Raw genomic sequence first — 288,358 nt, forward strand, 5'->3', positions numbered from 1 at the left:
AGGGTAGTCACTGGACATTGAGGCCTATCTGTTGACAATATGGCTGATGACTCTGGAGCACAGCTCATGCTCACTTAGGCAGCACACGAGTGATGAAAGCTAGTAGCATGGAAGGTGATGTAGAATGCAATGCATACTGCTATGGCCTTGAGCATTCTGGAGGAAGCCTGCAGTACTGGTAGCAACTCTATATTTAGCAACAGGAGCACATCTTTCCTTCCTTCATTCTCTGATCATCATAGACAGTATTTGCTTGGAAGCTGTTACGCTCATTAAATATATGTAATTCAGGTTTCTGTGATGATTGTAGGATCCTGATTGCAAAGTTTGGGTACAAACAAGCAGCATTTTCGCCATTGTGCCTGGTTTTATCCTGCATTCAGCACCCTAACTTTTCCGCAGAACCCTTCATTTCCTTGCTGTTTGTAGATATGTACAACTCAGCCTTGAATATAATCAATATCTCAGGCTCTACAACCCTCTGCAATATAGAATTTCACATCATGTTACTGAACTTGCTATTCTGCCAGAATTCAGCATTCCAACTCTTAAAGTGGAACGATGCTCAAAGAGACGGCGAGAAACACTGACTTTTTTTTGGTGGGCCCCAGAAAGGCAGCAGTGCTCCTTCTCAGCCTCCAAATCTCTTTGCCCTGACCTTGATCCATTTCAAGCCATCTCTGCGATCACCCTTCACTTCTCTCACATCCCTAGCTCAACTAACTGGCTAAACCTGGCAAACCCATCTACCTAATCAGACTCACCAGAAGCCTTTACTTGCAAATAGGGTTCTGGAACTAAATTTCATTTTGCTTTCATGCTAGCACTGATGAATGCTGAGGGCAGATTCTCTGCTGATTCTGTACTCGTTTAGTTAAATTCCTTCGCCATTACATTATTTTTCTGATACAGGACTGCGGATGTTAGAAATGTTTGATATTGTCATTCAAATGTCCCCATTGTTCATTGTTGAGCCTTCTGTTTAGTATGTGTTAGTGAGTTCTTCATTTGGAAGTATATCTCAACGAACCCCTTCATTACTAGCATGAGACTCCAGGAAACAAACAGGAATGGAATTCGTAATCAATATTTTCACCCCCAAAATCAGCAGTGCCTAGAGCAAGAGATAACAAGGTGTAAAGCTGGATGAACACAGCAGGCCAAGCAGCATCAGAGGAGCAGGAAAGCTGACATTTTGGGCCTAGACCCTTCCTTCAGAAAATGCCTAGAGCAATTTATTTTTTCTTTGTTCATTTACGGGATGAGGATGTCACTAGCTAGGCAGAATTTATTACCCATCCTGAATTTCCAAGAGGGCAGTTAAGAGTCAACCATATTGCTCTGGGACTGAAGTTACATGTAGGTCAAGCCAGGTAAGGATGGCGGTTTCCTTCCCTAAAAGTCATTAATAAATCAGATGGGTTTTTCCAACAATCGACAATGGGTTCACGATCATCATTAGATTCTTAATTCCAGATATTTATTGAATTCAAATTCCACCACCTGCTGTGGTAGCATTCAAACCCAGGTCCCTAGAACATTATCTGGGTTTCTGGATTAACAGTCCAGCCATCATGCCACCAGACCATTGCCTCCCTTGAATGACTCTATTCAAACTGAAATCAGCTAACTAAGAACTGATCATAGTTAAACTCAAATTGCTCAGAATTATTTATCTATTCACTGACCATTAGCCATCCCACCACTTTATAATGAATAAATCCTGCACGTAATTCCAAATCACTAACGTAATTACATACTGGATTTTTAGCTTGACCTAGACAAGCTAATGAATTAAATCACATACAGTGGATCACTTCATTGCCTCAGTCAATTAATACAACTGTTCCATTTTCATAATTTACTTGTTAATTCATAAAGTAAATACAAACTGATCTGTTCTTCAAGTAAAATAACTGAAATAACTATAAATAATTATTAAGAGAAGTAGATTGAATATTCGATTATCACATGAAGATAGGTCAGTCTATGTTCCTACAAGGTAAAGGTACAGGGACCAGCACAAAAGCAAATAGGCTGGGTTTTTGCATTTGCACTTAAAGCAAATGATCTCATGGCACATAGCCTGCCATGCCCCAGGGTAAATCCTTCATTTAATCTTCAACTTTCCATCTCATTAACTACGTAGCTGGGTGTGTTTCATGGGAAAACCACATGGCTCAAGTGCTCTCTACTGCCAGGGCCTTCCAATGTCCATGACTCTGGTGCAACATATAAAGCCCACTTTTCCACCTCTTCAGATGCTGCAACTCAGGAACATCCCGTCACACTGTGCTACTCAAGCCTCATGAATGAGAAGGTGCTCCAGCAGAAAGTGAAATTCCATGGGCAGAGATTTGGAGAGAAGGTCAGTCATTTTACCTGAGTTCTGCCAGAGGAGGCCACACCACCCAACACAGCCAGTGAAGTCACAAAATGACAGCACAGGCAGCATGTCACAGGAAGCAGGATGCTCAGCGGTACCACTTAGAGATCAATGACTTTCTGCACTTTGCAAAGTTACGTTTCACCATCTTCTCTCAGCTACCTCACATCCAAAGAGCCAGCAACTGCTCTAACTCTGCCACAGCATACCATCTTATCACAGATGATGGGCTCCAAATCTCCATGTCAGATGCATTATGATCGTAGAATCCCTGCAGAGAAGAAACAGGCCCTTCAGTCCAACAAGACCATCCCAACCCTTAGAGCACCCACCCAAACCCATTGAATCTGCAAATCCCTGAACACTATGGGCAATTTAGCATAGCCAATTTAGCATAGCCTGCACATCTTTGGACTGTTGGTTGCAGTCCTCCAGCCTGCCGAGACAGGCATGGGGATATCAGGCTGGTTTGCTTGAGGCAATTTGCAGGCTGTGGCAATGAATAGGGGAGTCTGCTAATGTCTGTAGTACCATCCTGGCTCCGGTCTTTATGAAGCTGTTTGCCTCCATGGACACTTTGGTGACTACCACAAGGACTCAGATCCAACAGAAATCTCATGGCTGCTGGATATGCATGCAGATTTGCACTTCCTTACTTCAGACATGGCTGCTCAACATTGATGGTATGGCAAGAGGGCAAGTGGAATGATGGCCTTATTCTAGGTAATTCTTCCTCTCACAGAGGCAGGTTAGTGGCAGGAGATAGCTGGGAGAGGAAGATCAACAGCTTCTTTTTAGGACATTTGAGAGGTACTTGTTACCTGCACCTCCGCCTTGCCTGCAATTAAAAAAAAGGCTACCTTCCACATCGCAGACTGTGTTCTTGTACATTTACAATTCAGTGTGAGAATCAGGCAGCTGCAAAGCCCTGCCTTCCAAAATTTGCTCTGGAAAGTTTCCATTCAAATGGGAACTTCAGGTTCTGCTTTAAGTTACTTGTTCCCATTACACTTGTTCAGCTCATATGACAAGGAGGCAATTAGAGCACATAATGTAAATCCCCTGATTGTTTGAGAACATAAATCTGCATTACTGGAAACAAATAACCTATTAATGAAGTGCAATAAGAAGGCAGATGATAGAATTGTTTAATCAACAGTGGCATGATTATTGAAAATGGTCCTGCAAGGGTCTTCACATTGAAGTTTTATATTTGTAAATGAAGAAAAATACAACACCCACTCCATGCAGTCACAACATGTTGTGAAGTTATTGACTTGTTAACGTTTGATCCAATATGACAAAGGTCCAAAAACATTAATTTCAAAGTGAGTGATTCGTAGGCTCCACCTGGAATGCGCCAATTTTCCCCATCCTGCATGTGTTCTTTTCTGTTGCTCTCCCTGTGCCCCCTGATGGCTCTTCATCCTTAGCCACCTCCCCACCCCCAATTTCAATCGAGTCCCTTTAAATAGCTATTCATTTGTCGCGTTATCCCCAGATCCTGTGACTCTGGAGTTTCCCTTGTCTTTGTCATCCCTACGTTTCTCTGATGTAGAGGCCACAGCAATTACAACCTGCTCGAAGCCTGCCTTTCAGAGTTCTCAGTCTCCTCCTATTCAGTATGAGGTCCCACATCAGTATTTACCTTCCATAACAGTGAACATTCCCTCAGCCATGCAAGATGTTAAATCCATCCCCAGACTTAAGTTGTCCAATTTCTGCAGATTCCATGGACAGCCCCTGAGAAGTCCCCTGGCTGTTAGAACCCAAACACGTACACCCACTTGACTGATGTCAACAGCAGCCTGAGTAGCCCACCTGTAATCTTCAAACTGCTTGCATTTTTACTTGAAAGACTGACTGACTCAATCCCCAAACTGGAGGAGAAGATGGAGAATGGCAATCGGTGGATCTCTCAATCAAAGAGCTAGTAGAAAGATGAACAGCCAAATGACCTCCAGCTGCATAGTAACAATTCCATGATTCTGAATTTCTTAATGTCATTCATTAATTTAAGTTTTAAAGAATGCTTCAGATTCAAGGCTCTCCCTGTGATGTAGATCAAGGTTACATCACATGGTCAAGTTGCCAAAGTGAAGTATAAAACAGGTCTATTTCTAAAACTCAGAATGAAGAGTAAATCTTGCTATCATGTTTTTGGAAATGCAAGGAATGATTAGGGATAGTCAACATGGCTTTGTGCGTGGGAAATCATGTCTCATGTAACTTAATTGAGTATTGTGAAGAAGACTGATGAGGGTAGAGCAGAGGATATGATCTTTACGGTCTTTAGTAAGGTGTTCAACAAGGTTCCTCGTGGTAGATTGGTGAGCAAGGTTAGATCACCTGGAATACAGGGAGAACTAACCATTTGGATACAGCACTGGCTTGAAGGTAGAAGACAGAGGGTGGTGGTGGAGGGTTGTTTTTCAGGCTGGAGGCCTGCGACCAACAGTGAGCCACAAGGTTCAGTGCTGGGTCCAATGCTTTTTGTCATTTATATAAATGATTTGGATGTGAACATCGAAGCTGTGGTTAGTAAGTGTGCAGATGACAGCAAAATTGGAAGTGTATGGACAGTGAAGAAAGTTACCTTGGAGTACAACAGGAACTTGATCAGATGGGCAATGGGCCAGGGAGTGGCAGATGGTGTTTAATTTAGATATATATGAGGTGCTGAATTTTAGAAAGACAAATCAGGGCAGGACTTATACACTTAATGGTAAGGTCCTGGAGAGTGTTACTGAACAGAGAGACCTTGGAGTGCAGGTGAATAATTCCTTGAAAGTGGAGTTACAGGTAGATAGGATAGTGCTGAAGGCATTTGGTATGCTTCCCTATACTGACCAGTGGATTGAGCGCAGTAGCTGGCTGGTCATTTTACGGCTGTGCAGGACATTGGTTAAGCCACTTTTGGAATACTGTGTGTAGTTCTGGTCTCCCTGCTGTAAGAATGATGTTGTGAAACTTGAAAGAATTCAGAAATATTTTCAAGAATGTTGTCAGAGTTGGAGGGTTTGAGCAATGGGAGAGGCTGAATAGGCTGGGGCTACTAACCCTGGGGCAACAAATGGCTTTTAAAATCACGTGTGGCATGGATAGTATAAATAGGGAAGGTCTTTTCCCCAGGGTTGGAAAGTCTAAAATTACAGAGCATAGGTTTAAGGTTAGAGGGAAAAGATATAAAAGGGACCTAATGAGGCAACTTCTTCACACAGAAGATGATGCATGTACAGAATGAGTAGCCAGAAGAAGTGGAGTCATTTAAAAGGCATCTGGATGGGTATATGAATAGGAAAGGTCTAGAGTGGTATGGGCCAAATGCTGGCAAATGGGACTAGATCTATTTAGGATATATGGTCAGCAGTGATAAGTTGGACCAAAGGGCCTGTTTTTGCACTGTACATCTCTATGACTTTATGATTCTAGGTGAGAAGTTTGCACAAGAGCAAGCATCTTCTTGTTTTTAGAAGTCTTAATTTCTATACCTTGTTACCCTTTGATTGTATTTTATGGAATTTAAAATTTATTTCTGAATTGAAGCTTATCAATTTGTAATGAGAGATCACTAATAAAACTACAAAGTATGAATTTAAGATCAAAATAGCAATTGAAGACCTGATTAAAGAATATTATTTTTCTATTTCTTTCCTCCAGTTTTCTTTGTTTCATTGTTGGTGGTCATGCCTTCAGTTACCTACATCCCTTTTACTTAGTGCCTCTTTAATTATTTTCCTCTTATAAAACACTCCTTAAAAATCTTCACCTTGACCAACCTTTTAGACATTTGACCTCATAGCTCCTTAATATGGCTCATTGTTATACTTTGCAGCACCTTGGAACCTTTCATAGCATTAAAGGGTCTATACAAATATAAATTATTTTTTACTGTGATTACCGTATCCTTACTATAAAGGAATTTTTGGAAATTTTCCTCTGATGAGAGTATATTATTTAATTTCTTGCTGAACTGTATGGACATATCTGTTAATAGTCAATTCTTGTTCATTCCATCAAGTTTATATAACATACCAGCCATAGATTAGAAAAAATAGCCTCCCGGGTTCTAAAGCTTTGATAAATGATCTACTCACCAAACCAATTTCTGGATCTCCAATAGGTTTTATGTGATACCATAAGTGGTGTTACGATGCAGAACAAATGGAATGGCTTTTAAATAGGTCTATACTGAGGAAGGATTGTTAGCCAAAGCATACAAACATTTTTGTTGAAGCTACAAACTGGATTTACTTCTTTAAGTCTGTGGAAGAATGAATTGCTTCTAGCAATGAGCCCGTGATAAATTCTGAAATCACATCCTTTAAGAATCTCACCACAATAGCTCATCAGGTGCAGGCCCATTGAGAGAGTGCCACAATAACAAGGAAGCAAGCATCACTTACATGAAGATAGCCATGCTACATTATCAGCGCTGAGGCTTTCACCCTGGCTGCTTGATCACCAGAAGTGTAGCATGTTTAATCTACATTCTTAATACTGACAATAATTCTTTTCATCATTCTCCTAATTTATTTCAACCCAGGAGGTTCTGGCTTTTTTTTTGCCAAAGTGGTTGGTTCAGCTTTTGAATTCCTCATGCAGAAGAAGTCAGTTGAAGTCTGGCTGTTAATGAAATCAATTGAGACTGGACTTGGAATTGAGTCATGGTAGAACTACATAACAGATTAAACCTGTGCTAACTACATCTGGACTAAGACAGAGATGAAGCTAGTAATGATATTCATAGCAGCATAAATTTACGCCTACTCTCTGCTTTGGTGCACCACTTGTTCTTTTTTGCTTTTTTTTGTTTTTTTTACTTGTTTAAGATGCTCAGTCTGCTTTTAAGCCAGCATGAACTTGTTGGATACAGACCTGTGGCTATAAATGCAGATCCCTATTGATGCCAGCTGTCATAACGTAATGATTCACAGGCACTAAGCCAAGTAGTTGATTTGAGAGCCAGCAATGTTTGAGCACCCATGTTGTTACTTTGGTCACTAAGTGGCAATTGAAGTGGTGAATCCAGCTACTTATCAAGTCTTGAAGGTGAATGAGAAATAGCCGACTACAGCAATAGATGGAGTGAGCCTATATCCAGGAATCGACAATACTTGCTGACTTTCTATTTTCAGGAATAGAATGGAGAAAGTAAGAAATTCTCAAATTGTCAAATAGGGTGAAAGATTCTCAAAAGCATGGAATGGGGCTGATCGGAAAATTTGAAGTTATAAGGAGCATTTGTGGACAGACCTGGTATGGACCCGGTCGCCCCCATACAAAGTATGTTGACAAGTTAACAAAACAGCCTAGATCCTAACATATTCTTATTTTAAAGGCAAGAACAAGGTGTTATGTTCAAGGTGCAATTTGACTTGTCAAACTACCAATCTTGAAGCAAATAGCACATTATAGATATATTATAGTTAAAATACAATAAAAGAAAGAAGAAATTGGGATAACTTAACTCTACTGGAAGACTTAGCAGAATAATAGATTATTTAACTACTGGATGGTAACTGTTCCAATGTAGTAATGTCCCTTTAATACATCCTTGGCAAAGGCAAATCCACTAAATTTGTTGTCTCACATGTAATTCCCTCATCCAGCAGAAAAAAAATCAATAGAAAATTCTGAGAGAGAGAGTAGCAGCAAGAGATGTAATGCAGCTTCAAAACTCAGCTTCAAGGCCTTAGCAACTGCAATTGAAAAACTAAAACTAAAAATCCTATCTCTGGGGCTCTAGACCCCGCCCATTCAGGCTGCTTCTATTGTTCCAACTTACAAAAAAAACCAAGCCCTCACAATCTGTTTACTTTATTGGCTTCAAAGAAAAAGCTCAGTACCTCTGTCTTAAAACGCCTGTTCAAAAGAAATATTAGGACAAAATACACTTCTTAAATCTATAGTACCACCACAAACCCCAAGCAGGGGCAAAGATGTTAGCTCACATATCTGGTAACGTCTCTGGTCAGAATGTTAATCTTCTCCACAGTATTATTAGCAACTAGAAATTTCTATCATGTCAGCAAGCTATCCAAACAGTCAATCAGGTTAAGTTATTCTCTCAAAGCTAATCAGGAAATGAAAAACACGAAAATGAAATCACATGTTCCAAAAGGAGCATAAATAAAATATAATAGGACATGCACACAGGATGGAAGCAGAAACTGAAAAATCATGGAAGCGCATAAAAAATTATTTTTAACAATGTAAACCTAAATATCTTGTAATTTATTGTAAAGGAGATATTTAATCACACTACACAAAATTAGACTTTTTTTTCAGTGACAAGTGTAATGTTCATTAATAGTTATTACTCAACTTGCGGTTGAATGGAACAGTGAGGCCTGATTGAACAAGATTGACCTGATCGAACAAGATTGACCTGATCGTTATGGCGTTGTTAACAGCAACAGCAGATAACGTGAAGATTCTGCCAAATAAAGAAATTTTGCTGATTGCTGGCCGAGGGTATTTTAAAGTTCAAAATTTCACCATTTGCACTTGTTCTAAATACTGAAATTGTGGTCAGTTTCAGAACGCTAGTGGAGGCAAAAACTGCCAGTTTGCCAACAAAAGCATATATAAAACCTAAGTCATTTTCTTTCTCTTTCTTCCTTTACCTGCAATAATCCCTTCCCAATCATACAGTGCTTAATGTGGATAGGTTCACTCAAACTATAAAAAGCATTCTGGCTGCTGTCCAACTGATTAAAAAACTGCAAATTATTTATAACTCCATATGTTATTGAGTTTACATGTTTACAATAAATTATTTTTTAACATTTTATTAAAAAGCATAGATGTTTTTAAAGAGGAATAATGTAACTGAGAGCTGAAAATCACAGCTGTGTATATAGTGAATCATTATCTGTTAGAACCTTTAAAAACCTTAGAATTCCGCTTTTAGTAAAAACAGGAATAGAAAAATTTGCCCTCTATTTTGTAACGTACGATCCCTAAGAAGATGGCCAGAATCCTAAATTGTATGGAAGCGCAATGACTTTTAGATTCTCTTTCCAGCATTCTGGGTGTTTCTAGCATTCTTTCTATGTCTGGGTATTGCAGGGGTCATGTTTGATTTGCGGGGTAAAAGTTCATTTACAGGACCATTGCCATATAATAATATCAAATACTACTTATGTATTCAATTGCTTATCTGAGATTTATTGTTGATTTTTTTTTCAGAACAAAATATAAAGACAGTCAGTTGTGTTAAATAAAGGAAAGAAATGTTAAAAAAAATACAAATGACAGCTTAGTTCAGTCAGTGTCTGTCATCTGCCTCTGTAATAGATTCAATTTAATTTGTAATTCTAAGCTTTATCTGCTCATTGCTAAGCATTTGGGACATCGACGTTTTTACTCAGCACCTGGGAAAAGCAGCTGCTTTATTCTCAACATGTGAAAGTTGGAATAAATAATGAGATAAAATGCATATTTTGGAGTGAATTCACCATTATCAGGGATGTGACAGCAGAGAAATCAAAGACCTTCTTTATCCACAAAGTGAGCTGAAGAGTAGCATTAAATATAAAAAGGTTAAGTTCATACATATGGGATGAGACCTTATATTATGCAAGATTCAGAATCAGGCTGTACATAGTGTGTTTGGATAGGAAATGAACAGAGAACAATTGAAACCCCAGCAGAATTTCAAATATGGTTGAGATTGTATAGTTGTTGTCTGCGCATCCTTCATGACATACATTAAAGAGCATTACCACATTCAGATAAAATTCACTAATTTATTGAAATAATTAGACTACTTTGCTGAGAAAAGTGACCAATTAACTGGTCATGTTATCCTTGCTTTGGGATGTGAAAAAATCATTATTGCAATCATAATACTAATATCAGAAATGAAGTGAATTTAAGGAAAGGAAATAATTTACATGTACTTTGAGTTCAAAATCATTTCAAGTTGCAATTCCTTTGGAATTTTCTGAGTGAAAATAGAACAATTCATTAGCTACGTATTTTAACAACGTTAATATTACCTATGCATATTTCATTTGATAATCACAACAAATAAGAATATTGGATCTTCTGAGAGCACCTATTTGTTGCACTGGTTGCACTGTTCTTATGCTGAGGAACACCACAAATTTATTTTCATCTAAGCTGTAATAAGAAGCAGGTAATTCAAATTTATTGCGAAAAGTCATATAGCAGCTGACATTGCATCTTCCCCAGCAAATGTGAGCAGGAAATGGTGTACAATGTTTGCTCTAGGGTGTGTGCTAATCCTTAAGTCAAACCTGGTAATGGCCAGCCTTAAGCAGCAATCACACGTTTTTAAAAAAACTCAGCTAATGGATAAATGTTTTTAGTGCACTGTGAGGCAGCTGAATTTTAATGTCAATTAATTGCATGAATTACTTATAATATGCCATCAGCCTTTCTAAATCTTTGTGGCATTTTGCAGGAATTGCAGAATTTACATGAATTGGTTTTAAATTTCATGATGTTTTGTAATTATGAAGAAATAGTTCGCCTTGACTACATAAAGGAACAGTGAAAGATCACCAGCACTATTCTTTAAAACATTGGATGTTGTAAGATGGAATGGTTACTGGGGAGGAAGTTGAAAAACAGTTACGTTAGCAGGCAAGAAAAGCAGATACAAGTATGTTTGTCAACTGATTCTTTACAATCTGTATTTGAAGAATGAATTTATCTTTAAATTATATATTGATACATGCTGTCATTGAAACAACACCTTTCCGCTGTTATCCAGCTAGGTTGCATTTCTCTTCCCTGGTTCCATTCTTATCTGATAAATCGTAGATAGTAGTTTCTCTTTCTGGTGCCAAATGGTGACATCTGGTGTGTTCCAAATACCTATCTATGGCCCTCTCCTATTTCTTACCTGCATGCTAACCCTTGTTAACATCATTTGAAAGCAGAGGGTTACTTCCTTTGTGTACCATGATAACATCCAGCACTAACTCACCACCACCTCTTGTGAATTTTCCACTGTTCCTAAATAAGCTGATTTCTTACCTGACATCCAGTATTCAATGAGCAGAGATTTCCAATATTTTCAGTCCCTTTTGCAAGCTCAATTCCCTTCCAACACACTCCATAGCTCTCCCTATGTCAACAGTCTGAAATTAAATGAGCCTCATATCTTATTTGTTATATTCTTGCCATTACTAAAACTGCTTAATTTAACCTATAACACTCAACATATCTGCCACTGAAATTGTCATTTAGTTACCTTTGTTTCATCTTGGTTTGAGCATTTCAAACCACTCTTGCCTGGTCTCTCACATTCTACACTCTGTAAACTTGATGTCATCTGGACTTCTACTGCCCGTACCTTAATTCAAATGAAGACACATTCAAAATACCCCTGTATTTGTTGACTGACATTGATTCCTGGTCAAGTTTTTTTAAAATTTTGACTTTAAAATTCTCACCCTTGATTTTAAATCCATCAATGTCCTTGACCTTCCTTACCTTTGTAAGTCCCTCCAGTGCCACAATCTTTCAAGGCATCCATGTTCGAGCTTCTTGAGCCTCCCCATTTTTACTCTCTCCACTTTTGGGGATTATGCCTTCAGTTGCCACAGCCTAAGCTGTGGAGTCCCCTACCTAAACTTCTCCACTTCTGTACCTTGCTTTCCTTGTATAAGATGCTTTAAAAACCTTCCTCTTTGTCTATGCTTTTGTAAGCTAATATCTTCATAACTGAACCTGTGTCACACTCTTCTTTTGCTTTTGTTTCAGCACCATATTTATAATGTTCTTGTGAAGCATTTTGGAAAGTTTTATAAACAGACATAAATTACTGTTGTTGAATTAACATTAAACCTCAGCGTGTCCCAAATTAAAATAGGCCCCACAAAATGATCAGCTATACTGCTGAATGATGTTGTCTGAGGAGTAACTGTTGACGAATAACACAGGAAAGAATTCCTTGGCTTTTCTTCAAATAACGCTGAGTTTTCTTATATTCGCCTGAATAGATTGGCAGCACCTCATTTTAATCCCATTTTGAACAATGCAGCTCTTTCCTAATAGTATTGAAATCTTCACCTATATTGTGCCATTGAATAAAATTTGAAGTCACAGCACTGTGACTCGAGATGAGAATGTACTACTATCGGATCAAGCAACATTGAACATGTGAATTATATTCTACTGGTCTCTTTTCCTTTGGGATAATTCTACTTAACCTTTGAAAAGCACTGATGAAGGTTGAAAATATTTTAAAACAAAGGTGAACTAACAGTGAAATACATGATTGGATATCATGATGATTGAGTTCTGAACACCACAGTTATGAGGCTCAGTAGAAGAATAATTATAGTGAAGACTGAACAATGTGTGCGTTATCAAAGGTGGGGAGATATTACCAGGCAAAATGTAATGTAACCTACTTTATTTGGAGCTTTGAAATGTTTAGAAAAATATTGCTTCTAGTCGCCATGGCCAGAGTGCATGAAAAAAACTCAAAGAAAACTATCCTCTTCTATAGTTTGTCATTTAAATTCTCTTTCTTTTAAAAAAGAACAATCTTGTTGAACTAATAAAATAGCTGAGATTGATCATCATATGTTCACCTGCTTCTGAATCCTGTTGCCTTGTATGGACAATCCAGCTCATGTTGGCACAAGTCATTTGTCTCCAGCCAGCTCTGGACAAAGAAAACATCAAGATTCATTCTCTTAAAATGAGCACCAACACTTTATCAGTTTCTAACTGGGGAGGCAAAACTGCACTCAGTGGCCTTCCAATAACCCATCAGGATGGGTGTTCTTGTCTGTCTTTGTCACAAGTCCGAAATTGGAGCTTGTTGAATTGCTTAAGTGTATAATTCTGGGTTTTCTTAGGCCAGTTATTGTTTGGTATTCAGAGACAGCACGTGGTTCAAGGTTCAGCTGGTAGCCTACTTCGGACCTTCCATCTCTGTGTCCAAGTTGCCCCTGGAAGGAACTTACTCTTTGCCTTCAAGTAAGAAAATAACTGGGTCCAGCTCACTGAGATAAATATCAATGGATGCTGATGTCCAGGTAGTTGTAATTCATGTGAACTGGGATAGCAGGATTCATGTGAACTGATGTTTTTATTTCTCTGAATTTACCAAAATCTATCATTTCTAATCTATCACATCTCTGTTGCATCTTTATTAATTTCTTGATAGCTTATGCGTGAATAGATGTAATAGCAAAGCAGTTTCTCCACAATTTGATTTAATTGATAATAAACCCTATCTTTGATTTAATTGTAAACTGCTGTGGGTTTGTTTCAAAATCTGGAATCTAAAACCAGGGTTGAGTGAGCACACTTCAGTCTACACTAGTAAGAGTTGGGGAAAAAGGAAAATTGTTGAGTAAATCAACAATACCGAGCTGCCTTGAGCTTAACAGGAGAAAGGCAATCATAATTTAATTTTATCCCCAATCCCCCTTTTGTTTTTGGTGGAATTGATAAAGAAAGATAAGGAATGTTAAATGGAGTGTAGATATTTTCATTGAACCTGTTCAGAGATGTTACTATACAGTACTGGAGATGGTGGGAGATATCTATGTGAGTTCAAGAGCTGAAAAAGAGGCTTTGTGTTGAATAATGAGTTTTCATTTGCATTGTATGTTGAAGTGTTAGAGAAATTCTGGTTAAAACTTCTCCGGCTGAGGAAGCAACATTCATGTTAAATAGTCGTGGTCTCTGATAGATTAAGAGTAGTTGAGGCGAAATCAAATGTTCGAAGTATATAGTTGCTGAGGGTAATGATAAGATTTTTAGAGGTGTAGAGGAACAGTGGAGCCCTGAAATACAGGTTCGCAGATTCCTGAATGTATCAGGACAGGTGGATAAGTTGCTTGAGAAGGCATATGGACACTTTCCTTTATTAGCTAACACATAGAAAAGAGCAGGGAGGTTATGTTAAAATGACATAAAACATGAGTTAGGCATTAGATAGAGTACCATATGTAGTTCTGAGCAAGTCATTATAGTCTTTACATGAAAGAGAGTGCAAAGGAGATTTATAAGAACATGGAAAGACTGGAAAATTGTAGCTATGAGTAAAGATTAGATTGCCAGGTACCATTGTCTTTGGAACACGGGAGACTTGGTAAGGGATTTAAGGGAGGATGAAACCATTACAAGGTAACTAAGCACAACTGATAGGAAGGACATATTTCGCATACCAGAGAGATGCCTGTAACCAGAGAGAGTAGGAACTGCAGATGCTGGAGAATCTGAGGTAACAAGGAGTAGGGCTGGATGAACACATCAGGCCAGGCAGCATCAGAGGAGCAGGAAGGCTGACATTTCGGCTCTTGACCCTTCTTCAGAAATGGGGGAGGGGAAGGGGAAGGGGGTTCTGAAATAAGTAGGGAGAGAGGGGGTGGCGGATAGAAGATGGATAGAGGAGAAGATAGGTGAAGAGGAAACAGCCAGGCCAAAGAGGTGGGGATGGAGCCAGTAAAGGTGAGTGTAGGTGGGGAGCAAGAGAGGGGATAGGTCAGTCCAGGGAGGACAGACAGGTCAAGGAGGTGGGATGAGGTGGGTAGTAGGTAGGAAAAGGGGCTGGGGCTTGAGTTCAGAGGAGTGGGATAGTTGGGAGGACAGGTTAGAGCAGCGGGGACGAGCTGAACTTGTTTTGGGATGCAGTTGGGGGAGGGGAACTTTTGAAGCTTGTGGAGTCCACATTGATACCATTGGGCTGCAGGTTTCTCAAACAAAATATGAGGTGCTGTTCCTGCAACCTTCAGCTGGCATCGTTGTGGCACTGCAAGGATGGGCATGTTGTCCAAGGAGTGGTAGGGGTTGTTGAAATGGTTCACGACTGGGAGGTGTAGTTATTTGTTGTGGAACAGAGCATAGGTGCTCCACAAAGCAGTCCCCAAGCCTCCCCTTGGCCTCGCTGATGTAGAGGAGTCCACAACAGGAACAGCGGGTACAGTATACCACATTAGCTGATGTGCAGGTGAACATCTGTTTGATGTGGAAGGTCTTTTTGGGGCTTGGATGGAAATGGGGGGGGAGGTGTAGGGACAGGTGTAGGACTTCCTACAGTTTCAGGGAAAAGTGCCTGGTGTGGTGCGGCTGGTCGGGAGTGTGGAGTGGACAAGGGATTCATGGAGACAGTGGTTTTAGATTAGATTAAATTCCCTACAATGTGGAAACAGGCCCTTCGGCCCAACAAGTCCACACTGCCCCTTGAATCGTCCCACCCAGACCCATTCCCCTATAATCCACACACTCCTGAACACTACGGGCAATTTAGCATGGCCGATCCACCTAGCCTGCACATCTTTGGACTGTGGGAGGAAACCGGAGCACCCGGAGGAAACCCATGCAGACATGGGGAGAATGTGTAAACTCCACACAGACAGTCGCCCAAGGCTGGAATCGAATTCAGGTCCCTGGCGCCGTGAGGCTACAGTGCTAACCACTGTGCCACCATGATGCCCTCCAGAAAGCAGGTAAGGGGGGAGGGAAAAATATCTTTGGTAGTGGGGTCAGATTGCAGATGGTGGAAGTGTCAGAGGATGATGCGTTGGATCTGGAGGTTGGTGGGGTGATATGTGAGGATGAGGTGGATTCTGTTTTGGTTGTTATTGCAGGGTGGGGGTGTGAGGGATGAATTGTGGGAAATGCGAGTGACCTGGTCAAGGGCGTTTTCGACCACTGTGGAGGGGATGTTGCAGTCCTTGAAAAACGAGGACATCTGGGATGTCCGGGAGTGGAATGCCTCATCTCAGGAGCAGGTCCGATGGAGACAAAGGAATTGGGAACAGGGTATAGCCTTTTTGCAGGAAGGTGGGTGACATACTCTGGGTAGCTGCAGGGGTCGGTAGGCTTGAAATGAATATTGGTTTCCAGGTGGTTGCCAGAGATAGAAACAGAGAGGTCCAGGAAGGAGACAGAAGTATCAGAGATGGTCCAGGAGAACTTAAGGTCGGGGTGGAAGGTGTTAGTGAAGTGGATGAAATGTTCGAGCTCCTCATGGGAGCATGAGGCAGTGCCGATACAGTCATTGATGTAACAAAATCTCCCCACACCCGACTGCATTCCAAAACCAGCTCAGCTTGTCCCCTTATCCCTAACCTGTCCTCCCACCTACCCACTCCTCCCACCTCAAGCCACACTCCCATCTCGACCTACAAGACTCATCCCACCTCCTTGACCTGTCCGTCCTCCCTGGACCGACCTACCCTCTCCCTAACTCCCCACCTACACTCATCTTTACTGCTCCACAGCTTGTTATCTCTGTAATCAGAGACTTTGATTTATTAAAATTTGCAAAAGAATTAGAATGAAATGAAGTTTTTTTTAAAAGCTGGTTATTACTGCTGTTATTTCATACAACTTTATACAGCTTTTCTGTTTTGCATTCAAGGCCACAACAATGTGCAAAGGCAACTTGCTGTTTCAAAGAAAATACATATTCTTCTATCCGAGAAGAGCAGTTCTGAGTAAAATTATAGGTGTCAAATTGTCAAGACTTGGATTGCCACATTCACTGAGAAAGGATTTCAGAAATGCACTTAAAAAAGAAGGCTCATTTATAAGCCTTTTATGACCTCCAAATATCTCATGGTGTTTTAAACCTGAAGAAATATTAGTGAATTGCAATCACACATTGTGACACATAGAAACCACTGATCACAAAACGCAACGTGGTAAATGTCCAGTTAACTTGCTCTTTATTGATATTAGCTGATAGTTAAATATTGATCAAAACACTAAGACATTCTGCTCTTCATTGATTTAAGAAGATTTATAGATTTGAATGCTGTCTGAAAGGGAATACCATCTGAAACTATTTCCCTGATCATGAAGTGATAAAGTAGGGGCTCAATTTCTTTCCATTGACCAAGTGCAGTACTGTTTTGGTCAGTCTTCTTTAGCACAGATAATTGCAAAACCATTCCAAACTTTGTGTTGATGGGCTCTGATTACATTCGGTAGAGCTGGATGAACACAGCAGGCCAAGCAGCATCAGACTAGCAGGAAGGCTGACATTTCGGGCCTAGACCCTTCTTCAATAATGTGGGAGGGGAAGGGGGTTCTGAAATAAATAGGGAGAGAGGGGGAGGAGAATAGAAGATGGATAGAGGAGGAGATCGGTGGAGAGGAGACAGACAGGTTAAAGGGGTGGGGGTGGAGCCAGTAAAGGTGAGTGTAGTTGGGGAGGTAGGGAGGAGATAAGTCAGTCCAGGGAGGATGGAAAGGAGTACTTAGTTTGTTTCAGAACGTGGTCAAGCAGTTTCAAGGCTGAAGAGATTACGAGAGACTTGCAGTGGGAGAGAGATCCACTGAGGTTTGTCTGGAGGGTAACTTCTTCAGGGTAGGCAACCTTAGAAGAGGCTTCGCAGTGGGGTTAAAATTGTATCAGAGATAGTAGAACTGCAGATGCTGGAGAATCTGAGAAAACAAGGTGGAGAACTGGATGAACACAACAGGCCAAGCAACATCAGAGGAGCAGGAAGGCTGACGTTTCAGGCCGAGACCCTTCTTCAGAATTGGGGGAGGGAAAGGGGGTTCTACACTCACCTTTACTGGCTCCATCCCCGCCTCTTTGACCTGGTCTGTCTCCTCTCCACCTATCTCTCCTCTATCCATGTTCTATCCGTTTCCCCACTCTCCCTATTTATTCCAGGACCCCCTTCCCCTCCTCCATTTCTGAAGAAGGGTCTAGGGCCGAAACATTAGCCTTCCTGCTCCTCTGATGCTGCTTGGCCTGCAGTGTTCATCCAGCTCTAAACCTAGTTACCTTATCTCGTATTCAGATCATTTGTCCTTGTTTCAAATAGGCTGTAATGAGTGGACCTGGCAAACCCGAACTGAGAATCAGTGCTTTTGTGCTCCTAAGATGCTGTTTGGCCTGCTGTGTTCATCCAGCTCCACACTTTGTTATCTTGGATTCTCCAGCATCTGCAATTCCCATTATCTATGAGAATCAGTGAGCAGGTTATTGTTCAACAAGCGCTTCCCCATCCTTCCTTCAGAACCTGAGAACTGCTATCTGGCTGTAAGTTTGATTCTAATCCAATTTCCAAGTTTCTAAAGTGCTTATAAGTACTGTGCTGTAATACGATGCACGCTAAAGGAAAACAATGTCACTGGGCACACGCCTCTGTGCTGTCCGTCTTTGAATTAACATAATGGTTCAAACTTGAGTTGCGTGGTCGATTGCAACGTGAGGGCTTACACTTTTTTATTAAAGAAATAAGTGAGACGGATATTGTTAATTTTGTTGTTGAAGTGATAAGAGGATTCAGTGAGCAATTTAGCCACAACTCCCTCAGCAACGGGAGACTCAACCCAAGAAGTTTGCTTGACAGCACGGATCTCTGGCCAACAGGCCAATCAGAACCAGGCGGGGGCAGGGAGAGCCAATCAGCCACGCTTGCTCTGCTGGGACCAATGGACAGCGTCCAGGACAGCCCAGTCAGCGACGGGCGCGGTGGCAGTGGCGACCAATCTACGCGGCGGTGTGGAAGCGGCAGCCAGTCGACGGCGGCCGCACTTGGGCCGGGGGGGCGCATGCGCAGTGAGGTGGTAACTGACGGACGGGTGGTGTTGGAGGAGGGCGGCGTTGAGCCGGGGAATGTGCAGCGAGGGACCGGGTGGGCGGCGGCGGCAGCAACAACAGCAACGGCAGCTCCAGTTCGGAATCGGTGGCAGCCCAGAGCAGCCCAGCTTCCCGGAGCGGACGAGGGCTGCCGGAGTCGGTGTCTGGGCGGGAAGGGCAAGAGCGAGTTTTGAAGTTGTTTCCGAGGTGGCGGTTTGATGTCGTGGCTCACCTGGTGATGGTGTGAAGGGAGCGTTTCAGCATCTTGGTTAAGGGAGGGAGGCTGTCCTGCCTTACCTGGCCCTGACCGGTCCACTCTCATCACTCAGGCTAAGACTGACAAACTTCTGACCTGCTTGCAAACAACGGGTGAGTCAAGAAAAGCTGAGATCCAGCTCTACACTTCGTTATCTCGGATTCTCCAGCATCTACAGTTCCCATTATTTCTCATGCCTAGTGGCTAACCGTTCTCGTCAATTCGGAGAAGGATTTTTGTTTTCACACCAGGGAGTTGACAATTCTCAGTGAGAGGTCAAGGTGTGGGTGGCAAATTGTCCTCCTCGTTTTTTTTAAAGCGTGTTCAGGATTGTCATCATTTGTTAGAGAAACTCGGTATAGAGAGTGTTTCCCTGTGGCAGGAATTAGTTTCCAAATTTGTGTTTGCCTCCTCGTTTTGAAGTCAGGGTTTATTTATATCTTTGCCCTTTTGTCTTTTTTAAATATCAATTTGTCTCCATCAGTTAGTGCCTCAGAGTTATCGCTAATGACTTTCCAGTGCCTGAGGGGTTGTTTGCCTAGGATGATTTTTCCCCCACTACATGGGGTACTGTGCAAAATACAGTAGTAACTGTTGACAAATTTCCCCACGCAGTCTGATCGTTGTCTCGGCTCAGCCTTCAAGCCAGAATACGTCTGCTGGCAGTCATTTAATGCTAGTCGTTCTCTGGAAAATAATGCTATCCAACAGTCGGAAAGCAAATCTGTTCAGACAACTTGGAATATCACTACATTTACTTGTGTAAATGTTTACAGGCTTCGGTGTAAAGTCGTTGTGTTAGAGACGTCGTCAATTTATTCCGAATTGTGTGTGCTGACAGTTTTGTGTTTGTTTCTGGGTCGGGAGTGTTCCTTATCCCAACAGATGAGTTGTTTATGCGCCCACGTACAGAGGGCTTGAAAACTGAAAAGGCTGGCTGCAAGAAAGGATATTAAGTTGATTTTAATGAAAGTTATGAAATTTCTAGTAGAAATGCAGCTCTGGCTGTACTCTGTACGATTGTTTGCATCAACCTGTTTATACTTTTTAGATTGTGAATGTTTTTGAAATTTGACCTCTACACCCAATAGCTATTTAAGGTGTGAAACATGCCTTTTTTTGCGTCAGTTCGTTATACAATGTGTCACAACCCTGACTTCCCCTACACTGGTCACTTTTAACATTATAAACAAAAATCAGTAGAGGATTGGCTTTTGAATTGAAAATTTGATCAATTGCCAGATATGAACTTTTTATTGATTATTATTCTGGATCAGTAATATGGAAAATAGTGATTGTGGTTTCTTTCTGCTGAGGAAAAAATAGTTGCATTAGTAAAGTGTGAAGCTTTGTACAGTACACAGTTTCAAAGTACTGGATTAACTAGCCATGTCAAGTTGGTAAATTTTCCTCTATGCAGCTTGTACAGGTACATGCAATTGAAAATTGCATGTATATCTCCAAAGTGCAGAGAATGTGATCATTTGTGTTCATAATTACTTCTCCTGTAGCAAATGCTAGTGGCACTGGAGGTTGATGCTAGGTGCATAACAGCATTAAGGTGGGATACAGTTGTGATGTGCATATTTCGTATTGGAACTATACTAGTTTTGAGTCCAGTATGTAATAGCTGTAGATATTACAAGCCTCGAACAGGTTTAGTCATAGAAAAATCTTTGATCTTAGTCTAGGGAAGAGATATTTTAAAAATGTAAGTTAATTTCTGCCCCCTGCCCAATTTTTAACTAATTAACATAAAACCACTTTCTCCAATCAGAATTAGATTGAGCTGCATGATATAATTCAAGATGGTCTGTCTTTTTTAAGTAACTCTGAATCATACTCCAGGTGTGTTCAGATTATATTTGTTTTAATTTTGTTTCAGTAATACCAAATAATATAATTTCAGGAGTTTATTAAACTTGATGGAACATTGCTTTATCCTCAATATAAGGTGAGATCATGCACTATTCATTTTCAAAGCAAAATTGAGCTTGTCAAGACAATTATAACATTTAGAAAACCAAAATACAAGTCATTAATTTCAAAAAGATACACTGGACAAAAGATAAATGTCATATAATCAAAATATTGTGTACAAACAAACATTTGTAGAAATAAACAATTTTATTTAACTTTATTTATATTTTTACATAGTTTTATTTTTAGTTCCCTTTGAAATGTATATTCTGATAGTTTTTTTGTCTCTGAGGTATTTTGTGTACTTTTTTTAAAAGGTAAAAATGATTTGTGGTTATTTGAATTCCTCAAGTTGTTTGTGATATAATTTTAGAAGTTATGTTTAGCCATTGAAAATACCAGAGGGTAAACAATGATTGATATTAAATACAGGTTCTTTTGGTTTGCTTTTGTTTACTTTCAAAATCCTTGAAGCAAACAACCCCAGTGAGATTTTGGATATCGGTAGACATTGTTCTGGCATCCTTGCATTTCCAGTACCTCTACTTACTTACTTCTAATGATGTGGTTAAGGTATTTATTGTCAATTTGTAGTTGCCAAACTGAGTGCCTTACTTGGGCCATTTCAGAGAACATGTCAGAGTCATGTACACTGTAGTGAGTCTGGAGTTGCATGTAGGCCAGACTAGGTAAGAATCTGATTTTCTTTCTTGATGAGACATTAGTGAACCACATGAGATTTTGAGACAACCTGATGGCTTCATGGATGCCACAACCGAAGTGTGCTCATATCTAACTTAATTAACTGAGTTTAAATTCTCCAACTGGCTTGATGAACTTTGGACTTGGAGCAAATATCTCTGAATTATTTGTTGAGGCTCCAGATTGCATATCATGTAATTATAATTTAGTGGCCTTGACTACAGAAAAGTTTGTCTTTTTGCATGTGACTGGTAAGAACCTTGTTTTCTATCCTGAAAAGGTGAGAAAATGGAATAATTTTTATTTTTACAAAAGTCCAGCTGTAATCCCATGACCCAATATAATGAATTCACCAATGGCCTTTCAAGTTGGACTAACTATATTTCAAAACTCCAATAATAGATATGAAACTGTCAGATCTGACTCTCCCTGCAGGTTTAAGCTAACAAATAGAAGAACTGCACAATCATCCTGATCAATCTGACACAATAGTAAATGATGCATATCTTCTAGTCTACTGGGGCATTTTCTACTAATGTAGATGTTTCAAATTCTTCTTGCTAATATTTCTTTACATCCAGTTTTATTCCAAATCAGTAGCTGATTAACTTTTAAAAAATAAAACAACTGCAACAAAATAGACAAAATTCCATCCAATTTTCACTGTCAAATTGAGCTTTTTTTATATGTAGATTAATTGTTCTGTTGACACAGGTACATTGGCATTTGGGCTTTGTCACTGAACTGCTAATTATATATATATATATATATGCTTGAATGATTACTACATAACAACATGATTCATTGTATGATGCATTGGAATTTTTCAGTCTGTAGTAGCTATTTACTGCAATTCAGTTCATTGTTTTGCGATAACTGATGATCGAATTGTCAAGGTCCCAGGATTTTGGAGTGGTAATGGCAATAGAATTGCACATTGATCATTACTCCACTGAAAGCGGCAGCAACTTCTGCAGTCTGTTGCATGCCCAGAATAATGCAAAAATTGAGAAGCTGCTGTTATTACACCAGAGGATATGTTGTTGAGAGAGCTTTCTTCCATCTTCCTTCCTGAGCCTGAAAAGAAAAGACAGTCAGTGAATTACTGAACTTGTGCGTGGTATTCCAAAATAATGTCGAACAAATAGAAGTTTTACTACTGTACTGAAAGAAAAGGACAGTCTGAGAACAGAGCACAGGTATGGAAAGGCATCCATATTTAGATTAACATTTGATATTTTTTCAGTATGTTTTTAAAACAATGAGTTCTTAATTGTGAATGCCACAGAATGGAAATTCTTTTCTTTGATCTTTAAATGCCACCCACCAGCCCACAGTGTTTATAGTAATCCATTGTTTAAGCTTGGTACGGTTTCCTTCAGATGGATGTTACCAGAATTCTGTGAAGGGCAGCATGTTTTTCTGATTTATTTAAGTGAATTTAAATGACACATTTTTATTACTGAATGTGTTTGCTTACTGCTCTTTCAGATTGCTGACGATGAACATGAAAGAAATTTGGGTCCTGTGCAATGACTAAGAAAGTAACGATTACTTTCCAGTAAATTTTTTTGCTATTATGAATTGGGAGCAGCAGTAGGCCATTGAGTCCCTCCAACCTACTCTGCCATTCAAAAGCATCTGATTATAACCTGAAACTGCACTCCTGTTGACTCCAGTAACTTTTTATCCCTGTTAGTATCTTGAGTCAAAATGTGAAACGTTGAATTCAGTTCAAACCAGCATGATGTGAGCTAAGAATATATCACAGATATCCAGCGCAGTTACCTCATCTGTGACCAATGCTCTCAGCTCGCGTTCTGCCACTGAGTAAGAAAGAGTGGGAATATTTGTGATGAACTGACATTGTTTTTTTTTTCTCTGCTTTATAACTGAGCAATATGATAAATGGATCAGTCAATTTAAAATATTTCTAAACAACCCCTTTTGACGGATTGGAATTGGATTTGGGAATACAAAGCATTAACCTTCCATAATGCTATAAATATTGTTTGTTTTACTGAGTGCACCTGTCTGCTTTTTTAAATCCCATCAGAATTGTTGATTGAACTATGGTTGAAGTAATCTGTTCAGAATCAGTTATGTTTGATCATCTGAAAAAGCTTAAATATGCAACTGTGGCTGTTTATTCATCACCGGTGGTTCATTTAACACGATTGCTTGGGTTTTTTAGTATGTATAGAATTCACAAATTAATTTTTTTTATATTTGCCAAGTATTTGAGGAAATATTGAATGATTTTATATAAGTGGGATTAATTTGCATTTGAGTCTGTGAAAATACATTGTTGAAACTGCTACTCAATAATTAGGTATCCTGATAATTTGGAAATTGAAGAAAATGACGAGCACAGAGCTAATTTTCTGAATGTTAAAAGCATTGTTTTTAATTGATTCTCTTCAACCACAAGGGGTACTGCTCTATTCTTTTCGTAAAAGAAAATGAAATGTAAGTGTCGCTGTTAATACACAGCTGATAAGAATACTTTATTTTTCATATGTCCAGAATTCTCACCAACAATACATGCTGCTTCTGTTATATTACCCTTCATCAGTTTATTGAACACAACCTGGTGTTGTGTGTAAATTGGTTTAGTTGTTTTTTTTCCTTTCTGAAGTCGTCTGACAGCCATACATTAGGTGCAATAAAAACTAGTTGCCTAAATCATCTGAATAGAATTCATTTATTTACCAAAGTTTGGTAAATGACCTGACTACCTAATTGCCAGTCCCTTCAAATGAAAAAGATTTGCAAGATAATGTTACAGTTGAGCTGTATAGTACTCTTTCTGAAATTTGTGTAAGTTTGTTGGTAAATGTGGTGTGCAACTGGTAGGATAACAGATTTGAGCAAGTGGCTGACTGACTGTGATTGAGCACAGTTACACATCAGGACTAAGCTGGAACAAATTTCTTCCAGCTTCATGTATTCAAAGCTGTTGCCTAAAATGTGGCAAAGTACTCAATATAAATAAGTATTTTCCTGCTACTGTAATACCTTTGGAGTCTTGTATTGAGTCTGTATTAAACATTTCTTGTTCATTGGCATACGGTTATTGATAATAAGGCTAGCATTTGTTGCTCATACCCCAACTGCACTTGAAGGTCATTTGGACTATCTTAAGCTGCTGCTGCAACTGAGGGTCAGTGGATCCACAGTACTATTGGGAAGGGAGATTCAGGATTTTGCCCAGTGATGATGAGGGAAGAATTATAAAGTTCTGAGTCAGGATTGTGTATGGCTTGGGGGCACTTGCATGCGCTGGTGCTACTATGCATCCCTTGCCTTTGTTCTTCTAACTGGGGCTGTGGGTTTAGAAGGTGTTAGGGAGGTGAATTACTATTGGGCAACTTGTAGTGGCACAGCGTACCAGCTATTTGAAGACGAATAGAACATTATAGCTCAGTACAGGCCCTTCGGCCCTTGATGTTGCGTCGAACTGTGAAACCAATCTGAAACCCGTCTAACCTATGCTATTCCATTATCATCCATATGTTTATCCAGTGACCATTTAAATGCCCTTAAAGTTGGCGAGTCTACTATTGATGGTATTGTCAGAGGTGCCCCTTAACGGTTGCTTTTTCTGGATGGCGTTGAATAACTTGTAGTGTTGGAGTTTCACTCATCCAGGCACATGGACTGTGTTCCATTACACTCTTGCTTTCAACCTTTGTAGATCATGGATGTTCTTTGGAGAGATAGATGAGTTCTTGCTACAGAAATTCCATCCTCTTGTAACCGCAGTAATCTTTAAAAAAATGGCTGCCCTAGTTCAGTTTCTGGCCAACAGTAAACCCCAGGATGTTGATAGGGGGTTCAAAAGTAATATCACTGAAATTCAAGGGGCAATGGTTAGATTCCTTCATATTCTCAGTTCCAGCAAAAGATTTTAACAAGTTTGGCTGATCTGCCTGAGAGTTCAACTTCTCAGCAACTCAGTGTAAGAACAGCATCTACGTTTCTATCTGGGGACCCTGTAGCCTTCAGGTCTCAAAATGGAGTTCAATAGTTCTAGACCATGAAAAAAACATACAACGACATTCCCTGTGTGCTCTTGTCTCCTTTTCTTCACCCACCGCCCCCACTTCGCCACCCCAAGCACGCTGCCTACCTGTCTCCATTCTTCTCTGACCTTCGTCTCTGAACTAATGAGAGTTCAGAGGTGTTATATTCCTGTTAAGGTGAAGGGTAAGGCTGGTAGGAGTAGAGAGCAATGGATGAATAGGGATATTGAGTATAGGATTTGTGATGTCATCATGCAGTTGTACAGGGTGTTGGTGAGGACATTTTTGGAGTATTAAACATGGTTCTGGTTGCCTTGCTATAGAAAGGATGATATTAAATTGGAGGGGTGGGGGAACGGTGGCATGCAGATTAGATTGCCTGTTTACCCTATCCATGCCCCTTATGCCTTTACAAAACTGTAAGGTCATCCCTCAGGGAAAATAGTCTCAATCCTATTCAGCCTGTCCCTATAGCTCAAACTCTCCAACCCCGGCAACAACCTTAATTCTTTTCTGAACCCTTTCAAGTTTCACAACCTCCCTCCTACAGCAGAGCGACCAGAACTACATGCCATATTCTAAAAGTGGCCTAACCAATGTCCTGTACAGCTGCAACATGACCTCCCAACTCCTATACTCAATGCACCGACCAATAAAGGCAAGCATACTAAACACTGCCTTCACTATCCTATCTACGTGCAACTCCACTTTCAAGAAATTGTGAACCTGCACATTCTCTCTCTCATTCACTCTCTCTCACACACACACACAAAAACTGGTATCATGGCACTCTTAGCACTTGCTCTATCCCAGCACTCTACCTACTTGCCACTTCGCCATCCAGGCTTGTAGTTACCGTTTCACAGCTGTAAAGTGGCTGTGATACTGGGCATTTAAAATTCAGAATGTGGTAACCAATTGTCCGTCTATCTTTGCAGCTATGTTGGACTCCGTGGCCTATGCTCGGCAGCGAGTTCCATGCCAACACTGATAGCAATGTGCAGAAACCCGCAGCACCTGTTGCGAGTGCAGCCGTGCACCTTTAGCGGGTACGGTGCAGCTGACTAATCTGAACAAGTCGGTTTGATTTACCTTTTTCCTGACTTCTGTATTATTGGTAGCTCTGATTGGAATATCCTGCCGGAAACGCGGAGCTCTTCTTTAAAAAAATAACAGTGGCCATGTGTGCGCGGTCGGTACTCCTCGCAAAATTCGACCCATGGACTTCGAATTTGTTCGGATTTAGCTTTTTGTTTACTGTGCCATTGAACGCTCGTCATCTGTTGGGCTTTCAACACACGAATAGACTGAATTTTTGAATATGGTCTTTTTTAAAATCTATTTAGTAAACGAGACAGCAATAAATTCAATCATGGGTGTACTTGGTTACTGTAAACATCCTTGATTTGATAAGGTCATTCATATCCTGTTGGAGACAGCAGCAGCAATTCAGTAACAAACAGATAAATGTTTGGCTTTATATTAGTTCGTTGGGCGGTGGGGATGGGGGGGAGCAGTTCAGAATCGGAAACAGTGTTTCGGGGCCCTGGGGCGTGTTTAGAACAGTGAGTGCGCCGAATTTGTTAAACAGTTATTCAACCAGTAAGGTTTTGTATGAAAAGTAGGAATTTGATATTAATCATACTAATTGGGTAGTGTTGAATTATCTCTTACCTCAGTCAGTTGCCTTGATCTAATGAATGCTAGGTTCCATTCAGAGACTGTGTAACATAGCAGTTTTTGGAAAAGGAATATCTCATTGAGAAACGTTATAGTGTTTCTCACGTTAGTTCTACTTGAACAAGTTGATTTTAATTTTGGGAATGCTTTGAAGTAGTGAGCACCACATCATAATGTGTTTGGATTTGTAAAGTTGTGATGTGTGGGTGAATGGAGTCAATGTCTGATTTGCTGAAGTAGTGATAAGATTTTGGCCCATTGTTGGCCATCACCAGCGTACTTCTATCTATGTAAGATGATAGCCTTGTGACAAATCAAATCCATTGGAAATGGAGCCACTTCATACGGTGTGGTTTTGCTGATTGGCCTATTCGGTAATCCAGGTTGCTGGACCTGCTGAATGCTGCATATCAAGTAATTGTTAATGTTGTAGGTTTTCACTGTTAACACTAAAATTGTTGCCTTTGCATTTGGTACTGGGTTTGATATGCAAACTTGTGATATTATGTAGGGCCATAGTCGATAGGTTTATGCTTGCTCTGAATTGACCTTCCTTAAAAAGGAACCATGTGACAATGAGTGCTGTGATTGACTTGTTAACAAAGACAGCCTAAAACAACACAGTTCAGTTAAGATCAGTCTTTCTTTCATGTCTGATCTTTTGACTTCATCTCTACTTTCTTGTCCAGTCCCATATCCTTTGGTTTCGTGAGGGACCAAAATATCTGTCTATTCTAGCCACGTGCATATTTAATGATGGAACCCACTGAAGTAGATAATTTCCAAGTTCCGTGACTGTGTTTGACCTCTTTGGTCTTGAATAATTGGCATGGTTATCCTAAGACTCTGCCCTGTGTTTTAGATTCTCTGATCACTAGAAACAATCACTCAGAATCTCCCCTTGTATGTTTCAATGAGACCACTTGAATGTTCTTCCAAAATCCAGAAAATTGAGTCTGTCACCGTAGAACAACTTGGTAGTGAGCAGTTCAGTAAATCTTCACTGTACCTTGCACAATAGTTTTGCTGCTTCTCAGTCGTGTAGCCATTTGGGAACCTAAACTGCAAGAATGATAAATCTAAGTGAAGTGTTAGTTTGTTATAAGGCAATCGATACTCATGGTAAATTTATGAAAACTGGTCTTTTTTTTTGAAAGCTTGAAATGCTGAGACATTGCTTTCGTAAAATGAGCAATTGAAAATAAAAGGTGCACAGATGGTGCTGACAGTCATTAATACCAGTTTATAGTGAAGCTTTGTTTGCATTTAGAACTAGTCCAAGAGCTGCAATGCCTAAATCGTGTGCCACTGTAACTGTTCAATGCAGGCAATCCATGGTGAGAGGGAATCTACCTAGTAATTTGGGTTTGGTAGTGGACTAACTTTTTCAACAATGCATTCCAGATTCAAACTTGTTAGTAGAATGCATAACAGCAGAGGCATTCTAACAAGTTTGAATCTGGAATGCATTGAAAAAGTTACTCATCCAAGTCTTTTATAAATCACAAACTTCAGTGGTCCCAGTACAGATCCCTGCAGAACACTACTAGTTGTGGACCTCCAGCCAGAAAAAAAAATCTTCCCCCAATACCCTCTGCCTTCTATGGAAGCCAATTCTGAATCTAAATGGCCATATCACCATGCATCTTATTCTTTTGCATAAGCCTACCGTGAGGGACCTTGTTGAAAGCCTTACTCAAATCCACATAAACAGCCACTGCTGTACCCTCATTGATCATCCTCGTCACCCCCCAAAAAAATGAATCAAGTTAGTAAACCATGCTGAGTGGCCCTAATTAGGCCATGCTTTTCCAATTGCACGTAAATCCTATCCCTAAGAATTCTCCCCAATAGCTTCCTGACCATTGTAACCACTCCGATCTATAATTTCCTTGGATCATCTCTGTTTCCCTCTTGAACAGAGGAATAAATTTAATTCCTTGCCAGTCCTCCAGGACTTGTCCAGTGGCTAGAGAGGATGCAAAGGTCTTCATCAAGGCTACAGCAATCTCATCAGTAACCTGGGGTAAATCACATTGGACCCTGGGGACTATCCACTTTAATGCTCTTCTTGACCTCAAAATACCCTAGCATATTAGCATGCCCCACTCTAATCTCTCTATCCTCCATGTCCTTAGTAAATACTGGCTACTCATTTAGGATCTTGCCCATATCCCCTGGCTCCAAGAATCATTTTTTTTTTAATCCTTATGTGGTCTTACTCTCTCCATAGTTATCCTCTTGCTTATAATATTTGTATAAAATGCCTTGGGATTCTCTTTAACCCTAGTCATCAAGGACATCTCATGGCCCCTTCTTGCTACCCTAATTTCCTGCTTGAGTTCTTTGCTATTTTCTTTATATTCCTCATGGGCCCTGTCTGTTTTTTGGCTTTCTAAACCTTGCGTATGCTTCCTTTTTTTACTTTGTGAATTTAATCATAATCTCCTTCTTTCTTACTGGAACATGCCAGTCCTGGACTGTGATCAGTTCTGGAGCTGTTGGGATTTGAGTTCTAGCACAGTACCCTAGTCAGTTGTGACACCATTGGAACAAGGTGATTGCATTAGCATCGTAAACTGTTACCCTTTCAACCTGAGTTTGAGTTTAATCCTGGCTGAGCCCAGTAAAAGCTTCCTACTTTCTGAAATATGCATGTGCAGAATTGTTAAGGAAATAGTACCAACAACTGTCCAAAACTTTTATCTGGCCTGGTGTTATACAGATGCATCTGAGGATACTGAAGGAAGTGAGAATGGAAATTGCAGAGGCACTGGCCATAATGGTTCGGATTTTATTGGAAATTGGGGTGGTGCTGGCGGCTGGAAAATTGCAAATTGATTCTTTTGCTTAAAAAAAAACTTGTGGAAAGTCCAACAGTTACAGACTAGTCACTTTAACTTCTGTGAGAGGGAAATGTCTAAGAACTTTAATAATTTGGGATAAAATTAATGTTCCCATAGGTGATTGCAAGTTAATGGAGGAGAGCCAGCCTAGATTTCTTCATGGGAAATGATGTTTAACTGTCTTGCTCAAGCAAGAGGGTTGATGAGGGTCATGCTGTTGATGCAACATACGTAGCTTTGCAAAAGGTATTTGCAGTTTTTTGTTTTGCACAGCTGACTTGAGGAAAGATACAGCTTGTGGAATAAAGGAGCCAATAATATGTTGAAACAGAATTGACTAAGATAGGAAACAATGGTTAACTGTTACGTTTCACGCTGAAGGAAAGTTTGTAGTGGCATTCTCCAAGCACCTGTCTTGGAACCTTTTTGCTTTTCCTGCCTCAAGAACAAGAGGGCAGTGATTTACAAAATGAGTAAATGTGATATGAGAAGAAATGTTTTATCCAACAAGTGGTTCAGGTCTGGAATGCAGTATGTAGAGGTGTGGTGTAAGTAGGTTCAATTGAGGCATTCAAAGATTATATCTATTTAAATGGTGGAAGGGGGAGAGTATCACAGCATTTTCTGCATTTGGAGAGCCACTGCAGACATGGACTGAATTTCCTCCTGAACCATAACAACAGTGAAATTCATTTTGGAAGCTCAATAATGAAGTAATGTAGTATGTGAGAAATTATATGTATAAATGTATCTCCAGTTTGTTCAGGATTACAGATAGGAGCATAACCCAGCATTAGAATTTGCCACTAAATCGTGAGCCATGGTATAAAAGTTTGTAATGCTTAGTGTGACTCCTTCTGTTCCATTCTACAACCAACAGTTCCATCCTTCATAACTCTTTCCCTACTTGAGATCCTGCTTCAGATTTGGCGATTGGTGAGGTTTATTAAGAAGAAATTGTTCTGAAAAGAAAAGCTCAAGTTTACCTCTAAATTAATTGAAAGAGCATTTCAGCTTTTGTGTGGTAGCAAAACATGATGATCTGTTCACATTGAGCTTGCAATAACTCTTGTGTTCTGTGTACCTGTTAATTTGTGAACTGTCAGCTGTTAGCACTGAAATCTTATCAGTTTGGCTTGTAGAACCTTGCAACCTATTTGCCCCTATAAACTCTATTCTGCTACTCTATCCAGTTTCAAATTTAGACATTGTACATGTCAGTTACACTTGAACCATGCATGAATGTGTGGAACATGCTGTGTACAGTTTGCGCATGCAAGTGCAGTGTGATATTACTTTGGGATTTGTAATAGCCATAAATTCTATTAATTGAAATATTTCTCATAGTGTTGAGAAATGCCTATTGGCTTATTTCTGTTATTCAAACTACTTTGATATATGGCATTTCCTAGATTTATATTCAGGCTATGGTTTCGCTGTCTTTAAGTCACTGCAGTAGGCTAACTTTTCAGTGATTTGGGTTTGGTTAAAATTCTGCACTTTTTTTAGTCAAGACCAATCCAGAGTGTTTTGCAATGATTGCTGTAGTTTGTAGCTAAATTGATGCAGGTGACAGTGGGAGGATTTTGTCACTGACCAAGGAACATATATTGGGTAGTGATTAGAGGTGCAAAGCATGCAAACTGAAAATTTTGAAGAGGAAAGGTTGGATTAAGTAGTGGGATTTGGGCTAATATGTCCTGTATGTTGATGTGGGTGACTGTTGGCAAATCAGTGTACTATAATTCTCCCATCATGCAGAGTTTTCTAGATGATGATGTAAATGATGCTTGATTTTTGGACCTGATCCAATTATCATCTTAAGGTAGAAATTGCTGGCTGATCATTTGCTGTGGCATCAAAATAGAATATTCTGTCCCAGAAGTAAGAAACAATTTATATATAATTGAGAAAAACAAACAACAGCTTGAGTTAAGCATTTGAGTCATGTCTGTGTAATCTATTAACAGCAATTTTTATTAAAGTGAAGCGTTAATTTGTGTAGGTGTTAAGTTGGATTTGCATGAAAGTTTTGCAAATATGAAAGTGCTGTGTGGGGAAACTTAATGATGGAATATTTTCATAGGCTGTTACACTTGTTGAATAATTTGTTTCATTGGGGAAACATGGCAACAATTCAATGAGTACAAATCCAGCTAAGAAGTTATCGATCAGCTGTTACCCTAAACCTTAAGACAAAATCTTAAGTCTGGATTTTCAAGAAGGCATGTGCCATCAGAAAAGATGAAATATTCTGGGGCAAGTAGAAAATGACCAAATGAAAGGCTTCAAAAGTCTGAATGGCTTTGATCAGATCAATATGGAGATGTTTTCACTTGTGGAAGGGAACTGTCAACCCCAGCTTTGAAATCTAAGAGCAACTAATATATCCAACAAGGAATTTGGGCAAAAATCTCTGCACCTGACTTGGTTAGAATATGAAACATGGAGCATTTGAGGAAGATAACATAACTCATTCAGTGGGATGTTAGACATGTACTAGGGGTAAAGGAGGTGAAACCTATACCAACAGTGGGAGGAGCTCATGTGTACTTTAAACACCAGTATAGATGATTGGCCTGTTTGCAGTACATCTCTTCAGCCCAAAGTAATTTTTTTTAGCATAACTACTTAACAACAAGCAGTTTGGTCCAACAGTTTTGGAATTTCTAAACTGATAACACTAAACAGTTTATACCAGTGTTAGTAGTGCTGCAGGACTGTTTATCTCTTGTCTGGCAAAATCTACTTAGCACTTAGTGGCAGAACAGGGGTTTTGTCTTTTCGGTTCTGAAACTGTGTATTAAATGGAAAATCCAGGTATTTTAATTTAGTCCTTGGTCATTAATGAGAAAGCCATTGTAACCGTGGAGAGATCTGTTAACCAGAGCTATGAGCATTACTATGTTTTGACAACTATGAGGCCACTTTTTTGTCTGAACAGCAAGAACAGCTGGTGTATCAATAATGAATTCAATGCAGCAAGATGGCCCAAAGCATCTTGCAGGAATCTTACCAGAAATAATTTGACCGCAAGCCACATAAAGAGAGTGTGTGGCAGGTTACCAGAAACTTAATCAAAGTGATAAATTCTAAAACTGTATTAAGAAGTTGTTTTTTTTCTAAAGAAATTAGAGGTAGAGTGAAATTCTGAACTCGAGTCTTGTGACCGTGCCTACAGTACTCAACAATGGGTCAAAGCAAGTCAGGGATATGCAAAAGGTGAAAATTTTTAAGGAAGATTGTAGAGTTTGCAGGAATTTATAGATAGGGAAGAGCAAGATTTCGGAGGAATTTGAAAACCAGGATGGTCAATTCAAATTTCAGGTGTTGCTGTACCAAGAACCAGTGCAAGTTTCAGCATTAAGTCAAACTTGCCTTCTAGTAAATCTGAACAATTTTTGTTACGTTCTCTGCATCAAATGGCATGATTCCATATCTTCCATGAATGCAAAATTCGTGTTTGCTTTGTAGAAACTCATTATGGTGTTCGAGGTTTTCTATGGTGCACAATTTAGGTATAAATAGGTAAGATTTGTACACAGCAACCAGGTGCACTCGTATGATTCACTGAAGTAAAATAACATTTCCGGTTGGCATGTATTTTTGGATCTAAGTTGAGACAACTTGTCGGAAAACATTTTGTTGCATTAAAGTTTAACCCTTGTTTCAGTCCTGAACGCTTTTGGATATGTAGCAATTGCCTTTTAGCAGCAGTCAAATCGACTGCATGTCTTTCTCGTGCTGTCAGACACATCAGTAACTGCTGCCAGATCTTGTCAAGCTATTGCACAATTTTCTGGTTTGACTTCAGAGTTCGCTTTTTTTGTGTAATATAGTAGTCTCCTTGTTCAAGCAGGATCAGTAACTACAGGCTGCCTTAATTGCAGTGAGGAGAAGCTTTCATTCTCCACCTCCTAAACCATGCTCTGGTTTCCGTATGTACTGAATTATCCTGCCTGGATGCATGTAAGCTTATTTTGAAAGTGTGATAGTATTTGAGCAAAAGAAAAAGCAAAATGCTTTAGGTTCTTGGGTGAAATGCTGTGCAATCTACTGTTGTAGGTGCTTAAGATTTTTTTAAACTTTTAAAACTATTTTGTCCATTCAGGGCTTTAGAGCACACAATTGATATTAAAAATGCATTTGCCGGTATGTAGGTTTGGATATTCCACAGAACTATACTGAGCATTGTGAATTCCAATTTTTTTAAAATACTCTCTCTTTGCTTCATTCTCCACTAATGATTTTTGGCAAACTTTGTACCCAGTTTCTTTATGGCACAGTACTGGCTTTTGAGTTTGCTTTGTATTGTTAGTGTTTTCCTTTTTTAATAACAGCTTGCATAGCACCGATACATTCATCAGTGTAACAGAGGAAGAGGTGGGGGATAGGGCCAGTGTAGTTTCAGAAGAGGGTCCAATGCATCATCCTCTGGCACTTTCGCCATCTGCAATCTGACCCCGCTACCAAAGACGTTATTCCCTCCCCACCCTTATCTGCCTTCCGCAGGGACCACTGTCTTCGTGAGTCCCTCGTTCGTTCCACACACCCACCAACCCCACCACACCCAACACTTTTCCCTGCCACCACAGGAAGTACTACACCTGCCCCTATGCCTCTCCCCTCGCCCCTGTCCCAGGCCCCAAGAAGACCTTCCACATCGAGCAGATGTTCACCTGCATGTCTGCATCCACTGTTCCCGTTGTGGCCTCCTGCACATCTGGGAAACCAAGCGGAGGCTTGGAGACCGCTTTGTGGAACACCTACGCTCGGTTCGCGACAAACGACTGCACCTCCCAGCCACGTGTCCATCCTAGGCCTCCTGAAGTGCCACAACAATGCTGCCGGAAGGTTGCAGGAACAGCACCTCATGTTTTGCTTGGGAACCCTGCAGTCCAGTGGTATCGATGTGGACCCCTCATGCTTCAAAATCTCCCAACACCAGCCCAGCTCTGTCCTGCCTCCCTAACCTGTCCATCCTTCCTCCCACCTATCCAGTCCTTCAACCTGAAGCTCCACCCCCACCCCCGACCTACCAGCCTCCATCCTGCCTCCTTGATCTATCTGTCCTTCCTGGACTGACCCATCCCCCTCCCTAACTCCAGGCAGACACACTCTCTCTACCTATACTGGCCCCATCCCCACCACTTTGACCTGTCTGTCACCTCTCCACCTATCTCCTTTATCCATCTTCCATCCACCTCCCTCCCTCTGTTTATTTAAGAATTGCCTTCCCCACCCCCATTTCTGAAGAAGGGTCCAGACCTGAAACGTCAGCTTTCCTGTTGCTCTGATGCTGCTTGGCCTGCTGTGTTCACCCAGCTCTCCACCTTGTTATCTCAGATTCTCCACCATTGGCCGTTCCTACGATGTCTTAACATTAAATTTTACTTTCTTTCCACAGATGCAGCTGGACTTGCTGAATTTCTTCAGCAATTCTGGTTTGTTTCCTTTTGATACGACCCTGCCATTATACATTATGAAATGAAAAATGAAAATGCATTTTAATCCAAAAGTCTCAAACTTGAGAAGATTGCTCAAAAAATTCCTTTGAACAAGGATAAAAGCTGTTATCAAACACAGTTGCAATTAAGGGATTATGAATGGATATGCAGTTATAAAGTATGTGTGTTGATACCATGATATGTTTAATGCATTAACTTATTTCTTCAAAGGTTTATGTAACTTTCATTATTGGTAAAACTAAGCGAGAGCTAATCTACTGCTGTTATTTCCTTGAATCCTTTTGATGCATAAATTAACCAAAAATTAATAAATGCCTAACGGGTTTTGATTTCCAGTTATTGGTTTGCTCCATATTTGTTACATCTGTTGTATTCTGCTGTCTGTTATACAACCAGAAAACTGTGAATGTGTGTTCATGAAGGTGCCTCATAGGGCACTTGAGGATGTTAAATAAATTCTGGCTTAGCCAGCAGCTCCCACATCCCATGAATGAATTTTAAAAATAAAGCGTACTTACCTTTTGTGGGTTGCTGATAGTGTTTTAACCATCTTAGAATTGGGGTACAATATTTTGAGTTTTCTTGTGTGACTGGATATCTGGGATGCGATGTGGCCTGACGTTTTAGACTCCAGCAGTACAGATTTTAGGACTGCGTGTTTTTTTTTGTTTCTGGTCTGCAGTCAGTGATAAAATTTCAGTTAGTGCTTTCGGCAGACTGAAACTTGGGTCTGCTGCTGATCGTGTTTAATTATTAAATGATCATAAATGTTCTGTCTAGGCACTTCACCACAAGACAGTGACAAGCCTCATACTTGTGTTTGAGGCTGTTTTTCAGTTACAGATGCGGGTATTCTCCCCTCTAATGCCTCAGAGAAAAAGCAGAATAGATGTTCCCTTGTTGGAGCCAATGGTCATTTAGTATGGCATTGTTTATGTTAATGGTGGTAATCCTTGGCGCTTGCATAATTTTTCAGATATCTGATTTTGAACCAATGTGGTTGAGCTATCAGGACAGCAGATAATGAATTGCTTGAAGACTGCTATGCCACTTTCAATTGAAAAAAATCACTGTGGGGTTTTTTTGCAGAGATACAGTCACTGATGAACATTTTCCAAATAAAAATACTGCCCAAGTTGAATTCTACAATTGTGTAAGACTTTTCTTAGAATCAACATTGACTTTTGCAAAAGTCAATGTTTGTTGAACAAATGCCCTCCCTACCTACTGTGTCTTCATGCTGATGTGATTAAGCTGCTATCTCTCATTCTCAGTGTTAGTAAACTTGAGAGAGATTCAGCTGTGAATCTGGTGAAATTTAAATTTTTAAAACAATTAAATTTGAGATCAGTTTTGGCAGCAAGTAGTAAAGGACAAAAGCATGACATGGAGTCATGGACACTGATTTTACCGCTTTATACACAGTAATTTGGCTCATATTGAAAGAAACTATACTGTTTCATAGTGAGTTTGTTGTGACTTTGGTTCAGCAATAATACAAATCCTAACCATAAAATCAAGTTGCCAACAAGTTTCAGATTATAGTGGTTAGGTTGCAACCAGAATATTGTATCCAGTTCTGGCCATTGCATTTTAGGAAGGTTTTTTAAAGGAGAGCAGACGGTAGTGTCTACAAGATTGCAAGAGAGGAGACAGCTTATCTGAAAGGAAATTACAAAGGTGTTTTGAGTGGAGTAAGATTGTAGAGTTCAGGTTAGACTGGGGACTTGGGACTGACTGGATTGGTCTGTAGAAAGCTGGCCAAAAAGCTATGTCCATGCCTGGGTGAGTACAGTGCTGCTGCTAGCTCCCTTTATCAAATTCCTGCAGATTTTTCTAATGGCTCCTATCCTCAAGTCAAAGTATTGGGCCTGATTTTAACTTTCTTAAAATGCATTCATTAGAATTCAAATCAAGGCCACTTTCTGGAAGACAGATCCATAGTCGTACAAGGTTCTATTGTAGTTACTTAGACTTTGCCCTTATTCAATGAAACCTTGCTACCTTCTGCATTAGTTTGCAGAGGCCCTGAATATCCTTATTCCCAACTCCCTCTGAAATATACTGAACACACTCACTTTCCTCCCCAAGGTCAAGTACAGAATGTTCACTCACTTCACTGCTTCTGCACTCTCTCTAGTCTTAAATCGTCTGATACCTTATTTCAAAAAGTTGGTAAGGAGAAGCTTGGGAACTATAGACAAGTGAGCCTGATGTCTGCAGTGAAGTTGCTGGAAGGGATTCTGAGGGACAGGATTTAAATGAATTTGGAAAAGCAAGAACTGACAAGGGATGGTCAATATGCCTTTGTGCATGTGGCAGTATGGTTAGTAAGTTTGCAGATGACGCCAAAATTGGCGTAGTGGACGGTGAAGTAGGTTATCTGAGTATAACAGGACCTTGATCAGATGGGTTGAACAAAAAGACCTTGGGATGCGTGTTCATAATTCCTTTAATGTGGTTAGGTTTTTTTTGCAATACTGCATTCGATTCTGGTCTCCTTGCTTATAGGAAAGATGTTAAACTTGAAACGGTGCAGCAAAGATTTACCAGGATGTTGCTGGAGTTGGAAGGCTTGAGCTATAACGAGAGGCTGAATAGGCTGTGGCTGTTTTCCCTGGAGTGTTGGAGGCATGGATTGGGTGAATAGCCAAAGTCCCTTTTTCCTAGGGTGGGGCAGTCCAAAACTAGGACATAGGTTTAAAGTGAGAAGGGAAAAGATATAAAATGACCTAAGGACCTCCTTATGCAGAGGTGTGTGTATGGAATGAGCCACCAGAGGAACTGGTGCAGGCTGGCGCAATTTAAAGACATCTGACTGCATACATGAATAGCCAGGGATGAGAGGAATATGGGCCAAAAGCTGGCGAATGGGACTAGATTAATTTAAGATAGCTGGTCAGCGTGGATGAGTTGGACCGAAGGGCCTGTTTCCATGTGGTACAACTCTGACACCAAAGACTCCCAGTCTAAAATTTGCCAGTTAGATGGATTGGCCATGCTAAATTGCCTATAGTGTTCAGTGACAAAGACTAGGTATGGTTAGTCACAGGAAATGTAGGGATAGAGTAGGGGGAAATGACTTTGGGTGAGATGCTCTTCACCGGGTTGGTGTGGACCTGTTGGGCCAAATGCCTGTTTCCACACTAGGAATTCTCTGGATCCATGAAGACTGTGCAACGTATCTCCCATTTCTCGATCACATTCCCTTTCTGCCTTGATCACGTGGTTGTATTTCTGGCCCTCACCGATGGGGAAACAATTTATTTTTATCTGAGATGTTTGCTGTCTCTCTTGAACTGTGAGGAAACCGATGTAGCAATGCACAAACTCGGTTGCCTTAGTCTGGAACTGAACCCTGGACCCTGATTGCTGTGAGGTTGTGCTGCAAGCCACATCTACTGCAGTAGATTAAGAAAGTAACTTGCCACTAGCTTTTCAATGGCGGTTGGGAATGGCCAATGAATTCAGTTGAAAAAATTCCTTGGGCAGTTAGCGTCAAAGAAATCAAAGGGTATTTTGTTGCTCTTGAATATTTCTCATAAGAGTAGCGCACTTGTTTCAAATAGCCTGCTTGAATTGTGTAGGTTTGCACTATCTCAGAAGATTCAGCTTAGTTTTCTATTCTAATTTAATTCGTTCTTGAAACTTGCAGGAACGTCATTCCAAGGACATTTGGATGGCGTTTTCATTGGTAAAACCGTGTGCTGGCCCATAATTTTTTGTTCTCTGAATTTATGAAATTATATGTTTAAGTAGGTTGTTTCAGTGTCTAATTGTTTTATTTTTGTTCATTCAGTTTGTATAAAAAAATTCTAGGACATGCGTTGTGATTTTAACTATCTGATTCAAGTAGGTTATCTTAACGTAAACTTGTTATACTACATGAATTCTTTGCATCTGATTAAATGATTGACCATAATTAATTGATTTCTTATTTAGGTACATAAAGCTGCCTTCTCTTCTCTCAATCCATGATGAGTGCCAAATTGGCTATCAGTAAAGAAATCTTTGCTCCACACGATGAACGCATGCTTGCAGCAGTCCAGGTCAAGCGAAGAACCAAAAAAAAGATTCCATTTCTTGCAACAGGAGGTCAGGGGGAGTATATGACCTACATCTGCCTGTCAGGTAAATAAATTTAAATGTTTTGGCTTCAGCATTGACCTCTGGCTACTTAAATAGCCACCCCATTGGCAGCTAGAAGAAATGAAGTGCTGCATATTATAAGAAATGTAGACAGGTGGAAACAAAACATATTTGTTCTTCGATGTTAGATAATATCAAAGAGTTTGAAGTCTTAGAAAGGTTAGAAAGTTTTTTAGGAAGACGTATTATGTGTGCTATTGTGTTTTAATCAAAGTTCTGACCACTAACTTTGTAAAGAAATTGTTTCAGCAAGTTTTATGCACAGACATGCATTCAAATTGCTTTTTTAATGGATTGTTTGCCCAGTTTTTGGAGTATTTGAGTTACAGTCTGTACATGATCTATAGTTGTTAATTTGATTAACAAGTCAGTATTAACTCATCCTATTGGAGATATGTGAAATGACCTAAGCACTTGAGATGCAAAAGTGTTGATGTGCATAGGGCCCGGGGTGTATAAGGCTGATGTAGACTCAGCTAGCAGTTAGGAAGGCTAATGGAATAGCAATCTTTATTGCAAGAGGATCTGAGTACAGGACTAAAGAAGTCTTGCTTCAGTGGTAAAGAAGACTGCACCTGGTGTACAGCAGATAGTTTTGGCCTCCTTGCCTCAGGAAGTATGATATTGCAATAGACTGAGTGCAACACAGGTTCACCAGACTTGTCTCTGGGGTGGTAGGAACAATCCAATAAAAAGAGATGAGGCAAACTAGGCTAGCGTTCTCTAGCATCTCAGAGTGGGAGGTGATTTCCTTGAAACTAAAGGATACTTAAAGGGATAGACAAAGAAGGTGCAAGTAAGATGTCCCCCCCCCCCCACCCTTGGCACACTCAAACCAAGGGGTACGACTTTTAAAATGAAATGGATGCCATTTTGATCCGAGGTGATGAATTGTTTTGGTGGCTGGGAGCAGGCATTGAATTCTTTACCTGGGTTTTGTGGAAGCTTGGGCTTTTAGCATATTTGAAGTACAGGTTGATTTCTAATTAGCAATGGAGTTTGGGGATCCTGTGGGGAGAAGGCATTGGAACTATTTGGTCAACCGTGGTTGTATTAAATGGTGGAGCAATTTAATCAGCTGAATGGCACAAAGGACAAGTGGCAGTATGGCAATGTTATGGTTCTGGAGTAGCAGCTGGAGAGGTTGCATGCTAAAGTGAATATAGTCAGTTCTGAAATTGTCTTCAAGAAATTAACTAGATTATTTGGTGCTGAGAACAGAATGAAAATACTCAAAAGCTGCATTTTTTTTGTACATACAAACAGGAATGTCCTTCATATAGGAAATCTTACCAACTACATCCAGGATAGAACTTAATTTGAGGTCTTGAAAATGAGTGCTGGCGAAAGAGAAGGTCTGGCTGCATCTATAGAGAAAAAACAGCTAATATTTATGGTCTTGTCTGGCCAAAACTTAAGACTGGTTCCATAAAACATTGACTGACTCTTACCACCTTCAGTCAAAAATACTTTGCACTGCAAGAATAAATGCATAAAATGTTAAAATGGGGGTTCTTTCAATTTTTGTATTTTTAGATTTATTGACTCTTGAAGCATTAAATGATATTGCACCAGGCCAATACTGATCATAGCCCCGAGTTAGAGAACTTTTATTAGTTTAAATGAGCGTATTAAATTCATTATCTCCATTTGCCAAGCAAAGCTTAACTTTAATAGATGAGCAATAGCCTTTTGAGATTTAAATATCAAAAATATGCTTGCGTGCGTCCACTCCAAGCTCACCAACACAACATATGGCATCAGTGTTTGAGCTTCCAGCTGAGAGACCTGGGCAGAAGTGAATGCCTGCAGCTGCTGCCTCCTGTCCTTTTTATTTACTTGCTGTTGCTCCAAAATGAATCTTGCAGGAAGTTGAAAACCCAAAAATCTTTTTTGTCTCTGACATCCACCTGCTATGCCTTTCTGCTTTATATCTACTTCATCAACAGCCTGAGATCAACCAATCTGATGCAGTTGATTTTTGTGAACCTCTCCAGGAAAGTAAGAACTTTTGCTTTAATGGGGACCTTCTCAATCCTCATTACTGGGTAAGAAGAATTAGCACTTGCTTTTGGCTTGTGATTTAAACTGAGATTCAGTTGTACATAAGTGGATAAAGGGAAGACCTATTAATGCTGAATTACAGCTGTGTTGTTCACAGTCACGATAATTAAAGAAGGCTTCATTCATTTTAAGTCGATGCCTTGATATAAATACATTTGTAACATTTTGCCTCTATAGCTGAAGAAATGTTATTGTTTTAATTCACCGTATTGCGTTATCGGGTTTTGTTTTGTAAATTGTGTAGAGTGATTCTAAACTCACATGAAACTGTTGATTCTTATGGTTGAGAAACATGTCTGTGGAAATTCACCTTGCCCACTTCTACAGAACAGTATGCCCCTAATTAAATATCAGTGAATTTAAAATTCACCATGGTACCAGTTTGAAGAATTGTTCGTTTGAGAGTTGTACAAATGAAGTACTGGATTTTGATTGTTTTTTTGGGCAAAGACAAATTTTTATGTGCTCTGTAATAATTTTTAATTGCCTTGCCTTAAAAATACTTGTGTAGTTGTCAGGTGGTGCATTTTCCTGTTTGGAATGATAAGGAGGCAGGTGCTCCTCGGCAAACAGGGGCTTGAATGGTGCAGAGAAGCAGAACTACTCTTAGGAAATTTGCCACCCTTGCCTAGTTTGGTCGACAGGGGTATCCAGTCCAGGAGCAATGTGGTTGACTCTTAACTGCTTCTAGGCACTTGGGGATGGGCAATAAATAGTGGCTAAGCTGGCAATGTCCACGTGCCTCGAATGAATGGGCCAAAGACTGCCCTTAAACTTCAATGCTGAATCAGCATAACTATCCTTTGCTATTTATATCATCATTAGCACTGTAAATAAGGAAGGAATCCTGTGGAGCAGCGTTATTGTTCCTATTTCTGGGCACGAGAGTCAAGTTCAATTACCACCTGCCATGGTGGAGTGTCATAACATGTTTATATATGTTGGTTAAAAGTAGTTTTTTCCAAATGTTTGTACCAAGTGCTGGATATCCTAGAAGAAAACTGTCCAAAGGTAATTGTATTTTACTTGATTTTATTTTAGTAAGGTATAACCTGCTCAGAAATTCATAGCTATAATAAAAGTTAATGAATGTCTTTGTCCAGGTTGATCATTGGTGAATACTTCAATTTACGACATATTTGTGTTAAGTTGATATTTTTAATTGCTGCAAGTAAAAACCTGAATTTGTTACAGGAGATTATTCATACAACCAAAGCTGTGTAAACTGATTAATTTGTCTGCTAGTTCTGTTGTAATGCTGATACACAAATCTGAGATTTTTCTTGCAGAATTTTTATTGCATTACTTCATTTGGCACTTGAAGTTCATTATTTTGAATTTAGCTTTTTTTTTGAGAAGTGATTAATGCAGTGTCTTGCGATATTGGTTCAAATGATGCTTTGATTTCTACAGTCTAAGCTTTTAATGTGTTGCTGTTTGATCAGTATGTGTCTGTATTTTGTAGTGATGCATATTTACAAAAATTAAAGGTTGTACAAGGTCTTGTGATTTCAGTTTTGGTGTGCTCTTCTCAATGAAGAGAATTGAAATATCACCTCTGCCAAATTCAACTTGAAAATTGAATCTTTGTGTTGTGTATTCTTGTACGTCACACCCTTGTACCTCATCCAAACATTCATATCTGATGTGTTTGACTGGTATGAGATACAAGTTGGCCCACTATTGACTCTGCCCAACATTTGCCAACATTTTCTGGATGGATGACTAAATCTGAAATGAAAACAGTAGATAGTTCTAAGCCAGCGATATATCGTTTCAAACACACTCACGCTCTGAAGCAATCTTTTTGCGGTTTGCTTGTCTGGGCTCATATCATGCTATCATTATTTTGTAAGGTAAAGTGGCAGGTCTTGGAAATTATTTCAACTAATGTGAGAGCTGAGGCTGAAGCATAGATTGCTGTCATAAGACAGTGTGCCAGATTCCCCAAGTCAGCAATATTCCAAAAGGAATATTGCCCACCTCGCCCAAAAAAACTATTACGCTCTTGAGGAGGAATGAACAGATTGCTCATCTTTATTTGCCCACCTCATAAGTTGGTTGCAACAAGGCTAATTTGAAAAGGATCCCTTCACTAATGATACCTTTCTTACAGTCTTAAATAGACTTTTTTTTAAAGGAGTCTGTTTCATCAGGCTTTCTTGAATTAGAACATAAGAACTCGGAGCAGGAGTAGGCCATTCGGCCCTCCGAGCCCATTCCGCCATTCAGTAAGATCGTGGCTGATCTTCTTGTGGACTCAGATCCACCTAGTCGCGTTCTCACCGTATCCCTTAATTCCTTTATTGTTCAAAAAAACTTACCTTAGCTTTAAAAATGTTTACTGACGTAGCGTCAACTACTTCACTGGGCAAGGAATTCCATAGCTTAACAATCCTCTGAGTGAAGAAGTCCCTTCTCAATTCAGTCCTAAAATCTGCTCCATGTAATCTTGAGGCTATGCCCTCTTGTCCTAGCTTCACCTGCCAGTGGGAACATCCTCTCTACTTCTATCTTATCTATACCCTTCAAAATTTTATGTTTCTATAAGATTCCCCTCTCAATCTTCTGAATTCCAATGAATATGATCCCAATCTACTCAGTCAGTCCTCATAAGACAACCCCTTCAAATCTGGAATCAACCTAGTGAACCTCCTCTTCATCCCCTCCAGTGCCAGCACATCCTTTCTCAAGTAAGGAGACCAAAACTGCACACAGTACTCCAGTGTGGCCTCACCAGCACCTTGTACAGCTGCAACATAACCTCACTGCTTTTAAACTCAATCCCTTTAGCAATGAAGTACAAAATTCCATTTGTCTTCCTAATTACTTGTACCTGCAGACCAACCTTCTGTGATTCCTGCACAAGGAATCTGCACATTTGCTCTGCCACTCATCTTCGTGTCATCTGTAAACTTTGACTCCCTACACGTGGTCCCCAACTCCAAATCACCCTTATAAATTGTAAATAATTGCAGTCCCAACACTGATCCTTGAGGCACACCACTAGTCACTACCAGCCAGAATAGCACTCATTTATCCCACTCTTTGCTTCCCGTCAGTCAACCAATCCTCTATCCATGCTAATACTTTACTGCTAACACCATGCATCCTTATCTTACGCAACAGCCTCTTGTGCGGCACTTTGTCGAAGGCCTGTTGGAAATCTAGGTACACCACATCCACTGGGTCCCCATTGTCCACCTGGCTCGCAATGTCTTCATAGAATTCTAAAAGGTTTGTGAAACATGACCTGCCCTTTATGAACCCGTGCTGCGTCTGCCCAATGGGGACAATTTCTATCGAGATGGCTTGCTATTTTCTTACTTGATAATAGACTCAAGCATCTTCCCCACTACACTGGTTAAGCTAACCGGTCTATAATTCCCCATCTTTTGTTTACCTCCCTTTTTAAACGGTGGTGTCACATTTGCTGTTTTCCAATCTGCTGGAACTGCCCTAGAGTCCAGTGAATTTTGGAAAATTTACCACAAGTGCACCTGCTATTTTTTCCCACCATCTCTTTTAGAACCCTGGGATGCATTTCATCAGGGCCAGGAGACTTATCAATCCTTACCTCCATTAGCTTGCCCAACACTACCTCTTTCGTCATAATTATTTGTTTCCAGGTCCTGACCTGCCTTCGTTCCTTTATCAATTACTGGCATGTTATTAATGTCCTCCACTGTGAAGACCGATACAAAATATCTGTTCAATACCTCTGTCCTTTCATCATATCCCATAACTAAATTCCCCCTTTCGTCCTCTAAATGGACGTTTTACTCTAGCCACTTTTTTTTTCATTTTTATATTTATAGAATATATAATTAACAAAGTGAAATGATTAGTTCTGAAACGTCATACAACTGCCGTGCATATTATAGAAATGAGAAGAGTACAAAAGATATTTAAAAATAGAATCATGGTCTGAATTGTTCGAGAAGTGAGAATAGTTTAATATTTTGGCTGTTGCAGTAGAGGGTTCTGGTCGCATTGACAGTTGAAAGGTAGTTTTGAGTTTCTTGGTTTTGCAGGCCAATGTTCCTTGGTTTGGATTCCTTTTTATTAAACTGGCTTGCAGCACTTAGAGTGAGAGATTCTTCCTTGATCTGCAAGCTGGGGTAAATTGAAGATGGTTCTTTTACTGACTTTCTGAGAATTAATTCTGGAACCCAAGATGCTAAACATGCAAGTATCAATCGCATAGTCCATTCCAGTAGCGTTGGCTTTTTACCCCCCCCCAGTTCTTGCATATTCTTTTGATTGGGTAAAGCACAAAATGTCTCCAGTTTGAGACGTGATCTGCAGAAAGATTTTTGCTATTGAACTTGGGCTCATCAGCCCCTTGTTGACCTTGTAACCATGAGATGGCAGTCCAGTTTTGAAGTTTTTTTTGGTATCTTTTAATATTACACTCCATTGGTTCCTCCATTCCAGTTTTATTTTAAAAATCTGTAGTTATTCTTTCTGCAACAGTCCTTTACAAAATTATACATATTTTGAAATAAAGGGTAAAAAACACCTGTAGTGTATTGTGATCAGAGATAATGGGAACTGCAGATGCTGGAGAATCTGAGATAACAAAGTGTGGAGCTGGATGAACACAGCAGGCCAAGCAGCATCTCAGGAGCACAAAAGTTGATGTTTCAGCCCTAGACCCTTCGGCCCGAAACGTCAACTTTTGTGCTCCTAAGATGCTGCTTGGCCTGCTGTGTTCATCCAGCTCCACACTTTATCTATGTAGTATATTGTGGTTCTGACACATTGGTGTAAGAAGACCTTTGCTGCATCAAGTTAGCTGAGTATGTTCAGGGATCTTTTGTATTTTTCTTTTCTCTCTGTAGGCTATTTGTTAATATGTGGTTATTGTAGGCATTATTTCTCTTCCATGAAATTTGTTCACTACAGTGAAGTGACATAAGACACTTTTTCAAGAGACGCAGGATGAAACAGTGCAACGTCCTGGCACCAGCTGTTTTCAGCATGTTCGCCTCCATGCTACTATTTTACAATTTTAGCAACTGAAATGAGGATGTCTCTTGGCATACCATAGCTGAAGAAAAGCTGTTCAAATTGGCAAAGCTTGCACGTCAAACCCAAGTGTGTAATGTCCTAGTTTTGGGGTTGCTGTTTGAGGATAATTCTGTGCTGGCAACCCATTCTGAGGTTCACTTGTAATACTTTCTTGATTTGGTTTTCTTGGGCCTGCAGGGAATTTGGATTGATGTCGGCAGTCATGAAGACCAGTTATGGGTCAAGAAATGACATTTCACCTTCTACTAATTCAAACAGTTTCTCATAACCTGGTTGACAGTTGTATGTAGATTGCGTCAACAATTACCAGCAACCTAGTCTCATACAAAACAAAACCGCAACCACTGAGAATGTATTTAGTAAGACTCCCTTTTCAGGCTGCTCGACTACATGGGAATGTTTGGCTGCTGAAATGGAGTTGTAACCTAAGCAGAGAGTTTCCAGATCTTACCATTTATAATGGCTGGTGGTTGCAGTGCAACTGTAAAGCTCTGAATCGATTGACATTACCTGATGTGTTGCTTTTATTGTAAATTAGACATTTTTATTGAAATATTTTGGTAAAATGACAGCGTCCTTTAGCTACTTTTTGTTTTGCTTTTCTCCCCATCCCCTTTTGCCACTTGACATTAGTTAGCAGGTGAGGTTTTCATGAGTGTGAAGTAACTTGAATAACGTAGCAGTAAATGTGTTTGAGTAATTAATCTCTGAGAAAAACCAATGGCTGAACTTGTGCATAGTGAAGAGGGGAATAACTTTGAGTAAAGTTTGGGGCTGACTGTGCTTTATCTCTCCAATCTTTTGCCTTAGGAAAGGTGCATTTATGCCTCTCTGTACTTGCTCAACAAAAGCTGAAGCAGTACATTCTTCCTTTTAGCTGAAATATTTGTTCCAGTTATATCCATACCACAACCTAGAATAATCACTTCAGAATACTGTTCATAGTCAATTTTATAGACCATCACAATATAATTGAAAATTCCAGTGCTGCTGGAAATTTGAAACCACTGAGGAACCTTGTTGTGCTGGGATGGGTTGGGGGGGGGCGGGGGTGGGGGGGGTGGCGAGGCGAGGAGGAGGAGGCGGCAAAAGAATCTAGATTTGAAAAAGTATTTTTTTTATTCCTGAATTTAAAAACTCTCATGAGGTTCGGGTTTATTTGAAGATTTAAAACCATGCAGCTTAATGATGTGGTTTATGTTGAATCCCAACAGTATGGCAACTGACCCTTTTTGGCCCAAAAAGTTCACACCAATCTTCAGACATCCCACCCAGACCCATCCCCCCCCCCCCCCCCAGCCCTCCCAATCTACACATCCCCGAACACCATGGGTAATTCGGCGTGGCCAATCCACCTTTGGACTATGGGAGAAAACCAGAGGAAACGCAGACACAAGGACAATGTGCAAACTCCACAGACGGCCAAGGGTGGAATCGAACCCGTGTTCTTGGTATTGTGAGGCAACAGTGCTAACTGCTGAACCACTGTGCAAGAAAGTATTGATTATCTCAATTTGTAATTGTTAGAATTTTCCTCCCAACAGGAGTGATTGTTCTTGAGCTAATGTTTAGTAACTGCACTTCCTGGAGGTGGGTTTGAAAGCAGGACTGGGAACATGTTCCAAGAATCACAGATTGGGTCAACTTGCTGTTGAATTCCTGTGTGTGAGCATTCTGGACAGAGGTGGGTGCACAGTGGCTTCTTGTCTGGCAGCAGCAGGTAATCAATTTGAGTCATTTGCAAGGCGATTTAGGGGTAGAATGTGTTGCCATGGGGTTCATCCCAGTCTTGAACTCACTTTGGATTTTAATGGGGGTTCCCACCCACTGATGGGTCTGGGCTGGTGTACAGGGTGGTTGGTGGCTGTCACTTTCTCAATGTCCCCATTCCAGAGCTGTGGGGATCTGAGGGTGATAGGTTGGAAATATCTAAGCTTGTCGTTCATGTACTTCAGTACGTTACTTTTGAGTTTGAGGAATCTAATTTCTCCTCAATTATTAGATTGCAGTATCAATGTGGAGAGTTGTAAAACAGCAGATGAGCTTCTTTAGCTGGTGAGCTAGATATGTGATGTATGCGTTACGTGAGAGGAAGTCTTTGCTTGGATAAGTAGAGAGTTAAATTAGTTTAAACTAATTCACTGAACATTGTAAAGTTGTGAAACTCCTTCATTTCAAACAAATTTCAAAAGTTGATTGGTGTAGATGTTCCCAGGGTTTTTTTTAAAAGATGTGATGAAGAAGATGTTCCCAAGTAAAGGAACGGCTAGCAAATGGGTGCCTTGAAAAATGAGATAACGAGTGTGCAGAGACAGTGTGTTCCTGTCAGGGTGAAGGGCAAGGCTGGTAGGTGTAGGGAATGTTGGATGACCGGAGAAATCGAGGTTTTGATCAAGAAAGACAAAGGAAGAGTGTGTCAGAAGTAGACAGCAGAGATAGAGGAAATCCTCTGAGTACAAAGGCAATAGGAAGATACTTAAGAGGGAAATTTGGAGGGCAAAAAGGAGACATGTAGCTTATGCAAATAGGGTTAAGGAGAATCCAAACAGATTCTAGAAATACATTAAGGACAGAGGGGTAACTTGGGAGAGAATTGGGGTCCTTAAAGGCTGCCAGTGAGTAGAACTGCGGGAGATGGGTGAGATATTAAACAAGTATGTTGCAGCAGTGTTTACTGGGGAGAAGAATATCGAAGATGTAGAATAATGTCCATATTGCGGAGGCTGAGGTGCTGGATGTCTTAAAATGCATAAAGGTGGATAAATCTCCAGGATCTATTTGGATGTACCGTAGAACTCTGGGAAGCTAGGCAAATGATTGTGGGTCCCTTGTTGGGTATTTGTATCGTCAGTAGCTGCAAGTGAGGTGCTGGAAAACTGGAAGTTGACTAATGTTGTGTTACTATCTAATAAAGATGGTAAGAAAAGCCAGGGAATTGTAGACTAGCAAGCCTGATATCAGTGGTGGGTAACTTGTGGGAGGGAATCCTGAGGGACAAGATTTACATGAATTTGGAAAGGCAAGGACTGATAGTCAATATAGTCAAATTGCATGAGGTAAGTGTGTCTCACTAACTTGAGTTTTTTTTTGAAGATGTAATGAAGAAGACTGAAAGGCAGAGTGATGGATGTGATCTGTATGGACTTCAAGGAGGCGTTCAACAAGGCACCTCTTGGTAGACTGGTTAGCAACGTTAGATCACATTGAATACAGAGAGAACTAACCATTTGAATACAGAAGTAGCTTCAAGGTAGAAGACAGGATGGCAGTGGAGGGTTGCTTTTCAGACTGGAGGCCTGTGACCAGTGATGTGCCACAAGGATCAGTGCTGAGCCCAGTAACTTGGATGTGAACAGTGGAGGCATAGTTAGTAAGTTTGCAGATGACACGAATATTGATGGTATAGTGGACGGTGAAGAAAGTTGCCTCCGAGTACAATGGGATCTTGATCAAATGGGCCAATGGGTCCAGGAGTGGCAGATGGAATTTAATTTAGATAAATGTGAGGTGCTGCATTTTGGAAAGGCAAATCAGGTAGAACTTATACACTGAATGATAAGGTCCTGGGGAGTGTTGCTGAATAAAGAGACCTTGGAGTACAGGTGAACAGTTCCTTGAAATTGCGGTTGCAGATAGGATATTGAAGAAGGTGTTTGGTATGCTTATGTTTATTGGTCAGTGCATTGAGGATAGGAGTGGGGAGGTCATGTTGCAGTTGCACAGATAGGACATTGGTTTAGCCATTTTTGGAGTATTGTGGATGTTGTGAAACTTGGAAGAATTCAGAAAAGATTTCCAAGGCTGTTGCCAGAGTGGGAGGGTTTGAGCCGTAGAGAAAGGCTGAATAGGCTGGGGCTATTTTCCATGGAGTGTTGGAGGCTGAGGGGTGACCTTAGGTTTTTAAAATCATGACTGGCGTGGATAGGGTTAAATGGAATATCTTCTTCCCCAGGGTGGGGTAGTTCAGAACTAGTCAGCATAAGTTTAAGATGAGAGGGCAAAGACTTGAAAGGGGCTTAATGGGGCAACCTTCTTCACACAGGGTGGTACATGTATGGAATGAGCTGTCAGAGGAAGTGGTGGAAGCTGGGACCATTATAACAATAAGAAAGCATCTGAAATGGGTATCTGCATAGGAAGGGTTTAGAGTGATCGGGGCCATATGCTGGCAAATGGGACTAGATTCATGTAGGATATCTGGTCAGCATGGAGTTGGACTAAAGGATCTGTTTTTGTTTTTATGTCTATGACTCTAAGAAATTGGAAATGGGATAATTAGCCTGGAGCTCACGTTGAGACCACCGAAGAGCAGGTTATGCCATTTTAGATGGTTTCTGGATATTTGCTGAAAGAGGTTTTTAATTTCAGCCTGGACCTTGTGTTATTTACAGCTGATTAACAGAAGTTAGCCAAAATAAATGACAGACTTCACGGTAGACAAGGTAAAACTCCAAGTTTGGACTGCATGAAAGACATAATCTTAGCATGTTGAGGGTACTTAATCTGCAAGTTTGGTTGGTTTGAAGTTGATGGGAGAAATTACATTCCGCTTGCATTATTGTAAAAGAAAGTAACCGGCTGATTAACTCTGAAGTATTAGAAAACAGAAGCAGCAAGAATCTGAAACCCTGACAGTCAAAGGAGAGGAGGTTCATTTTGCTCATGTGCATAGCTGAATTTCAAGGGAATTCAAGAGGACTTGGTAAGCCTCTGTGGTCGCTTCAGAAGCTTTTAAAAAAGGGCATTGAAATACCTCAATTATTGGGAGAATTAGGGAGTTAGCCAGAATGTTTAATATTATTAAAAATCATATGGTTAATGGTATTGGTTTCATTTGTTAATTCAATATGTTTTTAAAATACAAAAGGTTAAATCTTGTGGCATAGCTCTGTTGGTTAAATGGAGGTATTTGGATTTCTTTTCACAGATTTATAGTCCCTAACTGAACTAATGCACAAGTGCCCCACAAGGAATCCTATGCATTTGATCCTTGATAATGATTATTTTGAAAACTCTGACCATTCCTTGTGGTTAAATTTCAGCATCTCAGCTTTCACCTTGGGATGCACGCTCTGTCTCCTCCAGATTTCAGACATTTGAGTGTCTGGTGCCTCACCTTGGAAGGTGTGCACTGTCCTTAATTGAATGGTAAATATGTTAATTGGCCTGTGAAGTGCACTTGCAATTGTGGTCAGCGCCTGAAAAGGCACTCAGGCCTTGATGCCTCTTATAGTAATGTAGAACCCAATATTATAACCTGTAAATCATTGCATAGATGAAATAAAGAAAATATTGTTTTCTCAACAAGACTTCCTAAGACCAGAAGGTGACAATCTTCCGTGCATTGTACCTCAGTCTCCTCGTAGGGGATAGATGGCAGCACAAGAGTACTGTGTGATACGTAGATTTAATTTAGCAGGACTATCCTAACATGGCAAACATGCTGATGATTCAAGGAATTCCGTTTCTGCTGTGCTGTGTGACTCTGACTAGGAAGGGACAAGTTCAAGAAGAATACGTAACCTCCCTACTCTCCAAAGAAGAATCCTTCACGGTCATAATGAATATTGCATCAGCAAGAAGTAACATTTGGGTAACTCAGTTGAGGAAGTTAACACGTTAGTTTGACTAAACATTCAGCCTCTGAAGATGAATCAGTTTCTACTTTCTCCTTCAAGTTCATGAAAAGTCTACCTACTATAGTAGTGGATTGAGAATTTAAAAAATCACTTGCACACATTGACAATGTGTTACATAAAACCCATGGGGCAAATCATGGAGAGATGAGTGTCTGAAGATTCAAAACATTTCAGAGAAAGTTACTGACTATTTTAGCAGAGACTGTGGGGGAACAAAAATATACAAGAGACATTGAGATGAAATACTGAATTGACAAATACCTGGAAGGTCATAGTCTTGCAGACAAAGCAGAGGTGTTCTGCAAAGTGTATTTGGTCTCATGTGAAAATGAAACAGCATTGTGAACAGCAAATACAGTACAGCAGAGTAGTCTGTAAGATGGAAGAGTCAACTCTGCTGGACCTGGAACTGTTTAGAACCTTGCACAGGGATCAGCTGAAAGGGCAAACTATTTCACTGAGTGATTGCATGGGAAGGTCCTGTGGTGGGATTGAGGAAGTGTTAGGAATGACAGAAGTGTTGTGCAAGCAGTGACCCCTGTAGAATGCAGACAAAGGGAGGGGAAGATGTTTGTTAATGGCATCCTGTTGGAAGTGGTGAAAGTAGTAAAGTCATACTTTTGAGTGTAGAGGTTGGTCGATTTATGCATGAGGACAAGGGGGACTGTTTTTGTTCTGAAAGCGAGGGTAAGTGATAAAGATAGAAATGGATGAGACATGGCTGAGGATCCTGTCAACCACTGGTGAAGTCGGTGGGCTAGAGATGAGAAGGTTGTGGGAAAGGGAGAAGAAGGGAAGGCAATATGCAGTTGAATGATATTTCAGATGTTGCCCTCAAGGTGGCGGCATTAGGAAAGATGTGTGCCAGAAATTGGGTGAATGGAATGGAGACCTTGCAAGTTGTGAGGAAGTGTAATCAAAGTAAGTGTGGGAGTTGGTGTGATGACCCGCACTATTTAAGCTTCAGAAGTAATTGACACTTAGTTCCGCTTCAGGTGATGGATAAACTGTCCCTCAGTAAGCTGAGTCAGCTACGTTCATGATATTTTCAATAGACTACTGAATTTTAAACATTTTTAATAGAGAATGAAAATAAAGATTTAACGGTTCTATTCCCATGTTACCTCAATTTCCCCAGACCGTATACTCTCTTGGGCAGTGTTTCATTCTGGATGCGATCTCTCTTTCCTGACTATGGGAAGCTTACTGATGGAATGGTGCCCAGAAAATGCTAATTTCAGAAAAAATTTGATTCTTCCTCCCCACTTGTAAGCTGTACCTCAGGAAACCCAAACAGTCTTGTTACTTGTTACACTCAGTGCTTTTATATAGATTCAGTTGATGTTTGTCTGGAGATGAAAAGTCATTTGATCCAAGAATAACCAATAGTTATAGTCTTTTGAAAGATCTGTAACAGTCCCTCATGAGACCATGTTTGAATTACATTCTATGTTTAACATTCTCCAACTCTGTAACCTTCAACTCCACATTCCTCCTACTCTGGTCTTTTATGCACTGTTCAAATCTTTATCCCACCATTAATTGCTGGGCTTTCAGCATTGCCTGCTGTAATCTGTGCACTTTGTGTTGTCTCATTTGCAAAAATCTGCCCGATTTTCTTTGAGTGGTTTGAAAATCATACCTGATTTGATTCTTAATGAGAGGGCAGCATTTTATGTTCAGAGTTTATTAAACCTTTTCAAACAAATACTCATGAAAGAGCAATGCAGCTGATTCACTTGTATTCTGTACAGTTGATTGGAAGTTACAATTGATTTTAAAAGTCAGTCACAAATAGTGTTAAAATTAGCTTACACCAGCACTTGATACAAGTAAATTGACTAGATTAAGCTTCATCGGCCATGGGCTTTTAACATCTAATAAAACCTGACTTGCTATTTCTTCCTCTGAGAAATTAAAATCCAACATCCAGCAATTTTTCAAAAGCTTACTGGTTTTATGTTTGTGGGACCATTGCTTAAAAGCTCCTTCACTACTTCTGTTTTCACTTTCTATATCTACAGATGTCACTAGTTCCTGACTAATCTCATCTGAAGTTCAATGGAGCAGCATGGGTTTAGCAATCTAATTGTGATTTGACAGAATTTTTACTTGAAAGCAGGGTTGGAAACTCTTTAAGAACAATTGGGGAAGTATTCCAAATAAGAATGAAGGAAATGTTGCATTTTTTTGAATAAGTATTTTGAGTTATTGCTCATAACAGATTAGGACATTCTGGGAAAATACTGAACCATGAATTGGGAACTGTAAAAATAAAGGTAGAGTTTCATCCCACACTGTAGGCTGCATCATTATTAGAGACCGATGCCTGCTGATGGTTTCACCAGAGGACAGCCCCATCTCATGAGGGGACAGGTTGAGAGGAGAGTTTTTGATAACATCAATTAGTGCGGGAATTGAAACCACACCTTAATTCTGCATTGCCAGCCAGCCAGCCACCCACTCAGAAAACTGTATTCACACTCCTTCTGAAAAAGGACCACTTGACCTGAAATGTTAACTTGTATTTCTGTCCACAGTTGCTGCTACATCCAAGCATTTCTAGAAGTTTGGTTTTGTTTAACACAAGGTCGAATTTAATCTCCAGTAGGAGATAGGCAGCCAAAGCCTGTTTGTCTTGCACTCATCAGGACTAAGGCGCAACCAACAGATTTGGGGAAATAAAGGATACCACCTTATTCGGTATTTTTAAAAAAAATTTGTTAAGCATCATTGACTTGGAGTTGCAGCAAGGACAGTTAATCATCAGTCTTGGTTCTTAGACCATGCAGGTTGATTCTGGTCGGGGTGTTATGCAAATAAAGCAGAGATTAGGAGTCTCCATGATACCCCTTCAGTGACGCAAATGCAGTGTTTGTTTATACAGATTTAATTTTCTGAATTTCAAGGGTAGCACCCTGACTAATCAGAAGTTGCTGGAAAAGCTCAGCAGGTCTCACAGCACCTGTGAAGAAAAAAGAAATCAGTTCATGTTTCGCATCCAGTGATGTCAGTTCTGGGGAAAGGTTGCTGGACCCAAAACGGTAACTGATTTTTGTTTCTTCTTCTCACTTGCTGCCAGACCTGCTAAACTTTGTCCTCAGGCCAAAACCAGAATTTGCTGGTAAAGATAGGCTATCAAATGCCAGTGTTGCATCTTCATACAAATGATGGCACAACCAGTTGACATTGTCTTTTAGTGCTATATAAATTGCCCCTCCTTCTCTTGAAGTTTTATTTTGATTTCTTAATCCTGGTAAATGCAAGTGGAAGGGCTTTGACTTGTACCCCTTCAGCAATGCAATTAAACATTTTTGTATGTCTTAAGCTATATAAAGCAGATTTTCCTCCTCATGAACATGTCAGATTGAAGCATTCTATGCATGATAAAACAGTATTTGAAAAATAAGGAAGATGAAGACTCATTAGTTCCTGGGAACTGATGGTTACTACTCCATAATTTTAAAGGAAGCAGGGGAGTAAGTTGCAGATAATTTTGTCAGTCTTCAAAAGTGCCTTCTAGTGTCTTTAAATTCAAAAAGTGATAATGTAATTCCATTAGTTTTAAAAGCCGAGAGAGATGCAAGAGAATGATGGACATATTAGTTCATCTGTTATAGGAACATTATTAGGATGGAGAAACATGAACTGATTAGAGAGCCACCACAAGTGAACTTGACAAGGAAGCAATTAAAATAAACAAGAGGCTCTCTGAATTTCCAGAAGGACTGCAGAAAGATTTTGTATTGCTGAAACTAATGTAATTGATAGTATAGGTTGGTTTGGAGATGGAAGTCAGAGTTGGGATGATGGGTAAGTGCTTGGAATAAAAGTGAGTAGTGGTGTCTGATGGGATAGTAGGAACTGCAGATGCTGGAGAATCTGAGATGACAAGGAGTAGAACTGAATGAACGCAGCAGGCCAAGCAACATCAGAGGAGCAGGAAGGCTGATGTTTCGGGCCTAGACCAATCTGTGTTGGGAACTCAACTATTCATCCATGTTGTTTTAATGAGGCAAATAAATGTGGAGAATTGTCCATCGTTGCTTGTTGATGGAAGATTACTGTAGGTGTAGTTTTTGTCCTCTGCACCCAAGGCCTTTGGACATACCTAGAAGGTGCTTTCCCAGGGAAACTGTCTGCCTAAGAAATATACAATCTGTGGATTCGTGAGCAGGTTGATGTGGAGGTTTCTCAGTACTGAGTGGGATTTCTGGTGTTACAGAATTGAGTGTTACTTTAAAACTATTAAAGGAAATTGTCAAGATCGCTCATTGGAAAACACCTCATGTTAAACTAACCAATCACAAACTCTTGGCAGATCAAATTCCACAATCACTTTTGTTAGTGTACTGTCCCGCAAGTAAAAGACATTGAATGTTTTCCACACAAGTCACTGAGACATTAATGCCTTCCCAAGCAATGAGTATGTTACAAGTTTTATTTTCAAACTGTATTTGGTAAACCAGACCAAGTTATTGCACAAAATTATGCTCAAAGGATTCGGGCTAACCTTACAGATTAAAGATTGGATAATAGAGAGAAAAAAGAGCAAGAAAAAATTCTGATTGACATTGTAATTTGCAGGGTTCGACATGGATCATTGCTTAGGTCTTTGTTATTTGCAGTTACTTTCAGGAATGTTGAAGAATGGAAAATATTATGTCTAAGTTTACTAGTCTACTACCTGCATACGAAGTTAGGTTGAAAGTTGAGCTCTTAGGAGTGCACACTGCTGCAAAGGGATGTAGATCGTAGATGATTTAGTAGCCAGTATTGAGATATGGTTGCAGGATAGTCAGGACTAGGTTTATTTGAATGAGTTAAAAAGAATGTGGCAGACAGTGTAAGAAGAGGTATGAAGGAAAATGGAAAAATAAGAGTATTTTGTAAAAGGTGTACTTAAGAATTTGAAACTTTTGTACACCCATCACCAAACAGCAAACACAATATGTTGATGCAGCAAGCAATTCGAAAAGCAAATGTTATGAACCTTCATGACAAAGTGAATAGAAGATGAGAGGGGATGAAGTGGGAACCAATTAAGGTTCAGTGGATTGACAAAACAGTTGGATTCCTCATGGAGGAGTTAATGAGTAAACTAGCTTTTATAGAGTTAGATGACTGAAATATGATCTAATTTTTCGTAAAGAATTATAATTAGACAAAGTGCAAGCAAGGACAGTAATTTCCTGGCTTGGGTGTTTAGAAATGGAAGTCAGTGTTGGAATAAGCAGTTGATCATTTGAGTTGAAATGACAAATTTCTATACTGTTAACGATTGTGATTGCTGGGAGCAGTCAAAGGGCAAGTAGCAGCACAGTGAGTATAAAACTAACTGACCTCTGCTATCAGAGATAATGGGAACTGCAGATGCTGGAGAGTCCAAGATAACAAAGTGTGGAGCTGGATGAACACAGGCCAAGCAGCATCTTGAAGGTGGACCGAAGATGGATAGAGAAGATGATAGATGGAGAGGAGAGTATTTGGGGTGGGGGGTGGGGGTGGAGTGGGGTGAGTGGCAGAGGTAGGGAGGGGATAGGTCAGTCCGGGGAGGACGGACAGGTCAAGGGGGTGGGATGAGGTTAGATAGGAAATGGAGGTGCGGCTTGAGGTGGGAGGAAAGGTTAGGTGAGAGGAAGAACAGGTTAGGCAGGTGGGGACGAGCTGGGCTGGTTTTGGGATACAGTGGGGGGAGGGGAAATTTTGAAGCTGGTGAAATCCGCACTGATACCATTGGGCTGCAGGGTTCCCAAGTGGAATATGGGTTGCTGTTCCTGCAACCTATGGGTGGCATCATTATGGCACTGCAGGAGGCCCAGGATGGACATGTCGTCTAAGGAATGGGAGGGGGAGTTGAAATGGTTCGTGACTGGGAAGTGCAGTTGTTTTATTGCAAACCGAGTGTAGGTGTTCTGCAGAACGGTCCCCAAGCTTCCGCTTGGTTTCCCCAATGTAGAGGAAGCCACACCGTGTACAGCGGATGTAGTATACCATATTGATAGATGTGCAGGTAAACATCTGTTTGATGTGGAAAGTCATCTTGGGGCGAGGGATTGGGGTGAGGGAGGACGTGTGGAGGCAGGTATAGCACTTCCTGTGGTTGCAGGGGAAAGTGCCGGGTGTGGTGGGGTTGGAGGGGAGTATGGAGCGGACAAGGGAGTCATGGAGAGAGTGGTCTCTCCAGAAGGCAGACCAGGGTGGGGTTGGAAAAATGTCTTTAGTGGTGGGGTCGGATTGTAGACGGCAGAAGTTTCGGAGGATGATGCGTTGTATCTGGAGGTTGGTATGTGAGGATTAGAGGGATTCTGTTTTGGCAGTTATTGCGGGGATGGGGTGTGAGGGATGAGGTGTGGAAAATACGGGAGACCCAGTCGAGAGCATTCTCGACCACTGTGGTGGGGAAGTGTTGTGGTCCTTGAAGAACTAGGACATCTGGGATGTATGGGACTGGAATGCCTCATCCTGGGAGCAGGTGTGGCGGACGCGAAGGAATTGGGAAGAGGGGATGGAATTTTTGGTGGGGGGAGGTGTATTCCACATAGCTGTGGGAGTCGGTGGGCTTGAAATGGACGTCGGTTTGTAGGTGGTTGCCTGAGATGGAGACAGAAATGTCCAGGAAGGTGAGGGATGTGTTGGAGATGGTCCAGGTGAACATGAGGTTGGGGTGGAAGTGTTGAAGTGGATGAACTGTTCGAGCTCCTTTTGGGAACATGAGGCGGCGCCAATACAGTCATCAATGTAATGGAGGAAGAGGTGGGGTTCAGGGCCAGTGTAGGTGTGAAAGAGGGACTGTTCCACATAACCTACAAAGAGGCAGGCATAGCTTGGGCCCATGCGGGTACCCATGGCCACCCGCTTTGTCTGTAGGAAGTGGGAGGAATCAAAAGAGAAGTTGTTGAGGGTGAGGATGATGCAGTCTGAGGGTATCAGTGTGGATTTCACCAGCTTCAAAATTTCCCCTCCGCCCGCTACATCCCAAAACCAGCTCAGCCCATCCCTGCCTGCCTAACCTGTTCTTCCCCTCACCTATCCCCTCTTCCCACCTCCAAGCCGCACCTCCATTTCCTACCTACTAACTCATCTCGCCCCCTTGACCTCTCCGTCCTCCCTCGACTGACCTGTCTTCTCTCCGCGCCCTCTCCACCTATCATCTTCTCTATCCATCTTTGGTCTGCCTCCCCCTCTCTCCCTATTTATTTCAGAATCCCCTCCCCATCCCCCTTTTCTGATGAAGGGTCTAGGCCTGAAACGTCAGCTTTTGTGCTACTAAGATGCTGCTTGGCCTGCTGTGTTCATCCAGCTTCACACTTTGTGACCTCTAGTATTGCAGCCTAGCCTGCAGGCAGTAGTTGGAGGGCAGAGCTGCAGCACAGAGCATAAAACTAACTGGGCACGGAGCACGTTGTAGCTGTGAAGAAAACAGTGATCTATCAGGGAGGCTGTGACTCGATTGGCTGGTAGGAAATCTGCACTAAATTTGAAAACAAAACAGCACGAAAGTGTTATTTCATTAACTCAAATTTGCATAAATTGATAAAGTAATGTTAACTGGGTAGATAGAGCTGGGCAGGTGATGTGCTGTAGCTGTATGCAGGAGCTGGTTGATCCCCTTGCGAACCTCATTGACCACATCTGCAGCAGATTGATTGCCTGAGGAACTTTGGCTTAGAATTGATGAACTAGAATCTGAGCTTCAGACACTGCGGCATATTCAGGAGTGGCAGAAGTACCTGGATGCTGTGTTTCAGGAGGCGGTCACACCTGGTAGATTAAGTATTTGGTCAGTGGCTAGGGACAATGGAGGGTGACTGTGAGCGAGGCAGGTAGAGGGATCCTGCAGTCAGGAACAGACAAGCCTCAATTCTTGACTTTGTCCAACAGGTATGAGGAACTTCTTTTGTTGAAGGAGTGAAAGTGACTTTCACCAGTGAAAGGAAGAGCTGTAGAAAAAGGGGTAATCAGCCATGAATGTCGAAAGAAATAAAGGAGACTATCAAATTGAAAGATAAGGCATACAAAGTAACAGAGATCAGTGGGAAAGTAGAAGGTTGGGGAAGAGTTTAAAGGTCAACAGCCACAAAAAAGCAATATAGAAAAGCAAAATTGATTGAGACTAAATTATCTCAATGTAAAAACAGATAGCAAATGTTTCTACTTTTAAATATATTAAACCAGAGTGGCAAAAGTAAGCATTCTTCCTTTACAGGATGAGAAGTGGGATTTAATAATGGGCAATGAGGAAGTAGCGGAGGCATTGAACAGGTATTTTAGTTTTGGCCTCCACAGCGCAGGGCATGAATAACAAATTCAGGAGGAGGCTATGGCATGTGAGGACCAAGAAATTATCATTATAACAAAAAAGGTAGTGTTAGGCAAGTTAATGGAGCTCAAAGTATATAAGTCTCCTAACCCTAATGGAATGCATCCCATGGTAATAAGAGATGGTGGGAGAAATAGCAGAAGCACTCAATTTTCCAAATTTTGCCATACTCTGGGAGGGTTCCAGCAGATTAGAAAACAGCCAATGTGACATCACTGTTTAAAAAGGGAGGTAGATTTAAAAAATGGCAGATTACAGGCTGGTTAGCTTAATGTCTGTGGTGGGGAAAATGCTTGAATCTGTCATCAGGGAAGAAATAGCAAAACTTGTATATAGAAATGGTCCCATTGGGCAGACACATCATGGGTTCACAAAGGGCAGGTCATATTAAACTAATTTACTGGAATTCTATGAAGACATTATAAGCGAAGTAGGCACAGGGGACCCAGTAAATGTGGTGTATGTAGATTTCCAAAAGGCCTTCAGGGTGACGCACAAAAGGCTGCAGCGTAAGATGAAAGTGCACAGCATTATGGCCAATGCATTGGCATGGTAGAGGCTTGGTTAACTAACAGAAAGCAAAGAGCAGGGATAAATGAATGGTTTCTTTTTGGTTGATGATCAGTGAGTAGTGGTGTGCCTTAGGGATCGGTGTTGAGAATCAATTGTTGACCATTTACATCGATGATTCTGAGTTGGGGACCACATGTAGTGTGTCAAGGTTTGCGAATGACACTAAGGTAGAGCAAACTGTGCAGAGGACTCAAAATCTGCTGAGGGATATAAATAGTTTGAGTCGGCAAAGGTCTAGTATATGGAGTACAACTTTGAATGTGAATCGTCCATTTGGGTAGGAATAGCAGTAAAAAAGACTACTATTTGAATGGTAAATTTCAGCATGCTGCTGTGCAGAGGGACCTGGGTGTCCTTGTGCAAGAACCACAGATAGTTGGTTGGCAGGTGCAGCAAGTAATTAAGGCAAATGGAATTTCGTCCTTCACAGCGCGAGGGATTGAGTTTAAAAGCAGAGAGGTTATGTTACAGCTGACTAGGGTGCTAGTGAGACCACACCTGTAGTACTGCATGCAATTTTGGTCTCCTTGCTTGAGCAAGGATGTACTGACACTGGAGTGGGTGCAGGATAGATTCGCTAGGTTGATTCTAGAGTTGAGGGTTGGCTTATTAGGAGAGGCTGAATATACTGGAATTGTCTTCATTAGAATTGAGAAGAATGATGGGGTGTCCTTTTACAGACATATGAGGTGAATATATAAGATAGAAGCAGGGAGGTTGTTTCTACTGGTGGGTGAAACTAGAACAAGAGCGCGTACCTTCAAAATTAACAGCAGATTTAGGACTGAATTGAGGAGGAACTTCTTCACCCAAAGGGTTGTGAATCTGGACAAGAAATTCCAGTGAAGTTATAGAGACTTCCTCATTGAATGCTTTTAAAGCTTACATCATTCCTTTACTGTTCAAAAATAAAAGAGCTATGGTGAGATGAGGCCATGAAAAGATCAGCCACAAACTTTTCAAAAGGCAGAGCCGGCTTGAAGGGCCGGATGGCTGCCTGCTACTCCTATTTCTTATGTTCTTATGATTTGTTGAAATTCAGTACTTGAGGTTTGTGGAAGCTCAGTCATTGAGTCTTTTCACGTAAAAGATTGGTATACTTTAGAATAAGGGATTTGCAAACAGAAGGAAATGCAATTGCAATGGAATTTAAGTCACGATCTTTTTTGGCAAGACTTTCAAAGGACCCAATGACCTGCTGTTGTCATCCAGCCTCACATTTTATTATCCTGGATTCTCCAGCATCTGCAGTTCCCATTATCACTCACACGACCTACTGTTGCCTCTTTGCTTGTATGTTCTTTTAGTATCTGTCCAGTCGAAAGTACAGCCTTAAGGCAGTTTAAAATATTTGGGCTGTTAAATGATTGTACTGCTTGTATTATGAAGGCAATATGTCTGAGCTTCTAAATTTTAAATTTCATTTTATTCTAAATGTGTAATTACTGAAGATGTTTAAGATTAGAATATGACTTTCGGTTGGTTTCTTGCATTTGAGTGCAGGACAAAGCTAATGGATATTGCTCATTTTAATGATATACAAATTATTCTAGCTGGATTTGTGAATAAATATCTGTCTCAACATTGTGTAAAAGTACACAATATTTGCACAATTATACTTCAACTGTATTTCCCCCTGCACCTCAGGAGTTGTTTGACAAGGGAATCAAGCCTAACTTGTTTACACTCCGAAATTGTTGACATTGGTGTTGTAGTAAACTTAAAAACCATTCTTGAGGCCCTTTTTATGGCTTAGTGGTAGTGTCCGTCATCCTGACTCAGAGGCTAGGGTTCAAAACCCACCTGCTCTAGAGCTGTGCAATATCATGGTTGAATAGGTTGACTAGAAAAAAAGTTCCATATTGAAACAATGCTGGAGAAATTCAGCTCTGCAAAAGTCTTTAAAAGCAGGTTCAAGTCCAGTATGAATCATCATCTGAACTGAAAAGTGTTGAAATTCTTTTTGATATGGGCAGAGACCCAGGGCAAAAGACTGTCATTGTTAACTGTGGAGAAAAGAAAACGAAATGTAAATTGGGTGCAAATGAAGATATGAGCCAGAATGAGCCCTATCTTGTAGAGGAGATGGGGGATCCGTGGGTGCAGTGTACAACAAATAGAGAACGAACATAATGCAGTAAGTTTCTGAAGTTATTGAATATAGCTTTTGGATCATGAACCTGTAAACTGCCTCTGTGGAAAATGAGGTGGTGTTCTTTGATCATGTTATGCTTTGCTGGAACATTGCAGCAGGTCTGGGACAGAAATATTAATGTAAGAGCAAGATGGTTAATTGGAATGGCAAACAACTCGGAAGCCAGGGTCATTCCTTTGGCAGAGCAGAAATGTTCTGCCAAGTGGTCACTTAACCTGTGTTTGGTCCCGCCAACGTAAAGGAGGCTCTGTGAGCAGCGAATGTAGTAAACTAGATTGGAAGAAGGGCAAGTGTAATTTGAAAAGTGGTATTTGGAGATGTTGAGGATGGAGGAGATGAATGGGTGAATGTCATGCCTACAAATGGAATCTTCCCATTCAAGAGGAAGTGAGGAAATGTTAGGATTGATGGAGTGAATTGGGCTAACAGTGAAGAGAAAGGGAAGATGAGTTTGGCATCCTGTTGGAGGTGGCAGAAATGGCAGAGGATGGTCCTTGAATGTTGACTAATAAGGTGAAAAGTAGGGACAGAGGAAACCCTGTTGCTCTAAGAAAGATGGTGTGAGCAGAAATGTTGGAAATGGGTCAGACACGCTTGAAAGCCCTGTGAGCCATAATGTTGGGAGATTGGAGTGTGACTGAGAAGCAGAAACTGGTGGAATGATGTGGAATTCTTACAGGATTTCTCAGGTTTCCAGGATGTGAGAAGGTGTTGTCAAGTGTAATTCTATGGAAGAGATGCTGGGTTTGTAGTAGATGTTGGCAAATAGCCTATGCTCAAACGGAAACTGTAATGTCGAGGAAGGAAAGTGAAGAGTCAGAAGTGGACCAGATGAAGGAGAGAAGAATGGAAATTGGAAGCAAAACTGGAGAAAGAATTTGGGACATGAGCCTGAGTAGGACTGGAACCATGGAATGTTCCACATACCCCACAGAGACATACCTAGCTGGGACTTGTGGGTACCTGTGACCTGGAGAAAATGAGATCAGTTGATGAAGTTGTGCAAAGTAGAACAAACTCAATCAGTCAAAGCGGGGTGGTAGTGTGTTGAGATATACAGCCGCCTTTTTCACAGAAGAAACAGAGCCTTCAGACTAGCCTGATAAGGGATGGATGTGTACAATGATTGCACGTCCATGGTGAAGACACAGCAGCTAGGACTGGAAAACTGAAAATTACTGAACCAACGTAAAGTGTCAGAATAATCTTGAAAGTAAATGAAACTAGTCTGAAAAGAGGGGAGAAATTCTTTTAAGATGTAAAGCAATACATTTGCTTAATAGCTTATGCTAATGCTGTTTCTGTCAAATGCTGCTAGACCTGATGAGTTTCTCCAGTTTGGGTTTTTTCAGGTTTCCATCATCTGCCATTAATCTCCCCTTTATTCAAGTACTGTATATTGGATAGATCACTCGATTGCCGTTTACAGGCTGTGAACTAAAAACAAGCCGAGTGGAATACTTGACCTAACAAAAGTAAGACAACCAGGAGATTAAAGCAATTTTTTTAATGTAGCCTTTGACAGGAATGTAATCATTTATTTGCCGAATAAAATGAAGATGCTGGTACTTGACTTTTGTCAAGTGCTGCCAATGCTGGATATATGAAACTTTTTAAAAAAAATGCTGGGAATATTTAGTGTTTTTTTTATTTCAGCAGGACTCTAATACAGTTTTTTTAAATTTTTGGTCCAGGTCTGAAGTAGGTCAGTATTAGATATGTAAGTCCTGCTTCTTTCATGCCAAGATCCAGGCATATTAAGTGTGAGGACCAGTGACAAATGTTTTACAGCCTCCTGTTAAGACACCGAACCTTTGTTGTATTTTTGGACTGAAAAATGAGGAAATATACATAATGTCTATTACACAAGGAGCAGCTTTGGTAAAACAAATGAAACTTACTAATGCCTGTGGCACACTGTTACTTTTGGAGGACATTGAATTGAGACAAATTGTGCCATTGGTTATAGGTTCGGCAGAGCCCACACAACAGCAACACTCCCTGGTCAGGATGCAATTTAACAGACTCTGTTACTGGAGTGAAACATAGAAGAAAGGAGACCTCCAGAAGTTACCTGCATCAGTCTTTCTCTGTAAAGCTGCTGTCTCCAATTTTAGGTCAAAAGAGCTGCAGTAGTTCATTTGGTGACGTTGAAAGAAACAATTCTTAAAACCCAGAGACCAGTAGAAAATCCCTAGGTATCGCACATTATGAGTTGACTACAGATTGTTATTTGCATAGCAACGATCAAACAATCTAAAGAATTGTGAAATCTAGTTTTACTAGATCAGTGTTACTCTTATGACTATTCCATTCCCTCCCCTCCTAATTGACTTTGTATATATGAATTTTAAAAGGGGTAAAGTTTTATGATATAAATATTGTTCTTGTTAAATTTGTGTTGCACTTGGAGATTTTGTTTTGGTATTTAAATCCTGGTATGGCTTGCTTTAATACTGGGTTGGTTTGGTGGCAAACTAGGGTTTTTGGTTGCTATGTTAAAACTTAATGTTTGTAACTCTGGTAGCAGGTGGGGCTTGATTTCCACTGCATTGTTCAATAATTTGGAACATGTACTGTAATTGCTGCATTTACTTGGTTACTTCAGGGCAACTTCTCAGTTTTCTTTCATCTTTCATTGCAAATAACTGATCACAGAAAGGTAAGCATAAAGCAAAAATATTGTCATTTTATGAATGAATTGCCTCTCCCATTAGAGTCAGACATACAGCATGGAAACAGACCCTTTGGTCTGACTCAAACATGCTGACTAGGTTTTCCAACTAAATTAGTCCCACTTACCTGTATTCCGCTCTAAATCATACCTACGCATGTACCTGTCCAAATATCTAAGTTTTATAACTGTACCTGTATCTACTTCCTCTGACAGTTCATTGTATATATGCACCACCTCTATGAAAAAGTTGTCCCTCAAGTTCCTTTCTAACTCTTATTCTTTTTACCTTAAAATTATGCCCTCTCGTTTTGAACACCCCTACTCTGGGGAAAAGACCTTTGCTATTTTTGTTGCCTAAATTCATTCGACCTCTTTCAGTGTCTCTGTGTCCGCTTTTATAATATGCAGGTGGGAATCGTACGCTTAATCTAAGTCTAGTCTAATCTTTTGACTGTCATTTGCATTGAATCGTGACAGTACACCAAGGTCAGAAACTCCAGTGTCCATTGGACAGTGAAACATGATACGCTGCAGAGTGGCATGAAATGTACATATTGAAATGCATAACTTACTGCATTTTGGACTACGTTTTTTCCTAAGAACAGCCCATGGTCTTGGAATAACTTGGTTGTTTGCCCTAGTCTCCTTGAACTATATACTGGCATACAATATATTCAAGTTAATGTTTTATAGTGCCAAGGTCAGAATGTGAGGCCACTAATTTTAACTTGCTTGATGGGAAAATTTGAATAATACAATTATTGGGTAAAAGTTAGTCATTTAGGCCAATGTGAGTAAATTAAGGAAACTTTTTTATGTATTTCCAAGAGTATCTGGTACCGTGCTGGGCAACACACTTGTCAGCAGGATTATAGTTCAAGAAATAAAAGGGTCAGATGCAACAGGGATATAAAATTGTTTAAGTAATAGAAAACAACAGCAGTTAATGGCTGCCTTTTTTTTAAAAAAAAGGTGATGATGATAGAGTTGCCCAAGCATCACTGTTGGGATCCTTGCTCTTTGATTTATATTAACGATGCGGAGTCTGTCTCATAACAGCAGTGTCATCCCAGATTGTAAACATCAGAAACTGAGGTGGATGGATAGAAAGATTTAGGCAAGCTGACACAAGTGGGTATGTGACAGATAAAACTCACTGCAGAGAAATGAGATTCATTCTGGTATGAAGAATATACCTAATAAAATATAGGGTATGACTTGAAAGGGGTTGCAGCAGCAAAAGGATCTGGCTGTATACCTTTATGAAAATCATTAAAAGTAGCAGGCCAAGTTGAGAAAACAATATTGGAAACATTCCATATCCCAAGCTTTATTAATAGGAGTGTAAAATACAAGAGCAAGGAGGCTATTTTGAATTTGTATAAGGTACTTGTTCAGTCTCAACTGGAGTGTTGCATCCAGCTTTGGGTGCAATGTGTTCTGAAATATGAAGGCATTACAGTACAGTAGAATCCTGTGAATGATTTCAGTGGTTGAGGAATTGATGTTTGAAAAATTAGTTGGAGAAATTGGGGCTATTTTTCTTGGAGAAGAGAAAGCTGAGATGAGGTTCAGGGATTTGACCAGGGTACATAGGGATAAACTGTAATGAAAGGATCACAAACACATATATACATTTTTAAGCTAAGTAGGGAAAGGATCAATGGAGACATAAGTAAACCCTTTTTGTGCAGAGAATAGTTAGGATCTGAAGTGCACTGCATGTGACTGGTGGATGCAGGTTCAATCAAGGCATTCCAGGATAGAGTCATATTATGTGGTGGTGGGGGAAGAAACGGGAAGGATGTATCCAGTTCCAGGGGGAAAACAGGTTATTGGCGCGAGATAAAGTACTCATTGTATCTGCACTGGCTTTCAGTTGACTGACCATCTATGCTGTAACAATCCTGTGTAGTAACCCATTCTACTTAATTAGATGAGAATGACTGCTCTTAACATTTGACAGTGTGGCATCAAGGAGCCCCAGCAAAATTGGAAATAATTGGATTTGGGGCAAACTCTCTGCTGCTTAGTCATACCTTGCACATGTGAAGATTTATCATGGATGTTAGTTAGTCATCTCAGCTGCAGGACATCTCCACTGGAGTTCCTCAGGGTAGAGTTCTACGCCAAACATCTTTGGCTGCTTCATCAATGACGTTCCCTCTAACATAAGGTCAGAAGGGGGATGTTTGCCAATGATTGAGAATGTTCAGCACCATTTATGACTCCTCAGATAATAAAGCAGTTCATGTTCAAATGTAACAGGATCTGGGCAGTATCCAGGCTTGGGCTGATAAGTGGCAAATAACATTTTGTGCCATACAAATGCCAGGCAATAATAATCTCTAATAGACAATCAAACCACCACACTTTGACGTTCAATGGTGTTAGCATCACTGAATCCCCCACTGTCATCCCCCTTGGGGTTACTATTAATCTGAAGATCAACTGGACTGTCCACAAACCCTGACTACCTGACCAGGTCAGACACTAGGACAGTAACTCACCTGACTTCCCAAAGCCATTCTATCATCTACAAGGCACAAATCATGAGTTTGTTGGCATACTCCCCACTTGTCTGAATGGATGCAGCTCCAACAACACACACTTGACTCTTTCCAGGCCAAAGCAGCCTGCTTGATAAGTGCCACATCCAGAAGTGTCCACTCCCTTCATGACCAATGCTTAGTAGCAGCAGTGTGTCGAATCTACAAGATGTATTTTAGAAATTTGCCAAAGACATTTGGACAGTACATTCTAAACCAACGATAATGTCTATCTAGAAAGAGAAGTGTAGTGGATACGTGGGGAAAGCCAGTACCTACGAGCTCCCCTCCAAAACGACTCAACATCCTGCCTTGAAAATGTATTGCTAGCCTTCACTCCTGCATCAAAATTCTGGAATTCCCTCCACAAGGGTACAGTGGGTCCACTTAAAACAAATGGACTGCAGTGGTTCTGGAAGGCAGCTCACTACCACCTTCTCAAGGGCAACTAAGTGTGGGTGTGAAATGCTGACCAGCTAGAAATGTCCTTATCCCACAAGTGAATCAATTCAGGTGTTCTAAATGTGATCCCCACTTTGGCTGGATTTTTAGAACTACAAGCAGCTTGTAATGTGGGAAAATGTATGCAACTGTAATAAGGAACATGTAGAGAATAACAAAGGATTGAATTGCTGTGACTGAAAAGAGAATAACAGAAGCACTTTGTTCAGGTCAATAGTGTATTATGTTCTTTGTGTCCTTTTCTTGTGTAAGGTGAATTAGTAATTGAAAGAAATTGAGTTGTATTTGTATAGAGAAGATTTGTTTTGGACTGTTCTTTCCATTTTGCATGTTGTTAGCTTCTTTGACATTTTCATAATGAACAGTATATTTCTGTAATCAAAGAACTTCTACATGAGGCCCTCCATAATTGACGCATGTGAATTGTACTATCTGCGAAGGTTACCTCACTAATTATGCTTAAACTGTTAAAGTATTGTAACATTTGCATTTTTTTTGATGTCTGGTGTTTGCTGAATTTTGGAGATAGATCATTCTTGGTGGATTCTGGTGCCAACTGGAAGATACAAGTGCTGTGAAATATAAATGTGAGATGTAGTCAGATTTCTACCAAGTTGTATATTTAAGCTGCAAATTCATAATAGATGAGAGAATTTGATGTGTAGTCTAGATCATGAATTTTGCATGTTTTATATTAGGAAAACCATCCTGCTGCGTTGTATCATGTTTTATTGATACATTAATTAAAAATAATAAGCTACAAATGAAGACTTGAATTTCAAAATTTCTCATGCATTTGTATATCCTGAGACTATGTAAACAGGTGTATATAGAAGAGCAGCAACAAAAATTGGAATGTACTTTGTCCTCTTCAGAAATCAACTTGCCAACTAGGAGTAATAGTTGCCATTTAGCCCATCAAGCCTGTTCCAACACTTAAGACCATGGTTGGTTTGTATTTTCTTCTGTCTGCATACCATTGTTACTCAAATGAAAAAGGTAATTCCAATTTTAAATTGACTAAAAGGCCTTTAGATAACACTAATGAGTTGCAGATTGCAGTGATGCTTAGAATGTGACTGGAGATGGTTTTAATGGTTCTATAATTGAAACTAATGGGGATGATTCTCATTTTAAACTTCTGCTCAATTGACAGTTTGAAAGTTAACTGTGACTTTCAATGTTGTCAGAGATAATGGGAACTGCAGATGCTGGAGAATCCAAGATAATAAAGTGTGAAGCTGGATGAACACAGCAGACCAAGCAGCATCTCAGGACCACACTCACTGATGAGGGGCCTAGGCCCAAAACGTCAGCTTTTGTGCTCCTGAGATGCTGCTTGGCCTGCTGTGTTCATCCAGCTTCACACTTCGTTATCTGTGACTTTCAATGTCATTGTTTTAAGGGAATAAAGTTTATGAAGGAAAACATCAGAAATAAATGAATTATTTAGCATTAATTTACTGTCATGCACTGGGTAAATTGAGGCTTTTACTTCATTAATGAACATTAAAGTATTGAATATAAATGTATTGCACTGATCTACAACATTCAGCTGAATGTTGTATCTTGAACTCATTTACAAGACTGTTCATTATAATACTCCTCACTCAATTCTTTCTGTCTGTCATGCTCTCGCCAGACCCCTCTCACCCTGCCATGCTCTCTCTGTGGCTCTTACGTGTGCTTTCTGTCACGCTCACTCTCTCTCTGTCTCTCTCTGTACTCTATTCCCAGCCCCAACAATTTGTGAACTTCAGTGAGTCACACCTCCTTGAGTTTGGCCGGACACTGCAAACAATAACCAAATCAAGATCTTTGACTGTTGCAGACCTTGAACCATATGCAAAATGGATTTGTAACATAAGCTAAGTTTCATAGAGGTCTTAAGCAAATTTTCATGAAAGGCTTTGATTTCAATGCCTGAGTAATTGTAAGGACTGTCTTTGTATTTTTTGTACTTTTAAAAAAAACATTGTGGACTGAAATGAGCGGAGACCTTTTTGCTTGTCACAACAATTGATTCTTGTAACTGAACAGATTGAAGCTGGGAGCAAGTTAGAGGGAGTGGGGTCTCTGTTCTCTGCAGTCAAAACTCACCAAGCCTGAAGTAATTCTTTTTTTTTCTGGCCATAGTTTTGTATGCTATAACCTGAGAGAGAAAAGCCCATGCTAATATTGTCAGTTACCCCTCTGACAATGTCTTATTCTTCCATTTATTTTTAATGTGTGTTTCAAGTGGGTGTCTAAAGGAAGATTACAGTTTTAATTATTGTTAAATGCTGATAGTTGATAACTGTTTACTGTAGACAGAACGTAATTACTGGTAACAGATGGTGATTCTTGCTTCGAACAGACACCTGGTCCATGCTTTCTATAGATAAGCAGCTTCAAGGAGCTGTGTTCTGATCTATTTCTATCATGCTGGTATGCCCGTTGCCATTCACTAGGAAATAGCAACTTTGTGCATCTAGGAGTCTGTGTTCCTAAAAGAAAAGGATGTAGCCCTGATGAATAACAAGACAATTAGTAATGCAGATGTGCTACCCTATATCAGATGTGCAGTTGATTCTCAGCACAGTTCAAAACAACCTCTGTCTTGATTGCAGGATGTGAGGAAAATCCTTGAAGACCAGAAGCAAAATTTGTTTAATAGGCAAATTCCAAAAAGTACATACGTACTGCATTGCTATTTGTCAGAAAATAATAAGTAGCATGATGTAGCATTGCTAAAGCTTTACTAGAATAATATCATACAATATTCCGATACAGCATTTAAAAGTCTGAAGAAATTTTGGTGTTTAAACAGGATTAATTTAAAGTGAGAACATAAGCTTGAAGACAGATTACAAGCAGCATTAAGATGCCACAGATTTAAAATTGCTTTAAAGGTACAAGAATAACTAACATAGGAAGGAGAAATAGTAATTTGAAAGATCTCATGTCAGATGGATGAAGCAGTACAAGTTTGACATTGTGTGAGAATATATATCTGTACCAAGTCTGAAACTGAACAGATCAAGGCACCAGTCATATTCATCAGGTCATGTAGCAGATGGTGTGAATGAAATAAGTTGCAGATACTTTCAAAGGCTTAAAACCTTCTCACAATTACTTTTTAATGAAACAAAAGCATTGAAAGGTGTTATGAAGTGGAGGTCAACACACACACACACACACCTAACTAAAACTGGAACACCCAGCGAGGCTTGTCGCACCTCAACCTGTTAAAAGTAGTGTGAAAACTGGTATAACCTACCCTTCAATCTCCTCCTCCTCTCCCCACCACCAATCTGTTATAAAGGAGTGGTTAAATGAAATACTTTCTCTCACTGTCTGTAATGAACAAGTAAGTTTATTTATCTGATTCTAACAGTGAACATATTAACAAACCAAACAATGCCCCTTTTAACTAATCCTAAATAAAACAACATTCCAATGGTATGCTGTTCAAATGAATACAAGCCTTACCTAGATAAACTGAAAAAATAATGATAAATTACAGCCAAGATGCATCTCTCAGAATGTCAGCACCGCCTTTGCTGATATTCAGTCAGGAATGCCCTTACCTGTCAAATTCTGGTGTCAGAAATATAAGCTAAGAGTGCTGTTTGCACCTTTCGTCAGATGACTGTTTCTTGAGAGCTTAGTGTTCTGAGACCCAGTGATTTTTTTTTCCCTTTGAGTTGATGGTTGTTAACTCTATTAGATGGCAATTGCTCTCACACTGATTTTCAAATGCCCTCCTCTTTTATACCCTTGACCTATTTAATTTCTAACATGAGATGGATCCTAGGTTATCAAAATATCTGGCAAGATGCATTCAAAGCGTTTGGGTGTTGAGTGTGGTAGAAACTAACATTGAGGTGATTTGGGAGATCTACGAAAGTTACATTTGTTGTGGCTCATACCATTTCTTCAACATTTACTAATGCAGTTTGTTTTGTTTCAAGCCGTTTGTCGTCTGACACCTTTTTTGTTTGCAGAATCCATTCATCTGTTCCTATTTGCTTTGCTTGTGTGATCTGATATTCTTGTGCATTTCTTTACTGTTGCTTCCCGTGAGCAGTTTCCTTGTGTGACAACATCTTTGTATTATGTCTTTCATTTACACCTGGGTCTACTCCCTTTTTTTTTCCTTGAATAAATAGGGAGAGAGGGGGAAGGAGGACCGAAGATGGATAGAGGAGAGTATAGGTGGGGAGGTAAGGAGGGGATAGGTCAGTCCAAGGAGGGCGGACAGGTCAATTGGGCGGGATGAGGTTAGTAGGTGCGGCTTGAGGTTCAAGGAGGGATAGGTGAGAGGAAGAACAAGTTAGGGAGGCGGGGACGAGCTGGGCTGGTTTTGGGATGCAGTGGAGGGAGGGGAGATTTTGAAGCTTGTGAATTCCACGTTGATACCATTGGGCTGCAGGGTTCCCAAGTGGAATATGAGTTGCTGTTCTAGCAACCTTCGGGTGGCATCATTGTGACACTGCAGGAGGCCCAGGATGGACATGTCGTCTAAGGAATGGGAGGGGAACGTAAAATGGTACATGACTGGGGGGTACAGTTGTTTGTTGTGAACTGAGTGTAGGTGTTCTGCAAAGCGGTCCCCAAGCCTCTGTTTGGTTTCCCCAATGTAGAGGAAGCTGCTATGGGTACAGTGGATGCAGTAAACCACATTGGCAGATGCGCAGGTGAACATCTGCTTGATGTAGAAAGTCATCTTGGGGCCTGGGATGGGGGTGAGGTTTGCAACAAACAACTGCACCTCCCAGTCGTGAACCATTTCAACTCCCCCTCCCATTCCTTAGACAGCATGTCCATCCTGGGCCTCCTGCAGTGCCACAATGATGCCACCCGAAGGTTGCAAGAACAGCAACGCATATTCTGCTTGGGAACCCTGCAGCCCAATGGTATCAATGTGGACTTCACAAGCTTCAAAATATCCCCTCCCCCCACCCCCCCCCCCCCCCACCCCCCCACCAACTGCATCCCAAAACCAGCCCAGCTCGTCTCCGCCTCCCTAACTTGTTCTTTCTCCCACCTATTCCCCCCTCCCACCTATCCCCTCCTCCCACCTCAAGCTGTACCTACTAACCTCACCCCGCCCCCTTGACCTGTCTGTTTTCCCCGGACTGACCTATCCCCCTCCCTACCTCCCCACCTGTACTCTTCTCTCCACCTATCTTCTTTTTATCCATCTTCGGTCTGCCTCCCCCGCTCACCCGATTTATTTCAGAACCCTCTCCCCACCCCCCTTTTTTCTGATGAAGGGTCTAGGCCCGAAACGTCAGCTTTTGTGCTCCTAAGATGCTGCTTGGCCTGCTGTGTTCATCCAGCTTCACACTTTATCATCTCCGGATTCTCCAGCATCTGCAGTTCCCATTATCTCTACTCTTTCTTCCCTTGTTTAACCTCCAAATTCAGTATCTGTTTATTCTACCATTTTATGTAAGCCCTCAGCTTATTCTTTCAGCTAACAAATTCACCTTGCTGTTCAGTTATATAAAGGCTTATCTTGAACATTCTCAATATCCGAGCTTCTACAGCCCTCTAGTGTAGAGACTTTCAAAGGCTCACAACCCCAGAAGTGAAGAATTCCTCATCTGTTTGTTGGAGAGAGATTGAGGAACATACGTAGAAGTACAATCTCTAAAATACTTTGTAATAAAGAGTAATAGAAGACCTAAGCAATTGTTTCAAAGGTATATCGATGAATTTGGGGGAAAAAAGAGTTAGTATTTTGTCATGATAATAAAATGTGAGGCTGGATGAACACAGCAGGCCAAGCAGCATCTCAGGAGCACAAAAGCTGACGTTTCGGGCCTGGACCCTTCATCAGAGAGGGGGATGGGGGGAGGGAACTGGAATAAATAGGGAGAGAGGGGGAGGCGGACCGAAGATGGAGAGTAAAGAAGATAGGTGGAGAGGGTGTAGGTGGGGAGGTAGGGAGGGGATAGGTCAGTCCAGGGAAGACGGACAGGTCAAGGAGGTGGGATGAGGTTAGTAGGTAGCTGGGGGTGCGGCTTGGGGTGGGAGGAAGGGATGGGTGAGAGGAAGAACCGGTTAGGGAGGCAGAGACAGGTTGGACTGGTTTTGGGATGCAGTGGGTGGGGGGGAAGAGCTGGGCTGGTTGTGTGGTGCAGTGGGGGGAGGGGATGAACTGGGCTGGTTTAGGGATGCAGTGGGGGAAGGGGAGATTTTGAAACTGGTGAAGTCCACATTGATACCATATGGCTGCAGGGTTCCCAGGCGGAATATGAGTTGCTGTTCCTGCAACCTTCGGGTGGCATCATTGTGGCAGTGCAGGAGGCCCATGATGGACATGTCATCAAGAGAATGGGAGGGGGAGTGGAAATGGTTTGCGACTGGGAGGTGCAGTTGTTTGTTGCGAACTGAGCGGAGGTGTTCTGCAAAGCGGTCCCCAAGCCTCCGCTTGGTTTCCCCAATGTAGAGAAAGCCGCACCGGGTGCAGTGGATGCAGTATATCACATTGGCAGATGTGCAGGTGAACCTCTGCTTAATGTGGAATGTCATCTTGGGGCCTGGGATGGGGGTGAGGGAGGAGGTGTGGGGACAAGTGTAGCATTTCCTGCGGTTGCAGGGGAAGGTGCCGGGTGTGGTGGGGTTGGAGGGCAGTGTGGAGCGAACAAGGGAGTCACGGAGAGAGTGGTCTCTCCGGAAAGCAGACAGGGGTGGGGATGGAAAAATGTCTTGGGTGGTGGGGTCGGATTGTAAATGGCGGAAGTGTCGGAGGATAATGCGTTGTATCCGGAGGTTGGTAGGGTGGTGTGTGAGAACGAGGGGGATCCTCTTGGGGCGGTTGTGGCGGGGGCGGGGTGTGAGGGATGTGTCGCGGGAAATGCGGGAGACGCGGTCAAGGGCGTTCTCAATCACCGTGGGGGGGAAGTTGCGGTCCTTAAAGAACTTGGACATCTGGGATGTGCGGGAGTGGAATGTCTTATCGTGGGAGCAGATGCGGCGGAGGCGGAGGAATTGGGAATAGGGGATGGAATTTTTGCAGGAGGGTGGGTGGGAGGAGGTGTATTCTAGGTAGCTGTGGGAGTCGGTGGGCTTGAAATGGACATCAGTTACAAGCTGGTTGCCTGAGATGGAGACTGAGAGGTCCAGGAAGGTGAGGGATGTGCTGGAGATGGCCCAGGTGAACTGAAGGTTGGGGTGGAAGGTGTTGGTGAAGTGGATGAACTGTTCGAGCTCCTCTGGGGAGCAAGAGGCGGCGCCAATACAGTCATCAATGTACCGGAGGAAGAGGTGGGGTTTGGGGCCTGTGTAGGTGCGGAAGATGGACTGTTCCACGTAACCTACAAAGAGGCAGGCATAGCTGGGGCCCATGCGGGTGCCCATGGCCACCCCCTTAGTCTGTAGGAAGTGGGAGGAGTCAAAAGAGAAGTTGTTGAGTGTGAGGACGAGTTCCGCTAGGCGGATGAGAGTGTCGGTGGAGGGGGCCTGGTCGGGCCTGCGGGACAGGAAGAAGCGGAGGGCCTTGAGGCCATCTCCATGCGGAATGCAGGTGTACAGGGACTGGACGTCCATGGTGAATATGAGGTGTTGGGGGCCAGGGAATTGGAAGTCCTGGAGGAGGTGGAGGGCGTGGGTGGTGTCACGGACATAGGTGGGGAGTTCCTGGACCAAAGGGGAGAAAATGGAGTCCAGATAGGTGGAGATGAGTTCGGTGGGGCAGGAGCAGGCTGAGACGATGGGTCGACCAGGGCAGGCAGTTTTGTGGATTTTGGGAAGGAGATAGAAACGGGCCGTGCGGGGTTGGGGAACAATGAGGTTGGAGGCTGTGGGTGGGAGGTCCCCTGAGGTGATGAGATCATGAATGGTGTTGGAGATGATGGTTTGGTGCTCGGGTGTGGGGTCATGATCGAGGAGGCGGTAGGAGGTGGTGTCGGAGAGTTGGCGTCTGGCCTCGGCGATGTAGAGGTCAGTACGCCATACTACCACTGCGCCACCCTTGTCTGCGGGTTTGATGGTGAGGTTGGGGTAGGCCCCCAACACCTCATATTCACCATGGACGTCCAGTCCCTGTACACCTGCATTCCGCATGGAGATGGCCTCAAGGCCCTCCGCTTCTTCCTGTCCCGCAGGCCCGACCAGGCCCCCTCCACCGACACTCTCATCCGCCTAGCGGAACTCGTCCTCACACTCAACAACTTCTCTTTTGACTCCTCCCACTTCCTACAGACTAAGGGGGTGGCCATGGGCACCCGCATGGGCCCCAGCTATGCCTGCCTCTTTGTAGGTTACGTGGAACAGTCCATCTTCCGCACCTACACAGGCCCCAAACCCCACCTCTTCCTCCGGTACATTGATGACTGTATTGGCGCCGCCTCTTGCTCCCCAGAGGAGCTCGAACAGTTCATCCACTTCACCAACACCTTCCACCCCAACCTTCAGTTCACCTGGGCCATCTCCAGCACATCCCTCACCTTCCTGGACCTCTCAGTCTCCATCTCAGGCAACCAGCTTGTAACTGATGTCCATTTCAAGCCCACCGACTCCCACAGCTACCTAGAATACACCTCCTCCCACCCACCCTCCTGCAAAAATTCCATCCCCTATTCCCAATTCCTCCGCCTCCGCCGCATCTGCTCCCACGATAAGACATTCCACTCCCGCACATCCCAGATGTCCAAGTTCTTTAAGGACCGCAACTTCCCCCCCACGGTGATTGAGAACGCCCTTGACCGCGTCTCCCGCATTTCCCGCGACACATCCCTCACACCCCGCCCCCGCCACAACCGCCCCAAGAGGATCCCCCTCGTTCTCACACACCACCCTACCAACCTCCGGATACAACGCATTATCCTCCGACACTTCCGCCATTTACAATCCGACCCCACCACCCAAGACATTTTTCCATCCCCACCCCTGTCTGCTTTCCGGAGAGACCACTCTCTCCGTGACTCCCTTGTTCGCTCCACACTGCCCTCCAACCCCACCACACCCGGCACCTTCCCCTGCAACCGCAGGAAATGCTACACTTGTCCCCACACCTCCTCCCTCACCCCCATCCCAGGCCCCAAGATGACATTCCACATTAAGCAGAGGTTCACCTGCACATCTGCCAATGTGGTATACTGCATCCACTGTACCCGGTGCGGCTTTCTCTACATTGGGGAAACCAAGCGGAGGCTTGGGGACCGCTTTGCAGAACACCTCCGCTCAGTTCGCAACAAACAACTGCACCTCCCAGTCGCAAACCATTTCCACTCCCCCTCCCATTCTCTTGATGACATGTCCATCATGGGCCTCCTGCACTGCCACAATGATGCCACCCGAAGGTTGCAGGAACAGCAACTCATATTCCGCCTGGGAACCCTGCAGCCATATGGTATCAATGTGGACTTCACCAGTTTCAAAATCTCCCCTTCCCCTACTGCATCCCTAAACCAGCCCAGTTCGTCCCCTCCCCCCACTGCACCACACAACCAGCCCAGCCCAGCTCTTCCCCCCCACCCACTGCATCCCAAAACCAGTCCAACCTGTCTCTGCCTCCCTAACCTGTTCTTCCTCTCACCCATCCCTTCCTCCCACCCCAAGCCGCACCCCCAGCTACCTACTAACCTCATCCCACCTCCTTGACCTGTCCGTCTTCCCTGGACTGACCTATCCCCTCCCTACCTCCCCACCTACACCCTCTCCACCTATCTTCTTTACTCTCCATCTTCGGTCCGCCTCCCCCTCTCTCCCTATTTATTCCAGTTCCCTCCCCCCATCCCCCTCTCTGAAGGGTCCAGGCCCGAAACGTCAGCTTTTGTGCTCCTGAGATGCTGCTTGGCCTGCTGTGTTCATCCAGCCTCACATTTTATTATCTTGGAATCTCCAGCATCTGCAGTTCCCATTATCTCTGATCCCATTAGTATTTTGTCATGTTTAGTTTTTAAAAACTGGGCTTGATATACCAGAGGTGAGCAAGCCATAGCTGAAGCTTTCAGTGGATGGTTGGTGTCAGCAGACACTCTGTCCAAGAAATCATGGGAAAATGCTTTTGCAGGCTTCAAGCTTAAATGTTAACATCTGTGTGAGATTTGATTCACATGTGGCATCTTAAACAAATAACACATGCTCTTCAATTATCATTATTCACACCCATTTGCTCACCTTTGGTTCTGGGGAAACCTTAAATGACTGTGTTTTTGTTCTTGTAGTCAATAGGAACTAAGTTGCTGGAAAATCTCAGCAGGTCTGGCAGCATCTGTGAAGGAGAAAACAGAGTTAGTATTTTGGGTCCAGTGATCCTTGCTCAGGGCTCTGCGGAACGGTCACCTTGACCCGAAACATTAAGTCTGTTTTCTCCTGCTCAAATGCTGCCAGTCCTGCTGAGATTTTCCAGCAACTTTGTTTTTGTTTCCTATTAACTGCTGTTATTCTGCATTAACTTATTAGCTTAAGTTATGATATTGTTAGCCTAGGTTATATTGCTGCGGTTCCCCTATCAGAAGCCCTCCCTTGCACAATGTCAGAATGTGGAACACATTGTTCGGTTTAGATATAACTTAAATAAGATGGACATTGTAGCCCATGGTTATGAAAATTGCTGCAATTCTTAATGGACAACATTTTTAAAGTGTAGTAGTTGTTCTCCCAATGCAACGTCAATTGGCACAAGGTTCCCTAAACAATAATGAGAAAGGTGACCAGATGATGATAAAACAAAAAATTGTGGATGCTAGAGATATAAAATAAAAACAAATCGCTGGAAAATCTGAGCGGATCTGGCAGCATCTATGGGAAGAAAGCAGACGTAATGTTCAGAGTCCAGTGACTCTTCAAAAGTTAGTTCTTGATCAATGACGATGAGTGCTGCAGGTTCAGTGGGCGAGTAGTTCGGGTAAGTTTTTTTGAGAGCAGAGAAATTGGGCTATCTCACTGAAATCATTTAGAGATGGCCAGAGTCTGGGATCCAGGTAGAGTGACAGTAGAGGAGATGGATTTTATGATCTCAGCTGATATTACAAGTAAGATCCCAGGCAGCAGCTTGGCTTGATGGATTGTAACATTTTTGCTTTTTTTTTAACAAAGTAGTTTCTCACTGAAACATAATACAAGATTTTGCTTTTAACAGCACAACATGATGAAATAAAATAATCAAATGTAATCCCAAAACACGATATGAATTGAAAAACAGCTTGTGTAAAGTGCCCAAAAACACCTTGGTGCAATTCTCAAAATCACTCTTGACATGGTATCCAAAAATAGCTTTCATGCTATACTGACTAGTCGTCTTGTATTTAACACCTGGATGGATTAAAGTCAATTGGAATATTAGTTAAACTGAAACTACGATGCCTACTTGTTGGAGTTAACTTGCATTTGAACTTCACTGCACCTAACCTAAACAGTTGCCTCTGAGTTGGTACCTCGTGTGGAACAAACACTTCCCTCTAAGGTCGTTGCATCCTCAAGAGCTTGGTTTTAAAGCAGCCATCTTGCTCCAATGTTTTCACAGCGCGAAAGCTACTCAAAGTTAAAAGCAAAACTAAATATCAGTTGGCAATGGGCATTTCCCTTGAGCTAAAAATTTTCAAGACACTTTTAACAACTTTTTGAGGCTCATTATTTGCTCTGCTGGGTCACAAACAATCTAAAGTAAACTGAAGTACATTCATGCATCAATCCATTCACACCTCAGCAAGGCTTCAAAAACTGCTCTTAAAAGAAATTGCCATGGTTACAGAAATACTTTCAAGTGAACAGTTGACACCAGATGCACAGAAAAACTAACTCAAAAACCAGACCCACACAACCCAAAATATTGAAGGTTATACATATAAATTTACGTAATGGATATAAAATCCACTCTGCAGTGGGGATGGAGCAGTGTCGTACCATTAAGGTAACATCGATAAAGAGAAGAACTTGGCATGGCATTGATGTCAAAATTCATTGTTTTGGGATAAAGAAAGCCTTTTGCTAAGGAAAAGTTGTTCAAAGAGGAATAAACCTATTCCGGAGAGAGGCTAGCAAGCCCTTCTCTATCGTTTCAGATCACGGCTGATCATGAAACTCGATGTTTGTTTTTCACTGCTTTATCTCCATGCTCGCCAGTGTCATTAGTAATTACATAATGGGCGATGTTTCAGTTGGTGAGTCAGTCTTCACCAGGCTATCAGAGGGTTCTAAAAAATATGTCAAATTTAAACTTGTCAACGCTTGATGCCAGGCTGGCCATTTGAAGGTGGTTATGGATTTAAGGTAAGAAATGAAATAGTGCTGCATGTTATCAGTTTGTGACTTATACACACTTTTTTCATTTGAGAAGCATATTAAGGAGGAGGCCTAAGATGTATCTTTGGCCTCCAAAAGTGATTCCAAAGAAGTGAGGGTATTACGGGATGCACTGGGGTTGAATTTGAGAGTGAAGTCACTGAGGGCAGTGGCGAAGAGGTGAAGGAAACAAAGACGTGGTCAGTCAATATTAAACATTAGTGAAGGATCATGAGTTTTTTTTTTAATTCTTCTGCAGGTACAGGCGCAGCTGGCTGTTTTAATATTGCTGCTGTGGGACAAGACATATTGGAAAAAATTCACAAGTAAATCTGGAGAGTTGGATCAACTAATACAGAATGAAAATAGAAATGACCATGAATTCCAAATGTAGTATCCATGTTTACTCCATCAACCCTTCCATGGATTTCCTCCTTTGCTCGACTGGGAAATGGTTGTGTACCTCAAAAGTCTGCTTTTAAAAATGTTAGCAGACCATTTATTCTAATGTGACATTATGAATTGACTAATTTAATAAAATTTCACTGTAGGACCTAGTGGGTCATAAAATATTAAATTAGTTGCAGGCCATTAGTTTAGAGATATTATGACTTAGTAGTTTTCTTCAAGAAATCGATCCATCCCATTACTGTTGAGTTGATTGTTCACCTTGCCTGCGCCCACACTGGAGGTCATGTCAATGTGATTTTAACTCAATTTTAGACATTCCGGCCAATTTGAAATGATCTAAATAAATAATAAGTGGAGTCTTTAAATTATGAATGGGGACATGAATACCCCTGTAGTATCATAAAATGGCAATTTAATAATTTCCTTTTAACTTGATTTTCTCTATCCAGTTGCAAAATAAGCACACACTTATCCACTGATAGAGGAGTTGTCTATAATATGTGCTGTTAACGCAAGCATCTGGCTTTCCTGGTCTCGCATATGATTTGCATCCAGATTTGGGCAGTTCAAAACAATTAGCCTTTAGTTTGAGTGTGCAGGTGTTCTTACTTGTAAGAATCCAGTTTCTGCCAGTTGTTGTCTTCATTGCCCTGTTATGGCCTTCCTCCTCTCTCCCCTCCCTTTCTCCCTTCCATCTGTCTTCCTTCACCCCTCTTTCTTTCTGCCCACTCAAGTCATGTGTCAGATGCATTGAAGTTGGAAAATTGGACTTCACGTGAATCGAAATAACCGAAAGTGAAAAGAATGGATAATTCTATGTCAATGAAATATCAGTTCATGAATCTTGTTCTGCTGTTTATTTGAAATCTTTTATTTGCTGGATCTTGTTGCACATTTTAAATGGATACGACTGACCGGTCTGATTTTACTGGTTTATTGTTTTCTGGGCGCGGACATCAAAGGTGGCACAGCATTGAAACTGGGCACTTTTGGAGTTGGTGGTGGTTTGGCGCATGGGGACATTGGAAGATGTTCTTATTCACCTCCCAGTGATGAGTCACTCCAGTGTGCCTAGGATATGATACGCAACTCTGCCATTTGATTTCTGAATGGTATAAGCTCATGTGGGGGTGAAAAGGAAAATCGGGTAAAGCTATTTATTTTGGGTTAAGTTTTTTTTTCAATATTTTGCGCATTGAAAGTGTACTAGGCAGGTTGAGAACCCTGCTAATCACTGTTTGATGTTTTCATCTGCATTAATGTTTTTGCCATGTGGTCAGTAGAAGTAAACTTGTTGGCAAAATAAAAAAAGTCTTCGAGTAGAATAAAGCAGCAGCAAATGTTTTGAAAATAGCAAAATGATGAGTGCGTACACAGTCTAATCAGCAAAGGAATGTTTCTGTTAAGAGTTTTTATCTGAAATGTTTACAAAGTTGGAAGAAGCAAGTATGAGTTTAAGCCTTAATCTAGAGTTGAATGCCTGTTTCATTTTACTGAAACCAGCTCAGGCTTGTTGGTACCATTAGATAAACAGGTCTTTTTTGAACTTCAGTCTCTGAAGTACTCTTGTAGAAGATAGTTGACATAAAATTGAAGAAGCTAGAGTTTTGAGAGTTCTGCCTATTAAATTGAGTCAAACAGGTCACGAGTGAAGAGTTTTTGTACCTACTTAGCCTAGCCGTTCCTTCCCTGCCCTTTTGTATCCAACAAATCTCATTGAGATGTACATGCTGAATTTACAGCAATCTTGTTTTTAAAGAGCTTGTCTAATTTGTTAGTGATACGCGATATAGTTTTGTCAGACCAATAGTACATTATTGCTTTGCAAGTAATATTGTAAATCTAGTGAACTTTCAATTTGTTCCAGTTAATGAGATGTGTTGTTTGGTAGTCATGCAACTTGCATTCTGCTGACACATCAGGAAGCAGTGGATCGTTAATACCTATTTGGACTCTACGTAAAACATTTTATTAAATTGCATTTATGCATATGGCCATCATGTTAAAAATAAATTCTTCATGAATACTTGCAGTGCTGGGACCAAATATCTGATTTTCTAAGTCTTTTTAATGTCTCTAGCATCTAACCGTAGATCAAAGCATCTGCTGAGTAATGATGGATGCTGACAGTCGGCAGCATTTCTATTGTATAGCCGTTCTCAAGGGTCCTCTATTATCTACTGGCATAAACTTGTCCTTTCCTTTTTAGTAAATGTGAACTTTAGCTTGTGTGTTTTAATTAAAATCAGTTTGACAGCTGTAGTATTGGCTTTTGATTTACTTTACTGTAGGTAACATTGAGGTTCTAATATTTTAATTAGATTGTTGCTCCATTTTTAATCTGCTTCATTTGTAATTTATCTCTTGCTCCTATATCTGTTTGTCCCTAGCTCTGGCGATTGTCGCTCAAGAGTGGGAAGTTTTTTTGCGGAGTAAAATAGTATCCATGATATTCAAAGTTTGTTAAAACGAGCTTGATGTTCCTGTGGCTGAATGCACAGGTGGGCGGTTGAATTGTCTAGCAATCTTCAGGCAGGTGACCAGCAGGTTTGTTTTAATGTTATATTGAAATTGATTTTTGCGCCATAATAAACTTTACACTTGTTGGCTGAACACTGCTGTGGAGTTGGGGATATGAATATTCAAGTTGTCAGTTGGACTTCTGAAATGAAATAGACCTTTATGCAGAAATTAGCTGACTTTGGAGAAGAATGACTTCTGTATAAGTACCCCCACTCCCCCCACAGCTGGTGTTAAACTAAAATAGACATATTGCCATCAGCATTCTAAAGCCCAGGCCTGCTAATTTGAATTTGTCTTCATATGGGAAGGATATTGAGAAGGGATATTATCCAGATTTTGAATGTTAATGTCATTGTATTGAACACTTTACCTGGGAGTCTGCTCTAATGAGGAGCACTAATCTGAGATCCAATTTGAATTGGGTGGGGAGTATAGAAGCACCTCTAGTTTCTGCTATTACTTTTGGCTTAAATATGATGCAGCTACATTGATTGTAAAATCAATTTGTACTTCTACGTACTTAAGACTTTACCTATACAACCTGTAATTAGTTGGCTGAGATTAGTGTGTTCCTGGCCAGTAGTCTTTTATGGATGGAGGTTGTCAAGTAACATTGCATGGGCACAGAATTCTTAATTAGAAATGCAAAAAGAAAAGAAAAGGAGACTGTTTGTTTGTTTGTTTGTTTTATCGTACATTTGCTTTAATACCTATTTTCATGCCTTTTTTTTCTTGCTCCTCAACCATGGTTCATTTGGTAGCATTCTTGCTTCTGATTTAGGTTATGGTTTCAAGCCAAATTTAAGATTAAAGTGCAAAAGGAATCAAGGCTGAATCTCCAGTGCAGTATCGGGGGAATGTTGCAGTGTTGGAGGCCCATCTTTTGCCTGAAGTGATGACTCAAACTGTCTGACTCCCCTGGTGGGCATATGATCTTGTGGCAAATTTTCAAAGGACATAAGTGTTATGTCTGGTATCCTGACCAAGTCAGATCAGACTGTATATCAGAATAACTTGCTCAAGTGATTTTTATCATAGCCTGTGGGAGCTTGCTGTGAACAAATTGAGTTGAAGTTGATGAGTCTTCTTTGCTTCAGTGATTGCATTTGATGTACTGGATTGGCTGTAAAATGCTTTGGCAAGTTGAATAAGAGTCTGTCTATCACTCACTATTTGATTTTTTTCATGGGATTTAGGGATTGCTGGCAAGGCCAGTATTTGTAGAATATAGGCATGATCAGATTGGTGGTATAGTGGACAGTGAAGAAGGTTATTTAAGATCTAAACAGATCCATTGATCCAACTCTTCCATGCTGACCAGACATCCAGAGTTAACTTAGTCCCACTTGCCAGCATTTGGTTTATATACCTCAACTCTTCCGATTCGTATACCCAGCCAGGTACCTTTTTTAAATGTTGTATTTGTCCCAGCCGCCTCCTCTTTCTCTGCAGCTCATTCCATACGTGCACCACTCTGTGTGAAAAAGTTGCGCCTTAGGTTCTTTTTAAGTCTTTTCTTTCGCCTATGTTCCCTCGTTTCAGACTCCCTTATCCATGCCCCTCATAATTTTATAAACTTAAGTTCACCCGTCAGCCTGAGACATTCGGGGGAAAATAGACTAGCCTATTCAGCCTCTCCCTATAGTTCAAACCCTCCAACCCTCACAACACCCTTGTAATTCTTTTCTGAACCCTTTCAAATTTTCACAATGACTTTCCTATACCAGGGAGACCAGAATTGAATGCAGCATTCCAAAAGTGGCCTAATCAAGATCCTGTACAGCTGCAATGTGACCTCCCAGTTCTTATACTCCATGCGCTGACCAATGAAGATAAACATACTAAACACCGCCTTCACCACCCTGTCTACCTGCGACTGCATTTTCAAGGATCTGTAATCTGCACACCAAGGCTCACTGTTTGGCAATACTCCCCAGGATTTTTATCATTTAAATACATGAGCCCTGTCCTGATTTCTCCTTTGAAGAGGGCTGTGATTTTCTGTGGAAAATTAAGACTTGATGCGATAAATTAACTTGTTCAAAGTTTTCCTGTGTTTGCAGTCATCGTATACAAGCTAATAAATTTGTTTTTCCACCTTAATCCTGACTAGGACTATGCTGAAAATTGAGGAATATTGAACTAGTGGACCTTGTTCTTAGGTTTTTAGAAATCATTCATTTGAGAAAATATATTATCAGCACCTCTGCCAAAATTCATTTTTTCCCCTTGGTTAATTTTTCTTCTGATATAAAACAAAGTCTGAGGTCTGAGAACTGGCAACAGAAACGAGTAGTTGCAACCTGGTTTCAGTTTCACTTTTTGATAGCAGGAGTCCTGCTGCAGCATGAATGTCTGTAGGGCTTCTAAAGTATAAACTAGGTGGACTTCAGTTGGAACTGGGGCATCCTAACTAAAGAAGCTGACAATACAGCTAAATACAATCCATTTGTGAAGTTATTCGGTGCAAAAAATACCTCTGCCAACAACTTAACGTGCAACAAATGGTATAGTCTGGAATTTAACTGATGTTATCAACTATGAACTTTTTCCTGAGTAGCATAATAAGGTTTGAATTCAAAGAAAAGGGATGACTTGGAAAGATCTCTCTTCTCTCCTCCCAACACCCCAGCTAGTTTGATACCAGGCTGTAGTTCAGTGTGGGATTCTGTCTGGTTTTTGAGCAGTGACCCCTTAGTGATAGTGAAAGTGAATAACTGTTGAGTGAAATCAAAGATTTTGATAACTGAAGGGTCTAGGCCCGAAACGTCAGCTTTTGTGCTCCTGAGATGCTGCTATGTCTGCTGTGTTCATCCAGCCTCTCATTTCATTATTTTGATAACTAGTTAATTTTTGAACTGAATGATGTGGTATTATGGAGAAGACTGATTTTGCACTGGTTCTACAAACTCTGATTTTCAGAGTCAGTGAGGGTGTTTATAAATTATGAAATTTGTAACCATGAATATATCAGTTATGTGACATTTGAAAAGGTCCGAGTAGCGTGAGGATTTGTTTTACAACAGGGCTGCCAGTATAAAAGTGGAAGTTTTTGATTGTTATAGTTGTAAGGACTGACTTGGCGGTGGGGAGACTTCAACAGCACACAGCCTGGAGAAGCTTAGATTGAGTGGTAGCAACATTTTTAAATTGGAATCCCTACAGTGTGGAAACATTTGGCCCAACAAGTCCATATTGATCCCCTACCCTATCCCTGTAATCCTGCTTTTCACATAGCTAATCCACCTAAGCTGCACATCCCTGGAAACTATGGATAATTTAGCTTGGCCACTCCAACTAACCTGCTCATCTTTGGAATGTGGAAAGAAACCAGAGCAGCTGGAGGAGACCTACACAGATATTGACAATGTGCAAATTCCATAACTCTAAATGTCTAGATTCTGTGAAAGCTGTTAATGGCCCTTTTCAGAGGAGCAATGATGGCAAATGTAAACAGTTCTACAGCCATTATCAACATTTCAGAAACAGTGCAATGAAAGATCAGGAAGCATAGGACAGTGGGTGCAGGGGAAGCAATGAATCAAGTCATAACAGATTAGTTTGGTTTAGGACTTCCCCGTTTGCAAGCAGCACATCGACATTCCAGTGTGTTGCTTGTTCCTGAAACGCTTATTTGCAAACAATGTTTTATTTCTATTGCTTCCTTCTGTTTTTTGAGCTGCTAACAATATCTGAATATCACACTGTAGGTTTTAGTCCAAATATCTCTCTCCCTACATTAAACCTTCTATTGAATACAATGAAAAGCTTTCTTTACAAGCGATACAGGCAGAGCACTGCTAGCAAGGGATGTACAGATCAAAGACTTAAAGCCATACAGGTTACAATGCAGCTTATATTATTGTACCAGGCCATTATGCATCTGGACAGTATGCCTTCAATGGTGCATCTGTAGAAGTTGTTGAGTGACCTAATGTATATACCGAATTTCCTAAGCGCCTGAGGAAGAAGAGCTGATGTTGTGCTGCCTTGACTGCCACATCTACATGGGAAGGCCAGGACAGGCCATCGGTTATTGTCACTGAGGAACTTGATGCTCTTCACCCTCTCAACCTCAATTCCGTTGACTATAGGTTGAGGGCATGTTTGCCCTCCATATTTCTGGAAATGATCATTCTTTAGTTTTGTTGATGTTGAAAGATTTGTTTTCAATGCATCGCGTCATCAAGCACTCTATCTCCCATTATCTCTGATCACAATTTTAACTTCACTGCGAAGCTTCTTCCAGGGATGCCTAACCTGAAGAAGTTACCCTCCTCCCTCCGGACCAACCTCAGGGACCATCTCCCCCTCTCTCCCTATTTATTCCAGAACCCTCTCCCCATCCCCCTCTCTGAAGGGTCTAGGCCCGAAACGTCAGCTTTTGTGCTCCTGAGATGCTGCTTGGCCTGTTGTGTTCATCCAGCTTCACACTCTATCTCCCTTCTGTGTTTTGACCTGTTGTTAGATATCTGTACGCCCTATGGTGGTGTCGTCAACAAATTTGCAGATGGCGTTCATTTGGAATTTGGCAGCACAGTTGTAGGTACACAGGGTTTTGCTTGGCATTTCGAAAGCTGGAATTCTATTTGCTGAGAATTACAAATAACAACGTCAGTAATGAGAAGTCGCTGCATGACTATTTTCGGCTGAGATGTCCGAGTCTGCTCTCCTGCCCCAGGCAAAACTTAGTACGCAAGGTAGAGCTTGCTGTCTCTTGAATTCATGAGATTGAATGAAAGAATAGAGCACTGATTTCCATCTCAAACCAAAGGTTGATACGCAGCAATGTTATAACACAGTTCTGTATGTATTGAACCCTCCTTGTTGGCTGTGTACGTCTCATTTCTTTGAGCCACCTTTTCTTTTATATCATGCACACCTCTTATTGTTATTTCAGATTAAATTCTGTTGCATACTAGTGATATTTATATATTTGTCTCAATAAACTAAACATGTTTTCCCAGATTGTTTCTAATTTACGAATTTGACAGGATTCTAGAAACCTTTTAAGGTACTGCCTAATTATTTATCAAATTATCTCAATTACCACCAGAAAGATGTTTGAATACTGCACCAATCCAAAAACTGAATTAAGTGCTTTTCACACTGTGACAAGACTGTGAAATTTCCGTAGTCCTCTTTGTATTACAGGCTTCTGAGTCACATATGTAATTATATGTTAACTTATGAGAAACATTCATTCTTAGATATACCATGCATCACTGGCCAATGAATGCTGAACAGCAGATATAAAGCGTACGGGTTGCATTTACTCATCCATTTAAGTAGCTTGAATTTGCAGTTGGAGCCAGGCTGTAGTCACACAATGCCCAAATATTTATGGGTCTCTGGTTCAACACTTTTTAAAACTTGCTCATTGAGTTTTCTTCATTTTATGTTTGGCTTCTTCCCTCCTCCCCACCCCTTTCAGATTTTAATCTGTATTAGTATTCCGTGTCCACGAGATTGCTCTCCCTTTCTTTCTGATCCCTGCACTTTTAGCTGTCTGTACTGATGAGATTGTCAATAAAGTAATCAGTTGTTCAAAAAAGGTTCATCTCTGAACACTGAAATATTACCAGGGGACCTCTGCAGTTCGTCTCCTGCCATTGCAATATTTGATGGCTGATATGGTGTAGAACAAGGCTGCTTTTCAATATATTTGCAGTTTGATTCTCTCTCCCCCCCCCCCCCCCCCCCCCCAGGCAGTGACAAATAAATTGGTTGGTTTTCGTACAGTACCGTGTAGTTCATTCTAAATCCCTGGCCAGCTTGGTATAAATAATTAACCTCTTGGGTAGAACCAGCAGAAAAGTGATACAAGCAAAAGCCAAGCAATCTGGAGAACAGAAATCTGAAATTAAACAAAAGGCGAAATTCAGCAGACCAAGCCACACCTATGAAGAGATGCAGTTAATGGTCTTTTTTAAAGAAATATCAATGACCTCAGCCATTGGGCTGGCTTTGACAGTCAGGGAGAGTATAAGTTTTGTTCTGTGTGGGGTTTAAATTTCTGAAAAGTGGTGTTGGGATCTTGAGCTGACAATGTGAAGTGGGTGTCAGAAGTGAGGGGTCTGCTCCATCCCAAGTTGCAGTCATAAATTGAGGTGGAATAAATTAGGTACTTAGTTAGCATGCTTTCACCTCTAATGGAGCCAGGACAAACAAATTATGAATTGTAATCCTAATGCCAAAAAGAGGATGTACGTTTATTACACCACAGTGAGCAGCGTGATACTTTAGTTTAGCAAGATGGCATCTGGAGGAAGGTGGCATGAAGAAAAGATCTATTCTTTAGAAAGAATGGACAGGAACTAATCAGCTTTTTAAGAGCTGCCAGGGTGGATACAATGGAAATCTGAGCTGTGACGCTCAGCTGGTTGAACTTTGATAGTTAGTCACGGACTATATCTCCAGCTACGTAATGAAAATGTCTCTAGAGAAGGGCGTACTTTGCCTTCTGCAGCTGCATCAAACCTTAGACCCTCAAAATACAAACGTGCTATCTATCCCAGCTGTTGCAAAGAATTGATCAGGCCACATTTGCCATTGAACACTCTAAGCAATTGGGCCACAGCAGACAACCTGCCTGCATGGAGAAAATTATGTAGTTTTATTAACGACCGTTCTGACAGGCAGTGATCCAGAAGTAACATTCTCCAGGCCTTAGAAAACAGCATGCTATGAATCTTGTCACAGTGAGAAATAGCCACCATTTAAGGCTTTTTAGGCATAGTACATTGAGGCTGGAAAATGGGTGAGACTCCCTAGGCTGTTTTGTTTGACACACAAATCTTGTAAATTCTGTTTGTAAACATAGTACGTAACAGAATTGGAAGGAACAGATTTGTTTTGCATTCAAATGAACATTCAAAGCTAATTAAATAGTGGGCAATTATGAAATTTGTCTAGAGTGTTTTTGAATAAGGGTTGGGAAGGGAAAGACCTTTCAATGCAGAGGAAGACTTCTGAGGATGAAGAGGTTCAAGCATACCATCAGAAGGAGCAGCTGCTTGGAAGAGGAAGAGAATCAGGTTTATTAGGGTAAGGGGGTCTTTATATGACAAAATGGAGAAACCTGTTGCAAGTGGTTTGTTGCGTCTGTTACTACAGTGAGCGATTGAGTGTTTTGGCAAGAGTGATAGTTGTTGGAGCTTTAGTTTCTTAAAAAAAAACTCCATTCTTTTATCACAGCTTGTGCTCACAGATTGGCCAAAGTAGATTAATTGTTATCCGCAAGTGCAAATCATTGCAGAAGAATGGCAGTTTTCCAATTGGTTAGAAGACGTAGCTTTGAAGACTTTCCAAACGGAGTCTGTAAAGACACTGCCTTTTTGCTTTTGCCCTTTTTAGAATTGTTTATGCCTTGGACACTGAATATGATAAACCTCACTTTTAAATAATAAACGTTTCCCTAATTTAGGATCATTATGTAATTAAAAACTGTGATACTTTTGGACCTCCATCATTCATTGACCATTGTTGATTTGGAGAGGAAAATATTGCTTGTAAGATGATCGACTCAATCTAATAACTGAGTCTGTGTTTGACTTTTTAAAAATACCACTGATACTGGATTGATCTTGACAATTGTGCCATTCTACTCTATTGAATGTATTATGGGTGCTGAAGGCCATTGTTATCAAAGGCCAATGATTATAAGGTCCACTGAAGAACTTTATGCCATTCCTTATTCTTCATCAGCAACAGTAACAGATCTGGAAAACTGGCTAGTATTTTAGTTACAATTTTAATTGATTAGTAGACTTTCCAAATGGAGTCTGTAAAGACACTGCCTTTTAGCTTTTGCGCTTTTTAGAATTGTTTATGTCTTTGACACTGAATATGATAAACCTCACTCTGAGCCATACTATAGAAAATGTTCGCAATACATATCAATGAATTAGAGGAAGGAAGCAAATGTTCCGTAGCCAGATTTGCAGACGATGCCAAAATAGGTGGAAAGACAAGTTGAGAGACCTGTATAATTTACCTTCATAGGTTAAGTGGACAAAAGATTTGCAAATGGAGTTAAACGTGGGGAAAATGTGAAGTTGTTCATTTTGGAAGGGAGAACAAAACATTATTTAAATGGTTGGAATCTACCAAAAGCTACATCATAAAGGGACTTGGGGAGTACTTGTGCACAAAATTCAGTGCTAGCATACATATGCAGCAGGTAATTGAGAAGATTAATGGAATGCTGGCTGTTACTTCAAAGGGTTTGATGTATAAGACTAGGGCAGTCTTACTGAAACTGTATAAGGTGCCAGTGAGACTACATCCAGAGTACGGAATAGTTTCGATCTCCTTATTTCCGGAATAAGCGTGTTTCATTGGCGGCAGTTTGAGAAGGTTTGCTAGGATGATCCTTGGTTTGAAGGGATGTCACGAGTAAAAGATATACTGGGTGGGACTGTACTGACTCGAGTTGAGAATAATGAGAGGTCTCATTGAAACACAACTTGACAGGACAAAGGTTGAGAGGATGTTTCACGTCAGAGTCTCGGACCAGAGGGCATAGAGTCAGAATAAAGAGTACCAGTTGAAGACTGAAATGAGGAGGAATTTTGTCTGAGGCTTGTTTTGGCAACTTTTTGTCACAGACCTGTGGGGGTCAGCATCATTGTTTATATTTAAAGCTGAGATTCTTGATCAGTAGGGGAGTAAAGGATGACACGGAAAATGCAGGAAGATGGATGCGAAGAACGTCTCATTGGCCATGATCCTATTGAACGGCAGAGCCAGCTCAAGGGGCTTGAACAGCCTGCTCCTGTTTCTATTTCTAATGGCTTTTAGGTGTTCAAGAGGAAACTTCAGACTTAAGGTATATCTTTTTAAGGTGAGAGAATTTGAAGATATGAGAGACAGGTTTTTTTCTGGTTTGTGTGTGAAATGAACTTCTAGAGGAAATAGATGCACGTACAGTTACAGCAATTAAGAGATTTGGATGAGTGCATGAATAACAAATGTTAGGAGGGATATGAGCCAAGCACAGGCAGGTAGGACTAATTTAGTTTGGGAGTATGGTCGGCATGGACTTGTTGGACTGAAGCGTCAGTTTCCATGCTGTATGACTCTGAATGTATTGTCTAAAATATCCTTAAAACTACAAACTGTTTAACGAGCATAGTCACCTCAACATTTTGGTGTTTGTTTATTATTTTAATCAACGTAAAGAAAAAAAAATCATTTGGATACCTGCTGTCTCATAGAATGTGCAGTTCATTATTTTCATCACTAATGTATTTTACATTTGGTTTTGTTCAGATTAGCTGCTGGTTCTGAAGGCATTAATGTTCATGTGAGATTGACTGCACCAATTTTGATCTCTGTCCATCTTTGCATGGAGATTAGAGTTCTACACCTCTCTTAGGCCCTGGCATTTACTCCTTACCTGATGTGGTTGTACTTCATTGCTATCATGCAAACAAACTTTTTGTTACCTTAGGAAGGGATGTGACTATTTTAGTTTAAGGTGATGTATCCTGTACCAATAGTCAGCCAAGCCCAAGACAAAGGAGGAATGGTGACAGCAAGCAACCTCAACAACCCTATCCACTGCTGCATACCGGTAGAGGTGACAAATACCGCGAGGTACCAGGAGTGGTTATCTGGAGAAAATACCACAGCTTTTGTTGAAATGCACACCTGTTTTGAGCCTAGAAATGCCACTAATTGTGTACAAGTTCACTAGTTGCATCCATCTACAACTACAACTATATTTGACGTTATGCCATCAGATGGTGTCATCACAATGAGCAAATTCAGTTTTGTTAATCAGTTTCTTAAAAATTGTACACTTCAAAATTTAGATACTTTTCAAAGCTAATCTTAATATATTTTGTTAAGTTAAAAGCCCAGCATTTTTGCCACCCTAAACAGTTAAATTGATTTCCTGCTAAACTTGAATGTAATTAAGATGAAAGAGTGGTCAAGTTTTGACCAGTTCTTCTGATCCTTGTGACCCCTCAAGATAAACCTTATCCAAGTAGATCGCATTTTACAAATGAAGAAAGCAAGCAAGTTTCAAACATTCTGCATTGCAGGAGAGGAAGCCACATAGCCTGAACTGTGAAAGGGAAGTTTAAGGTATTTGGGAACATTTCCTTCAAGCTATGATCCACAACTAGACTGGGAAATTAGGATTACTTGCAGCTGTAGCATAAAAACAGCTTTATTAGTTTAGAATTCTGAGAACAGCTGACAATCTGATCCTTAAGACTGTTAAATAATCCATCTATGGCTGGCACACTTGCTTCCATCATCTCCACTGTCTGGTACCCCCATCCCAACCACCCTCCACTGATAGAGATAGTAGAAACTGCAAATGCTGGAGAATCTGAGATTACAAGGTGTAGAGCTGGATGTGCACAGCAGGCCAAGCAGCATCAGAGGAACAGGAAAGCTGACATTCTTCAGGAATGGCGGGGGCGGTGGGGGGGGGCTGCAATAAATAGGGAGAGTGGGGGGAGGCACAAGATAGAGAAGACACAGGTCAAAGAGGTGGGGATGGAGCCAGTAAAGATGAGTGTAGATGGGGAGTTAGGGAGGGGATAGGTCAGACCAGGAAGAACGAACAGGTCAGGGGGGTGGGATGAGGTTAGTAGATAGGGGATGGGGGTGGAGCTGGAGATGGGAGGAGGGGATTGGTGGGAGGGAGGAAGTACAGGTCAGGGAGGCAGGGAGAAACTGGGCTGTTTTGGGATGCGATTGGCGGAGGGGAGATTTTTGCAGCTCGTGAAGTCCTCATTGATACCGTCGGGCTACAGGGTTCCCAAGCAGAATGAGTTGCTGTTCCTGCAACCTTCGGTTAGCATCGTTGTGGCACTGCAGGAGGCCCAGGATAGACATGTCATCTAAGGAATGGGAGGGAGAGCTAAAATCATTTTCGACCTGGAGGTGTAGTCGTTTGTTGCAGACTGAGTGTGGTGTTCCATAAAGTGGTCCCCAAGCCTCCGCTTGGTTTCCCTGATGTAGAGGAGGCCACATCTGGAACAGCGGGTACAGTATATTACCATGAGGTCAGCTTTCCTGCACCTCTGAATCTGCTTGGCCTGCTGTGTTCATCCAGCTCTATACCTTGCTATCTTAGACCCTCCACTGATGACTAAAGTTGAGAGTCAAAAGAGAATGTCTCAGTATCACTCCAAGTTTCACTACTACTCCTCTTCAAAGTTCTGTTCCCACATTTATTCCTCCTTATTACTGCTCTTCCTTTCTGTCTTTTTTGCTTGGTTTTCCTTGATTATCATTTGTTTTCTTCTCAACCATCTCCACTTTTGTCCCATGTTTATCTGTACATAATACAACAGACTGCTAATTCAGATTAGTAAATTATCTACCTCATTGTAAATTACCTGTCTAATGCATGCCATTCTGCTTATAACTTTTTTCCTTTCCAGTGAAGTTCCAATACAGAGCAGAATTATAATTTCTTGAATACTGAACTTCCAAATTCTCACCCAGGAAATGTTACTTGCCCTGGAAAACCATTTTGGCTGCTGTTCAGGAGGGAAGTGCCTCATGTATTTTGTCTGTTTGCTGCTCAGCCTGATGGATCAGAGATTGTGTGCCAGACAACATGCAGTTTGGAACAATGTAAAGGTTACTTGAATCAGTCAACATTACAAAAGGGAGGGTATGTTGATTTTCCCCCCCCTTTATTTTTACTCATAATAGACACTAATTTCAGTTTTTGCTGAGTGAGGTTGATCTAGACTTCAGTTTTGCCAGCAGACAATGGAAAATAAAGACTCACTTGTTATAATTTTGTACTTCTCAAACAGTTTAGTAGTGAATTTACTTTTAAAAGTTATGCTTGAGAATTTGAAGCTTAAGGTATTGGGAAAGCATTACAGCATGATATTGAGCTTGCTTAGCCTAATTAACTAATAGCAATGTTTTCCAGAATCAGAAGCATTGTTATGCAATGTGGCCAGAATTTTCTTCAGTATAGCTTAATTGCTCTCATTGCTCATGTTCAAATGCTTCAGAGGCTTCAGGTGAGGGCAGATAGCACAAATAGAAGTGATAATGGGAACTGCAGATGCTGGAGAATCCAAGATAACAAAGTGTGTAGCTCTGATGAAGGGTCTAGGCCCGAAACGTCAGCTTTTGTGCGCCTGAGATGCTGCTTGGCCATCTGTGTTCATCCAGCTTCACACTTTGCTAACACAACTAGAAGCTTCTGTTTGCATTACACTGTTCTGCCCTTGCAGATTTTTAGGTGATATTTTTGAAAAGTTTTTTTTTTAAAAAGTAGCTTGCTTCTCCATTTTTTTGGAAGTTGGTTAGACATTGATTTCACTCATTGCAATTCACTTTTTCTCAGCTCTCAATTCCTGGAGTTTACAATTGAGAGGGATGAGGGTAGAAGTAATAGGAAAGCTGCCATTGTCATCTGCCTTGGGCATATGTCACTGCTCCTGTGCCATCAAGTCACAATCCTGGAAACTACTTCACTGCAAGCTATTCGAGGTGGCAGCTCAGCTTGCAGGAGATATAGGAATGGCCATTGTTGGCCTTGATTGGTGATATGTATTACAAGACCAAATTTGAAAGTAAAACCTGTTTTTCATCTGCCATTTTAGAGTTCTGAGTTGCAAAGGAGAATCTTATCAATATCTTATACTGAACTTGTACATGCCTCTCCTTAATGTAGCTGATTCATTCTATTGGTTTTTTTTCCAACCTGTCTGGAAATTGACCCTTATATTAGCATTGGAGGTTATTATTATTGGACTAATTTGTCAGTGCCATGTTCAGGATCTTAAGAGAAATGTTTGCTCCGGTTTTCATAACACTTGTAGTCTTATAACACCGTAATCTGTTTTGACGCCCATTCTGGATTGTTCCAAAGTGGTTTCAGGTATTTAAAAGCAGGGTGCTAGAGGAACATGCCAGGTATTGCCAGACCTGCTAAGTGAAGAACCATTAATGTTTCAAGTTGCGTGACTCTTCATCAGAAAATTCTGAAGAGGGGTACTGGACTTGACGTAAACTTTTTTTTTCCAGTGCTGCCAGCTCTGCTGTGTTTCTCCAGCATCTGCACTTCTGTATGTCAATTTAAAGTTTCAGGTAGCACTTGGTACACTTACTGCATTTGTGATTTGGACCACCCCCTTTTTCACCATTGCTTTTACAGCTTATTTCTTGCAAAGCTTGCTAGGCTTTGACTTTAGGCAGAAAAACAAGGAAACCAAACAATTTCTCATTGGAAGGAAGGGTGACTGCACAATCTGAGTTTGCTGTTATGAAAGGTATAGATTGAGTCTCTTTTTCAATATCATATCAATTGGAGACTTAGACCTGGACAAGTGTACAAATGAGAAAATCCCTGCTTGGCCACGTTATGATGTATTCAGGCTTCTTCATCAAGTATTTTTTTTTTGTTTAGTCATTGCACATAACGGCATCAGCCATGCTGGCCTGACAGTCCAGTTTGTTATGAGATTTTACAGTAAATGGCTGGAGTGCCTAATGAAAAATAAACAATGTTCGGATAATAGATTGGTTGGCGGGGGAGTCAAGGGCTACTGGAAAAGGCAGCAAAATAGGTGTGATGAATGTGATTGTACTGTATGGCAGGCTCAAGAGGCCAAATGGCCTACTCCTGTTTCTATTTTCCATGATCTTATAACCATGGAAAGGTTTGTTTTACATTCTGTAATGTAATTTTTACATTCTTGGTGTAACCAAAATTGATTTGACAGTGTTAAAACACAGTTTATAAACTTCAGGATTTTATTTTGATGACATTTTGAAACATTTTATTAAATTTTAAACCAGCTCCTGGCCAACTTTGACCTCAAAGGCCTGCTGTGAGAAACAGTGAGTTGCAATTTCAACTGATTTTTCTGAAGGTCGTGAGGACGTTCACTGAATTTAAAGTAGAGAATTATGCCTGTTTAAACAGTATTCGAGACAGCTTGTAGAAAAATAGGATGCTGTCTGATGGACCATCAAACTAACCAATTAATGTAAAATATTAATACTTTTTAAAGCTGAAATTAATTTTGATGTTTAGTATATGAAATGCTGCGCACGTGTCATATCTCATCAGATTTCAGTGAAGGCCGAATTAACTGAGCAGTATGGAGCACATCTTTTACAAAGAAAGGAAAAAGATTTACTGGAGATTGACAATACTGCTAGCGTGGGTAGAATGCAAAAATAATTCTAGCACCAGGAAGCTACATGGAAAGAATTGTGATATTGATCTGACTGCACATAATATGTGTTTAATCCTGTTAAAGATAACGCACCTAAACACTGCCTGTAATATAACTTATTGAGGAATTGAAGTTTGTTCATTCATCATACTCATCTTAGTAAATAGCCTTGCTTTGTAGGTAATTTTGCATTTCTTTTTGTGGGTCCATCCACTTATCCTCATTGAGATGGATGGTCTATAGCTTTTAGTGCTGTTCATTGGCTACCTGCCTGAGAAACATTCCTCATTTGAGGAAGGAAGGATTCAATCCTTGAAATGCCCATCAGATAGACAATAGACAATAGACAATAGACAATAGACGATAGGTGCAGGAGTAGGCCATTTGGCCCATCAAGCCAGTACCACCATTCATTATGATCATGGCTGATCATCCACAATCAGTATCCTGTTCCTGCCTTATCCCCATAACCCTTGATTCCACTATCTTAAGAGCTCTATCCATCTCTTTAGAACATAGAACATAGAACAGTACAGCACAGAACAGGCCCTTCAGCCCACAATGTTGTGCCGACCATTGATCCTCATGTATGCATCCTCAAATTTCTGTGACCATATACATGTCCAGCAGTCTCTTAAATGACACCAATGACCTTGCTTCCACAACTGCTGCTGGCAACACATTCCATGCTCTCACAACTCTCTGCGTAAAGAACCTGCCTCTGACATCCCCTCTATACTTTCCTCCAACCAGCTTAAAACTATGACCCCTCGTGCTAGCCATTTCTGCCCTGGGAAATAGTCTCTGGCTATCAACTCTATCTATGCCTCTCATTATCTTGTATACCTCAATTAGGTCCCCTCTCCTCCTCCTTTTCTCCAATGAAAACAGACCGAGCTCAGTCAACCTCTCTTCATAAGATAAGCCCTCCAGTCCAGGCAGCATCCTGGTAAACCTCCTCTGAACCCTCTCCAAAGCATCCACATCTTTCCTATAATAGGGCGCCCAGAACTGGACGCAGTATTCCAAGTGCGGTCTAACCAAAGTTTTATAGAGCTGCAACAAGATCTCACGACTCTTAAACTCAATCCCCCTGTGGGAAATGCTGTCACCAGGAAATGTGGGTCAACTCTGGAAGTCAAGCTTGGGTTTCTAGTTAAGCATCAACATTATATCTTCACTGCATCTGCTTTCTCACCCCTCCAGTGCATGCACCCCCTCTCTACTCTCAGATTTTCTCTTTCTTCCTCCATGCCTTATTTCCCTCTCCTTTATAGGTTACTAATTGGGAGGTCAGGAACAGCAGTGCTGGCTTGATTTGGGTTGACAACAGCTGTGGGACCTTTCCAGGGCATTGTTGATTCTCCAGAGAGGATTGAAATAGCATCTGTTTTGTCTGTGCAACACAACACACTACTTGTGTACATAGTATTTCTCAGAAGAGGGCTCAGTAGGGCATTAGTGAAATAAGACACAGAAGCAGAAATTAGGCCGCATAGCTCATCGAGTCTGCTCTGCTATTCAGTCATGGCTGATGAGTTTCTCAAAACCATTCTGTTGACTTAACAATCAAGAACCTATTTATCTCAGTCTTAAATATACTCAGTGACCTGGCCTCCACAGCCCTCTGTGACAATGAATTCCCTAAGAATCATGACTCTGGCTGAAGTTTCTCCATCTCCTCATTCTAAGGAGTGTTCCCTTTACTCTAAGGCTGTGCCCATGGGTCCTGATCGCTCCTGTTCATGAAACCATCTTCACAACTTCTATCCAGGTATTCTGTAAGTTTTAATCCATCAAATATAGATCTGGAATCCTAAAACATTTCTCACTTGTTAAACCTTTCAGTCCTGAGCTGATTCTCGTGAACCTTCTCTGGACCTGCTCCAGGGCCAGTACATCCTTCCTCAGGTATGGAGCCTGAAATTGCTCTCAATTTTCCAAATGTGGTCTGACCAGAGCTTCATAAAGCCTCAGAAGTGTATCTCTGCTTTTATATTCTACTCCTCGTGATATAGTGCCAACATTGTTTACTTCTTAACTTGCAGATTGAGTTAGTAGTTAACATTAACAGAATCCTGGACTATGACTCCCTTTGCACTGTACATTTCTGAATTTTCTCCCCATTTAGAACATACTATGTCACCTTCCTGTCAAAGCACACGACCTGAATTTCCCACATTGTATTCCATCTGCCACTTCAATGCCCACTCTCCTCTCCTAATCTGTCCAAATTCTTCGGCAGCCTTCCTGCTGCCACCATACTACCTGTCGCTCCACCTGTCTTGATATCATCTACAAACTTGGCCAGAAGGCCTTCAGTACCTTCATCTAGATCATTAATGTATAAAGTGAGAAGTTGTGGTCCCAACACTGACCCTTGTGGAGTGCTACTTGTTACTGCCTGCCATCCTGAGTAGGACCTTCTAGCACTGGTGGCTGTTATCATACTCAGTAGCCTCCTGTTGGGCATCTTGTCAAAGGCTTTCTGGAAGCCCAAGTAGATAATGCCCGTTCGCTCTCTGTGGTCTGGCCTGCTTGTTATCAGTTCAGAATTCTAACAGATTTGTTAGGCATGACCTCCCTTTGAAACCATGCTGACTTTGCCCTATTCTGCCATGCACCTACAAGTAATCAGAAATCTTGCCCTTCACAATGGATTCCAAAATCTTACCAACGACAGAGGTCAGGCGAATCGGCCCATAATTTTAATGGTGACTGTGTGTGTGAAATTTTTGAGCACTTTCTAATTCAGATGGGACATTATCAGCAAGAATGATCTACTTTATGTTCCAAATCAAGGCAACATTTGATCTTCTTTTTGAGGTGCATGGCACTTAGATGAATCTTGCATGTGGTTGGTAATTGTGGGTGCAATTGCAAGTCGTGAATTAAATGAAGGTAGAAAGCTCCTGACAGTCTAGTTATCCCAAACCCATTTTGGGCTATTTGCTGCATCACGAGACTCTCAAATGCTGAGCATACCTCCCTCAAGGGATCAGACCTATCTCAGATTCTGCAGCATCTGCAGTTCCTACTATCCCTCTAGGGAGTCATTGTCTGGTTTTGAACAGTGGAATTATGATCTCAATGGTGTCTAATGACTTTTTATAAAATGAGGAAGAAATACAAAATCTTGAATGATAACTGAGAATGAAGCCACAAGATTTCACTGAATAAATCAAAAATATTTTGCTATAGAAGTCAATAACCTAAATGTTAAACTCTATCTTAGATTATCACCTGTTCTGTCAAACCCAGACTCAATATTAGTTGAACAGAATTCATCAGCAAATTTGGTCATTTTGTATACAGTAAATCATAATGGCGGAACCAACTAAGGCACATCTTACAAGTTAGTAGTCAATCAATCTCCGTCACAAAAATTCATTTGAACTGTCTTTGTCTTTGTCATGAAGAATTTAGCTCCTCCTCTTCTATAAGCTGTCCTGATTTGCAGCTGTCTGCAGCAAACAAGCAACTTGAGATCCATAGGAATGTCTTCCCCCAAAGAGCACATTTTCAGAACCACCACAATTTTCTTGGGATGGTGTCGATCCAGCAATTTTAAGTTCCTTAATAGCCTCTGCCTTCAGTTCACCTATACGACACCATTTGACTGAACATTTATTTGCGTGGATTGGCCTGTCGTCTTCTGCTTTCAATTAGGTTCATTCTTCCTAGAGGTTTGAGATTCTAATTGCAGTTTCACTTTGGTTCCTCAAACTGGAAGAGTAGTTTCCTTTCTCAGGTAAAGTTCACTTCAAGGAGAAAAATAAAAGGTCTGAAACATGATCCATGCTGTAAAAAGGTGGCTGTGGTCAGTATCTCTGGATAAGTCAGTATTTCGATACTACTTTTCCCACCTGGTACTGTTCTTGTCTGGCCATTAAAATTTGAGCTGATAGTGAATTTGTAAAGGTCCTTTTTTATAATGCATTTGTTCATGCGATATAGACATCACTGGTTAGCACAGTATTTGTTCCATCTCTAATTGCCCTTGACAAGCAATAAAGGTCAGCTGGAAAAATTCACATCCATCATGTTGTACAGCAATCAGATTTTTTGCTTCTGACAAGCTATAATGAGCTCTGCCTGACTGTTTTAATTTAGGGTACCTTTTTAAAGTGCAGATAAAAAGCAGGACCTCCCACACAGGACAAAAGGTAACCAAATAATGAGCAGGAGAACAGCTTCTAACAACGGTAGGTCTCATTAAGTTTTAGCTTTGTGTCATCACTGAATATGTAAACAGTGTATTGTAACAGTCAAGTGAATATTTTAGATACTAATGGAGATTTTTTGGTGCATGGGTGACTATATTGTCGATATTGGGAACCACTAAGACCTTACAGCAATTCTGACCCACATCTAGTCGTGGTATGTTCTCCTGAGAGCTGCTCTTTTTTCCTTCTCCCACATGATTACAGCGAAGTATATGCATATATTTGTCTTTCAAAGTCCACCCCAAAAACTTGAGTACGTAATAAAAGCTGATGTTTCAGTGCAATAATGAAAGTATTACACAATCTGTTCTGGTGTTTAACTAGAACTTAAATCCTATAGGTCTGTAGAGAGAAGTAAGATGTTTACTGGCTACCCGATCAATGTTCTCTTTGGAATTAAAGTTGTTGAATATAGATTTGTTCATAAAACAGCTGGTGGGACTAGCTTGGGTGGAGAACCTGCAGCCTTTTGGGGTACTAGTTTGCAGCGTTCTGCCTATTTGTCCACAAATTCTAAGTCTACCTTTTATAGGTCGGTGTACCATTTAAAAATTTTTTTACTGCTAACCCAGTCCTGTCAAAAATGTAAAAGGAAGAGAACAGAATATTCTAAGAATTAGAATTGCGGTATTATGTAGTTGCTGTGAAAGATCAAATGATGTTTGCTCCGTAAAGCCATGATTGCGACACTGAAGATGTACAAGCATTATGCAACTCATAAGAACTACAATTATGCTAAACTGGAAGAACCCCAAAAGTCTACACTTGACAAAATGGAAGATCCAAAAACCTTGCCTTGTGAGTCAGCGTCCTCCATTAAAGTGTCGGGAGTAGTGAGAGTGCGAGCCGGGGGCAGCCAGGAAGGTAAGGTTTCTGTATAAAATGCTTGCCTTGTGAATAGGTGGAACGAAGGCTAAGCAGGAGCAAATGAAGACACGGGGACTGCTGGTAAGTGAACTATTATATTCGGGCAGTGTCTAAACCCAAAGCATTACGTGTGTGGTGTCTCCCACCCATCCTCTTCCTCTAACCAAGAAAAAACACTGAAGAGTTGGTAAAGTGAGCTTTTTTTTTAACCCCTGCTTACCTCTCTGCAGCCTAGAACAGAGGGCATGGTAGCTAGGACAAGTGCATGCTCCTCTTGTAAGATGTGGGAGGTAAGAGTCACTAGTGTCTCTGCTGACTTCACTTGCAAGAAGTGCATTCAGCTCCAGCTCCCCTCAGACCGCGTTAGGGAACTGGAACTGGAGCTGGATGAACTCCGGTTCATTTGGGAGGCTGTGGGAGTGATGGAAAGAAGTAATTGGGAGATTGTCACGCTGAAGTTACAGGATAAAGGTAGCTGGGTAAATGTCAGGAGAGGGAGGAACGGGAATAGGCAGACAGTACAGGAATCCCCTGTGGCCGTTCTCCTCAATATTAAGTATACCGCTTTGGATGCTGTTGGGAGTGGGACACCCTACCAGGGGAAAGCCACAACGGCCAAGTCTCTGGCACTGAGCCTGGCTCTGAGGCTCAGAAGGGAATGGGGGAGAATATAGGAGAGCCATACTGATAGGAGATTCAATGGTTAGAGGAACAGACAGGAGATTCTGCAGCGGTGAATGAGACTGCCAAGTGGTATGTTGCCTTCCAAGTGCTAGGGTCAGGGATGTCTCTGATACAGCCTTCAGGATTCTTAAGGGGGATGGAGAAAAGTTGTGGTGCACGTCGGTACCAATGACATAACTTGGCAAAGGGATGAGGACCTGAAAGTGAGTATAGGGAGTTGGGTTGAAATCTGAAAGGCAGGGTGAGCAGAGTAGTAGTTTCACATGCCTCGGGCTAGTGAGGCTAGGAATAGAGACCGAGTGCAGCTGAACACTTGGTGATAGGGCTGATGTAGGAGGGAAGGCTTCAGATATGTGGATCATTGTTGTACCTTCTAGGGAAGATGGAACCTGTACAAGAAGGACGGGTTGCACCTGAACTGGAGGGTCACCATTATCCTGGGCAGGAGGTTTGCTTAGAGCTCTTCAGGAAGGTTTAAATTATATTTCGGCAGGGGGATTGGAACCGGAGCTACAGATCAGAGGATGGGGTAACTGGTGTACAGGCAGGTGCAGCATGCAGAGAGACTGTGAGGAAGGATAGATGGGGCAAAGTTGCAGTCAGTGTGACTGGTTGAAGTGTGTCTATTTTAACGCAAGTGGTGTCAGGAATAAGGGTGACAGACTTAGAGCATGGATCAGTATTTGGAGCTATGATGTTGTGGCCATTACGGAGACTTGGATATCACAGGGCCAGGAATGATTGTTGGATATTCCAGGGTTTAGATGTTTCAAAAGAAATAGCGGGTATAAATTAGGGTAGGATTAAGGAAAACCCCCAAGGCGTTCTATACTTGGATGAGGAAAAAGAGGAAGCCTGAGTGAGAGTAGGGCCGACCAGGGAAAGTGGAGGGAACACGTGCCTGGTGTTGGATGTGGTAGGGGCAGTCCTTAATGAATACTTTGCTGCAGCATTCGCCAGTGAAAGGGACGTTGATGTTTGTGAGGACAGCATGAAACTGGCTATATGCTCGAACAGGTTGATGTTAGGAAGGGGCATGTGTTAGAAATTTTGAAAAACAAGGATAAATAAACCCCTGGGCCAGATGGGATATACCCAAGGTTACTATGGGAAGTGAGGGAAGAGACTGCTGCGCCTTTGGTGATAATCTCTCCATCATCACTGTCTGCTGGAGTAGTACCAGATGACTGGAGGGTGTCACATGTTGCTCCATTCATCAAGATAGTGATGAAAGAGATTCCTGGGAATTACAGACCAGTCAGCCTTCCTTCTGTGGTGGGCAAATTATTGGAGAGGATTCTGAGATTAGCTGGAAAAACAATCATAAATACTTGGTTTGATTAAAGATAGCATGGCATTGAGGGGCAGGCCATGCCTCACAAGCCTTCTTGAATTCTTTGAGGATGTGGCAAAACGCATTGAAGGTCGAGCAGTGGACATGGTATGTGTGGATTTTTAGCAAGGTATTTGATTAAGGTTCCCCATGGTAGGTTTATTCAGAAAGTAAGGAGGCATGGGATTCGGGGAAATTTGGCTATCTGGAAACAGAATTGGCTGTCCATTAGAAGACTGGATAGTGGTAGTCCGAAAGTATTCAGCCTGGAGCTCGGTGACCAGTTGTGTTCTGCAGGGATCTGTTCTGGGACCTTTTGCTCTTTGTGATCTTTATAAATGACTTGGATGAGGAAGTGGAAGGGTGGGTTAGTAAGTTTGCCAATGATACGAAGGTTGGTGGAGTTGTGGATAGTGTGGAGGGCTGTTGTAGGTTGCAGCGGGACATTGACAGGATGTAGAGCTGGGCAAAAAAGCGGCAGATGGAATTCAATCCAGGAAAGTGGGAAGTGATTCGTTCTGGAAGATTAAATTTGAATGCAGAATACAAGGTTAATGGTAGGATTCTCGACAGATTTGGAGGAACAAAGGGATCTTGGGGTCCATGTCCATCGATCCCTCAAAGTTGCCACCCAAGTTGATAGGGTTGTAAAGAGGGCATATGGTGTGTTGGCTTTCACTGGCAGGGGATATTGAATTTAAGAGTCGCGAGGTTATACTGTAACTCCATAAAACCCTGGTTAGACCACACTTGGTATATTGTGGTCAGTTCTGGTTGCCTCATTATAGGAAGGGTGTGGAGCTTTAGAGAGGATGCAGAGGAGATTTACCAGGATGCTACCTGGACTGGAGGGCAGGTCTAATGAGGAAAGGTTGAGGGAGCTAGGGCTTTTCTCATTGGAGCGAAGAAGGATGAAAAGTGACTTGATAAAGGTGTACAAGATGATGGGAGGAGTAGAGAGTGGATAGAGAGAGACTTTTTCCCAGGGTGGACATGGCTATCATGAAGGGGCAGAATTTTCAAATCGATTGGAGGAAGGTATAGGGGAAGTATCAGACGTAGTTCTTTACACAGTTGTGGGTGCATGGAATGCGCTGCCGGTGATGGTGGTGGAGTCAGATACAGTAGGGACATTTGAATGACTCTTGGATAGGCACATGGATGATTATAAAATGTAGGGTATGCAGGGTAGTTTGATCTTAGAGTAGGATAATTGGTCGGCATAACGTCATGGCCGAAGGGCCTGTACTGTGCTGTCCTGTTCTATGTTCTGTCTGCAGCAACAAGAATTTAAAACTGTCGGGACAAGGGACTGACATCACTGAAGCAACTCATAAAGTAACATATATACTTGGAAGAAGAATTAAGCCATTTAGCAATATGGAAATCATAAAAGAATGCATTGTTGAAGGTGTCAGATGTTTAGATTCAGATAATCATAGAATCACTACAGTGTGGAAACGGGCCCTTTGGGCCAACAAGTCCACACTGACCCTGAGAGCGTCCCATCTGCATCCCCCTATAACCCACCTAACCTGCACATCTCTGAACATTGCGGACAATTTAGGATGGCCAGTCCACCTAGCCTGCACATATTTAGACTGTGGGAAGAAAGTCATGCAGACACAAGGAGAATGTGTGCAAACTCCACGGTCACCCGAGGCTGGAATTGAACCCGGGTCCCTAGCACCATGAGGCAGCTGTACTAACCACAGAGTCACCACGCTGCCCCTTTTCAGTGCTAGAGTAAGTTAGCTTTCATGTTTCCTTGCATTACAGTAATCATACTTCAAGGTAATTTGTTAGTTGTGAGGTACTTTGATGCATCTTGAGGTCATGAAAGGGATTTTATAAAATCAAAGTACTTTCTGTCGTGTCTACATGAAAAAACTTGACCTGAACAGTTCAACACTATACAACAGTTAAGTAAAAGATATTAGAAACAAAAATAGAAATTGCTGGAAAATGTCAGCAGGTCAAGCAGCATCTGCAGACGGAAAGCAGAATTAACATTTCCGACCCAGTGACCCTTCCGCAAAGACAGTTGTAGTTGTTCTAGATCAACCAACCCATCCTTGGAACATTCCTGCAGGAGTTTCTTGGAGTTGTGTCCTGTACACGTGTATCTTTGTACTACCATTACTGTCGAGCCAGAGATTCAAATCTGATTAAATGAGGACAGCAGGGTTGAATGACGAGAGCAACAGAAGTATAGACAAAAATGAAGTGCAAAGCTAGCGATGCTACAACAGAACAGCATGCAACGTTTCAGCCAGTAGTGTAGAGTGGATAATCCGTCTTGGCTTCTGCCTGAAGTGTTGAGCATAACAGGTGCCAGTCTTCAACTAATTTGATTCATTCCACAGGATATCAAGAAACTGGTGAAAGTATGACAAAGCAAATGCAATGGGCTTGACAAATCCCACCTGTAATCAGGAAGAGTTGTACTCCAAGCCAAATATTCCAGTAGAGCTACATTAAATTTTAGCCAACAGTTTGGGAAAATCTCTCTAAGGTACACCCTGTTTGCAAACACCAGAATAAATCCAGGTCAGTCAATTACTGCCAAACCAGTCTGTTCTCTCTATCAGCAAGCAATAAAAGACATATTCAGTGGTGTTAATTGATAATGCATTGTACACAGCAAAAACTGGTTGTTGAATGTTTGGGATCGGTTAGCAATCAGCTTCTGGCCTTATTACACCCCAGTTCAAAAATAGGCAAATAGCATGAATGTATAATAGGTTAGTGACTGCTTTCATCAAAGTAATATTTGACAAAGTATAGCACTCGGGCAAAGCTAATGTAAATGGAAATTGGTTATGATGGCCTAGTGGCATTCCCATTGGATTGTTAATCCAGAGACCTAGGTAATGTTCTGAGGACCTGGGTTTGGATCCTGCCATGGCACTTGGTAGAATTTGAATTCAATAAAATTCTGGAAATAAGAGCCCAGCGATAACCCATGATACCAGTGCAGATTGTCAGAAGAACCCATCTAGTTCACTAATGTTTCTCAAGGAAGGAAACTGCCATCCTTTTCTGGTCTGTCCTCCATGTGCCTGCAGAGCCAGGGCAGTGATAAGGTTAATAAGTACAAACAACCGTCCCTTCAAGAAGGACCGTAACTGATCGGCAACACAAATTAGTCCCCATTGTAACAGAACAACTTCATACAATATGCCAAGGTGAAGACTTTTATTATTTAATTGCCGTAGATGAACCCACTGACATTATAGTCTCAGCATGGGTGTTTTTTTGTTATACCTGGATTTTCATTGCCACGGAGAGTTACTGGTTTTGGATATCCTTAAGGTGAGGACACGGAATTGGCATGTTCACTATCTTCAAAGAAAAATGCCATGAAGCGAAACTGAATTCATGTAACTTAGTTAAGTGGATGCACAGATGGTGCTTCCATGAGAGAAAAACAAGAGGGATTTGTTGTGTTCCTACAAAAAGAATTGCCAGATCCAGATACTTTAATTTCCTCTCATTGTCTTTTGCGTCAACAGAATCTCTGTGCCAAGTCTACTGTTGTTAAGTGACACTTTGTATAAAGTTGCAGATATTATAAACTGCGTTCAAGTAAATGCATCACAGCATCACCAATTTCGCAACATGCTTCAGCTTGATGAAACATTGTGTGGATCTGCCATATCATTCTAAACTGCACTGGCTGTCACAAGGACAAATACTTGTAAAACTGTTATTTTATGAAAACACATCAAAATATTTTATTTTAGCAACTGAATGAACCATGTGAATTGTCATGAAGATTTCTGCAGAAATGCTGCCTTTTTGTGTTAATGTCAAAGTAAAATGATCTGAATATTTTTGCAAGGTAAAACTAATCTATGCATGATATGTGCTGAAAATCCAGTTATTTCAGGAAAAGCTGACCTTCTTCAAAATACTCCTTACATGATAGGAACTTTCAAGTATCAGAGATAATGGGAACTGCAGATGCTGGAGAATTCCAAGATAATAAAATGTGAGGCTGTGTGGGCCCAGACCCTTCTGATGAAGGGTCTGGGCCCAAAACGTCAGCTTTTGTGCTCCTGAGATGCTGCTTGGCCTGCTGTGTTCATCCAGGAACTTACAAGTGTTCATTTGAAATTACCTTTGCCAGTTCAGCAATGGACAGGATGCAAGCAAATCGTTAAGGAAATGTGACATGCTAGAATACACAGCTGTCTAGACTCCCTGATTGTATTCCTCAATGAAATGTTTGTAGTTTTTGAGAAACATGATCTCCCACTGAAACTAGCTTTTCAACCACACCTGGTTAATGTCTCCAAAGCACCTGATAACTTACACGTGGAATTGATTGGGGTTGCTAAGATAACATTCTGAAGCCTCTATTTGATGCTAGGAAGGATCCCATTGAAATATGGAAAAATGCCATTGAATACCCATGTCTACGTCTACCTCAGCATGCTCATTGAATGCTCCCTTTATTTTGGCACAACTGACTGTGTTGTTTCAACACTTTCATATGTGACACAAATTAAAACGTGCTTGAGAGCTCAGAAGACAGACATTCACTTGGAGGGCCAATTAAAGCTGCAGTCTGTGATGTTGGAACCAAATATCCGATTCCTATCTCATCATAAGCAATCTCAAAATGGTTGGTTGTCCAAGTTTTCCACCTTTATTTTAGTTCGATTGCTAACTTTGCCAAACAAATGTTTGCAGAATTCTTTTGTTTGCAATCCTCATAATAGAAGATTTTAATTAAGATTAGTAACTATGTTGGCAAAAATGTAACATTTTGTCATGTATGTTAAGTTCAACAGCATGTGGCTGAATAGGATGTTAGATTTAAAAAAAATGTGGCCTTCCAATGTAAAAAGCTTCCCCACCGTTGGAATAGCTACACGTAATTAACAGCTTTAATGATCTATAATAACTGCAGCACTTCACCAAAATAGGTCACTTCTTGATTTTGTTTCTGAGACATTAAATGTCTGACCAACCGACCACTTTTGAACTCCTTCAGGATTGTCTTCTGCCCAGCTCCACACCTGTCCTCCTCCTCATCCCTCCTGAGTGTGATTCTTTTTCCTTTCCCTTCCCTTCCTCTAACCATAACGTTTTCCCCTTCTCTACCCCACCCTTCCTGTTTCATATATAATAATAGCAGCACCTTCATAAGCTGCCCAAATGCACTTCATAGGACGATGGTAAATAAAACTTGGCACTGAGCCACTTAGAGATACCAAAAGGTTAGTTTTAAGGATTGCCTTAAAAGGGAAAAAGGAAATTGGGAGATTTTTGTTGATGGTGGTGTTCCAGATTATAAACCTTAGCAACTGAAGATGTGGCTACTTTTGGAGTCCTGAAACATAGTTTGTGGAGTTGAAGTCTGTTTCTGTGCTGCGTGACTCTCTCTAACTGTTTAGAACATAGTTCTCCTTTACAGATGCTGCAAAACTTGCTGAATTACTCGTGCTTTTTATTTTTATTACAGTTCCTCTAGTTGACTGTCACCTCGTCTTCCTGGCTGGAGATTGACTTTTCTGTCCTGAAATACGTTTCTTAGAAGCTTCAGGATTTTAAGCTGACATCCAGTTTTGCCATTGTCTTTGTCCTACAACTAATTGTATGCGTCTACATTGCTATTCCTACGGAAATCAATCAATCATTGTCCTTCAAAAGTCTACTTTTAAAATAACTTCAGGCCTCACTTGCCCACCAATCCTGTCATTGGAATTTTACAACAGATCGTCAGTGTTCTGTGTAAATTCACCTTTATTGACATAACTATAGCCTACCATTAGACCCATGACTTCAACTCTGGATTCCCTCCTTTTTCTCTCATTACTGCCTCTAAATGGAGAATTAATGAAGTAGATTTTAAGGTGGACTCATACATCTTGAATTTGCTATAGAGTTGAACGGTACAATGGAAGTTTGAGGAAATAACTTTCATTTGAAGGAAAGGTTTGAATGGTCTCTGGGGTGATCTTAGCTGAAGTAGGCTATTTGAGTTTGTGAGAATACCCAACAAGTTGGCAATTCAGCCCCTCAAGGTTTGCTGTACTATTTGGTACGGTCATGACTGATTTTTAATTTTAAAAGGCCTCCCCTCGATGTACTATTAATTAAAAATCTCTTTTTTTCTCCTCCACGTTTTACTCAACGCTTTGGCATCACTGTACTCTGGGGTAATAATTTCCTTGATTCTCGACCTTTTGAGAGAAGTAATTTCTCCACTTCTCTGTTTTAAATCAGCTACCCCTTCATATAAAACTACGACCTCTCGTTCTAGATTGCCCCACGATATGAAACATCCTGTCTGTATCTTCTTTGTCAATCCCTTTTAGTATCTTGTCTATTGTGCTTCGATTTCATTCTTCTAAACTCAGGCCTAAGCTGCTCAAACTCTCCAAGATGCTTTTCATCTCTGCAATCAATCTGGCGAATCACCAGTCAACTGCCTGCAATGTAACTACATTCCTCCTCGATAATACTCCGTGTGTTCTCACTAATGCTGTGTACAGTTGCAGCAGCATCTCCCTACTTGTATTCTGTTTCTTTCACAATAAATGTCAAGAGTGAGCATTATAAATCCCATGGTAGCCTCTGTTAAACTCACTGAATTCTCCAGTTGGGTCAGCAGATTTGGCCTTCTAGCTTCAAACTTATTGATTTGACACTGGATGCAAAGTTACATTCATCAAGTAATTTAGAAGATGAAATGGAACCTCGAAGTGAAGATTTCTCTCCCTTCACACTGGTGTTGGTAAAATGCTAGCGCTTTTGTGCGAAGGCCTTTAATTGCCCACTTAATTATCTCAGTTGATCTGCAGGTAGCCAAGCTATTTGCTACGTCCTGAATTCCTACCAATGCATGGCATTTGGAAGATGAGGGGCCCGTTGCCTGATGTGTTCCCATTACTTTGCCAGCCTTCCTACCTCCCAGCCTATACCCAACAGACTGGTCATTGATATGCTATTGATATCAAGGGAGGCCATGAGGCTGGTTCCTATGGACTTCAGCGTTGGAAGTCAGTTGATCACGTGGCAACATAAAAGTGTTGTGCTAAGTCATTAACCTAAGGGGAGAGAATGATATTAGAGTCAGTAAGAAATAATTTGTGCTTTGTAGCAACTGTGCATCACCACCTCTCCTTCCCTCTAGCCTTAACTTTTAGCCCTTGAGTTTTCACTCCACAGTCACAATGACTGTAAAGCACTGTGTCAAAGCCTTTAGTGGTTTGTGAAGCATTGCTCCAAAGTATTATTCCAGGAGAAAATAACTGATTTTTTTAAAAAATGTGAAAGGGGACTTGTGCTCGACTGTGGGTTAGATGCAATCACTTTTATTAAGCCAAATGCAGTAGTCAGAAATATTTATTAAACCTTTCAAGGATTTGGGTGTCAAAGTAAGACCACAATACATTGCTCAATCTACTTGCCCTTGAACTAATTGGCATGTCAGACGATTTCAGAGGGTAACTACATTACTGTGGGCCTGGAGTCATGTCTCAGTCAAAATGGGTAAGAACTTCATATTTTTCCCCCGTACAGGACATTAGTGACCTAAATGGTTCTTGACAGTCATAAATGATTGTCATGGTCATTAGTTTGCAGTTCCAAAATGATGAATTGAATTGAAGTTCTAGCAGCTGCCATTGTGCTGTTCGAATTCTTGTCCACCAGAACATTCACCCATGCCTCTGAATTACTGATCCACTTTACATTACTGTGACATCACTGTACTTTAACAACTTTCTATAATTTGGGAATGGTGATTTACCAGTACGATGGTTTCAATTTATCTCCAAGCAAAAACAAACTAGTGCAATGCTCCAGTTTCGAGTGCATTTATAAGTCATTGCATCATTGCATTTTCTCGTGTATTCAGCACACCTTTTTTCAGATATTGCCTGCGCAGAGAGGTTCTGAAGCGTGTCTTTCAAATGAAAGACAAGGATAACTTGAGTAAACACGCAAATTGCCCTGAAGATCTGAAATGATAACAGGTTTTTCTCTCCATGGATGCAACATGGCCTACTGACTATTGAGCATTTTCTGTTGTCATTTCCATTTCAAGCATCTGCAGCATTGTTTTGGGGCTCTGCTATCTATGCTTTCTAGGTTAACATTTTCCACTTATTTCAGCATGTTTTACAGCCTGTGTAGGTGTACTTGTATTGGATTTAAATGAGGGTGCAAATTTTTGATAGCTTTTGAGACTTAATGTTGGGCTCTCAGTTATAATTTCAGTCAAAATTGTTTAATCGATTGTTAAATTGCTTGATGCCCTGTGGATTTGCCGTGTTGTGCAATAACGAACAGATGGGTGGAGAGTAGTAATCTCCTCCACTTGTTTATGTTAACTCTGTTCACAACTCATCGAAATACAGAGCTAGAGAGAGAGATAATGGGAACTGCAGATGCTGGAGATTCCAAGATAATAAAATGTGAGGCTGGATGAACACAGCAGGCCAAGCAGCATCCCAGCAGCACAAAAGCCGACGCTTCGGGCTCTCTGATGAAGGGTCTAGGCCCGAAGCGTCGGCTTTTGTGCTCCTGGGATGCTGCTTGGCCTGCTGTGTTCATCCAGCCTCACATTTTATTATCTTGAAATACAGAGCTAATTTGTTCTTCCACTGCTGTCAGCTTGGTATAATCTAACCAATTCTAGACTTTTGTAACAGCCCATTTTAAGGACTCTGACATACTGGCATTGTCAAATGTGAGCGAAGTTATGTTAAATGGTCTTGTTAGGTAGGAAAAATATACGTAATACTTTTATTTGAGCTATTTTCGTTCAAAGCCAATTTATCCTGCAACTAACTTGATCTGCAGGATACATGAGAATTTGTTTTGGGAGTGCTTTTGGGAGAACTTTTTTGGGAGTGACCATGAGTTTGGATGCATTAGCCCAAATTCTCAAAGAAATTTTCTTCAGGAATGTCAAAAGTCAGCAAAATTTTTAGGCAAATGTCATTATAAGGTTCAATGGAATGAAATGATCATTATCAATGCGATTACTCGGGTGAAGGCGCCCTGGGAATTCCATTAAAAGGTAAAGCCCATTAAAGACGGAGTGAACCATAATGTGTGTCTTCCATCAGAGACGACTGCTGACTGTTTGACCCAAGGATCACCATGCCTCAGACGAGGGCAGAGGTTATGACAAAGCCCTTTCAGGTAACTTAAGATGGGAATTCAACCTACACTGATGTCACTCTGCATCTCTCACCAGCCATCCAGCCACCTGATCCCCCATTCCATGCAGGTTGAATCCTGCAATTAGCAATGGGAAATTCTTCTCTTTTTAAAATAAAAACTGGAAATGATGATCCAGGCAGGCCACTACTTTGAGAGACACTGAGTTAAACTTGGAACAAAAACGAAGTTGCTAGAAAAGTTCAGTAGATCTGGCAGCATCTGTGGAGGAAAAAACTGAGTTAACATTTCGGGTCTGGCAACCCTTCCTCAGTCCTAAATTAGCACCTGAGCTACCTATGTGGCTCAACACATCTTTATCAGGGACGAGGTCCTGAGTGATTTCGTATTGACTTCTGGTAATACTGCCTGATGTCCCCTTACCTGTGCCTGTGCCTGCATCTGCATCTCCAACGGATCTTATGTTTGAGTGAGAAGGCTTGGCATGAGGCTGAGCCTTGGGGCTGGGGTGGAGGGATCTGATCTCCAGCCTTCTGATTATCAGGCAAGTCAGTTGACAGTTATGCACACTTACATTTTCTAAAGAATCTCTCTCTTGGCGCATTTGATAACAAACTAGAGACAACCTCATTGGCTTTCTGTGAGGAGTGATTTTTCTCTGCAAGCACAAGGAATCATGAACTTTACCAGCAGAGGCTGAAGAGAGGACAGCTCTTTTGCCAACTCTGCAACTTTCTCAAGGGGTGAAGCTGTCAAAGATCCATCAGTTCTGTATTGGTCTGGAAGTACTCGAACCCCTCACCCTATTATGGGCTTCCTTCTGCAGGCAGAGACAACGATAGTGTCATCCCAGCGGATGCATGGAACTTGAGCCCACAAACTTATGCCAGCTGTTGTACTCTGTCCAGTGAGTAATGATCAGCAGCACTGTCCGACAACTGGTGGAATGTTGCCCATGTAAGGTGGCTACAGTGCACATACGCAAGCTTGTAGTGAGGCTCACGAGCGATTGTCCTCTATTCAGCCTCTGCTGGTAACCTTCATGATTCCTTCATGAACTTCATGACTCTACAATAATGTCTGGTGCCACACACACTTGAGGAACAGGAGATCATTGATTCTCTTCATCACTGGAATTAGTTTCTCTGGTGTCCTTCATAATTGCTAACCTCAGCAACAGCCTTTCAGGCTGCAGTGGTCTGGCAGGCAGGCCTCCTGAGGCAATCACTGTGGAAGAGAGCCCCCTTTCCTTTCCTAGGCAACCCGGAAGGAAGCTGTAACTGAACTGATCTGGAGTAGTGTCCCATTCTGGTCGCCTCATTTACAGCAAAGATGTGGAAACACTGGAAAAGGTGCAGAGGAGATTTACTAGGATGTTGCCTGCAATGTAGTGAAGATCTGAAGAGGAAAGGTTGAGAGAGCTAGGGCTTTTCTCTTTAGAACGACAAAGGATGAGAGATGACTTGATACAGGCGTACAAAATGATCAGAGGTCTAGATAAAGTGGACAGCCAGAGATGACTTCCTAGGGTGGAGGTAGCTATTACGAGAGGTCATAGTTTTATAGTGAGTAGAGGTGTGTATATATAGGGGAAACGTTAGAGGTAAGTTCTTTACTCAGTGGTCGGGGCGCGGAATGCATTGCCGGAGAGGGTAGTGGAGTCGGCCTCATTAGGGGCATTTAAGCAGCTATTGGATCAGCAAATGAATGATAGTATAAGGTAGGGGTGGGGGTTAGATAGATCTTGAGTTTATTGTAAAAGTTCGGCACAACATTGTGGGCCGAAGGGCCTGTACTGTGCTGTACTGTTCTATGTTTTATGATCTGTGGAGTTACTTTGTCTAGGCTGAGGCTGACTGCTTCTGATCTGCAGTGAGTGAGTAGGATACTTACCAGAAATTTGAGAAGCCAGTGATTTTATATAATGCACAACATTTGCTCAAGCTTTAAGGTCTGGCAGCATCAGGCAATGTAGCTAAAATAAAAAGCTATCATAGATAATGGGAACTGCAGATGCTGGAGAATCCGAGATAACAAAGTGTGAAGCTGGATGAACACAGCAGGCCAAGCAGCATCTCAGGAGCACAAAAGCTGACGTTCCTGGCCTAGACCCTTCATCAGAGAGGGGGATGGGGTGAGGATTCTGGAATAAATTGGGAGAGGGAGAGGCGGACCGAAGATGGAGAGCAGTTTCAAGGCTGAAGAGATTGCAAGAGGGTTGCAGTGGGAGAGAGATTCCCTGAGGTTGGTCCGGCATCTGCAGTTCCCATTATCTCTGATACAATTTTAACCTCACTGCAAAGCCTCTTCCAGGGATGCCTAACCTGAAGAAGTTACCCTCCTCCCTCCGGACCAACCTCAGGGAATCTCTCTCCCACTGCAACCCTCTTGCAATCTCTACAGCCTTGAAACTGCTCTCCATCTTCGGTCTGCCCACCCCCCTCCCTATTTATTCCAGAACCCTCACCCCAAACCCCTCTCTGATGAAGGATCTAGGCCCAAAACATCAGCTTTTGTGCTCCTGAGATGCTGCTTGGCCTGCTGTGTTCATCCAGCTTCACTTTTTATTTTAGATAATAAAGTGTGATCTGTTTGTAATAAAAACTGTTTCACTGATGCTGAAGGTATTAGTTTTTGTATTGGTCCTGATACAGATTAGCAACAGTAGTTCTGATAGCATAAAACTAATCAGAAAGCAGTTCTGTTTTTCTGATAATCCAAAGCATTTCTCCACGACCCAGTGTGTAACTCAAAATGCATGTTTTTTTTAAAAAAAAAGCTTGCCTTGCAAATCTGATAGATTGAAGTTTGCTTGAATGCTAGAGAAGGAGCTAGATTCGTGAATCTGTAAGTTCCGATTGTCAATTTGTCTCTGAAAATTAAATGGATTGGAAAAAAGTATCATTTATCGAAGAGTAGACTATGCCATCCCTTGAGCCTATTCTGATATGCAAGAGGACCATGGCTGATCTGGCATTCCACAGTTACCACAGTTCCGTTTTTCTGTCTGCTCACAATAACCCTTGATTTGCCCTATAGTTTGAGAATCTGATGGTTTTTCTAATTGGCATACTTAACTGTCAGTTATAATTGGACTCTCTTATTTGTTTGATGTAGGGCTCCCTATCGATGACATATTATTTGATCAGATAAGTAGGGAAATGGTAGCAAGAAGATGTGAGGCAATGAATCTTAGCCTTTGACAAATAGCCAGATTCAAAAAAATTGGTTTGAGAATCTGTAGCAACACAATTGCTCAAAATATCTTGTGTGAACCCTTGACAGGTTGAGCAAATGTAGCTTTATTTTCTCTGCAATGAAAATCAAATGCAAGTGTCTTAATTACAAGAGAAGACAATGACAAGGTGATGGTAATTGTAGCCTGCTGTAGTGCTGACGCGCTTTGCCTGCTGACATTGCTTGTCTGGTGTTTTCTGTCTGTGTTTTCAATGCGAAAGAAAAACTTTCAGAACTATTTGTCACAAAGATCTGCACTGATTTTCATTTAAATACTCAACATTGGTTGGGGTTAAAATGTCTGTTGCATTGTAGTTGTATGCCATTTCAGGAAAATGTGAAGCAGTGATTCAATGTTATCAAAGTGTAGTTATTTTTTACAGGTAGAACCAAACAATACCTACACTTTGATAACCTTGACTTTTCTACCTGTATTAGTTTCACATTAAGCAAAGAGCTCCTGTATGGGTCCTGAAAGTTGCTGCTGCTTCTGCATTGCTTTGTGTTTAGTTGAAACATTGAATGAAAAAAAATGACATTACACTTGTTTTTGGTTTAGATTGGTGTTATTTGGTAAACTGAAGCTACGATTTCAAACCCCACCCAGGAAGGTGGGAAGTTTAAATTGTTATTTACATAAATCTGAAATTTAAAAAGCTGGTATCAGTAATGTTGACCGTGAAACTGCAGGATTATTGTCTCAGGCTCGTCTGTCCTTTTAGGGAAGAAAATCTTTCATACTTGCCTGTTATGGCCTATAAGATTCAAGATCATCAACAATGTAATAAGCATGTAATCATGTTCTGAAATGGGCTCCTAAGACACCAAATCTATCAACATGCCACATTCTGCAGAGGCATTTCCAAATCATACATCCATTCTGATTTGAAAAGTTATCAACTTTCCTTCTTTAAATTAAAAATTGTGTAATTTTATCCTCCACCACTGGTGAGTACTGTCACAGCCCTGACCTGAAGATAATTAGGGATGAGCAGTTAAAGGCTGGCTTTGCTAGTGCCAATATCATCCAGCGAATTAAAAACAGATGAGGGTTGCAAAAATCCTAATATGGTCATAAATTGCTAAAGTGAAGCAGGGCACCATGTTTAATCTCTGATCAAATAGGATGTGAGCTCAGCACTATCTCTAACACGGTGTGATGAGACCTTTTGCCTTCAAACATCCATTGGCAATGGATTCGTCTATCAATTGAGCAAAATTCTGCAAGATTCCACTCAGTTTGGCATATAGCATTGAGAGCTAACGCCTGACCTGAAACAATTGAAGAATAATGTCCTCGTAATCAGCAGGCCATAAATGATTTTAATCCAGTTGTGAGCCATAGTTACTTGCATTTGAATATGTTGTTTGTATCTTTGTTGTGCAATTAAACCAATTTATCAATTTTGGTTCCGAAAGTCTGCAGTCAATGTAATGCATTCCAAACATCCTGTCGTGCATTCGTTCCCCAATAGCATTCCACCTGAAGGCTTGGCACTGTGCAAAATATCTTTTTTTTTCAGATGTGACAACTTTTTGAAGCTTTATTACAAAAGCGTCCAAGTTTAACTGCAGTTTACGAATCCAATTTCCATCGTGTTTTTGAGAGAATTTGGTTTGACTACATGAAATTGCTTTAAAGGAGGGCATTGACTGACCATTGGGAATGGAGTGGAAAAAAAGACGACGTCATTATACTTGGTGTCTGCTCCTCTTACTCCTACCTGTTTCTCCTCTCTACCAACTGTCTTTCCTCTCTACCAACTGTCTTTCAAGACGTAGGATTATATCCACGTGTTAATATGGAATTTCCTAAGCCTCTAAAGTGCTTTTGGAATATTTCTTTTTCAAGTTACGTAAATGCAAGTTATTACTGCTTCTGGTGTGTACAAGTCCTCTGTTCTCAGAGACAAGCTCAGGAATCTGTTGATTTTAATTATTGTAGTGCTTTATTCGTCATTGTCTTTCATCTATAAGACTTTGGCTTGTATGACATCGTATTGAAGCGAATTTGATAATGAAATATAAAATGATGTGAAAATCTGTGAATGGATAGCAGTGGTGACCATAGGTCACGGAGTCCTGTGAGAAGTCAATACCATCAAGAAGAGAAACAAACAGTTCAGAAAGTGATTCCCCTCACTCTTACTCCAACAGGACTAGAGACAAAAGATGCCAAACAGGAATGAACCCCTTCAATTGTGTTTGTGATTTAAAGTGTAGCAGGTTATGAACAGGGTGACTGCAGCTTTAGTATTTGGTTGCATGAAGACACCATGCTGGACTGATTTATTTTTTGCTATTGTGTTTCTGCTATAATTAGGCTAAGTTGACAGGAAACTAACTGCCTTATGAATGTATGTTGGAAACCTAAATTGTGGGTTATGTTGCAACTGTGTTCTGTAATAGGCCTCTGCTTTGTTACACAGCACAAGTGTATGAATGATGTTTTCTTTTGATCATGCCTTTGCAGCTTTGGAAACTGTTGCTTGCCTTTCTCAAGACCAAATTGACAATTATTTCTCCTTTATGAATCTTGAGCAATCCACAGGTGAGATGGGGCAATGAAGTTTGACATGTACGAGAGGAAAAATAGTAATATGTTCTTGCAGCATATTATTCCTCTGTCTGTCTATATTTGCACTATCAAGTGGAAAATACTATTGAATATAATTCACAATGAATGAAATAAGTTTATTTGGTTAATTTCCTGATTTACCCTTACTGAATTCATTTTTAGGTAGGTAGAATTCTGCCTTTGTAATGACATTTACCTCTTGCCTCACTTAAAATGCTAACTAATGCTATTGAATGGTTATTAGCAGCTGTTCAATAACTATTTCCAAATAACTCTTACATTTTTGGTGAACCTAAGCAGTTAACATTGCTGAAATGTTGATTTCTGAAGAAAAGTAAATCATTTTGCTTCAACACATTCTGAATTTGACACTTGCTTGCAAGCACTTTTCAGGAAAAAAATGCATCAGTTATGATCAAGAGCACAAAATATTGTCTATTCATTGCAATCTAATTAGTTTGCAAAGATTCAATTCAGAGGGAAACAATTTTAAAAGGCAAATTACAACCATTATTTGATTTGTTTTAGGAGTAGTGCTTCCACCATGTATGTTGCTAGGAAATTCCAGAAGTTCGAAACAATTGGAGGAATAATAATACATGTTCAAGTTGAATCTCTGCAGAACGGGGAAATATGTCCAGAAACTGTAGTTGCTTTTGGTTCCTAGAGATGGAAGTGATCTGGCAGATACTTTTGAACTAGACTTAGTTAAACCTAAGAACTACACCTGTAGATTACACACTACAGCTACGTTGCACTGAGATCTAGCAGGGAGGCAGACCAAGCAAACTTTTGTATGCTGGGTGACTGAGTGCTTTTGCAGCTGCTCAAGTCCAAGTGAGTTGTGAATCTTAGTCCTGACATGAGCCTTGTTGATCAGAGACTTTCCCAGACTTGAAGGCGAGCTACTCTCAGCCGAGTTACTCCGGGGCCTGTTTGTCTTGTGAGGAATAATGAAAATATTTTGTGCGCATAGTTATATTTAGTGATAATTCCAAATTTGTTTGTAATACATGATTGCACCACAGGGCAATTTGCTTCTTTATAGCAGCAAAATGTACCAGTAAGGCCTGACTTGATCAAAAATCAGGACCAAATTTTAGCAAGGCCCTAGCAATTTTTCACTTGTCCACCCGAATAATCAATTCGTTCGGTGCATCAGTTACTTATTCTGTCGCACCGAACTTTTTTGCTGTACAGGTGTAAGCTGTACTGGCTTGAGCAGAATAGGTGCTCTTCTTGTTAGAATTTGGAACATTATTGGCTGCAAAGGTATCACATATGATTTCATGCCTAGCTACTGAAGTCTCCAAATTGAGTCATTTTGTGCTGCTGTATTTTATATTGCACTGTGTACTGTTACGTGTATGTCATATTTGTTGGAAGGAAATGTGTTTCAAGGGTGGAAACTGAAATGACCAAAATAAATGTTGACAGTTAGGTACTCTGGCAGAATCATGAAGCTCTGTTCTGTCAACCGTTTGATGAATAATTAAAATTGCTGATGTTTGAAGATTGGCACCGCATGCTGTCGTCAGAAAGCTTGCTTTAAATGTAATTCTAACCATTCTGCAGGATGAAGCGTTTTGCCCCAAGTATTAATGCCAGAAGGCAAAGTTCCTTTTATTCATTCTTGGGATGTGTGTTGCTGGCTAGGCCAGCATTTATAATTTAGAAGAATAGATTTTTTTTCAGGACAATGGAGTAAAGACAATCCTTGGAAATGTCAATCTAATTAATATCTCCCTAATGTAGGACTGTGGAAAAAATAAAATTCATTGCATTGTTACACTTGTTATGTGGTGGTAGTTTAGAGGCTGACCACATTTGAAGATTGAGATTATTGGCAGAAATATTATTCTTCCTTTGCACTTTTAATGGAGGGAACTTGTGCTTTCCTTTTAAAAGTGGTTTTTGCTGGAAATAGAGATAATGGGAACTGCAGATGCTGGAGATTCCAAGATAATAAAATGTGGGGCTGGATGAACACAGCAGGCCAAGCAGCATCTCAGGAGCACAAAAGCTGACGTTTCGGGCCTAGACCCTTCATCTGATGAAGGGTCTAGGCCCGAAACGTCAGCTTTTGTGCTCCTGAGATGCTGCTTGGCCTGCTGTGTTCATCCAGCCCCACATTTTGCTGGAAATAGTTGGTTAGACAGCATTTGCACAGAGGAGGTGAGAGAGTTTATGTTGAGTTATTGATCTTTCACCAGAACTAGAATAAGTGAAAGATGTAATGGGCTTTAACAATGTGCAGAGAGAGGAAATGAACGTTACCAGGATAAAAGAACAAAAAAGGCAGAAGAGAGTGGTTAAATGATAAATGGGATCATGCTGCAGGACAAAATGTGGTATTTTAATGGGCTAAGGAACAAAATATGGGTCTAAAGACCGGATTATTAATTGACTAAATGGAACAGAGTCTATAAATCTGGAATTATTGTACCCTGTTATGAACTGCCTAAATAAAAAGATGTTCTATGTATATTTAGAGAACTTCACCATTCTTCAGCCTTTGTAACAGTGCATCTGTGAACCAGAGCCCATTTGATAGCTGTCCCTGCAGAAATGGAGGCAATGCCGTTGTTGGAAGAGCCCGTTAGATCTCTGAAGCTGAATGCCCCATTCCTCTTACATCTGTATTATCAAAGAATTGAGTAACCTGCCTTAACTTCCTCCAATGGAATAAGTGCTGTTAAAGCCATCCATTCTTCCAGGACACTCCTCCATCTTCATCATTGGATTGCTGTGTTGTGTTATTGTATGAATGTGCTTTTTTTAAAAAAAAGCACAAACTCACAGGAGTTTATGCAATTACTTGCATGTTGCTTCAAAATCTATATAAAAGATTTTTACAAGATATAAACCGATGTAAATACATTGTCATTGATCAAGTGCAAACTGAAGCAAGAAGACTGGAGACCTGTAACCAGCAGGATTTGGCACTGGGTCCACTTTGTTTGTAACTTATTTAAATGATTTGGATGAGAATTTAGGAAGCATGGTTAGTAAGTTTGCAGATGACACCAAAATTGGTGGCATCGTGTATAGGGAAGAAGGTTATCTAACATTACAAAGGGATCTTGATCAATTAGGCCAATGGATGAGGAGTGACGGATTGAGTTTAATATGGATAAATGCAAGTTGTTGCATTTTGTCAAGATGAACAACGGCAAGTTTTGTATACTTAATGGTAGGGCCCTGGGGAGTGTTGCCAAACAGAGACCCAGGGATTCAGGTGCATAGTTCTTCGCAATTTGCATCATGGGTAGACAGGAGGTAAAAAGACTTCTGACATGCTCACCTTGATTGCTCAGACCATTGAGTATAGGAGTTGAAATGTTATGTTGTAGTTGTATAAGATGTTGGTGAGGCCAAGTTTGGAGTATTGTGTGCACTTCTGGTTGACCTGTTATAGGAAGGATATTAAATTGGGGAGCGCAGAAAAGAATTTACAAGAATGTTACTGGGATTGGAGGGCCTAAGTTAAGGAGATTAGGCTCTTTTTTTTTTCAATGGTTGGGGTGACCATATAGACATTTATAAAGTCATGAGGGCCATTGATAAGGTGAATAACAAAGGTCTTTTCCCTAGGGTAGGGGAGTTCAAAACTAAATGGTGTATTTTAAGATGAGAGCAGAGATTCAAAAGCGACCTGAGGGGCAACTTTTTCACACAGGCTGGTTCATATGTTGAATAAATGGCTCAAGGAATGGGTAGATGCAGATACAGTTATAATATCCAAAAGACATTTGGACATGAATAGGAAAGTTTTAGAGGGATATTGGCCAAACATGGTCAAATGGGACTAGTTTACTTATGGAAACGGTGGTTGGCATGGGCAAATTGGATTGAAGAGTCTGTTTCTGTGTTGTACAATTCTATAAGGCAATGTTTAAACATGATAGGAAGCAGGGGACAGAAAAGTCAGTGAATGGAATGAGGACTTAAATTACAAGTGATCAGAAGCTTAAGATTGCACTTAGAAAATGAATGGCGATGTTCAGCAGAATAATCGCCCAAAAATGCATATGACTTCACTACTGTAAGAGATTGCTGTATTCCCTGTTCAAAATACAATCAGCTGAAAAGCCAGTGATCTTCTACTTCTGTTTGGTATGGTGTTTTGGGGCTTTGAGTGCAATGCCGGTGTAAAAGGGCAGACATTTGCTGTGCTTGCACATGAAAGGGGAGTGAGTGTTGGAGAGGTAGACGAGACATAGCTGAGAATATCCCTTTCAAATGCTGATAGGAAAATAGGGGAAGAAGTGTGAGTGATAATGGGAACTGCAGATGCTGGAGAATCCAAGATAACAAAGTGTGGAGTTGGATGAACACGGCAGGCCAAGCAGCATCTCAGGAGCACAAAAGCTGACGTTTCGGGCCTAGACCCTCTCTGATGAAGGGTCTAGGCCCGAAACATCAGCTTTTGTGCTCCTGAGATGCTGCTTGGCCTGCCGTGTTCATCCAACTCCACACTTTGTTATCAGGGGAAGAAGTGTTTTTGGTGGAATCACCCTGGATGCATTTAAGGCTAAATTGTTTAAACTCCGTCTCTTAGGTGGAAGCTGAAAACAAGGGGAAGGGAAGAGGTGAGGCATTCAACATAATGGGAATTGCCAAGTACCTTGTCAATCACAGTGGGGTTGAGAAGAAAAGAAATCACAAAGCACTGGTTTGCCATGTTGCATCCTTGGAACATATGTAACAGAGAAACTGGGAAAATCTAATGCTTCCTTTCCTTCCAGGAAGCAACTAGAAACGGTGTATTTAAATCAACGATTGAGTTTGCTGATATTGGATGACAGTTTATCCCCAGAAGTGGCTAGAAAGTAGTAGAGCAAAGTAGTAGTTAACGTTGAACCATCTGAAAATAAGGAGACTGAAGGCAAGAACCAGAGTTTATACTTTACAGTTTGAGAGCGATGGCAGCAGTGGTGTGGGAAAGGGTGAACAAGTAACCCATATAGGAAAGGTGCAACAAAGGCTCCATTTGGCCATCAAAAATGCAGGCAATGTCTTCAAGTTTCCTCACATTTTATTTAAATGAAGTGTGTGGAGTTGAAGGCAAAGTTGTTGAATGTGAGAACAAATGCGCTTGTGTATAGATGGTGATGGATAGGGACTGGATGAAATTGATACAACTTGTGCAATCAACCTGGATTGCATAAGTTTGCACTGACTCCAATATGGGCCATGATATCTGCTACTCTGGGATGTTTACCGTGAAACCATTAAATAATGGTGCAGATTAATACATAAATTAATGAAATTTCTAACATCCATTTTTCCCTAATTTCAATTGGTCTTATTCATAATTGAGACTATAGTTTGATAACTCTGAATTCTGTTTTAAAATGACCTTAAAACTCTAATACAAAAACCAACATGAGAATCTTCTGTTAGTATTGCTGCATTACGTGGTGACCAGGGACTATGCAAAAAATCAGACTTTTGAAGTTTTAATGCCTGTTAACATCAAAATACTCAGCTAACTTAGATTTAGATTGTGGGGGACGTGAATCACTCATGGAAATACACTGTGGCTCATCCTTGTTCAAAGATTTGAATTGGGAATCACTATAGTAAGGGAGGGAGAAAATGAAACTGACCATGTTCTCTCAATTCTCTCTCATTCATTCCATATTTAACAAACTATTTTTACCTGGTGCCTGCTAGCATTGACAAAATCAAGAGTAGCCATCCACAATTTTTACAGACCATCAGTTTCCCCAACAATACATCAACAATCTTTCAACCACTGAGGACATAGTCAGAGCCACATCGCTTGAAAGGGGAAAAATTTACAAGGGACCGAAGGAAGTACCTTTTTCACACAGAGGGTGGTGCTTGTATGGAACAAGATGCCAGCGGACGTGATGGGTACAATTACAACATTTAAAAGGTATCTGGATGGATATATTAATGGGGGAAGAATTTAGAGGCATATGAGCCCAATGCTGGCAAATGGGATTAGGTCAGATTGGGATGTCTAGTCAGTGCAGGCCGGTTGATCCAAAATATCTGTTTCCATGCTGTATGACTTCCATTTTTAGTTATTGCTATGTTTATAATTAATTATCAGGATTGCCATCTCAGTTTGCCTGTTTTAGCTAGTAAAACCAACATGAATGTCGGTAGACTATGGATGCTAGTCTATGATATTGACACAATTAAACTATTAAGAGAAGTAGGCTCCCAGTGTTTAAAATACTAAATTCAGCTCTTTTTATCCAATTTATAATCTCAAACTTCCAGCTTTTTCTGAGGTCTAAAAGGCCGAATGAAAGTATAAAAAGAGGTAATTAGTCAATTCTGATCCCCCAGAAAATGAATTAGTTAGTCAAATATGCAGGTGTAAGGAGAAGGAACAAATAGTAAATATTTGAAAGTATCTCGGTCTAAATCGGCCTTTTATTAGTAGTTTAATTTCCTCTTATTTGATGAACTGAGTAACTCTGCCAATCTGTTTGCATTCTGAGTTGGAGACATTTAATGAAATTGAACAGACAGAAATTCAGGAAGGGATGTATAAATTAATTGAGGCAATATTTATTCTGGAAATAATATACTGCTGTTCTTAGCTCTTGAGAAATTCGGCATTTATTTTGAATCCAGAGCATTACTAGGTCTACTAGTTTTTGAAGCGGAACTTTTAATGTGTGGGACAGTGGTGTGATTATTTTGCAAAAATGCCATTCATGACACCTACACAAACTGGTACCCTGCAATTCAAATGGAGCAAAAAAAATTGAAATCCAAAAATAAAATTGAATTATCGTGCATATTACTCAACCGTGGGTGTAGTGTTCAGGGGTTAAAGCGGCTGCAGATTTTCCTTTAGGGATACATAGGAATTTTTCACAAAGGACAGACACTTTGCATTTTATTCCATCATATTTATTCCATCAGTATGAAATCAGATTTTGACTGAATGTGATCCTATTGTCATTGCCTATCGAATTTTTTTGATCATTTTAATGACCTGATGCTTTACAGAGTTGTTCCACTGTTTCCGTCGCTTGTTAGACAATGAGAAAATATCTGTTGCTCCATGCTGTTTGCACCATGTACTTCATTTTCAGTCTACACATGGAGATTGACTTTGACTTTAGACATAACGTGCTATAAGTAAGAAGCCTTTAGCTATCGCCGTGTCTCGGGAAACTTAGGAGTACTATTGGGAAGGTTAATGGCCATTAGGTGCTGGTAGAAAACTTGTCAGTAACGTGACAAGCTAGCAAAGCTGAAGGAATGATGAGCCTGTCAGCTTCAGGGTGTCATAGGACATTTCACTGCCAAATTTAAAACATCCTGAATCTGTTAGAATTTGAAACTCAATATAAATACAAAGATTCAGGACTCCAGCAAAGTATTAACTTAATGTAAGTTAATTTTAAACTAACCTTAATCTAAAATTTTCTAAATTTCTGGGGGGATTTTGAGCTACAGTTGTATTTGTACAGAATTGAAAATAATGTCCAATCTCTAAGCCTCAAGCTCAGAATTAAAACTTGGAATTAGAACTTGGATTGTTGTATTTCTTTGACGAGTTTTTAAAATGTATAAAACGAGCACACTGCTGGAAAGTGGTAAATCGTTTGCACTGCATTCAAAAGTTAACCTTTTACAAAGAAAAGCAGGCTATGTGAGTTTATTTTTGTTTGCTTTACTTCCTTGATCAACTTTTCATCATCTTCTAAACTAACATTGGTGAGAACAAAACGTCAGTTTCTGGGAAAACACAACAACATTCAATTGAGATAATAAAATGTGAGGCTGGATGAACACAGCAGGCCAAGCAGCATCTCAGGAGCACAAAAGCTGACGTTTCGGGCCTAGACCCTTCATCAGAGGCTCTGATGAAGGGTCTAGGCCCGAAACGTCAGCTTTTGTGCTCCTGAGATGCTGCTTGGCCTGCTGTGTTCATCCAGCCTCACATTTTATTATCTTGGAATTCTCCAGCATCTGCAGTTCCCATCATCTCTAACATTCAATTGAGAACTCACTCTAGTCAGCTTGACCTGTCAGTTGACAGATAACTGCAGGAAAAAAATAGTCCAACCAGCTCCAATACAGATGTTGTGTCAAAGAACACCAACATCCAGATAAATTCCTTACGGAGAGTAGTGGTAAAGTCGTTTCTCTGCACGCAAGTGGAGGAAGTACAAGCTCTTTTCATGACAGCTGGATTTAAAAACTAGAATAAGCTGACGGGGTCCACTTTTTTGCATTGAATGATGGTAGATACTGGGTAAATATACATGCAAAGTATATCTGCTTGTATATATGTGACATTGTTTTACTAAAACAGTTGAATGTAACTGACAGTATTGTGCCCATGCCTGTGTGATTTTCTTTTGACCAACATTGATCAATGTTGATCGAACTCGGATTTGGAGAATCGGTCATGTGTAAGGTCTTGGACACAGCAGGGCCAGCATTTTAAATTACTGTCTATGTAAGGATCACCTGTTTGGCATGGAGTTTGAGTGCACAAACTTTTAGTGAATTATTTTGAACAGTCTGAAGTCCAATTTATTAAAAATTGTGCCAAGAAATTCAAAAATCTCTGAAACTTTTAGTGACTTTGTGAGGATATCATGCTGATGTGATCTTTCTCCGTAATTGGAGAATTTTGATGTGCTGTGTTACACTGTCACCTAATGTACACTGCTTCTAAAATGTGAAGATATAGCTTCGACTTGTTAAATAAATAATTGTATTTTCACAATCTTATGGCAAACTTCAAATATTTGAAATATTTTAAAATATTTGCTTTGCATCTGAACAAAGTAGGATGTAGTGTGTTGAGTGAGTGCAATACTTAATATTTTGGAATCTTCAAATTTTCTGTGTACTGGTGAATTTTGGTATGCTTTTGCTAGCTTGAATACAATTCAAACCACAAAGTCAAAATACCAAAAAAAACACCAATTAGTCTACAACAACAAAGAGAAATATGGCCTTTTATAGCTATTGTGTTGTGTGGTTTTTAGCATAATGAGCACTAGACAGAATCCTGTAAAATACTTTAAAAGCTTTATTGATCTCCATTTATCTTTTCCTTCCAGATGCTCCATAAAATAGCTTCAATAAAATGTGAGCAGGCTCTTTCTAAAGTTTGTTTTGTCTAGTTTGAAGTTTTTTCACTTCATTATATTAAAGGAGCTAGAATTGTCTGTTTCATTACAAATCCTGCAGCAAGAAATGATACGCAAATATAAATAATATTGCAGTTTTTGGGGAAACACATTTATAATCTATATATTGCATCTCTGCTTTTAATGTAACCATGTATCTCTTTCAACTTGTAACGCTTCTGTTAACAGGACAAACAGATATGCAAACCTGAGCAAGTATTACACAGATGAAAATTGTCCAACTATCCTGAATGAGTTTCTCCATTCATTTTCATCCCAAGCAGTGTTTTTTTGAGAGCTTTATGCCTGTTTAGTTTTATTGTCTTGGGTAAATGTATTCCACAGCAGACACTTGCTGTGGGCAGTGTCAGAAGGTAACATTTTTCTATTACCTAATTCAAAAGGTCATGGGTTCAAACCCAATTGTGGACTTGACAATTTGGGATGAACTACATGGTAGTACTGAGGGTATTGCCTTGCCAAATATTTCAGGAAATTAATCCTTGTAGCAGGTTTATATGCATGTGTTCACTAAACTGGTAAATTGGAATAGTCTTTTTATTGGTACCTTGTACATGACGCACTTATAGTTGTTGTTTGGAGTCTGAATCATTAATGTAGTCTTGACTCCTGTTGTCATTTCAGCACTGCGCATTGTATAAACTAGTCCTTGTTGTTCAGATCGAGAACATGGTGCTAACACTCAAATAAAAACAAACTAGAATGAAATAAAGACTGCAAGTCTTGAGGGAAACTTAGTAGGTCTGGCAACATTTGTAGAGAAAGAAACAATTCATGTTTTGAATCCAGTATAACTGCTTTGGAACTGAAGAAAGCAGTGATGATAACTACCAGCAGTACATTTTTCCCTTTTAAAAAAAGGAAGGGGAAGCAGATGGTGTAAGTGCACAGAGCAAAAAGCAGAATTGAGTGCTAATGGTGGCAGAGGAGAGATCTAGAGTTGCAAAATAGGTGTTAATCATAGGTGTTCTGAGGAGGGGTTACTGGACTCAACATCAACTCTGATTTCTGTCTGTGGATGCTGCCAGACCGACTGAGCTTTTCCAGCAATTTGTTTTTGTTTGATTTCCAGCATCCACAGTTTTTTCTGTTTATTGTTAAAGGTAAAACTAATGATTAACATTGACAATTTTTAAGGCAGCACAAAAGAAAGCAGATCCATGCAAATAAGATTATGGGAGAGGGGTGATGGATCAAAATGGAGGGCGTTCTTCATGTTCTGAAGATGTTGGACTCAATGTTGAGTCCTGAAGGCTGTTATGTGTTGTAGTAGAAAATAAGATGATGTCCCCCGCACCCCTACCAGCTTGAAATGGTGTTTCCTGCAGCAGGAATGGAAAAAATACTCACATTTATGTTCCCTTGCTCCAGTATCTTGTTTTGTATGTGTTTGCTTACAGCAGAACTGACATATTTCCTAGCAATAACACTTAGCACGAACACCTATTCCTCAATTATATCTTTCCTGTAGTGCTTTATCCCCTTGTAAATACCATAAAAACCATAATTTTATTGCCCCAATCCCATTGGGCCTAAAAAATTAACTCTTCCTCCACTGCTGCCAGACATGCTGAGTTTCTCCAGCTCTTTAAACTGTTAGCACAGTAATAAATTTTCAGAAAATAAGCAGGAAGTACACCTCACTGTGGTTGCATGCTGAAATAATCTCTACTATTCCTGAAGTGTCTCAAAAGTTAAGGATTTATCAAAGTATGCAAAATTTCTCCAATGTACTTTTTTTTACACCAAGGTTAACAAAATACCCATCTGGTTTCTGTACTTTATTTATTGCAAATAAATGTTAGCGAGGTTGAGGTTCTGGACGTGAGTTTGCTTGCTGAGCTGGAAGGTTAGTTTTCAGGCGTTTCGTCACCATTCTAGGTAACACCATCAGTGAGCCTCCGATGAAGCGCTGGTGTTATTGTCCCACTTTCTATTTATCTGTTTAGGTTTCCTTGGGGTGTTGATGTCGTTTCCTGTTCTTTTTCTCAACCCAACCGCCTCCCCCTCTCTCCCTATTTATTGCAGAACCCTCACCCCATTCCCCTCTCTGATGAAGGGTCTAGGCCCGAAACGTCAGCTTTTGTGCTCCTGAGATGCTGCTTGGCCTGCTGTGTTCATCCAGCCTCACATTTTATTATCTTGGATTCTCCAGCATCTGCAGTTCCCATTATCTCTCACATCCGCAAATAAATGTGTTGTAGCCGTATGTAAACAATGTGAACTGTTAACATGTAGCTCTCCTAGTTACAACTCTGACCCCCTTAAAACTCCTCCTTCTCACAAATACAGACAAATACAAGTGCTGACATTTGTGTAGTAAATGGAGCGAAAACTGGGAAGGCATTTCAATGATCCTTCCCACAGGGTCACTGATATGATCTTTTCTGGCTTGCCAGGACTTGCATTTCTTTGATCTCTCCCCTCCTGGTACATTCATTTGATTTCAGGATGCACAACTTAAGTCTCTGACCTATTGGTTATTCAGGGAACTCTGCACAGACTTAATGGGAACTGCAGATGCTGGAGATTCCAAGATAATAAAATGTGAGGCTGGATGAACACAGCAGGCCAAGCAGCATCTCAGGAGCACAAAAGCTGACGTTTCGGGCCTAGACCCTTCATCAGAGAGCTCTCTGATGAAGGGTCTAGGCCCGAAACGTCAGCTTTTGTGCTCCTGAGATGCTGCTTGGCCTGCTGTGTTCATCCAGCCTCACATTTTATTATCTCTGCACAGACTACTAGTTTTCAGGGTTGCATAGTGACGAACACAACTCCAGCAATGCACAGCACTTACAAAACAGCCTCACCGAGTTGCTTCAGTTCACCTTGTAAATGTACACATTACCACTGAACTGAGTGAATGAGCTGGAGGGGGGTGGCTGATAAGGTGAACTGCTTTGTCTTTGGTGTTGAGGTTCTTGCATGTACTTGAAACTATACTCATCCAAGGCGAGTGGAGAGTATTCTGTCATACTGTTTGCCTTGCAATTGATGAACAGAGTTTGGTGAAGTTGTTTGCTCAGAATTCCCAACCAATTACCATCTCTTAATTGAATTTAAATAATTGATGCAATTCAGTATTTGGTTGATGTTAACCCTCAATATTAGTATGCAATTCGGTAATTATGGACTTGATTGACAAAGAATTTGCACATCTCTTGTTGGAATGGTCACTGCCTGGTATTTGTTTTTTGCCACTTAAGTCCAAGCTTGAATGTTGCTCAGTGTTGTTGTAAGCAGACTGGGCTGCTCAGTGCCTGCAAAGTATTTACCAGACTCTGGCCTGCTGTACTATGAAATAGCATATAGGCAGCCATGCAGGCTGTGGGCTGTCAGTTATTGAGGGGGGGCAAGATACAACTCCCACTTCATTGCTTTGGAACCTTGCCCCATCATAAAATCACTCAGCCTATCATGCCATTTTGTGGCCCACTAGCAAAACACTGGCTGCTCTTACCCTCCATACCAATTCATCAACTCTTCATAATGGATAGTAGATCTCCTGAGCTCTGTGGAAACACTGTCTAAGACAGTGTGCAGCTGGAGAGCAGAGTAGGTCAGACAGCAGAAGAGAAGAAAGCTGACGTTTCGGGTTGGGGGCCTTTGGAACTGGGGGGAGGACAACTTCTTCAAGGTGGGCATTCTTGAAAGAGGCTTTGCAGTAGGAATATGAGTCACTTGGAGATAGCAAGACCTGTAGTTCTGAAGATGGGTCCCTACTGAAAACATCAACTTCCCTACTCCTCTCCTGCCTGACATGTGTTCGTCCAACTCCGCACTGTTAGACTCTAACTCCAGCATCTGCAGTTCTTGCTATCTCTATGTGGAAATACAGTTCTTGCAGATTTCGCTATAATAAGGAGTAGCACTCCTGGTAAAGTACATCTTAATACACCTCTAGCCCTTCAAGTACTTAAATTATAAACGAATGTTTGTATTGGTAGCCCAGACAGAAGACAGCTTAATGCCTTTACAACCACTTGGAGTTATCAATCAATCTAAAGTGAAGTCTCCCACTGTGACAAAATAGATGTAGAAGCAATCAAACAGCTTTTAACCCTACAATAATGTTTGTGTCATTTCCAAAAAAGGAACATGTTGAAATTCCAACTACTGAATTGTTTGTTTTTAACCCCACAATCGGCTTTTTCAAAAATTCTGGTCACCAGGCTCTCTTGGGGGGAAAAATAAATTATGCTTTGGCCTTTTCTTCAAATTCCTCAAGCCTGTAAATTATTTTTGCATGCTGCACTTTTAAATTGCAGTTTGCATATTTAAGAAATAATTGTGACTTCCTTTCATCTTCCTGCCCTCACCCTTCCATCCACGCATTCACAGACTAGGTGAAAATGATGGAATAATGGTTGCAAATGCTGTTTGGGCTTCTAGAATTTGGACTCTGGTATTACTATCACTAAGGAGCAGAGCTCTTGAAAATCCAGTCTTGTATTTCTATGTATAAAGGCCATGTTGTTTTAAATGTTTACTGCTTTCTTAACTTGCTATTTTCAATGATTTGTGCACGTTTTATTCCCATGCTTCATTGATCTTGAATCCTCTCTTCAACAATGTATACTGCTCATGTTGCTTTTGTTCATTCATCAATTGGAGAAAGCTACTGAATGTCAGTATGGGTTGTTTGAGTTGGCATCTGTTGCCAAGCCACTGGTCATTGTGCTGGTGCACACCACCCTAAAGGAGATGTTATTTTTTTCTGTCATCTGCTAGTGACTCTCTGGTGCAATAACCTATACCTAAAGTCTAATGAGACGCTCTCCTAAGCCTCCTTGAGGTAGACTTCTTTGTAAACCAATTTGCAAATAACATATTTAAAAATTTGGAAGCATTAGATAAGCCCATTAAACTCAAAAGCACTCCTTTTGAGGACTCTTGTCACAGAAGTTTCTTCTCTTCTACTGTTGAGGTTAATTTACCTGTGCTTCAATGCCCTTGAGAATCTGATCACTTCTTCCTGAAGGCTTCATACAAGTGCTGTACATTAGGCTTTGTCAGTTGCAAACAGCTACATCTTAGTTATGACAGAATACCAAGATGGCAGCAGAGTGGCAATGCTGCATGTGAAATCACGGCCTGGAGCTCAATCACTTTCATCTGCTTTGTTTCTTTTTCTTTTCACTTTTTTTTACTTTTTTCATTTGCTCTTTTCTTTTGCTCTCTTCTCTTTTTAAAAAGAGAAGCTTTCTCGAGTCTTCAGGAGGACAAGAATGGGCCCGACCTCCTGAGAGTGCTTGGCATTGAAGTGCAGGCCCAGTGGCTAGAGATGCCGCTAGAGCATGGCAACTTTGCTGGTGGACCCACTAGCACCACACTCAGTGGTGGTGGACAGCAGCTTTAAAGATGGTGTGGTGGCATCGGAATTGGGATGTTGGGTTTAAGCGGCTGCAATGCAGTCGTCCTGAATCATTAACCATGACTGATCACCATGGATACATTTGCATCAGCGGCGGTGTGGTAGACCTAGTGTGCTACCCCTGGCGGTGGAGCAGTAACAATGGTGGTGCCCTCGTAGTGGGACTCTGGAATGGATTGTGATTTTGGGGCATTGGTGGGCATGTAGCCTGTGCTCATCACTTGTCACTCAGGTTTAGGACTTCAAAACTAAAGTTCTTACGCCCATTTCTTAACTGTTCTAAACACTGTTGTCAGTAGCAACTGTCTTGACTGATCCAAGTTCACAAATGTCTGACTGCAACCCAGAAGTTTTGTTTTCCAAATATTGGCTGTTTTTCCAAATCTAAAGGAAAAATTTATGACCTTTGAAACTGAGTCTAATAAGACCACAAGGTATCGGAGCAGAATTAGGCCATTTGGCCTGTCGAGTCTGCTTCACCATTCAATCATGCCTGATATATGTCAAAACTATGTTCTTTAGCCTTCTCTCCATAACCCTTGGTCCCGTTATTCATGAAGAATTTATCTATCTCTGTCTTAAAGACACTTAATTGCACAACTTTTTATTTTATTGAATCATTAAAACTTTTGCAATGAAGACAACGCCCTAATATACACCAGAAACATATGCACTATTATTTTGTTTTTAATAGAAATTATCATGGCTATGTTATTTACAAGGTAATCATTAAATCCCATCAGTTCAAAGCCCACATGGCACTAACTCGCACCTAAACACTCAAGTAAATGGCATTAAAATGTATACGAAATATACACCTTGCATCACATTTGTCATTGTGGACCTCAGGTAACAGAATTCGTTATTCATTACAACTGGGTGTACAAGGACCGAAATGCATTCCTTGGTCCCGTGCCTTCCTTGATGCTTGTAGTCACCCTAAAGTTACGGATATGGGAAAGAGCATTGTCCGCAGATCTTTGTAGCAGAATTTTCTGTAGCATGATCTGCTTAGAGGAGTTCTTGGATCAGGGTGCAGCATGTTTTTATAATCTGCTGTCACAAACAGGCCATACTGGGGGGAGGGGGGACGGAATAGCAATTCCATTGTATTCCTAGCAACATTCCTGTTACTGGCTTTGTTTAGTTAATAAAATTTCAATTCCTAGCTGCCAAATATTTCCAGTTCAGGTTTCCGAATAAGTCGTCAAGTTACAGCAATGTTCTGCTGCTGTGCCTGATAGTTACCTGGCAAAAGGCATGAGATTATTGCAATATCTTGGTCATTTTTAGTCAGTTTGGTTTCAGCACTTTGATAAATGAAATAATGACAGAAAGCAGACAAGTAATAGATAGATACATCTGTCTTCAGCCCTATTGAAGGAGTTAGGGTCCCCCCCCCCCCCAACCACCACTTCTTTAAGTTGACAGACCTCATTCTACGTGCACTTTATTTTTGTATCCTTAATCTTGCACAAATTGGTTGGGAAACAGGTTACTGCTTTCCCACCTCAAGCCAAGAAGCCCTGACCATGGGTAATGTAGTTACTACTGCTGGGGAGTCAAAGATATGCTTCTAAAAAGATAGCCTAGGAGAGAAAAGATAGGAGCCAAGACCATTTAGACAGTTTTAGCAGGAAGATAGTGTTGAAATCAGATTGAACGTTAAATTGAAAATGAATCCCTAGTGATGACTTCTGTTGTTCAGCTAGTCTTTTGCATGGTGGGTGGAAGATCATTTCATTTACTGAGTGAAGAAAGTGGTGCAAAGCTAATATTTTGAATTCCATGGGTCCCATTTTTGTAATTAAGATGCTAATTTTTCAGGAAGCAAATAATTGAAAAATCATTTTAATTTGATCACAGACATCATAAAGTGATCCTATTGGTTAAACTTGTTCCTAAATTTTGACTTATGGTTCCTGTTGAGTATCTCTATCTGTACTTTCCCAGTTTGCACTGCACAGCATTTACTGTGCCTAGTAACAAATGAAGTCCAACTAAATGCTGACAGAAAATAGATTTTTGTGTTAAATTCTCACTACTTCCATTAGAAAATTAACAGCATCAGAGAGCCTTTTCTGTGTTTTGACCCCTATGGATCATTAATTTTTGCAGTTTAAATGGTGGCATAACCTCTTTTGAAGCCAGAAAACCTGTTTAGCAAGTTGAGCTTGAAATTTACTGACATTAATATGATTTCCTAAACTACATTTCAACAGTAAATTGATGACCTAAGTAAATGGGCAGAAATGTGGAATTATACCAGTACACCATATCAAATGCTTAGCCAGTAAGTAGGCTTTACTTGTATTGGTACTGTGCACTAGCAATTTTCATCTAGGTACTAAAAGTATTCTCCATGTTTGTTAAACACAACTTTCTTTCAGATTTGTGCTATTGCCAATCTGAGATTGATTTGAGGCCAGAATAGGCAAGAGAATGCATTTACACTCTGCCCATATTGTGTGTTTGCAAAAGCTATAAACAGGCATTTATCATTAATGTTTTGCAGTGTAAGCCATGAGTATTAAATGTTCAAGATTGTGTGACATTGACATTGGGTAAATAGCTATTTGTTTTGATTGTAATTTAGAAATACCTTGCATGTTTATAAAAATCCACAAAACAGGAGACTGAAAAGCGGTACGTGCTGAAGAAATCCATTAAGAGTTTCTGATGATATAGCTAAGTTAGGTGGATTAAAGCAGTACAGATTTGGCATGCAGAGATCATTTGGTCTGTAGAATTCATGCTGGCTGTTTAGAGAAATCCAGTCGGCCCCATTCCCTGCGTTCTAACTGCATCACCAAGCAACCTTCTTGCCCTCAAGTGCCCATTCAGCTTCTTTCATTTTAATTGTCTCCACTTTCTCCACCCTTCTGAGAACCAGTTATTATTTCTTAGTGTTAGAAATTCTTTTTCACATGCCCCAAACTGTCCCCAAAAAACATCCCTTGCCCAAACACTTGGTAAAGAACTGAGTCTCAGATTTATCAGCCATAACAGCCTTTCGTTGTCCAACTTGTGTTAACCTGGCACTCTTGTTTGAACTCCCCACAATTTCCCTTACTCCAAGGAGTACAATCCCACCTTCTGCAACCTGATGTTATAGCCAAATACCTCTTCCGTAGAACTGTTTAGCTAAATTTTGTTTGCACCCTCTTGAGGGCCCTTGCTCTTCGCCAAAGCAGAGCTTTATCAAATTTTGGCGTATAACTTCCTTTTGTATTTGGGCTTCATAACTAAGAATTTACTGCCCCTACAAGATCTTGAGGTTCCTTTTTTGCCTTGTACACGCTGTAAATTTTGTGGAAAGGCAGCCAACATCATCAAAGACCCATCACCACACCCTGGTAATGATGACCTACAACATCTGTCAGGCAGAAGATACAGAAACCTGAACACGTGAACAAGCAGATTCAGGAACAGCTTTTTTTTTTTGCCCATTATCAAGGACTCTAACCTTAACGTAACCTGTATGCCTCTAAGTTGTTTTGATCAGCACATCCTTTGCTTTGTGTGATCTGTCTGTACTGTTCATAAACAAAACTTTTTACTGTATTTCAGTACATGGGACGATAAAATAAAAACCAGTTCTCCCTCTCCCTAATCCCTCTGTCAAGATACATAATCGCACGATTCTTCATATTAAATTCTGTCTCCTTTCTGCTACCCTACTTACGTTCTGTTGCAATCAGTTAGTGTTCTTCTCCGAGGTTTGGTGGTTTTTAATGTTTTAGTCTGTTCCAATATCGAAGTTACTAAAAATGCAAACCCTAAAACAATCTCCTGAAGAGCACAATTGTCCACTATCCTCCAATCTGGGAAATCAGTTGGAATAACTTTTTTTATTCACCCGTGGAACGTGGATGTTGCTGCCTGGCCAGCATTTCTTGCCGATGCCTAGTGCCCTTGAGAAAGTGATAATGCGCTGACTTCTTTGAACTGCTGAAATCTGTGAGCTGTAGAATGACCCACAATGTCTTAAGGGAGCAATTTCCAGAATTCTGGCCTGTGACACAGAGGGATCAGCAACGTATTACCAAGTTAGGATGGTGAGTGCCTGGGACGAGAATTTGCAGGTGGTCGAGGGAATGGATGCTTGTGGATGTACTGCCAATCAAGCAGGCTGCTTTGCCCTAGGTGGTACCATGCTTATGTTGCTGGAACTGCATTTATCCAGGCAAGAAGGGAATATTCCATCGCACTCCTAATTTGTGCCTTCTAGATGATAGGCTTTGGGGTGTCGGGAAGTGAATTACTTGACACTATATTTCTAGTCTCTGATCTGCTCATGTAGTCACTGTGTTTTGAGTTCACTTGAGCTTCTGGTCAATGGTAACCCCCAGGATGTTGATGGTGGGGGATTCAATAGTAACTCAATTGAATGTCAAGGAGCAGTGGTTAGTTTGTCTTGGAGATGTGCATTTGTGTGGCACGAACTTTCCACTCGTCAGCCTAGCTCTGAGACAGTATCTAATACGTGAAGGGAGACCAAGAATAGGCTGTTTTAAACAGAGTCCTTGGTAAATTTAAACTGAAACTATAGTTAGCTATTTGATAACTTGTATCCTCAGCAGTGTTGGACTTGTAGAAATCCTTGGTTTTTTTTGTGAGTGAATGTTTCTCCAGTTTTGTCTTGTAGTCGAGCGCTTTTTTTTAAAGAGGCTTAGCAGCGAAGATCGCAGCTTTCTAGTTTTGTTATCTCATTCTTCTTCTCTCTTCTTCTGCTAAAAAGTGGTTGCCTGAAATAGTCATTTGTGTATTTCCATATCCAGATGTGTTTCTTTAAAAGCTGGGTAATCTGCCAGCGATATTCATCCTGTTATGTGAAAATTATAGAAAGGAGTAAATCAAGCAGGATTTACATATCTGAATGACTGGTTTCAATTATTTTGACGCAATTTCTGACTATCTTGTTAATTGCTGATTCCATGAACTGGCTTAACCTGTAATCCATGTGATTACTGTGGCCACCTTAAGTCCGTGTTTCTCCTTTTTTAAAAAAAGTATTCTTCCACGAGAGGTCCCAGGTATTAAAGATAGATGGTGAAGCTGAAAATTGATCATCCAGTTTTACCCCTATCATGACAATACTTAGTTTTGGGGCTAGGGGTGAATATAAAATCAATTGGCTTAGCTGAAGCAAAGAGAGAGAGTTTTGGAGGGGGGTGGTGATGTGGAGAAGACAAAAGAGAATGTGACAAGCATTGAATCATAAAACAGACAGTTGTGGTTCTAGAGTGAGCACCAGGGGCAAAAAAAAATCAATGATCCAAAAAGAATAGAATTTTTGGTTTCGAGGTATGTTTGTGAATACACAAAACATTCAGCAAAAGTAGAAGATTAAAGAGGTTGATTACTATAAGGGATATAATTAGTAAATATGAAGAGAAGAGTGTTATATTGGACGAGTCTGGATCGTAATATTTCTGCTGACCACACTTTCAGGAGTTCGTGGAGATTGGGTGGTCAGAAAAGGGCGGTATGGCACAATTTGAAGGAGTTTGTTAATCAGTTTTTTTCCTGATTGTTCTAATGTTGAGACAAATTTGATAAGGATAGGAAGTAGTCAGAAAAATTGTGCAATTCTTAGTGAATATTGCAGGCCACCGAACAATGCAGAACAAGTAGAGCTGGAAACAGGTCAAGGGCATTGCAAAAATAATATGACAATAATAGGCGTTCAAATGCCTGAGCACTGACAAGAATGCAGTCAATCCATATTGTCACTCTTTCAAGTGCATCCATGACAGATTTCTAGATCATTCTTTCCTTGTTGAAACAGGAATTAAAATATGATTTGATTTTAGTTTCAGGAAACGAAGTGGGATGACTCATTTGTGGATAACAGAGACAGTAGGACATGACAATCTCATATTAGATGCCAAACATAGAAAACTGTTGAAGTCAGGAATAAAGGAATGGGATGAGGTTTTTTAAAAAAAAGTCCACTGATACAGATCTGCCCCAAATAACTAAGAAGGAAAAACTGAATGTTAGCAAATCCAGTTTAGATGTCCTCAGATATAAAATCAATACATTCTTGAAAGGAAAAAGGAGCATGGAAGGAAGGGTAATTGTGAAAAATCATCTTAACTAGCATTAATCTAAAGGGGACATGATGAAATTAATTTAAACTATTGTTGGCAGTATGAGTATGAGGAGCATGTGATGAGTTTAGCGTTTGAACACTGTTACAACAGAATATGTTAGTGTCTAATTTGAAATCAAATATTAGGCTTTTATAAGCATAAGAGAATTAACTCATTTAAAAATACGAAACCGTTCAAGATGCACAAGTTACTTTGTGTTGATTGCATGCAAGTTGGAGAGAAGTAACATTTCATGTCTCTGTATTGAAAGGCTTGCAGCAGGAATGAAGAGAGTGAAAATAGGCAGTTGCTAGAAAAGAACGTATGTAGTTCAAGTAAGAGGGCATCATTGATTAACTCCACTCTGAGAAAAACAAAGGCCTGTGCTGACTTAGGGAGTCAGACATACAGCATGGAAGCAGACTATTCAGCCCAACTCATCCATGCCAATGAGAGATCCTAGATAAAACTAGTACCATTTTGGCCCATATCCCTCTAAACCTCTGCTATTCATATACCCATCCAGTTGCCTTTTAAAAGTTGTAATTGTGCTAATCTCCACTTCCTCTGGCAGCTTATTTCCATACATGTACTACCCTCTGCATTTAAAAAGTTGCCCCCTAGGGTCCCTTTTTAAATCTTTTCCCCTCTCAACTTAAACCTATACCCTCTAGTTTTGGACTCTTTTCCCCCCCCCAACCCTGGGGAAAAGACGATCCCTTTTACTCCATCCATACCCCTTATGATTTAATAGACCTCTGTAAGGTCGCCCCTCACCCTCCGACTCTACAGAGAAAGTAGCCCCAGCATATTCAGCCTCTCCCTGTAACTCAAACCCTCCAACCTTGGCAACATCTTCATAAATCTTTTCTGAACCCTTTTACATTTTACAACATTGCTGCAAAGGAGGGAGACCAGAATTGCACACAGTACTCCAAAAATGTCCTAACCATTGTCCTGTATAGCCACAACATGACCTCCCAATTCATATACACAATGCACTGACCAATAAAGGCAGGCATACTAAGCATCACCTTCACTATCCAATCTACTTGCAACCCCACTTTCAAAGAACCTGTTCTCCAAGATCTCCTCATTCAGTAACACTCCTCAGGACCTTACCATTAAGTGTATAATCGTGCCCTGATTTACCTTTCCAAAATGCCACACCTTCCTTCTAAATTAAAATTCATCTGCTGCTCAAAACTTTGACCCATCTGATCAAGACCCTGTCATATTCTGAGGTAATCTTATTAGTGCTCCACTACGCCACCTATTTGTGTTATCTGACAACTTACTAACCATACCTCCTATGTTCATATCTGAATCATTTATATAAATGATGTAAAGTAGTGGACCCAGCACCAATTCTTGTGGCATTTCATTGGTCACCGGCCTCCAGTTTGAATAGCAACCCTCCACCGCTATCCTCTGCCTTCTACCTTCAAGCCAGTTCTGTATCCACGTGGCTAGTTCGCGCTGTATCATGTGTGATCTAACCTTGCTCATCAGTCTACAGTGAAGGCCCTTGTTGAACACCTCATTGAAGTCTATATCATATCCCTTGCTCTGCCCCCGTAAGTCCTCCTCTTCACTTCTTCTCAAAAAACTCGTTACTGAGACACTATTTCCCATGCACAAAACCATACTGACTGTCTTTAATCAGTCGTTGCCTTTCCAAATACATGTAAATCCTGCCCCTCAGGGTTTCTTCCAACAAGTTACTCACTACTGATGTCAAGCTCACCAAGCTACAATTCCCTAGCATTTCTTACTACCTTTTGTTAAATAGCCGCACTGTGTTAAACCAACATCAAGTCTTCCGGCACATCACCTGTGGCTATCGATGATACACATCTTGCTAAGGGGGCTAGCAATCACTTCTCTAGCTTCCCACAGAGTTCTAGGGTACATCTGATCAGGTCCTAGGGATTTATTCACCTTTTTTATGCATTTTAAACTATCCAGCGCCACCACCCTCTGTAATGTGGGAATTTTTCAAGCTGTCACTATTAGTTTCCCCATGTTTGATGTAAAATACTCATTTAGTATTTCCCCCATCTCCACTCGTACGCAGCCTTGCTGATCTTTAAGGGGCCCTATTCTCTCCCTAGTTACCCTTTTGTTCTTATGTATTTGTAGAATCTGTTTGGATTCCCCTTAAGCCTATTTGCCTAAGCTACCTAATGTCTCCTTTTTGCCCTCCTAATTTCCCTCTTAAGTATCTTCCTACTGCCTTTGTACTCTTGAGGATTCCCTCCATCACTGCTGTCTATACCCAATGTACACTTCCTTTCTTTATCTTGATTAAAACCTCAATTTCTCTAGTCATCCAGCATTCCCTACGCCTACTAGCCTTGCCCTTCACCCTAACAGGAACACACTGTCTCTGCACTTGTTATCTCATTTTTGAAGGCTCCTGATTTTCCAGCTGTTCCTTCACCTGCAAACATCTGCTTCCAGTCAAATTTGGAAAGTTCTTGCGTAATACCATCAAGATTGACCTTGCTCCAATTTTGAACTTTAACTTTTAGATCTGGCCTATCCTTTTCCGTCACCATTTTAAAACTAATAGAATTGTGGTCACTGGCTCCAAACTCTTTCCCCCTCAGCTCAGATACTTCAGCCACCTGCCCTGCCGTACTTCCAAAGAGTAGGTCAGGGTTTGTACCTTCTCTAGTAGGTACATCTACACACTGAATCAAAATTTTCTTGTACATGCTTAACAAATTCTTCTTCATCCAGGCCCTTTATACTTTGGCAGTTCCACTCTATGGTAGGGGATTTTTAACTTTGCAAATAAAGCCACTCTATTATTCTTACAGATAACTGAGATAGTCTAAATGGTCTGTATTTCTGTTATAATGTTGTCAGATTCTGAGCGCAGTTTGGGTGACCATTGGAAGAAATGAATTGATAAGCTTGAGTGTATTGAATCCAGAATTTTTTTTAAAAAGTCATCCTCCCGCAAGTTAAACGTGAACAGTGCTGTCAGAATTGCCTCCCTGTGCAACTATCTGCCTAGTTTCTTAGAGTTGGAACTGTTTATTAATCCATAGGAAGTTAAAGATAAACTTTTGCCAAAGATATAATGATAAAAATACTCAAGTGCTTGAGACAACTGTTCTGCATATATTTAAGCAGTAGCCAGATGAAGACAAGAGAGAGAAATTTAAGAGCATAGTAATAGTTAGGTGAGAGGGAGAAGAATGCATGATAGAGTAAAATGTTGTAAAGGACCTGTTGGGTTGAATGGTCTGTTTGTGTTACAAAAAAATGTAAACTGAAGTAAAACACTCCACACACACTTTAGCCAGTCTGCAGACAGATTTTTTGTATTTTTAAATACAAGTCATTGAAATGCATACTACAATATCGTTAAAAATTAATATTTGACATTCTTCTTATTCTAAATAATAAAATTTCAGTTAACAAGTGCAATTATTGACTATCAGAGCTGTCTAGCAAAATTCTAAATCTAATGATCTGCATTCATAAACTGAATTGAATGGGGAACTCTGCAATAATGTGTAACCATAAGTTTTGTTAACCTGAGAGTGCAGGCAGAACTGCTCTGCCATTTGTCCTTTAGGCTGGAAATGAAGTAACACCTCCCAATTCAGTCAGTTTTGTGAAGGAATGTTATAAAAATAAATAACCTCAAGTGGCAAAGTTAGTTGAGACATTCCCTTTAATATTGGAATGCTGTCTGTTTTGTTCCTGAAAACATTCCTTTCTTGGAGCCAATCTAGTAGAACTAGCTTTTTTTTTATAAAGGAACATTTACGTTGCTAATGTCATGGTCAAAGTTTGTAGTCTGTATTGTACTTTAATTCAGAAGTTCATGTAGTAGACACATAATACAAAGCAATTGGCAATTACAGTCTTTGTCAGTTATACCTAGAACAAGGAAACACCCTTTTGTCTAATTTCTATTTCTCGAAGGCAGTGCTAACATTCTGTCACTCATCTAGAGTGTTGCCTCATGACAATGAATAATATTTGCAAGATGGGCAGGTGACATCTCAAGGTAGTAAAATGGAGAATTTTACCAAGTCCCAATGACATAACTCCAAGTGGCAATTACCGTTGTGCAGAAAGACCAGAGATAAAGCAGCAAAACCGAATGGATAAGTCCGCCTCTTGATTTAATTGAAATATCACATGATCTTCTGAAATTTGCAAATCCAACCTAAGAGTCTGAATCATTTAATTATAGCTCTGCTGAAAATATCTGGCATGCTAATTTTCCCTAATACAAAATATAATATTTAGTAATTTGCCTCCCACAGTGACTGGGATACACAATCTTATTTTTCATTTTAGATTAGCTGAACACTGAGAATTACATCTATTTTATTTCTTAATTCTATTTTTCCTTATTTTCTGTACTTCATTCTGCCACATTACAACTTGCAGTTTTGAAGAACATTCTAATTGAGTTCTGTTTATAGTGTGGTGTAATTTAAGAATGTCTGACTCTTGTGTGTTGTGCTTCATGGGTTTCTTCACAGACTAATCAGCAAACGTAATGTAACAAGGAAAACATTCTGCCGATCGTGGAATTTTGAAATAAAAAGTTGAAAACAGCAGGACTGACAGTATCTGTGGAAAAACAAACAGACCTTTAATCAGAACATAGCACAACTCATTTCCAAAATAGTGGTTCCTTACATTGTCGCAATATTCTAATTTAGGTGAAAATCCCATCACATTTCAAGCTAAAGAAAGGGTTGGAATTCAACATGAGAACGAAGCTGAAAGCTTTGCATGCTTGTACAGTATTTTACAAAATCATTTTACATATGTGAAAAATTACTGGGCATTGAAAAAAGAAGCACCAGAGCTAGCCATGCAAGGCAATGTATAGGTTTTGAATTCTGTATTAAAGGCAAATAGAGAAGTAGCAAGCTGAAGAATCTCAAGCAGCGTGCATTACTGTTGCACCTAGTCAAAGGTGCAGCTAAAGGTGAAGCAAAAAGTATTTGGGGTGGTTAAGGTTAAGGACTGGAGTAAAAGCATACTTAATGGGGATCTCAGATAGTAAGAACTGCCGATGCTGTGGTCAGAGACACGTGTGGAGCAAGAGGAGCACAGCAGGCCAGGCAGCGTCAGAGGAGCAGGAAAGTTGACATTTCGGGTCAGGACTCTTGCTCAGAAGAAAATAAATTTCTGAAGAACAGTCCCGACCCAAAACAGCAACCTTCCTGCACCTCGGACACTGCCTGGCCTGCTGTGTTTCTCCAGCTCCCCACTGTGTTATCTCTACTTAATGAGAATGATATGGTTGCAGACAATCACTGTCATTACCCTGTGAAACTGAGGTGAGTTTTAGCATATATCTGGAAATTACTGTCTGTGATGCTTTGCTCTGCAAGGTTTGGTGTTGCAGTCCATGCAGATGGAAATTTTGGGCTACTTAATTTCATGTGCACTTCCACATTTTGCCCTTCTATTCTCACAGCAAAAACCTTTGAAAAATTTGTGCATGTTACAAGAGGTAAAACTGGGATGGAAGCGATAGACTAAATCATAAATGCTGTGAAACAATTTGCCTAGTTCTTTTAAAAAAAACCTTGCGTTCATTTGTAGAATGTGAAGTTTCTTCACTCTAATGAAAATGTGTAGCTTTTAGAAGCTTGTGATATTTCAACTTTTTTTAATTGTGTATGTATATCCCAACAAATTATTTTACTCTGTGATTTAAGAAATGAGGGATAATCAGTGGCTTTTATTTCCTAGTCTGTTGTCTATGAAATTCCTTCAACGTGATCACCTGCTGAACTTGCTTGGTAACATCACTAGTGCTGGATGCTAGAAATCCATTGTAACTGACATGGAATGAAATTAATGTCAGATGAGTTGAAATAGGCACCACACAGAAATTTCTACAAGGCCAGCCATGAGCACCGTAATTCGCTCCTGGTAGCAAAATCCAAGTTATGGATATGGAGTTCAATCCGGGCACATGCGAGGTGATCCATTTTGGACGATCAAATTCAAGGGCGAACTATACAGTAAATGGAAAAGTCTTAGGGAAAATTGAACAGCGAGATCTGGGTGTTCAGGTCCATTGTCCCCTGAAGGTGACAACGCAGGTCAGTAGGGTGGTCAAGAAGGCATATGACATGTTTTCCTTCATTGGACAGGGCATTGAGTACAAGAGTTGGCAGGTCATCTTGCAGTTGTATAGGACTTTAGTTCGGCCACATTTGGAGTACTGTGTACTGTTCTGGTCGCCTCATTACCAAAAGGATGTGGATGCTTTGGAGAGGGTGCAGAGGAGGTTCACCAGGATGTTGCCTGGCCTGGTATGGAGAGTACTAGCTATGAAGAGAGGTTGAGTAGATTAGGATTATTTTCATTAGAAAGACGGAGATTGAGGGGGGACCTGATTGAGGTCTACAAAATCATGAGGGGTGTAGACAGGGTGGATAGCTAAAAGCTTTTTCCCCAGAGTGGGGGGACTCAATTACTAGGGGTCATGAGTTCAAAGTGAGAGGAGGAAAGTTTGAGGGAGATATCCGTGGAAAGTTCTTTACACAGAGGGAGGTGGGTGCCTGGAACACGTTGCCAGCGGAGGTGGTAGATGCAGACACGTTAGCATCTTTTTAAGGGATATTTGGACAGGTACGTGGATGGGCAGGGAGCAAATGGACACAGACATTTAGAAAATAGATGACAGGTAAGACAGAGGATCTTGATCGGCGCAGGCTTGGAGGGCCGAAGGGCCTGTTCCTGTGCTGTAATTTTCTTTGTTTTCTTTGTTCTTCTGAGTGAGGTTGGAGAATTGGGGGCAAGGCTTTGAGCAGGATGCCGATGCAATTTTGTTTGAATTTTGATAGAGGTAGATCCCACATCCAGCTACATCTGAAGAAGCATTTGACATTGGATAATTGATAAATTCTGCAAAGAGGTGTAGCTGTAAAAGACCTGAATGTATCTCATATTGCCTGCAGACCATTAAAATTGGATGAATGATAAAGGAGCGTTATGACGTTATTGAAAAATAATTTGATTACTGTTATTTATTGTAATCAGTCACTTTGCCATTTTCAGTTTGTCATTCTCTCTGCGTGGGCAAGTTGATTGAGGGCTGTCTGGATTGCTGTCGCGTAATTGATTCTATATATTTTTTTGATCGCAGTGACCAATAAGAAACCAGCACTGGTGTCCATTACCAAAGTCAAGCAGTTTGAAGGCTCGTCATCTTTTGTGAGAAGGTCACAGTGGATGCTTGATCAGCTCCGACAAGTGAATGGCATCGATCCCAACAGGGTCAGTGGTGAAGCAAATAATGAAAGGCACATTTATAATTGTGATGAATACACAACAGTTTAAGTAATCTTGTGCGTGTCTTAGTTTCGTAAGCATATAATAGAAATTAAGTGGTAATGTACCTAACTGTTCATGCAATTTATAATGCTGTGTCTGGGCTTCAGATCAAAATCCTTGCACCAGACAGCCATGTTTTCTACCAGATATTCCTGAGATGCACAGGTTTGCTATCCTCCCTTTAATGTGCTGAGCAATAGAAATATAATGGTAATGTATTTAATTTATTTATGTCATGATTTTAAATTTAAGGGATCACTATCTTTGCAGGGACAAAAGGCAAAGAAAGCTCTCTATATGCTCTTGGGCTCATGCAGTTCATAAGGAAAGCAGTATGTTAGTCTTCAACTGGAGGAAGAAGTCATACTTGGGTTGTACTCCAGTTTTTTCTTAATTGCTTGCTGCGCATACATTTCAGTGACTTTAAGATTATCTGGGCATTTTTGGACATAAACACTAAACACTTTCCAATCTCTTAACAAGCTTCTGAAATGCCAAAGTGTTCAGTGCTACAGTCATGGTGTTGTGTCCAATGTACTCAACTGCTTCCTCATAGCTGGGTGAAATTGCACATGGAGCATTTTACTATACAGTTTTGGTTCCCTTGCTAAAGAAGGATATATTGTGTGCTATACTGACCAAAAGGTTAACTCAATCAGCCTTGGAAATAGTGAGACAAAAAGAACAGGCCAGAGGGTAGGAATTTTGCAGCTTGCACCAAACACCTGATTTCACAATATCTTTCCACCATCAATAAGGCAGCATTGGAATTTTAATAAAAAGACTGCTTGCCTACTTGACTGTCACTCCTTTGACTCTTGAACTCGACACCATCAAGGTCAATGTGGCGCATTCACACCCTGTACCATCAAAACCAGCGGATGCAGTGTGTACCAAATGTAAGATGCACTTGCACACCTGGACTAGGTTCCTTTTGCGGCCACTTTCGAAACCCTTCTACTTCACAGAAGTCATGGATGAGGGAAGCGGATGCAGAGAGCACCATCCTGAGCAAGCCTCACTCCATCCTGACTTGCAACTCAGTCACTGCTCCTTTGCTGTTATTTTGGTAAAATTCTGCAAATCCCTTCTTGATAGATTTGTACCATGTGGACTGTAATAAAGTCAGAAGACAGCTGACCATTGATTTCTCAAAGGTAGTGCAGAATAAGCAATGAATACGGAGTTTATTGGTGACATTGACTTCCCATGAACAAATTACAAACAAAAGTTGCATGATGAATCTAAAACCTTGGGGCAAGAGCTAATGCTGTGTAACAAGTAAACTAGCACTTTAAACCAGTTTGCTAAAATTAAATTAGCGTAGTTTCCTGAGAGCAGGATATTTAAATAGATTGTTTTGTGATTTTTAAATTGGTACATGGAATACCTACTTCTGAAGCAAAAGTGAAAATCATTTATACGTGGATATCTCACAATGACGACTGTGTGCACTGATGCATTTATTTAAAGTCAGAAACAGCAAATTGAAAATGCCTTTTTGACATGTATTCAAACAGAAATAAAAATGGATGGACTCTGAAATTAAGTGGCCATTGATTAATAGCAAATTAAGTTACCAAACAGATTTGTCTTCACCTCAAGAATAAAACTCCCAGTGAATAGTAACTGATAAAAGCAGAGTGAAAATAGTAGGTCCGACAGCTTCTGTGGAGAGAGTTACAAGGTTAATATTTCAATTTCAATCTAACTCTACTTCAGATCTGAAGAGGGTTAGAATTTTTTTTCTTGTATTGAAAGCAGGAAGGTAGATCAAGGGAAACAGAAGATAAAGATGCTGAAAAAGCAAAAGGCAGAGTGCGTGTTAATTGTAGCAGAGAAGCAAAATAGGTAAAGGGTAGATATGAATGTTAGATCCAAATAGCAGATAATAGTTCAGCTGTATTGACTAAACTTGTGCAAGCTGGGACAGGCGTGTAATCAAAAGGGAGAATAGAGTTCGAGATCTGATACTATACTCTGTTGATGCTGGAAAGCTGTAAAGTGCCTAAAAGGAAAATATGATGTTAGTTCTTCCACCTTGCATTTGGCTTTGATGGAGCATCGTAATGGAGCCAGGATAGACATATTAACTTTAGAGCAAGGTGGTGTCTGGAAATGGCAAATTATCAGATAATTGGGGTCATTCTCATTGACAGTGGAGGTCACGGTTCATGGAATCCTGACAGTACAGAAGCAGACCATTTGGCCCATCGAGTGCACACGGACACCCTGAAGAGCATCCCACCCAGATCCATTGTTTTTCCAGCCCTATCCCTGTAACTCTGCATTTTCCATGGCTAACCCACCTACCCCACACATCACTGGACACTATGGGCACTTTACCAAGGCCAGTCCACCTAACCTGCTTATCTTTGGACTGTGGGAGGAAACCAGAGCACCCAGAGGAAACCCACTCCGATGCAGAGAGAATGTACATGCAGAGTTTGCATAGTCAGCCGAAGATGGCATCAAACCTGGGTCCCTGGTGCTGTGAGGCAGCACTGCTAACCACTGAGCCACCTTACCACCCCAAATAGGTGTTTGCAAAGCAGTCACCTACTCTGCATTTGGTCTTACCGATGTAATGGAGACTACATTGCTATTCAGTGTTATCAACGTATTCACTGTTATCAAAGGTGGAGCTAAATTGCTGCTTCACTTGAAAGGTAAATTCAGGGCAGTGGCAAATGAGGATGGCGAAGGTGAAGGAGCAGGTGTTATACTTAATTACATTGGAATGTGCCATAGCAGGAGCGATGGTGAAGAGCTGTTTGGAGTGATGGAGTAGAAGACCAACCTTTTTGTAGAGGGAATGGTCGGCTCAGGAACTCTGTTACTGTGAGATTCTGTGTCTGTTAGGAGTAGAGAATAAACTGTCTCAACATTGTTGCCAGCAACTTGAATCATTTAAAGGAAGAAAGTGAGCTCATTTTATCCATATGCAGCATTATCTGAATATTTTTGCACTCGTGTCATGATGATGCAAAATGCTGCCTGCAGTGCTGTCACTGTAAATTTTACATCAATTTACTGTTTCATCTGCTATGATAGTTTAGTATTCTGATGAAAGCTGACCAAAAAAATTATGCATAAAAATTCAAGCACAAGAATTTCTCATGGTGAAGGTTCAATTTCTGCAGTCAAGTTCCTATTAATTCGTTAAGTGGTACAAGATTATCCAATAGATGTGCAATCATTGGTATATTAACAATTTAGTATTAATTGAGTTATAAACTAAGCAACTGATAATAAATCAGGTTAATTTTTCTTTATTTATATTATTACAGTATGAGAAAAGTAATAAAAACTTTTTTTTTCTTTTCAGGATTGTCCTGATTTTGATCTAGTGTTTGAGAATGCCTTTGACCAGTGGGTTGCAAGCACAGCCTCTGAGAAGTGCACTTTCTTTCAGGTCCTTCACAATATTTCTCAGCGATATCTTGCAGACAAGAAGCCAGAGTTCGTCAATTGCCAGTCTAAAGTGTTGGGAGGTAAGCCTGCCTTCAGTCAGAGCTGTGTGAGAGTTATGGGACCCAAAATGTTAACTATGATTTCTCTCTATAGATCCTGTCAGTTATGCTGAGTTGTTTTTCAGCAATTTCTGCTTTTGTCACTTAAGAATGAAATGTAGATTTACTTTCCAAGGCTGTTATATACCAATCTCAGAAGAAATGCTTTTATTCCTTGGGTTTTAAGAGAAGATTTATAATTTTTAATCCTTTCAAAAGACACAAACTTGTATTATTTGGTGGAGTTAATCAAACTAGCAAGGTGATTTTTTAGGTAGGAAATAGCACGTATCCTATCGGTATTTGAAGAACAAAGGAAGAAAAAGAATATAGCCCAGGAATAACAGGCACTTTAGCCCTCCAACTTCGCACCAATGCATTTTGGCCTTCTATGCTAAAACTGTCTTCACTTACAGGATCCATATCCCTCTATTCCCTTCCTATTCACTAATTTGTCCAAGTGCTGCTTGAATGCTGCTGTTGTCAGTTTCTACCACCACCTCTGACAACACGTTCTTGGTGCTCACCACCTTTTGTGCGAAAAATTTGCCTTTTATTACAAGTTGCCTTGTACCTTGAACTGTGTCCCTTCCACCCTGGGAAAGAGCCTCATTATATCCACTCCTCTATCCATGCCATTCACAATGTTATAAAATTCGATGAGGTCACCCGACAACCTCCTGCGTTCCAGTGAAAACACACCCAGTCCGTCCTACCTTTCTTCAAAGCTAAAATCCCCCATGCTATGCAACATTCTGGCAAGCCTTGTCTGTACCCTGTCCAAAGCATCCACGTCCTTCTGGTAGTGTGGTGACCAGAACTGTATGCAATTTTCCAACTGTGGCTTAATTTTAGTTCTATAAAGCTGCAGCATGTCTTGTCTATCTTATAGTCAAAAACCCATTCTAATTTAGGGAAACATGCCATAAGTCTGATTTTTTTTAAAACAATCTTATCTACCTGCACTGCCACCTTCAGCAATCTGTGGACTTGCACACCCATATCCCACTGCGTATCAATATTCCCAAGAGTTCTGCCATTTACTGTATAATTACCACTTGTACCTGACCTTCCAAAATGCATCACCTCACGTTAGTTCAGATTAAACACTCATCTGCCATTTTTCCAACCATGCATGCAACTGATGTACATCTTGCTGTATTCTTTTTAAAAAAACGTAGAAGTGTACTCCAGTATTTCAGACAATGAACTCTTGCTTCATTCTGGTGTAAAAGTAGCATTGATAAGTACAATGAAAATGTGATTAATGTAATGAATAAACATATGGTATAGTGAATGCATTGACTTAAAAATTATTTAAGGAACATTTGAATGGCATTAGGATGGCTGGGGATGGACAATGTTGAGATCCATCTTGATGGATTTAAAATGGGCTAAATGGTCTTGCACGTCAATTATTCTTTAAGTTTATGGATCCCAATTGCTACTCTGAAGGATATATCTAAAGGAGTTGGTAGCAGAAATATCCAATATGAACACAGTGGTGCTGTTGGGTGAAATCAGCATTGTTGATTTACTCTGAAAGTATGAATAAGTTTAGTGACATAAATGCTGATTTTTGAAATGCAGTCTGTATGTATTGTAGTTATGACTTTTTTGCCCCTTGGAAAATGCTTGAATGTTGCGCCCAAGTGAAGTATCAACCGTTCAAGTGCCATGCTTTAATGAATATTATCATCGTGCTATCAGCTGGGACACTTCTACATTTCAAGAAATAGTCTACTAGAAACAAGGAAGAGATTCAATTTTTATTTTTTGAAGCTGGTCCATCATGGGCCTCCTGCAGTGCCACAATGATGCCACCCGAAGGTTGCAGGAACAGCAATTCATATTCCGCTTGGGAACCCTGCAGCCCAATGGTATCAATGTGGACTTCACCAGCTTCAAAATCTCGCCTTCCCCCACCGCATCCCAAAACTAGCCCAGTTCGTCCCCTCCCCCCACTGCACCACACAACCAGCCCAGCTCTTCCCATCCACTCACTGCATCCCAAACCAGCCCAGCCTGTCTCTACCTCCCTAACCTGTTCTTCCTCTCACCCATCCCTTCCTCCCACCCCAAGCTGCACCTCCATTTCCTACCTACTAACCTCATCCCACCTCCTTGACCTGTCCGTCTTCCCTGGACTGACCTATCCCCTCCCTACCTCTCCACCTATACTCCCCGCTCTACCTATCTTCTTTTCTCTCCATCTTCAGTCCGCCTCCCCCTCTCTCCCTATTTATTCCAGAACCCTCACTCCATCCCCCTCTCTGATGAAGGGTCTAGGCCCGAAATGTCAGCTTTTGTGCTCCTGAGATGCTGCTTGGCCTGCTGTGTTCATCCAGCCTCACATCTTATTATCTTATGTACAGTATGGAGTTGCTTTTAACCCAACTCATAAAGGAGCACAGAAAATATCAATACTATCAACAAGTGTACAGTTGGGTGATGCATTTTCGACAGCCTTTACATATGTTTAATGAACTGAGGCTGAAGAATGGTTCTTTGAATTATTTCAAACTATTTGGACCTGTTTTGCTGTTGAAGGAGGCTTCATGTTGGTTGCACTAAATTTCACTTTTTGTCTTGCCATGAGTAGAATATTATACCACTGCAACCTGTCTTAATGCCAGCAAAAAGTATCAGTTTGTTAGTAATCTCAGTTGGGCTGCTACGACAGTTATCCTTTTAGGTTGCTGCAATGGTACCAAGCAATATAGTTAAAAGTAGTGATGCAGGTTTGAAATATGTATGTGTGTTTGTGTATCAGAGATTATAGGACCTGCAGATGCTGGACAATCTGAGATAACAAGGTTTAGAGCTGGATGAACACGGCAGGCCAAGCAGCAGCATAAGAGCAGGAAGGCTGACATTTCGGGCCTCAGGATCTAGGTCCGAAACACCAGCCTTCCTGCTTCTGTGATGCTGCTTGATCTGCTGTGTTCATCCAGCTCTACGCCTTGTTATCTCTGTGCTTACGTGTATGTATGCATGTAAATACACGCGTGCAAACCAGCTATCACTGCTTTATTTTGTAGCTAATTTCCAAATCTTATGGACAATCTATACGGATCATTAATGTCAAAATATAATTAGTGGTGTCTACATACAGTGAAAGTCAGTGTAGTAGGAGCATTTATGTTTGCTGCAATTGATCTCAAGATTGCTGTAGAAACATCATCTCTATGTATTTTTTGGCTTTAGAAGTAGCAGTACCAATACCAATTTCTTAGTATAAAGAGCTGATCCCAAGTTGAAATTCTTTTCAGCCACATCCCTGGAATTTAAAGTGTGTCAGACTTTTCATAATCCTGACAAAACTTCAAAGAATTTGGCAATCAAAATTTCTTGCTGTTTGAAATGAAATATGACATTTCCTTCCAGGAATTACATTATTGAGAAGCTTTTTTACTCAAGTGGGTTCACGGAACGTTCTTCTCAATTTGTGTTTGATTAATTCAAAACCCCATTGTTTTCCTTAAAGGAAAGGAAGTAATTATTTTAACACTATTTGTAACATATAACCAACTTCCTAGTTTTGAGGGTTATAATTTATAAGGTGGTGTTGTGCATATTCAATGAAGGGAGCAAGATCACCAGAAAGGGAAGATGATACCTAGCTGTGTAACTGTTCAGCAGCATTGATGGCACTGACATGGCTGCATTTAGAGCATGAAGCTACAGAAGTCCTCTCTATCAATTCACCTAGCAAGTATGTTTGAAAAAGATGTAGAACAATTTTTGTGATCTAAATGTGTCAGAAAAATAATGAGCAGAAGGAAAATAATTTGCTATGACTTGTATTTCACTGAACATGCAACCCTTTATGTATTAGCTCTCTATTTAAACCTCCCTGTTTAATAGTAGTGATAATGGGAACTGCAGATGCTGGAGAATCCAAAATGATAAAATGTGAGGCTGGATGAACACAGCAGGCCCAGCAGCATCCCAGGAGCACAAAAGCTGACGTTTCGGGCCTAAGGGTCTAGGCCCGAAACATCAGCTTTTGTTCTCCTGCGATGCTGCTGGGCCTGCTGTGTTCATCCAGCCTCACATTTTATCATCTCTGTTTAATAGTAGGATTCTTTTCTCCAACTTCTTTGTTTTTTGGTCCAGGACTGGTGTATATCCTCAGTCACTACAAGTGAGTTGACATTTTTTCCAAACAAACGTTCTTTCTATGAACCTAGATTATAGCAGAAGTTCAATTGCAAAATACTGGAGATGCCAAAAATATGAAATAACAGTGTTGGAGTAACTCAACAGATCTTTGGAGAGCAGTAGAGTTAACATTTAGTATGAGAATCTTCTGAAGATGTTTGACCTACTAAGCTGCTTCTGCTCTTTGTTTTATTTTGTGTAATATTATTCAACCATGCAAGACACTACAGCTAAGAGAACAATTCCATATTTTTTTCATTTTGAGCTTGTACTTCAGAGGTCTAAACTGATCCTCCAGACATCTGAATTCAAGACCCATTGTAGCAGTTGAGGAATTTAAATTCAACTATAAGACTACAAACAATGACACACTATCTGATTGTTTAGAAACCATTTCTATTTCACTAATGGCCATTACAGAAAGAAATCTGCTAATCCTTGCTTGGTCTGATCTACATGGAATTCCAAATTCAATGCACTGTGGGTGACTCTTAGCCACTCTCCATTGCCGAGCCAGCTGTTCAGTCAGAACAAATGACTGGAATTGACATGGGCACAACCAGCTCAGTTGATTGTGCAAAGCTTCCCGCAACTAAAATGAGGGAGCTATCTATTTTTGAACAAAGCATGTGGAAACTTGAGTAGGCCCGAGGTCTGATCTCCTCTTGCTTGTCCGCCAGATATAGGTGCATATGAGCACGACAGTAATTTGAGCTAGACAATCATATTGGTCGGAATGACCACTGCTAAGTAGTTTAATACAAACCTCCAGGCTAAATTCAGTGACATTAGCAGCTCAAAACCAGTGTCACTGTGGCATTCTGGGCCATCAGTGCCAGAATTGTATTCCCCCAGAATTTGTAATCTCATCAACTCGCATATCCCTCACTCTACCATTATCATCCATGAGGAGACAGACTATGGTTAAATAAGGAGCCAGAAGCAGCACCAAACATATCAAAAGACGATGCCGCAACATAATGAGGCTAGAACACAAGATGCTAAATAGCAAAAACATTATGACATAGACTGAGCTTTGTAATTCAGTAAGACCAAAGCTCTACAGTCCTGCCACGTCCAGTCAAGAACAGTAGTGAACAGCCAAGTAGTTAACTAAAAACGGGATCCATGAATATCCCTATCCTCAATGAGAGCAAAAGATGACCAGGTGAAAAGTATTTGGATCCATCATCATGCAGAATTGTTAAATCAACATCAAACACTAGTTCTGTCCCAACTGCAGTATTACGTGCAATTATGGGCACCACATTACAAAAAGGATCTAAGGACTTCAAAGAAGAGATTCACTAGAATGACTCTGAAGAAAAAGATTACTGTTACACTACCCTTCAGTAACATGATGGATTTGATAGAGGTCTTTTAAAAAGACAGTGGGGAGTTTGAGCAGAAAGTGTTTGCAAAGGCAGAATGCCCATGACCGTGGTATAGTTCTAACATGGTTGGCAGAACAGCTGAACAGAGGTAAGGAAACATTGCTTTATAGAATAAGTATTAAGGATTTGGAGTACAATGATTGATATGTTTGAAATGGGTTCAATAGAATCCTTCAAAATGGGATAACCAATTGAAGGAATAAGAGGAAGGAGGTGGGAATTGACTTTTGATCTTCAAATGAGTTGGCTGAGACACAATGGGAGTAAATGGCCCCTTTCTCGGCAGTACTGTTGCAATAATTTACGTTATTGGGTTACTTTAAAAGCAGTCTACAATCTATTTGGTTACTCTTGCTTAAACAGTTGATATGCTTTTAGCTTCCTGAGTGGAAAATGGTCTGTGGAAAATTGCTGTGGGAACTGCATTTGTATAGAATGCAGCAGTGCACTTTCTGAAAGTTTATCCTGTACATCAGTCCAGGCATTCTCAGTGGCTGGATGGACTTAGTGGTTTTTGTTTTTGCTTGTAAAGTAGTCCCTCATCAGTGCCATGGGATGAAATAGTTAGTGTAGTTAGTGCATTTGCTGCAATTGCACGCCCAAACAGAGTGCAAACAAGACACTGTTGCCTGATCCCTGAACTCCACAGCCAGGGGAAGGACTCTGAGTTTGGCCTTCTGTTAATACCATTCAGAAAGTCACAACAGGAGATTTATTGGCTAGTGCATGACATGTTAAGACCAGTTAATGAGGGGTGGGAGAATTTTACCAAGTATAAATAGAATTGCAGAAGTAGACTTAAAACAGGTTTCAGTTTTGTCCAAGGTAATTTATGGTAAACACTTTAAAAGATTTATTTGATTGTGTTGATTATATATGACTGCAGCCTTCAGAAGGGTAGTGACTGGAACTGCAATTGTATATAACTCAGCAGGCAGGAAATTGAAATTATTTTGAGTGATATGTCCCTGATAAAATTACCCAGCTGGGGCCAATAGAGCAGTGATAAGGCTCTGCAGGCAGGGTGATGTCAATAGATTTTACCATTTACACAGAATATCAATGATGTTTGTAAGAATGGAACTCAACTCGATGACATAATCTGTTTCATTAATTATTCTGTATTAGGAGCTTCTTCACTTTGCTATTCTGAAACACCAGTGAATTGAACAGACTTAAATTAAGGATGGTTTTCTAAATGGAGAACTAAACTGAACTTCCCAAAGATGATCACATTTAAAGGCTGTGGGATGATCAAACAAAATCACATGCTTTCATGCAAACCTTTGAGCATTCCCAGCTGAAACAGTTTAGCCCAAGCCGAGAATCTACGCAGCTGACCACAGAGTGGACTGGCGCTGAAACCAGGCCTCTTGTTGCTTTTAACATAAGCTGCATTGATTCCAAGATTTAAAATACCGAAGGACTAGGTGGCAGGCAAGTTTGGAAGGGTGTTGGTGTGGAATCTGGTGGGTAACAGGTTTGTGCGAGTGGAAAATGCAGGCTAACTGGTGCCACTGGGTGGCAGGGTAAAATGTGAAGATGTTACGAAAATACAGGGTGACTTGGACAGGCTAGGTGAGTGGATGGATGAATAGCAGATACAGTTTAATATGATAAATGTGTGCTTATCCACTTTGGCAAGAACAGGAAGGCAGATTGCTATCTAAATGGACTCAAGTTAGGTAAAGGGAAAGTTCAACGAGATCTGGGTGTTCTTGTACATCAGTCAATGAAAGCAAGCATGCAGGTACAGCAGGCAGTGAAGAAAGCTAATGGCATACTGGCCTTCATAACAAGAGGAATTGAGTACAGGAGCAAAGAGGTCCTTCTGCAGCTGTACAGGGCCCTGGTGAGACCGCACCTGGAGTATTGTGTGCAGTTTTGGTCTCCAAATTTGAGGAAGGACTTTCTGGCTATTGAGGGAGTGCAGCGTAGGTTCACGAGGTCAATTCCCAGAATGGCAGGACTATCATATGTTGAAAGATTGGAGCGACTGGGCTTGTATACACTTGAATTTAGGAGGATGAGAGGGGATCTGATTGAGACGTATAAGATTATTAAAGGGATTGGACAATCTGGAGGCAGGACATATGTTTCCATTGATGGGGGAGTCCAGAACCAGAGGACACAGTTTAAAAATAAGAGGTAGGCCATTTAGAACAGAGTTGAGGAGAAACCGCTTCACCCAGAGAGTGGTGTATATATGGAATGCTCTGCCCCAGAAGGCAGTGGAGGCCAAGTCTCTGGATAGTTTCAAGAAAGAGATAGATGGAGCTCTTTAAAGGTAGTGGAATCAAGGGTTATGGGGATAAGGCAGGAACAGGATACTGATTGTGGATGATCAGCCATGATCATAATGAATGGTGGTGCTGGCTCGAAGGGCCGAATGGCCTGCTCCTGCACCTGTTGTCTATTGCCTACTGGCATAGGGTGACATCTGGGTTCGAGCCAGTCCAGGGAGTTTGATTGGATGAGGAGGTAGGGTAGGGTAGAATGAAATTTTGGTCTAGTATAGGATCTGAGATTGGGGGAGGTGATTTGGGGCATTAGGTGACTGTGGTGGCTGTTTAAGAGTACTGGGAGTGTCATTTGAGAGGATTGAAGGATAAGTTCCTTAGTTACACAGGACTTAAAGCAATTTATAATTCCTCTAACTTTTCTTGTCTAAACATTAAGATGAATCAGTCAGAATCCTCCATAATCTCTAATTCTAACCAGCATGGGTCATTTTCATAGTTTTAATTTCTTGGGCAACTTCTTCATTGCCCAAACTTGCATTTTAAAGGGTAGATCTCTCCAATTACCTGAATATGGTCAATATTGAATTGTAGAATCCCTACACCATTGAGACCGCGCCAAGCCTTGGAAGAGCAGCCCACCCAGACCCCGCTCTGTACCCTATCCCTGCAACCTTGCATTTCCAATGGCTCATTCTCCTAACCTGCCTGGTTTTGGACTGTGGGAGAAAACTGGAGCACCCAGAGGACACGCATGCAGACATGAGGAGAATGTACAATCTCAACACAGATGGTTGCCCGAGGGTGGAATTGAACCTGGTGGCTGCATGCTGCTGTGAAGCAGCAGACCTAAACCCTCAGCCATCGTGCTGCCCATCCACTGTACAATCATGAGAAGGTGAGGAGCGAGGATTCTGTGAGCTCCAACAGCCAGAACTTGGTTTACCCCTTGTATTTGGTGTCATTCTGATTTACACTCGCCATCTAGCTAACTAAGCTCACTGACCAGGTAATGTAGTTTATACATTTAGTCAGCTTTACTTCATGTACAGTTTTAGAGATGTAACATCTCACATTAACACGCGATCCATTCTATATCTCTCCCTCACTTTTTTTTCTCCCCTTGGACTCTCACTCCTCTGCATTTTCCTTTTTTACCTTGTCACTCCATATTACCCACCCATCTTTTTTTTTCTCGTTCTCATTGTTCTGTGTTTTGTAGAGATGTTCCTGAATGTGTGTGCTTCTGTCAACTCGTTTCTGATGGTTCGTTCTTGTTTGTTGTTACTCTGTTCCTCCTCTTGGTTTTACTAATTTTATCTTTGTTTTTCTGTTTTATTTTCACTTTTCCTTTCTTCTGCTTAACTCATCCTTTTCCTTTCTCAGCTGTTGGTCTTCCTCACATTCCTTTATACTTCGCTGCTGTCTTCATCACCTCCTTGACCCTTCCCCATTTCCACCTAGAAGAATGGAAAATTTATTGCTGATTCCTAAAAGTTGCAAGTAACTCCAAATTAGGCCACTGAGCTCTCTAGTAAATTTACAAAGTTCACGTAGAATTAGTGTTTTTTTTCCCCAATTTCTCCAAAGACTCCAAGTATTTTGACGTGAAGAAATCCAGGGAGTTTTTCAAAGAAACCATAAAGCTCCTGCACTTAGTAGACATAGATGCTTTCCAAAGGACCAATAGCAGAGACCTGTAGTCTGCTTATTCCATTATTTTTGTGAAAATAAAGCTGCTACTTTTAACTGCTTTTTGAAATGTAGCAGTTACATTTTGATAACAATTTGCCATATGATTCAAGAGGGCTTACAGGAATAGATTTAACTTGAAATGTCACATTGATCAGGTGGAAAATACTTTTGCTGAGATTGATGTTTGCAGGTTGAGTAGGATTTGGAAGGAATGAGAACTGCTATCAAATGGAAGGCTGCTGTGCTTCACCCTGTTACAAGTGTTTAGTCCTATTGAACACAGCAAGAAAATGCTTCATTACCCAGCACTATTGTTGCCAATATTAATAAGCTTAGGCGCACAGTAACCTGTAATTAGAGAATACAGAAACCACTGACGTTGGCCTCCCCTGAGATGTTCTCTCTCTGCAAATGGCTTGTCAGCACAGATGAATTGTTTTGACCAGCAGGGCCAAGGTTATGAAAACAGATAGCCAGAACAAAGGTGCAAATAAATATTTGAAAGAAAGTATTGGAAGTTTCTGGAACTGAAAGAGAAATGGGCTATGCTCTGTGCAAGCCCCTTGTTCTCTCTGCTTGAGATTGTTGAAATATTTGCAACATCAGTCATTTCAGACAGTCACCCATTATTTCATGAAATAAATTAACCAATAGACACTTCAATTTTGATTGGAAAATAATTTTAACTATAAAATAATTTAACTAGTCAAATTTACTAAGCATGGGAATGTAATTCCCCTCACTCTTATCTAATAACTCAGCTCATTTTCCAGCAAATGTTACCCTTTTGGTTGAGGATTAGATGCTGTCAAGATTTTTAACTGACTACCTCTTAAAAATAAATTTGCAATAATGTTATCTCTGTAATTGAAATAATTTATTCTGTCTGAATCTGAATTGCAACAGCAGCACTTGATCTAAAAATAGAATTACAGCTCATCAGCCGCTTCAGATGAATTGATCAAGTGGCCTTTTAGCTATGGAAGGCTTATCATGTATTCCAAGCTCATTTTTATTTCCCCACTGACTTTTAGTCAGTCACATAACTTTTTTTATACTTACAAACAAGACATCTCAAGAAGTAGCAATAGCATTTATTACAAATAATCATAATTAAAAGGGCATTCCTCCAAACTAATTATTTGCAGAATGAGATCTCTTTGACAGAGTTTTACAGAAAGACCTGAGGTATAATAAATTTACTCGTGTTCCTATTTGCTAGGAATATAATGTTTATTAATGACATACAAAATAAATTTTAATTTATTTTGGAATTATGTTTGGAATTTAGAAATTGAACATTTACCAAACATTTTCTAAAAATTATGGTTTTCAATCACGTGTATAATTTTTCCAATAATATGTTTGAAACCGAGACATTTTGGCATTGGTATTCTAATAAATCTGAACGAAGTATTTTATTTCCAAAAATACAGTACCGTTTTGAAAATGAATTTGTTCATTTCTGTCAACTCTTCACTGCCCAGACTTGCATTTTAAAGGGTACAACTCTCCACTTAACCTGTACATTCTAACTATACGTGTTGCCTGTGTGAAACTGAAAATGATTATTATTATCTAATTCACTGGAAATTTAGCTCTGACTAAAATGTTTCCAAATATGCCGCAGAGTAAGAGATGGAAAGAAAGAAAGGGCATGAAATAGCTTTTGTGAGCTCCAGAAGTAGCAAGGTATGCAACTGAACAATCACTTATGCATGTTCCTGGCTTCTTGATAAAGCTACACTTTGTTAAAACAGCAGCAGACAGATAATGATGTGGTGGGCTGGCTTTATCTGTTGCAATAAAAGTGGTTACAGTGCTCACGCACTGGCCCCATTTGACCAAGCCAAGATGAAAGTTTATTATAAGTGGATCATTTTGGGTTAGCAAGATGCAGTAAGTGCAGTGCCTCCTGGATCAGTACTAAGGTTTCAACTGTTTGCAGTAAGTCCCCACTTCACATTGTTTCACTTTAACCTTTGGTTATCTGATGATAACACCATAATCTCCTTAAGGTGACCACTTTCACTTTAACATTTGCTTCATGTTTCCTATGGCCTGCCTGCACACCTGACCTCTTTGAGTCCAACTCTTCCACTTGCACCTTTGATGTGTTGTCCCCGATGCAATCCTAGGTTCCTGCCCTTGCCTCCCAGCCTTGCTTATCTCCCATTCCCATCTCCCATCCTTTGTTCTTACCTTATGCCTTGAAATCTGTTTTTCTTGTGTAAGCTTTGATCCTCGCTCCATTGCAAACTTGCACCAAAGTCTGGTCTCCAAGTGGCATGAGGTAGTCATGCCACTTGAAGGCAGTCCTAGGACTTCTGAAAAGTGCACCAACATGCATTAGATACACCAGGGTCAATAAAAGTAGTGTACATTGTTTTATTGTACATTCTTCAATAGAGGCTTCACAACACTGATGTTGCTTAGAAGGGAGATGAAACGTTTCTTGTAAAACCAGTCAGCTCAGCAAGTAAACCAACCAACCAACAACTCCGCACATAGCATTGTGTTTCTCTCTTATAGTTAGTGCTATATTTTGTTTTGAAAGTTTTATTTATTACAGATACGAAGTACTCTACCTGTATGAGAGCACACAGTTTGTGTACTTTATTCTGAGGCCAGTATTGAAGAAGTCTAACTTTGACTTTAATGTTGATTTCCCACAGGAGCCTCTAATTCACTTAAAGTTGTTTCATTTAGTGTTTTTTCTCATATAAGACATTCAAGAAGATGTTATTTCTATTCAGATATACAACCTACTTTGCAGGTTTGTGAATGGGAAAGGCAAGACAATGGTATTATATCATAGTGCTCATTCAGAGAGCCACTGCCAATGTGGGGCAGAATGTGTTCCTGCACAGTTTTTAAAAAAAAATTTGATTGTAAACATTAGTGGACATCATGAGGAACACAGTATGCAGGTGCAGCCTGCAAACTTGAAACTGCCCTGTTTATCCCATACTTTTGCTTTCAGTCTGCTTGCTAATCCTCTAATTATGTGAATATATTACTGCCAATTCTTATCCTTTGTATTAATCATTTGAGTGGCACCTTAACAAACGACTGTTGGAAATCCCACATTTACATTTTAAGTCATACCTGTGTGATGATCCTAGCTGATGTTATAACTGAAAATATCACATCTCAGACAGGAACCTGGCTTGACTGTTCTAATGTTTTAATGAGGTGGTCTCTCATTGAACCGTAACTACACTATGTAAAATTAAATAACGCAAGTACAAGTTCAAAAATTTTTAAAACACACTTTAAAAAAAACCACATCCCAAAGCACTTGTTTACATATTGAAATGTAACAACCTGCTGCTGTGTAGCCTAAACATTCCTGGTACAGTTCTCTCAATGCTATTCCTTGTAAATGCTCTAAGTACCATCATACATTCACATCAGTATCCCTGTGTCTAACATTTGAGTGTGTAAGTCACTTGAGTCTTGAATGGTGAAAGTGGATGGCTTGCTCCTGGAGCTGTCATAAAACTGAGCTTCACTGCACTTAATTTAGATAACCACTTCTGGATTTTTATCTTGTCAGGATCCAGTACTAGCTCTTCACTGTGAAAATGTATTATCTTTTCTTCTTGGGACCACTGTTCCATACAACCATCTTGTTCCAAGGTCTAAAACGCTACCCAAGTTAGAAGTCAAACTAAGTTCATCTCACTCAACCAAGGGCGCCTCTCCCAAGTTTAAAAAGAAAATAAATTTCACTAATGTCGAACAAACTCTTTTGAGGCCCTTTTTTTAATCATGCTGTATTGGAAACAAACTAAAGGAAACAGAAGGCCAATACTTTAAACCTTTTCAACTCTGCAGGCAGGTCTTAAAATCTGTTCTTAAGCAAAATCACTGTAGTTTGAGGAATACACCCAAGTTTATAATTAACTTCAGACATACAGAAGAAAGCCACTAGTTACCAGCTCAACCAAGAAAACCCAGCAACTACCGTTAAAAATTATATATGTGGCTTTATGATACACCTGCCAGTAATATTCTGGAAAAACATAATAAAATTGGCACTATTTTCCTTTGTAAATCTATGTGGCTTTTTAGATTGTAGGTCACTGTACTAAGGATTTGTTGAATTTTAGTCCCTTGGGTTTCTCCAATATTTGAGTGTTCTTGGGGAAAAAAGGCACATTGTATTGCAATCAAAATCCTGGATGTGTGAAAAATTAGCGACAGCCAATTTACTGTTGTCTTTTAGACAGTATGGTGCTGTGGAAATTTCATATTAATTACGCAAAGCCTTGTCTTTTGCAGATGGAACAAACATGTACTAATGAAAGCTTTAACACGCTGGCAGTTCTGAAGTAAGGTCACCGGACTTTAAATGGTAATTCAGTTTCTCCTTCCATGAATGTTGGCAGACCTGCTGAGGTTTGCTTTCTCCAGCATTTCCTATTTTTTTTTGTTTTTCAGATATACAAATCTCTGCAGTTCTTGTTTCACTTTATATGCTCACATTACACCTGTGTCAATTCAATAAAATAGATGACTACCATTCTCAGATTCATTTCTGAGAGCAGTGCCTTGACCAGTCAACCTGTCTGGTGTAAAATTTAAAACTTGGCATTTAACTGCCAGTCTTCAATAACTCATGCTTTCTCCCTGTAAACTGGCAGCATCCACTTGCCAACCTGTCACCACTGTCATCTCATACCAGAGAAATGTAATTTTCTTTTTTTATTTTAATATTTCTTGCCTGAGGAAGTGGTGGATGAGGGCACAGTTAGTGTTTAAGACACACTTAGGTAAGTAAATGAATTAGTAAGATTTGAGGAATATGGGCCAGAAGGAGGCAAGTGGGACTAGTTTAGTTTGGGATTATGTTCAGCATGGACTGATTGAACCAAAGAGTCTGTTTCCATGCTGTATGATTCTTTGCATGAAAAATGAAAAGTTTTGATTTTCTTTCAGCAGTGCTAGTTCTATAATATAAGCCACACTTTCTCCAGCACCTGTGAGTGAATAACAAAAATGTTTTGTCAAGAAATCCGGGTGAAGACCCAAATCTCATAGTGGTGCTCTGCACTAAGATGGGAAGTGTAGAAAAGAACATCTAAATCCAGAAGTAGCAACAGTCACAAAATTTTACTGATATTTTTAACGAATTTTTGCCAAAAAATGAATCATTAGGAAAATTTATTGAAGTTACTTGTTTTGGCCAAGGGGTCAATAGTGTCCAGTGGCAGAACAATGTCTAATCTTCAAAAAGACAGAAGAAACAACAGCAGAGTTGTGACCAGTTGCTGCATGGGTTGCAATACGGATGCCATAGTGACAGCACCTACTTGGTCTGTTGAAGTTAAAGGCAGGTCTGTGATGGGAGGAGGTCAGTCAAGAATCGCGGGCAGAGATTTTGTGGTACAAAAGCCAAGGGGAGTAAAGCAGTGACACAAACAATCCTGCCATATGAGGTTTAAAAGACCTCATAGCAGCCGTCAAATGTGGAGTTCCTCTACTTGAGTAAAGAAAGGCATAGGCAGCACTAGGTATCACCATCTAAACAGATATGTTGATCGAAAAACTGAGGGCGCAGAATATAATTGTGCAGAATTTGGGGTATGAGAAAGTGTGTTCAAAGTGGTTGTGGGCATTTAGTGAGCTTGTAATGGATATTAATTAACAACCAATTCGCCGTAGATGTAGGAAGACAGAAGTCCAGGACTGGACATGAGAAGCACCAAAAAAGGATCACCGACAGTGAGAAAAGTGAAATTTTAGTTTATAGTGAAACCAGAATGCACTGCCATAAGCCTTCCACGTATGAAGGAGCCTATTGCATTTGAACAAAAATGAGGGGTGTGGAAAGAAAACTTCAGAGTGAAAACAAGTTTAGCTAGGTGTCCGAGGGATAGTAATAACAAATGGTTGGTTCTTTGCTTGAGCAAAAGTGAGAGATCCTGCAGGCATTTCTCCTAAGAGCTTGAGAAGCAGCGAAGTTGGGTATTCATGATGCAGCAGAGATAGTTAGGGCAAGGAAACTGTTGAAGTGTTGAACTGTTGAGTAGAGCATCAAAAGAGTCATATGCTGGTAAGAAGAGACTACACAGCAAAAGAAGAAAACAGATGAGTTAGGTGGAAGTGGGGACGGAAATAGGACAAGTGGAAACAATAGGGTGATTAGAGCAAGCCTGTATAATGTTAGGATTAATGCAGTCTCAGGAAATAGGAACATGGGAGCAGGAGTAGGTTGCCCAGCCCCTTGAGCCTGCCCATTGTTCGAGATCATGGCTAATCATCTATGCCCGTGCCATCTTCCTCTGCTTTAACCATATCCCTTGATGTCACTGGTGTATAGAAATCTACAGATCTCCATAGAAATATACAGCGTGGAAACAGCCTTCAGCCCAATGCATCCATGCCAACCAGTTATCCTATATAAATCCAGTCCCATTCGCCAGCATTTGGCCCATATCCCTCTTAAACCCTTCCTATTCATATGCCCATCCAGATGCCTTTTAAATGTTGTAATTGTGGCGCACTGTTCCACTTCCCCTGGCAGCTCATTCTATACATGCACCATCCTCTGCGTGAAAAAGTTGCCCCTTGGGTTCTTTTTGTATCTATTTTCTCTCATCCTCTAGTTTTGGACTTCTCTACCCCAGGGAAAAGACGTTGCCTATTTGCCCTATCCATGTCCTTTGTTTTTACAGACCTCTATAAGTTCATCCCTTAGTCTCCAATGCTCCAGGGAAAGTAGCGCTCATGGTAGATTAGCCAGGTTAGATTACATGGAATACAGGGAGAACTAGCTATTTGGATACACAACTGGCTCAAATGTAGAAGACAGAGGGTGTTGCAGGATAGTTTTTCAGACTGAAGGCGTGACGTCGAGGGCCGAAGGGCTGTACTGCGCTGTAGTGTTCTATGTTCTATGTACTGCTATAGGAAGGATATTGTGAAATGAGAAAGGGTTCAGAAATGGTTTGACAATATTGCCAGTGTTGGAGGTTTTGAGCGAAAGGAAGAGGCTAAATAGGCTGGTGCTATTTTTTTCCTCCATCTTGGGTAAACTCAATACCAGAACTTCCACAGCCAATTGTCTTAAGTGAAGAAATTCCACCTTATGTAAATCCTAAATGAGCTGCCTCTTATTTCAAGATTACACTCATTCCCAAACCCCCAGCTATCTAACAACTAGAAAAATCCTACACAAAATGAATTTGACTAGTTTCAGCATGTGAACTGAGTTATTTCTGGTGATTTGCAGGGCATCCTTCAAACCAGAGAAGTGTGAAGATGCAACATTTTTTTGAATGTAGGTTTTGTACTTGTCCACAATTACGAGATTCTGCTCTGATATTTCTGTGCTTGAGCAGTTAATACATGCTTCAGTAGAAATGAGTCTGAATATGCAGCACTTAGTTACAGCATTCTACTGGGTTGCCTCTCCCAGCTTGTTTTTGTTTTCCCTATTAAAAGCTCACTTCAAATTTTTCACAATACCCACCCATTAGTTGTAGGAGTTTAACAAATAAAAATATTGATTAAACTCCAGATGGATTTCTTAATTCGGAAAGATCACTTTTATTAATGGAAACGCGTGAACTAGCATGATTTTAATTCCATTTTAGCCGATCATTATGGAGAAAGCAGAAATGTTTGAAGAAAACTAACTTCAAGAACGAAGAGCAGTTGTTTCGCTCTTCTTAATTCATTCCCTTTTCTTTCCCCCGCCCTGGCACTGTTCCATTCTTTTTCACTTCTCTTTTTTTGAAGACTGAAACTCTTATTGTGCTGCGGCAATAATACAGCCGCAAAGTACTTTTTCAGCATGTGTTACACTCATCTTGCCAGCATTTGCTATTGAATGAGTACAGAGAACATTGGGACTGGAATTGATGTAGTCTTCTTTTGACATGTACACTTCTTTTTGTAGAAGCGAATGAATAATTAAAAATTGGCCAAGGCTGCTGCTTCTACCTCTTTCCAGGAGCATTGAAAACGGTTTGAACATCCCAGCCTTTGATCTGACTAAAGAAATACTGTGAAATTTGGTAGCACAGGGCTAGGAACATTTGAGGATCAAAGTTGCACTTTTTTGGTTGATTTTTCTTCTAAACTTTGATTTTCATTTCAAAATAAAATTTTCTTATCAGTCTTTAACTTGTATTTTATGGAGAATGTTTTCTCAGTTATAAATCTGAAAGTTCTGGTGTTTTGCATTTTATGTAATACTTCATCAGTGATTTACTGCCTTGGTCACACCCCCATTTGAGGCTTGTCATGTTCAAACCTCAACATGACAGTTGGAGCAGGCAAACAGCTTCTTGGCCCTTTTTCTGAGGCAGGGAATGCTCTGATACTTAGCTGCCCAATGCTTACCTTTTCATTCTGTTTATGTAGAATGGAGCCCAAACAATAAGTACAAGATATGTTGACCTTTATGCATTCCTTTACTTTGTGGCCACCTGAAAGTAAATGTTATTTTCCTTGTAATTGATCAGAAATGAAAGTACTTGATCAGTGTCTGCATGGAATGAATTGTTCTGTTGCAGCGATAATGCTTAGATAAGGAGACCATCAAACATCTAACATCTTGTTAAACGTAGCTTTCTGTTTGTTTACCCGTGTTTGTTTTGATTTGATGAATGCCTGACGTAAGCAGCAAATATTCAGTTATATTTGACTGTGTTGTCAATGTGAAGAGTCATTGACAACTAATTAGTTTTCATTGCTGGTTGATGTACCGAACAGACTTTAGTACTAAGATAACAAGGTGTAGAGCTGGATGAACAAAGCAGGCCAAGCCCCAGCATCAGAGGAGCAGGAAAGCTGATGTTTTGGCCTAGACCCACCTCCAGACATGGGGGAGGGGAAGGGGATTCTGAAATAAATAGGGAGGGCAGGGGGAGGCAGATAGATGGATAGAAGAGAAGATCGGTGGAGAGGAGACAGACAGGTCAAAGAGGTGAGGATGGAGCCAGTAAAGGTGAGTGTCGGTGGGGAGTTAAGGAGGGGATAGGTCAGTCCAGGGAGGACGGACAGGTCAAGGGGATGGGATGATGTTAGTAGGTAGGAGATGGGGGTGGGGCTTGAGTTGGGAAAGAGGGGATAGGTGGGAGGAAGGACAAGTTAGGGAGATGGGGACAAGCTGGGCTGGTTTTGTGATGCGGTTGGGGGAGGGGAGATTTTTGCAGCTTATGAAGTCCACATTGATAACATTGCGCTGCAGGGTTCTCAAGCGGAATGAGTTGCTGTTCCTGCAACCTTTGGTTGGCATCGTTGTGGTACTGCAGGAGGCCCAGGATGGACATGTCGTCTAAGGAATGGGAGCAGGAGTTGAAATGGTTTGCATCTGGGAGCTGCAGTTGTTTAGTGCAAACCGAGCGGAGGTGTTCTGCAAAGTGGTCCCCAAGCCTTCGTTTGGTTTCTCCGATGTAGAGGAGGCCACAACCGGAACAGTGGATATGGAATACCACATTGGCAGATGTGCAGGTGAACATCTGCTTGATATAGAAAGTCTTCTTGGAGCCTGGTATGTGGTTGAGGGGGCAGGTGTTCAGGCAGGTATAACACTTCCTGCGGTTGCAGGGAAAAGTGCCAAGTGTGGTGGGGCTGGATGGGAGTTTGGAGCGGACAAGGGAGTCCTGGAGAGAGTGGTCCCTTTGGAAGGCAGCTGTGGGTGGGGAGGGAAAAATGTCTGGTGGGGTTGGATTGCAGATGGCGGAAGTGTTGGAGGATGATGCATTGGATCTGGAGGTTGGTGGGGTGTTACATAAGGATGAGAGGGATTCTGTTTTGGTTGCTATTGTGGGGAGGGAGTGTGAGGGATGAGTTGCGGGAAATGCGGGAGACACGGTCAAGGGCATTCTCAACCACTGAGTGGGGAAAGTTGCGGTCCTTGAAAAACGAGGAGATCTGAGATGTAGGGGAGTGGAATGCCTCATCCTGGGAAGCAGATGCAGTGGAGGTGAAGGAATTGGGAATAGGGGTTGGCATTTTTACTGGAAGTTGGGTGGGAGGAGGTGTATTCTCGGTAGATGTGGGAGCCGGTGGGCTTGAAATGGATTTTGCTTTCCAGGTGGATGCCAGAGATGAAAACTGAGGTCCACCTCCAGCCCCACCCCCATCTCCTACCTACTCACCTCATCCCGCCTCCTTGCCCTGTCTGTCCTCCGTGGACTGATGTTTTCCCTCCCTAACTCCCCACTTACACTCACCTTTACTGGCTCCATCCCCGTCTCTTTGACCTGCCTGTCTCCTGTCCACCTGTCTTCTCCTCGATCCATCTTCTATCCACCTCCCCCTCCCTCCCTATTTATTTCAAAATCCCCTTCCCCTCCCCCATTTCTGAAGGAGGGTCTAGGCCTGAAACGTCAGCTTTCCTGCTCCTCTGCTGCTTGGCCTGCTGTGTTCACCCAGCTCTACACCTTGTTATCTCAGATTCTCCAGCATCTGCAGTTTCTGCTATCTGAGACTTGAGTACTAGTTTTCCCTTTTTATTGTAAGCAGACCTCTGGAACAGTTGTTATACTATTAGTTGTCAAGCAATGGACAGTTAGTTGGAGTGAAAAAAACCGATTTGCTGTCATTTCAGAGTTTGTCTGTTCTATTTAAAAACTAGATTTACCTTCACCCAGGAGTGTCTGAGCAAAAGTATGACTCCATAACTCAGACAATGTCATACAGCATGGAAACAAAACCTTGCGGTCCAACGAGTCTTTGCTGAGTATCATCCCAAACTAAACTAGTCTCATTTGCCTGATGCTGGCCCATATCTCTGCAAACCTTTTCCTATTCATGTATCCTATTCATGTAATTGTACCTACATCCACCACTTCCCCAGGAAGGCCATTCCACAAGCAAATCACCTGATGTTTGTTTATTAAACAAAAAAAAGCCTTTTTTTAAAATTTCTCTCCTCTCACTTAAAAATGTGCACTCAAGTCTTGAAATCCCCCATTCTTGGGGGAAAAAACAACCATACTAACTCTACAAAATAATGAGAGGTATGGATAAACCTGTATCAAGTCACTCCTCAACCTTCTACATTTCAGAGAAAAATGTCCTAGCCTTTCTTTTTACAAATGAAACCTTCCAAACCCAGCTACTTCCTGGTAAATCTCTTCTGAACCCTCTCCAGCTTGATAATATCCTTCGTATAACTGGGCAACAAGAACTGGACGCAGTACTCCAGAGGAGGCCTCACCCATGTCCTGTATAACTTCAACATGACTTCCCAACTCCTATACTCAAAGGTCTGAGCAATGAAAGCAAACATACTAAACACCTTTTTTAACCATCCTATCTATATGTGATGCAACCTTCAAAGAATTACGTACCTGCACAACTAGGTCCCTCTGTTCTGCAACACTACCCAAGGCCTTACCATTAATTGTATAAGCCCTACCCTTGTTTGTTGTACCAGATTTTTCAAAATTGAACTCCATCTAACAATTTTCAGCCCATTGACCCATTTGATCAAGATCCCTTTGTAACCTTAAACCACCTTCACTGTCTCATGTACCACCAATGTTGGTGTCATCCGCAAACTTACTGACCATGCCTTCTACATTCTCAACCAAATCATTAATACGAATGACAAAAGAAGACCCAGATTCGATCCCTGTGGAACACCACTGGTTGCAGGCCTGCAGTCTGAAAAGCAACCCTGCACCATTACCCTCTGTCTCCGACTATTAAGGCAATTATATATCCAATTGGCAAGCTTGCTCTGAATGCCATGTGTCCAACTTTACAAATTCGCCTACCATGTGGAACCTTGTCAAAGGCTTCACTAAAGTCCAAATAAAACAACATCTACTGCTATACCATCCTCAACCTTTTTGGTAATTTCCTCAGGAAAAAAAACTTAATCAAGCTAGTGAGGCACATTTTTCCATGTATAAAACCATGCTGACTATCCCTAATCAATTTTTGCCTCTCTAAATGTCCACAAATCCTGTTTTTTATAATCACCTCCAATGATTTACCCACAACTGAAGTCAGTATCACAAATCCATAGTTCTCCAGCTCCTCCTTACAACCAGTCACAAATGTACAACGTTAGCCACCCTCCAGTCATCAGGCACGTCACTCGTAGAACATAGAACAGAACATAGAACATTACAGCACAGTACAGGCCCTTCGGCCTTCGATGTTGTGCCGACCTGTCATACCGATCTCAAGCGCATGTAACCTACACTATTCCATGTACGTCCATATGCTTGTCCAATGACGACTTAAATGTACCTAAAGTTGGCGAATCTACTACCGTTGCAGGCAAAGCGTTCCATTCCCTTACTACTCTCTGAGTAAAGAAACTACCTCTGACATCTGCCCTATATCTTTCACCCCTCCACTTAAAGCTATCCCCCCTCGTGCTCGCCGTCACCATCCTAGGAAAATGGCTCTCCCTATCCACCCTATCTAACCCTCTGATTAGTTTATGTTTCAATTAAGTCACCTCTCAACCACCTTCTCTCTAAGGAAAACAGCCTCAAGTCCCTCAGCCTTTCCTCGTAAGACCTTCCCTCCATACCAGGCAACATCCTAGTAAATCTCCTCTGCACCCTTTCCACAGCTTCCACATCCTTTTTATAATGCAGTGACCAGAACTGTACACAATACTCCAAGTGCGGCCGCACCAGAGTTTTTTGTACAGCTTCACCATAACCTCTTGGTTCCGGAACTCGATCCCTCTATTAATAAAAGCTAAAACACTGTATGCCTTCTTAACAGCCCTGTCAACCTGGGTGGCAACTTTCAAGGATCTGTGTACATGGACACAGAGATCTCTCTGCTCATCTACACTACTAAGAATCTTACCATGAGCCCTGTACTTTGCCTTCTGGTTACTCCTACCAAAGTGCATCACCTCACACTTGTCTGCATTAAACTCCATTTGCCATCTCTCAGCCCAGCTCTGCAGCTTATCTATGTCTCTCTGCAATCTACAGCATCCTTCGTCACTATCCACAACTCCACCGACCTTAGTGTCGTCTCAAATTTACTAACCCATCCTGCTACGCCCTCATCCAGGCCATTTATAAAAATGACAAACAGCAGTGGACCCAACACCACTAGTAACTGGTCTCCAGGATGAACATTTCCCATCCACTACCACCCTCTGTCTTCTTTCAGCAAGCCAATTTCTGATACAAGCTGCTATATCTCCCACAATTCCATTCCTCCGCATTTTGTACAATAGCCTATTGTGGGGAACCTTATCGAACACCTTGCTGAAATCAATATACACCACATCAACCGGTTTACTCTCGTCTACCTGTTATATAGTTATAGATGATGCAAATATTTCTGCAAGATATTTCATAATTTTGTCCCTTACTTCGCACAGCATTCTGGAATGCATTAGATCAGGTCCTGGAGATTTATGCACCTTAGTGTCGTCTAAGGCCTCTCGAACCACCACCTTCTGTAATGTGAGCTGTTTTTAAAACAGTTTATTTCTTTGCATTCTCTGGAGTCTGTTTCTTTCTCAACAATAAAAACTGGCGCTAAATGATAATTTTAGTGTGTCTCTCATCTCCTGGAGTTTAACACAACGACAACCTCCTTCATTTACAGAGAGGGCTGCACCCTCTCTCTAATTACCCTCTTGATGTATTTGTCAAAACTCATTGAATTATCCTTTTAATCTTATCTGTCAATGCTATCTCATATCCTCCTTTGCCTTCCTGATTTCTCTCAAGAATGCCCCTATACTCTTTATATTGATTAAGAAATGCAATTGAAAGAAGTTATCTATATCTAAAATAAGATTATTTTATTATTAATAATAATAATTTTAAAAGTCTCAACATTCTTTTATAGCTGAATGGTTGGGTTCAGAGCGGAAAAAAACCCATCATAATTTTAAAGACTGCAAAAGAAATAGACCAGAAAAGCTGACTGAAACCAAAACAAGTGCTGCTACATAAGTTAAAGCAGATATTAAGATATGCATTTTGTCAGCTGCCTTTTAGTTAACTGAATAACACTGAAGATTGAGGCCTCACTTGCTGCAGTACTGATTGATTCTTCTGCCTTATGGAATTATTAATTAAGCTACATGAATCTCAGATGTTTTGTAGCATCAAGGTGTGGATCTTTTTCTTTATTTGGAGCATTGAATCAAAAATGCAGCAATTTGCCTGGTATTTGATGTATTCTCCATCTGAGCCTTGCTCTGTTGTAGAGATGATTCATTTCACAGTCTTCAGCTAGTGATTGCTTTCACTTTCAGCTATAGATTGTCAGCTGCAACAGTATGGGCGGCGGGATCTTCCAAGCATTTTGGTAATATTACTTTGTTCATTTATTCTAATACAGGTTATTGGTGGGCATGTATTCACTAAAAGTTTGAACTGGCCATGTTGTATCTTGAGAATTTTTCGAAAGTTTAGCATTTATTCTGGAGCCTTGTGCAGTGACATAATGCTGACACTCATCATGACATTACTGTCTTTTGTCCAAGGTGAATAAAATATGTACATGATTGAAGCTTCATCAAGCACATCAATAATATCACTTGATTCTTGAATTTTTCTCAGAGCTTTTAGTTTTCTGCTCTAACCTTTTTTTTTAATTTTCAAAAGGACACTAAAAATAGGAGCAGGTATAGTCCATTTGGTCCCTCAAGGAGCACTGATGTATTGAGCTGGAGTGAAATGCAAAGAAACTGATAGGTGCGACTGTGAAAGTGTTTAAAAACAAGGGTGAGTGTTTTAAAATTTGAGTTGTTCCTTAATCAGTAACCACCATAGATCATCGAGCGCAGATGTGATGGGGGTGAATAGGACTTGGTGAGAGTTAGGCCGCAAGCAGCAAAATTTTTTTGGATGATTCCAAGTTTGAGGAGGTACAATGTGAGGGGTTGGTTCAGAGAACATTAGGATAGTCAAGTTGTGATGTAAGAAAAGCAGGTGTGACATTTTTCAGCTGAGGTAGTGCTGATTCTGCCACATGCAAGAGAAATATGGTGAGATGCTTATTTGGGGGTCAAATATGACACCATGGTTCCCCCTCTCAGAGATCCAGAGCATGGGATGAAATTTGTGCAAGAGAAAATAACTTGGCCGCCTCAATATTTAGTTGAAGGGAATTTCTTATTTAGTAGCAGAAGATGGGAAATTGTTATGACAGTTTTAGAGAGGTTAAGAAGAATGCTGGTAAGGTAATGCTTGGTGTTGGTGCACATTCATTTATGGATGATGTCATCAAAGAGATGAGAAATGAGCTTTTGTGGTCCAGTAATAAGTAAAGAAGCCTGGGTTCAAATCTCAACTGCCCCAGATGTGTCATAAAAGTAAAGTCACAATAGTCTTAGCAAATTATTGGGCTACTCTCTCATTAGAAAGAGTTAACTGGTGGTTTAACTTGAGGGTCACCATGCCACAGGCAAAGGGAGAGGTTAGGAAGAACCCTTCATGGTAAGTTCAGCTGGTGCAGGAATTGAACCCATGCTGTTGGTGTTACTCTACATTGCAAATGAACTAACCAACGCCAGAAATAGGCTAGAATGCGTCTGAACAGGTTGATTAAAATAACTATGGGTAAGAAATGGAAGGGAACTAGAATTAGATCATTTGAAGGTATAAGTATTAATGATGCAGGAGGAGGGGAGAAACCATTGTAGATAGTTGTCTGGCAATGACTTGTTCGATGAAAATGACTGCATTCAAATGCAGTTCCACCCATAGAGAGGTATTGAAGTGTGGTTAATAGGTTCAAAGTTTGCAGACCAGTCAAAGGCTGAGGAGGGAGACTTTCCCATTGTCACAGGGAAGTGGCAGAGTCACCTAATTGAATGGCCTTGATCTTCGTAACATTGATATTCATGATCTCCTTACACTTGTAGGTGGAGGGGCCTGGAAGTGGTTGGTTAAGGAAATGCTTTTCCAGCACACAAGAAACTAGAGGTTATATTTGCATCTTAAGATGATCCTGGCGTAGTGAGCAGTTTTGGCAAATGACAACAGGACAGTATATGCTGTTTGGTCAAGCCAGATCTGGCCATGAATAGTTCAAACAGTTGTTTCCAATATCCATACAACTCTGCACTCTTTGGACTTGAGGAAATCACTCCAGGGAGGAGCGAGGAGGAGAGCATAAGTTTCATGGAGGCTAGGGTGTTTTATAAAGAGTTAACGTTCAGCTTTGATAATTCCCTGTTCTCTTGATGTCTCTCTCTCTTTTGTGCGTTTGAGCAGTTTGATTCTAGTTTTTGGAGGCAGTAGAGACATCTGTTCCAGCTCTCAAACTCCTAATAATGCCACTTTGTTTATTGTTATTATACAACAAGCTGCATTATACTCAAAAATGCCCCTCTGTAGGTGCTTTATGGCGGTGTATCTTCTACCACTAATCATTAGTTAAAGCAAGGTAAAAAAGGATTAGAGACAGCAAATTCCCTCAAACAACCTTCCCAATATGACAGTGGTGGAGGTGGCACCTACCACCAGCAGTAGTCATTTCGGAAAATTGTCTAGAGCATCAAAGGTAGGGTTGAGCTGATGTGTGATTGAGTGAACTGTTATTGAATTATGTGATTAATGGAAAGCTGTATGGATAAGATTTTGAAAATGCAGTTGTAAGTGAATTGAGATGGAGCTTTATCATTGAGTGGATACAGCAGGGATGTTGGGGTGGAGAGTGATACAAGTGTTGATTTTAGGGGTTCATGGTTGCAGCCGTCTAATATAGGCAGTAACCGATTTTATCACAATTTTTTTAGTTAGGATGCCGCAGTTTTGATGTGATAAATTCTTTAGATAGTGTATTTAACTATGGCAATTAAGAATGCTTCACTGATTCTGAAGCCATTCTGTAGGATGGAAGAGTAGAGGCCGTGCACTCCCACATTCCAGATATTTGTGACAGTCTTTAGTGGCAGCTGTCTATTGTTTCTGGTGAACTCCTCGTCTTTCCTCAAGATGATGGTGGCTCATCTCCCTGCTTTGGCTCCTTCATCCTCAACTATCTCACATACTTACTTAGCTTTGGTGAACAACTTCAAAACTATGTCAATCGCCAGCCTAAACTCACTTGGCTAGTGACTGTGAGACTGCCAGTCATGGTGTCTGATGGCCATTTCACCAACCTGACTTCACCTGAGGGTTTGTTTACCATTCTTTCTTAGAGCAAATGCTACTTATTTTCTAAAATAAAGCACTGATAATAGGCATGCGGATAAATTGTTGATGCTTGTTCAGTGGGCATCAGGACTTCCATGGTTTCATAATACACCCATCTGTTTTCATATGGTAGACTTTTGGGAGGTTAATTACTGCTATAATAGCTGTTTATTGAAGTCTTATGTTGCACAGTAAATACTTGGAAAATGGAAGTGATCAGAGATGTCAATATCTTTGGATAATGAAAGTAACAAGACATGGAACAGAGCAAGGGGATGGAAGTGATTTTGGGTTGGTGAATTTAATGTAGAGGATGCAATTAAAGTGTGTGAGACAGTGAATCCAGGGCTTGGTAAGCTGGGATACTTGAACTCACCAAGGCTAAAAAGATGTGGTGGTGATGGTCATAGCACAACAGTCTGGGAGAGGTAGGAGATGGCAGGTACAACGAGGAGGGGAGGTGTCAGTTAGCAGGACATTTTCAGATCGCCTTGGCTAGTTTTCTATTCAAACCCTAACATGACTCCTTCATCTTCTAGTCTTATTTGAATTAGGCCATTCAATCCATTGAGTCTGTTCTACCATTTGATCATGGCTGATATGTTTATTAATTCAATTCTCCTGCCTTCCCTCCAGTCTTTCACTGTAAGATCCTAGATGAAAAATGTCTTGTTTACACATGAAAAGACATTCTGGAAGGAGATGCTGAGAGGTGGCTATTGCACCACTAGCAGAGACTGCAGGGTCAGCAGTGGGAAGGGGGAATTGAAAAGCAGGAGTTTAGGGCAAGATCAGCTCCCACCAGGTGAGGAGTGAGGAGTGCAATGAAGAAGTTGGGGTTACTGCTCATAACAGACAGTGAAGAATACCTCTATAAATCCTGTGGAAAATGCAGCTGAGGCACAAAGCAAAGTTAGTTATCTCAGGGAATTGAGCCTGAGATGGCAGTAGGAGTGCTGAATGGTTAGGGAAGTGACTTTGGAGGGCAGTGTTTTTGCAAGGAGAGAGAAGAACAGGAGATACGATGACAGAGAGGTAAAGATGGAAGTTAAAAATGGCTAAAAGGAAAATGGAAACACCTGAAATCTCAGTTGAGAAGGCTTGGTTATATTGCAATTGTAAGGAAATGTATTCTGGATGTAAACAATAATAATACAGAAACAATGGTATAGTATCCAGTGGTAGGATTAAAGTTGATGTGGGGAATCTGCATGGAGCCCTAATTTCTATCCAGATTTGGAGATAGGTGTGCTGACAAGTGAAGCTGAGATCTGTTTAGAGGATGGCATTGTGGAGGATCACTAATGGAGGAATATGTTGGAACGAAGATCCAGGAGGTATGGGGGTGGGGGAGCGGGGGGGGGAGAGAGAGTCTGTTGGGAGATACAAAACAACTGGTAGTTGGGAGATGCCATGAAATTCAGAAGTGGTCCAGAAATGTGCTTCAGCCTACTTGCAATGGACAGGTGAAAAGTTAGTCGAATCAACCAGCAAGTCCCAGAAAAGATGGGAACAGCAGTCATACAGGGCTGAATGCTGATTAAAGTTAACTTCAAAATGTAAGCAATCAAGCAGGTGACCAGCAACACCTGAATAAGAATGTAGTCCTGATGGCCCGAAAATGGGAAAAATTTGGAAGTCAAATTTGGGGGAAAATATAGAGCTGGCATAACTGGAGTGAAGGAAGGTGCTGCTGGGCAATGGCATTTTATCTGAGTGGTTATCTTGTTGTAAGGGCTAATGTGTACCCACAATTTGAATAAGAAACTCCGCAGTAACCGATACTCCAGGTGCCACCTTTGAATTCGCAAGTCAGTGAAATATAAAAGGAATTTTTAGAGTAAAAGAAAATTCCACCACCTCTACACATGCAATGACAGCAAAATGAAATACTTCCAGGATGCCCTGAAGCTCTTCACAACCAACTTGAAGCATAGTAAATCTTAAAAAAAAACTGTAGATAATTTTGCACAAGCAGCAATTAAGTAATGCCAGATAATGTATGACAATATTGATTGATGATTACTTGTAGCCTAGGACACCAGAGAAGAAGTCAGAGTCTTCTTCAAAAAAGAAATCCTTGCCTGTCTGTGAAGACCCGCAATTTAACCTTGTCTCTGAAAGACAGCAAATCCAACAGTAAGCACTTCAAATGCTGTATTGAAGCGTCAATCTAGATAACATACATATCTTTGAAACAAGACTTTGACCCACATTCTTGTCCTTCAGAGGTGGATTTGTTACCACTGAAACACAGCTGACTTCTTAGTATCTTTCTTCAGTATCTGATTGACTTTTCACTTAAAATTCACGTTAAAAAATGCATTATAGAACTTGGATCTGATATTTTGATTGTAAATGACATCAGAAGACTTGATGAATAGAAAATGCACTGAGCAGCAAACCAACTCTCTTAGTTCAATGATCACTGGTATTACTGTAATGGAGGTTCATGGTATTTTAATATCTAAATGGAAAACATCATTATCATAAGACATAAATATGAGTTAACTTGCTCATCTCAATTCTTGGTAAGGCCTCCTTTATCTTCTCCTTAGTCTGTTTAGTTTGAGCAGGCTGATGCTGTCAATGCCAGAAGAAGACACCAGATTTATTAGCTTTTAGGATATTGCACTGCCTGTCAAAATTTTAAATTAGCAGAAGGTTAGTGTATGTGAATCAGTCCTGGTTACTTAAGAGTATATATGTTTGGATTCAAATGGATTTTTTCAAATTTATATTACTTAGTGCAACAGCTGTGAAATTGCATTTGAAGTGTGATTTGAATACTCAAGAATTTGGCGTATGCTGGTATTTTTTAAGTAGCCAGCATACATATGTCCAAAGTAGAATTGGATTGTGCTAATAATTAAATATGCCAAGATGGAGGAAAGGGAAAGGTATCACTGGGGTAAGCAGAGGAGCATCATCTTGGTTTCTGGTCCTGTATGTTGTCTGGCACCTCATCCTTGGACTGCCTGGATGTGATCTGCACCTTGCAGCTATATTTCCTCTTCTAGAAAACAGATACTGTTGCGCATTGAATGATCAAAGGCTGAGTAATATACAAAAGAGGATGTATGAATCATGATGACCAATCCCAAAAAGAAAGTAACAGAGATAGAAATGGAAGGAGGGAAAAATAGTAAGAAATAGATTTGCTTTGAACTCCAGATTTGGAGTGACACACTTTCTTGTGCTCCCATGCGATAATTTGATGTACTCAGTGAATTAGATTTTTGTTAACCAAGGAGCACACGTGACAGTGACTATGGTATTCATTTTGCACATTGTGTTTTGCTTAAGCAAAACACAGCAGAACGTATGAAAACATTTATTATCAAACTATTTATATAGTTCCTAGAAAATCACTGTGTGGTGCTTTCTGTAACTGTAATTTGACAAGAGAATTGACCAGGAATTTCTACATGAAGCTAGTGCTTTAAAATACCATGCTTCAGAAATGATATGCTTCAGCCCGAAGCAATGTTCCATAGTGTGTATTAATATTTGTCAGCAGTTGACTGCTTCCATCCTGTGTTGTTATCGTAAGTACAGTATTGTCATGTAATGCTGCTGCTAAGCACAGACAGACAAATACTTCCAATTGGCTATTCCCAAAATGTAGGTGGGGGTTGGGAGATAACACTTGATTTTTATATTTAAATGATCAGGCACTGTCTTTTATCCCACGAATGATGTTTCCTGTTAGTCATGCAAAGCTGCTTTTCATGTTGCAATTTAATACAACTTGATTTCAAATTTATAAAATGCACAGAATTATTGCATCTATTCTAAAGAAATGAATGTACTTCTATATTAATGCTTATGCCAGTTGAAAATCACAATTTGATATCCTGATTTTATGTTTAAAATAAATTTGAGTCTTAGATGCTAAGTTACGCTGTTTGTCTCTGACTCTTAACCCACCCACTGTTGAATTATTCTGACAAAGGATTAATCAAGTTTTATTTGTGGCTGGTAGTATTGCATTCAAGTACAGTTTACGTTACCTACGGCAGATTTATCATTGATAGTGAATTTGTCTGCAGTGCAGTTAACCTTCCTGCTGCATCACGTTATGTTGCTAAGTTGATGTACATGCGTTACTCTTTATCCAGCAATGGAGTGAAATTATCGTTAGGACTTTTTGTAGCAAATGAAATTATTACAATCAGTTATTGAATAAACTAAATTTAACAATGGCAGGTAAAACATGAGTCCTCCAGTCTTGGAGGCAAGCAAATTGACACTTCTTATGCTTTGTGTTCTAAAAATTAAATCAAAACTCTTTTAAATATCCCTCCCATTATTTCTGAAATCCAGCAGAGAACATCTGTAAAAGAGACTAAAAACATTGATTAGTTGTAGCTGATTAATTTAAATTTGTACAGCACCTTTTGTAACCTGAGGATATTCCAAAGTGCTTTATGGACACTGCATATTGTTGAAAACAGCAGCCAATTTGTGCACCACAAACAGTAACATAATATAACCAGATCAGCTGTTTATTGCATTTAGATAAATATTAGTGGAACACTGGATAACTAAACTGTTGTCAATGCAGTGGAACTTTTTTTTAAACAGCAATCTGAGAGAGCAAACTAAGTGTCTATTTAATATCTCATCCAAAAGACAGCACTTGGGCATTGCAGCATTCCCTCTTTACTCTGAACTGTCAGATTTAATTTTATGCCCAAATGCCTTTGGACCAAAGTCCACGGCCTTACAGACTCTGGCTAAAGTGCTACCAGCTGACCCTCGGTTGACAATTTAGAAAATACAACCATTTGAAAAGACTCTGATCTGATTTGCAGTCTGCAGTTCACTGTCAAATATGATTCAGCCTATTTTATTCTTCCATTGCTGCTTAGCAAGCATTCTGTGTTAAACCCAAATTGAAATAAAGCACCTTCACTTAAAAACAAAGCCCGGGCGAAAGGTAAGTATGCCAAACTACAATAATCCTTCCAAAATATTAGAAAAAGAAAGTCAATGTATCATAATGTCCATATTTAAAGTAAAGGTGCACATGCTGTCTTGAAACCTAGTTTGGATTGCTAGCTGAATAAGGTGCACTTGTCACTGCAGCCATTGTACATTTCAGATTGTGGTGCTAATTCTAACCCAGGAAGAGAAATCGATTAGCAATTGCTGACTCGGATTTGAAATTTGGCAGGTACTGGAGTTTAAATTTAATATTCCACTGAAGATCATAGTGACAGTTGTTTCCAACATCATTCAGTAGTTAAAAGCAGGAAGGATGTCTCTTTTCCTCCCACCTGCCCTTTTATGTAGTTTGAGGATTTCGATTTAATTGACCTTTTAATTAAAAGCAAAGGCTGACCAACGAGCCCATGAGGACTGCCTGGCCGTGAAGAATTCTTGTTTGTGGGAGGTAGAGGAATGTTGCTGATATCTGTGGAATCACACTGCAGCATGATTCATCATCCTCTGGAGGCTAGTAGGAAAGAAATTCCAATGCAGTTTACAGCTGTAATAGCCAACTGTGCCCCTATAGAATATACTGTTCTTTTCAGAAATGTTCACTTGTCTGTGCTTGAGGTGGGGCTGAAAAGCATTAAAAGTTGGAGTTTTTGAGATTTTATTTTCCAGCAGGTTACCCACTGAGACTCAAGTAAGCTATTAACCATTAATTTTCTGTATGAACAGCTATTTCCATCCCAGAATTTAAAAAGCCATGATAGGATCCTCGGATGTCAGGAAAATCCTGACATCTAATTTGAGAATCGGTGCAAAACATTCCAGTCACCGGTGTCGTCATCGAGTGCAATTCCAAGATTAATTTCTTCAAATTTGGGATGATAAATTTATGGAATATTCTGCCACCTAGTGTTGACATGTTTAGTCTTTCAATAAGCAATTTTGAGATACTAGGTAGGAGCAAATTACTGACGATGCTGGAACCATCTGTCCTGAAAACACTATAAATGTTGGAGATCAGAGCAGGCCAGGCAGCATCCAAAGAGAGAGAGAGCAATCTAACATTTTGAGTCGAGATGATTCTTCTTCAGAGAGATCAGAAGGAAATTCCCAAGGTCCTGAATTTGGCCCAAGGAATGGGAAAGTCTGACTCATACTTTGCTCCCAGAGTATTTTGTGAATTGCATATATGCCATTACTGAGAAAAGTGTATGAGTTCTCTTCACAAACAAGCCCATGAATGCTAATAAAAATAGAAAAGGCTGGAAGCATTCACCAAGTCTGGCAGCCTGCTGAGTGTTCTGGTTTCAATTCAGATTTCCAACAGTGGTAGTTTTGTGGAATAGGTTGGTTTTACAATTTAATGCAGGTTGCAAAGATTACTGAACAATAACTTCCAAACATGTTAAAAATATCAATCACAATCTGTACTTTACAAATGTAAACAAGTAGAAATTATTTAGTTTTATTCCATCATGGTACAGCTATCATTCAGAATAATATTTGAATATTAGCAAATAACTTTTCCAAATGCTTGCACAAAGAGCTAGAACAAATACCTTTTGGTCCTAGATGAAGCGTAATAATAAGCTTCCTTATACCCTCTGAGTACAAGAAAATGCCAATTCAAGCCCACAACTGTCCTTTTGACATTTTAACTACCCCAGAGTTCTTTGGAGCATTTATAATAATAATAATGCAGCATAAGCAACAAATTTAAGTGGGGCATCATAAAATCCTTTGTCTTCTCTTCTGAAGACACCATCCTTCACTGGTATGTGCTTTCTTGGACATCACCGTTTTCATATTTAAGTGTTTGTTCTTCATATTAGTCTAGATGTTGGTAGAATACAGAATTGTAGAAGAACAGTACAGACCACAGTTGAGGCAGATCTTCTTTTTTATTTAGTTTTCACACAAGCGTATCCCAGCGAGTATGTTCACTTGTCAAGAGGTTCACATTGTAAGTATGTTCATTTCCTTTCCCCGACTATTTTGCACAGAAAATATCTCCCCATCATTTCAACAACCACTTGTGGGTGATCTCAGCTAAGTCCCCGAAGGAGAGAGATTAAATCTAAAGGAGGAACAGTCAGAATTAGTACCAGACAGTATTACCAGAATGTCATCCGTCAACAGTATGTAAGTGGGTAAGATTGTTATGATGATATGAAGTGCAGATCAGAGTAAAACAAGGATAATAGGTTTTCCGCCAATGTTTGGACTGACAAATCAGAAAGCTAATTTATTGTTAAAATCCTCTTCTCTCCCAGGAAATAGTATCTTGAATTCAGCTGCAGACAGTGTTACTAGTGCAGTCCAGAAAGCCAGCCAAGCCTTGAATGAACGGGGTGAAAGGTTAGGCCGAGCTGAGAAGCAGACTGCAGAAATGATGAACAGCTCCCAGCAATTTGCTGAAACTGCGCACAAGGTGAGCAACCTCAAAATCTTCATTTCAAGATAACTTAGATTTTATTAGTTCAATTATTTTCTTAGTTATTACTGTGCCTTTTGCCCCATATGTCACTTTGGGTTTTTTCTTTGATTTAAGAAATACTCATTTTAAGTCCAGCATTGGACCATAGAATGTTGGAGCAGAGGTTAGTCATTAGCTCTTCAAGTCTGCTTTACCACTCACTAAGATCATGGCTGATCAGATTTTGGTGTCCATTCCACTTTCCTGTTTGCCACCTCGTTATCCTTAGCTCCCTTGTTGATCAAACTTCTAGCCAACTCAGTCTTGAGTAAATCAACTGCAATATGTATTTTCAAATGCAATATTGAGAAATTGTGCAGTTTCATTCCACGGTAATAAAACCTGAAACTATTCAACTTTTTGCAATGTCTTTCCAAACACGTTTGCACATACAGTAGGAATAAATGTATTTGGTTCTAGACTAAGCATCTGTTGATCTTGTGTCCCAGCTGCCATGGCTTTCTAGGGAATAGAATTCCACAGACTAATGGCCCTGCAGAAAAATGTCCTCATCCCAGACCGAAAAGGGAGATCTCTTATTCTTAGACCACGTTCCTTGTTCTCACAAGAGGAAACATTCTCCAGGCATTCACCCTATTAGATTCCCTCTGGATTTTGCGTCTTTCAATAAAGTAATTATGCAAAATATTGCATTTAGGGATTGACCCTTAAAATACTAAAAGTTATACTTTTGAGAAATTGATCATGGGTCAATCTGGTGCACTTATGGTATGGTTTATTGTGAGACCAGGAATTGGACTAGTCAGTAACTAAAAGTTTGCTTTGCATGAGAGTATTGTAATTTGTGAGGAGACTACCAAATAGAAAGGGAAAAATGAGCTAATTTTAGCTATTGTTGCTCCTGCATTTGTTGGCTGTTTATTTAATATGCTGTGAAAACTTGATGCCCTCCACCACAAAGCAATTCACTTGGCACCACATCTGCAACCACTGTTCACTCCCTTCAATGCTCAAGGGAGCAGTCTATCATCTAGTAGATGTCCTGAAGTAACTCATCAAGGCACTTTGACAGCATCTTGGAAACTTCTGACCTCTATTATCTAGAAGAACAAGGGGACAGCAGATGCAATGGGAATGCCATGACCTGCAAGTTCCCCCTCAAATTGAACATCTTGGAACTATATTATTGGTTATTCGTTGTCACTAGACCTCAATTCTAACCACTCTGTGGTTTCTCCTCTATCCCAGGCATTATAGTGATTCAAGAAGGCAGCTCATCCTGCCCTCTCCAGGGGAATTAGAAATGGGTAATAAAATGCTGCTCCTGGCAGTGACACCCACACCCCATAAATTATATATTTTTTTAAAAGATCCTATCACCCATTGTTAATTTTTTCATGTTATCATTCACGTAAATGTGAGTACTGGTATGTGTGAGGGCCTCGATGGAGGATTGCAGATTGTTCCACTCTGTAATTTAGTAATTACTGGTAATTTAGCAGAATCCCTGGTTAAGTTGCTGTGAATTGCAGTTGCCTAATTGCAGTTGGTGTTGAAATCATGCCCTTGAAGGGGTTTCCTCCCTTTTGCGACCATACAGGGTCATTCATTTAGCCTCATCAGCCTTCTGAATGTGCTGTCCATCTAACTTTGGCTTTACTATAGAACTGTTGGCACATCATTCCTTCCTCATCTCCTTATTACCATCTTTCTGACGCACCCAATTGTGTAAGTCAAAGCTGTATGTTTCCCTACAGGTAAGGGAGCAGGTAATTTTGTGAACAGTTCAACATTTGCCTTTTTTGTTTGAGGCATTTTGGGGAAGATGGGGAACATTTGGTGGTATGTTGGCCAACACTTGCAGAGTACTGGGTTGAGGAATATCTATCAACAAGCTTCATGCTCTCTTTCTGCCCTATAAATAAATTCACAAGTGATGAGCTCAAAGTACACAAAGACAAATGGCAAAACCGCCCTGAAAATCCCCTGATACATTGACATGTTCTAGTTGGTAGGGTAGCTGGAGATGAGTAGTCAGAAAAGTCACCTCCATCGTTTGAGTTGAAAAAAAATGGCGAGGAGCTGCTCCTCCAGTTGCAGCCACTTTGCCCTGATTTTTGCTGTTGAAGGAAAAATCTCCTGTTGTTCCTCTCTTGCCTGTTGATTACAAGGCCAGAATTGGGGTGGCGACAGTGGTGCTGCTATTAGCTGAGGCCGGGATTGGTGGGGTTTGCTGCTGTCAGCTGAGACTAGAATTAAGGAATTGTTGCCTGCTCTGAGATCCCATCTGCTAGGGTGGATGGATGCTGGGAGAGGGGAATGCAAATGGTCCGCAGTAGAGATGACGATGGCAGGATTGGTGAAGGCGAAGAAGGCCTTGTTGTGTAGGGAGAGAAGGCCACGATGGAGATAACACTTTTAAACCTATCAACGGAATTCTCAGGAAAATGTTAATTCACTGATACAATGAATTTCTTATAAATGAATATGGAATCTGTAGTTTAAGGCTGTGTACATTTAGGGGTTACTGTACTGGCTAAAAGCACAGTGCATCTGCTGTATGGAACACTGTTAATTGTTGCATTTAGAATCTGAGATTGAGATCTTTGCAGCATTAAGGATAGTTTTGTTAAAACGTTTGTTTTATGCATATACAATGGAAACACGAGCTGTAACCTCACCAGTCTCAAAGATGTGGCTGGGGTGGTAGCTTTGTAGATGTACAGATGTGTGTCAGTTATTTTCTTTGCAAATTTCCATTGCTGAGTTGTGCATGTTAGCTTGTGCTGATTTAACACTTGAATATTGCTTTAAAAAATTACATTCTGTCAAACTTTTCATCTTTCATTAATCGGGGCAAGTAACATTTGTACTGTGTGAGGGGACTGTGCTGATTTCATTGGCAAGTGGATTCTGAGGTGTTGCCACATAAATTGTACTTGCTGATGATTGAGCAGTGAACTCCCAAGATTTAGTTAAGTAAATGAGGCAAGTTGATTCTGGTGAAAGCATTTCTCTGAGAAATGAACCAGAGAATGACCATCATCTATTGTGTTGAGTCAAAACAGGTGTTGTGTGTACATGTTCTTTTTGCCTGCAGAGAGCAGACCCCTGTATATTGTCACATGTAACTGCACCATATTGCAAGTCAAACTAACTTCTGAATTTATTATCTGCTTCAGCCTTTGCACTTTGAGGATTAAGTAGCAAATGTCCAACTGCAGTAGCACACCTAATATTGGACGCTGAATTTTACAAGTCCAGGCTTATTGGGTATGATCAATGCCTTATTCCGAAGAGAGAAGAGATTTACTGTTTGATAAGATCTATGGAATGGGCAGCCTATATTACCACACATCACATTGGCCCTCTAACACATTTTACTACATTAGTCATTCGTGTGAAAGAATATGCTTTAGTGGTGAGCATCTCTTGTGTGCTACTGTAGTGAGAAATCACTGGCTTCGGCTATTGCTTATACCTTTTTAAACACTTTGCCTTTCCATGGTAAGCTGAGAGACTAGGCACTTTTTTAGGCCCAAAGGTGAGGTCCTTAGACAGTTCATGATTATGTGCTGTTTTGTTTACATACGAGCACAACTGGCACGGTTGTACTTGGCAGCTACTATCTCTCCACTCTTGTGTCATCCCAGTGAATCTATATTGCATCTCTCCAATGTGTTGAGAGACTTCCTGTAATGGGACACCTGAAACCAAGTACGTTCAATACTTTTAACTGAAAGTTTTAGATAAGTCTTTTACGACATTTATTCTGTCATGAATGCCTCTACATACTGGAATGTTGCTCCAATATTTCTTCATAATCCAGTTTCCAATTAATATGCCATCATTCTTTAAATGTTTGTTTTTGAAACGTTCCTGTCCCTTGTTTTGTATAGTATTTCTTATTGTCCATATATATTTATTTGCTTTGGTTTTGTTGCAACTCTGAAGGCCAATTCTTTGACCCTTTTAAAAAGATTTCCCTCATGAATGAATAAATTTCAGGGATGTGTACACCACAGCAAATTAATTAAATGAGCTTTCCTAATAATGTGTTTTGCAATAAATCATGACATGATAGCTCCGTAGAGCCCATGGTAGCCCTTTAGTATAAGCCCTGTACATAAACAAGCACTAATATTTGCGCCTAGCAAATTGGAATATCACTCTACAAGTTGTACATCATGTTGAATCAGAGTCCCTACTGTGTGGAAGCAGACCGTTCAGCCCATCAAGTACACACTACTTTTCCAAAAAGCATCCCACCCCTGCCCCCTCCAAACCCCATAACCACAAATTTCCCACAACCAGTCCACCTGATCTACTCATCTTTGGATTGTAGGAGGAAACTGGAGCACCCAACAGAAACCCACGCAGATAAGGGGAGAATGTGCAGACTTCACACACAGTCACCCAAGGGTAGAATCACACTCAGGTTCCTAGCATTGTGAGGCAGCAGTACTAACCGCTGAGCCACAGTGTCACCCGTATGTTGCCAACAGCGGCTTGAGATGTCAGTCAGACTAAGTTACTTCATCAATATGTCATCTTATATCAGAAAATACATCCCGTGGTTTGGGGTGTATGGCGGAACTTATTTCCTTTTCATATAATGTAGATCAAGGAGAAGGCATTGGAGTACACACACACAATACCATACCAAAAATCTTAGAATTCTCGATCAGACTTGATATTGCAGAATTTGAAGACGATGGCTCATCACCACTTCAGAGCAGCTAGGAATGATCAATAGATGCTGGTCTGGCTAATGACACCCACTTACTAAGAATAGTTTAGTATGAGAGACGCTGTATCTTTAGGCAAGCCACTGCAGTCGGAATTATTTACCTGGGAGATGGAGAGGGCTATTCTTCACTGTTGCTGTACTCAGAACCAGCTTCCTGCAGCTCAAAACTGTGAGAAAAGGCAACATTGACATCACATAACATGTGAAGTCATTATTTCATGAGAACGTGCTATCAAAGACTGTGTCTTTAATTCACTAAGTTCAGAAATAACACCATTTTGTAAGTTGTAGCTATATTTGGATTTAACTAGAAATCAGGTAAGAGACAGTCAGGACCAACATTAATAAAGTCATAATCCAAAGTTGAGTAAAGTTAATGTAGAGGAAGTAATTTTTTCAAGGCATTGCAGTGCAGCTTTATTGAGAGGGTAGAGACGTGGTCCTACAGTAAATGTGAGGAAAATATGAAATCGCAACACATACACTTGTCACCTTGTAGTTCAAACAAGGTAGTCTGTATCATTTACTTCCATGGTAATTGCAATTTCCCTAAGCTCCCCTCTTCCTTGCAATTCCTAATTTATTGTTGCTTCTGGGATATGAGTTGTATTCTCTATATTTGAAGACTGAGGCAAAATACCTGTTTAATTCTTCAGTTATTTCCTTATTTTCCATTATTATTTTCCAGTCTCAATCTGATTTTCTATAGGACTAGTTTACTCCTCTTTAAATATTTGAAGAAATTCTTACGACCTGTTTTTATATTTCTGCTGAGCTGTCTGTTGTATTCTAATTTTTCTGTACTTTTTAATTTTTGATCTTTTTCAAAAAAAAATCTGTTTAATCCTCTGACCTGTAATTACACAATTATATATTCTGTTTTTGAGTTTGTTACTAATCTTTAACATTTCTAGTTAACCACGAATAATGGTCTGTCCTTCGGAATTTTACTTACTCATTATAACATAGCCATTCACTGTATTCTAGCATATCCCCTTAAATGTTTGCTACCACATCTCTCTCAATGTTCTTGCCAATTCACTTTATATACTAATTCTCCTTATTTAAATTAGTGTCTTGGCCCACTTCTATATCTATCTTGTATAACGGCCACTGCTATCTAGGAGTTCACTAATTGTTTCTATATACACAATACCCAGCTTAGTATAGCTTACTTTCTAACAGTCTATTTTAGTAATGTTTTGTGAGCTCCTTAGCTACAGTAACCTTGCCCAACTGTTTTCTAGTCTACGATCATATTAAATTACACCTGATTATTGCCATGTCTTTCTGACAGGCTTTCATTATTGCTCATTTATTTGCCGTCCTATTGTATGTGCTTATTGTTGGGCTTGTATGCCAATCCCACAAATAACCTCTTGTCTTTATCGCTTCCCATTTCTCTCCAAGCTGTTTTCACATCTTAGTTTCCTGAACTTGGGTCATCCCTCTCTATAAATTAACAGAACCACCCATCAGCTTTTCAGAATGTCTTGTCGTTACTAAAGCCTCATACTCTTTAAGATTCAGTCCTAGTCCATGTCATCCTGCAACCATGGCCCTGTAAGGGTGACCAAAATCTACTTCAATTCTGTTTATCTTCTCAGGTCATTTGTTTTGAATGTGAATACAGGAACAGAACTTATGAGATTGTTACCTGTTAGTTGACCCAAAAAGGGTTCCTAATCCCTGTCTTTTCCAGGGACAGTCAGTTTATCACTTCCTGTATTTATACCTGTTCAATATTGACACTCTTCTTTGATTTATCACATTTTTCTAAATTTGATCCGTTGCATCGACTATTTAGTTTAAAATTTATAATTTGATTTGCCATGTCCCAATTTGTATGTGGCTCAGGTCGTAGTCCAGAGATTTAAGACCTTTAAGTTCTGAATATTAATTTGACATCTGGCTTCTCATACTGACTATGCAGAGCTGCCCCTTGGTCCTGCCTGTATCTCTGGTTCATGCACAACCACAGCACTGGATCCTACCACTGCAAGTTATTCTCCAGCCCCAGACATCAGGAGAACAACACCTCTATCTGGATTTCCATCCTTTTCAACAGAGAATGGTATCAGTCACCCTTATTATATTGTCCCCGGTACCACCACATTGTTCTTACATCCGCTCTTGAATGGTTTTCAGTACCATTGTGTCATGATCAATTAAGTCATCCAACTAGCAGCCCTCCCTTTCATCCAACAAACTGAAAGAACTTTAAATCTGCTGGACGATTGCGGAGGCTGACAGTCCAATGAGCCCTCTTACTTGCCTCATTCATAATCATATTCTCCTGTCCTTGAATGTGGGCCAAATCAGATGACCCCATCCACTGTCTCCTGGTACAAGAATCTGGATAACCTTCCCTAATGCATTGCAGTGTCTAGCTCGGCTTCGAACCCACAAATCTTGAGTTGAAGCTGAATGTCACATACTTGTCACAGACAGAACACACAATCTCTACAGTGTGGAAGCCTGCCATTCAGCCCATCAAGTCCACACTGCCCCTCCAGAAAGCTCTCCCCCAGACCCACATGCCTACTCTATCCGTATAACCCTGGCTAATCCATACATCTCTGGACGCTATGGGCAATTTATCATGGCCAATCCACCTACCCTGCACACGTTTGGAGTAAGGGAGGAAACCAGAGCGCCGGAGAACACCCACGCATACACAGGACGAATATGTGGAGTTTGCACAAACAGTGGTGTGTGGCTGGAATCGAACCTGGGTACTGGTTCCGTGAGGCAGCAGTGCTAACTACTGTGCCACATATTTGCTCTGGACCAAGTTGACCTCCAGGAACTTCTACATGCTGCAACCACGACATCTCTCTCCTGACATTCTGAATGTATCTTAATTATTTAATTATGTTACTCAATTGTTTGTGTTGCTCTTTAAATATTTTATTAACTTTACCACCAATTTGTAAAACAAGAGTAGAAAAGACCTAGAACACTGAGCAGAGACTTACCAAACAGTTAGCTCCTTTCTCTCGTAGAAGAAGGACTAGTTGCAGTCAACCCAAATGGATGTACTTCTGTCTCTGCTGACTGAGTCCTCACTCCGCCACTCCTCTGAAAAGAAATAGGCTAAATGACTGCATATACCATAATGATGTGATTTTCATTTTTGGTAAGCATAAAATTTATTTTGACAACAGAGCAGCTTCCATGGTCTTCACCAAGAAATCCGACATTGAGCCACTTGTAGGTATTCAAAGCGCACTATCCAATTCGGACAAGTTTGTGCAGTGTACTGAAGTTGGGCTTCCTCCCATAAGATGGGTCCTATGTTGAAATATTTGAGTCTTTGTCACATTTCACATGATCTTTGCTTTGATCTGGAGTTATTCTTATTGTTCAGATGAGCTTAGGAACATTAGCGACATGTTTAGAGAAATAGAATTGTTGCTAATCAGCCTCACCAAGAGGCAAGAACTTGCAGTTAGCATGCTTACGTCATGATTTCTGATTTGTTTACTATAATTTGACCTAGAGATCCAGCAAATGAACTGCTCTGCAAAGCACTAGGAATCCATTAGCTATCCACTAGCTGTTGGATAGTGCACACTGCTTTACCAGGTTGAGGCTTCACCTGTAATATCAAGTTTAAATAAGCTTTAGATTTTTGTTTGCTTTGAAGTTAGTTTCAAGACAACGTGGGCAACGCACGAGCAATTCATTTTAGTGCTTTGTTTTAATGTCTCTTGCTACTGAAATAGATATTGGTCCCAGAGTTATGGCATAATATAATTCTGTTTGACAGGTACTCTCTATGAATCACTTTTTAACACCAGAATACATTTGTATTCCCATGAAATTAAATTATGTTAATTTCACATTGCCCTTGAAATTGCTAAACACAAGTTAGCTTTGCTGCTGTGAAATAATTAGTGTCAGTGTTGAGAAAAATTGATGTCGGCTTGGTTCCACAAGAGAAATATTTTGACTTTTTAAAAATGGCAAAACACTCCATGTTTTAAGATTGAATTTAAATGAGTAAGTAAATGCACTTAATTAAACACATGGTAGATATTGCAACATGGATTTTTGGCTCTGGATGTGCTAACTGGGGAACTTGTTTTAAATCTAGGACTTACTTACAATTGCCAGCCTTTATGTCGGGAATATTTTAAGTTGGAATTGGATACATGCAACAACACCAGGTCTCATTCATGTAGGCTATTTTCCATAAAAATCTAACCAGTCGGTATTGCTGTACCTAATTTTGGGTGTTTGTTTTTGCAGCCTGGAGTCCAGTGGTGTTTTAACTAAATCAGCTGAGACAGGAATACATTCTTAAAGGACAAATCTTTGACAGGTGTTGTGTGAATATTAAACAATGGTGTGATAATGTAAATCACTTTAAAGCATACCATTACACTAAGGGTAATGAAAATGGCCGGTTGTTTGTTGGTAAAATAAACCATTTTTATTTAAATTCAAAGGTCAAACAATTACAATAAACTAAAAGCAAAATAGTGGATACTGAAAGACTGAAACAAACAGAAAATGGAGGAGAAACTCACCTAATCTGGCCGCATCTGTGGCAAGAATTTTCCTTCCATCAACCTGCAGTTGATTGTAGCAAATTAAATGGGAGTTCAGATCATTGATTGCAATAGTGAAAACAATAATATTATCTTCCAAGTTGCCTATGCAGCCTTAAAGAATCAGGAACGAAGTGCTTTGAAAATCGCTTAAAATTTTACTATGTTATATAAAAATTAAAGTGTAGACAGAGGTTGAGGTAGAAGCTGCAATGTCACTTTTTTAAAAAAATTAAAATTTTTAATATCAAAACTAAAATAATCATTGAGACATTTACCACATTCAGCATAATTCCTATAAGACAGGTTTTCCAGCAGCAGATAATACATTGCCTTTAAAATCCATTTACCCTTCATTGAACAGGGTTTAACTTTTGGTGTTTTTAACTGTAATATTGGGAGGGAAAACAGTACACAACATACGATCAAAACCCCTGTAAATACCAAGCCAATGTGCTTCAACCCCTAACTGAAGTGCGCCTTATTTGCATGAGCATAGCATTTTCTGTTTGAAGTTTCCATGTCTTGTATGAATGATGATGCGAGGCTGCCAATGTTGGACTGGGATGGACAAGCTTCGAAAGCTGGTGTTTTCAACTAAACTTATTGGATCATAAACTAGTGTTGTGATTTCTGACCTTTTGTGTGACATTGCAAATTAGGGTCAGGTTTGTGATGTAGTCTTTAACCTTCTAGAGACCAAATTACTGCCCAAACTAATTTAGCTTTGGATCCTTGGGTTAAAAATTTCAAAACAACCTACATCCCATCACTGTAGGGAATCTAATCTAATCACCTCACTTGAGGTCAGACTAACAAACCAATATTTAACTTAGGATACCATTCAGCTAGTAACCTTGAATTTTAAATGTGTTATGAAGTTGTGTAAAGTGGGGGGTTCCTTTTAAGAGATGAAGTGTTTTTCTAAGCTTAGATTTATATCAGAGCAAAAACTGCCTGCATATAGCTGAAGATGTACAGCCAGATCTAACATTGAAACATCAATCAATTGGCTGTATGATTGGAAACCTTGGGCCTTGTTTTGATGTTTTGGCAGCTAGTTGGAATCAGCCATTAATTTAAACTGAGCACTTAGTGACTGAAAGCCAATTGAGTTTAAATTGATAGTTTTGACCCATGCGATTGTAAGAAAATTAATATTCATCCAACGTTTGAGGGAGAGGGTTTTTGAAAATCGGTGTGATAATGAACTGACAAATAAGCACCTTGCTCTCAAGAAATCTCTCAACTCTCTTTAAGAAAGCACCATTTTAACCATATGAGGTACCACGGCTCTTCTAACTAAGAGTCTTCATAGAGACATCCCTGACAGCAGGATCAGTGGAAGAAGCGTGTTTATGATTCGAGACAGTGGAGCAGGCCAAGTATTCTGGGAGACATTATTCTGCATGGACTTTGAGAGAATAAGCTCTAATCTATTTTTTCTTCTTATTACTTGGGCTATATAAGTGGAACTCGTGTTTATTGGAATAGCATACCAGTAAAATTTTGTTCAGTTCGTGAATAGTTGGGAGTTAGGGGATAATTGTTCGGTTTTCTTAGTAATTCTGTTAATTTATTCTCTTAGGGTTAAATAAATAAATTGTTACTCATAAAGTGAATATCAAGGATTTTCTTTCATTTTGACCTCTCCTTTTCAGTGCTACTATCCAGTATGCCATACCCATTTTGATATGTCTTCCTGGTCATATTCTGGGATGAAATGCCTAACTTGTGAGGGGAGATTGAGCAAAAATTGGTCTATACTCTGTGGAGTTCAGAAGAATCAGAGGTGATCTTGTTGAAACATGAAATCCTGGGTCTGACAGGATAAATGCCAGCAGGCTTCCTCTCCTGATTAGGCAGCCTGATTCGAGGATATTATAGTCTGGTAATGGATCAGCAATTTAGGCTGTGAATGAGAAACCTCTTCACTTAAGATGTTGAGAATCTTTTGGAAGTTGCCATAGGGCTTTGGATGTTCAGTTGCTACGTACACTCGACTGAGAAATTTGAGCCACAGTGAAATTGAGTCTGGAAAGTGGAGTTGAAATAAAAGTTCAGTTGTGACTTTAGAAAGAAGCCTGAAGGTCTACCCTGCTCCTGTCTTTTGTTGTTATCAATGACTGTGGGATGAAAAGGAGGTGGTGAGGTGGTAGTCTGACTGGACAAGCAATTCTGAGGTCTCGGCTTATCCTCTGAGGACAAGCAATTAAGCTCCACCGTGGCAGCTGGAGGAATTTTAAATTCAGTGAATAAAAATCAGGAATTTAAACTTAGTATTAGTAATATTAACTGCTAAACTATTGATAGTAACAAAAATGCATCTGATTCACGAATGTCTTTGAGAGGGAAATCTGCCATCCTTACCTGGTCTGCCCTACATGAGTCCAGATTCCATAAACCATGTGGTTGACTCACAACTGCCCTCTAAAATGACAGAGCAAGTCAGTCAGCAATTGGGGAATGGCAATAAATAGTTGCAGTGCCAGTGACACACTCAGACCATGAAGTAATAAATAAAGCCAAACGATAACATGCTTGAGTGACTAGAATTTTAAGCTGTCTCTAACTTTTGACCTGTACTTTACAAGAGTATTTATGATATTGTCAATAGAGTGGTATGTGTATGTTTGAAGTTGCCATTTCTCTGGGTCTTCATCATTCCCTCTTCCTCTGGTACATCCACAGCAAAACTAATCTGGGCTATAAAAGTTAACCTTTCCCCTTGTTTATAGTTTTGTATGTATTTTTCATCTCCTGACCTTGTGCATGGCTAACGGGACATTTCTCTGCTGACTCTCCTCTTAAGCTGGTCTAGAATGCATACTTGAGTGTGCATTCCTTCCTCCTGGACATCCCCTTTTTTTTTAAAACCTTTTTTGATGGGACCACATATTCAGTTACAGACAGAAAACAGTTTCACTATTCCACAGTGTGAACCATTGAAATGACAGTCTACTTTTTGAAACTGCTGTTATATTTTTCGTGACTGATCTTTTTTATTTGACAGAATCAGTAAGCAAGTATTGACTTTTCAATAATTAATATTGTGATTGCATTCCATGAGGATGGGATTGAATGGTGCTCACATTTTGTCGCCCACTAATAAGAATAAGAAAGACTTAACCTGAAACTTGCACAAGAACTTTTGCTGAGTAAGATGAAAAAAATCAATAAAATGAAATGACTTCTTTATAATTTTCATTGATCTTAACAGCAATATTTGCAGTTTTTTTTAACCAGCTGAGTTCCTCAAGATTCCCCTTTAAAAGCCTTAAATTAGAAACAGTTGAAGTTAGTTGAATTGAAACATATATGATATCTTTCACCTTTGCATGCGCACATAGTTATTTCATGTAGCTTCCTGTGTTATGCAAAAGGTTTCCTTTGGTCACCTGAGTTGGTCACCTGTGATTTTTACCTAAGTGCTGAGGTTCTGTCCTATTGTGCTGCTATAGGAGATGGTGCTTGTAATTCAACTACCTTCACATTAGCAAGTGTTTAAAACTCCAGGCAATACTTATTGTTACAATGTACTGTAAACTGCTTCAACACTTAAGATGGGATTGTCGTCTCCCCAGAAATGTAAATATTTTCTTAGGATTTATCAAAAAATGTTAGTTATCCTTCTGGCTTAGACAACAAAGTCAGGAAAGGCGAATATAGACATAGGAAGGCTATAGTGGAGTCAGAAATTGAGGTTGTGGGTTCGTGGAGACGGTAAGGAAGGTTACTGAGAAGGAGGAGTAAAAAAAAACTTAGCTGTGAGCAGTAAAAATCAGAATGATCAGGTCTACTGTACTGCAGTAACTGACAAGATAATAACTGGCAGCAGTCCCTATGGGGTAGATTCTGTCAGATTTGAAGCAATATGTTTGTCTGTCTCATGTTTACATTTTCTGGTGAAGGTCAGAGCAGCTGCAGCAATGGGTCTCTTGATTACATATCCTGATTTTTACTTATGTTCATTTGAATACATACGAAAAAAACACACTGCAAAATAGAACATTGTTTTCCCACTGCAGCTTCCTGCGATGGAAATAACAACAGCCATTGATATTGTTGCATAGATAGTTTTCCCTCCATAAAACTAATGAGGCTTCAGGCCAAGACCCTGCCAATTGTGTAAAGTCATGTGGGCTCTCACTCTTATGACTCACCATAGCTAGCTTCTATTTCAGTATTTCTATTTTCTGAAGAAGGGTCCAGACCCGAAACATCAGTTTTTCTGCTGCCTGGCCTGCTGTATTCATTCAGCTCTACACCTTTGTCTGTTCTATTTCAGTATAACCATGGACAGTTCCAGTATACCTGAGACTCACCTGGGCTAGATTTCCTGATTTTAATTCTTCCTCCTTTCCACTGTAAATCAAGTTTTCTTTTAACTTCATGGGCAATTTTCTGTTTAAGCTGAAAGATACCATTTTCAGAAAATTCAGCATTTGTTGTTTGTTGGAATAAAGTAATTATGGTGAATAGTGCCTTTTGGGTCTGGACAATGACTATTCAATGTTTGTGTTAGCATCTCATTTTTTTATTTCTCATACTAGGCACCGTATTAGCCTTTCAGAATGAGTTATCAAAATTAATATTTTATTCTATGGGCAGTTTTGCCCGCGAAACCTGAATTGTAGACTTTCCATCTTTTTACAAAGAACCCTTGCAACCAACAGATGAGATTTTTCATTTATCATAAAACATAGTGACACAGTTGTTTTTCCTACCAGGCTTGTTCTTTCCACACAAATTGTATGTTGTTTCAAATTGTGGATTTCACCCTACCCATTTAACAATGAATTGACTTGTGTATGAGCAAAATCAGCCTCTTCAGCCCCTTGAGCCTCTGCCACCCTTCGATAAGATGATGGCTGTTTTGTTTGTTTTGAATGCTGTGTTTCCATTCATTGCTGATAATCTTGCATGACTAGCATCAATTGACCTCTACCTTTTTTTAAAAAAAATGTGACCCTTGCTTTTAGAGGTAGAATTCCAAAGTTGCACTTGCCTCTGAGAAAGAAATATTCTTCATTTCTGCTTTATAATAGTGAGTCTTAATTTTTAAGCAGTGCTGCCTAATCCACTTTGTCAGGAATTTTCAGGATCTTCTAAACTTCAGTCAAGTCACGCCTCACCCTTATGAAATCCAATGTCCAACTTAAGACAACCCACTAATTCCAAATACCAACCTAGTGAACTTGCTCTAACCATCTCTAACACATTTAAAACCTTCCTGGATTAAGCCTGAAAAATGCACATAGTATTTCAGATGTGATTCATCAATGCCCTGTATAACTGAAGTTTTATAACTGAATTTAATTGTGGTCTTGACGTTATTGTTCAGCAGTGCTGAATGCACAAAGATCATCAGTTTGTCCTGAAACAAACTAAACTGAAATAGCTGGAAAAACTCAGCAGATCTGGCAGCATCAGTGGAGAGAAAGCAGATTTTGAGTTCAGACGAAGGCTCATTGGACCCAAATGTTGACTCTGCACACATGTGGCCAGACCTGCTAAATTTCTCCAGCTATTGTCTTGTGTTTCGTATTTCCAGCATGCACTTTGTTCTTTGTTTTTAATCAGTCTGTTTTGGTCTCATGACGTCAGTGCTTGTCTCAAGAGATACATTCCTGAATTATTGAATCCAATTCTGAAATAAATAATTTATCCACTTTCTTTGCTTTACTTTAAAATTTGTTTCATAGCTGCATTCTGGATGTTTTTCAAGTCTTGCTTGACACTTGTACATTTAGAACACTGCCTTCTAGGTCTGCCTTCACTCTTCAAGTCTTGCAGCTATCTTACATTAGTTGAACTCTCACTACTCCAGGGCCCTTCAATTGTCTTTTCTCATAGAAGATGCTGTTTTACCATTGTAAGTGTCCTATAATTTAGAGTTTGAAGTCTCAAAATTGCTTTTTCCTCGCCTTTCCAAAACATTGAAGGTAGAATATTGAGATTTGCATGCAATATACCAATGTGTGGCTTCACAAATTGTCTAAGATTGCAGTCATTTTTTTGGGGCCTGAATGCATTCATCTGTACAAAGTTTGTCTTCACAGATGGTAAATCGTTAATGCAGTCCATGGGCCTGAGAGATTACATGTGGCAGAAATTGATCTGTTCCACCTTGATAATTAAGATGTAATTAGCCTAATTTATGAAGAATGCAGCAGTGATGAGAATTGTACAGGGAGTGGAATCGTTGCTGCGCTTGCCTCAATCTGAGAAACCTAAACATTCATCTTGCAAATGGTATCATCAATGTGTATCCTTTTGTGTGTGCAAAAATATTTTTAGAAAATAAATATAAATTGCATGTCCTGACCCCACAGCTGTTAGCCAATAGACACGAGCAGATGGGACCATTAGTTCACAACAAGTGGTGTGGATTTAAAAATCAGTTTATGGGAACCAAGATAATGTTCTGGCTCATTGTGCACACAGATTCTTAATATTTGTTCAGTGAATATCATTTGGGGACTTAGAGGTGTGCAGCACAGGAAAAGACCTGGGTCAAAACAAACCAGCTAACTATTCAAATCCCATTTTCCAGCACCTGGTCTACAATAGCCTTGTATGCCTTGTCTATAATTACGTTTTGATGTGTAACCGCCTCACTTTGCAGCAATAAATGCATTACCTGCCATTCTACTGAAGTCACAGTCCGATGATCACAGATTCACAGAATTGTTGAGGCCATTTGACCCATCATGTCTGCACCAGCTCTTCAGTGAGCACCTTGACTTGGTGCCTTCTGCCTCACTTTGCCTGTGTACCATTTCACATTGATACTAATCAAACCATCTAATGCCGTCTTGGATGCTTCAATCGACTCTGCTTCCACCACATTTCCAGGCTGTGCGCTCCAAACTGAATCACCCTTGTAGGAAAAAAAACTTTGTCACATTTTTACTTTTGCAAATTGTTTAAACTCTGTGCCCCCTCATTCTCAATTCTATTACAAGTATGAGCGGATTCTCGCGCTCTACTCTTCGCAGACCCCTCATGATTTTGAAAGCTTCAGTTAAGGTCTGCTTTTAGCCTTCTTTGTTCCACAGAGACCATTCTCAACTGCTCAAATTGATCCATAAATCTCTTCTGTAGCCTCTCCATTCCTTCCTGTGGTGTGGCCCCCAGAACTGTACATAATGCTCCACCTGAATGTTAACAAGCATTTTGCATAAGTCTAGCACAGCTTCCATGCTCTTGAAATCTATGCCTCTGTTAATAAGGATAGAAACTGTTCTTTCCACCTGTCATGCCACCGACTGCAACCTATTCTTGTGTGTATATTGTGCTCCTATTTTGTACCTTTTGTCTGCCAGTTCTCTGTCCATTTTCTGTCCAACAGTGTCCATGTTGTTTAAAGTTCTGCGCTGCCTTCCTCACGTTTTTATATTCTCCTAAGTTTCATATCGCCCAGAACTTTGAAATTTGTCCTCTATATGGCAAGGTCTGAATCATTAAGATAGTTCAGGAAAAGCAAGGGCAGCAATACTGACCTGATGGGAAATTCCACTACAAACCTTCCTCCAGTGTGAGAAATATCCATTGGTCACTAGCTTGTTACCTATCACTCAACCAATTTTGTATTTACATTTCTATTTGTCCCTTTTATTCCTTGACCTAACCTTTTCTCAAGTCTTTTGTGTGGCATTGCATGGACTGCCTTTTGAAAGTTAACCACATAACAGCACTACTATCATCATCATTGTATGTAATCTCTTTTAAAAAAAAAATCTCCTCTTAAAAAATCATCAAACATAATTTCCCTTTCAGACATCCATGCTGGCTATCCCCAAATAGCCTAACTTTTTCTATGTGACTACTAATTTGACCCTGTTTCTGAAATATCCTTGCCAGTGACATTAAACTGGTGTATTTGCTGGATTTTTTTTCTTAAAACCTTTGAATACAGGCATATTGTCTGCAATTCTGCAGTCCTCTGGTATTTGTCCCCAGCCTAGGAAGGTTAAAAAATAGTGTCCCTGAAATTTCCACACTCTCTCCCTTTTGATATCCTTAGATGTATCTCCTGGTCCTTGTGCTTGCCAATGTTAAGTAACAACAGCCTATGCAACGTTTCCTCTTTATGAATTTTGAGCCCTTCTCGTGACAGAACTTACTCCTCTGCCGCTGCAGCCTGTGTGGCATCTACTTCCTTAATAAACACTGATATGAAGCATCCATTCAATATGTGAGCTTTTGCTTCAATGTTTAAAACTCCTGTCTTTTTTGCCCTTCATTGGACCTACTCCTTTTGACTACTTGATTATTTGTGTCTGTAGACAATTTGATTCCCTTTTAATATTAGCTGCCTGCCTTGTTCACAATTCCTTCTCTAATGTGCTTTATCCCCCACCTGCTGAACCTGCTGTATTCTTTTTAGTTCTCAATCACATTTTCTCCCTGACATCTGTCACTAGCACACTCTTTTTTTCCCTGTATTCAGGTGCAACTTGTAAAAGTCCCACCTTCCCCAGAGCCAGTCCCAGTGTCTCGGAAATCTAAGCCCCTCCCTCCTTTATTATCTTTTCTCTTACCCTTAATATTCAATGTATGTACTCATTTACATGTGGCACTGCGTGTAAACAGATGACTACTTTTGAGGGCCTGCTTGCTAATTTTCTACCCAGTGCACCAAATTCTGATTGAAGAACAGCTCCTTTCAGTTCGAGGCAAAGCAGTAGGAAGACTCATAAATAACATATCAAACAGTACTTCCCCAGCCATATCGATGCTTATTATGGATTTTGTCAGCAGCACTTACCTAATCCCAGCCTTAGTCTAAACAATAACTTGCACATGTACTGTGTCTTGACTCAAGAGAAAAGTACATAAAAAGAAAAAAAAAGGCAGAAATAATATTGCTAAACATCCAGTGTTATCAGGATAGATAATCAAAAGTTTGAAGATTTAGTCAAACAGGTACATATTAAAATGCATTCTGGGGAGGTGAGGAGGGAGAAACTTCTGGCGCTTTGGGCCAAGGCAAGCAAAACCATGGTCTCCAATGGAATTAAAGGAATACAGAGATCTTTAAACCTTCTAGCCCTGCAGCAGATTACTTAGCTAGGATGGCGCTGAACATAAAAGCTTTGGAAACAAGATGAGAAATTTAAAATGATGGAATTGTCAGACTGGAAGTCATTATAGTTTAGCAAGCACAGGGCCAATGAGTGAACAAGGCTTAATGAATCGGAAAGGTTTGGAGGGATCCAGGCCAGGTCCAGGCAGGTGAGACTAGTTTGGTTTGGGATAATGGTCAGCATGGACTTGTTGGACCAAAGGGTCTGTTCCATACTGTATGACTCTATGACTCGATAGAACCACATCTCTGCTGTTGCTCAAGTCATTGGTACCAGTGTTGACCACAATTTCCCTTGGCTCTGACTGCAGTTCCCTGAGGAGCCAATGCCTTTACCAGCTTCCAAAACAGAGCTGATTTATGTGCAAGACTCCACAAGACCCCCTATATTACCTAGCATTGGTCTTCAAATGATATTCTTCACAAATTTGGAACGTGATATGTTAATTGATTTTCTTAACCAACCAGTCTGTAATTCCTGCAATCTCTGAAAGGTTGCCTATGTATTAGACCTCAGTGCTGTTGATCTTATACACCTTGTTTTCAGTCATAAATATAATCATTATATGGTGGTTTTAAAGTTAAAAGTTACTGGAGCAATTTGTGATTTTGGAGTTATAAAAGGTCCTCTTTGCACTTACTGTTGAAACGCAGGAGTTCCATTTTCTGGCTAGCTATGGTGATGTCAATAGAAAGTTTAGCTGGTCAAGGGACAGTTATTTGAAATAAGTAGGAATGAGCCATGTAGTTGTAAATTGGCCTGGTTGATGGTGCAAAACCAAGAACATGGGCTCTGACACTATTAGTGAAGCAAGCTGAAGAACTACAGTTTAGTGAACTTCCTTTCAGAATCTGTCCTCTTATCCTTTTGAGATGTGTTCAGTTTTATTCAATCTAATCTAGAAACTGCACAAACTTCATTTAGAATATCATTCTTTAATGATTTCTTGACTGAGGCAGTAGAATTTTAGTTTCCAACCTAATCTAGTTATATTCCTGACAAATACTGTATCACTTCTTAGTTGAGTAACTTCAGAATTCATAATTTTGGTGATTGAAGTTAATTTGTCATTTTTAATGTGAGGAACTATAGTTCTGAAAGATATTAGTATTCTCTTCAGCAAATGTGCCTAATTATAACATAATGAGTGCAATTTGGGACTGAGAATTAGCGACTGAGATTCTATCATTCCTGACTCTTCATATATTGCTGCTAATGAGTTATGATAATATAATCTCTTTTTTTTTTTCTTCTCTTTCGCAGCTTGCAATGAAGCACAAATGTTGAGCAGTTGCCAAACCATTTGAGAGTTGTGTCCAGGGTGATCTTCACGCAGAGTGACAGAAGTTTGTTAATGTGCATTTCCTTTAATGGAAAGTTAATTTCTTCAAACTTGATGCTGCCAATACAAGAATATATTACAATATTTTTAAAAACTTAATTAGCAATGTTTAATGAAATACAAAACAGTCTCTTGATCTTTTTTTCAGTATCTTAGATATCAGGCTGTTCATAGCCCTGAATGATTGTAACTGTAGGCTTTCAACTTAGACAGCTTTTAATTAATGTAGTATTGTATTACACAGTAGTGATAGAATTTCAGTAATGATTTTTTAAAACTTATTTAAATCTTGATAAACTGTACCGTGGCAGAAAATCTTTGTTATAGGAATTGGACTTTTCAAACTATAATGTCACTCGAACTGTGACTGAGCAATATGTTATGTCTATTTTTAATGACGTGACTCCTAATTTTAAAACAATCCAGTCATTGTCCAATTACTGTGAACTGTACACTGAGGCACTCGTTCTGGCTCATGAGGAAAACTAGGATGTTGCAGAGCTACAAACGCAATGTAGGAAACTCAGTTTTTCAACCTGTGTGGCAATTAGCACGAGTACATTATTGAATAGCATAATGAAAAATAATTTGGGTAAATGTTTCATATTGAATTTTTTCTGTAAAATGTCACAAACTTACGTAGATTATGATAAGAGTGTCACATTTAGCCACTGGTGTTTTGTAACAGTAAAACACTGCAGGTAGACTGCTAGTACAACTCCTTTAAAAACCAAAAGGCACTCCTGACAGTTGATAACTGTTGTTAATTCTGACTACAGCAGAATGTGTTCTGCAAAGTTCTGTGCCTGTCTGTTCAGTGGGTGGGTAATTGCTCTGTTCTACTGTTTCCAACCTTGGATATCATTAAAACATTTCAATTGTGCAATATGTCTTTTTGTATAAAGTTATGTTGTACTGTAACAGCTAAAATACTTAACATGTTTGATCTAATAGAGTTTTCAAAAGATTAACCTTGAAATAAATCCCTTGAAACATGCCTAGGGAGCTTGCTTTTTTTTTGCAGGCAATTTTGGAAAACCAAGTTCATCTGCAATCTCATGCACAATGCTAGTCCCTGATTTCCTGTTAAGTTTATTGTAATTGTCAGATTTCTGTATTTTTATGCACTGGAAATTGCACATCCTGGAATAGTGTAGAACAATCTGGCTTGGGTCCCACGTGATTGTGTCTACCTTAGAATTAAATTTCAATCATCGAATATGTCACCAGAACATCTACAGCAGTGTATCCTCCCCACCTTCCCAGCTGAATAGTAAAATCTGTAATTACAAAATTGAGTGGTTTGAGTAATTGCTTGGTGAACAACAGTGGCTCCCTCCAGAGGTATTCATTGGTAGGCAGTGTGAGATATTGTATTTTGATTCTCTTTACTAACTCGCTCACAAACGCTCTGTTTACTAAGCCGCATTTCCATCTATTCTTCATACAACTGTGTTTTTGTAGTACACTTACAAGCTAAACTAAGTTTAACATCCCTTCCTAAACTGCTAATCCATTAGTGTTTTTACACCATTCAATTCTTATCAGCTCCCTGCTGCAAGCAGTGTTTAGACCGGTTTCTCTAAAACCTACCCCGAATGAATAAGTTTTAATACTGTTACCTACTCAACAAAGCCATCCTTGCCATCATGTCTTCATAACTTACTCAAAACTATGGAAAGATTATAATATTAAGTAGCCCTCTAGCCATCTCTAGGGACCTGAACAGGTTGCAGGACATCAGTTTCTTCCACCAGCATGTCCCTACCATCTGCTGCTTTTTATCTCAGAATCTCCTTATACACTACCAGTCTCTATATCAGTATTCCACATATTTCTAACATTTGTTTAGGGCTACCATCTTGTATGGATTTTTTACTTTTTAAATAAATATTAAATAGGGCCACTACCCCATTTTAAGAAACAGCACTTCTGTGAAACTACAAGAAAGAATGTGCAGGATTGGCAAAGATTGGCAATAGCAAATGAAATCTCTCAACGTAGCTGCGGGAAATCAGTTTGATGTCTCTATACTTGTATTTAGTACATTTATAATGTCCCTTATTTAGATCACATAGGTAAAAGGACTAACACTTCTCAATTATGCAAGCTCAAACCAGACAGACATTCTAATCCCATCAGCATTTTGCAAGTGTTTAAACTAGCTTCTGTTTCCCCAGGACACGTGTCTCAGACTGGTGTACAAGAGATATAATCATGTGACACCATAGTGCTAAAGTTTTAATGTATGTAGGAACAGTGCATAAGAGACTATTGTAAAACTGTACTTTGGATTCCATCATAGTCTCTTAATTGAGCATTCGAGGCAATTCTGCCACCCATCGATCTCTGTCACTGTTGAACACAGTTCCACAACTTGGTGCATTTGGCTGGGGACATCACTGAAACTGACCGGTCGCTGACACCACTCCAAAGGTCGGAGTCTTCCTTCTTCAAGTTATGACCTAGCCCCTGAACGCAATCATGCACCGCTCGTGAGTCGGCCACTTTCGAATTCCCTTGCGCTTTCCCAATCAGCTGAAATAGCCCGCAGCAAAAAGAATTGCCCACATTGCACGTATTTCGGTGACTGAATGACCCCAGTAAGCTGCCTACAACCTCCAAAGGTGGGCTGCCCCCTCCTGGCGTAACCAAGCAAGATATGCTGTGCTAGTTACAAAACTACATTGAAGTACAGCTCTTGTTAGGGAAAGCTCTAACTAAAATCTGGCAGATACTAAAGAACAGTGGACCCTAGATGATATTGTACAGGTGTGACTAAAACCCACCTGACACAAAGATAGGACAGAACTAAATGGTCACTTGCATTAAAGGGATCAATTTATCAAAGGAGCAAAATCATGCCTTGATCAGCCAATGATCATGAATTAAACCATCTTCAAGGGTAATGGAAAGCAGTGTGTGAACTGCAGCAAAAGGACAGAGCAAAGCAAGAAAAAGCTGAACTTAAGAAGTTGGGAGCTTGGGAAAGAAAAGAGACTGAAAGATGAAATGACAGTCCTGTGAGTGTTTTTCTCTAGTCTCCAAGCCCATACAGAATTTGTATCCAACTACCCCTGATATTCCGGAAGTGGTTCAGCAAAACCAAGCTATTGCCCTTGTGAAACAAAGGGACAAGAGTGATGGGTCCTTTTAAACAGTGAAAACGCTAAGGACTGTATACGCTGGGTGCCGTTTTTATGACTCCTTTAAAACTAAAAAGGTAAAAATAGAAAGTAGTAAGGCAAAAGTTAGAGGTCAGCACTGAGGTGAATGCCCTGGAAAAACAGACCGAAAAACACACCCTGAGCCTGTGACCCTTGATGACATTGAGTGAGGCATTTGTTTAGACCACCTAAAAAGGGGCTGATGAAAACATAGGAACGTCAAGGGGAGTAGATGTGCTCCAACGCTGGGGTACAGCTTCTGAATATCATTGTCACTAAAGGAGAAGGATGCTTTCTCCATTAGGCAGTAGAAGTTGCCCTTGGAGAGTACGAACAAGAGCTGCAAGCTGACTGGACAGCAATAAAACATTGGTTACAGGGGTACAGTTCGCCTAAGACTGATTGGACAAAAGCCTGGATTGCTGTCAAAAAGCTACAGATGAAATTCCGTAGACAAGGAAAGGTTTAGGACAACCTGGAAAGAGGATACAGAAATCCCAAATGTGCAGGATGACAGAATTTTGAAGGTTGTGATTACAGCCCGCTGAAGTCTGTATTGTGGCTGAACTGAAACCTGAGCTTACTGAGATTCTAAAGCTCACCCAACCAGACTAGGACTAGAGGGGAATTAATGATTATGAACTGGTGGACCGAGCCCACCATCTTGACGGAGAAATGGGTGCCAAATTAGGAGCCCTACAGGCAGGACAAATGGGACAGACCCCCCGTAACTCTGCAAAGACTTAGGACAAATGCCCAGGGAATGTTAGGTCTGTGGGAAGAAAGGTCATTGGACCAGAAGGTGCTGGCAAAGGAGGAAAAAGTGAAAACACCCAGTAAGCAATAAGGAAGCAGAGGCCCCAAAAACTGGAAGTAAGACTGAACTCCAAGAGCAGTTTAAATAGCCAACCACCCAGCAGCATCAGGGTCTGCTGAAGATGATAAAAAAACTGGCCCATGCCCCCCTACACTCCTACTGGCTTTATGCCAGCAGAGGGTAGGCTGACTGTACATGACCATGAGAGCAGGCATCCTGGATATTCGGTGCCTTTTGGACACTGGAGCAGAATTGATGTTCCTACCCCAGAAGTACATGACCAACTCTTGCTGGTCGGGACACAGAACAGCTGACTGAGCAGAAGCTGACAGGTTTGAACCCCATGCACATTGCATTCAGCCCCCATGAGGTAGGAGCCTTTGTATGGGTAGGACCTGTAGCCCAGCTGCTGCTTGGAATAAATTTCTTTGCCCAACTAAATTCACCTGCACATTTCAATGGTGGACAGATAACATATATTTCATCAGAACCCTACAAAGGGAATAATTAAAAGAGCACCCCATCTGGATGACGACAGGTTACTGTAAATGGAACCTATAACTGTTAATTCAGAGGTGAGAGGATAAAGGGGTTTTGGTAAAAATTCACAGCACTTCCTAAAAGCCCAGTGTGGCTTGTGTGAAAGTTAGGTGGGAATGGAGATAAAATTACAGGAAAGCCGACCAATGCATAAATCTAAAGCTTCCATTAGTAGCCGACCCCTCCATTATAATCAGTACCTTAAGACCAGACCCCAAGTGGTTCGCAGCAATAGATATGGCTAACGGCTTCAAGTCTCAGATTGCCCAGAAAGAGGTAGTCTGTCCAGGACAGAAAATCTCCCATGGGAAACAGGAGATCACCCAAAGGCAGCCATACATGCTGCTGAACAACCTCCAACAATTTGAGAACTGCGGGTTTTCCTGGGTCTGTCTCACTTTAATTGGTACTGGGTTGTTTCATATACCCAACTAGTCCAGCCCCTGACAGACATCCTGAGGGGGAAACAGGACTCAAAAGAACAAATTGCACTGACAAAGGAACAGGGGGAAGCTGTCCAGCACCTAAAGAGAGCACTCTGTTCTGCACCAGCATTGGAGATCTCCATGATGGAAAACCCTTTACATTATTTGTCCACAAGAAGGAGGGCTATATAACTGTGGCACTGTCCCAGGTACAGATGGAGGTCTATTGACTGTTAGTGGGAGAAATTGGACAGAGTAGCATTTGGATGGGGGGAGCTGTGTGCATTGCAGTGAAAGTTACTGCAAGTCAGGTGTTGGATTGGAGATTAATAGTGGAATGCCTGCAGGCCATACATACTTTGCTGTCTATCAACTGAGTATCCCAGATACATGCTGCCTGGTACTCAATGGATAGCAGCCCCAGAAGCCCCAAATCTACAGTTACAATCATACTCACCTAGTCAATCCAGCTACATTATTATCAGTGCTTGCAGAAGGGGCAGGAGATGACTATGATTGTGCTGGAATTCTGCAGGAATTGGAGGACAATCACCAAACAATGAATGAGGCTTTGCAAAACCCAGGCCTCGTCCTTTTCCTCTGATAGATGCTCTTTTGTGGAAACTGGTATAAGGAAAGCCAGATGGGCTGTCACGACACTCCACACTGTCATAACATCAGGAAGCCTAACCCTCCCTGGAAGACTGGCACAGCAAGCAGAATTATGGACTCTGACTGAAGCCTGCAGAATAGTAGAGATCATTCTGCCAACATTTGCACTGGCTCCCGCTATGCTTTTGGAGTTGTCCACAACTTTGGCCAACTATGGAAACTGTGGATTCCTAACAGCTCAAGGTCCACCCGCCCCATCCTCACCAGAAATGGGAAAGAAGTCAAGGACTTGCTGGAGGCTCTCCAGCTGCCCAAATAACACTATGGCAGCCCAGGGTAATGCACTGGCAGGTCAGGCAGCTAGAAGAGCTGTCTCCAATCACTCCTGCTTCAATCTCTCATCTGCTGGCCTGACATTGGGACAGCAAACCAAAATCTGCAAACAATGCAGAATGAATGTTCCCTGGAGGAGAAATGGTAATAGATTGATATTGGACACAGACCATGCAAAAATGGAGTTTGGAGACACTGAGAATCAAATCTTCCAGTCACACCCACTGCACAACGGATCTACTCATGGGAACATTTGGTGCCTGAACAGATGACAGCAGGTTCTGGCATAGCTGGTGGGTGTGAGATTTTAAAAGACATACCCAAGCCGTAGTGGACCACTGCCCCGTTTACCAGGGGTACATCCCTGGAGCCAAAGTGCAAGCTTCCAAACTGAATGCACCGGTGCCTCTGGGGCCGTTCCAGCCCTTGCAAGTTGATTATCTCTCATTCCCAGTCACTCGGGCACCCTTGTAATTGTGGACACATTTTCCAGATGGGTGGAAACTGCTCCTGCGAAAATGGCTGTGTGATTGGCGGTGGATGAAGGACTGTGACAGGATTACATACCCAGGTGGGGGCTACCCACCAGCATTGACTTGGACCAGGGAACCCATTTCATGGGAACAATATGTCAAGAAGTTTGCCAGTTGTTGAGGATTGACTGGAACCTTCACTGTCCCTATCAGCCACAATCATCAGGGCAGATGGCAAGAATGAATCAGATCCTGAAACAGTGACTGGCTAAATACCACCAGGAGGGAATGCCCTGGCCCCAGGTGCTGTACAGTGTCAGGGCTACCCCAACAAATGACAGATCTGAGTCCATTTGAATTAGCAACAGGCAGGTCAATGCCCCTACCAGGGTCAGTAGACCTACGGAGGGTTATGAGTGACGCTTTATTGTCCTACTGCCAAGCACTAACCAATGCTGTAAATTCTTCCTCCCCACATGGATTGGCTGCCTGGAAGCACGACTGGAGGGAGGTCTCAAGATTGTACCAGGCGCGTGGGTCCTTGTGAAAAAGATCCATAAGGAACCCTTTGGCACGAAATTGGAAGGAGTATACCAAGTGCTGCTGATCTCCCAGTCATCTGTAAAGGTCTGAGGAACAAGGCCTGGATTCACACCTCCCACATCCTACAATACAGCGAACCAGAGATTGACTGACCACCGTGGTGTCTCCTGTCATTTTGTCAATAATGGTTGTTGCAGTTTTTGTGTTATGGGGATATTTAGAGTTACATTTAAACACTTATCTCGATATGTCGTATAAGAATTGGACGATTTTCTTTGAAGGGTCTCAGAATCAAAAGTGGGGGTTCCAACGTTCTTGAGTAGACTTGTAGCTCCAGTTGTGAATGCTATGCACAGGAAGAAAACTGGCTACGACAATACATGAACACTGACCAGCAACAACAAATAGACATGACCAATGCTCACTCATCTCTGTACAAACAGGCAAGGAGAAATACCCGTTCAGTTAGGACAACGTCAGGATCCTGAGACAAGCACAGGAATTCCTAAAGGCCTGGTTCTCCATTAATTACACCACTGCAAAGAAAAACCAGAATAGAGGTAAAGCAACTCCATTGGACCCCAGAGTTTAAATACCAGGTTGGGAAACACAACGGCGCTTCATCAGAATCTGCACTGATGATGTTACCAGCAGGGTATTGAAACGTTTGTGAACTAACGTGTGCGAACCAAACACAGCGTGTTGTGGGTGGGGGGAGCGTACTGTGAGATATTGTATTATCATTCTCTTTATAGATGTTGGTGTGTTCGCCAAGCTGGAAGGTTTGATAACAGACATTTCATCCCCTTACTAGGTGACATCCTCAGTGCTGTGGTGCCTCCTGAGAAGCAATGTTGTCTTGCGCCACATCGAATTTATGTGGTCTGATTATTTTGCTGCTTCCGGTAGATGTCGGTTCTAGCCGTGCGTTGTAATGGTCAGTATATTGGGCCTAATTCAATGTGTTTATTGATAGAGTCCGCGGATGAATGCCAAACCTCCAAGAATTCCCTGGCTGGCCTCAGTTTAGCTTGTCCTATGATAGTATTCATGTCCCAGTTGAAAATGTGAATTAAAAAACCAAAAGAACTGCGGGTGCTGTAAATCATGAACAAAAACAGAAGCTGCTGGAAAAGCTCAGCAGGTGTGGCAGCAGTTAACATTTCTGGTCTGGTCACCCTTCCTCAGAACTGCTCCTGTATCTTGCCGTTGAATGTAAAGTCCAGCAGTTTGAGTATGCAGTGTTTGTTGATCTGTTCTTCGTCTTGTTATCTGTTGTGTTTGTATAGTCGGTTAGATATGGTTTCTTTGGCTTGCTTTCTGTCAATTGATGTAAACAATGATGTTACATCGAATGAGATTATCACTTCTTCTTTGTCTATTTTAGTGTTCTTGATGTTGTCCAAGAATTCTTGTATTGAATGTCTGGAGTGTGTTGATTAGATGTTTAAGCTTTTGTTGTAGTTCCTTTGGTAATTTTGTGTGATGGCATTCCTGCCAGAGGTACAACTGGCCTGATTGGTATGTCAGGCTTGTAGACCTTGAGCAGTCTGTAAAATCTTGGAGTGTTGTCTTCTGGTTTCATCCTTTGTAATTCTGCTTTTGTTATCTGTCCTGTTTTGTGTTGCTTCTGTCGTGTATTAGTTGTTGTTTGTTAGCTGTGGTGTGGGGCCCCACTCCCTCTGTTGGTAGGTTTGAGAATCTGCAAGTAGTTCTTCCCCTTTTTGTATGTCCTCAGTTTGTTTGTTACCACATTCGTTCTGCCTTTATCAGCGGGAACAAAGATGATGTTTCTGTCCTTTTTGAGGTTCTTCGGGAATCCGTTTCCTCTTTGTTACATCTGTTTGTTTGTGTTCTCCCCAAGAATAGAGGTATAATGGTCTGTCTGATCGTTTGATGTGTTTCTTCATTTAGTGCTCTTTCCTAACTCACTCAAGTGCTATATAACAAGGTGTAGAGCTGGATGAACACAGCAGGCCAAGCAGCATCCGAGGAGCAGGAAGGCTGACGTTTCAGGCCTAGACCCTTCAGAAATCAAACAAGTGCCGCATGTTTACTATACTTTGTTTCTATTCATTCATTCCTAAAACCGTGTTTTTGTAGTACATTTACTCTTACAAGATAAACTAAGTTAAACATCACTTCCTAGGTTGCCAATCCATTGCTGTTTCTTTACACCTTTCAAATTTTACCAGCCTCATATTGCAAGTAGTGTTTAGACCTGTTTCTGCATCAAAGGTGACCTCTGAATAGGTGTTAACACTGTAACCTACTTGGAAAAATGCCATCCTCACCATCATGTCTCCATGACTCACTCAAAACTATGGAGAGATTATAATGTTATTTAGCCTTTAGTTTCAGGATCTGAATAGGCTACAGGACATCAAACAGTTTCCTCCGCGATAGCAAGAATTGCAGATGCTGGAGGAACACAGCAGAAGTGTTCTGAACAAGGGTCCTAATCCGAAATGTCAAATTTCCTGCTCCTCTGATGCTACCTGGTCTGCTGTGTTCCTCCAGCTCCAAACAGCTTCATCCACCAGCATGTCCGTACAGTCTGCTGCTTTTTATCTCTGAAATGTCCTTAAACATTGAGATTAATCTTTGTAGGTTAATAGGTCGGAACAACATCCTGTACTGTGCTGCACAGTTCTATGTTCTGAACACTACCTATTTCTATAACACTGAACTTCATATTTCTAACTATTTTTAGGACACCATCTTTTACTAATGTGTGGATTTATACTTTTTATATAGATTTTAAATAGGGCTGCTACCCACTTCAAGAAATTTTCTATCAAAACAGCATTTCCGTGAAACTGCATGAAGTGCAGGAACTGCCAAAACCAGTAATAGTAAATGAAATCTCATAACCCAGCTGCAGAAGATCAGTTTAAAATCTACTATACTTTTATTTAATACACAAAGCTTCTTACTTATTTAGATCATATAGGTAGAGTGTTTTGATTAATGTTACTAATTTTAAAGACAAAAAGCTAATACCTCTTAATTATGCAGACTCAGAATGCTCAGACATTCTAATTCCATCAGGAGTAATAGACATCATTTAACAAGTGTTTAAACCATCTCCTACTTCCCCAGGACAGACTTCATGCAAACTGGTGTCCAATAGATACAACCACGTGTCACCATAGTTCTAAAATTTTAATGTGTGTAAAAACAGTGCTTAAACCAGACTAATGTAAAACTATTCTTTGGATTCCATCACCATCTCGAACTGTGCCACTGCAGATGCTCAATAAAGAGGCTATTTTGCCACCCACCGATCTCGGTCATTATTGAACACGATCCCACAGCAGCAAAATGCACCCTAAATATTGTAAACACATTTCCATAATTTAACTGACTACATCATATCTGTTCTGAAGAACCAAAATAACAAAGTGTGAAGCTGGATGAACACAGCAGGCCAAGCAGCATCTCAGGAGCACAAGCCTTTTTTTTAAATTGAAGACTGGTTTTGAGTGTTTTTATTCCACTCAGTTGATGTATCAAAGCTGTCAACATTAAGAAAAGTGCATTCTTTGGTGATCCTGGTGTTATAAACAACACATTGGCATCCAGTGCAAATTAGTCATTTTCTGTGTACTTCCATAGCGAGCTGCTGCTGCTTTTGTTGCTTCAGTGATTTTACCTGTGAATAGGACTACAGCATTGTTTCTGTTTACTGCATTGAGGCATCTGTCATACACTTCTGCAGTTGAGTTATATCATTCATCAAGAAAAGAGAAAGATTATGTCGTCAAATTGGAAAATTCAAATTGAATATATACAATTGTTTGAATTCTGAAATAATTTCCTGGGAAAGCATGATCCTGCTATATTCTTCTAGACCTGTTTTTAGGGGGAAATACAGGGAAGTTTAGGGAGGGAATTCCAGGGTTCAGGCAGCCAAAAGCACAGCAACCAATACCACAGCAGTGAAAATGAGAAATGAGCAAGAAGTCAAAATTAGTGCACTTTGAAATTGTAAGAGTTTACGGTTACAGGCAATGGTGAGCGAGAGAGTGATTTTAAATATAGTGTGAACTTTTTAAATCAAGCAATTTCTGGACCAGGAACTAATATAAGATGGCAACCACAACAATAACAGGCAAATGGGATCGTGCATTCAGACACAAATAGCAGTTTTACATAAGACCACATTAATGAAGTGTGTGGGGACCATTATACAGTTTGTCATTGAAGATGCAGTGATTCTTTTAAACTACATACCTGGGATGTGGGTTTCACTGGCTGGACGAGTATTTAATGCCCTGGAAATCACCCTGAAAATAGTTGCTTGTTAGGCCAATTCAAGAAAAATAGCTAAAAGTCAAATACATTGTGGGGTTGGAGTCACAGACCAGGTCAGGGTAGCAGATTTCTTTCCTGAAGTGGGTATCAACAGTGGATACATGATTGCCATTAGGCTAAGCTTTGAATTCTATATTTTATTGAAATCAGATTTCTTCCCAAATCTGTCACCTGTAAGTCTTTTTTTCCTATTAATTCTTGAAATGTTTGTGTTGTCGACAAGGCCGTCACTTACCACCCTTCCCAGTTGCCCCGAAGTGGTAGTGATGGATTATCCTTCCTCACTAGGCCCCTTCAATGATCATGGTGGGGAACTGCAGTGACAGATATGCCAACTGAAGAGAGGGTGGAGGTTACCTATCCAAAGGACATTGGTGAACCGATTATATTCTTATCACAGTATGAAAGCTCTGGGACCAGTTACATTAACACTCTTTTTTAACTGCTACCTTTCTTTACAGATTTCCATTCAGTGCAGTATGATGTTTTCAATAATGTTCTAATGTTTTCAGTATTCTCCACCTAACATTTCACGCTTTGAAGGCTGCTGGAGTTATGTTTTCTTTTGCTAAGGTGAGTATATTTTGCAGTAATCTTAATTGCACTCTTGTGGTGGGTCAGTAATAACCATTGTAATGGACTAGATTTTTCTATCAAGTTAGTGGAGAGGCTAATGACATTTGCTGGTATTTGTTAGTAAATGGTACAGTAGTTTTCTGTGAGGACTAGATGCATGGTTAGATACCAATCTCTCTTTCTGTTTGTTCATGGGATGTTGACATCACAGGTAAGGCCAGCATTTATGACACATCACTACTTATCTTTGAGAAGGTACTATCAAAGGAACCTTAGCAAATTGCTGCAGTGTATCTTGTAGGTGGTACTCATGGCAGCCATTGCATATGTTGTACTTCTAGCTTTGAAAGCATGATCTCACTGTTTGCCTCATCATTGATCTGAATTGAAGAACTTGATATTCTGGCTGCACTGTATACATAAGCTAAACACACTCCTGTTTAGTAACAGTGATTTTTGATTCAAAAACAAAATGCTGCAGAAAGTGATAATTGAAATAAAAGACGAACATGACAATGATTCCAAGTTTGTTATCTCATTCTTTCAAGTTAGGTTTTAAAAATTCCATATTTTAAATTGAAACATTTTTTCTGTCTTTTATGCTCATTCTGACCAAACAATCTGTTTTTGTATGATGATTCAAATATTTAATTCTCCAACTGCAACTTGTGCTTCCTTCTCTCTTTATGTGATTCATTTTGAAATTACTCAGTCTAGTTAAGCAGATTTGCAGCCAGTGACTGTGTTTCTTCCTCAGAAATTCACAGAATGGTTGCAGTACATTCAGTCTGTTATGTCTGCACTACCTACTGAACAGCAATTAATCCAGTGCCATTCCCTGCCTGCACTTTCGTTTAGTCCATACATGTTGTTCATTTTTAGATTCTTATTTTCCAATTCTTCTTCAATGTCTCAGTCGAAGCTCCCTTCACCGTAGTCCCAGCCTGTTATTTTAGATTACAACCACTCGCTGAATAGAAATATTTTTCCTCCAGTTTCTGTTGCTTTTTTTGTTTGCTGATTATCTTTAATCTATGTCCCCTCATTCTTGATCCTTGTATAAATGGAACATTTTATGCCTATTTACTCTCTATCTAGACCAATCATGATTTTGTCTGCCATTATCAAATCTCCTTTCAACCTATATGTTAAAAGAAGTTTGAACATCTCAAATCTCTATATACAACTGAAGTTCTCAGGAACCATTTTTGTGTTTCTTTTCTGTATTCTAATGTCTTTTCACTCACTGTAGTGTCTCATTCCCAGAACTGAATACGCTGCTCCAATTGTGACCAAACCACTGTTCTATACAGCTTTATTGCTGCCTTCCTCTGTGTCCCTATTGTTAAATTCTAGGATGCCTTATGCTGAATTAACTGCACTCTAAATATGCCCTGCTACCTTCATCGCCTTATGTTATAATCAGACCCTGGACAAGGTTCCTCAATTTGTGACTTTTACAAATGGGATACCCAAAATGTTATGTTCCTGGAGAAGGGACAAACTAGCGCCCCTTCTTTACTCCCGTATCTCCTCAGTCGGTACCAACGAGGTTAATTTGGAAAAAGGATCCCCTTGTATTTGAATATCTCTCCGGGACCAAATTAGCATATGTTTTATAAGCAGCCAATTTAGCCAGGCTTTCTTGCAGTACCAAGGTGAATTTATCAATTATTTCATAAGAAATAACAACACACCCACACACAGAAAATGTAACAAAAAATTGAAAGTTAATGCAAGTTTATACAGATCCGAGATAACAAGATGTAGAGCTGGATGGAACAGCAGGCCGAGCAGGAAGGCTGACGTTTTGGGCCCAGACCCTCCTTCAGAAATGGGGGAGCGGAAGGGGGTTCTGAAATAAATAGGGAGAAAGGGAGAGGCAGATAAAAGATGGATAGAGGAGAAGATAGAGTAAGAGGAGACAGGCAGGTCAAAGAGGCAGGGATGGAGCCAGTAAAAGTGAGTGTAGGTGGGGAGTCAGGGAGGGGATAGGTCAGTCCAGGGAGGATGGACAGGTCGAGGTGGCAGGATGAGGTTAGTCACTAAACAACTGCATCTCCCAGTTGCAAACCATTTCAACTCCCGCTCCCATTCCTCGGATGACATCTCCATCCTGGGCCTCCTGCAGTGCCACAACGATGCCACCCGAAGGTTGCAGGAACAGCAACTCATATTCCACTTGGGAACCCTACAGCCCAATGGTATCAATGAGGGCTTCACAAGCTTCAAAATCTCCCCTCCCCAACCGCATCCCAAAACCAGTCCGGCTTGTCCCTGCCTCCATAACCTGTCCTTCCTCCCATCTATCCCCTCCTTGAACCTCAAGTCCCATCCCCATCTCCTACGTATTAACCTCACCCCGCCCCCTTGACCTGTCCGTTCTCCCTGGACTGACCTATTTCCTCCCTAACTCCCCACTACACTTACCTTTACTGGCTCCATCCTCACCTCTTTGACTTCTCTGTCTCCTCTCCACCTATCTTCTCCTGTATCCATCTTCTATCCACTTCCCCCTCTCTACCTTTTTATTTTAGATCCCCCTTCCCCTCCCCCATTTCTGAAGAAGGGTCTAGGCCCAAAACATCAGCTATCCTGCTGCTCTGATGCTGCTTGGCCTGCTGTGTTCATCCAGTTCTATGCCTTGTTATCTCAGGTTCTCCAGCATCTGCAGTTCTTACTATCTCTGATACAGATCGGACTCTGAATTGTACATGAAGAGCTGTTAAAATGACATTGTTTATCATAGAATCCGTACAGTGTAGAAACAGGCCCTTCGTCCCAACAGGTCCGCACCAAACCTCAGAGCATCCCACCCAGACCCATCCCCTTATAACCCACCTAATCTACACATTCATAGAACATAGAAAAGTATAGCACAGTACAGGCCCTTCGGCCCACAATGTTGTGCCGTGGAATATTCCTAATCCAAAAATAAAATAACCTAACCTACATTCCCCTCAATTCACTGCTGTCCATGTGCATGTCCAGCAGTCGCTTAAATGTCACTAATGACTCCGCTTCCACGACTACCACTGGTAAACTGTTCCATGCCCTCACAACTCTCTGGGTGAAGAACCTCCCTCTGACGATTCCTCTATAACTTCCTCCTAACTCCTTAAAACTATGACCCCTTGTGGCAGCCAATCCTGCCCTGGGGAAAAGTCTCTGGCTATCGACTCTATCCATGCCTCTCATTACCGTGTACACCTCGTTCACGTCACCTCTCTTCCTCCTTCTCTCCAGAGAGAAAAGTCCGAGCTCAGTCAACCTCTCCTGGTATAACAAGCCCTCCAGTCCAGGCAGCATCCTGGTAAACCTCCTTTGCACCCTCTCCAAAGCCTCCACATCTTTCCTATAATAGGGCGACCAGAACTGGACACAATATCCCAAGTGTGGTCTCACCAGGGTTTTGTAGAGCTGCAGCATAACCTCGCGGCTCTTAAACTCAATCCCCTGTTAATGAAAGCCAAAACACCATATGATTTCTTAACAACCTTACACACCTGGGTGGCAACTTTGAGGGAGCTATGCACTTGAACACCAAGATCCCGCTGTTCCTCCACGCTGCCGAGAATCCTGCCTTTAATCCTATATTCAGAATTTAAGTTCGACCTTCCAAAATGCATCACTTCGCATTTATCCAGGTTGAACTCCATCTGCCATTTCTCAGCCCAGCTCTGCATTCTGTCAGTCTCGCTGAAGCCTGCAATAGCCCTCAATATTATCAACGGCATCTCCAACCTTTGTGTCATCAGCAAACATACTAACCCGCCCCTCACCCTCCTCATCCAAGTCATTTATAAAAACTACAAAGAGCAGAGGCCCAAGAACAGAGCCCTGTGGGACACCACTCAGCACTGACCTCCACACAGAATACTTACCATCTACAACCACCGTCAGCCAACCAATTCTGAATCCAGACAGGCAAATCACTCTGTATCCCATAACTCCTGACTTTATGAATAAGCCTGCCGTGGGGATCCTTATCAAATGCCTTGCTGAAGTCCATGTTCACCGCATCCACTGCTCGACTCTCGTCGACCTGTCTCGTGACTTCCTCAAAGAACTCAATAAGATTTGTAAGGCATGACCTGCCCCTCTCAAAGCCATGTTGACTCCCTTTAATCACGCTATGCTTTTCCAAATAGTCATAAATCCTATCCCTCAGAATTCTTTCCAAAACCTTGCTGACCACAGACGTAAGACTGACTGGGCTGTAATTTCCAGGGATTTCCCTATTCCCTTTCTTGAAAACAGGAACAACATTTGCCTCCCTCCAATCTTCCGGTACGACTCCCGTGGAGAGTGAGGAAGCAAAGACCTTTGCCAGCGGCTTAGCAATCTCCTTTCTCGCTTTCCCGGAGCAACCTAGGATAAATCTGGTCTGGCCCTGGGGACTTATCAATCTTAATGTTTGCCAAAATTTCCAGCACATCAACTTCCTCAATCTTGATCTGTTCAAGCCTGTTTTCCTGCTCAAAGTTCTCATTCACAACAAGGTCCCTTTCCTTAGTGAAAACCGAAGCAAAAAGCTCATTTAGGGCTTCCCCTATCTGCTCAGACTCCACACACAAGTTCCCTATGCTATCCCTGATCGGCCCTAGCTTTTCCCTGATCATTCTCTTATTCCTCACATATGAGTAAAATACTTTCGGGTTCTCCTTAATCCTTCCTGCCAAGCCTTTTTCGTGCCCCCTCCTGGCCCTCCTCAGTCTACTTTTGAGCTCCTTCCGAGCAAGCCTGTAATACTCTAAATGCCTCGACTGATGAAGGCCAGCATGCTAAATACCTTCTTCACTAACCTGTCCACCTGTGACGTTGCTTTCAATGAACCAAGTACTTGTACTCCCAGGTCTCTCTGTACCACAACACTCTTCAGGATCTTACTATTTACCATGGCCCACCTTGGTTTGACAACATCTCGCACTTATCTGTGTTGAACACTTCAGGCAATTTAGCACAGCCAATCCATCAAACCTGCACATCTTTGGACTGTGGGAGGAAACCGGAGGAAATTCTCACAGACACAGGGAGAATGTGCAAACTCCGCACAGACAGTCACCTGAGGGAGGAATTGAACCCAGGTCCCTGGCACTGTGAGGCAGCAGTGCTAACCACTGTGCTACCGTGCCGCCCTAATTGTGATGATCATTGCAGTGATAACGTTGGTGGTTGAGCAAAATATTTTCAAGATTTTTGGGTCAGTTAGCAGTATTTGGAATGAAGAAAGGGTTTTCTTTTGCATGCAGCACATGTGTAACTAGTGGATAATTATTTGACTGCTACTGTCACAGCCCATGAATGCTTGAACCCAGGAGTGGAAGGTTTGAGTTAGAAGGAGAGGCTGGAAATGCTGGGATTTATTTCACTGGCTCACAGGAGGTTGAGGGGTGACTTTATCGAAAATTTGTGAAATCATGAGGAGTACAGATAATGTGAATCGCAGGGTAAGGGACTTCAAGACTGGGGGCATATTTTTAACGTGAGACAAGACAGACATGAGAAGTAACTTTGTACACAGAGTGGTTCTTGGGTGGAATGAACTTCCAGAGGAAGTGATGGTGCATACAGGCATAGTCATTTAGCCATAGAGTAATACAGCATGGAAACAGGACCTTCAGCCCAAACTGGTCTATGCTGGCAATGGTGCCCACTCAGGTAGTTCCAATTGCCAGCACTTGGTCAGTATCCCTCTAAACCCTTCCCATCCATGTACCTATCCAAATGTTTTTTTTAAGATGTTGCTATTGTATCTACCTCAATTTTCTCTGGCCATTCCATTTATACATGACTCTGTGTGAAGAAGTCCCCCCTCAGGTCCTTCTTAAATCTTTCCCCTGTCACCTCAAACCTGTGCCCTTGAGTTTTGAGTTCCCCATCACTGTGAAAATGACTATATGCATTCATCCTAACTATTCCACTCAAGATTTTAAATAGGGGAGGCAATGGCCTAGTGGAATTATTGCTGGACTGCTAATCCAGAGACCCAGGTAATGTTCTGGGAGACCTGGGTTCCCACCAAGGGATTCTAATGATGCCCATGAATCCATTGTCGGTTATAAGGAAAAACCCATATGATTCACTAATGTGCTTTAGGGAAGGAAACTGCCATCCTTACCTGGTCTGGCCAACATGTGACTCCAGACCTACAGCAATGTGTTTGACTCATAACTGCCCTCTGGACAATTAGGGATGGGCAATAAATGCTGGCCTAGTCACCGACACCCTCATCCTGTGAATGAATAAAGGAAAAAAAAACTCAGTAAGATTATCCCTCATTCTCCTATGTTCCAAGGAATAAAGTCCTATCCTGTCCAACCTCTCCCTATAACTCAGCCCTACTAGGCCTGGCAACATTTTTGTAAAACTTCTTTGTGCTTTTTCCAGTTTAACTATGTCTTTCCTATAACGGGGTGACCGAAACTGTACATAATAGTCCACGTGTGACCTCAGCAACAACTTATACAACTGAACATAACGTTCCAACTCCTGTACTCAATGCCACGACTGATGAAGGCTAAATACCTTCTTCACTAACCTGTCCACCTGTGACGTTGCTTCCAACGAACCATGTACTTGTACTCCCAGGTCTCTCTGTACCACAACACTCCTCAGGACCTTACTATTTACCATGCCCCACCTTGGTTTGACAACATCTCGCACTTATCTGTGTTGAATTGCATTTGCCAATTCTCAGCCTACTTCCCCATTTGATCAAGATCAAGATCCCTCTGTAATTTTTGATAACCTTCTTCACTATCGATGATACCTCCTAATTTTGTATCATCCACACACTTGTTAATCATGCCTTTTATATTCCCATCCAGCTCACTTTTGCAGATAACAAATAACAAAAATCCCAGCACTGACCCCTGTGACACACCACTAGTCTCAGGCCTCTGGTCCAAGAAACAACCTTCAACCATAACCCTCTGCTTCATACCGTCACGCCAATTTTGAATCCAATTAGCTAGCTCTCCCTGGATCCCCTATGAGAGTTACAAATTTTAAAAGACATTTGAATAAGTACGTTAATTGGAAATGTTTGCAGTATATTAGCCAACAATAGGTGGCTGGGACTAGTTTGGGACTATAATCAGCAAAGACTGGTTGGACCGAAGGGCCTGTTTGCATGCTGTCTGACTCTGACACACTCAAATATTCAATCCTACCAGAACTGTCCAGTAGAGTTGAAACTAGCATTTTTTTAAAAATTATTTTATATTATCCTGTAGAGTAAAACAAACATGTTAGCAAGGGTAGTTTCCTACTGAGATGGGTGATGGTCAATCCTCTCCTATCTTTTGGTGTAAAGTCTCTCCCCTGGTTGAAGTTCCCTGACAATTTACATATGCAACATAATCTTTGTCCTCTTTTTAGAAGCATCACAGTTTGGAATGAAAAGTCTAAAAACTGTAAATACTTTGAGGTTCTAATCCATTTTCATTACGTTTATACATATATCAGTCCAGATCCTTAGTTTCTGTACCTACTTCAGTATTTTTCCACTTTATTTTATGTTTTAGTCTCTAAGTCTTGGTACCAAAATGATTGACTTCACACTTCATCAATAGATCCCACATTCAGCAATTTAAGCACAATCTTTGATTTGAAATATGCTGGGGCAAGTTTAACGAATGATAAATGTGGTCAGATGCCCTGTTGTAACTATAATCTGGTTTATATTATGTACTAATGTAGAATTTGTGTGTACATTTTGAAATGTTAATACTTCTTAGACTTAAAGTTTTGACACTGCCCACTTTCGGGTCAGAAGATTTGTTCATAGTAAAGCAAACAAGGACCATAAGCCCATAGAAAGCAATGAAGTAAAATGCATTTGTGTGAACACAAGTAAAATTAGCTACCTAGTTTAGTTAAACTCAAATACATGGATTCTTGGTTTGATTCAATCAAATCTGTCTCTTTGAATCTATTTGGATCTCTGGAATATCTTGATGAATATTAAAGACCTAATAACTGTGGGCACATGACAAATAGCCAGTGGAGTTAAAATTGATTTGTAAAGGCTTTTTTTTCTCCTCTGCAAGTAGCCTTTTGATTTATTTTTTGTGTCTGTTAAAGTAACTGCAGAAAAGCAAGTTGTTAATATGCACTGCAAAAAGAAGCACATGCATCATCAATGCTCTCCAAAGTAAATCTGGACTGAAATCTCTCAAAGTCTGAAACCACATTGCCAATTAACTTCAGCTATTTTATCTTTAGAAGTAGGATGAACCTACTTAATAAGATATACCTTCGCTCTGTAGTCAAGTAACAATGATTGTTAATGTGACAAAAATAAATTGTATTTTCTGTTTATGAAATGGCTCTGACCACATTCACCTTGATTTTCAACCCTGCAATTAGGGACATCACATTTCATGAGGAAATGTTATTATTAAATTACATTTTACAATAATTCACTATAAAGTATATTTTTAGGGGAAGAGTGTTACTTTTTGAATGAACAATGCATTATATAACAATATTTTGAATACTTTGTCATTCAATCTGTTTAGCCTCCAATAAATGTGTCTGGTTATTCTGCTTGCACTAAGGATCTGCCGGGCTATACGGCAACTTGACACGAGAGGCACAGTAAAAGACCATGCTATACAACAGAATTTCACTTCTTTATATGATAATCCAAGCCAATGGTAACACTAGACAAGTCAAATCCTGGAACTAAACTTGGCTTGATGGATCAAATGGTTTTTTTTTGGCCAGCTGGCATGTGTTGGTTAGTTGATCTCTGAAAATTGAAATCTAGGCTAGAAGCATGCACTCCAACCAAATAAGTGGTCTTCTCACCACAAGGTAATTCTGTGTTATTCAAATGCTCTACACTCAACATTCACCATAAATGAAAGGGATTGACTGTTTGGATGCCGTTTGCCAGTTACACTCCAGTCTGAATGCCTTGCACGTGAGTCGGTGAGAGTGGAAGCCATGCCAGTGGAATGTTGAAGATGAGCACGATTAAAGTGTTTTCTTAATTGTCATTAAGACATCAAAAGTGGAGGAAAGGGAAAGTCTACTGTTGACCAAATCAACAGCTATAGAAATATTGTGGGCAGTTAGCAGTTTCAAAATACAATTTCTTGTGATAATGTTCTGGGAACCCAGGTTCGAATCCTGCCATGGCAAATGGTGGAATTTGAATTCAATCAGTATCTGGAATTAAGAATCTGATGGTGACCATGAATCCATTGTCAATTGTCAGGAAAAACCCATCTCGTTCACTAATGTCGTTGAGGGAAGGAAATTGCCATTCTTACCTGGTCTGGCCTACATGTGATTCCAGACCCACAGCAATGTGGTTGATTCTTAACTGCCCTCTGGGCAATTAGGAATGGGCAATAATTGCTACCTAGCCAGCGACACACTCATTCCCGTGAATGAATAAAGAATAAAAGACTCAATTCAAAGAAAGTAAAGTTAGAAAATATATATGGAAATGTACATAGAAGTGACCAATAATGTTATTGTTTAAATGGGCGTAAAGGGCCATTTGAGGCAGCAAGAACAAGGCAGCAGACATTATCACTGTTTTAATGTCTTTTGGAGCAAATGGAATCAAACTTGTCCTGAACTAAGCTTTTTAACCTAAGGCCTGCATTGTTTATGACCTTGCATGTGTCTGCTAAGGAGTGAATATTACTAGATTGACAGTGGCTATGCTGCTTGAGTAAAAAAGGTCCAAATATTTAAATGAGGTTGCAAGCTGTGTGGTTTAGCTTTTGAGAAATTTGAGAATTTTTACTTGTCCAAAAGTATTGAGTCACTAAATTCATTTGTGAAGCCCAGAACCTGTCTGTCTAGTGCTAAATATTATGTGAAACTGGTACCCAATGTACTAAATGACTTGTAACCAGAATCTGTAGGCATGTAATGTAATTGCGTCAATTGTTCCAATACTGTATGTGACCCCCTCATTTATAATGCAAGGAATATCTTTGGTTAGTTTATTGGAAATGAAGAAGAAGCCATGAACATTTTTGGAATTGTACCCAGGACCATTTAATAAAGTGGAACTGTTCACTGTTCTATTATGGTGAAAACCTGTGCGGATCAGATGCTAATTTGAAATTAAAACAATTGGTTAAGTGCAAGAAAATTGTTCAGCTATCAAGAACAAATCTACAGGTAACTGCAGCCTATCCAGATCTCAGACAGTGTTTGCATTATCCCCGCCATGTGGCAAAAACATGCATTGCACTGGATTATTTGGAAATGACACACTCAGTTCTGTGGAAATTATTTTTCTACTTGTACATGTATATCATACAGTTTACAATCTGTGCTCAATGACAAGCTATGGATCTGTGCTTATGCTTATATGCGTATGTCTGCAATACTTGAGTAAGCTTTGTGTTAGGCGTAGCAGCTGCATAACATTTCTCTGAGTATAAAAGAAGACATAAAAATTGTGTAGGGATTTTCTGGTAGAGTTGTAGTGACTGTAGAAGCTTGTGGTGCAATATTTACAGTCCATTTAATTTTATTACTCATGATAGGCAATAAGAAGTGACAGGACTTCACTTTTTAAGCTGCTAAGTTCTATGATAAGCAATACTGATTGCACTAGCTACACTAGTTAAAATCCACCTGTGTTCTTTGGAAATATGCCCAGTTGCTTTAGGAGCTATTAGGCACAACAGCCTTCACCATTTACAATCCACCTCACAGCCCCACCCTACTCCAATGCCATTGAAACTTCATGCCAAATCTACAGCCATTCACCATGGTTGGACTTCAGGAGACATGTACACAAGGGGAAAAAAATTCCATCAATCAATACAGTTCTCATTCAGCCACAGCGGGCAATGAGAAAAATATATCGCAAAACCCATTCAAAACTTTAAAAATGCGAATCTCAATCACTTATAAAGCAGAAGTTTCTGTTCAAATACAAATCAAATACACTTAACCTTTAATTAGCTCTTTAAACTGTGAACTTAGAATTCTCTGCTGAGAAAATTATAACTCGACCAAACCTTTACAAGTGCGTAAAGCAATCTTTGAAAAAACTCCAATAAGGAACACTTTGAAACCTAATCATAAGATGATAACTTTTTTTAATGACCTAAACCAGATGGCCTGTCAACCAAAGCAGATGCAGAGGTGCTGTTTACTTCTACACAACTACAGCTAAAGCCTGCTTTCTCCCCCCCTGCTTCCAAAGGTTACGGAGCAGGCCTGTCAACCAAAGCAGATGCAGAGGTGGTGTTTACTTCTACGCAACTACAGCTAAAGCCTGCTTTCTTCCCCCCTGCCCCCAAAGGTTACAGAGCAGGAGATAAAAGACTTTGAATGATTCCACATAAACAGGCCCTATCCACTACTTGAGAATGTTATATCTACTCCCACAATGTGGGTTAAGACTCTTAGCGTAGCCAGAAAGAGTCTTTTTGAACTCTGTGTTAATTTCAAAGTTCAAATGGTTCTATTGAGGTCAGGATTCACACATACAATATTCATGTCCCAATCTGACCCCCAGGCCATGTTGTAAATAAAGGAAGAATTTACATATCCCAGACCATCCTACTACCTTTAAAGGCCTAGGAAGTGGTGTGAAAATATGGCCCACTGCCTTTGTTTTCCATCCTATCAATCACCGCCAAAACTAAACATGTATCTCTCCTCACTCTCCTTCTTTTCCTATTTCAATACTTCTTCACTCCATCTACTCCACTGGAAAACCAAACTTTCCAGATGCTAATAGCAGCATTTTTAAACTCTGAGATATTTCTCTCCTTGTTGTCCTTTGCACACAGTATTTCTGGACAGCCTAAACTGCTCAATCACTTTATTTACCTTTGTCCATGATATCCTTGATACCCTTAGGAAGCCCTAACTTTCTCCCAGCTGGGAGAATGGGCCCCCATCTTCATTTCCTTAACTCTAAGAGATGCCAATTCAAACTTATACAGTGCACATCCTAAGTAGTCATTGATCACCAGGGCCGATGGGACAACATCAAGCACTATCAGGCCGTGCTCTCTCTGTTGGAACTGCACCCTGCTCCAGAGTTGACCTTAGAATACTATTTTCTTCTCTACGCAGCCTCTTGTGTACCACTTCCAATACTCACCCGTAGTCCTGCTGAGTGGTCATAGACTCCTTTATCATTATGATTGAGACTATCGCTTCATCTGCCTACACAGCATCATCTTTTTATCTCTACCAGCATGCTAAACTACACAACACTCCACTCCTCCACAAAACCTTGAAAGCATTTAGCATGGTTGCTCAATTCTCTTCCAATGTCTTATTTTAATCCAATTGAATGGGCCTACATTCATTGCCAAGTTTCCTTTCCAAACATTGCTAAGCATAACCTGTGACAATTTCTTTTCCAACTTCTGTACTGTTAACCATGGTACTCCAGAGACTCTATTCTTGGTCCCATTTTTTTTTTCTCATGCACGTGATGGCCCTCAGAGATGTCATCTGAAAAAACATCATGGTCCATCTTTTTAAGCTGATGCAACCCAGACCCACCTCTTCTGACTCTTCTGTTGTCTCTAAATCATTCAATATCCTGTATTGGATGAGTGGAAATTTTCTTGGCTAAATATTGTGGAAAAATAAAGACAATGATTCTTGGCCTCCAACATAAATGCCAATCCTTAACTATTGGCAGCAACCGTCTCCCAAGCAGCTGCCTGAGGATGAGCCAGAATACTTAAATGTATTTAATCACAGCATATCTATCGATTTCATCACCTTGGCAGTCGACTTCCATCTGTGTAACACCCCCAGAATAACCCCAGCTGCAGTCTGCCTATTCTTATCATGCTCATCCATGCCTTTGTTACCTCTGGAATTAACTGTTCCAACACTGTAGGGATTCTATGATTGTATAACCATACAGTGTGGAAAGAAGCTATTCAGCCCATCGGGTCTGCACCAATCCTCCAGAAGGCATCCTATCAAGATCACCCCCCACCCCTTATCCTACCCTTGTAACTCTGCATTTATCATGGCTAGCCTATGTAGCCCCACAAATCCCTGGGCATTATGAACAATTCACTGTGGCCAATCCATCTAATCCATTATCTTCTGACGAAGGGTCACCAGAGCTGAAATGTTAACTCTGTTTTCTCCTTCACAGATGCTGCCAGACCTGCTGAGCTTTTCCAGCAACTTTGTTTTTGTTCCTGATTTACAGCATCCGCAGTTCTTTCAGTTTTTAAACTTATCTTCTACCTCCCAGAAATTTATCGAAAACTATTTTGTCCTTACCATAACTCTTGCCACATTTCATTCAACTAAAACTCCATGTTCACTGGCCTGCACTGGCTGGACTGGTAAAACTTCAATTTTAAAATCATAAGTTTAGTTTAGTTGGTCCAATCAACCTGAAACTAGAAAGTGGCCTGGGTTAGTGCTGTGTCGAGGTTAAGAGGAATATTTGATAGTGCAGGAAGAAGATCAATAACTTTCTGTTCTCTACAAGGGTAAATGTGACAGGTCCACAACTCAAATTCTTCAACGGCACATTTATTTCACCAAGGCTAAAGCACTAAAACTCCCACTATTGCATGCATTATGTTCACTCAATGTTTCTTACTCAGCGTATCCTCTCAAGCTACTCTCCCTTATGGCCCTCTGCACTTCCTATTCACTCAGTCAGAATACCTCACCATCTCTCCCGCTCCTGCATTATCACTAATTGCTCTTCTGTTCTATCTCCATTAGACTCAATCCTCCCCCATTGTAGAAACGATTGGCTCACCCCAAGCCTGAAAACTTCACAGCACATAGCTGACCTATCTGTAATTCTTGGGTTAGTTGCAGTAGACCTCCAGGGCTTGAATTTGGGGGATGGCGCCGTAGTAAGGACACTGATCCACAGATTCTAGTAGGGCTAAGAGACTCTGGCCATTCCCAGGATGATCTCCTTGAAGATGTAGCAGTGCCCCTTCATAACTGTAGTCCACCTTGACCCCATCCATTGCTTCCATTTGACTTTCAGACATGGCCACTTCGTTGAAACACACATGGTGTGTTTGCTGCATAAGCTGCTAGCACATGCTGTAGGTGTGGTACTGATGTAGCATAGTACTATACAGCAACATGCCCCTCCCCTTGACTGTGCAGTGCTCCTCACTGTGACACATTACCTGCCTCTCCACCTGTCATATAAGATAAGGCAATGCAAGCCACAGAGGCTAACAATTAGCATAAATGAGTCTGCACTAAGGAAGCAAGCTAAGAATCACAAGACATGTTGTGTGCATGCAGGAGATGCATATGTGTCAATGTGGCTGATGCATGTATGTCATCGATATCCCTGAGCTACAAAGTAAAATATTGAATGGCTGACGTGATGTGTGTTGGTGTAAGAGGAGGTGTGATGTGAGGAGATTGGTGGCTTGCCATTGCAGACTTACATAGATGAAACATCGAGTGTGGTGTCCATTGAGCATGGAGGAGCATTAAGGTGAAGACATAGTTGGATGATGATCAAGATGAGCAATTGACAAGCTGCAGTCCCTGACAACCTCCATGTTGGGAAATTTGCATTGTCTACTTTTCTCAGAAAAGAGAGGAAATTAGAGGTGGTGTAGAAATGAGCTGTAAACGTATGGAGGCAGTTGCTACTCAACAGAGATTCTAAAGTTGCTATTTCACGCTTAGGAGGAAAATTGAAAAAGCATTTTTTTGGTGTTGAAATTCTCATTTTCTCATTGCCACAGTATTTTCCCAACTTTTTCACCATTGCCCACACCGCGCTAAAGAGGGGGGAATTCTTCTCACTGAGTTGACATGGATTTGATAAAACATAGGAGTCCAGCAGTATACTTCTAATGTCCACACAGAAACATAGGAAGCAGTGAGCATGTATTTAAAAGTAATGTGAGCATGTATTTAAAAGTAATGCAACTACTGAAATACATGGGATGGGCAGTGGAAACAAGGGTTAAAGGGTAAAGCAGCACCATTTGCGTTGAAGGCTGCAAATCTGAGATGTCAGACAAATAAATAACAGCTGCTTCATGACTAACTGAGTTCTCCAACATTCTGATATGTCACCAATATATATAGTACATGTACAATTTTAACTCTGTGATTGGAAGCCCCTGTCACCAGCAATTATCCAGCAGGGTAGTAATACTTTTGCCAGAACATAAAACTTGAATGTGAATTTAACCTCGAAATAAATTCCATAAACAATAGTAAATGCTCCATTAAGTTTGTAATTTAACATTTATGTAAAATCTTAACAGCTGACAGAAATTGATAATGAATGTGGGCAAATAAAATTGGTGAGAATAAGGATCTGCCCCCTCATGTATAGGTATATTGAAAGGATGATATCGTAATTATTTGTGCAGTAATTGAGATCTAAGTTATTTCAATGTTTCATTGCATATTTTCCATATTTCTTACATGTATGAGTCCTATTTGTCCTTGTCTTGATCTGTATTTGATTTCTTTTGTCACTTTACTTAGTGCACATTGAACAAAAGATGTGATTATAATTGTGTTGTATTTATAAATTTCTTGGATCTATTGAGGGATGCTGTTCTTTTGAACATTCAGAAGTGCTGCTAATATGAAGAAATGTTCAAACATTCTTCATTACCATCGAATGCTTTCATTTTCAGAAACCGTATGGAAAACACAATTTTAAGTGTTTCATTGTTGAAGTGTGTAATTGTGACATGAGTTGGCAATTAGTGAGGATGTCGGAGGCACAGACCAAGGATAAAGGAAATACACTCTTATTAAATGTAGAGTGTGACAAGTGGTATTTGTTCTAGGGTCTCAGCTTTTCACCATGTATAGCAGTAACTCGGATGAGGAAAGGAATGTATCTCCAAATTTCAGGTGAAATCAAGTAAGGAGACCCAGTAAACTGTATAGATGGCAGCAAGAAATTACCAAGATTTGTAATTACAAATTACAAAGTGCTGCCAAAAACCATTGCAGATGCAGTGATAATGGGAACTGCAGATGCTGGAGAATCCAAGATAATAAAATTTGAGGCTGGATGAACACAGCAGACCCAGCAGCAACTCGGGAGCACAAAAGCTGACGTTTCGGGCCGAGACCCTTCATCAGAGAGGGGGATGGGGTGAGGGTTCTGGAATAAATAGGGAGAGGGGGGAGGCGGACCGAAGATGGAAAGAAAAGAAGATAGGTGGAGAGGAGAGTATAGGTGGGGAGGTAGGGAGGGGATAGGTCAGTCCAGGGAAGACGGACAGGTCAAGGAGGTGGGATGAGGTTAGTAGGTAGGAGATGGAGGTGCGACTTGCGGGGGAGGAAGGGATGGGTGAGAGGAAGAACAGGTTAGGGAGGCAGAGACAGGCTGGACAGGTTTTGGGATGCAGTGGGTGCTCCCACCCCAAGCCGCACCTCCATCTCCTACCTACTAACCTCATTCCACCTCCTTGACCTGTCTGTCTTCCCTGGACTGACCTATCCCATCCCTACCTCCCCACCTATGCTCTCCTCTCCACCTATCATCTTTTCTCTCCATCTTCGGTCCGCCTCCCCCTCTCTCCCTATTTATTCCAGAACCCTCTCCCCATACCCCTCTCCGATTAAGGGTCTAGGCCCGAAACGTCAGCTTTTGTGCTCCTGAGATGCTGCTTGGCCTGCTGTGTTCATCCAGCCTCACATTTTATTACCATTGCAAATGCAGTTTAGTGTGGGAGAGAACCTGTCCATTTTGAAACTTTTTAAAATGAATTGAATTTTCTTCAAAGGCAAGAGGCTGGAAACTATGGAGGACCAACAGGTTTGTGTCTCCAGGTGTACAAATTATTGAAAATTATTGCACAGCTTCAAAAAGGCACCCAATCAAGCAAATGGAATTTTGACCTTTATCTTGATAAGAGTTCAAATAGAAAGAAGTGGATGTTATATTTCAGATGTGTAAAGCCTTGGTCAGAACCCTCTAGAGAATTTCTTCAGTTTAGGTACACATCTCAGGCGTTATGTATTGTCTCTAAAACAGAACAGTACAGATTTATTAGAATGTTGTCAGGCATGAAATTGAGGGCAGATTGCGTAAACCTGGCACGCATTCCATGTAAAATAGAAAGTTTAGGGCAATTTTATTGAGGTATTTAAGATAATATGGGATTTGTTAGGACAGAAAAGTAGAAATGAGTTACGTTGGTTGAAGCCAGAACAAAGGAGCAGTTCTCAATAGGAAAGCGAGGAGTGAAGGAAGGGAGCACCTTTTTACGCATATAATAATGGAAATCTGAATTATTCTCCCCTCTCCTAAAAATGCTGTAGAGCTGGCACAACTGAAATTTTAAGGACAGTGTTGATGGTAGGAGGGACTAGAGGATAATCAACTTGGAGGCAACTGGATGAAATCTATAAGTGAGCTGAACAGAAATTCAGTACGGATACATGCAAATTACAATATTCACAACAAAGGGAGACAAATAGTTTACAAGCTGTACTTAATTAAAAGGCAAATTTGAAAGTGATTTTAGGTAATTTAACAGCTTCTACGATTAACATTTCAGTCACTGCACAATAGATCTTGTGGAAGCACACATCAGAGTGTTCAGTATTGTGGATCAAGCTGAGATTGATAGATTTTTATTAAGTAAGCGTATCTAGGGATGTACATCAAAGATGGTTCAATGGAATTGCAGTACAGATTAGGTCTGGTCTTTGTAGCGGCTACTACATCATACCCTTTAAGCTGATTTGTGCTTCAATCTCATTTACTTTATTTCTTATGCAATGAATATTTATGTATAGAGCTCTTCTTTCATTGACAGTGTCCAACTGCTCATATTCAGTTTGCTGTTTTATTCACACATTTTGACCCATTACATTTGTTGCTAATTTTCTGTTCATTATAATTCAGGGAATTTAATATTCCTTTCAAATTTTTGTAAGTTTCTTTCTTGCATTACATCCTTTACCCTTTCTGGATAATTGATAGCTTTATCACTTACTGTACTCATTCTAGCTATTTCTGTTATTCTGCTGTTCTCATACCCATAAACCACTATTGCTTTCACCCTGAGACCCACACTTACTGTTATTTTAAATGTGATGTGGAGGTGCTGCTATTGGACTGGGGTGGACAAAGTCAGAAGTCACACAACACCAGCTTATAGCTCAACATTCCTATTCTGAGGAAGAGTCACTGGACCCGAAACATTAGCTCTGTTTTCTCCTGCACAGATACTGCCAGACCTGCTGAGCTTTTCCAGCAACTTTGTTTTTGTTCCTGTGTATAGTTCAACAGGTTAATTTGAAGTCACAAGTTTTCAGAGCACAGCTTCTTCATCAAGTGAAGTTAGACTATAACCTGACGTCATGTAACTTCTGATGTTACTTTAAAGTTCTATTCATCATTTAAGAATCCGAGGGTGGCTTAAGGTACAGTTCTTTCCTCTAGAACATCTCTATTTCTCTACTAATGCCCTTTGGTTCCACTTCGCCACAACCCCTCTGTCATGCCTTTTCAAGGTTTAAACAAAAATGAAATTTATTCCGGCTCTTTCAGGCTTTTGGTGCAACATCAGAACCATTTTAGGACAGTTCTTTCTGACTTCAAAAGCAATCTGGGCACAGGATGAAAAACCTTACTTGACGTAACCCAATACCAGGCTACAGGAAAGATATCAGGGTAATTGAGAAGGTACAGAGGAGATTTACCAGAACGGTTTCAGGGTTAGGGGATTCCAGTGACAAGGTTAGGTTATAGAAATTGGCATTGTTCTCCTTGGAGCAAAAGGAATTGAGGAAAGATTTGAAACAGGTGTATAACATTATGACAGATTTAGATAAGGCCAACAAGGATGAACGTTTTCATTAGCCAAAGGTACAAGGTCCAGGAGACAGTAAAGGTTTTTGGCAGGAATTGCAATGAGTAAAAAATTATTTTATGCAGTTGGTGGTAAGAGGTTGCTACCTCTGAGGGTAGTGCAATCAGGCACCATCAATGATTTCAAAAGAAAATTGGATGGGCATTTGAACAAATTAAAATTGTAGGTTATGGGGTAGAGCAAGGGAGTGGGATTGATATATGAAGGAAGTGCTGGAGTTCATTTTGACATATAAAATGATCTCCTAGGAAGAAAAAATGGTGAAAATCATTGAACTAAGCACTGAACAGCATTTCCAGCTCACATTTAGAGTTTCAGCTGCTAATGAACATATTTCCACGATGCCCTTTAGGCAATTATGCATATTTTTTACAAGTTTCAAACTATCTATACTTTGATTTTCATATAATAAGGATAAAAATGTAAATGAACCCAAAAAGCACGCTAGAATTTATTTTGGTGTACTTTTCTGCCAATATTCTTCAAGACTTAAGTGTACAAAACTGCACTCTTATTCATGATGAATTTCTTATTTTCAGTTATCTGCTATTAATTTAATTCTTTTTGAACTCACATTCAAATTTTCATCTACTGAACTTTTGATGAGTTTATCTTTCCAGAGATTATTCTGTTTCATTGATTTCCATGTCATGTTTCAACTTCTGAATTGGCAATCCTAGTGAAGGGGCACTTTCAGCTAACTCAGCTTATTTCAACCAGTATACTCTTTAATAACGTGATACTGAAAATATCAAAGATAACAGTAACGGATAGTTACAGCTCTCTTAAAAATTGTTATTCTCTTTCTCTTTCTGTGAATTTCATATTTTCATTAATTTAAATGTCAAGAAATTAAAAACGTGCAAGATTCATTAATTAAAACTTAAAAAACCTTAAACTTAGATCTCATGTCGTGATTCAATTTTAGTTCCTATCATATGGCCAGCTTCCAACTGAATTATTCCTAATTTATGGAGATTTTTTAGCCTAAAACAGTTATTCAATAATGAATGAACTCAACTACCTTCATTATAATATTTCAACATCTGTAAGTTAAAATATTTGATTGCCACCATAAAATATGTCTTCGACATCATAGCATAAGAAAGGCTTAGATATTTAAATGACCCAAATGCACATTAAACAGCCTCATTTTTACATACATTAAATGTTGTCTGGATTTTAATTTTCATAGGAAGAACTGATAGGAACTTTAATGCCCAATTAAGTATACATAAATAACAATCTCATATTCACTTAAAACAATGATAAAAGAAGAAATTGGTCAGGGGATAGAATAAAAAATGTTCCTACAATTACATGTATGTAATGATCAAGAAACTCTGATTTGTATCATTGATTTTCCTTCTGCATAATGATGCACTATGCTGCCACTGTCCCTTGGTGTGGCCCATTTGGCACACCACTTTATGTTGAACATTGGAGACAACTGAATACATTGTACCAACTGACTAAAGTAACACCCACTGTCCAAATTTAAATGAGACAGATCCAATGCTTCTCACCTACAACAGATCAAATCATCAGCTGCAAATGGAATTGATACTGGCATTACTTAAAGCTTGTAAGTAATGTAATTCTGAACCCCTACTGTTGAAAAGTATCAAGAGTAGTTTGCAGTGATTTTGAAACTATTGTGGTGAGTTCTAGGGTTTGGCAGAAATGGTTGCAATATCATCACTGGAAGGTCAAATTAGTAGCTGACTAGCTCACGCAAAAACTGCAGCAGTAATTATAATGCTTTATGTCTGCAGCATGAGGGAGAGGGAGCTGAGGGTGCGGAGATGGCAAATGCTGTACAATAAACACTGTCAAATTGGAGGAGGACCCTTCCCTGCTTCTCTGGAAAAGTCAAAAATCACCAGGTTACAGTCCAACAGGTTTATCTGAAGATGCAAGCTTTTGGAGTCTCACCTGAAGAAGCAGCAAAACTCTGTGTTTTCAAATAAACCTGTTGGACTATAACCTAGTGTATGATTTTTGACTTTGTCCACCCTAGTCCAACATCGGCATCTCCACATCTTTGACAAAGATAGAGACTGTCAGGCAAGTCAGCCAATACGCTGACCATTTCAGTCTTCCCGTCAATCAGTAGTCTCTTGTCTGTCACCTCATCTGGGTTCTCGCCTGAGAACAGCACGTCAGCAAACTTAAACATCCATGAGTTGGCACAAGAACCATCCTTTTCCCCCATTCCCCACCCCACCCCCACCAACTGCAGCCCACTAGTGCCCAATGATTAACCAGCCACTGATCCCAATGCTTTTCTAACCTCATGCATGGTCAGTATCTGAGTCTGTAACCGACTGATTAAGTGACAATGTTTATGTAGCAATGGGGATAGTGTTGCTGTATCTCTTCCCACTGCTATTCCTGTGGCTGGGAAGGAAACAATCGTTCATTTGTCAGAAAGCAGTAAGAAATCCAAAAGGAAAAGGGTGAGGTAAGTGAAAGGTGGGCACCATCAGCAGGTTGTTCATCATGTCAGGAAAAAGGGAGGTGGGAGTTGGGAATTGACAAAATGCAGGGATATAGAATCAGCCTCATCCTCTGGACTCTGTTATAGCTAGTCCCATGTTACAATAATCTCATCTGTAAGCATTGGGACATACTGGCCCAACTGCTGGTACAACTTCGCCCCATTTTATTACGAGGCAAATTATCCTGTAAAAGAAAGTGAAGAATATGTAGGGAATATGTTTGGATGTGTGCCTGGAAGGCAGCAAGAGTTCAGTAACATTGAAGTTGTGTGAATGTATAGTGGATATTATGCATGAGACCTGAATGCCAAGGCGTACTTTCAGGTAAATGATGGCTGTGTGGTGCATTTAGGAGGGTAAAAGTCTTGGGGTGTGCTGGGTAGAAAATTCTATGTAAAGAGACGTTCACTGACATCAACAACCTATCTGAGGTCAATAACTTTCTTTTGCCACTGCTGCCATGTCTTTGGGTCCAGATACCAGCAATTGGACTCACTGGCAATCAATTGCTCTCAATTCCTTCCAAAGGAACCAATTGGAAAATCCTCTGTGTATTTTCAAACTATAATAAAGGTATGTTTCATACAAAACTCATAATATGCAACCGAAAAAGAGCACAATACTACTCTTGATTTTCAAAAGTATATCTGCGTCAACTTAAAATGTCAACTGACTAGGAGAAAGATAATCCAGCTTTGTGATAGGAAACTCTTCTGTTCTGGGAGAACTTTTCACCCAACCCTAGACATGTAGAGTAATAGAGAAATCTTTAGGTCTCAGCCCGAAGGCAGGTCTGAACAACAGTCATTAGGTCTCTACCACAGGGAAGGCACAAAAGGAGGTACTTAATCCTATTTAAATTAAACAAAAATCCAACCTGGTGCTGTTTGTCCATCAAACTGAGCCATTCAGACCTCACAAGAACTCTGAGTTGCTGTTGTACTTTCATGTGCATGTTTTAATCCAGAGTTATTAGTGAGAGGCTTTGAGTTTTGGTACATCGCGTCCATGAGTAGGAATCCCTTGTATTCTCCCTGCCTGCCACTGGCATATGTTGAACTGATTTGCTAGTTGAGGTTCAGCCTGTTTGGCTGTATTACGAATGCAACTTGCGGAGCCATCTAATGCTGATGAGATTGGAACACAGTTTCTGGCTCAGAGGTAGAGATGCCATCTCCTACCACAAGAGCTCCAAAGTAACGTACAGTCATTTCAGATGCTTTATGTAGTCATATTATTTGTATTATGTACAATGGCATTCTCTTCATTAAATGTTATGAGTAATTCAGAATTCACTGCAACTGAAAATAAAGGTTGCTATAAGGGAATTGCACATTTTTTCATCATTTTGTCTCAGACACGTACAACACTGGCATAGTCTGATTTGTTGACCATCCTAATTTCCCTGAGAAGGCTGTGACATGCTTTTGGTATGAATTTCTCCAATATTTGTGGGGATTCCAGGATCTTAATGCAGCAACAATAAAAGCAATATTGTGGAGAGGAAGGAACCGTGGAGTGAATGTTGTTCACCTTCTTAGTAATAGAGGTTACAGGGGTGACATATGCTGTCAAAGTAACCGAGCTGAGTTGCTGAAATATGTACTGAGTCCAAGGACAGGGGTAGCAATCAAGTGAACTGCTTTGTCCCAGTGGTGTTCAGCATTCTGAGTGTGGTTGAAGACTGTATTCATGCAAGTGATTGGCGATGGCTGCACTGCAGTGCTTTGTAGCAGGAGAGATCAAGTGTTGAGTCATGCATTGCAGGGTGGCTAGCATCTGTCCTGCTCTTCTTGTCACAATGTTCTCTACTGTGCGTCCAGTGATCCCTCGATACTGACTTCCAAGGTGCTGACAGCACAGGACTTGGTATGATGTTGGTAAGATAAAGGTGAAGTGAGGTGGCATAGCTTTCTTGTTCCAGATGGTCATTCGTTGATATTTACATGGAATGAACATTACCTGTCAGTTGTGAACCCAAGCCAAGTGGTAACATCAAAGGTTTTCAGCAAAAAATCAAAACTCATAATTGCCAATTAAGTGCATATTTACTCTGTTAAAGAATGTAACAAGCATAGAGCATTATAATTTCACCAGTATTCATCAAATCATGCTACTCCTATAAGTCCTCACCATGTATCCTTGATGTAATACCTATATTGAGTCTGTAATTTCTTTTTGCAAATTAACATTAATTGAATCCATACCTAGTGGATGTAATTACTATTGCCATGGATCAATGTTTTTTTTATCTGTTTGCTCATCTGTTTGTCTTGAAATGCTATATCTCATAAACTGATGGATGGATTGCAATGTAACTTGGTACATAGTTAGGGTAAAGCCCAGAATAAACTTTTAAGAGAAAATGCAGATTGAGATCTTGGAAATTTTTAACGTTATATGGTGAATTTGGGGGAGAGGGTGCACTTACTTCTTTAAAGAATGCCTTAAGTCGTTTCATTTATAATGTTGTTGATTGTTTTCAGAATAGCACGATTATCTCAGCTTTGTGGTAGTTGTTTTTTCACAGCTGCCAAAATGTGCTCAGAATCTTCAAAGCAAGTTATTGGATGTGGATTTGCCTGAAGCCTCCTCTTTGAATGTAGACCAGGCAAAATGGAGAGAAAGCATCAAGAAAATGTTGTATTATTGTAATAACTTTAACACAGCATCGCAAAAGCTTATGCTTTCCTCAGTGCTCTTAATGTAAATAGAATGTAAATTGTAGGATGAACAAACTGCATGAAAATTGTGGTATAGCATGCTCAGCCCACTTAGGGCTCATAAAACCTTAGTGCGTTCTGTATTTTCATACCAGAACTGGGGTCAGCATGAATCTGAAGGGGAACCAGATAGGTGATGGAGTAAATACAATGGATCCCAGACTGACATCAGTGAATCTATGAAGACCTGTTCATATTTCAGCCTCCACTCATCCCAAGATTTACTGGTGTAAATAGGGTGGAAAAAGTAATTTTCTAAGTCAGAAATGCTGTTTTCCTGGTTTAGGGCCAACACAGATGTTCCTGGTCAAACTAGGTAAACTTTCTCACTAAAGCACGAAAATAGAACTTGCAGAGATGTTGGTGAGGATCACAAGTTTGAACTCACAAACAGAAACATTTAACTTTAAACAACTGGGAGGAGGTTAACAACATTTTCCATTGTGTAGAGGAGTCAGTGCTGGAGTCTGGAGGTTCCGTGCTCTGATGTAAAGTAGACAATGATTATGAAGGAAGACAGCAGCACATAAGTGGAGAAGACAATTGTGCTTTGGAGACCATGCGTTACTGCAGGAGGTGAGGTCATTGACAATCATATCCACACTAGCTTTGCAGGGAGGATAGATGGAGGGAAGAATGCAGTGAGATAGTTGGCATGATTAAGCTGAAATCTACAATGGGCACTGGGGGAGAAAAGCACATCTTTAGACACATTTCAAAGATGGGATGAGATTAAGGATGTGTAATGCTTAGATAGCAATACATTTATGAATGTGCACTTGTATTTGCAACGAAGAGTCAGGCACACCCCACCTATGTGCCCTGAGAACCAATTCTCCTTCATTCCCCTCCCATCCTGTGAAGAATAACTCATGGTAGGCAGTGCTTGATCTGGTGCATGGAAGAGCTTTAAACATGTTGCCGGATTTTGAACCCTTGGAAGGTCCTTGAAGCAGTCAGTACTTCTGCCACAAGCAAGAGAAGATGGGACGAGTAGGATATCATAGAGACAGATGCATAGTTATTGAGGCATGTTTCAGAGAATAATGTGAGAAATCTCGCCAGGGATCACAGTCAGAAACCCTCTGAGAAATTTCAGCCTTTGTGTCTGCCTACGCATAGTAATGAGTTATGAACTGCTAACTTCTTATTCTCAGCAAGACCGCCTGTAGTTACACTATCTGAATTCAAATTGCTGCCTAGAAAAGAACAATTCAAACAAGCTGATGTGGTAATGGGAACTGCAGATGCTGGAGAATCCAAGATAATAAAATGTGAGGCTGGATGAACACAGCAGGCCCAGCAGCATCTCAGGAGCACAAAAGCTGACGTTTCGGGACTAGACCCTTCATCAGATGAAGGGTCTAGGCCCGAAACGTCAGCTTTTGTGCTCCTGAGATGCTGCTGGGCCTGCTGTGTTCATCCAGCCTCACATTTTATTATCTTTAATTCAAACAAGCTGCCTGATTAACTAACTGGAAATGCCAAAACAATAAAGATATTGTTTATCCCTGACAAAGGCTGAAATAAGCATTTTTTTAACAATACATTTTACTTAATGCTAAATGCAAACTAATCTAGATTTTGGAGAGACATTAAACATTCAAATACTTTCACTCACTAAATTCTCAACTCTCCAGCTGCAGCCAGGATAAGCTGCCATTTTCACACTTGTAAAATGTCTGTGACCCCTTTATAATTAAGCTATAAAAGGCTAGTGAAATTATAAAAAGGCTGACAAATTTGTTAGTAATTTTTGCTAAATGTGATCGCTGAACACTCACTGGACCTCACTGCATCACAAGTGTTCCTATCCTACATAATACATCCTGCAACAGAGTAGTGTGTACAGTCTATCAGTTTGACTCCCCCCCCCCCCCCCATCCCCCGCAGTACTGAAAAATCAACCAGCTGTTTTAGCATGGAAACATACAAGCCGAAAGTTCAGCATTGCATCAGAAAAATCAAAATGACATGTCATAGGGCTGCTTTCACACAGTATGCTAGCACTGGTTCTGAATGGCATCACCTTTCAGCAATTCCTGAGCAGTAGACTGAATATGAGCCATGAGGATGAGACTGTGATGAAAATGTGGAAAAGTATAAAAACAATTAAGAGTATAATAGTTGCATGCTGCATTAACTAACCGTACTTTACGTTGATGTGGAGGTGCCAGTATTGGACTGGTGTGGAAAAGGTCAAATACAAGTTTTCAGAGCGTCAGTCCTTCTTCAGGTATCAGAATTTATACTTAAAAGATCAAAGGGTCATAGAACTGGTGTGAATGTGTTAAACAAACCCAAGATGGCTGTTAAATCTTTAATCAATTAGAAAGGATTAAAATGCAAATTCAAGAATATCTTTCAAGTCACTGCCCTAAGATAACTAGAGGTTTTATCAGTTCTCTCAGTACACCAGAGGTGACATCCCAGTTCAGACAATGCATTTTAGGTGAGAGGCCTTGTTAAGAATCTGGCTGTGTATTAACATGGAGGCAGACTGGTTTTATTTCCAAAGTAGGTTATTTATAAAATGTCACACTGACTATCTACAAATTGTGTGCTTTTTTGAACAAAATAGAATGTATTTGCAAATGCAAATTGACCATATAGATTCATATCTGGGCACATTTTTGTGTGTGTGAGTTTTTAAATCACAGATTTTAATGACGTCTTCAGAAGGCAGACATGAGATATGACCAATAGGGAACCTTTTGTCATCTAGTACTTCCTGGGAGCAGAAAAACTACACCATGTTTTTTGAAGCTTTCAACACATAATCGATGACAATGAGCACCTCGCCAAGATCCTCCCCGCACCTCCACTTCTAGCCTTCAAACAACTGCCAAAACTCAAACAGACCTTTGTTAACAGCAAACTACCCCAGCTTTCAGGGCAACATTGATGACAATACTACACAATCCTGTCATGGCAACTTCTGCAAGACATGTCAGACCATTGACATTGACACTACCATCACACGTGGGAACACCACCCACCACATACACAGCAGATACTCATGCGACTCAGCCAATGTTGTTTGTTTGTCTCATAAGCTGCAGGCCAAGATGCCTCAATGCATGGTATATTGGCAAAAACTATGCAGACGCTACAACAAATGATGAACAGGCATTGCAACAATCACCAGAGTGTGATGTTCCTTCCCAGTGGGGAACACTTCAGCGGTCAAGGACATTTGGCCTCAGGTCTTTGGGTAAACATCCTCCAAGGCAGATTTCAGGATACACAACGCAGAGGCTAATCGCCAAGTTCGGTACCCGTGAGGAAGACCTCAACCGTGAACTTGGGTTTGTGTCACACTACAAATGACCCACACTTGCACACGCACTTTTCCACACGTACATGCACAAACATTCTCACGCTCACGCGCACTCTCTCACGCTCACACACTCTCCCGCTCTCATAAGCACATGCATACATTCTCTCTTTCTCGTGCTTGCACATTCTCTCTCATGTATGTGCACATTCTGTTTCTCTCTCTTGTTCTCTCCCTCCTTCTCACGAGCACATGTGTACGCATTCTCTCTCTCCCTCTCTCATTCTTTCTCTCTCACATGTGCATGAGCGCATTCTCTCTCTTCCTCGTTCTCTCTCATGCGTGCAAATTCTCTCTCCCCCTCTCTTGTTCTCTCTCATGGCACACATTTTCTTTATCACTCCCTTGTTCACTCTTTCTCTCCCTCTCTCATTCTTTCTCTGTCGAGTGCATGCAGTCTCTCTTCCTCTCGTTCTCTCTCTCCTTCTCCCTCCCTCTCTCCCTCTCTTGTTCTCTCTCCCTTGCACACACATTGTCTCTCTCCGTCTCTTGTTCTCTCTCATGCGCACACACACTTTTTTTTATCCTTTTCTTGTTCACTCTCTGTCCCCCTCTCATCCTTCCTCTCTTGAGCACATGTATTCTCTTTCCCACTCTCATTCTCTCACACGTGTGCAATCAGTCTCCCTCTCTTGTACGCAGGCATTCTCTCTCCCCTTCTCATATTCTCTCTCTCGCGTGCACACGCGTATTCTCTCTCCCTCTAGTTCTCTCTCTCTCTCACATGGATGCATGCATTCTCTCCCCCGCTCATTCTCTTTCTCTGTCTCATGAGCACATGCAATCTCTCCCTCTCTCATTTTTTTTCTCTCTCTCACACAAGTAGACGCACATATTCCCTCCATTCCTCCCTTGTTCTCTTTCTCTCTCAAGTACACGCATACAGTTCTCTCTCTTGTTCTCTCTCTGTCTCGTGAGCGCACGTATTCCCCTCCCATTCCTTAGATGACATGTCCATCCTGGGCCTCCTGCAGTGCCATAATGATGCCACCAGAAGGCTACAGGAACAGCAACTCATATTCCGCTTGGGAACCCTGCAGCCCAATGGCATCAATGTGGATTTCACAAGCTTCAAAATCTCCCCTCCCCCCACTGCATCCCAAAACCAGCCAGAGAGAGAACAAGAGAGAGGGGGAGAGAGAGAATGTGTGCGCTCATGGGATAGAGAGAGGGAGCTCATCCCCGCCTCCTGAACCTGTTGTTCCTCTCACCTATCCCATCCTCCCACCTTAAGCCGCACCTCCAATTCCCACCTCCTTGACCTGTCCGTCCTCCGTGGACTGACCTATCCCCTCCGTACCTCCCCACCTATACTCTCCTCTCCACCTATCTTCTCCTCTATCCATCTTCAGTCCGCCTCCCCCCCTCCCTATTTATTTCAGAATCGTCTCCCCATTCCCCTTTTCTGATGAAGGGTCGAGGCCCGAAACTTTTGTGCTCCTGAGATGCTGCTTGGCCTGCTGTGTTCATCCAGCTCCACACTTTGTTATCTCGGATTCTTCAGCATCTGCAGTTCCCATTATCTCTGATCACATTATCTACCTCACTTGTTCTCTCTCTCGTGGGCATACGCGTTCTCTCTCACCCTCTCTTGTTCTCTCTCTGTCTCGCGAGTGCACATGTTCTCTCAACCTCTCTTGTTCTGTCTCATCTCATCTCCCTCGTTCTCTCTGTCTTGCACACACATGCACACATTCTCTCTCTCCCTCTCTCTTGTTCTCTATATCTCTCACGCGCACGCACTCTAACTCTTCCTCTCTCAGTCTCTCTCTCTTGCTTGCATTGTCTCTCCTCTCATTCTCTCTTTCTCTCTCAATCTCATTTGCATGCACATGTTCTCGTTCTCCCTCTCTCGTTCTTCCAATCTCTCTGTCTCGCGAGCACACGCGTTCTCACTCTCCCTCTCTCTATCCCGTGAGCGCACAGATTCTCTCTCTCCCCCTCTCTCTTGTTCTCTCTCTGTCTCATGAGGACATGCGTTCTCTCCCTCTCTCAACTCGTCGCACGTGTTCTCTCTTCTCTCGTTCTCTTTGTCTCTCATCTCATTGCACGCCTTCTCTCTCTCCCCTGCTCTGGCTCTCTCGCTCCCTGTCTCGTCATATGGTTCTCTCTCCCCCTTTCTCTGTCTCATGAGCAAACGCATTTTCTTGCCAACCCCCTTCGTTCGTTCTCTTCATCTCATCTCGTCACAAGCATTGTCTCTCTCATATAGTCACACATGTTGTCTCTCTCTCTCTCTCTTTCTCTCCCCAAAACAAACACACACCACACCACCCCCCCCCCCACCACACACACACAAATATGAATCTGTAGGGTGAATTTGCATTTGCAAATACATTCTATTTTGTTCAAAAAAAAGCACACAATTTGTAGACAGTGTGGCATTTTAATAATACCTACTTTGGAAATAAAACCAGCCTGATTCCATGTTAATACATAGCCAGATTCTAAACAAGACCGCTCAAGTAAAATGCATTGTCTAACCTGGGATGTTACCTCTGGTGTGCTGAGGGAACTGATAAAACCTTCAGTTATCTTGGGGCAGTGACTTGAAAGAAATTCTTGAATTTGCATATTAATCCTTTCTAACTGATTAAAGATTTAACAGCCATCTCGAGTTCGTTTAACCTACACATCTTTGATCTTTTGTTTTTAAATTCTGTGTCTGTTGCCATCTCTGCTACTGACACCTGAAGAAGGAACGAGGCTCCAAAAGCTTGTGTTTTCAAATAAACCTGTTGGACTATAACCTGGTGTCTTCTGATTTTTGACCTTGTACTTCACTTTGACAGTTTGGATCATTACAGGTACTTGTATTTCTTTTTCATTCATAGCATCTCCAGTTTAAAGGCTTGATCGAGCCAGTGCTTTAGCCAGAAGAGCAGTTCGGTAGTACAATCGTGCAAGTCTATCATTAGTGAGCAATTTACAGAATTAAGCATTGATTTGAACACTGACAAACACAAGGACTTTACGTTGCAGAACCATTACCAAACCATTTGGAAGAATTAACTGCAAGGGTATCCAGAGTCATTTTAAATGCATAATTTATTCAATAGATGTCAATTGAACAATAGCTGCTATAAACAAGCGAAATTGTTGTGATATTTTAGATGTCTGATTCATAGCTGTCTTGAACATTGATTTAAAAATTCTGTTAAGCATAGATGCTATTAGGGTTCTAAAATAGAAACTCATGGAAAACTTTCCAAGATGTAAAGAAAAATTCATTGGTTCAGTGAGTTGCTGGAGGTGTGACTCAGACGTAGGAGGTGTTTCTTATCTCATGGAGAATGTGATGTCTTGGTCCCAAGGGAATGCCCAGCTGTGTCAATCTTTCTTCATTCATAGAAGGTAACTCCATTAAAGCTATGCCAGCATTCTCAAAGCATGGACCATATTGCTGAAAACAAGAGACAGAAGAGGAGTAAATTCTTGCCAATAAGGACAATTTTACAGTAACTGAACAGTTTGGATGAGTTACATTCATGTCTGCATCAATGTGCATGAAATGAGGACTGTGGAGGGAGGGAGGGAGTGGCTCAGGAGGGAGGTAAAATAGTTGTAAAATTAAACCTTAGAAAGAGAGAGTTTAAGAAATAAAGATTTGATAGCTCCTTTCAAAACCTGAAAATATCCCCAAACATTTTACATCCCATCTTGTATTAACAAGTATGGTTACCTTTGATTTGTAGGGGGGAAATAAAGGGACAAATTATGTAAAACATGGTCCCACAAACCAAAATAAAATTAATGACTAGACATTCTAAAGGTGATGTTGGTTGAGGGGTAAGTACGGTTATCAGCTGCAAATATAACATCCAGTTTACTTTATATAGAACATTGACCCTGTTTTTGTCCACTTGAAGAGGGATTCAATATTCACAACACCTTTAAAAAAATGTAACAATCCTTCAGTACTTGACAGAGTTGTAAACTTAAATTGTGAGGTCAGGCCATGGAGCTGTTCTGGCTCAGAGGCAAAAATACAGCCACTGAGTCAAAGCTGATGACTAAAGCAGAATGAGATGCTTTTAAAACACAAAGTCTGGTGAAGTCATTTGTACGTTTTAACATGCAAGCATGTTATAATAAAAGGTACCACGTTGTTAAATTATACAGAGTTACAAAAGGGACTCCCTCTGGAAGCATGAATCTGTCAAGATTTCTGTTACTCTCTGACTAATGAATCAGCAAGTGAAATTTTCAATTTTCAAGACTTGCAATCTTACAATATTTCAAGGAAAGGCGATGGCCTCGTGGTGCTATCACTAGACTACTAATCCAGAAAATGTTCTTGGGAACCGCAGATGGTGGAATTTGAATTAAACAAAAAAAAATCTAGAATTAAGAATCCACTGATCACTATGAAATCATTGTTGATTGTCAGAAATACCCATCTGGTTCACTAATGTCTTTAAGGGAAGGAAATCCGCCATCCTTACGCAGTCCAGCCTACAAATGACTCCAGACCCACAGCAATGTGGTTGACTCTCAATTACCCTCTGAAATGGCCTAGCATCCACTCAGTTGTACCAATCACAACAAAGTCTCAACAAAATGAAACCCTGCAAAGTCCTTCTTATTAATGTCTGGGGGTTAGTGCTAAAATTGGGAGAACTGTCCCAAAGACTAGTTAGGCAACAGCCACACCCAGCAAATGGCACGGTGGTAAAGAGTTGGGAGGAGTTGCTCTGGGAGTCCTCGACATTGACACAGACTCCATGAAGTCCCATGGCTTCAGGTTAAACATGGATAAGGAAACCTCCTGCTGATTACCACATACCATCCTCCCTCAGCTGATGAATCAGTACTCCTCCATGTTGAACAACATTTGGAGGAAGCAGTGAGGATGGCAACAGCACAAAATGTACTCTGAGTGGGGGATTTTAATGTCACCACCTAGAGTGGTGCGATAGCAGTACTCCTGATCGAGCTGGTCGGGTCCTAAAGGACATAGCTGCTAGACTGGTCTGTGGCAGGTGAAGAGGGAAACAAAACGAGGGAAAAACATATTTGACTTCATCCTTACCAATCTGCCAGCTGTAGTTGCATCTGGCCATGACAGTACCAATAAGAGTGAACACCACACAGTCCTTGTGGAGGCGAAGTCCTGCCTGCACATTGAGAATAACTTCCATCATGTTATGTGGCACAATCACTGTGCTAGATGGGACTGACTTCACACAGATCTAGCAACTCAAGGCTGGGCATCCAAGAGGCGCTGTGGGCCATCAACAGCAGCAGAATTGTACTCCACCACAATCTGTAACGTGATGCCCGGCATATTCCCCACTCAACCATTACCGTCAAGCCAAGGAATCAAACCTGGTTCAATGGAGAGTGCAGGAGGGCATGGTAGGAGCAGCATACCTGAAGATGAGATGTCAACCTGGTAAAGCCACCAAACAGCATAAGCAGCAAGTGATGGACAGAGCTAAGCAATCCCACAGCCAACAGATCAGATCTAAGCTCTGCAGTCCTGCCATATCCAGTCATGAATGGTGATGGACAATTAAACAACTCACTGGAAGAGGAGGTGCCACAAATAGCCCTGTCCTCGATGATGGAAGAGCCCAGCACACAGTGCTAAGATAAGGCTGAAGATTTTGCAGCGATCTTTACCAGGGTCAACCACAGCAGGTAGACTGTAGCAGTTCGAGAAGGCAGCTGACCTTTTCACATGCACCTAGGGATGGGCAATAAATGCTGGCCAGCTAGCGACGTTTACATCCCACAAAAATGAATAAATAAAAAAAGACTGTGCTCTTGATACCCAATGACACTGAATTAGAATTTTTGCATGTGTAGTAGTGCAAGCCAGACTTCACCATTGTACACAGCAGCTGCCGTTCAATTTTGCTACACCAGCTGTGACAACAACCTTTCTGAATAAATATGGGTAATTTACATCTGTTGTACAATACGTGGCAGTATCTGGCTTCTTCTGCAATCTTTTAAGTTCATTCACTTTTCATTGATCTTTTTAAAAGGTGAGGATTATTAACATTGAGGGAGTGCAATATTTTTCCATGTTGAGAATCCAAGCAGCCTCCACTCAGTCAGGTCGGTAGTCTCACAACTGCACTTTACGTTGCCCCACATGAATTGCCCAGAATTTGTTGTTGAATGAAGGCTGAGATTAATTACACTTGCTGTTATTTATGCCCACAGTAACTTTAGATGAGCCCAGATTCACAATGAAATACATATCTCGGAAAGCTGCTGTCCAAGATGCCGTTATCTTTTCAAAAACAGTTATTTGACACGTTGTCTCCCCATTTAACTGCATTGAGTGAGTGAATTTCCTGCGTCTGAATGTTGTATCTTACACGATTTCTGGAAAGTATCAAGTCTCGTAAGGTCAAATAGACTTTAAAAGCTGTTAGTGTTAATCATAGCCAGTTATCCTCTCTTGCATGGAAAAATGTACTAGTACTAAGGTGGAGTCTCATTCCTTAAGGTGTTGAATGGTAGGGATTTTTAATTTTCAACATGAATTAAAAACTTTCCTATTGACCTCTTCTTCTCTCTTAACTTGATCTCTCTCATTTAAAAAAAAATCATATTTCCATAGCACCTTTCACAATTACAGATCCTATCAGAGCACCCCACAGCCAGTGAAGCATTTTTGAAGTGAGATAACGAGGTGTAGAGCTGGGTGAACACAGCAGGCCAAGCAGCATCAGAGGAGCAGGACGGCTGATGTTTCGGGCCTGGACCCATTTTTGAAGTGTTGCCATTGGATGTGACATAGAAATGCAGCAGCCAATCTATGCACAGCACACTTCCACAATCCATAATGTGAAGATGACTCAAAATTCTGTTTTTGTGCTAAACGTCTGTCAGGGAAAATTCCCTTCTTCACCTTTAAAGTAGTGATATAAGAGCATGTGAGACAGCAGGCAGGGCCTTGGTTTAACATCTCATCTTGAAGACGGCATCTTTACCTGTCCACACCGGAGTATCAGATTTCTGAACCAGGATGGGATGTGAACCTACAACCTGTTGAATCAGGGGTGAGCTTGTTACCAACTAGTCCACAGGTGACAGCCACAAACCTGAAGAAAGCTGCATATCATTGAAACGGCCAATTTCTCTTTAAATATTATTATGTTTATAATCAGATCACTATTAAAATAGTTTATAAGTATTAATCTCATTTTCACATGGTAGGATTATTTGTGTCACCTTAAAGATCTTTTCTGTAACTCATCTGACATTGAATTGACTGACTCTAACTCGCATTTCCTTCTTGATCAATGTGCTGTTTGTTTCATTATCCAATGATCAGCTCACTCAGATCTCAGAGGCCCTGCAGAGGGAGCCAAGGCATTTCCATTCCAAGCAGGAAACTCCCTGCAGTGGTCACTGTTTGTTACTATTGCTGCAGCAAATTTTTGGGGTAATGTACATGTTCCAACTCCAGCAACCTTGGTTTCCTTCCTTTGTAAAATGGATAAATACATGCTGAAACAAAAAGCAAAACTTGCTGGAAAATCTCAGCAGGTCTGGCAGCACCTGTGGAGAAATATTATAGTTCATGTTTCAGGTCCAGTGATCCTTCCTCAGAACGCCTCAGTGAACCTTCTTTATAATAATATGTTGGTTCATGTATACTTGGGAGAGAAGGCAAGAGAAAAATGAAACAAAATAGTTTTACCCACTTTGGCTGGATATTGTCTTGTCAATTCCATCTATGTAGGCTGTTGGCCAAGTTGAGTTAGTGTGCAACTGCACAGCAGATGAAGTATAATATTGCTAAATGAGAGGTTATCCACTTTTACAGCTAAAACAGGAAGGCAGATTATGTTCTGAATAATGATAGATTGGGAAAAGGAGTGATGCAATAAGACCTGGGTGTTTTTGTGCATCTGTTGCTGAAAGTAAGCATGCAGGTACAGTAGGAGGTGAAGACGGCAAATGGTATATTGGCCTTCATAGTGAGAGGATTTGAGTATGGGAGCAGGGATGTCTTGCTGCCACTGTACAAGGTCTTGGTGAAGCCACTGTTGGAGTATTCTTTGTAGTTATGGTCTCCTTTATCTGAAGAATTCTCTGGCTATGGAGAAAATGCAACAAACATTTATCAGACTGATTCCTGGGGACAGCAGGAATGGTGTACAGGGAGAGACTGGATTAGTTCAGACTATATTCACTGAAGTTTAGAAGAATGAGGGAAGATCTTGTAGAAATCTGTAAAATTCTCATGGGACTAGAGAAGGCAAGATGTTCCCAAAAACTAAGGAGTCCAGAACCAGGGGTCACAATTTATGAATACAGAATAGGTCAGTTAGGACTGTGAAGAGGAGAAATTTCTTCACCCAGAGAGGGTGAGTTTGTAGAATGTAGGCAATTCAAGATTGAGGACAAAACATTGAACATTGTCAAGAAAGAGCTGGATGTGTATTTTGGTTGTAGGGATTAAAGGGTATGGGGAGAGAGTTGAACAAGTATTGAGTTGGATGGTCAGCCAGAATCGTATTGAAAAGAACAGACTCGGAGGTTCAAATAGCCTTCTCTTGTTCTTAATTTCTATGTTTTGACTTTTATTACTGCAGTGAGAATGCATATTCAGCTGCTTTATTGGTATGAGTCGAGAATGAGAATGTAAGACAAGTTATAGAGTCATACAAGCACTAAACAGACCCCTCTGGCCCAACCAGTCCATACCAAACATAATCCCAAACTAAACTAGTCCTACCTGCCTGCTCCTAGCCCATGTCGCTCCAAACCTTTCCTATTCATATATCCATCCAAATGTGTTTTGAACATTGTAATTATACCTACATCCACCACTTCCTTAGGAAGTTCATTCCACACACAAACCATCCTGTGTAAAAAAAATTGTCACTTATGTCTCTTTTAAAATCCCTCTCCTGTCACCTTAAAAAATGTGTCTTGAAACGCCCCATCTATCTATACCTCTTATTATTTTATAAACTTCTATCAGATCACCGCTCAGCCTCCTACACTCCGGTGAAGAAAATCCCAGCCTATCCAGCCTTTTCTTATAACTGAAACCTTCCATACCTGGCAACATCCTGGTAAATCTTTCTGAACCTTCTCCAGCTTGATAATATCCTTCCTATAACTGGGCAACCAGAACCTGATGCAGTATTCCAGAATAGGCCTCACCTGTGTCCTATACAACCTCAACATAATGTCCCAACTCCTAATCTCACAGGACTGAGCAATGAAGGCAAGCGTGTCAAATGCCTTTTTAACCATCCAATCTATATGTGATGCAAACATATTTGTGTCACCTTAAAGATTGTTTCTGTAACTCATCCGATATTGAATAGACTGACTCTAACTCGCATTTCCTTCTTGATCGATGCAAACTTTAAAGAATTATGTACTTGCACCCCTACACCCTGCTGTTCTACAATGCTACCCAAGGCCCTACCATTAATTGTATAAGCCCTATCTTTCTTTGTTATACCAAAATGCAATACCTCGCAATTATCCAGATTGAATTCCATCTGCAATTTTTCAACCCATTGGCCCATTTGATCAAGATCCCTTTGTAATCTTAGAAAACCTTCTTCACTGTCTACAATACCACCAATTTGTCATCCGCAAACTTACTAACCATGCCTTATATATTCTCAGATAACAAAGTGTAGAGCTGGTTGAACACAGCAGGCCAAGCAGCATCATAGGAGCACAAAAGCTGACGTTTCGGGCCTAGACCCTTCATCAGAAAAGTCTAGGCCCAAAATGTCAGCTTTTGTGCTCTTAAGATGCTGCTTGGCCTGCTGTGTTCATGCAGCTCCACACTTTATTATCTCAGATTCTCCAGCATCTGCAGTTCCTATTATCTCTAATATATTCTAATCCAAATTGTTTAAATAAATGACTAACAACAGAGGACCCAGAACCGATCCCTGGAGAACACTACTGGTCACGGGCCTCCAGTCCGAAAAGCAACCCTCCAACATTTACTCTCTGTCAACTATGTATTCAATTAGCAAGCTCACCCTGAATCCCAAATAACCTAACTTTACTAAATAGTCTACCGTGTGGAACCTTGTTAAAGGCTTTACTAAAATACAAATAAACAACGTTTACTGCTCTGCCATCATCAACCTTTTTGATAACTTTTTCAAAAAACTCAATCAAGTTTATGAGACACAATTTTCCTCGCACAAAACCATGCTGACTCTCCCTAATTAATTTTTGCCTCCTTAAATGTCCATAAATCTTACCTTTTATAATCACCTCCTACAAATTACCCACTACTGAAGTCAGACTCATAGGTCTAGAGTTCCCTGATTTCTGCTTATAACTATTCTTCAACAAAGGTACAACAGTAGCCACGTTCCAGTCATCAGGCACCTCACCCATGGTTATAAATGATGAAAATATTTCTGCAAGGGATCTCATAATTTCCCTACTTACTGCCCACAACTTTCTGGGATATTTTAGATCATGTCCCAGAGATTTACCCATCTTTATAGTCTCGAAGGCCTCCCAAACTTACTCTTCTGTAATGTGACATCAAAGGTTATTTTTCTGCATTCTCTAGACTCCATTTCTTTCTCCACAGAATGTCCTCACACTCTATATTAATTGAGAGATTCAGTTGAACCAAGTTATCTATATGTAAAAAAGATGTTCTTTTATTCTTGCGTAGAACCTCAAAATCTTTATTCATCCATCCTTCATTGTTACAGTCCATTGTAGGGAAGGTGTGCCTAACAGCCCCAAACTTCCCGAACAAATAAAAGATCAACAATTGCCAGAATAATAATTAGAATAGAGAGTCAAGGTTCACCAGATAATGGTGTTACATTTGTGTTAACCCCAATAAGAAAACCTGTAGTTCCAGAGTAGAGACAATACTGCCAGTTTGTGATAAAGTTCTTTAAAGCCTGAAACTTATTCGCCATGAGCTCATTTCACCGTGCCACAGTAGATGTCAGTAATGTCAGTCAATTTGTACTCCCCACAATTAGGAAGCAATTTGCAGGAGTAAATTTTGAAAGTATTTTTCCCCTTTAGGCTAAATGTTTTTTTTCGACTGTCAATTTGGTGTAACAGGGGTTTTATTTGTCTTACTTCAAAGAAAAGGAAGAGAATAAGGAGTGTGAGTGCCTCTAAATTTCAACACCCTGAAGCAAAATTTGATTTCATTCTCATGAACATGTGAATAATTTATGCCTGCATCTTACCCACAGTGCATCAAAGAAGCTGGAAATAACAAGCTGTTTCATTACTTGTTGAAAATTCCACTTGTTATAACAATCTCCTCCACTACACTACAGATTTATCACAAGGAAGTGCAGCTCTGCAAGAGGCAAGTGAAATAATATCCTCGCTGTAATGTCATTTCACTATCCATGATTTTTAACTCTGATTGAGATGTCATTTGGCAAATTGTTTTGAAGATTACAATATAGTTGTGCCTTTGTTCTTTCATTTTTACAAATTAACCTCAATCCTTTATCAATTACTTTTGTAACTGAACTGACCAAATAACTGCTCACTTGAGGCAATCTAACTTTGGTAAATAAATGTGTAACTCTTATTTGAAAATTAGCAATTAGCATCAAGCTAGATAGAATTTGCAAATCTGCAAGTCATTTGCTTTAATAACATAAAACCTGATTAATTAAAATACTATATGTTATCAATAATGGACATTATAATCTTAAGAACAAAGTTTATATCAGTGGGTGAGGTCGTGTTGGCACAACGCATACATGGCAGATCTTTTGGTAATCTAGAGGTTATGACCCCAGCAAAATATTTAAACCACTGTTTTAAACCATTTTGCCCTCGTGATATCAATTGAGTTATGATGCCTCAACCATGAATGAAGTTTATCACTGGCCCCTCGTATCCTAACTTCTTCAAAAATACTGTCATCAGTGAAGGCTTTTTCCCACAACTTCTGCGGCAAATGAAAGCATTAAAATAAAACATATAATATTTCTGGATATATCAAGCAAATATAATGAGAATTTACAGGCAAATATAGTGATATCAAGAACTTATTAACAATTGATCATGCAACAATTGGAATGAATAGTTTCATTGTTGAATCAGTAAGGAATGAAAAAAAAATAACTGTCAGAATGAACAGTTGAGGAGTAATTGGTGTAAGAGGTGAGAAATTGGTCTAGAAATAAGACTAAAGGCCACAGCGATAATTTAAGAATAAATGTGCTGTCAACATGCTGTCAGGATGTCCCAAAGCATTTTACTGTTGAACTGCAGTTAACATAACTATGTAGGCACAGTCTGCAAAAAGGCATAGAGGCAAAAACTACCCACATTTCAATGGCTTCATTATAGCACTCAAATAAGTTTTACATGTACAAAATCTGAAAGATTTTGATAACGAGCTCAGGAAGGAAACAATGTGACAGATGATTAGAAGTTCAGTTAAAAAGGTGGCTCTTAAGAAGTACCTTAAGGGAGGAGGAGAGAAATGGAGGGGCAGAGCATCTTTCAAAGAAAGTATGAACCCTTGGTACTGCCCTCATCTCTGACTCATGTGATTACGGGTTCAAGTTCCCCTTTAAGAGACTTGAGTATAAAATAAAATCTAGACTGACATTCCAGTGAAGATGTGTTGCACTCTTGAAACTTTTAAGGGAGATGTTGAACTGAGGCTGTGTCTGTTTTCTGAGGTTGAGCTAAACGATTTCATGGCACTTTTTCAAAGAGAGCATGGGTTACCTCCAATGTACCGTGCACCAACAAAGGAGGAACAGTAGTATGTTTCCAAATTAGAATGGGGTATAACGTGAAGGAAATTTGCAAGTGCTGGTGCCCCCACCTGCTTGCTTTTCCTTTTTCTAGGTTGTAAAGGGCACAAATTTGGAAAAGCTTTGCCAAAAATGGTCTTGATAAGTACTGCAGAGCAAGTGATGAAGGATACGCAGTGCTGACACTGTGCCAGGACATTGAATATTTGTGCTGGCTAAGAGGATGCTGATTGTGCCAGTTGCTTTGACATGGATTGGGTTGAGCTTATTGAGTGTTTTGGAAGTTGCAGTCATTCTGATATGGGGAAATCCATTTGTCAAATTCCTCACTTGTGTCTTGGAGACAGCAAACAGGCTTTTGGGAGCCATGAGATTTTCATTCGCGGTAGAATCCTCACTGTCTGACTTATTCTTAGAGTTATGGGGTCATACAGCATAGAATCAGGCCCTTTGGCCGACCATATCTATGCTGACCAACAATCACCAAACGACACTAATTCTATTTACCTGAACCTGCTCCATAGCTTACAATGTGTTGACATTTTAATACCTTCTTTATTTGTCCAGATGCCTCTTTAATGTTGAGAGAGTACCTACCACAACAGTCCTCTCTCTGGCAGCACATTCCATATTTCTACCATCTCCTGGGCACAAAGATTTTCCTCAGAACCCCTCTACACCACTTACTCTTCAAGTTTAACTTGAGCTTTCAGTCTCAGCCTTCTGCCACAGGGAAAAGATTCTCACGATCTGCCCTATCTGGGCCTCTCATAACTTTGTACACCTCAGTCAGACATCTCCCCCAGCCACCTCTGCTCCAGGGAAAGCAAACACAGCCCACACAGTCTCTCCTCACATCTGTGACTTTTCATCCCAGGTAATTTGGTGAATTTGCTCCACACCATCTCCCTGCAATGTCATCCTTCTGATAGTGTAGCAACCAACGGTGCACAGTCTGCCATCTATGGCCGAACCAATGATGTATAAAGTTGTAACAAGGCTACTCTGCTCCAATATTCTGTGCCCTGGCTAATGAAGGCAAGCATCCTGTACACCTTCTTCACCACCCTGTCTACATATGCTGACACTTTCAACGATCTATGGGCATGCACACCACGGTCCCTTTGTTCCTCAGTACTCCCTAGGGGCCTACCATTCATTGTGTAAATCCTTCTCTGTTCAATCCCCCAAAATGCATTACTTCACACTTATTGGGATTAAATTCCATCGACCATTGCTCTGCGCAATCAATAGCAGACGGTGCCCTGAGACTATTCTCCTCACTGTCAAGAACACCATGAATTTTCATATCATCTCTAAATTTACTAATTGTACCTTCTTCATTTACATGTGAGCTGTTAATGCACATACCGAGCGGCAAGGGTCTCAGCATTGATCTCTGTGGTACACCACTGGTCATAGGCTTCCAATCACAAAAACAATCCCCCACCAATGCCCTTTGTTCCTATTTGCAAGCCAGTTTTGGATCCAGTTGCTAACTTGCCTTGGGTTTCATGGACGCTTACTTTTGGACCATGCTTCCAGGTGGGATCTTGTCAAAAGCCCCACCAAAGTCCATATAAAGCACATCAACTACATATCCATCTTCAATACATTTAGTCAAAAAATTTCAATAATCTCGGTTATATTAGTCAGACAGGATCTCCCCTCAACAGATCTGTACTGAATTTCCCTGCCTTTCCAAGCGTTGATTAATCGTCTTCCTCAGAATTTTTTCCAATAATTTCTCTAGCTTTGATTTCAGACTAACTGGTCAGTAATTAACATGGCCTATCCCTGCTGCTCTTCTTGAACAAAGCCATTGATTCATACAGCACAGAAACAGGCCTTTCAGTCCAACCAGTCCATGCCAACCATAATTCCAAACTAAACTAGTCCCACCTGCCTGCACTGTGCCCATATCCCTCCAAACATTCCTTAGTCATGTACTTATCTAAGTGGCTTTTTAACATTGTAATTGTACTGCATCCATCACTTCCACTGGATGTTCTTTCGACAAACAAACACTCTTTGCAGAAAAAATATTGCCGTCCATGTCTTCTTTATATCTTTCTCCTCTCACCTTAAAAATATGCCCCCTAGTCTTGAACTCCCCCATCCTGGGGAAATGACACCTGCCAAACACTTTATCTGTATCTCCCCATGATTTCATAAGCCTCTCGAAGTCCTATTCTCCGGTGGAAAAAGTCCCAGCCTATCCAGCCCCTCCTCGTAACTCAAATCCTCCATTCCTGGCAACATCCTGGTAAATCTCTTCTGGATCCTCTCCAGCTTAATAGTATCTTTCCCATAATAGGAACCACATTAGCTACTATCCAGTTATCTCGCACTTCATCTGCAGCCGGGCTCCAACAACCTCTTCCATTGTCTCCCATAGCAGCCGGGGATACATCTTATCAGGCCCTGGGGATTTATGTACCTCTTGCCCATCAAAACATGTAATGTCTTCCCCTTATTAATCTTAATATATACTGGAACTCCACCATACAACAGAAATCGCAAGGTAGAATATCTTTCTCTTCTTGTGAATACAGATGAGAAATATTCATTTCAGACCTTGCCCACATCCTCTGGGCTCCATGCATGGGTTTTCTCTATGATCTCGAATATTTCCATTCTTCCCTGGTTAATGTTTGGGGTTTTCTTCATCCGATTTGACAAAGAGGATGGACCCAAGGCTGGCTAGTATAGCAGAGGCATTTGCAAAGGTGGGGACATGGATGGAGAGAGGGGAAACCCAAAGTGAACAGGCAGAACACCATAGGGAGGGGTACATGAGTGAGGGATGTTATTGACAGTGACCATCACGGGGTCTCCACAAGGGGTTCATAGGGGAGCAGGGTGGACACCTTTCAGGAGTAATGCCAGGATATAAGGAGCAGGAAGGATAGTCGGAGCAAAGTTGAACTCGGTGGGCCTCCACATCATTGGAGGTGGGTGGCATAATACTGTGTGGAAATGAGGGGTGGGGGGCACACAGTACTGGGTGGAAATGAAGGATAGGTGGGCACACAGCACTGGGTGGAAATGAGGGGTGGGTGGGCACAGTACGGGGTGGAAATGAGTTGTTGGGGAACTGCAAAGTAAAAAGGGCCATGGAGGCTCTGGAAAGTGGTGTGGGAGGGAAGGGGGGTTGGGGAGAGGAAATGGGGAGTGGGGGAGGGAGGCTGATGTCAGACAACCTAGGCAAAAACTTAGTGTTGATGGTGTCCACCGTGAGCTGCATTCCCTGTCCTCACTTGCTGCTCCAGAGAAGCAAAATCCAACTGGGAAAATGGCTTGGACAACGTAAAGCGTAGGTAGAATGTGTCACTTTAATAAGGAAAAGCCCAGGCACCCATATCTGCTAAGGTAAGGACATCGAAAGGGCAAATAGCTGAAGCATCAATTGCAAACCCCAGTTGTATTTAATTTGCAATGAGGTCATTGTGCATTTGTAATGCAGAATAAAGGTGTTGAGGTTCAAATGCTGGCCCAAACAGATTTGCACCATGCTTTGGTGCTTGCAAATTGAACACCGGCATCTTGATGATATTGATGTTCGCAGCAATGACTTAAAAAGAGGGGAATGCTGGTCAAAGGTGACACATTCCTTGTTAGGGTTGCTGTTGGAGTTAGAGACCAGTGTCATCTGTCATATAAGTTTAACAGTGGTCTGTTCTGACTGCAATGAACAGCCGAAGGGTTGCTGATGGGAAAGCACTTTGAGTGCAGCAGGCACTTCCTCTTGATGTAACATGTTGGTTTCTCAGCTGGTGCTGCCCCTTCACCGTGTTGGTGCATGTGCTGAGGCTGAAGTTGAATGACTGTTGGAGAGATGGCCCTTGTAACTAGGGTGCTGCTCAGCTGCTGCTGGGATGTTGATCACAGTGGCTGCCTTGCTTAGACCTGTTTATGATCCTGTGTGATATACAGCATGAACTGTTCTGATTGGGGAAGTCATTATCTCACACAAATGCTTCAATATACCCTATTTCAGCATTACCTGCACTTAGTATTTCTTCGAAATTGAATGTGAGATGAATACTGTGCTGTCAGATATCTATTAATAATTAAAATCTGAAAGAATGAGAAACCTCATTTAAATATTATATTTTCAGTGCTAGATAGAGCTATTTCTTAGCCTTGAAGATTCAGCATGTTGATTAAAATTTAAGCTACACTTGGAAGAACATTTTTATTCTGGCATGTTTAATAGTATCTAGTGGACTAGTACCTCCATAATATTCACATCCTTCCATTTATTGGACTATCAACTTTTCTCAATGAAATATCAGTACAATATAATATCTTGATGACAGGAAATCAAACAGCAATTTCCTGATTTATGTATTTAAATATGTACATGCACCAGCTGAAAGTTGTCCAATTTCCTCCTTTACACTGAGAGAGCTCTGATAGGCTGATTATTAATTTCAACCGCAAAATACCTTTTCCTTAGGGGAGACAATGGCCTAGTGGTACTATTACTGGACTGTTAATCCAGGCCCAGACAATGTTTTAGGGACCCAGATTCAAATTGCACCATGGTACTTGGTGGAATTTGAATTTGATAATAAAAAAAAATCTGGAATCAAGAGTCTAACGATGACCACAAACCCATTGTCAATTGCTGGGGCAATACATCGGAGTCACTGATGCACTTTAGGGAGGGAACCTTCCATCCCCACCTGGCCTGGCTTACATGTGACTCCAGACTTACAACAATGTGTTTGGCACTCTGGACAATTAGAAGCGAGCGATAAATGCTGGCCTGGGCCGCAACACCTTCCATCCATGAAGAAATAAAGGGGAAAAAAACAATTAAAACGGTGCAGTCCAGTGGAAAAATAATAGGTTGGTATAAAGCAGCACAATTGTACTAGTGTGTCAATTTACAGGTGGGCAGTACTTGGCAGCAGCAAGCCAAAAGTACTCAAACAGACTTTTAAAGTGAACTGTACTCTTCCTCTGACAAGCTCGGACTTGATCTTCCTGTGTTACAGAGTGGTTGCAAGTGTTATAATTGGAACACTGCTTAAAGTCCTCATCCAATATGGTAAACCAACAACAAGCATCCTTTCCCTCCTCTTCTGACCATCAACAGCAGCAGCATACTAAGGTGCACTGGTGAATTTTTGAAAAGTTCCTTCGGCAGCAAATTCCAAACACACAACCACTTCTGTCTCGAACGACAGCAGATGCATATAAACACCACCATCTGCAAGTTCCTCTCCAAGCCACTCACCATTCTGATTTGGAAATATATCGCCATTCCTTCACCATCACTGGGTCAAAAATCCTGGAATTCCTTCTTGAAAAGCACTGCGAATGAGCCTGCAGCATGTTCTGCAGTGGTTCAAAAAAGCAACTCACCACCACCTTCTTGAGGGTAACTAGGGATGGGCAATTATTGCTGGCCAGCCAACAATGCCCATGTCAATAAATGAGTTTTAAAAACAAGGGCTCATTAAGTGTATATAAAATGAGGACCAATGCACTTTAAGGTTGGGGTTCCTAAGTGGACCCCCTTCTCACAGTATCCTAATGACAAAGCATTCAGAGCTAAACCTTTTTAAAAGTTTGCAGGCCTGTATTAAAATAATGCAACCCCCAACATACAGCAGTCACAAACAAGTTATTCTGGCATCCTGTGGCGAATATCAGATACTGCACAGTAAACTTAACAAAATCCTCTTAAATAATTCACTTCAATTAAAAGTTCTGATCGGTACTAAATACCACAGCAAAGTCCTTTTAAAATAATTTAGTTTAAAGATTATAACATCCAATTGAAAACCAATAACACAAAGTGCTCCTAAAGATTTAATTTCTTTATATAAGAACATAAGAAATAGAAACGGGAGTAGGCCATTTAGCTTCTCGGACCTGTTCTGCCATTGAATAAAATCATGGCTGATCTGATCATTTGACTTCAACTCCACACTCCTACCTGTTCCCCATTACCCTTGACTCCATTATAGATCAAAAAATGTATATTCAATACCCTGACCTCCCTCTCTGAGGCAGAGAATTTGAAAGATAAACAGTGATCTGAGAAATGAAATTCCTCTTGTTTCCATCTTAAATGGGTGGCCCCCAAATTCTGAAACTATTCATCTCAACTCTGCACTTTCCCTGAAGGGAAACATCCTCACAGCAGCCAATCTGTCAAGTCCCCCCAGAACTCTCACTCCCTTAAACTCCAATGAGCATAGATCCAGCATGCTCAGTCTTACCTCATAAACACTATGAGCTCTTAACTTATACAGTAACCCCTTCCATGGAAGTTCAAAAAGGCTACGTCTACCAATTCTCCTTTCTACACTCTGCTTGTTCCAGCCTTGAAGCATATAATAAATTTGACCAATACCATTTCCGTCTCACAAAGCCACATGGACTCTGCCTGGTTGGATTATGACTTTAATATTTCTGCCAACACTTCCTCTATTTCCCAACAATGGAGCATTGCACCAGTATTCACAGAATGGGAAAGAGTGAGTGTGGAGTGAGTGACTGTGATCAGGAGGAGTGAGCAAAAGTGAACAGAGGGGGTGAATGAGTCTGATCAGCAGGAAGGACGGAGTGAGCAAGTGAGAATTTTATTAAGGATATATGTTGCTGCCAGACTTCTACTACTGCTGCTGCTAAACGCAAACACACTTGCTGCTTTTCTGCTGTATCAGAAAAATTCAATCGACTAAAATACTAAACGTTACTTAAATGAGCTATTTTTACATTTTAGCAGAGGTCATTACTCGATTTAATGAAAATGACTTAATCTGGTTTGTCATTTCTATAATCAGTTTAATTCTTATCTACTTAACCGTGCAGTAGTGTTTCTACTGAAATGAAAAGTAATTAGACGAGTGCCTGAGAAAGCTAACCAAAGCAAATCACAGCACATGGCCGTACAGTGAAAGGAGTTATTTTTAGGAGGAACATTTGTTTTAAGGAGACCAGTTAGACCAGTTGGCCAGATGGTGAGAATGTGAATCAGATTAACATCAACTGTTGGTGAATAATTGTCAAAAACCTGCCATTTTGGAAGAGAAATGAAGAGGAATATTTGTTGTAACGTATTTTCTGCTCATTTTTCATTTTTGCACCACTGCAGATGGGACAAGTAGATTACATTCCCTTGGACTGTGCCAGCATAGTTCCAAAAGTAGTTTGTAGGGCATACCCCAAAAAAGCTAAGGTAACCTCTCTGAATTTAATCTTTGTGCAAATTCAATACCTTCTCAACTTCAATAACAATAAAATAAAACTCACACTCATGTTACACTATCTAGGTGTTTCTGTTTGTTGAAAAATGAGGCAACTCTTGACATTGCGCATCAATATATAATGGGATATGAATGTGTTAATGGTGGAAATGATGATTTGACTCCAGCAACAGCAGAGCAGAGAGAAACATGTGAATGAGACTTGAAAGGAACAGGAGAGAAAATCTACACTAGAGAGCTGTATTCTGTATAATGTTTAACAGTGTGTGACTAAAAGGTCTATGGTATTGCTGAATGTGAGAATTTGCATAAACGAGAAATAAACTAGAGCTGTAAGGAACTCAGGAATAGCAATTAGCAAGACAGTGTGGTCTTCAAAAGAGTAGAGTGTAGACTCAACACATGGGACAACCAAGAGTGTAAAACCTCAGATGGGACAACCTATCATTCTCAAGTTAGTGAGATAAGCACAATGAATTATGGACTTAGATCACTGGAGAGGCTATGACCTACTGGTATGATCACTGGAATCCAGAGATCCAGGAAATGAGTTTAGATCTCACCATGGCAGGTAGTAGAATTCGAATCCAATAAAAATAAATTATGGAGTTAAGAATCCAGTGATGATAATTGTCAATTGTTGGAAAAATCAATCTGGTTCACTAATGTCCTTTAAGGAAGGAAACTGCCATCCTCACCCGGTCTGACCTACACATGACTCCAGGTCCATAGCAAGATGGTTGACTGTTAACTGGGTAATTAGGGATGGGTAATAAATGCTGGTCTAGCCAGTGACATCATGTTCCATGAATGAATGAATAAAACAAAACTTAGCTGCAGCAGTCCAAAACATGATAACTACTCAGTTCTCAAAGCATGATGGCAACAAAAGAAGAGTTCAATGTCATTGAAGTGAAGCCAGATCACAGACTGAGACAAAAGAAAAAGACAAGACGAACCCAAAATTAGAAGATTTCCCTAGCGACAGGTAAGTCTCCAGCAAGGAATAATTGAAAGACTTGGAGCAAACAAAAGGAAAACTGCAGTATTTACCAAGTGCAGTGCAGTAACCAAGCCGATTAGCAGTTTCAGTATGACCCTGCCGCAACAAAGCTGGAAATGAGTGAGTATGATGGCAAAAATTCCAGATTTACAGGTCACTATTTGGGGTGTATGCAAAAGAACAAATGCATTAGGTCGACATACTTCTGTTCTGTTCTTATGCAAATGAGCCTTTAGCCAATGATGTCATCATGAGGCAGGTTGTAGAAAGGAGTGATAGTTCAGAAAAGTAGTGATGCCAAACAGATTGACTTGTGATTTGAAGTCCATGTTTTTGGCACACCTTACAGTCCAAAGACGAATCTTGTGATAGAACAGGCAAGATTTAACTAAAGATCCCAACAACAAAAGAGTCAATTTGAATAATTTTTAAGTGATTTTATACAGATTAATGCGATTTAAGATCTGGTGTTAGGTACCTGAGATGAAATGGTTGTCTAACTTCCTTCAGTAAAAGTGAGCGTTGAAACACTACAGATGATTCAACATGATATACCAATTGAGATTAAGGTGCAGCATAGGGTCATGAACAGAAGCAACAACAAAGCTCCTTCAGATGGGTTGGCAGCCTAAAAAAGCCGACCAAAATGAAGTGGGAACACTCATCTTAAGATGTACAAGGTGTGGTTCAAGGCCCCACAACAAATGCAATAAGTGCCCAGAGAGGGAGCAGAATGCTATAAACATGTAAGAGCACAACACTTAAAAAGTTACTGCAGCTTGCTCAGCAAAATCAGCCAAACAAGCCAGTGTTTTTTTAGGAGAAGTTACAAAACTAACAGAAGTTCCGGTCTATCATCCTATTTTGTCAAATGGTTTCGTACGGAATTTCAACTAGATAGCTCCTCCAACCATTTTTTAGATTAACTACTACCCTATCTCCCCACAAGTCTCTGACTTCACAAGTACAGGCAGTCTGGAGGTTCAGCTAAACTATCTGAACACCATCTCCTCAGACTTGCAAGGATTCTGGGTTGAGTCTGGTCATTATAGACAGACAAATGTTCTTTATAAATGAAGAAGGGATAGTAGGAATTGCTGATGCTGGAGTCTGAGATAACAAGGTGTAGAGCTGGACGAACATAGCAGGCCAGGTAGCATCAGAGGAGCAGGAAAACTGATGTTTTGGGTTTGGGCCCTTCTTCAGAAAATGAAGAACTTTTCTTTTGTTAATCTCTTGTATTTCCTTCACAGGATGCCTTTTCTGTGAAACAATTTATGAAGAACAATTTCAATTTCATTTTGTGGTGAATAACTGTCCTTGTTGAAACAGGTGCTTTCTTTCCTGCAGAAATCTAGATCTCTGAATTTAGACAAAATTTGTCTTAACCTTGACTGGTATCTGCGATGATGGTTGCCCCATCTCAATAGCTTCCATGGAGCTGTAAGTACTGCATTTTCAATCAGTGTGAACAGTATGTTATTCTCAATCTACTGGAATATCTGTGCTGAGTGAGTACACTCGTCACTTCGATTTGTTCATTCGGTTGCATTTTTCATGCCCCTTGCTGGTTGCATTGGTAAGTATGATTTAAACCAGTATGCTCAGTCCTTCAGAGGAATTGCTTCTCGCTTGACATGATCTTGGTCGCTGATACTGCAGATATTTTTATTTCCCTGGAAAGTGAAATAAATTATATGTTCTGCTTGAACTGGCTTCCTCTCAGTACCTGACATCAGAATCAGGCCTGTCTTTTGAATTTGTTCACCAAGCTATTTTGCAGTCTTCAGTCATAAATTTATTAATGAATTCCAAGATGTACTATGCCTTTTTGAAAAAAAAAATCATTTAAGGGCTACGGGTGTCACAGGCTAGGTCAGCATTTATTGCCTATCTCTAATTGCCCATAGGACAGTTAAGTGTCAACTTCATTGCTGTGGGTCTGGAATCTCATGTAGGCCAGACCAGGTAAGAATGTCAGATTCCTTCCCCTAAAGGACATTAGTGAACCAGATAGGTTTTTCCAACAATCGATATCAGTTTCATTGTCAACATTAGATTTTTAATTGAATCAAAATTTCACCATCAGTTGTTTTCCCACAAACATTGCTGATTTTGCAACCTGAACTTTCTTCAATGCTAAAAGGAGTAGAAAATTTATTTTGCCAACCCTGCACAGTCATTTTCAACCTGTTTTTGTTTTAGATTCCCTACAGTGTGGAAACAGGCCCTTCTGCCCAACAAGCCCACACTGCCTCTTGAAGCATCCCACCCAGACCCATCCCCCTATAACCCACACACCCCTGGACACTACAGGCAACTTAGCTTGGCCAATCCACCTAACCTGCACATCTTTGGACTGTGGGAGGAAACCGGAGCACCTGGAGGAAACCCACGCAGACACAGGGAGAATGTGCAAACTCCACACAGACAGTCGCCCAAGGCGGGAATCGAACCCGGGTCCCTGGCGCTGTGAGGCTGCAGTGCTAACCACTGAGCACCGTGCCGCCCCAAATTATGTTATGATGTACTACTGTTATATCAACATAGCTAATCTGAATGGATTTTGTTTTTGGATTCTGCTGTGATTCTAAAAAGCCTTACAAAATCTTCTATTTCCTTTTCTCTGAAATATCTTTTGACTTGTTCCATGACTGGGTCTTCCTTGAACAATAGTAGCATGACTTGTTCTGCGAACGGTTGTGACAGGACTGGCTGTTTTATCAGTTATTTATTGCACTTGACTAGTTTTACTATTTCCATCATTTGAAGAAGTTTGAGGGCAAGACATGCATTTATGCTCTAAAGTGTATTTTTGATTAAGTACCTATTTTTTCTATTCTCTGATACCCATTTATGTTACAAAGTTGCCTGTGGCATACTTCAATTTTTAAGTGGATATTTCTTTGATCATGTAGTTGCATTGCTGTAATTTGTAAATAGTGTTCCTTCATTCATGGTACACTATTTAATTAATAGACTGACATTCAAATGTAGCAAGCTTACAATTTGTGAGATATCTATTGATGTAAATACCTTCGAGCCAGAGGGTTAGTTCTGAAAGATTTACGTCCCCTCTGAATTCTTTTTGGTGCTTTTTTCTTCTGTAAAATATCATAGCTCATGAACTGTGTTGGAGTTGTTATTTGACTTCTTGCTGCTCTGTGTCTATCTCCTGCATTAGGACATCATCTGAAAGAAACCTAGTATTTTTATCATCAGCTAAATCGTCACCATTTTTTAAACAGCTGGACACTGCTTCCTGTGAGGTTTTCTTGTTTAATATCACTGGCCCTGACTGTTTAGTATCTGTTATCTGCTTTACTCTCTTTACTGACTTCTCATATATATTAGAACTTAGTAACTTCAGAATGGATTCTGCTGACCTCCTGTGATAAAGGCAGATATTCTCATTTTAAGACTGATTTTGGTTGCTTCCAGCCCACTGCTTCACTCATCTGAATGGCTATCTCCAGAATCAAATATTTATTTGACTGTCACAAATATGGCACAGGCAAGAAGGCAGATTACTACCTGAATGGCTGTAAATTGGGAGAGGGGAGTGTGCAGTGGGACCTGGGTATCCTCATCTACCAGTTGCTGAAGATAAGCATGCAGGTGCAGCAGGTGGTCAAGAATGCAAGTGGTATGTTGGCCATTATTGCAACAGGTTTGAGTACAGAAGCAGGGATGTGTTGTTGCAGTTATACAGGGCCTTGGTGAGACCACACCTGAAATGTTGCATGCAGTTTTGGTCTCCTTTTCTGAGGAAGAATGCTCTTGCTCTCAAGCAAGTGCAGCGAAGGTTTACCAGGCTGATTCCAGGGATGGCAGGACAGACACATGAGGAGAGATTGACTAGGTTAGAATTGTTTTTGCTGGAATTCAGACAAATGAGGGGGGGAATCTCATACAATTCTAACAGGACTAGGCAGGGGAGATGCAGAGAAGATGTTCTCGCTGGTAGGTGTGTCCAGAACCGGGGGTCATAGTATAAGGATTCAGAGTAGGCCATTTAGGATGGGAATGAGGAGACATTTCTTCACCCAAAGAGTGGTGAGCCTGTGGAATTCATTACCACAGGAAGTAGTTAATGAAAAACATTGAATGCATTCAAGAGGTGGCTAGATATGTCACTTCGGGATGAATTGGCTCAAGGTTTATTGGGAGAAATCAGGATTAGGCTTTTGAGTTGGATGATCAGCCATGATGGTGAAGAATGTCAGACCAGATTCAAAGAGCCAAAGAGCCAAACAGCCTCCTGCTGCTGCTATCTTCTATGTTTCTATGTTAAATGTGTGCTAGGTAAATTGCATTTGGATTCTGTTGAAAAGTTACACACGGAATGTGGACTTGTCTATGCTTTACACAGATGGTATTTTGGCCTGATATGTGTGAACAAATTTAATTCTTTAGTTTCAGGCTGGAACTATATTGCCAAGACAATGTGTTGTTTTCCTTTGCATGCAGTATATTTGCAGCAGATTTTGTGATTAAAGGTATACTCATTATAGACTTTGTGTCCTTATAGATTATATACAAACTGTACAATTTGGAAGTGCATTTATTGCCATTGCAAATGGCAACAAAGAAAGGAAAGTACAGGAAGTCTGAAATAATGGAAAATGTTGGAATAAACAAGATTCATCAGCTTTCTGAAAGGAAATGACATATTTTAATATATTATGAAGAGATGCACAATTCTGAAAACATTCCTTTTCAGGAAAAGATGTACATTTTTTGCTATTTTTCCAATATTTCAAAGTGATTACTAAATTCGCTGTAAAGTGCTTTGGGATGTCCAGAGGTCATGCAAGATTCCATACAAATGCAAGCTTGTGAATTCAATTTGTTTTATTATTTTCTTTTAATTTTCTTATTGCATGCATTATTTTGTTCTATAGGTACCTATGCTCCAAACATGTGCTTACTTTGAAAGCTCTGAAACATTAGAAGAATTCTGCCTAGTACATTGTCTGTCAGAGGCTCCAGTCTGCTAATAAAAAACATGAATTAATTCTTTTAAAAATTAAAAGTACTACATTACTTCAGCCTCATTCAAATATCCAAAGCTACTGTATGGTATACAGTGAGAAATATGCCAAAGGAGATTTTGCATCATGCAAAGTTCAAAGGCACAACAGATAGAATTAGTCGAATTTTCTGTTGCATGGAGCCATTATTCAGGTGGGGAAGCTAGAGAGAGCTGAAGGCTTACAGGGAGTGGGGGATATAACAATTGATAAAGGGTGGAACAAAGACATAGGCTGAGGCAAAAGTAAACAACAAAAGAACTAATCATTGAAGAATAGATTGGAAGCAATTAATGAATGGGACAATAGAATAGGTACAGATTATGAAGGAAAAATATACAAAATGTGAAAATAATACACTATATTATTAATTTTTATTAGAATGTGCATATCTAATAATCTCTGTTCTTAATCACAGAGCTAATTTATTGCATATTCATGTCGAACTCAAGAGGATGCCTGCATGGGAATCAATGGTGTGTAAAGTCTGCATCAATAAATCTGGAACAGCTCTGATGATTTAAGATGGTAACACTGACAGATGCTGATGCATTGGGTTAGACTTCTTATTTCCTATTTGATTTTCCAATCATCACACATTTCTAAACTGGGAACCAAATATTCTATGAAATTAGGTAGCAATGGCAGCCAAATAAAGGGTGTACATATCTTCAAAGACAATTTAAAAGTTCGATAGATCATCAGGCTCCTGAGAGGGAAGATATTTGTTTACTGACAAGTGAACTATGGGTAAAAAAAATAGTTTTGATTCATTCTTTTTCATGTAGTCAAGATTGTGGCGGGGGCAGGGTGTGAGGGACGTGTTGCGGGAAATGCAGGAGACGCGGTCAAGGGCATTCTCGACCACTGCGGGGGGAAAGTTGCGGTCCTTGAAGAACGTGGACATCTGGGATGTGCCGGAGTGGAATGCCTCATCCTGGGAGCAGATGCGGCGGAGGCGGAGGAATTGGGAATAGGGGATTGAAATTTTTGCAGGAGGGTGGGTGGGAGGAGGTGTATTCTAGGTGGCTGTGGGAGTCAGTGGGCTTGAAATGGACATCAATTTCTAGCTGGTTGCCTGAGATGGAGACTGAGAGGTCCAGGAAGGTGAGGGATGTGTTGGAATCACCCAGGTGAACTTGAGGTTGGGGTGGAAGGTGTTGGTAAAGTGGATGAACTGTTCGAGCTCCTCTGGGGAGCAAGAGGCGGCGGCGATACAGTCATCAATGTAACGGAGGAAGAGGTGGGGTTTGTGACCTGTGTAGGTGCAGAAGAGGGACTGTTCCACGTAACCTACAAAGAGGCAGACATAGCTTGGGTCCATGCGGGTACCCATGGCCACCCCCTTTGTCTGAAGGAAGTGGGAGGGATCGAAAGAGAAGTTGTTGAGGGTGAGCACGTGATGTGTGTCTACAAACCAGCAAAGGTCCTCTGTTTGTCCCTGAATGTCGCTAATCTAGCCACTAATTAGATTATAGCATGTTCCAGAATATAGTAAATGCAAGACCTGCTTACTGAGCTGCTTGTGATACTGAACCAAAGTACAACCAAAAATGTGACATTAGAATTTTTTTAATAAAATTTCCCAACCTAATTGGACAAAGAATTTTAGGTAGCAGACTGTGTCTCTTCTAGTAAATTTGCTTTATCTGATTGGTCTATGGTGCGCATGGAACTGAAACAATGGAGTTACTCCAGAAGACCTCTATAATCATACAGTGCCACGCTTTTTCTCAAAGTACTTTATTTACTGGATGTAACCTTCAACAAACTATGTACATTTTTGCTTACTGCATATAGGGAATGACAATATGTGCCAGAGATCTGTCAGAGTTTGTTGAAGCTGAAGAAGTACACATCCCAACCAATAGCCAACCCTAACCCTAACTACCTTGCCTGGAGCTTTGGAGGCCGAGGGGTGTTCATAGAGTGGTTTATGCAATCATGAGAGGCATGAGGAGGGAAAGTAGCCAGGTCCTTTTCCTAGAGTGGGAGAGTCTACAACTTCAGGACATAGGTTTATGGCTTAAGGTAAGTGGGGAAAGATTTAAAAAGGACCTGAGGGCAACCTCTTAATGCAGATAGTGATGTGTGTATTGAACAAGCTGCCAGAGGAAATGGTGGAGGTTGATACAATTACATATATTTAGAAGGTATCTGGATGGGTAAATAAATAGGAAGGGTTTGGGGGATATGGGCCAAATACTAGCAAATGGGACTAGGTCAGGTTGGGATGTTGGTCAGCGTGGATGAGTTGGACCAAAGGGCTGTTTCTGTGCTATATGCTCTATTCAGTAAAAATAGTGTCGGCCTTTGTAGCACATGATTATAAGTTACAACCTTTACATGACTGTGAATTTCTGTAATTGGTCAGGAGCCCATGTTATGCTTATAGCTGGACACTATCAGATATCAAAGCTTTTAAATGCTTTTTAATTTTCTAATTAGATCATGAGTTGAAAGAGTAAATATTAAATTTCATTAAGTTAATGAAAGGAAGACATTGTTTTATCGGACATCTGTGATTATAAGCATGTAATGATTACAAATTATTTAAACTGTCTTTCCAACCTGCTAGCCTGAAATATAAGAGTAGTATTCTGGTAAACAGTACATCTTTCTTTTCCTGGTGATTTTGGCCAAACAAGGAAGTTGGATTAACAGCGTAGTTACTGACTTTTCTAAGTCTATTAATGGAACTATCCTGAAATCACAAGGCCAGCCTAGGCCCTGTCACTCCTCAAGATCCTCCAACTGTAAACTTTACAATTTTAATTTCATACCTCAAGCCTCTCCATGTGACATTCCCAGATTCAGTGAGTTCCTGCTAGGCTGTGTACTCTGTCACTCTCTTGGCCTGTAAATAACACAAAACTGACCTACTTTCACTTGACATAGCAAGAACTGAATCTGTGCTTTTACTCCATAATAATGATGACTATGAAGCTGTTAGATTTTCATACAAATTAGCCTCATTCATTGTCTTTAAGATAAGGAAACTGAATGTCCTAATCGTGGTCGAGTTTCTCAGTGACTCCAGCCTCTCATTCCTGGTTGGCCTCTGAAATAAACAGCCACTGACTTCTAACAAACCACTGAGCTGCAAGGGTTTTAAGAAATGACCAACCACCAACATCTGAACTAGAAGTAGACAAAGATAATAGGAACTGCAGATGCTGGAGAATCCGAGATAACAAGGTGCAGAGCTGGATGAACACAGCAGGCCAAGCAGCAGCATATGAGCAGGAAGGCTGATGTTTCAGGCCTAGACTCTTCATCAGAAGTAGAAAAACAATAGGTTTTCCAGTCACACACATTCTGTTTTTTTGGAAATCCAATTATTCAAGAATAGTTCTGTACTACAGCCACTGTCCCATTCAGCAAACTGCAGCCCTCTGTGGAAGAATGCAGTTTAGCCTCACTCCCTCTCCCTTTACCTACATGATTGGATCTGCTTCCATTGCATTCCAGATCCTAACCAATCTCTTCATTCAACACTTTTTCTTCATATTGCCATTATTTTGTCATAAGTATGAAATCTGCGTCCTCTGGCTCTTGACCCTTCTGCTTCTCCTACAATATTTAAGAAATTACCTGCATTCTGTTTAAAGCATCTTTCAGCACTTTTTCTAGCAATTCAGGAGACAATGGGATACCTACCACTTTGTTGCAAACATGTGCTTTTTGTATCTCCTGTTGCATTGAATGTATTTTCTGCAGCAAGGAAGCCTGGGAATCAATTTCATCAGCTAAGTGAGCTATGTTTCGAGCCAACAGGAGTAGCTGAGCTTCCAGATGTGCAAACCTCCTCTGCACTGTACTGTAAATAGTAAACATAAACAAACATAGTCAAGTTACTGCTGCATTAATTCATTATGACAGTTCCTATGAAGATTTTAATGCCATGCCATGGTACTAAGATGTGTGTGTTCCTTTTTTTAAAAGCTTAAAAAGAAGAGTTATGCTGTTCTTGATTTAAGTAAGCGACAACACTTAAATATGTTGAATGTAAAGGCATGAACAAATTCTGATAATATATAATCATGCACTACAGTAATGTGTATTGAAATAAATGTCCCAAAGTTACAAATAAGAATGTAAGAGTCTTATGAGTTAAACATTTTTTTAAATCCTTGCTGGATGGTAAGGTCTAGCATAGGGATTCACGAAACCTTTTTTACAAAAATGCATCAGTATTTGTGAACATACAAGGATTGTTTAGTAAGAATAACAAAAATAAATCTAGAAGGGGCGATGCTTTTCTGCTTAATGACGATACATTATCTCGCTCTGATGTGAATGAGGTAGGGATCTGGAGAGGTTAGAAAACAAACTAACAAACTAGATGCCAGATAAGGAGGGTAGACCAGCAGTTTTGCAGGTTGATATCTGAAATGTATTTGGAAATATGTGATCATCAAGGTATGTCAATGCATGACCTTACATATGATTGAGGTTTTTACATCGAATGGTTATTATTGAGACAAGTGTGCTAGATCTGATTCACCCAAGTTTAAGATTAGTCAAATCTTAGATTAAGATAAAAGCAAAGAAGATCAAACTGATTTAATTGGCCTGTGCTAATAGTTGAGTTGGTTACAAATCTTGTCGGAATGATAATGGCATCAGTCTACTTGCATAATCATTCACAATTCTAGTTATGCATCTGGATAGGCAGGGAGTTCATGAGGTAGTGAACTACCCAGACCCTTTGAAGACAGTTTCTAATTCTCTGATTTGCTTAGTAGGTGTGACAGTTGTTGTTGATATCAGAGTACAGCCAATCAGGCTATAGGGAAAAATAGGCATTTTTATATGGTGTCTTTTACAATCTCAAAGTTGTAAAGTGTTTTACAGCAGTATATTTTTAATGTGCAGTCACTGCTGTAAAGTGGGGAAAATGCAGTGGCTAATCTATGCCCAGAAAAGTCCCACAAGCAGAATGTAATAATCCAACTTTAGATGCTGATTGAGATATTTGGGAAATCTCTCTTATTCTTCTTTGAAAGTGTGTTCTAGTATATATTACGTCCACCTGAGTGGAGACATTTAACATCTCATCCAAAGGACAGCAGTTCTGTCCGTGCAGGATCACATGATACTGCACTGAAGCGTCAACCTAGATTTTTGAACCTGGAATAGCACTAGAACACGCAGTCCTGAAATAACTGGTGTCATGCTACCACAAAGCTATAACTTACACTCTGATGTCACGAACTCCATACCGAAAACCCTGATGTAGTTCTTGTAGCAAATTTAGGCTACTTTCACTATTTGTGCCATTGGATATTTAATCATTGGTTACTTTGGATTTAAGCTTCACTATATATACTGATCCTCTTCAAAACTGAATTATAGAAACCTTTGCTAATATGGATTGTGAAGATGGCAGAAAATGCTACCCTGTTAAACTGGCTGCCATCCCCATCCAGTCCTTCTCTATCCAAAAACATTATTTCTATTGAGAACCATATTGTTGTCATCAATCAATGGTATTCCTGATTGCACTGTATGGAAAACATTTTTAAACCACTCTCAGTTGTGCACTACATGCAGGATAATATCATCGCAAATGACTTCCACCTGAACTGTAAAGCAACCTGATTAATACAACTACCCTTTGAAGGGGCTAAAATCTCTCTAGCAGATCACATGTGCTTAGACTGAAATAAATTACGCAGCCCACTCAGCCATTATTGCCTTCTAGAGTGCATTTCGTGATTTGCTTAAATATGGGAGGCAGGACCAGTCATATTTGGCAGAGTGAGTCTCAGGCTCAGCGTGGTAATGAAGCATATACACCCTTCAACCCCCACCACAGAGAAGAACTGTGTGTCACTATATTTTTGTGCTTGTGGAATGGAATGTTATAAATAGAACTTTTCTTTAAACTTTGTTTCCACAAGTACAGCTCTTACTCTGCACTGCCCTCTCTATAGTTCTCTGAAGTATAAAAGCAAATAGTCCAATATAGTGTTTTGTGACTAATCCATCAAAAAATATAAAATGACAGCTATGTTAAAGCTGAAATATTGGCATTTCACCACATCCTTGGATGTACTTTTAGATATTTAAAAGTTTTGGAATAAACACTTTTCATAACTTCTTTCACTGCTGCATTATTATTAATTCCTATAAATGTCTCACCATAAATTATACTATGAACAGTGACATTATTATCCATGTCAAACATGTCGATTTGTCAATATTTAGAAATGTTACTGATTTCTGTTTAACTTTTGTTTCCTTTGAATAAATACCAAAGATCCCTCTGTCGCTGCAATGTAAGCTATGCTAATAGTCTGCCATTTTTCACAGGACATTGTCCCTTCTGCTTGCGCGGGAAATTTCGATGGGCTGGTACAGTTCTGCTCTCTTTTGAAAGAATTTTAACAAGTTCCTGGTAATCTGCTTCCAGGGATCCCAGACGTTTTCTGATATCTTCCAGTTGTGATAGTCCTGTGGTTCCAATGGACACGGACTCTCTGCTTGCTGTTTGAATCATTGGGTTCAGATGTTGAGACTCTGATTCTTGTCTACCTTTTAGTAAAGCAAAAATATCACTGGAGTAAAATGAAGCAAAAAGAGATACAATACATTACATTTCCATTTATTATTCGTATGATAAAAGTCAAGGTCTATACAATACATTACATTTCCATTTATTATTCGTATGATAAAAGTCAAGGTCTAATTTACTTCCAGTAACTAGTAGTGTGGGATTCAACATTAGCAAAGCAAAGTTTAACAATTTTGCTGATGCAAGCCCAACTTTGACATTAGCATTCTTATGGCATTAAGAGAAGCTCTTGGGTTTTTGTGGGGAACATTAAATTATCACTTTACCCTCAAACGTAGTTGATGTGCTGCTTTACTATTCCACGAAGTAGAAAATACAACATGCTTAGTAGTATATTGGCCATATTTTTGACACTGTTGGTGCTGTCCCAAGTCCAAAATCACATGAAACACATATAAGATGGCAATTTGGAAGCAGAAACAAGCCCCTCATCCCCTCAAGCCTGTGCTTTTCATTAAGATCACAACTGATCTGACCTGAGATGCTGCTTGGCCTGCTGTGTTCATCCAGCTTCACACTTTGTTATCTTTGATTGTGACCTCAACACCACTTTACTTCGTACCCCAATACCCTTTGACACCCTCTTCAGTCAAGAATCCATCTGCCTGCGTCTTAAAACATTCAAAGAGTCTGTCTCCATTACTCTCTGGGAGGAGATTTCCACAGGCTCATGGCTAATGGGGTGGGTAGGGGCCTGTTAGGGGTTGGAATAATTTCACCCTCACCTATCTGAAATAAAATTCACCTCAAGGAGTCATTTATGTTTTTTTTCTGGTGTTAGTTGCATGAGTACTTGGATCGGGTTTCAGTCATGAGGCCTAGCTTTCCACACTACATTTGTTTAATTAACTACCTACCTCACCCCTTTGGCATCTCTTGTGTCTGATTCCATCTTACCACATGCCTTTTCTGAAACAATAACACGTCACTCAGCAGATATCCATCTGAAGACCACCATCCATGGTGTAATCAACATATTCAAAAGATGGCTGTGCATCCAGAGAAGACATGGCATTCTGAGGATGCTTGGCAATGGACAGTCAGAAGGGATAGATGATGCTGTGATTCTTCAGCAGGGACTTGGATGTCCTGTTGAGGATATGGTGCAGCTGAGGGATATTCTCTTCCTGGAGGACTGACAGAGGACCTCACCATATCACTTTCAACCACTAATACTAACAATTGTACCACCCATCTCAGCTCATTTCAGGAGAGGATAGCACACAACAGGGGAGAAACTGCCTGGGTGAGTGGAGGGTACCCAGCCCACTCTTCCCAATTTGAGGACCAAATCCTCTCCCTTGCAGGAGATGACTGGATCTGAACCTGGCAGGGATGCGAAGGCATCTGTGTCCTGCCAACTGAGTAACTACCTCTCTTCTTTGCATTGTATTTCTCACAGTAACTGTGCTGCTAGAGTCATTCACTGCACACATCTAACCACTGGCTGAAACACCTTTTCACTACACACTTGTGGCCGCTGGCTGAAACACCTTTTCACTACACACTTGGGCCGCTGGCTGAAACACCTTTTCACGACACACTTCTAGCCATTGACTGAAACACCTTCCCTGTGCCTCTTGCAGTTACTACTGAGATGTCGATGACCCTAATGGGAGACCCTGCCTGCTCCAACAAAAGCGACCTCCTTTACCCTCTCGGGGGCCAATTCTGGTGCCCCTTCATTGTACCTGCAGTATAGCTGGTGAAGATTGCTCATGTTCAGTGGGGGAAGACTACCTTACAGGATTCCCTCAAGTAGGTGTGAACTAAAGATGCCCAGCTTCAAGCTGTGTGCTGCCTTGGCATACACAGCAGCATCTGGGCTAGGTAGCTTCACAGACTAGAGCACAAATGGAGTGGTAGAGCAGGGAAGAGATAAAGGACCTCATCAAGAAGTAGCAGATTCATGTTCCACAGTGCCAATAACATTCCACCAATGCAGCACCTCAGTAGATTTTATCTGTTGGATTGTAGTCTGAATGTACAAGTGCAACAAACAGTGGCTGGCTTCCACTTACGCAGCAATAGAAACTGAGACATCAGTCATCCAATGGTGCATTATTACTGATGGAGTTGGAAACCATGGTAGGTAAAAAAGGTCTGTGCAAAGCCTTAGGCCTAATTGATAGCAAACCTTTCCACGCTCTCATCTGAGTCCTTGCAGTGCACTTCATAAGTAACACCAACTTCTGGCGAGGTGGTATCAGATCTATCCTTCCTCTTACCCTGGCTGCTGGCCATTTCAGCCTGGTGCCTCAAAACATTCATATGTTACCTCTAAGTAAAGCTTTACAAATTTATTCATGGTATATGGGCATTGCGGAGGAAACTAGTATTCTTGTCCATCTCTAATTGCTCTAAGTTGGTGGTGAGCCATTGCCTTGAACTGCTGCAGTCCAATTTATAGGTTTTTCCACGTAGTATTGATTAAAGGTGGGAGTTCAAGGTTTTTCACCAATCAGCAATGAAGGAATTGGAATATCTTTCCATTTCTGGATAGTGAGTGATTTGGAACTAATGATGTTCCCATGCGCATTTGTTCTATTTGGTGATAAGGATTCATGGGTTTGGAAGATGCAGTCGATTAGAGTCCCACAATTCGCTGTGCGCCATCTTACATATGACACATATTGCTGCTGTATACTATGTGGCAGGAATGTCTAAGGTGGTGGATGGGGTACCAATCAAGTAGTTTAAATAAATAAGCTACTTTTGAGTGTTGTTGGAACTGCACTCATTAAGGCAATTGTGGTATCCCATGTGGACAGATTTCGGGAAGTCAGGAGGTCAGTTAGTCACCTCCAAATTCCCAGTCTCTGACTTACATCATGGGTAATTCAGTTTTTAGTTTTTGATCAATGGAGATGAATTTGACTTGTTGAAAATGGTCATTTCCACTTATAATTTGCCACTTACCAGACCTGGCCTGATGTTGTTCAGGTCTTGCTGCGTAAGGGCAAAGACTGCTTCAAAACCTGAAACACAGTATGACTATTAATGTCAAAACTGGTGAGTCTGTGTGTTTGTGTGTATATGTGTAGGTGTGTCTGTGTATGTCAGAGTTCCTTTCTCAGTATCTTTCTGAGCTTCCATCTTTTGGTCTTCCACTAGTTCTTGGCCAGGTTGTATTCCTGAATATCTGTAAAGGGAAGAGGTGCAAGGGTAAGTTGAGTTGACGAAGGGGAGAAAGTTAAATGTGCTTACGTTATCTGCAGTTGTAGATCAGATGAGATAGTGGGATGATGGGGAGGTAGAATATGAAAGGAGGATGAAATTAGATGCATACCATCACTAGATGGTTTTAGCCCTATTGCAATCTACAGACTCAGCAACAGCAGCTCCAGTGATGGTGAACACTGTCTCCTCTAGGAGGGAAGGACAGGCAGCTGTGCCTGTTCCCTGCTGGTTAGGTGCCGCTGTCTCTCTCTCTCTCAAGTTGTCAGCTGCAAGAGAGAAAGAAGCTGGTCAGTGAGTGTTGTGCTTGTGAGAAATGGCAGCTTGTGCAGGCTGAGAGATGCACACGAGGCTTGCATCAATGCTAAGACTTTGAGGATGAGCTGAAGCTATCAATGTTACGTATGAGACAAGAGTGATTGTTGGAATTTTGAGTGATTTGAATATGGTACCATCAAGCAGTGTGAGAAACAAGTCAGTAGGGTATGGCATTTTAAGATGTTTTCCTAATCTTGACTAGTGTGAGAGGTTGTTGAGGCTTCTTCATCTGTGTCCTCCAGTTTTAACTTCTGCCATAGTCATCGCTGTCTTCCGAGAGTTGGTCTGGATGGCTTCCTGACCTCTGGTCTTCTTTACCTCTTCAGTAAGGTCTCTAGTATAGCATTGGAAAATTTTGGAAGCCCGCTTTCAGGCATGTTGTGTCATCATGCTGTGTTCTTGTCATACACACACTCTTTTGCAACCAGGTCCATCTGCTCCTAGTTCCCTTTATACAAGAGGGTGCAATCTGGCTTCAAGTAGGACAGCAGAGATTCAAGTGGTACTATCTTCTTACCATTTTCTGCCCCTGTACTTGGCGTTTCAGCCACTCAACTGCAGACAAGGTGCTGACTGTTAGACTATTAACTAGGCCCCATGCCCATTCTCAGGCTTTAAGCAAATTTTGCAACCTACAGAGTAGACTGGAAAATCAAAATCTCTGCGTTAGTTTGACTCTTTGTATAGTTTAATCCTTTTTGACTTGAATCTGTCAGGTACACTGAGGTGGCCTGAGATTGCACAGCAATCCCTGAGTAATTATTGGTCTTGGATTATGGACCAACCTCAATCTAGAAGGCTACAATTGCCTTTTTTTTTTAAAGAAACAAAATGTTGAATTTGTCAAGTTTGAAGTTGTGCAATTTTAATTTGCATTCGACATTAAGTGGCATTATTATGTTGGTTTATCTGGCTATTTCTACTAATTGACCAGTGATTCTAAATGAAAAACTTTAATAAACATTTCTAGGTTATACTATATGGAGCATCTTGAAGCAATAAAATTGCCTGGAAGACTTGCAATAGCAACTTACATGGACTTGAGATGCAACAAGTTTGCTGAATTAAATTGCCTTTTATAATTCTGATCATGCTTACAATCTTAAATTCTATTAGTTTACAATATACAAGTTTTAGAAATGTGATAGTTGATCTTCTATAGAAGTCAATCCTTGACTTTTGGCCCCAAAATCCTTAACCCTTCTATATTCCTAATACTGGTTCTTTTTTGTAATGAAACTGGGAATAGTTTAGTGAGCCTCTTTCACATTCACTTTTTTTCTCATTTAAACTGTCAACTGTAGGTAGTCTGGAACAGCAGTTCCTTGTATAATTCAGGACCATGGTCAGCAATCACCTAAGAAAACATTATCAGCAGTTTCCATGAACTAGTTGAGATTCAAAACACATCCAACCACATGGCATTGAAAAAACACTAATGAAATTGGATGATATTATCAGATTTAAATGAATTTGAATTTGAATTTGCCATCTGCCGCTGTAAGATTTGAAACCATGTCCTCAACTTTAACTGGGACTTCGGATTACTAGTCCAGTAATTGCCACTACATATGTTAAAAAGTGGGCATACTGGGAGGTAAAAGCTCTATGCATCCTTTGAAAGGTCAAAACTGCAGCTTTTTTTATTTGCTTTAAAACCCAATCACGGATGTGAGCTATGCTGATGAAAAGTTGAAAGTTGAAAGCTGAAAGGGTTAAACGCAGATTAGGTTAAAGGGCTTGTAGTAAAATAAATCTAAGTAGATGGTAAAGAACCAAACAAGGGAGACAGTAATAGAAACAAGCCCTTGGGTAGATACAAACAATGCTTGATCTTTGAATTGTGGGAAATAAGTGGCATCTATTAACATCTATCGATTTACAAAGGGTACAAGCAATGAGAACTTGTGAACGCTCAAGAACCCAGTCTTGGAATGTTTATGATTTACTCTCCTTCTGTACACAGGAATGACCTGTACCTGAGTCAAAAAGAAAGGCAGGGATGATGGTAAGGTTTGGGGTTAGCAATCAAAATACAGGAGGGGGAATCAGTCTCTGAAGTTGTTGCATTCACTATTGGCTCCTATAGGCTAAGCCCCTATAGCCTAAGGCGTTGCTCTTCCAACTTGCATTGAGCTTCACTGGGAACACCAGCAGGCCCAGGTCAGAAATATTAACATGAGAGAATCCCAACCTTCCAGTTTCTTCTGGACAGAACAGAGGCATTCCGCATAATGGTCACCCAATCTGCTTTTGGTCTTACCAAGGTAAAGGAGGCTGCCTTGTGAGCAGTGAAAACCATAGACTAGATTGAAAGAAGTCCGAGTGAAATGCTGCTCCAAGTGAATGTGTGTTTTGATACCTTGAACTGTGAGGCGAGAGGAGGTGACAGAGTAAATGTTGTTTCTTCTGTGATTGCAAGAGAAGGTGTCAAGGGGGCTGAAGAAGCATTAAGAGTGAAAACAGTGGGCCAGTGGAACCTGACAGTGTAGGGATGGGCAAAAGTGTTTGGTGATAGTATCTGGCTGGAGATAATGAAAATAGCTAAAGGACTATCTCTGCCATGAATAAATTTAATGACCTAGCCTCAAAAGTGAGAAACTCCTCCTCTTATCTCTTAAAGATGGCTGGATGACTGTTTACTCTGAAACTATGCACTCTGGAGTTAAACTGTCCTACAAGAAGAAACAACCATATCAAGTACCCTAAGATTCTTTATATTCTAAAGATTCTCATACTTCTAACCTCCATGACTGCAACCTCTCCTCAAAGTAAAAATTTCTGCATATCTGGTATCAGCCTAATGAACTTTCTCTGGACTGCCTGCAATGCCAGCATATGTTTTCACGGATAATAGGGATAAAATTTTTCACAACATTCTAGTTGTGGTCGACGAATGCCCCATATAGTTTTAGCTGGACTTCCCATTTTTGATGCTCCATTTGCCTTCCATACTACCTGTTGAACTTGTATGTTAGTTTTTTTTTCTGATTTGTGCATGAGGAACCACACATCCCTTTCTGCTGTAGCTTTCTGAAGTCTTTCTCCATTCAAATAACTTTCAGGTCATCTACAATTTCTGCCAAAGTGCACAACTTAATTTTTCCCACATGCTTTTTCCCATTCATTTATCCTTTCTATAATCGCTCCATACTTTGCGTAAGCATCATCTTTTGCTTCCCACCTTACTTATTTTTGTGTCATTCACAAATTTTCCAATATAATACGTTCATTTGCCTCATCTGAGTCATATAATATACATTGTACATGTGGTCCCAGCACTGATGCCTGTGGCGCTATGCTAGCGAGTCCTGAAAATACCATCCCATCCCCATGAGGACTTTGTGGGACTTTTATGCCATTTTAATAATCAAAAGCAATAAATAAATTGGTTGTACTGGTAAAAAAAATTACACTTCAATTGTTTAAAGAAGGGTTTCTGTTCACTTTACAATTATTCTCATACTTTTAAAAGATTAATTACAAGTTTATTTTGAAAAGAATATTCATCAATGACTGAAGACAATTATATATTACCTATATTTCCATAGAATCTGCTATTGTAAAGTATAAGAGCCTAATGGATGTACCATTGTAGAGACTGCATCCAAAGCTTGTTATCCATGAAGTTTATCAGCAGACAAACCCAGTTGACAAGAAATACCTGTCATAGCAACACTGTGGGTAAGGTGGACACCCTTTAATGTTATTTACATTTCAACACAAATCAAAACTACTTGCCTAGACTATAAATAGAGCACAAATGACATGCCAAACCCATGTGGAATCTGAAGCTACATTCTGACGTCAGGCTTTGTTCTGTACTTGTTCTGCAATCGTTTGTTGTGCTGAAGCCAAACCACTTTGCACCAACACCACAGTTGGAATGTAAAAGTATCTACAAAAATTTAAAGCACAGCAGACAACAAAGTTAACCATCCTGCTTGTAGTGGTTTTAAATCATTGATCTGAAGCATTACCTGTGTCTCTCCCTCTAGAGATATTGCCTTATTTGGTGAATATGTGCATCATTTTCTGTCTACAATTTGGATTTGCAGTATCTCCACTATTTCACTTTTCTTTAAAACCATTTTTCTTTCCTTTTAAACTTTTTTTTTGTACAGGTCATTTTCAAGTACTTATCCTATTTCAATCAAAATGGTCATATTAATCTCTGCTGCGATGACATTTCATATTTCAATCTCCTCAATAACCACTCGCAATAAAGCATTTCATAAACACAATGTCACTGCTATCATCCTCCTAATTTCCTAGTCTTTAGTCTTTTGAGCTCCCTACCTATTCAGTTAAAACACATTCAGGATTATTTTTAATAACAAATACTATATAATGACTTGAACTTCATAAGTGGAATGACAGTGATGGTGGCAGTATCACTGTTAGTGTAGGAAACGGAATGCACATTATACCATTAGCAGAAAATGCTGTTGAACTGTGATTCCTTGCAAGATATGTTCCCAGATTAAACTCAAATTGTAAATTACTTTGATAATTTGAGATGAAACTCTTATTTTTATGCCATCATCTGCCACTCATTGCATACTCACTTATCCCATCTTATTCCCCTTGAAGCCTCTGTACATCTTCCTCACATCCTTAGTTTTGTACAACTATTGAAGAAGAGATGAAATGAATGCATATTGATATTTCCTTGGGTTTTCAGACAGTGTACAGTTATATGTACTGAGCAAAATGATCCCGGAAAACTAATTTTATATTTGTGGAATATCAATTTTCTCCCTTCAATAATAAAAATGCCAAATTTCAATTTTAAAATGTTATACTGTTGCAGCATCTACATTAGTTCCCATATATGTGTCCCAATATTTATTCCAATTTCTCAAAATATGTAAAGTGATAGATAAAATCTGCTTGCTACTTCCTGGTTTAGTGCCTATGAGAATACTTCAATATGTCTAGTTCCTATTTAACTTGCTTGATGACCTCAGCTTCAGGTAGTAAATATCCCCATTGTTGATTTCAATGTCGAGAAACAATGTTGATTGGTACAGGACAAACTCAGAATCAGTTGTGGAAATTATACTTGACAATACCCAGTATCTTTTAGTCTGTAATGCTCGGGAACAAGTCAATTCTGAAGTTTCCATTTCTTGGATTGTAGAATATGTTAGTATGTCTAACCAAAAGTGCATGAACCAAAAACACTGTAGATATAAATATTGACCTGAAATAACAAAATAGTGATGAACATTATAAAGCAATTAATAAAACCTGTTTGACTAATCCAAATAATAACAGGCAAAATTTTACCAAAAATCAGCTGTTTCATTTTGGGGAATCTCACAAAAGGTTTCTCTTTGAACTTTAGGAAGTTATCTCATGTAATCTTACTTCACTTATTCATGCACCAGCTTGCACTATCGTGTGATTTTCTGCAGCAAAGATACTAACCACAATATCCGTTGCTGGCACCACATTTAATATTGCATCAGGTCAAATCAGATGCAGGCCAGGAACTGCCATTCACACTTACACTGTGAAAATAATTACCCTGGAATGATGCCCCCAACTCTGCAATTCTCCTTGTCCTCCAATGTTCTATTATCTCACACCTTTTGAAATGTTAGGTATGACAACCCCAAATGATGAATGTCCAGGCAGATATCTGTGCTGCTCTCCAACTGTCTCACTCACCAGAGTAGGGGGCTGGGCAAAAGTCCACCCTATATCTTCCATGTTTCCACTCCTGAAGTTACATTCTGAAATCATGGTGATGGCATTGAGGGAATGCTTGAGCCTGTTCAAAAAGCTTTTCCTGACAGTTAGTGTTTCCAAACAATAGTCTTCTAGAATGCAAAAATTACCAACGGATGAACTATCAGTTTTACCAATTGATTGATTCGCTTAGAATTGGCGTATGTAGTGTACTTTTACAGGGGACATTTTAGTTCTTCATCCTTAGGTTGGTTCAAATGTAAGTCCCTCCCAGTATGAAAGGACTGAGTTAATGTTGAAAGACAGGCCTATGCTATGTGCTAGGCTGGTGGCAGGCCTATAGCAGTCTGCTGTAATTGCAGAGACATAGGTGTCAATGTTATATGCAGTAATGCCTGGGAGTTCAGACAAGTTTGAGAGGGCATGGCTTCCTCTTTTGGATGGCTTGTGATCCTTTTGAGCAGCCAAATCCAGCAGGCTGCACTGTAGCTTCCAGGCAGAACTGCATACTATAACTTTGGCCACCAGCTTCAAGCACTGCCCAGCCAAGACTGGGACCAGATGGTAAGAATCCCATGAACATGCCCTCTCCTGTTAGGTGACAAAAAGTTGGGGGTCAGCAACCTGCCACAACTGGTTTTCCTCTTAAGACTCTTAGACAGAGGAGATGCACTCCCCAGCCATTCTGCCAGTGACACCAGTGTCCACAGTAGCTGTGGGTTTGGAGGAAGCACTTTCATCTGTACAAGAGTCATCAGCATGAGAACTGCCGATGACAGACACAGAAATGTCCATTTGAATGTTGATTCAGTGGAACCTTTGATTTATGAACTGTATTGGTTGGTCTGAGAGATTTGATTGCTTCATGTCACCCTGCACCCATGTAAGTCCTACAACGGCCTTGCAGCTTTCTGTATCTCCACCCAGCTATCAGTGTTTTCCTGGTGTTGCATAAACTCTCTAGCCCTCTTTGACAATGCACTGGTGACCTCCTTATTACACTAATGAAGACAGTGCTCAAGGTACCCAGAATCATCCACGCTGAGTGATTGCCATGGCCGCCTTACCCCTATTTGGCAGCAGTTTCTACTCCAAGGAATTGCAGCTCCAACGGCCTCTCAGTGCTTGAGGTCTCTCCTGTTTACTGGCAGCTTTTTGAATGGTTGGAGACCTGACAGCCGGAGATACATGCATCACAGATTACATTCCCAAGAAAGTTCAATCTTATTCAAAGATATATATGTATTTAAGATTTGCATCTCTTTGCAAGCTCATTTGCCTCGCCCATTGCTTCCTGTCACTGTATGCCCAACATAAGGCTATCAGATGTTATCACTACACCCCCTCCTCTACTCCTGT

The 288,358-nt window shown here is 40.6% G+C and overlaps 1 protein-coding gene across 2 annotated transcripts; it reads left to right on the plus strand.

Annotated features, from left to right (window-relative positions):
* Positions 1-18,903: 18,903 nt before the first annotated feature.
* stxbp6 (syntaxin binding protein 6 (amisyn)) lies at positions 18,904-207,314 on the plus strand. 2 transcript variants are annotated; one of them, XM_048538196.2, is made up of 6 exons: positions 18,906-19,298; positions 39,769-39,957; positions 148,634-148,764; positions 152,150-152,315; positions 186,152-186,309; positions 205,977-207,311. In XM_048538196.2, the coding sequence occupies exons 2-6, from the start codon at positions 39,801-39,803 to the stop codon at positions 205,998-206,000; spliced, it is 636 nt and encodes a 211-aa protein (XP_048394153.1). In that variant the 5' UTR covers positions 18,906-19,298; positions 39,769-39,800; the 3' UTR covers positions 206,001-207,311. The 2 variants fall into 2 exon arrangements, with proteins under 2 accessions (XP_059505191.1, XP_048394153.1); XM_059649208.1 differs by lacking the exon at positions 186,152-186,309 and having other exon boundaries at positions 18,904-19,298; positions 205,977-207,314.
* The last annotated feature ends 81,044 nt before the right edge of the window (positions 207,315-288,358 follow it).

Source organism: Stegostoma tigrinum, chromosome 10 (assembly GCF_030684315.1).
Source record: "Stegostoma tigrinum isolate sSteTig4 chromosome 10, sSteTig4.hap1, whole genome shotgun sequence".
Classification (NCBI taxonomy): domain Eukaryota; kingdom Metazoa; phylum Chordata; class Chondrichthyes; order Orectolobiformes; family Stegostomatidae; genus Stegostoma; species Stegostoma tigrinum.

Coding starts and splice junctions, on each gene's coding strand:
- stxbp6 (XM_048538196.2), top strand. CDS start 39,801: ATGATGAGTGCCAAATTGGCTATCAGTAAAGAAATCTTTGCTCCACAC. Junction 152,316..186,151: donor CCAGTCTAAAGTGTTGGGAG/GTAAGCCTGCCT, acceptor CTTCTCTCCCAG/GAAATAGTATCTTGAATTCA. Junction 186,310..205,976: donor TTGCTGAAACTGCGCACAAG/GTGAGCAACCTC, acceptor TCTCTTTCGCAG/CTTGCAATGAAGCACAAATG.